The sequence below is a fragment of the Chenopodium quinoa genome, unplaced genomic scaffold, assembly GCF_001683475.1.
Source record: "Chenopodium quinoa cultivar QQ74 unplaced genomic scaffold, ASM168347v1, whole genome shotgun sequence".
In the NCBI taxonomy this organism is placed as follows: domain Eukaryota; kingdom Viridiplantae; phylum Streptophyta; class Magnoliopsida; order Caryophyllales; family Amaranthaceae; genus Chenopodium; species Chenopodium quinoa.
The window spans coordinates 3,728,955-4,017,312 of NW_018744878.1; the positions used below are offsets into that span (position 1 = coordinate 3,728,955).

At 34.9% G+C, this 288,358-nt stretch overlaps 24 protein-coding genes and 1 pseudogene across 41 annotated transcripts; 16 read left to right on the forward strand and 9 right to left on the reverse strand.

The window, feature by feature from the left end:
* Nucleotides 1-7,851: 7,851 nt before the first annotated feature.
* Nucleotides 7,852-12,808, reverse strand: LOC110705589. Of its 2 annotated transcripts, XM_021883480.1 has the most exons (4): nt 12,355-12,808; nt 12,046-12,231; nt 8,950-9,124; nt 7,852-8,874 (listed from the first exon to the last, which is right to left on the reverse strand). In XM_021883480.1, the coding sequence occupies exons 1-4, from the start codon at nt 12,716-12,718 to the stop codon at nt 8,109-8,111; spliced, it is 1,491 nt and encodes a 496-aa protein (XP_021739172.1). In that variant the 5' UTR covers nt 12,719-12,808; the 3' UTR covers nt 7,852-8,108. The 2 variants fall into 2 exon arrangements, with proteins under 2 accessions (XP_021739172.1, XP_021739171.1); XM_021883479.1 differs by having other exon boundaries at nt 7,852-9,124.
* Nucleotides 12,809-16,260: 3,452 nt separating this feature from the next.
* On the forward strand, nt 16,261-18,846 carry LOC110705590 (biorientation of chromosomes in cell division protein 1-like 1). 5 transcript variants are annotated; one of them, XM_021883483.1, is made up of 10 exons: nt 16,261-16,345; nt 17,165-17,257; nt 17,369-17,431; nt 17,592-17,672; nt 17,751-17,827; nt 17,905-17,958; nt 18,075-18,167; nt 18,287-18,380; nt 18,507-18,725; nt 18,805-18,846. In XM_021883483.1, the coding sequence occupies exons 1-8, from the start codon at nt 16,329-16,331 to the stop codon at nt 18,313-18,315; spliced, it is 507 nt and encodes a 168-aa protein (XP_021739175.1). In that variant the 5' UTR covers nt 16,261-16,328; the 3' UTR covers nt 18,316-18,380; nt 18,507-18,725; nt 18,805-18,846. The 5 variants fall into 5 exon arrangements, with proteins under 5 accessions (XP_021739175.1, XP_021739177.1, XP_021739173.1 ...); XM_021883481.1 differs by lacking the exon at nt 16,261-16,345 and adding an exon at nt 16,687-17,063; XM_021883485.1 differs by lacking the exon at nt 17,165-17,257.
* Nucleotides 18,351-22,563, forward strand: LOC110705856. The gene is made up of 14 exons (XM_021883788.1): nt 18,351-18,396; nt 18,507-18,725; nt 18,817-19,011; nt 19,086-19,151; nt 19,286-20,040; nt 20,119-20,394; nt 20,490-20,666; nt 20,757-21,129; nt 21,212-21,274; nt 21,396-21,464; nt 21,550-21,609; nt 21,693-21,723; nt 22,131-22,175; nt 22,425-22,563. Exons 1-14 carry the CDS (start codon nt 18,351-18,353, stop codon nt 22,561-22,563), a joined length of 2,514 nt encoding a protein of 837 aa, XP_021739480.1.
* Nucleotides 22,564-22,658: 95 nt separating this feature from the next.
* LOC110705592 lies at nt 22,659-23,840 on the forward strand. Its single transcript, XM_021883486.1, has 5 exons — nt 22,659-22,806; nt 22,909-23,037; nt 23,113-23,256; nt 23,371-23,571; nt 23,671-23,840. Exons 1-5 carry the CDS (start codon nt 22,693-22,695, stop codon nt 23,782-23,784), a joined length of 702 nt encoding a protein of 233 aa, XP_021739178.1. The 5' UTR covers nt 22,659-22,692; the 3' UTR covers nt 23,785-23,840.
* Nucleotides 23,841-23,989: 149 nt separating this feature from the next.
* Nucleotides 23,990-28,462, reverse strand: LOC110705593 (protein FAR1-RELATED SEQUENCE 7-like). Of its 6 annotated transcripts, XM_021883487.1 has the most exons (6): nt 27,935-28,462; nt 26,304-27,411; nt 25,057-26,059; nt 24,730-24,813; nt 24,581-24,646; nt 23,990-24,495 (listed from the first exon to the last, which is right to left on the reverse strand). In XM_021883487.1, exons 1-6 carry the CDS (start codon nt 28,167-28,169, stop codon nt 24,013-24,015), a joined length of 2,979 nt encoding a protein of 992 aa, XP_021739179.1. In that variant the 5' UTR covers nt 28,170-28,462; the 3' UTR covers nt 23,990-24,012. The 6 variants fall into 6 exon arrangements, 4 of the variants coding, with proteins under 4 accessions (XP_021739179.1, XP_021739180.1, XP_021739181.1 ...); XM_021883488.1 differs by lacking the exon at nt 24,581-24,646 and having other exon boundaries at nt 27,935-28,461; XR_002508103.1 differs by lacking the exon at nt 24,581-24,646 and having other exon boundaries at nt 24,480-24,495; nt 24,730-24,978.
* A 7,107-nt stretch (nt 28,463-35,569) lies between these two features.
* On the forward strand, nt 35,570-42,431 carry LOC110705594 (annotated as a pseudogene).
* Nucleotides 42,432-50,803: 8,372 nt separating this feature from the next.
* On the forward strand, nt 50,804-53,911 carry LOC110705595 (protein NRT1/ PTR FAMILY 1.1-like). Its single transcript, XM_021883492.1, has 4 exons — nt 50,804-51,124; nt 51,420-51,637; nt 51,849-52,405; nt 52,894-53,911. Exons 1-4 carry the CDS (start codon nt 50,977-50,979, stop codon nt 53,771-53,773), a joined length of 1,803 nt encoding a protein of 600 aa, XP_021739184.1. The 5' UTR covers nt 50,804-50,976; the 3' UTR covers nt 53,774-53,911.
* Nucleotides 53,912-58,689: 4,778 nt separating this feature from the next.
* LOC110705596 (bark storage protein A-like) lies at nt 58,690-61,832 on the reverse strand. The gene is made up of 5 exons (XM_021883493.1): nt 61,596-61,832; nt 61,323-61,390; nt 61,010-61,165; nt 60,353-60,595; nt 58,690-59,136 (listed from the first exon to the last, which is right to left on the reverse strand). The coding sequence occupies exons 1-5, from the start codon at nt 61,807-61,809 to the stop codon at nt 58,780-58,782; spliced, it is 1,038 nt and encodes a 345-aa protein (XP_021739185.1). The 5' UTR covers nt 61,810-61,832; the 3' UTR covers nt 58,690-58,779.
* Nucleotides 61,833-65,837: 4,005 nt separating this feature from the next.
* Nucleotides 65,838-73,868, reverse strand: LOC110705597 (tocopherol cyclase, chloroplastic-like). Of its 2 annotated transcripts, XR_002508105.1 has the most exons (11): nt 73,319-73,868; nt 71,988-72,232; nt 71,454-71,533; nt 71,104-71,180; nt 70,271-70,440; nt 69,630-69,727; nt 68,580-68,681; nt 67,740-67,856; nt 67,367-67,516; nt 66,582-66,859; nt 65,838-66,305 (listed from the first exon to the last, which is right to left on the reverse strand). XR_002508105.1 is itself a non-coding variant. In XM_021883494.1 (10 exons), exons 1-10 carry the CDS (start codon nt 73,618-73,620, stop codon nt 66,683-66,685), a joined length of 1,518 nt encoding a protein of 505 aa, XP_021739186.1. In that variant the 5' UTR covers nt 73,621-73,868; the 3' UTR covers nt 66,470-66,682. The 2 variants fall into 2 exon arrangements, 1 of the variants encoding a protein (XP_021739186.1); XM_021883494.1 differs by lacking the exon at nt 65,838-66,305 and having other exon boundaries at nt 66,470-66,859.
* A 2,626-nt stretch (nt 73,869-76,494) lies between these two features.
* On the reverse strand, nt 76,495-81,924 carry LOC110705598 (probable beta-1,4-xylosyltransferase IRX9H). 3 transcript variants are annotated; one of them, XR_002508106.1, is made up of 5 exons: nt 80,100-81,808; nt 78,611-78,851; nt 78,014-78,207; nt 76,894-77,069; nt 76,495-76,804 (listed from the first exon to the last, which is right to left on the reverse strand). XR_002508106.1 is itself a non-coding variant. In XM_021883496.1 (5 exons), exons 2-4 carry the CDS (start codon nt 81,044-81,046, stop codon nt 78,037-78,039), a joined length of 1,359 nt encoding a protein of 452 aa, XP_021739188.1. In that variant the 5' UTR covers nt 81,047-81,706; nt 81,821-81,924; the 3' UTR covers nt 76,495-77,069; nt 78,014-78,036. The 3 variants fall into 3 exon arrangements, 2 of the variants coding, with proteins under 2 accessions (XP_021739188.1, XP_021739187.1); XM_021883496.1 differs by adding an exon at nt 81,821-81,924 and having other exon boundaries at nt 76,495-77,069; nt 80,100-81,706; XM_021883495.1 differs by having other exon boundaries at nt 76,495-77,069.
* Nucleotides 81,925-92,851: 10,927 nt separating this feature from the next.
* Nucleotides 92,852-98,871, forward strand: LOC110705600 (ER membrane protein complex subunit 1-like). The gene is made up of 12 exons (XM_021883497.1): nt 92,852-93,115; nt 93,208-93,335; nt 93,432-93,494; nt 93,882-94,003; nt 94,277-94,386; nt 94,481-95,288; nt 96,110-96,841; nt 97,007-97,228; nt 97,330-97,425; nt 97,515-97,709; nt 97,794-97,907; nt 98,318-98,871. The coding sequence occupies exons 1-12, from the start codon at nt 93,015-93,017 to the stop codon at nt 98,576-98,578; spliced, it is 2,952 nt and encodes a 983-aa protein (XP_021739189.1). The 5' UTR covers nt 92,852-93,014; the 3' UTR covers nt 98,579-98,871.
* A 568-nt stretch (nt 98,872-99,439) lies between these two features.
* LOC110705601 (U-box domain-containing protein 26-like) lies at nt 99,440-101,212 on the forward strand. Its single transcript, XM_021883498.1, has one exon. It carries the CDS (start codon nt 100,044-100,046, stop codon nt 101,115-101,117), a length of 1,074 nt encoding a protein of 357 aa, XP_021739190.1. The 5' UTR covers nt 99,440-100,043; the 3' UTR covers nt 101,118-101,212.
* A 5,730-nt stretch (nt 101,213-106,942) lies between these two features.
* On the forward strand, nt 106,943-111,744 carry LOC110705857 (L-gulonolactone oxidase 3-like; the record flags this gene model as incomplete). Its single annotated transcript, XM_021883790.1, has 4 exons — nt 106,943-107,212; nt 108,404-108,838; nt 109,671-109,926; nt 110,597-111,744. Coding segments are annotated over 4 exons (1,812 nt in total), but the record flags the coding sequence as incomplete, so codon positions are not given.
* A 3,948-nt stretch (nt 111,745-115,692) lies between these two features.
* LOC110705858 (zinc finger MYM-type protein 1-like) lies at nt 115,693-118,005 on the forward strand. The gene has a single exon (XM_021883791.1). It carries the CDS (start codon nt 115,693-115,695, stop codon nt 118,003-118,005), a length of 2,313 nt encoding a protein of 770 aa, XP_021739483.1.
* Nucleotides 118,006-118,145: 140 nt separating this feature from the next.
* On the reverse strand, nt 118,146-125,991 carry LOC110705602 (protein EMBRYONIC FLOWER 1-like). 2 transcript variants are annotated; one of them, XM_021883502.1, is made up of 6 exons: nt 125,641-125,991; nt 123,890-124,103; nt 123,100-123,473; nt 122,672-122,764; nt 121,113-122,548; nt 118,146-120,410 (listed from the first exon to the last, which is right to left on the reverse strand). In XM_021883502.1, exons 2-6 carry the CDS (start codon nt 124,045-124,047, stop codon nt 118,794-118,796), a joined length of 3,678 nt encoding a protein of 1,225 aa, XP_021739194.1. In that variant the 5' UTR covers nt 124,048-124,103; nt 125,641-125,991; the 3' UTR covers nt 118,146-118,793. The 2 variants fall into 2 exon arrangements, with proteins under 2 accessions (XP_021739194.1, XP_021739193.1); XM_021883501.1 differs by having other exon boundaries at nt 121,113-122,551.
* Nucleotides 125,992-166,697: 40,706 nt separating this feature from the next.
* LOC110705859 lies at nt 166,698-167,576 on the forward strand. Its single transcript, XM_021883792.1, has 2 exons — nt 166,698-166,871; nt 166,960-167,576. Exons 1-2 carry the CDS (start codon nt 166,859-166,861, stop codon nt 167,574-167,576), a joined length of 630 nt encoding a protein of 209 aa, XP_021739484.1. The 5' UTR covers nt 166,698-166,858.
* A 174-nt stretch (nt 167,577-167,750) lies between these two features.
* LOC110705603 lies at nt 167,751-168,736 on the reverse strand. Its single transcript, XM_021883503.1, has 3 exons — nt 168,516-168,736; nt 168,020-168,436; nt 167,751-167,935 (listed from the first exon to the last, which is right to left on the reverse strand). Exons 1-3 carry the CDS (start codon nt 168,528-168,530, stop codon nt 167,795-167,797), a joined length of 573 nt encoding a protein of 190 aa, XP_021739195.1. The 5' UTR covers nt 168,531-168,736; the 3' UTR covers nt 167,751-167,794.
* Nucleotides 168,737-174,586: 5,850 nt separating this feature from the next.
* Nucleotides 174,587-185,958, forward strand: LOC110705604 (protein tesmin/TSO1-like CXC 5). Its single transcript, XM_021883504.1, has 8 exons — nt 174,587-175,132; nt 176,291-176,401; nt 182,260-182,437; nt 182,843-183,202; nt 183,560-183,654; nt 183,773-183,867; nt 184,752-185,168; nt 185,366-185,958. Exons 1-8 carry the CDS (start codon nt 174,909-174,911, stop codon nt 185,608-185,610), a joined length of 1,725 nt encoding a protein of 574 aa, XP_021739196.1. The 5' UTR covers nt 174,587-174,908; the 3' UTR covers nt 185,611-185,958.
* A 335-nt stretch (nt 185,959-186,293) lies between these two features.
* Nucleotides 186,294-192,240, forward strand: LOC110705605. 2 transcript variants are annotated; one of them, XM_021883505.1, is made up of 13 exons: nt 186,294-186,891; nt 188,254-188,339; nt 188,454-188,534; nt 189,135-189,266; nt 189,355-189,441; nt 189,558-189,614; nt 189,856-189,949; nt 190,032-190,102; nt 190,179-190,248; nt 190,348-190,400; nt 190,613-190,706; nt 191,378-191,475; nt 191,819-192,240. In XM_021883505.1, the coding sequence occupies exons 1-13, from the start codon at nt 186,609-186,611 to the stop codon at nt 191,900-191,902; spliced, it is 1,290 nt and encodes a 429-aa protein (XP_021739197.1). In that variant the 5' UTR covers nt 186,294-186,608; the 3' UTR covers nt 191,903-192,240. The 2 variants fall into 2 exon arrangements, with proteins under 2 accessions (XP_021739197.1, XP_021739198.1); XM_021883506.1 differs by having other exon boundaries at nt 186,296-186,891; nt 189,561-189,614.
* A 1,581-nt stretch (nt 192,241-193,821) lies between these two features.
* On the forward strand, nt 193,822-204,180 carry LOC110705607. Of its 2 annotated transcripts, none has more exons than XM_021883509.1 (3): nt 193,822-194,035; nt 194,186-194,304; nt 203,861-204,180. In XM_021883509.1, exons 1-3 carry the CDS (start codon nt 193,896-193,898, stop codon nt 203,878-203,880), a joined length of 279 nt encoding a protein of 92 aa, XP_021739201.1. In that variant the 5' UTR covers nt 193,822-193,895; the 3' UTR covers nt 203,881-204,180. The 2 variants fall into 2 exon arrangements, with proteins under 2 accessions (XP_021739201.1, XP_021739200.1); XM_021883508.1 differs by lacking the exon at nt 203,861-204,180 and adding an exon at nt 202,826-203,851.
* A 637-nt stretch (nt 204,181-204,817) lies between these two features.
* Nucleotides 204,818-214,345, reverse strand: LOC110705606 (TOM1-like protein 9). The gene is made up of 10 exons (XM_021883507.1): nt 213,673-214,345; nt 211,127-211,205; nt 210,542-210,640; nt 210,323-210,436; nt 209,971-210,131; nt 209,545-209,626; nt 208,720-208,805; nt 207,929-208,120; nt 206,115-206,593; nt 204,818-205,814 (listed from the first exon to the last, which is right to left on the reverse strand). The coding sequence occupies exons 1-10, from the start codon at nt 213,771-213,773 to the stop codon at nt 205,192-205,194; spliced, it is 2,016 nt and encodes a 671-aa protein (XP_021739199.1). The 5' UTR covers nt 213,774-214,345; the 3' UTR covers nt 204,818-205,191.
* A 2,751-nt stretch (nt 214,346-217,096) lies between these two features.
* LOC110705609 (D-amino-acid transaminase, chloroplastic-like) lies at nt 217,097-220,632 on the reverse strand. 2 transcript variants are annotated; one of them, XR_002508107.1, is made up of 6 exons: nt 220,326-220,632; nt 220,046-220,092; nt 219,678-219,856; nt 218,301-218,974; nt 217,789-217,960; nt 217,097-217,605 (listed from the first exon to the last, which is right to left on the reverse strand). XR_002508107.1 is itself a non-coding variant. In XM_021883510.1 (6 exons), exons 1-5 carry the CDS (start codon nt 220,624-220,626, stop codon nt 217,866-217,868), a joined length of 1,296 nt encoding a protein of 431 aa, XP_021739202.1. In that variant the 5' UTR covers nt 220,627-220,631; the 3' UTR covers nt 217,097-217,605; nt 217,825-217,865. The 2 variants fall into 2 exon arrangements, 1 of the variants encoding a protein (XP_021739202.1); XM_021883510.1 differs by having other exon boundaries at nt 217,825-217,960; nt 220,326-220,631.
* A 3,557-nt stretch (nt 220,633-224,189) lies between these two features.
* Nucleotides 224,190-229,008, forward strand: LOC110705610. Its single transcript, XM_021883511.1, has 2 exons — nt 224,190-224,369; nt 227,562-229,008. The coding sequence occupies exon 2, from the start codon at nt 228,107-228,109 to the stop codon at nt 228,869-228,871; it is 765 nt and encodes a 254-aa protein (XP_021739203.1). The 5' UTR covers nt 224,190-224,369; nt 227,562-228,106; the 3' UTR covers nt 228,872-229,008.
* A 15,048-nt stretch (nt 229,009-244,056) lies between these two features.
* Nucleotides 244,057-250,160, forward strand: LOC110705611. The gene is made up of 3 exons (XM_021883512.1): nt 244,057-244,815; nt 248,245-248,325; nt 249,049-250,160. The coding sequence occupies exons 1-3, from the start codon at nt 244,437-244,439 to the stop codon at nt 249,468-249,470; spliced, it is 882 nt and encodes a 293-aa protein (XP_021739204.1). The 5' UTR covers nt 244,057-244,436; the 3' UTR covers nt 249,471-250,160.
* Nucleotides 250,161-253,704: 3,544 nt separating this feature from the next.
* Nucleotides 253,705-261,127, forward strand: LOC110705612 (eukaryotic translation initiation factor 3 subunit L-like). Its single transcript, XM_021883513.1, has 7 exons — nt 253,705-254,471; nt 258,749-259,080; nt 259,183-259,522; nt 259,902-260,050; nt 260,131-260,224; nt 260,621-260,692; nt 260,791-261,127. The coding sequence occupies exons 1-7, from the start codon at nt 253,938-253,940 to the stop codon at nt 260,833-260,835; spliced, it is 1,566 nt and encodes a 521-aa protein (XP_021739205.1). The 5' UTR covers nt 253,705-253,937; the 3' UTR covers nt 260,836-261,127.
* Nucleotides 261,128-288,358: the final 27,231 nt, after the last annotated feature.

A 288,358-nucleotide genomic window follows, 5' to 3' on the forward strand; every position in this document is an offset into this window, starting at 1 on the left:
TATACTTGTTGGTTTGTTATTCGAATTACTCATGTCCAAGGCTAGGTATAGAACAAAGAGCATGGAACACTTATGGGATAGAGATTTGAGTAAAGAATTGTAGTATTATTATTTGATGTTGGGTTTGATAATGTTACCTCCTGTGATGTATGTTTAAACTACATTATTTAATTGAGCTAATAATGTTGATAATCCTATTATACGCTGTATTCTGATATGTGATGATTACTCAGCTTTTTGCTGACGTGTGTGTTGTTTTGTTGTGATACTTGTGTTTGCGGCTATATCTTTTTCTTATTGTGGCCCTACGACGGTCTATTTTAGAATTTATCCTTAATGGTAAGCAGTCAAGATTTTCAAAGCAGGTTAAGCAAGTGATTGTAGCTAAAGGAGCTCAAGTGTTTCGATTAGTATGCTATAACAAGTTTGAAAAGTTGTATAAAAAGCTCACTTACATTTATTGGGTTGTATTGTTGGGATTTTATAAGCCTTAACACTTGGCATGATGTCGAGTGTGGCGGTGATATTTCCGATTTAGATGTATGCTTCCGCAATATTATTTAAAGGTTGTTTATTTTGCTTTAATTCCTATTTATTAATAGTTAGTAAATCGAGGGTGTTACATCTTTGTTGTCATAAATGTTTGTGATAGGCTTGAGTTAATGAAATCGGTGCAAGTTGTAAATAGGTAAACTGGTCGTTTAGAGGCAAATTGGTGGTTCCACCCACCCAATTGGACTACCGGAGGGTATTAGGTATCATGGTAAACATTTCGGCAATTTTTATTTCGGACGAAAAAAAGTTAAAAAATTCCCAAATTGAAAGCTAATATCCACGCGTTTTGAGAAATTATTTAGATTTCGGGGCCCGGTGTTGAAAATCTTTGAGATTTTAGGGGATACATCTCGGTGTCATATACTACTGTTTTAAACCATAAATGATCATTATATGTTGTCATAAATGTTCGTGGTATGCTTGAGTTAATGAAATCGGTGTAAGTTCATAACCGTAAATTCGCCATTTAAAGGCAAATTGGATGGTTCCACCCACCTAACTGGACTCCTGGATTGTATTTGGGACCATGGGAAACATTTCGGAAATTTTTATTTACAGGCGAAAAAAAGTCAAAAATTCCAAAATTTAAGGCTAATATCCACGTTTTTTGAGAAAAATTTTGAGGTTTCGAGGCCCGATATCGAAAATGCTTGAGATTTTAGGTGATACATCTCCGGGTCATATAATGTCGTTTGGAACCATATATGATCATTATATGTTGTCATAAATGTTCATGGTAGGCTTGAGTTAATGAAGTCGGTGCAAGTTGTAAACTGGTAAATTGGTCGTTTAAAGGCAAATTGGATGGTTCCACCTAGCCAATTTGACTCCCTGAGGGTATTAGGGACCATAATAATTATTTTGGAAATTTTTATTTTCGAGCGAAAAAAGTTAAAGACTAATAACCACGGATTTTGCGAAATTTTGAAGGTTTCGGGACTCGATGTCGAAAACTCTTGAAATTCCACGAAATACATCCTGGTGCCATATAATGCCGTTTGGATTCATATATGTTTATTATATGTTGTCATAAATGTTCATGGTAGGCTAGAGTTAATGAAATCGGTGCAAGTTGTAAATCGGTAAATTTTTCATTTAAAGGCAAATTGGATGGTTCCACCCACCCAATAAGACTCCCGGAGGATATTAGGGATCATGGTAAATATTTCGTCAATTTTTATTTCCAGGTGGAAAAAATTAAAAATTTCCATAATTGAAGGCTAGTATCCACACATTTGAAGAAATTTTTGGAGGTTTCGAGGCCCATTGTCGAAAAGCCTTAGATTTTAGGGTATACATCTCGAAATCATATAATGCCGTTTGGAACCATATATGATCGTTATATGTTGTCATAAATGTTCGTGGTCACCTTGAATTAATGAAATCGGTGCAAGTTGTAAATCGGTAAATTGGTCGTTTGAAGGCAAATTGGATTATTCCACCTACCCAATTAGACTCCGGGAGGGTATTATGGATCGTGGTAAACTTTCGGCAATTTTTATTTTCAGGCAATAAAAAGTCAAAAAATTCAAAAATTGAAGGCGAATATCCGGATCCACGCTTTTTGAGAAATTTTGAGTCCTCGGGGCACGGTGTCTAAAAGTCTTTAAATTCTAGGGAATACATTTCGGGATCATATAATGTCGTTTGGAACTATATATGACCATTATTTGTTGTCATAAATGTTCGCGTAGGCTTGAGTTAATGAAATCGATGCAAGTTGTAAACCGGTAATTTGGTCGTTTCAAGGCAAATTGGATGGTTCCACCCACCCAATTGGACTCTCGGAGGGTATTAGGGAACATGGTAAACATTTCAACAATTTTTATTTCCGTGCAAAAAAAGTCAAAAAATTCCAAAATTGAAGGCTAATATCCACGCTTTTTGAGAAACTTTTAAGGTTTCGGGGGACAGGTGTCGAAAAGGCTTGAGATTTTAGGAGATACATCTCGGGGTCATATAATGCCGTTTGGAACCATATATGATCATTATATGTTGTCATAAATGTTCGTGGTAGACTTGAATTAATGAAATCGGTGCAAGTTGTAAATCGGTAAATTGGTAGTTTAAAGGCAAATTGGATGGTTTCACCCACCCAATTGGACTCCCAGATAGAATTAGGGACTATGGTAAACATTTCGGCAATTTTTATTTCAGGGCGGAAAACAGTCAAAAAATTCTAAAATTGAAGACTAATATCCACGCTTTTTAAGAAATTTTAGAGGTTTCGGGGCCCTGTGTCGAAAAGGCTTGAGATCTTAGGGGATACATCTCACAGTCATATAATGCCGTTTGGAACCATATATGATCATTATACGTTGTCATAAATGTTCGTGGTAGGCTTGAATTAATGAAATCGGTGCAAGTTTTAAATCGGTAAATTGGTCGTTTAAAGGCAAATTGGATGGTTTCACCCAATCAATTAGACTCCCAGAGGATATTTGGGACCATGGTAAATATTTCGGAAATTTTTATTTTCGGGTAAAAAAAAGTTACAAAATTCCAAAATTGAAGGCTAATATCCACACTTGTTGAGAAATTTTGAAGGTTTCGGGGCTCGGTGTCGAAAAGTTTTGAAAATATAGGGGATATATCTCGGGTTCATATAATGCTGTTTGGAACCATATATGATCATTATATGTTGTCATAAATATTCGTATTAGGCTTGAGTTAATTAAATTGGGGCAAGTTGTAAACCGGTAAATTGGTCATTTAAAGGCAAATAGGATGGTTCCACCCACCCAATTGGACTCCTGGATGGTATTTGATACTATGATAAACATTTCGGCAATTTTTATATCCGGGCGAAAAAAGTCACAAAATTCCAAATTTGAAGGCTTAATCCACGCTTTTTGAGAAATTTCGAATGTTTCGGGGCCCGGTGTCGAAAGGCATTGAGATTTTAGGGGATACATCTCGGAGTCATATAATTATGTCGTTTGGATCCATATATGATCATTATATGTTGTCATAAATGTTCGTGGTAAGCTTCAGTTAATGAAATCGGTGCAAGTTGTAAACCGGTAAATTGGTCGTTTAAAGGCAAATTGGATGGTTCCACCCAGCTTATTGGACTCCCAGAGGGTATTAGAGACCATGGTAAACATTTCGGCTATTTTTATTTCTGTGTGAAAAAGTCAGAATTTCTAAAATTGAAGACTAATATCCACACTTTTTGAGAAATTTTGGTGGTTTTTGGTAGAGCTGTCAATTCTAGTAAACGGGTTGGGTTTGGGTCGGGTCAACTCGGGTCGATCAATTCGGATTAATTCCATAACTTATGCGGGTCGGTTTTAGGTTGGGTCATGCTTGAGTCGGGTCACGTCGGGTCATACTTCTGATCGGTTTTGGGTCGGGTTAATAGCAGGTCGGGTTACATTCGGGTTGGGTGAACAATTGGTCGAATTTAATTCAGGTTTTCACGGGTTAAAACAGGTTAGGGTAATTCTCGGGTTCGATTCAAGTCAATAATTTGCGGGTTAGAACTAGGTCGGGTCATTCTCGGGTTTGAGTTGGGTTCGGTTCAAATCAATAATTTGCGGTTTATAATCAGGGTCATTATCGGGTTCAAGTCGGGTTCGGTTCAAGTTAATAATTTGCGGGTTATAATCAGGTTGGGTCATTTCCAAGTCGGGTCATTCTCGGATTCAAGTCGGGTTATGTTCAAGTCAATAATTTGCAGGTTACAATCAGGTCGGGTCATTTCCAAGTCAGGTCATATTCGAGTTGAACTAACTATAAATAAATAATTATCATTTTGATCAAGCTAATTATTTCCTTTGACAATATAATATATATGGCAATATAATACAGAGCTAACTATAGTTTATAATTTAGGAAAATAATTATCCCCTTTGATCATACAATAAATATATACTATATTTAACTCTTAAATTTGAGGATGATGCTCCTTTCTTTTACTGGCCTGGACCGACTTGCTCTCCCAAGACAAAATGCTTTGATCAACATTAATAAGGTGATCTAAATTGCATTTAAGGTGATTTGAAATCGGGTCAGGAACAATTTAGATTGAATTTAGGTTGGGTCAATAACAAGTCGCGTTGATTTCAAGTCGGTTTAGTATCGAGTTGAATTTTTGGGTCGGGTTAGTAATAGGTCTTGTAAAATTCGGGTCGGGTCAATAACAAGTCGGGTTGAATTCGGGTCGGGTTTGTTACAGGTTGGGTTAAATTCGAGTTAGAAACGGGTCGGGTTGAATTCAGGTCAGGTTAGTATGGTCGGGTTGAATTCAAGTCAGGTTAGTAATTGGTCGGGTTAAATTCGAGTTTTGACGGGTTAAAATAGGTTTGGGTCAATTTCGATTCAAGTCGGGCTTGATTTAGGTCAATAATTTACGAGTTACGTTCGGATCGGGTCATCTCCAGGTCAGTTCATGTTCGGGTCTGTATCTCACATACTTGGGTCAACTCGGGCCTAGTGTTTCAGATCGGGCGGGTCGGGTTTGGATCACCATTTTTTCGAGTTCAGATGGATCGGATTTAAGTCGGTATTTCGGATCAGGTCAATTTTTGATAGCTCTAATCACAACTAAACCACTTGCGGTATATTAAAGTCTACTAGCATTGTAGGGTGATAATAATTCGCGTTTACCATAAAAAAAATAGTAGTGTTAATATATTTATTACGGACGTAATGTTCCTTCGTACTCCACACGCACTGATGTACATTGACCAAAGTTTGCGTGACATAATATTTTGAATAGCCTACAAAATTCATTTTTACTGAAAAGATGTGTTACATATACTGTATGTGTTTCTTCTAGCATCATCAGATTAACAAACATAAATACAGTTCTTACAGAACCCTGCTATGTTGGATTTGTGCGATACTAAACCATAGTAGCATGAGCTAGAATAATCTGCAAAAGATGCGTATATATACAAATCCAAAAAACTTTACAGCACAGTCCAACATATTGCATTAGAAACTTGTATATTCCTACAGTCCCTCCTGCAGCATAAAAAGATTAGCTCTTTCCGAATTTGGCTTTTCTTCCCTAGATTGCATAACATCCTAATCCCATTGAGCCAAATTTGCTCTTAATGTATTGTCAGAATTCACACCCTTTGGCACGCCAATTTAAATATAACCTGAGAGCCACAAGTATTGCTGCAGCATGTAGGCAATGCGGTACCACATTATATTGGCACGCTCCACATAATTCATCTGATCAAAGGTATTGAATTACCTTTCCGGAGCTTTCTTGCAAAGCGCTTGATACCATTCACAATTCCAAGCATATCACTGAACTTGTAAATGAATGAGATTGGGCACAAATTCAATTTGATCCTTCTCAAAGTTATCAGAGGGGCAAACCTAAATGAGATAGTTCCATAATGCCCTCTGCCATTTGTATAGAATAAGACTGTTCGGAAAACTAGTTCTGAACCACAGAGAGGAAGGGCAATGGATCCTATGGTTCACCAGAGAACTAGTTCTCTAAACAGCCTTATTCAGCTACTTATTTGAGTCAATGATTCCAAGCATATCAATTCTGTACATTGAGCTCTAGTAGCAGGCAGGTGGTGTTCATAAGGAAATTATTCAGAACCTCAGCTATATATATATATATATATATATATATATATATATATATATATATATATATATATATATATATATATATATATATATATATATATATAGGTGTTTTAAGACCTGAAATACCCCTCAGCATGATGCAGGAAGCTGGAGCTACTAGCTAAAATACACAAAATCAATTACCATATAAAACTAAAACAATGTTTTGTTCATGTCTATTCAATCATAGTATGGATCCTATATCCTCTATCAGTAGTTTGATACATCTGGGATTTGTTATTTATACAAACAAATCATAACTTTTTTCAAATATTATACAAATCAACACTGGACAGCAATTAACTACAAAGAAACAGATTTTGCAGAATCCTCCCCAAGCTAGAAATTTTCTAGTTACCTGCTAGATTTCAAAATCTGACTGTATGGTGACTGCATCAACCCAACAATCCAATATTCCTTGACAGACCACCGGAAATAATTCACATAACCAATGGCAGAAAACCACTAACAAAACAAAATAAGTCGCTATCTTTCAAAGACATCCTCTCTTTGTGCATAAGCGACTTCATCAGACAAAAGCAAAATGCAGAGTATCATACCTAGGCATTTTCTTGTAGCTTCTTCTAGTATAAATTAGGTCAGTAAAACCTATCGAGGCTAAAGAAAATCTTGTGGCATATGGACAGGGAAGATAAAGAAACATTTAATCACTAAAAGGCATTAAAAAAGATGAGCTTAGAAGGATAAAGAAAACAGATCTCTTAGCATCAAGCACTCTGAATCAAGATTTCCAAATATCATTTTCATGGTTGTTCCATAGCTAGACTCAAGTGACCGTATAGCACCAATTTATTTAACTCAGTCATTTCAGAGTAGAAATAGCTTCAAGATTATTGCCATGCCATATCAACCAGAAATCATATTAAAGTAAGAGATTCTAAACTTTGATCAACTTTACATGTAAAGTTAATAAAAGGCTTCCTCAATTGGAGAGATTTAAAAAATAAATAAAATAAAAAATAAAGTTTACAAAAATACAAAGAATTTAGAAAGTAAAAATACCTAAATCATGCTATATTTTATATACAGTTGTCTTCTTTAGAAGAGACTTGGGTATAAACAAAAAAGAGTTGGATGACTCATTTTTTACAACTCATAGAATCATAGCACATCCCTGCCCAAGATCACCCAGCAAAGACCTAGATCCTCTCCTCTATAATCCACCTCGAGAAGAAGTTATTGTTTAGCAAAGAAAATCCTAGCTCAAAAAGGTTTTAAATAAAATTTACATACCATAGCCAAAAGGAAGGTAGTTACTTGATAACAATAGTACTCAAGTTTAATAAAATAATGTAATGTAAGTTATTGACTAAACTCATCGTCCCAAATTTGAGATAACGTTTTACTCTATTGGATGATGACATGATTAATGACCACTCAAGTTATTTTGAAAATGAAGATCTAGCTCTCTTGCTCACTTTCAGGAATTGCTAACCAATAAAAGCATATGCAAGGGTTTTTTAAGTAGAAATTACTGACACAATACAGACATCAAAGATTAAAAAATCATAATCAACTATTAGCTACAGAAACAATTGGCATGGATTTGATTGAACCATGACAATTCAAGGAGGTTTCAAGATGAGACAAAAAAAACCTCCTTGATACTTGAAATCAAGTGCATCAATTTTTAGTTAGTACATCAGAAAGAAATAGAACAAAAGGAACAAAGACTAAAAACAACACAAGAACTACAAAGGGGGACATGTAGCTTATGAGCATTAAACACTGAGAAGGATGTTAGCTAAAAATTATTTACAACATAATCAACTTTCAAGCATAGGGTTTATATGGAAATATATTACTTTGAACTATAGTTTCAAACAAAATCTTAGTTTATCATAAATTTGCTACTTTGTATCTAATCTTTATTCATATTGAAGAACTCTAAGTTACCCCCATTTTTAATGCCATCCCAATTCAACTTCGGGTCAATGATAACGACACTTTTGGCATGCTTTCAACCTAAGCTTGTAGGCTTCCTTCTTATTACACTCCTTAGTCGCAAGTTCCTTGGCCATTTTAACTTCATCGGTCTTCTTGGCAAGCTCAATGATCTTACCTTGAAGCTCCTTTTTGGTAGACTCAAGCTCACACACAACCTTCCACATTTGTTGACGATTCTTTTTTATTACCTCGTCTAATTTATTCTTTTCATCCTCGAGATTTTTCTTAAGCTTTTGGATCTCAACATCATATTCTTTACAAACATCTTGACATGTAATGCTTTCTTTTAAAATCTCCACATTAAGACCATCATCCATCTCAATTTTCAACTTCTTTGAAGGCACAAGATATTCCGTGAGCTTCCTATACAAAGTTTGTGTTGGTTGCCTTTGCATAGTCACCTTTGAAAAGGACAAATCTTTGAAGTGAAAAGCATGGCTATCTATTATCTCCCCCTCTTCGATATCATAATCTTGAGAGTACTCATCATTTCCATCTAGTATCTCCCCCTCCTCGAGATCATAATCTTCATAGTGCTCACATAACGCCTCCCTCTTCTTGGAACCAAAACCTTTGGAGTGTGAAGCATTACTATGTACCACCCCTCCCTCCTTAATATCATAACCTTCGGAGTGCGGAGCGTTCTTATGTGGAACCTTCCCCTCCTTAATAGCATCATTTTCCAAGAGTGGGGTGTTGTAATGTAGCATCTCCTCCTCTTCAATATCCATGACTTTTGCATCACAAACCCTACAATAAGAGGGAATTGTTATGCCATATTCACCTCCTTTAATATGGTGGATATCAAAATTAGTTTGGGCGAACCTTAGTGAAGAAGCACAAATGGCAAATGTCGAGGCTTCACTTCTCCCTAATCCTTGGTTAGAGGAACGGTGACAATGGTGACCACTAGTAGTAACTTCTTTATTAAGAGAATTGTTCAACAAGGGAAGTTTTTGTACATCTAGAGGAAACTCCAAAGTGTTTATTGCAGTAATTTCTGCAAAACGTTTAATATTGTAAGCTAACAAAAAACATAATTAAGAATTTTCAAAAAAAATTTGAAATCGAAAAAAGAAAGGAAAAAAAACATAAGTGTGTCAAGAAAAGGTCAAATCTAATTCGAATATACTAAAGGTGATCAACTACGGCCTGACTCAAAAAAGAATGGGTTTGAAGTACAGTTGTAGTTTAAAACCTGAACTCGGCTTGAAAATAGTCGAAAAAGCCTACCCCTTTTATGCGGGTTAGGGCATGAGATTTTATGCTAAGGCCCAATCCGACCCAATTTTAAAGAATGATATCACTTTAGTTTGAAGGAAATCAACATCTTCATCTCAATTTTTGATGGAAATCAACATCTTCATCTTCACATGTACCTTAGCTTCGAATGCAAGATAATGGCCCCACTTCAATTAGGAACACACCTTATCTTACCACCTTGCACCTTGAAGTGTAAACCCCATTTCTAAGTGCTCCATGAGAAAGAACTCAAACTACACTATTTGAAGTCTTTTTGTTTCATGGTTTAAAAATAAGGTTAAAAAAATATGCTATAAAATACAGTACAAGTTTTAACACTTGGCCAATCAAACCACAAAAGAAATACATTATACTTCCCGTTTCCAATAACAAACATTGCTTGATAAGAAAAAAATGTTCCATACCCAAAACATGTTTATAATTAACTTTTCACAAAAGATTTAAAGAGGAAAGTAGTTGATTGGCTATCTAATGTAAAGTTTTTAAAAGGTTAGAAGTAACGAGAGTTAAAAGAGGGTGTGAGGACCAATAAGTTTAGTTTGAAGAAGATAAGATTATTAAAATTTGTCTATTTAAAAATGGAATTGTAAGAGAATCATAATAAATAGGTTAAAAAAAAAAAAAAAAAAAAAAAGGAAGTATAGAAAGTACTCTAAGACAAAAGGAGTATGTATTAAAACTCATAAGGAGTAATATAGATGGCAAATTTACAAATTAGTTCAATTCCTCCATATCTCTAGAGAATATTTGAGAAAGCTACAATCAGCTTAGCTAAAAAAGGAGTTATCAAAGGCACTTTATCCCATAGCAAACTAACCACACAAGATAACATCCTTCAATTTTAACCAAAACTTTCAACCCAATCACCTTAAGTATAGTTCACCAAAGCACTTTCTTCCCATTCTCCATAAAAACCCACAAAGCGAGAGATGTTTGAAGAGCACACTCATTATGAATAGCAAAGAGTCTTCTCCAAAGATAACTTACTTGTTCACAATGAAGGAAAACTTTTAAAGACTTCTACATTTTGATCTACTCAGATTTCCAACTTCCATCTAATTATGTAGCCAACTTATGTCCATGTTGATAGAGCATAACTCATGTTGACCATTACATCTTCCAAGAATAATTGCAAAAGACTTTTTAACTTCGTATGCATTGTACGAGTCAAATCCAATTTCCAAAAAGGCAAAGAGGGTTGCATAAGCACAAAATCCCTTGTCAATACGACAATTTAAGAAGGATGGACAACAAATATCTTCAAATTAACAATTATGGGGCTCACTCCAATCAAACACATGTTCCGTTATAGAACTTATAACCTAGACCTTTATGAATTTAGTCCTCGAGCCGTCTAATTTGTATATGCCTATTTCAAATACATGGTAATCCAAATTGCAAACAAGCTAAAGTACATTCCTTACTGCTTTTCAACAAACTAGCATTCTCAACCCTTCAACAAACTACATTTTGTTGTTACCCACATAAAACATATTATACAACACTTCGTTGAAAAAATTATGCAGCATGCCCCTCTTCAGAACAATCAAATATTTTTTAATGCATACCACTTTTTGAACCCAATACCTAATTTCCTATACTTTTCCATTAACCTTTAATGCTTACACTTGATAAAAGTCACACTCGGAGGATGATCCAAGCCATATCCGTGTATCAAATACTAACAATTAAAAATTTCAGGACTTGAAGACACTTTCATAAGAACATACAGAATCAAAGAGATAATGTGAAGGTATTAAGAGAGGGCCAAAGACCAAGTGCTTCGGATACAAGTAAGATAACATTAGCTAGAAGTATGATGCTTTCGACAACCATTATCCACTATCATTATCATCTCAAAAGTCAACATGTTTGAAGGAGTTTTAATGTTTATTTCTTGCTTGTTTTCATCCAGCAAAGACAAGACTTTCTATACGAGTTATTATAATTAAGTAGCCATACCTCCAATGTACCATTATGCTCTTTTGTTAAACTCCATGCTAATCAAACATTACTTAAGATTGCAAGCATTCCTTCTGTTTTCTTTAAATTTAACCATTTACTCTAGACTATTATATTAGGAGATTTGAGTGGGTGTAAGAAAAAGGTTCATAAAGTAAAAGACATGTGGCGAAAAAAATGGGTGGGTGTAAAAGGTAGGTAAAGTAAGAGATGATAGGAGAAAAGTTGTAAACATTAAAAGGTAAGGGGATAAGATAGTTAAATTGTATTTCTCTAACGTAGAATAAAGTAAAATTGGAGACAACATATACTCAATATAGAAAGTGGGTATATCACAATACAAAAAACACAAGGAGTGCTTTGATGCCACTGAAAATATAATTTCATGTTACAAACTTATTAAAAGTGGTCTAATTGGTCTCAATAACCTCCACGTTAAGGATAGGGAATTAGGGAGTCATGATATAGTAGAAGGTGACAATTGTCTCTCAATCTCATGAAGCAATAACACTTATCCTTGTGGAAACACATGTGGCACTAGGTTGTAAGTAGACTGTAATGCAAACTTTACTACTAGTACATGGTGAACAAGTAATTAAAGGGTAAAACGAGAAAAAAGATTCGGCAGATCAAGTAAGTGATGCTATCCCGTGAAAAAATTGGAAAGAATCATATCATAAATAGTTGAAAACTTACCTTGATTGGTTATTTTATGATCAACTTGGGGAGCTCTTTCTTTGGCATTAATGTCATCTCCTATACCGTTTAACTGACAAAATTCTTGATTAAAGGCTTCAGCATGCACTCCATCCATCTTTAAAGGATTTATGTTAATAAAGGTGTCAACTCCATCTAACGCGCATAACTTCTTCTGCATAACAGCTTTTGGTGCAGAAAAATGTCCAAATATTCAACCATGTTAATTAATTAGCTCCACAAAAAGGAAAAGCTAGATAATTGGCTGATATAGACTCAAGTAGATCATCGCAAAAGTACAACTGTTACCTATGGCTGGAGAACCATGCAAGGTAGGATCGCGAGCATCTACCTCCTTCCATGAGAATGTCGATTTCTTACACATTTTACTCCTAGCTCTCTTGCAATGAGGACCTAAGTTGGGTATAAGATCTAATTTAGCTTGAGTCAATCTCTTTCTCTTTATCCCAGAGAAGGATCTGGAACCAATAGCTGAAAGACCCATAACTATAACTTTATGGGGTTCACCATCCTCACTAGAAATCTTCTGACAAGCATCAACAGTACCATTAAAAAAACCTGATATTCTCATCAAAATGACCTGCATTGTATTTCTCATCCATTTCAAGACTGGAGTCATCAAGAACCAGATTTTGATGGGCGAAACAGTCATACACAACTTCTCCGTATTTTTCAACTGGTTTATCAAGATTGGAAGCTAAGGGAGGAGAGAAACAACTCATATTTTGGACAACTATTTTCCCCGATGGACTTGCTAATAAAACTACTCCCCTCATAATCTCTTCAGGGCACTCCATGAAAGAAGAAACAGCTTCCTCATACTCTTCTCTATCATTTAATAGATAGTCCAAGGATAGTGAATCTGTATAATTTAGTTCTGAGATGCTATGCTGCGATGATGGTGGCAAAATGCACAATGGTTTCATCTCTTCTTCAACATAAACAATTGCATTCTTATCTGCAAAATCCCATAAATAAAACCTTGTTAGATACATGCAATGATCCAATAATAGGCAGAGAATAATAGTCATTGGAGCATGCATGATCGGGGAATATAACCATAGAGGGAAGATAAAGTACATTGTTCACTTTCCCTTTCAAGTGCTATAGTAGAATCTTCAAAACATTCTTCAGTCCTAGTGCCATAGGAATTGAGATCTTCGAATTCCATTGATGGAGAACAGTACTCACAAAACCAATCAAAAGTATCATTGACGCTTCCAGGTGATATGCCAATGCAGTATCTGGAAGAAAAAAAAAATTACCAAGGTGATATATATATAAAAGAAAGCATAATAGTATCTGGAAAAAAAATATACAAAGGTGATATACCAAAAGGGAAGCATAACAATATCTGGTTAACAAAAACAATTTTAAACAATGTCTCATTCGGCCTTTTTATGTTATTGTTGTGCACGTGCAGGATCATCTACATGTTCTCTCTCTCTTTTTTTTTTTTTAAATTAAAAAAAAAAAAAAGCTTGAGTGCTTGACTGGAACCGCCAGTTCACTCAACTAGCCACTAAAAGAGAAAAAAAGACTTACTGGTGCACGGTAGTATCTGAGCACTTTGAGCAGTAAATCAAAGCATTTGAGAAACCACAATGCCCACAAACATTGCAAACCTTTACCTAACAATAACAATAAGCTCTTATCAAACACCTATAATGTCAATTTCATTTATGATGAGAGCAAATCCTTATGTATGAAATGGACAATAATATAAACACAAGCCTTCAGCCTCAAGTATATAGAAGTACTACATATATTATATTACTTTTCATCTGCATGAAACAAGGAAGACCCTAAGATTATTCTCTACCAAATGCACGTATACAAATGATGTAGAAAGTTAAATATCTCAATATGCTTTCCAGCAAAGCATGTTCATGGTTTTTTTATCATGATATTTCTCCACAGGAAGTCAATAAGGTAAAATGTTTACACATTCCTTCTTCCCTCGACATCCCCCCTCTCTTTTTCCTTGGAGACTGAGAAATGGGTACAACAAAAGAGGGGTTGAATATTTATGAGTACTATAAAGTATAAACAACCGGATGAAATCCTTCCAAAAGAATTTTAAAAAAGAATCCAGATAAAACACCAAATAATCTAATGGACCTATCAATACCCAAAACTTAACATAAGCATCAATGATCCACAAATCCAAAACTTAACAATACCCCCCCCCCAACAAAACTACATCAATGCACCACCATTAGCAGTAATACAGAAAGGCTACAATTAATTATTACTTTGTAACGTAAGCAGTAGAATGCAACTTCAGGATCACTCCCATCCATACTATATGATGAGTTTCTATCCTATACACAAGTGGAAATTTTCATCTAGAATTGAAATTTTCGTCTCCCAAAGGGAAATAAGAATTGTAGTAACTATAAAGGACTACAATCAACAATCAATATTTCAAACCCCAAATATTAATCACAACAGAAATTATTTTTGATAACCAACAGATTTTTTTAAACAACAAAACAACTTTAATTTTAAAGTTTTGAATTTAATACCATAGAAGTGATATAACTTCACATTTGCACCCCTTTCCAGAATAACCCATTCCAAAATAACCCAGCTCATTAAAAAAAAACAATTCATGTAAATCATAAACAATCCATCACTATAATCAGACATTAATATCAAGAATTATATTAAAACATAAACAACAAGAAATGCACTACTGTATATAATAATCTCAAAACTTAAAAAACTATAATCAACAATCTATCACTGTAATCAAACATCAACATCAAGAAAAGGTAATACAAAAAAATTAAAAATAAATTATTATTAAACTGATTTTCACCTGGGTCCCCTTCGAAATTTCCACAACTTCAATTCCCTCCTTTGGTCCACAATTTCCCATCATTCCTACAAAACAAAAGAACATACACGTTAAGAAAATAACGAAAAAAGGACAAAAAATAAACCCCAAAAACAAGGGAAGTCTAGAGTACATCGAAGGGTTAAAATACTTAATAATTTCACACTCAATCTTTAATGGCGTTCACACCTGAGTGAATTTTGGGTATTGTTGAAACCCTAATGAAATAAAGGGAAATCAAAGAAGCAAAATTAGGGTTTAATAACAATGGAAGTGGAAAGGGTTAATTAATTGAACTCTAATTAACAGAATAATTAGGGTTTTTGATGAAAGTAGGGGGAAGAGTGATTGTTTGAAGTGTTAATTTTGGGGAATTTTGTAGGGTTTTCATGGAATTCTGACCCTTCGAAGAATTCATATGATCACTATTGAAAGTGTAGGAGATGAGTGAAGGGATGAGTGTCAATTTTCAGATGGGGTTTTTTGTGGGCCATGGAGTGGAGAAAGTTAATTGGTATACACTAGACCCTAGTGTAGGTAGGGGTACCTACACCCCCCTCTAAACTTATCATTTTACCCACATCCCATAACCCACAAACCTGCAGTAACTACCCACCAAATCATTTTAATTTCTCTCTCAAACCTTCTTCTTCATTTCTCTAGACTTTCTCTCTCATCAAAACAAAAAAATCTGAACCAAAATTGCTTCAAAATACTACGAAACTGCTTCAAAATACTTTGAAATTGCTTCAAATGTCTGATATTCGAGATGAAATTAAACAATCACAACAAAAAGAGTAAGTAATTTCGTTAGTTTTGTTCATTTTTTGAGATTGTAGTGCAATTTTATGTGTGAAACCTTAATTTTGTTCATTTTGTTGCGATTGTAGTGCGATTTTGCAAAAAACCACTACAGAGAAGAACATGAAAGAAGAAACTGCAAAATCGGAGCAAAATGTATCTAAAGAGTAAGTAATTTTGTTCATTTTTTTTCGATGACAATTATAGTGCGATTTTATGTGTGAAACCTAATTTTTGTTCAATTTTTTGCAATTGTAGTATGATTTTGGAGAAAAATACTTCAGAGACGAGTAATTTGTTGAAAATTTCTGAAGAAATGTATGAACTCTAACTTTTGTAAAACCTAATTTGTTCATATTCTTGCGATGAAAATTATAGAGCGAATTTATTTGTAAAACCTAATTTTTGTTAAAATTTTTTGCGATTGTAGTAATTGTTCTAAGATTTTACTGAAAATAACTAAAACATTAACAATTTATTAAATAAAACAGAGACGATGATGATGATGTACCTCTTCAGTCAAGAGTAGACAAATTGAAAAAAAACCGCCAAAAATAATCCAATTGTAGATCCGGAACTTTTAAAAGATATTGACAAGTCAATTGGTACGGATTTAACAATGTCTCCACTACCAAGGTAATTAGTCATTTACAGAATATATTATGTTCATGTCTAATATGCTAGTTGTATTTGATAAAAATTGGTTTTATCTTTGTATAATATGTTATTTATATATGATCATATTTGATACTCATAATGTTCATTTATAGATATAGTTATGATCATATATTTATATTTGTTCATATGAGTATTTATTGAGATTTAAAAACAAAAGTACATTTCATTGAAACATCATTGTATATGATCATATTTGATACTCATAATGTTCATTTATAGATATAATTATGATCATATATGTATATTTGTTCATTTGAGTATTCATTGAGATTTAAATAACAAATATACATTTCATTAAATCATCATGCACATATATAAATATGATAATAATCATTTCAGTGATATGCATTCAAACTAATGTCATGTAATTAATTTATAATGTAGTGATGTGCCATTTAGAGTGATACACTTGCTTCAATTTAGAGATGGGAAATCTGAACCATTAACTCTAAAGAAGGTTATAGAACAAAATGAATATGGTAATAGTTATGAAAGATACACTTTAAACAAGTAAGTTTATATGTATAAAATAATTGTTTTTACATTCAATTATTGTACATTGTATATATATACCAAACTTATTAGGTAATTCTTAAAATTTTAGTGAAAAAAAAAAGGTTCGAGTGAAATTTGTTATGTCAAAATCAAGACCACCAGAGACAAATCAAACAATAAGGTATAAAAGCTTTATACAAAATAACTAATTATCTTCTTCATTGTATAAATTAGTTCATACTTTAATATCATATTATATAAAATAATTCTGTTTTTTTTAAGTGAACAAAGTGAGAACATTCCTGCTACTAATGCAACAACTAAGAGTGTGTCTGCTACACATAACACAACTGACAAAGAGAGTAGGGATGAAAGGTATACTAATGATCAATTTTATATAAACAAATGTTCATTTTTATAACAGTATATTTTATGTACAATTTATGTGCATTTTTTATTTAAAGTATTTCTTAATATTGATTTCAGCAAGCAAGAAGAAGTTCAACCAAAAGTGCAAAGCAATCCAGTAAAGAATAGTCTTGGCCAAAAGTAAGAAAACTTAAATGTTCAATTTAGATAGACTATATGTTCATTTGAAAATCAGTACAAAAAAGTTTGCTCATGGCCAATAGTAATATAAGTTATATGTTCATTTTTTTATTTACTAATCAAAATTGTAAATTCAAACATATTTTTAATGAAATATCAGAAAACCCAAAGATGATTCAAGAATAACAACATTAAAGGACAAGATGCAAGAAATACATTTAGACATAGAGAGAAACCCAAAGTATGTTTAAATTTAAATAATTGAATTAATTTAATCAATTAATGAATATATTTCAAAGTTAATATCATACATTTACAGAAAGTACAAAGAATCGACAATCAGAATTATGAGAAATCTCAAAAGAATGGAAAAGGCAAGCAAGGAAATCAGGAAAGGTAAATGATCATATTTATTGAATATTTTTGTTTAATAGTCATAAATATCAATTTTAACAATACTATTACTTTTGAAGGTGAAGCAAAAAAGAAAGAAAAAGGGCCAATAGAAGAGAAAACTGTGGAAAAAGGTAAAAATTTTAAAATGTACATTTTTATTACAAAAAATGTTCATATTGGAAAAGCATAATATTAAATATTCAATAAGATTAAAAAAATTAAATTTTAACTAAATAAATTTTAATAGAAGGACAAGAAGGAAAAAAAGGGACTGAAAAAGAGAAAAGCCCTAAAGACAAAACTGTGGAAGATGTCTTTCCAAAGACAACAAATGTAGAAGGTAAAAATTTATAAATGTACATTTTTATTACATAAAATGTTCATATTGGATCTACATAATATTGAATGTTCAATAAGATTAAAAAAATATATAAATATTAACTAATTAAATTTTCATAGAAGGACAAGAGGGAAAAAAAAGAGCCTGAAAAGGAGAAAATCCCTAAAGAGAAAACAGTGGAAGATGAGTCTACAAAGACAACAGATCCGAAAGGTAAATAGTGGAAAATGTACATATTCATTACCTGAAATGTTCATTTATATTGTATATAGTAAACATTTGTCATCCAATTTAATAAATGTTTATTTAATCTTTTATATTTGATCATTTCATATGCAGCACAAATTGCACCTGATTTTGTTCAAATTGAGGATGAAACTTATCTTCTAGATCAAGATGATGATAAAGTTTCCACAAAACTTAGTGAGGAGACAGCTCCATCATCACAAAAAAGTGATCAGTCAACCAAAATGAAAACAAGATACAAAATGGTTGCAAGGAAAAACAAAAACAAAAGCCTTGTTGTTGTGCCAAGTGGTAGAATTACAAGGAGCCAAGGTAATCATAATACTTTTCTGTTACACAATAAATATTACACTTTCAAATATACTAACATAAATTTTTTTAAAAACAATAGATGTTCTGTTAGATGAATCTGAAAAGGGAAGCCTGAAGAAGGCTGTTGAACCTGCTAAAGAAACCGCAAAAATAGGACAGAAGAGAAGAATGTCTACAAGGAATTTTCCTATTCAAAAGGAAGCTGATGCACCACCTCCAGCACCTACTCCAATAAAAAAAATGGCAGGTGCTCCTGCTGAATATCCTCCAGACCAAGGCAAAAAGGGTAAATGTTCAATCTTAATGTATAGAATGATCATTTATGATGGTATATCATTAATGTTCAATTTCAATATATAGGTGGGAAAAAGAAAACTCTAGAAGAAGTGAAGAAAACTTCTAAGGTTGCTGGCAAAAGAAAAGCAGGTATATAATGATATATTATAAATGTTCAATTTCTATATATAGAATGATCATTTGAGAAAACAATTTTGTTCATTTTATCATTTGCTTACTGTACATTTTCAATACTTAAACAAAATTATATATTTAATTTTCAGATGTCAGTCCTGCCAAGAGAAATGCTGGAAAGAGAAAAAAAATACAAGAAGTACCATCAGATGAACCCTCTCAAGATCCTACTGATGAAAGTTCTACTGACAGTGATGATGATAGTGAAGAGTCAGTTTATAGAGCAGAAGAAGAGCCTGTCAGTGAGGATGATTATGAGGTGGAGGAAGAGGAGGAAGAGGAAGAAGTAAAGCCAAGGAAGAAACAGGCAAAGAAAGGGAATTCAGTGAAGGCAAAGGTTGAAAAGGAGGAGCAAAAGATGGTACTGTATGATGAAGGAAAGATTGAAGGTAGGAGAAAAAAGAAAATGAAAACTGAAATGGTTCAAGCAATAGAAACTGATGAAGTTGAGGAAATTCAGGAAGATGAATTTGAGGAAGAGAAATCTTCAAAGAGAGGAGGACATGTGAAGTTCATTGCATGGATAAAAAAGATGACACCTACCCAAAAACAACAAGTTATTGATATAGGGTTAGGATCACTTCTTGACATTAGTTTACCTCAACTTGATCAAAAGTTCTGTAACTGGTTATTGGGAAGTTTTGAAGAAAATAGCCAGTGTTTTGAACTACCAAAGAATGAAAAAATAGAAATTGAGGTAGAGGATGTTAGGGTAGTTTATGGCTTGCCTACAGGAGAAATTCCAATTGTTGAGCCAAAGTCTGATAAAATTAGTGAGGAGTATGCAGAATTTCTGAAGAAATGGAGAAAATCATGGTCAGGAAAAACTCCATCAGTGAGTCAGGTATGATCAGTTTTAAATGTTCATTTTAAATACATTAAATGATCAAAAGTATAAATGTTTTGTTCATTTTGTTTGCAGATTGTGAATGGATACATAAATGATAAATTCACCAACAACAGACCACCAAGTGAACATTTCATTACTAACTTTTTAGCAGTGGCTGTGAACTGCTTGATGAAATGTGTATCAAACAATCAATGCCATTTCAAATTTCTTTATTCTATGATGGACAAAGAAAACATAAAAAATTTGAACTGGTGTCAGTTTGTATATGACTCACTTATCAAATGTCATGTTGATTGGAGAAAGCAGCAAGGCAAGGGGTTCTACAAAGGCCCTCTTCAATTTCTGATGGTATATTCTTAGATACAAGATGTTCATTTAAATTTAAATAAATGCACTTTTTTTTATTGTTTATGTTCTGTTCCATGTTTTCTTTTTTCTTGTAGTTGTTCTATTTTGATAGAGTTCAGAGGTTAGACAAAAGGCCTCCAAGAACAATTCCTATCATATCTGCATGGAATAGAGACATAGTTCTTGAGAGGTTGAAGATTGAATTAGAATTGGGATTTGGGAGAGGGAAAATTCTACCAAGGATTGCTGCAGAAGTTGAAGAAAGTCCTAAGGTTATAAAATGATCACTTTTGTTAACATAAATGTTCATTTGTATAATCTGAAATGTTCAACTGCATAATTTTTAATATTCATTCATATAGGTTTTTATGGATGATTTTGTTTCCCTGGTAAAAACAACTTGTTCAAACCTGTCAAAGCTTTCTTCAAAATTGGTGAAGGCAAAGGATATCTTCCCTGGAAATGACTTGGTGAAAAAAGTTGATGAAGTTTTAGGAAAGGTGGTAGCTAGGGAACCATCAATTCTAAGCCAAGATGAAGAATTCTTTGGCAGTGAGGATTTCCTAAATGCACTTGCACAAGCTGAGAAGAATCTGATGCAAGGGTCTGAAAAGCAAACAACTGAGAAGCAAATGACTGGGAAGAAATTAACCAAAAAGGGAAAGGAAAAAGAACAAGAATATGACATCAGAAAAGCTTTCAGCTTGGGGTTGACTCCACCTTCTCCAGCCATTGGTAAATTCTAACTAAAAGAGACTATATATCCTAATTTTTATATGAAAAATTCTAAATTTGTGGTCTAAATTGTCCTAAACAGAAACAGGGCCCACCTTTTCAACACTTGGTGATATAATTGAACAACCAATAATTTCAACAAATGGTAATATGTTCATATATTTAATAATAATATACATAAACTTAAGTAGAAATTTTCATTTCTAATTATTATGTGTAAATACTATTAACTTAGTGTATCTCCAAAATGATGATTTATAATACAGCTGGAGAAAAGGATGTGGGTAAAACTTCAGCAGTTTCAGAACAAAGAATTGAAGAATTTTCTAGAACTGGTATAATGTTCAATTAAAAAGTGTAAAATGTTCATTTACAAACAAGAAATATTCATTATTAATTGTATTTTTTTGTTAGACGCAGCAACTGGTTCAAAATTTGATGCTGACACTAGGTCAGATAATGAAGGATTGCCTAGAACAGGTATAATGTTCAATTATAAATACTCAAATGTTCATTTACAAAGAAATTATATTATATCTAATTAAATTTTTTCTTAGATGCAGGATCTGGTTCAGTGGTTGATGCTGACCCTAGGTCAGATGGTGGTGAAAAAAGTGATGATCCAAAAAACACAGTTGGAGGTGGAAAACAAAACAAGGAAGATGTTTTTGAAAAAACAAAAAATGATGAAAAAGTGGAGGGGTAAAATCCTGAAGACATGTCTTACTATTAGGGTTATGTAATGGTGTAGGATAAAATATCTAGATGGAACAATTTAACTTATGTTACTATCGTGTTGTAACTTGAAACTGGTGTTTCTCAAACTATTGTATGTGTGAACATTATTTTGTTGAATATGTAATATGAATGTGTGGTTTATGTTAAATCAATAGGTTTATGTTAAATCAATATCTTTCATTTTATGAATTGAAAATGATTCAGGGTGTTACATAAGAAGCTTTTATTTTATTAATATGTACTGACATTGTTTCACTTTTCAGTGAAAACAAGAAGATTGTTGCTTCATCCTCAAAAGTCACAAAAAGGTACATTATTTATATTAAGTAAATGTTCAAAAATAATAATGAACATTTTCATATACCTAAATGTACATTTGTGTTATGTAATATGACCAGGAATGATGATAAGAAAAAGTCAATTGCAGAAAAGAAGAAAAAAACTGAAAAGGAAAAGGTTGAAAGGTATAATTTCAAATTTATTTATATACACTCAAATGTTCATTTATGTTCCTCATAATTTTCTTAATTTAACAATATTTTATATTGAACAACAAGACCAAAACGCGAAAAGAAAACAATTCCTCCTGCTTTCCGATCTCCTTACTTGGTCAAGTACAAGGATCTGTTTAAAGATGAGAAAGCCATGAACCAAATTGCAGTAGACTTTGCTCTTGGTGGAAAAGATGAAAGGTAATTACTTACACTAATTAAACTTAAGGTTTAATATCTTTTATAAAAATATGTTCACATTCATATTATTAAATGTTCATAATGCAGTGTACTCTTATACTATGATGGCTTGAATCTCATCAATAGAAATGAAATGAAAACTCTTGGAGATGATGTTGAAGTGACAAATTGTGTCATAGATGGATGGGCAAGGTTTCTTAATCATAAAAAGCCGAGAAACAAGATTTATTTCTCAACAGTGCTTCATGTTAGTCTTTCTTCTTTTTTTATATTATTGATTCTATTTTCCTATGATAAATAATTGCTAAAAATTCATTTAACTTCTATATGTTTGTTTGTATTTCAACAGCACATTATGTGCACAAATAGAGTTTGTCAAGAAGGATCATCAATGAAGACAAGAATTAATGCCTTCATAGAAAGAATTGACAATGAACTGAAGTTGAATAAAATTGACAGCATTGTTGGATATAAACAGGTATTAATTCTTGTTTAATAAAAATGTTCAATTACCTTCAATATATTGTCCAATAACATTATATAATTTGTTCAGGTCTTCTTCCCAGTATCAACTTCTCAACATTTTTTTCTGTTGTGCGTCAATCATATAGAAGACAAAATTCATATAATTGACAATAGAAAACTACCAAAAAAGGTATCAGTCCAAGCAAAATATGAAGAACAACCAAAAATGATGGTGAGATAATATGTTCATTTATAGTTGACTACATGATCAATTATATTTTATTAATTGTTCATGTCTTCATCACAATACAAACTTCTAAACAATTTTTACTCTTTTTTCTATCAGTTAAAAGGATTGGCAGAGTACATGAAACACCTTGGATATCAAGATGCAAAAAGAATTGAAGACTACACAGTTGTTTTGGAAAAGATGAAATGGCGTAGCAACAATGACTATACAAACTGTGGAGTTTACATTATGAAGCATATGGAAACCTTCACTGCTGATCCTAATGAGAGCTGGATTTGTGATTTAAAACCAAACAATGTAAGAGTTATAAATGATCAATTATTTAAGATATAATATTCATTTATGAAACAGTAAAGATTGTTTAATTAAAATTTGACAATTCATTTTGTTCAACAGGTGGAACAAATTAGAAATCTAAGGCTCCAATACACAGCAGAACTGATGTTATTTGAAGAAAACACTGAATCAAGAGCAAATAGAAGGAAAGCTAGAAAATTTGCAACTTTGTAGTTTCAAATGTTCATTTACAACTATGTATATGTTCATTTCTTATATATGACTATTTTTTTTTTAGAAGTAGACTTATGGATTTTATTTTAATATTATTGTAATTGATATTTCATTTTAATCTTTGAATGAAAGTTTTTTATATAATAGATCGAAAATTCAAAATTACAAAATAGTAATTAAATCAACATTACAAAAAAGTCTAATGTTTATAAAGTTCTGGAATACTAATTATTTATCTTTATTAGCCAAACGTTTAGCTACACTTGTATCAAAAAAGGCTAACAACCTATCATATTTAGAAGAAATCTTTTTAGAACCTAATTGAACATTTCTTGATTGAAGAATTGGAACACGAGCACCTTGATCATTTCTTTGAACTGTGGGAGGAGTAACTTGAACATTCTGAACAGGAAATCCTTGATCATTTATTTGAACCGTAGGAGAAATAACTTGAACATTTGTTGATTGAACATTCCTGGAGTTGGATATGATCATTTCTGGATTGGTGTTTGAACAATTCTGAGTTTGATTTTGAACATTCCTGGGAACAGTAGGTTGAATAACAACAGGAGATTTTGTTGACGCACTAGTATGAATTGGAACTCTTGGATTAATTTGAGAGTAAGTTTTAACACCAGAAGCACCTTTATTTGCACCAAAATTAGAACAAGGTTGAACAGCAGAAACACCTTCAAGATTTAAATCCTTCGCCTTTAAAAAAAATTAAATTGATCATTAATAAACCAGTATATGATCAGTTACAAACACTTATACAAACAAATATGGAAAAAAAAACCTTAGCAATAGATGAAATATCAACATCAATAGATATGATAGATGAAAGAGAGCTTTCACCAGTAGCCTACAAAAAAACCAAAAAAAAATATAAAAAATAAAAAATTAAATAAAAAAAAATTATAATATAGATCATAAATGTTCATATACCTGATCAAAATCATTGGAAATACTATGATTTGATTCCTTAGAACTAGAAGGAATTTCTTCTACAACAGCTGATTTTAAGCCGACCTATATTTTTAAATTATAAAAATCAATATTAATAAAATATAAATAAAATGTTTTTTTTGGCACATTTGAATTTACCTGAGCCCGTTTATTGCTCAAAACAATCAATTCAATGGGATCAGTAATAGAATTAGCATAAGTAACAGCACAACCGTTCTCATCAAGTTCCTATTTTAAAAAAAAAACATAAATGATCATTTACGAAAACTGAAATGATCAATTTGAAAATATGAAATGATCATATACCTGTACAACTGCTTGCCCTATACCCCTTTTGTAAGGAGTGTACAGAGACTTTTTCCTCTTGAAATTACCCTTTGCCTTGTTACACTGCTTCTCCAAGGTACTCTTAGGCCTTACATTCCTCTCACCTTTAGGCCTAGCTTTTGGAGGATTCTTGATCTCAAGATCAACAATTTCAACCTCTTTAACAGGTTCACTAAAGTCAATTACACCTGATACACTCTCAACCTTTTCTTTTAACAGATTGAAATAACACTCAACCTCTGCCCTTGCATTCAAAGAATTCTGACAACTTGTTATCAACTTAACAAACTTTCTGATTGTTTGTGACCTCCAAACACTAGTAGCCACAACATTTGTCCTCAAAGTAGGTTCTTCAATACCATGACTACACATGGCAGCCTTTGTCCATCGTTTCATTATATACTCTTGTGGAATATTACGCACACAATGCAAATGATATACTCGAAGAGAATGAGAACAAAGTAAACCAGTCTCACTAAAGTACATGCATGTGCAACAAATTGCATGTGTTTCCTTATTAAAAACAACTTCATGCTTAATTATATCCTTCCCAGGCCTCCAAAGAAGATATGAATATTCTGGAAAACGCAAACCATTATCAACATGATCATAAGCTGTCCCCCTAATGAACTCCTCTTCAAAAAGAACATAAGCTTGAATAGTGTACAATGATCTTGCATGAACTAATATACCAATATTAGCAAAAGCTAGGTGCCTATTACCCCTCAGAGTATTGTAATCTCTTGCACCTTCCTTACTTCTCCACTCAGAAATGACATCAAGAAAAACATGATAAAAATCACATAAACCTTGAGTCTTATTAAGACGTTGTGAAACTGACTTATTAGTAGTTTCACTACGTTGAGAAGACAATATACCACCAGACCAATACTTCTTAGAATAAGCAGGACACCACATTTCCTTTATTTTATACAAATCACATAACCAATCATCATTTTCACATTTGTATTTATCACACATCCTGTATAACAGAAATGATCATATATTAATTTAAAAATGAACAAAATATAAATTAAAATATGTACATTTGTGTAAAGAATAATGATCATAAACAATATGGACACTAATAATATTATGATAACATACATAACAAAGTAAATTGTATGATCATATGTAAAACACTAAATGTTCATATATATATCACATAATAATCAAATATATCACATAATAAAAATAAAAAATAAATACAAAAAACAATAATTTACCTTTTCCAGAAATATTCAAATTCAGCAGGAGTTTCACAATACTTCAAAAGATATCCAAACAAATCTGTAAAGCCTTCCAAAGCTCTCAATGCTCCAATGTGTTTCTTAGAATTTTGTTCAAGATGCCATACACATAAACGATGATGAACAGTTGAAGGAAAAATGTTTCTTATACCCGCTGCAATCGCTTGTGCTTGATCAGTCATAATTGTAATGGGACTTTTCCTCCCCATTGAGTGCAAAAATGTATCAAACAACCAATCAAAAGACTCGGTGCGCTCATTAAGAATAAAACCCATACCAAACATGACATTGTTACCATGATGGTTCATCCCAACAAATGGAGCACATATCATTCCATATTTATTAGTTCTATAAGTTGTATCAAAAACCAACAAATCTCCAAAGTAATGATAATCTCTCATCATCCTACCATCACGCCAAAAAAAACTAACTAAAGCACCACTATCATCTTGTTCAAAATCATAATAAAAATCTGTCTCATCCACATGTCTCTTGGCAAAATATTTAATCAATTGGTTACCATCACATCCTTCAATTTGGGCAGCTTTTTCAGATGACAATGCATTATAAGCATCAGAAGCAGTAAAACAAAGATTAGGAGATCCCCCAACCTCCTTCTTTAGAACCCTCAAAGAATCAGTAACTTTGACTCCACTCAATTTCATTGTTGAAATGAAAAGAAGCTGCTCTTTATTCACATCTCTTTGAGACCTTATCAAATGCCTTTTTTCAGGAGGAATCATAGCATGATTATGAACCATTTCATGTCTTGTACATGTATAGACCCCTAAATGATCAATATGAAACTGCACAAAAGCTAAACAACCAGTTCGATGATCCAACTTCTCATAAATCCTTTTATTCTTACACTTATTATCTTTGAATCCCTCATTACAACAAACAAATCTTTTCATCAAAAAAGAATCATCTCTTCTTCTCTTACTCTTCCCAATTCGAATTCCAAAACCTTTCCTAAAAGCATATTCATTATACGCTTCGAAAGCTTCATCTTCAGATTTAAATTCTTTATCCTTTAATTCAGACTGTTCTGCTTCTAAATACATAATATCATCATTTTTTTCCACTGCACAATATACAATTATAAATGATCATAAAGAGTTTCATGAATGAACAATAACAAATAAGTAAAATGTTCAATATCAAAACAGCACATGATCAATTGCAAAAAGATTTCAGCACATAATATTTTGAACAATATTTTCATTATTTACCACTACACATAATATCGATATAAAAATGTAAAAATAAATGATCAAAAATGACTTTAAGACTGAACATAAACACATTAGTAACAATGAATAAGAAAACATAAACGATTAATTGAAAGTATAATCTACAAAATATACGACAAAAACACACAATTCTAAAACACAGAGAAAACAACAAATGAAACAACAAATGAAGCAACAAAATGTTCATACAAAGTACAACAATCCAAAAACGTTCATCATAATGTAATCAAAGTAGTAAATTCAAAAATCGAAAGTGAATAATAATACATCAATTAAGTTCAAATTAACAGAGCATTATAACAGAACAAATTAGGGATAATTAAAAATTGAAAAATTATGATCACAATTACTCACATTGTTGCACAAACGAATCAACGAAACGAAGTCCAGAAGGAAACACACGCTCGCAATCGCGATCAAAATCAACGCAATCTCCAGATGCAGAATTCGCCATTGATGATCGGTAACAATTAACGAATTCGTTCAAAAAATCAAATGAAGAAGATGAATTAGCGAGAGAAAAATGTAGATCAAAAATGGAGGTTGGTTGATCAATTGAAGAGAGAGAAAAAATAGGGTTTAAAATCATATATATACATAAATTGAATAATAAGAATCAAAGGAAAAAGGAAAAAAGAGGAAGAAAAGAAAAAAAGAAAAAAAGAAAAAAAAAAAAAAAAAAAAAAGGAAAGAATCGCAAAAGGAAAGAAGCTGCACATGAGAACTCAATACCAGCTACAAAACGACGTAGCATAGGGGGGGTGTAGGGAACACACCCTACACTAGGGTGTAGGGTAAAATTTTCAGGAGAAAGTTCGAGGGTTTAAGAGTTGATAACTGATACCCGACAAGGAACATTACCAGCACCCCCTAACCTCCCCACCCTCCACGCGTGCCCGTGCCCGTCCCCGGCTTATTTCATTTATGAATTTTCTGTAAATTTTTATAACATATTCAATTCTATAAATGTTCATTTGTGTATCATTAGATTTTCATTTTTATCTATTCAAAAAAAAAAAATTCATTTTTATAATGAGTTATTTGTTCAAGTTAATGTATTTTTTAAATTGAATTTCAAGAATTTTCTATAAATAAAAAATGAGAGCAGATTTATTAATAAGAATTGTTGCGTTTAAATCATTTTTATTATAAAAAGTATTGCATCATCCCATGTTCAATTTTGTTTATTCATGTTTCAACAAATGTTCATTATTATATCATCACATATTCATTTCAAGAGCTAATGTGTAAGTTTCCTACTATGATGTATGCAAATACATACGTATCATAATTCTATTTATTTAAATAAAACGTTGTTAAGAAATAATTTCCACTATATAATGAATTTAATTTGATTACAATAATAATGTATTTCTATACATATATAATATTACATGTAATGGTTTTATAAACATGAAATTGTACCAAATGTACATATATGTCTTGTTAATTAAATGAATATTATTTGTTATATTTGGTATAATAAAGTGCATATCTATCCTTTTTTGTTGCACTTCTAATCATATATGTGTGTGTTTTCCATGAAAAATATAATTTGAGCACAATTTATATGTCGCCATTAACTTCTTCCCTTGACTATCCTATACAATAAGAGATCCATAAAGTTTTTAAAATAAAATATATATATATATATATATAATATAACAATAATAACGACACATTCCAAACAAAAGTACGTGACATCTAAGGATTCAAAATTGAACATTTACACAAGAATAACAATTAAGAATACAGAATTGAACACACTATAAAGATATAAAAATCTTTTAATGTGAGAATGAAAATGTATAAAATCTAAATGAACATCTATTAAATTCCAAATTAACATTTATCAATATAAAAAAGTACATATGTCAAAATCCAAATGCATATATATTAATAGTAAATGACACTTAATAATAATTCAGTATATCAAAATACAACTTAATATGGATTGATATTATAAATGGATGAATACCATAAAAGTATATTATATTTTAGAATGGATTTATCAAAGGTCTATGATGAATAATGAACAATATATGATTAATTTTAGAACATTTTTTAACTTGTGAATGAACAATTTAATATACATTAATATATGCGTGAATATACACATATCCAAATGAACGTATATATATGTATCAAACTCAAATAAACATATATCAATATTAAAGTTAAAATGTATATACGTAGCATTATATTTAAATGACGCTCATGAGCATATATTAATTTAATATGAAATTAAATATGTATTATTATATTTTATGTGGATATCTTCAATATGAGAATGAACATATACGTATTTAAAATCAAATAATGAACCTTTGTTTAAATACCAGTAAATATTCATTAATACGTGAATGATTATAAACCAAATAGCTAGGGTAAGTAGATCTAAAGTAATAATGTTATTGATCATGTACTAATATTACAGTGAACATCTATCAAAATGAAGATGAACATTTACCGAAAAGTCATTTTCAGTATAAACTAATTTAAATCTTAGTAATTCTACAAAAACTCAAATAATCCAGAAAATTAGCACAAGTATACTCTATACTAAATTTTAAATGGAAACAATTTCATAATACCTTACTCTCTCCGTCCCATAATAATTGATAATATGTTTCAAAATTAGTAATTACGATTTGAATATTAGTCCTTCTATAAATGAACATGAAGTTCATCAAAAATGAACATTTTTGACAAATTAAATTTACTTGTTGAAAATTAACTGAATAATAGGCTAATACACAATCAATAAATAAGTTTCTGCTAATTGATGTTACAGTTCCTGCTATCCAATATTCAAACTTATCGCAATTAAGACTCTAGTTGTTAGTTTGAATATAAAAAATGATTTTTGTATAAATAACACGCAAATTACCTCCAAATAACTAATCAATTAACTATTGTAGCAACAATAACAAAATTTCTATATTAAAAAACTAAAATCAATCTAACCTCAAAAAATCTAAATCATAAAAGCACATAGTTTGTAATAAATTGCATCAAATTCATCACAACCATCAAAGAATAATAAACCAAATGCAGATAAAAAATTCAATCGCAAAAAATAAATAAAAAAAATTAAAAAAATTATAGAAAAAACTTTGTACTTTTTTCTTTCAAAAAGGGAACAAACCAACTTATAATTTGATTTTACGTTGTTCTTTTAGAGAAATTTCTTGCAATTGTGTGATTTCATCTCTTATATTAGAAAATTATGCTTGATTTTTGTAGAGAATTTCAAGTTTTTTTTTGTAGATGTTGGAGATTTTGATGAGAGAAAAAATAGAGAGAGTAATATGGTTTAGGAGAGAGAAAATACTTCTAATTTTATTTTTTGGGTTGCTTAAGATGTATCTTTACCCGTTTTTTGTGCTTTAGTGGGAAAGTGAGTAGTGGGGGGTATGTAAAACTACATGCACTAGGGTATAGGCATATACAACTACGGGATACATTATACGCAAAAGAAAACTATCTAAAGTGAAATGTTGATGGTTATTGGTATCCCCTGAAAAAATACAAAAAAAAAAAAATAGTGGGATGGGTAGGGTAGTTATTGGTGTTTAAAAAAAAGTTGAAAAAGTGTGATAATAGAATTTGAAGATTGTGGATTTGAGGGATTATGGTTAACTGACTCTCAATTATATAAAGGTAAAAGCTAACGAACGCCCCAAGGGTGTTGGATAAGCTAGCTTAAAGTCCAAAGATTAAATTAAAATTAACATTAATTACACCAATTGACGCATGATTTTGTCATGCTTTCCCAAATTTATACCACTTTAGGTAATAATTTAATCTAAAGCCCCGGGGGCGATCTTTAGCAAGATCCTTATATAAAAGATTTGATTTCAAGTCTATCTCAATCCAAATTGTTTTTTTTTTTTTTTTTTTTTTGACAGGAAATTGAATTATTCTTGGAATTAAAAGTTGGGTTGAAATTATTATCACTACCTCTGTTAACTTTAGTTACAACTTTGAAAAATTTAATACCTCATAATTAATAGCTCAAAGTTACAAATAAAAGTTAACGACGGTAGTATATATTATCATTTTAAGATATTCTAAAATAAATAAAGTTACTTCAATATAGAGTATATATATAATTACACGTTTTGTTATATAATGTTTTGTATTTGATAAATGCCTTGTTTGGGAATTTGTTGTTGGTTGTGTGTAGCCGATTGTGTAACTTGGTTGGTTTGATAGTGTTGAAGAATAAACCTCTCAAGTGTCACCACATATAAGTGTCTCACATTGGTTGAAGAAGAGAGAGTTAAACACTTTATAAGGCTAAGGGGCTACTCCTCCTATTGCCATATGGTTTTGGGATTAAACCTCCTTTGATCTTGTAAAGTGGACTCTCTCTCTTGGTTTGCGGGTGCGGCCCAGACTCGCATTTAATATGGTATCAGAGCCAGACCCATGGTATGGGACCTCTAATGGTTTGAGTATATTGCCAGGCCCAAAGTTTGGGACCTCTAATGGTTTGAGTATATTGCCAGGCCCAAAGTTTGGGACCTAAGTTTGGGACCTTTAATAATGGCATTAAGTATTCTGGGCCAAATTGAATTGGATCAAGAGATCCTTGAGTTAAAGGAACCTTACATGTGAGGGGGAGTGTTGAAGAATAAACCTCTCAAGTGTCACCACATGTTAGTGTCCCTTATTGGTTGAAAAGAGAGAGAATTAAACATTTTATAAGGATAAGGGGCTACTTCTCCTATTGCCATATGGTTTTGGGATGGAACCTCCTTGGACTTGTGAAATGGACTCTCTCTCTTGGTTTACGGGTGTGACTCAGACCCGCGTTTGACATGAAGAAGCACTCTAGCCCGAAAAATCACATGGGACAAAGTTAAAAGGGACCTTACATGTGAGGGGGAGTGTTGAAGAATAAACCTCTCAAGTGTCACCACATGTAAGTGTCCCACAATGGTTGAAGAAGAGATAGTTAAACACTTTATAAGGCTAAGGGGCTACTCCTCCTATTGCCATATGGTTTTGGGATGGAACCTCCTTTGATCTTGTGAAGTGGACTCTCTCTCTCTTGGTTTACGGGTGCGGCCCAGACCCGCATTTAATAGATAGGAGCCCCATATATATAGTATGTTAAGGATTTTCTTAATTTCTTAATTCTTTCCTTATTCTTGCAACGAACTAAGCTCATTTGTACCGATTGTTTGACCATTGATTGTATATAAATTTGTTTGGTAAAGTAAACTGAGAAATGTTAGCTATAATTATGCTAAATGACATTAAAGGACATTCCCTTAAGCCTTACCCTCTCATTTAATCCCAAGTGTCTATCTCGCAAGTATTAGAACAAAAGAAAAAAACCACAAAGATAAAAGTCTAATCAGGGTCTTCCTTACCAATAAAAGAGATTATGATGAAGTGGATAAAATAAGTTTTATTATGGCCCAATGCACCAAATAAATAGATGAAGTGGATAATGATTTGGATTTTTGAATAAGATCTAAAGTATAGTACCTAATTTTAAATCGGGTTGGGTTGTATTGAGATTCTTAAAAATTCAATTTGGATTTGACTCGAACTTCAACAACCAAATTTTAACTCATATTGGATTCAAATTCAAACTGAAACATACGAGAAAAAGCATTTATCACAAGTAATTATGCCCTTGCAAGCTTATTATGTAGTGTGTTGTGCAACTAATTGGTTTTTGGTTTATGTGAACTAGCACGAAAAAAAAAGGTGAGCACACCAGAGATACCTTTGCCCGGTTTGCTATTAATAATCCCACCTTTATAGTGCATCTTCTTCTATTGGTCCCTTATGATCGGTAACCTGTACATTGGGTAAACTCTTTTTTTTTAAAAAAATAAAAAATTAACTAACATATGTCACTAAGTATTTAATCAACATTTAAAAAAGAAAAGAAAAAGAAAACCTAAAATAAATTGAAAAAAAACCACACATCCCCATAGCCCCCAACCCCCAACCCCCCACGACCACCGTAACACCACTCCTCCGGCAGCCCCTCCTCCGCACTCACACTGCCGGAACTCAGCCCTCCACCTAGCGAAAACTGGCCCCTTTCCCTTAAAACCACCCCGATTTCCACCCCCACCCACGAAAACAGCCCTCTACCCTTTTTCCCACCTAGAAAACCATCCATCTCCCCTTCCGCAATGTCAAATAGCTCCAGATGAATGAGAGTAAATTGAACATGGGTAGGTGGGATTATTAACAGCGAACCGGTCAAAGGTGAGATTATTAGAATCAATTTTTCCAATAAAATATTAACAACCTATATTAACTCGATAGCTTGATAGTTGATACTCCATGATCTTGAGAATACATTTGTATACTCATCTTGTGATCCATTTTTTGAAACTATGCTACTCTCTCATCTTTTATTGCAAAGAAAGTTACTCATATATATGTATATAAAAAAAAAAAAAAAACAAGTAATAAAGGCGAGATTCAATTTTAAATGTCATATATTTTCCTCTAACAACATCCACAATCAACATAACGATTCTATGGTTAAGTTTGTTATAGCAAGCACATGAATATATTTGTGAACATTACGCTAATAGCCTACTGTTGAGGGTTAGGTTACGAGACATTACTTTGCAAATTTGCAATCAATGAGATTATGAGAGTGATATACAGAGTTATAAACACCAAAAATAAACAAACCAACTGATGTGTTGTGGGGGAAAATTGTTGGAAGCGATCTAAGCATGGAAATAAAGTAATTTTATGGTTTAAAAACTAATTATTTCAATAAAAAGTTTATTCTTTTGAATTGATAATTTGATGATTGATAATCGTGAAAAAGAGATTTGTACAAGATTGAGTACAAATTTCGCATTGATGGACAGTTGGATTGCATGCCATGCATGCTTAATCTTCTACTAAAACATTTACACTAACTAAAATACAAAATTACTGGCACATATGTAGCACTAGCATGAAAAAAAGGGCTAATATCACCCTTATTAATGTTGAATATGGTTTAATTTAATTATTATTGACATGAACTTTTCAATTCTCTATCAAATTGACATCAATTTGAACACTTGGATAAAAAAGACGAAGGGTCTATTCTATTCACTTAATTTCAGTTCAGATTTCCTTCTTTTATAAATAATTTATTTCATCTCTATTCACTTCAGTTGAGCCCCAATCAGTTCAGTTCGATCAGTTGTTTTAATACTCCGTATATGGAACATACCATAATTTTAATCAATTAAAAAGACTAATTTTAATCAATAAAATTCAATATTTAATCCACATGGATTTTTTTTTAGATCAATACATTTCATTTTATATTTGATACTTAAAGAAAATAAATTAGTAGTAACAAAGAAAAAAAATGATTCGCTCCGATTAACTTTCAAGTAGTGTTTAAAGTTTGGCAATTACTACTATTAATTTAGTTCATTTTTAGTTTAACCTATTTATAAAAATTTCAGAATAAATAAGTTTTGATCATATCATATCATAAAAAAAATAAGTTTTGTCAAAACACTTTATCGTTTTTTATGTGCTATTTTTTATAACTAGATATTTTTAATTTAATTTTATAATTAAAAAATATTTTATTTTAATAAATATACATTATTACGCATCAAAAAAGATCTCACTTAATACTCCACATATTTTTTCTCTACAAATTATTGAACACATATAATTAAAGTTTGGTCAAATTAAAAAAAAAACAAATCTGATATATCAAATCAAATTATTATTATTTTTTTTTTGTTGAAGATCAAATCAGATTAAATCATACCATATCAAATCAGATTAGATCATACTACATCAAATAAGATTCAAAAACTAAACAAAAATAAGGTGAATTAAATTGGCCATAAGCCATTAGTGGAAAAATTAGAGTATAAGACGCATGTCACATAAAATTTGGTGCTATATAAACAAAGCTAATGTGTCTAGTATTCCTGACTGGGGACCATGCGCAACCGCTAATTTGCACATGAATCGCACACGTACCCCACTTTATTCGTCACCTCATAAACTCACTTTCTTCTCTATATTTATATTTCAAAACATTTTAAATACTTTATCTACAACTCTTATAAAACTCTTGTGGCAAAAATCAGCTCCCAAAAATGAACAATAAACAAGGAAATACCACCATTGCCCTTTGGCCCCTTTTTTGAATCACCAATTTTCCAGGGGTAGAATTGTCATATTTGTTTTGTTTGTTACTAGAACAGAGTTACCCAATTACCTTTGCTCACATCCTCACAATTCTCACAATTTAAGTCCGCATTCTGAAATCTGAATCCTCCATTGGAGCTCCTTCTTAGCTCTCCCTCTTCCTTTGAAGCAGCTTTTGAGGTACGCTCCTAATTTATTTTGTTTAGCTTTTTTGACATAAAGTAGAGATGAAAAATGCCTAATTGTTGTAAATAATATGTAACGAAGTTAGTAGTTACTATTTCAGTGATTATCTTTTCCACAAAAAATTGAAACCTAACCCAATTACTATATCGAAGCAGTTTCCGAGCTTTCACTCAGCCATTGAAGCGGTTACTCAAGTAAGCATTTTTTTTATTGTTGTAATTTACGAATACCAATGTTTTATCTTTATAAAGATTCACAATGTGTAATGTATGCTTAATTGTTGGGTCTGTTATCCGTTATATACCTTCGTTATATATTATTTCGTTGTAAATAATATGTAACGGAGGTAGTAAATATTTTTATCCAACTTGCTATGTCGAGTCTCTATTGTTGATTAAAAACTACCTTAAAGATCATCAATTTCGTGGAAACTTTGGAAGATATTGAAGGGATGAATGAGCCTCTCTTAAACACTCCCTCCAAGCTTCAAGGAGGTCTTAGAACTTTGCCTTTCATTTTAGGTAAAGCCACTCCCTCTTCAAACTCTATCATTTCTTCATTTTTAGCTTTATTATTATGAAATCTTTGTTCCTAAGTTTTTGATATGCATTTCTTTGGTCTAATATTACATTATGCTCAATATCAACAAGGTTATTAAGTTCAGATGAAGGATATATATATATAGTCATCGTATTAAGATTTGCACCAAAAACAAAAAAATCGTATTAAGCTTGCTTAAAATTAGCATTATATTTGTTCTCCATATTTGTTAATTTTGTTTTTATCTAATCCTAGTCTTTCATACATATGTGTGAAACTACTAAATATGAACATAAGGTTCATGTTTTTTTAAGGTTAATTTGATGAAAAACAATTACGTTTTCCTAGTTATTTTTATTTTTTTCATTGTTGAGTGGTGTAAACGAGGTGGTACTCCGTATTATAAAGTGTCTAAATCCTATTTATTAGGGGATTCCATTTGTTTCGAACCCCTATCACAAGGGTGGAAGGAAGACCTCGAATCTCCAACTAACTTGGCCAACATTAATTTTCATATGGATTATCTGAAGCATTACTATTTCAATTCATGTGTTTAAAGATGAATAAATTAAGCAAGATGGATTAATATTTTATATTTTTTATGAAAAATTAATAAAGAGAAACTTAAAAAAAAATTTAAAAATTCTTTTGCGGTATATGAATATAATAATCTGTATTATATATGATTTCATGAGTAAGCAACACGTAGTACTACAACTATAGTTCACCACTTCACAAACTTTATAACTACTCCGATGAAATTGGAAGTATGAAGTGTAAGTATCGTATCAATAAACTTATTTTGCGTAAAAACAAAAAAAAAAAAACTTATTTTGCGTAACTAACCATGATCTCCAAATTTCCGTTTCCCAAAAGTTTTGTACTTTTTCGTGTAAAAAGAATTTCTTTAAAAAAGAAAGTAATACACTCTCTTTATTAGTTTTTGAAGTATCCCACTTGAAGTATCCCACTTGAAGTAGTTGGATCTTTTACCTAGTGTATATATTCGGGTATACATAGAGGTTGGTATATGGTATGGAGTAATTTTTTTTGCTCTTTTGATATTTTTCCTAGCTCATTTTAGAAAAGAAAATCATATACACCCCCGTGTTTTAATAAGTACGTATTAAAGTTTGATCAAATACGTACGTCGAGACACAACTTTGACCATTAATTTATCTAATCATATGTTAATAAAATTATAGGAAAATTCATATTATGAAAGTACACATTATAACGAATCCAAAAATGTATTATACAATATCATTTGCTTTTTTTTTTTTTTTATATATATATTAGTGAATTAATCAAGTCAAAATCATTATGTTAATAGTGAAAAATGTCAAAGTGTAACACTTATTAAAATACGGAGAGAGTATTAAATGAGCTCAAAATATCCTGGATACACCATGCACCCAAGAGGTATGTAAAGATATTTTCAACTGACCAATATGGAGGAGTACTAAGTTTTTAAAAAGTAAATTGAATGAGGTAAAATATTGCGTACGGGTTGTAATTTGTTTTGAAATTAAAAAACGTATATTCAAATAAAGAGATGTTATAGGAGATTAATAATAATCATAAAAAAAAGGTATGAGAAATGACTATGACTCAGTGATTCTATTTGGCAAAACTAGTGGCATGAGATCGTTTTTAATGGTTGATAAGTGGGTATCTATTAAAGTAATGAGTAGCTATCAGTTAGAATTAGGTAGAGTTTTTCTATCAAGATAACAATTGAATATATTTATTTATAGACAATAAAATCCAAACATTGATTACATATTTTTTCTTAGTTTCTTTGAAGAAAAATTCACAAGTATTGTTAGGGGGGAAAAAAAAAATTTTAACTCAACTTGCTATATTTGAAACACCTATTTTTAATGTATGAAAAAAGTTATTCAAACGCTATATCTACCCCTCATTTTTTATGCACCATACAATTTGATTACACAAAACACTCAAGGAAGGAGGGGATAACATGAAGAATTATTGACGCATAGGAGTATAGGACTTATGTGCCACTGAAACAAATAGAATGGAGAAAATTTTAAAAAGTGACTTGTGATTTTGTGAATGAAAACTTAGGCCAAAAAGTTCTTGTTATAGGCATTATCTCTTGTTGTCCATCCGTGGGGAAGGACAACTTGTAGTGAATCTTCTCTTTAGAGTTCGCCAACCTCATAAATCTTAGCTAGAGCAAACCATATAGAGGTACTGATAATAGGCAAGCATTCGGCCACTAGTCCGTTGCAAGAAAAATCCACATATAAGTCGTCATATTTGGGACAAAGAGGCAAGGATGACTTTGACACATTGTCGGGTAGTTTTATGATAGCTTATAAGTTATAACTTCTAATGTAATCAAACTTGTCTCAAATGTTAGAGACGTGCAGGACTTTATTGTGATCCAATTTAGGAAAGAATACCATTGAACTAATGAACTTTCTACGTAATTTAAAAGTACTATGCCCTCCGTTTCAATTTGTTAGTTCCATATATTATTTTGGGTGTTTCAAAAAGATCTATCCTTTTTTTTTTGGTGTTCTACCCGATTCACTCTTTGGGCTAATCTGGATTCGGGGATCAGTTCTGGGTGGTTAGGTTCCATTCCCCTCCCAATTGTTGTTGCGGGGGATCGAACACGGGTATCTACCCATATTGATGTATTCCACTTTTAATTTAGTTTTTATATCCTATTTTATACATATTAAATTCTGATTGGTTAGATTAATTCATTGTGAATTAATAACATGTTCCTAAAATTGATTGTGAGTACTATATTTTATACTTAAATTAAAATAAAGTTGTTATTATGAATTCATAAATTTGAGATTGCTAATTTAAGTATGAAGTTGTTAATTTATTTAAATTTGAAATTGCAGCAAATGAGGGATTTGAGAGAGCTGCATTTTATGGACTGGAGCCCAATATGATAGTTTATCTAATGGGAAATTATGGACTGGAAATGGCAACTGGGTCCAACATTCTTTTCTTGTGGGCTGCTGCTACCAACTTCACTCCTATTTTGGGCGCTTTTCTTGCCGATTCTTATGTGGGCCGCTTCCCAATGATCGCATTTGGCTCCATTTTCAGTCTCTTGGTAACTATTACTCTCATACTTTACAATTTTTTTTTTTATTTTTTTTATTTTTTTTTTCACTACTCGTATATGTTTTCTACTACGTAATTTATCTGTTTCCATTATTCCACATGCATGATTTTAGGTTTAGTTTGGTTGGAATTAGTCGTCTATGTAATGTTTTAGAATGTCCAAAAAAAATTGTCACATATTACGAGTATGCAAGTCATATTATTCCATTATATACGATTTAAGTGATAGGTAAATGTGGAAACATATTAAAAGTTCTTTTTGTATGATCACGAGGGATTGACATAATATGACAACTAATTTTGGACAGAAGAAGTAATAAACGTGTATCGAATTTAAAAAGTTCCATGCTTGCATCCAATAACCTTTAAAGATGAAATTTATTTTGCTGATTAATTAACTAAATGCATGACACTGATACTCGCTATATCCCAGGGGACGATGCTACTATGGTTAACAACTATGATCCCAGGAGCAACACCATACAAATTCGAATCCGCCGCTAACACCAACACTTCTCCAACACCATATCAACTCATCCTTCTTTTCTCTTCTTTCGGCCTAATGTCAATTGGCACAGGTGGAATAAGGTCTTCTACATTAGCCTTTGGGGCAGATCAAATAGCAAGAAATGGAGAAGACGAAAATGCAAAACCGAATTGCGTTGGAATATTAGAGAGCTTCTTCAATTGGTACTATTTTTCGGTCTCAATATCGGTTCTCTTTGGTCTTACATGTGTTGTGTACATCCAAGATCATGCAGGGTGGCAATATGGCTTTGGGGTTCCTACCTTGCTTATGTTACTTTCGGTTGTTTCGTTCTTCTTGGCTTCTTCATTCTATGTTAAGGTGAAGCCTCCTAAGGCTAGCTTGCTTACCGGCTTCGCTCAAGTCATCGTTGCCTCTTGGAGGAATAGGCATTATGAGTTTCCTAGCGAGTTGAATGTGGACAAAGTTTATCATGTTTTGAAAGGATCTACGCTAGAGTTTCCAAGTGAGAAACTAAGGTGATGTCCTTGCTTTTTTCTTGAGTTAATTTGTTTCTATTTATTTGTTTCAAGCATGACTGTGCAATCGTTAAAAGGGAGAAAAAAAATTACTTATCTCGTCCCAAAATAATATGTAAACTGTCCACGTGAATATTTATTTTTTCTTTAATCTTTAGTCCTAACTTTCTAAATAATATGTTAGTTATGTTCCTGACTATATCCCTACCTTATAAAAAGTACAAAATTACGCTTATGAATAGTGTTGTGCCAATTGTGCCCTTCAAAATGTGTATTTACATATATACCCTCATTAATGTGTATAAGTTTTTGTAATGAATAGTGTTTGGACAATTATACCATCTAGATTATTTATTCACTCTCATTAATAATGATTACTTTTTTTTGTAAAAAAAAAAAATATATTAAGAATAGTGCATGGAATTTAGACCCCCTAATATATTTGTTTATATATTTTTCTCATTAAAAAGTTATCAAGAACTAAATTTGTGATGTAAGGTTAAATCGAAAGAGATTTTCTCAAAAAAAAAAATCCAAAAGAGATTTTTGATATGGCTAGCTATTGCGCGTGCATCGCGCGCGTTAGCTGCCCTAGTTTTTAATTAAGTTGAAATTTGAACTTTTGCATTTATGTGAACATATTTAAATGCTATTATAGAAAATGCATTTTTGTAAGGTGAAATGTCAATAATTTTGAAAACTCTGTAATAAAGAAAAGCCAAATGTTACGTAAAATGTTAAAATTTGAAGTAACATTAAATCCAATTTATACACAACTTTTCTAGTCTAGGGGCATATTTTATTATGTGATGGTAAAACTAAGGACATGAAAACTTATGGCTCATGGATTACATTTTGATAGGTCTCTAAACAAGGCGTGTATTGTGAAGGACCCTAGACAAGACCTCAACCCAGATGGAATGGCAGTCGATCCATGGCGTTTATGCACAATCGATCAAGTTGAAGATTTCAAATCAATCATCAACTTAATCCCGTTATGGTCAACCGGAATCATGATGGGTGTGAATGCAAACACAACTTCATTTCGAGTTCTTCAAGCATTCTCGATGGATCGACATGTCCTAACCCCAACCTTCGAAATTCCTCCAGGTTCCTTTGGTACCTTTGCCCTAATCACATTGATATTTTGGCTCATCCTTTATGACCGCGTTATCATCCCTATGGCATCTAAGGTCATGGGCAAACCCGTACGTTTGCACGTTATGACACGAATGGGAATTGGTTTGCTACTCTTATTTGTGTCCTTGTTGGTGTCCGGGGTTGTGGAGAGTATCCGTCGAGATATGGCAACTAAAGGAGGGATCATACAAGATAACACCTCTTCCACGGTGCCTATGTCGGCATTGTGGCTAGTGCCACAAGTTTGCCTCTTTGGCTTGGCCGAAGCCTTAACAGCTATCGCTCAAATCGAGCTCTTTTACTCGGAATTCCCTAAGAGTATGTCTAGCATAGCATCAAACCTACAAGGGCTAAGCATCGGTATTGCAAGCTTATTTGCAAGTTTTATCATAATTGTCGTTGATAATGTTACTAAAGAATTAGGAAGGAGAGTTGGGTATCTAGTGACGTTAATAAGGGTCACTATGATTACTATTATTGGATACTTGCTGGTTTGAGTTTGCTTAACTACATATATTTTTTGTTTTGTAGTAAGGCATATGAGCAAGGAAAAAGGGATTTACAAGATACAAAGGGGATTAGTGATGCATGACTACATAGTACATACTCTTTATATAGATAATTTGAATTGAACTTTGTTTAGTGAAATTAATGTAGAATTAATTTTCATAAAAGAAAAATGTACATATTGATAGGCCGTCGTCGAGCCTACCAAAGATAATGATTCCTATCTTGGTCTCACTAACAATAGTAAGGGTAAGAAAGGGTCGAACCCAAGAGAGACGTTGAATCAACCACCGAGTACTACCGTTTAAATAAGCTAAATGAATTCTAAATTGGGTTGGTTTTGAGTAACTTCTTCTAATTCAACTCAACTAAAGCTAAGAGGAGATTAACAATATTAAGAGGAATCTAGGGCTCGGGTTATACCACTCAATTTCATCACAAATCACAATTAGCATGCAACAATCAAGGTAAATTAATGGGATAAATTAGGGGAAGTCATCTAAGGCACCCAACTACTCTCTCAAGCTAGAGGGATTACTTGAATCATGAATACAACCTACACTCGTGGTTACAAAGCATAAAACAAGTGTTAAAGCATAATTACGATGACATAAACATTCCCTTGACCGGTAATCCCTATTCTCATAGCATTTCGGGTCAATCAAGCATAAGGGAGCTAACTCAAGTTCATCTCTCGATCCTTCGTTGAGAAAGCTTGGATAAATAGTTCTAGTAATGGCCATATACAAGAAATAAGCAATTAAACCACTTAAGCTCAACTAATTAACATCCCACAACAACCAAATTAGCACATGCAACAAGTAATTAGTGACTACATTGAGGGTTTTGCCCAAACCCTAGAAATTGGACTACTCACAATCCATGGAGATTAAAGCAATTAAAGATTTCAAGCAATTCATGAGCAAGTTCAAACTAAGGATTAAGCTAATTAACAATCTAAACATGCAAGAACTAGCAAATAATTAACAACAAAGTAAAGAGAAGTAGAAAAGATGAGTAAGAAATGGTTACTATGAAGCTTCAAGGTGAGCAACAATGGTGGACTTTGTCTTCTACAATGATTGAATTTGAATAATTCCAAGCTAATAATTAAGAACTAACTAATGATTTGAGAATTTAATGTTCTAAGATTGCAAAACTAAGAGAAATCTCTAAAAACCTTGCCTCCCCCGTACAAATGAGCTCTAAAGGGGTATTTATATGACCCCCAAATAAAAAGGACAAAGAAAACGAGGAAGGAGTTCGACTGCAGGTCTGCACGGACGTGCCAGATTTGGCACGGACGTGCAAGGCTCAGCACGGCCATGCCAAGTTTGGCACGGACGTGCAGGAGGGCCAAAATGGAGGCAGAAGCTTCTGCCAAGGTTTGCACGGACGTGCAGCTTTTGGCACGGACGTGCAGACTTGCATGGACGTGCTATCATCTTGCACGTCCGTGCAGAATGCCCTGCCTAGACTGCTTAATTTTGGGAAGCTGTAACTTCTACGTTTCTTGTCGGAAATGGACTTGTGACCAGTCGTTGGAAAGCTCTTGAGACGAACTTTAATCTCCAATTTGAACCGCTTCAAAACGTTGAGAAGATCAAAAGTTATGGTTGGTTGAAGTTGATGCTTACGCAAACGACCTTTCAAGGTTCTCCAAAAGCTTTTAATTTCCCTTTAAGGCATTCCTCCTTCTTCCTCCATGGCTGTATCAACCAAGCTTGCCCTTATCCTTTCTCACTCATGCTTTATCACGTCCATAGTGCTAAAAATAGCTACATTATATCAAAAACACAAACAACCGGTGAAGCATGGATGGTACAAAATTTGCATAAAAATAGGATAAAAAATGAACTTTGATGTCGATTAATAACGAAAACAAGGTTCAAAAGTACCCTAAAATCATGCCAAATAACAAGTTATCACATATGCCTATAAAAATATATATATATATATATGTACTTCTATGTTTTGGTAGGTCTAATTAAGTTGTTGATAATATTTATTCCTAAATGTATGTGACATAAATCATGGACTTCTTTGTGACTATTAAGATAAGACTTGCTATGTTTTTCATACAATGGACATTTCTGCTTGGTGGCTCATTTGCACGCTTCACTTTAATCTCTTTTGGTTTGCCAATTTTAAAAGGTTCCTTGTTTGTGGGTGACTCCTGCTCACTGGTTAGCTGGTTGTGCTAGGCGTATTCAATTATTGTATTTTCTGTTTTAGTGGTTTGTTGACCGTTGTTATTTTGTTTTTGCCTTTATTTGATAGCTCTTTTGTTAAAAAAAAAGGCAAATAATGGTTCGAATTATCCATGATCATAGTGAATGCCTTGATAACTGTACTATCTATAATTCGATCTATTTTCTTCTATTTTTCTATTTAACTATCGTTTTGTTATTGATGACCTCATTCTCAAAGGTTGTTATGGTTTTGCTCTTTTGATGATATGGTAAATAATTAAAATTGAATTTCATGTAGAATTGAATTATCTCACATGTATCTTCAACGAAACTTAGCAAAATTAAAGTATTATTATATCTGTCCATAGTATCAATCAAGTTGGTAGTGTTGTGATCAAGAACAGTGAAAGGCGGTGATAAATAATAAAGGGGTTGGCAAAGTAAATTATATTATATACCGGGATTATGACAATATATTAAGAAGTTAGTTTTGACTCCTACATGGACTCATGCTTTGTGTTTGCCTAAGTTTCTCTCCCTTTTGCCTAATCACTTATTGCTTTCACATTTCTAAGCAATTCAATATGTTCAATTTTAAAAATTTAGGCTAATTTAATTGTCACAAAGAGCTATTTATGGTACTTTTGTCAAAAACGGCCTATTAAAAAAGTTGACTAAGAGGACATAATCTAGCCAATTAAATTATTCAATTAAAATTTTGGGGTGGTTTGGTTCTTAACGATTAAATTTGAGAATTGGCGAAAAATACCTGGAACACTTTGGTTTTGCTATGATTAAAATGCACTTTCTTCGACATTGTTGGCATGCACAATGAAGCAAATATGATAATTCTTTGCCAATTTGACCTCAAATTGGATTTTTAAGAGCTAAAATGACCCAAAAAATTTTTAAATCGACCAATTTTCCCACACACAAATTGATACGACTTCGGATATGCAAATCAAGACATAAATTATAATTATAAGCATGGTTACTTGGTTTGACTCACAAAATTTAGGTTTGATGTATGAGGTGTGAGTTTAGAACTGAAATTCAAACCAGTTCATATGTTTGGTTGATGATTTTAAGAAGTTTAAATCCAAACCCTAACCCTAATCCAAGGTATAGAATTTAGAAACTTAAAGAAGTGGGGAGTTTGACTCAGAGTCTCATATCAATAATTTCAGGTTTGAAATAAAAAATATGAAACTAATCAAGGTTTAAACCCAGGCCATGACATCATTATTTCATTTATGATTTCAATCTTGTATTAAGTAAAAAAAAACATAATTTAGCAACAAAGTTGGATTTTTTGTGTGTTTTGAGAACCAACAGGTGAGTGATAAGAATCGATTCTAGCTAGGATCACTTGAAATTGGAAGGAGCTCTAACCGCTTGAGCTATCCCTCACTCTGAAGTTGGATTTTTATTGATGTTATATAATGTTTACATGATCTAATAACATATTTTACTGGCAATAACATTGTTAACTACTTGTCTCTAAACATGTCGAAATCAGCATAAATAAATTATTGCGTTATGCAAATTGGCAAGTTGTGAAAGTTGTCATCTAATTTGAATTGAGTAAATAATTATTGTTAATAGATCACCCGAATTATGCCTTTCTTTGTAGACAAAAGGTCATTATCCATAGTAGATTAATAGTAATAGTATTAGTGCATATATTACTAGGGAGGGAAAACTAACATTGTATCGGTACATATCAAATTCAATCCATAGTACGGAACACTAATAAAAAAATTTGAGAAATAAAAAAACAAGTATAGAATTTTTGCGGCGGTCAAAGGTGATCAATGCAAGTGTTCACATTGTATTGGTCAAAGCACTTCCTTAGTCCCGTACAAGAATGATGAGGAAACATGTCAAGCTAAATACAACTCGTATGAAAAGTCAACATACATATGAGGGAATATCCCCCACAACTCCACAATTTATGATGCATGTACATTTAATAAAATTATATTTGTCATTATAACATAAACCAAATTTGATTGTCTACTCTAATAATAATAATAATAATTCGTTAGGTGAATTAGAGAATGATGTCGTTGCGTTGTTGAAGCGGGTTCAGGCGTTCGTTAAGACTCAGGATATTAGTGCTTGTGCAGTTGCTTACATCTTCAGCATGATCGGATTCGCTATAGCTGGAAGGGTGGGGCCCTAAATTGTATCTCGGCTCCCCACCAATTTCTTGTAAATTGATTGAGTTTGTAAGTTTTTTGATATTTTATAATAATAATAATAATAATAATAATAATAATAATAATAATAGGGTACTAGTGTCTTAATTTTTACACTTTGATTCTTATGATCAACTTTTATAGACTTTTAATACAAGTACTACACATAAAATCTACTGTTATGAATATTAAAATCATATAAATTGTTTAAAAAAAAAAACATATATATAAAAAAGATAGGTTTCCCTTTCGTACATAACCCTAATTTATGTAGTATGTATGAAGTATTGTTCCTTTGAAATACTTCCTATTAAAGAAGGTTAGAGTAAAATATAAAATACGTACGCACTTGATCAGCTCTACCCTAAATTCTTTGTTCTCTCTTTTCAAATGTACCTATCATTGTTTAATCTAGGGTTGTCATTTATAAATTATCGATGGTAAGCTTTAAATTCTTTTTCTTTTTCTAGTTCTTTAGTTAGTATAGATCACTTACAATATTTCTTTTCGGGTATAGTTGACTCTCTCATATTTATTGTTAGTCATGGTGGGATATTGTTAGTGTTGTTTGTTTTTAGTGTGTGCAAGGATGCAAACTAAATTTGGAAGGTTCGTGGTTCAAATTTATTTGAATCAAGAGTCTAATTGTATATATACATTAATAAATTATCGATGGTAAGCTTCAATACACTATGAAGAACGATAGATGCAAAGACTTTTAAAATAAAATTTTCGAGAGCAGATCAGAAGCTCAATATCATAGTAAGTGTAGTCAATTATGTGGTAATTGGTAAGTGTCCGTTGGACTTTTATTCAATGAAATCACCTTTCCCTTATCCCATTTAAAAAAATAAAAAAAAAAATCAAGACATACAAGATGAACAAATAAGTAGCGTTTCCCTAATGGAAGATCTTTTTGATTGCCAATACTAAAGGCTTATCTTTGAGATGCTGATTAGATATTTGCTACTTAATACTCACATTGGGGTTTTAATGGGAGGATAAATTTTCGATGATGTCACCAACATTCAATATGTTAATGGTTGTTCAACTGGAAAATATCTTTAATGCCTAGCTTTTATCATGCTTATGGTTGTTCAGCATAACATTATCCGATAGAGTATAAAATCATATTCCTAGGTCTCAATTATTAGTTTAAGGTTTTGATTAAGTTATTTCTTTCAACATTGTATTCAATCAGAAATAAGTGGAAAATGTCAACTTACTATCATTGACTTAAAATCCAATCTATAGTTATGCCAACCAAACACCATGTATATATCTTAATTAAGTTCTATGTCTATCTACTTGCTAGTAATTTGTATCTCTCCGTGCATGAAATTTGTTAGTCTTGACCCACAAGGGCCACAACATAACCTACTAACCTACTGGCTAGTCATGTGTCGTGCATGTTACACTTGCCCCATGCTAGCTTGGGTATGTCTTACCATGCTTTTATGTGGATAGTGAGAATCTTTAATTTAGCCTCAATATACGAAGACCCTAGGATGGATAAGAGGATATTTATGTGGTATGTAAACTCTAAAATGTTGGTTAATTTTGCTTAGTTTAATTTAGAACAGTTTTGTGCTATATACTGATAAGTGTTTTATTTGTCCACTTATCATGACATTTTAAACATGATTTTGTATTCTTTCCCCTACTTCAATACCTCTTTCTATCTCATTTTTGTACATAATTGTAGCTTTTGGTATTTCTACTCCTCTTGTGTGTATGCTCGTGCCTAAAGGTACAAAGGCAAGGTTAAGGTTTTCCTTAAACTCCAAAACACACCTAAGAGTTCACAGCAAGCTTAGGAGCGGGCGTGGACCTCGAGAGGAGCGGACGCTCCTTCATGCATCTTCACAAACTGCCTTGGGATTGATCTTAGTGGAGCGGTCGTGCACTGAAGGAAGAGCAGGTGCTCCTAGCCGAGCTCCTCCATTCTTCCCAACCTATTACAGCAGAAGCGGGCGCTCCTCTCGTTTTGGAAGCCGATTTTGACGGATTCTACGATGTAATTTTTGGGAGTATAAATACGACCATTGACTTCCATTTTTTACGGACCTTCTTCCCTTTAGTCTTCTTAGGCCCTTAGTTTCTTAGAACTCTCATTAATTAGCTTAGATCTTTTCAACTCAATCATTTGTAAGGAGTAATTGAAGATTAATTATTCTCTTAATTTCAAGTATTTCTCAACTTTAAAGCATTTTAAGTAATCTCTTTCCTATATCTCCTTTAAAATTTGTTTTTATTTACTTTGAATTGTTAATTTCTTCCTTAATCTTGCTTAATTGTTCTTGCATATTCAATCCATTCTTGTTTTATCTCTTTCCAAGTTTATTTGAATTTATGTTAACCTTAGATTTAATTGAATTGTTAGATTATTTTTCACCATGTTTAGTGAGTAGTTCCTTAGTTAGAGCTTGGGTGAAAACCCAATCAATCCATGGTTGGTTGATTGATTGGACTTATTCATGTTCACCCAACCAAGCCGTGGTTGATTGATTTGAATTTATTTATGTTCTACTTTGGATTGATAGTTGTTTGTGCTTGAAATGATTGTTGCATGTGTATTTTGGTGACCACTTTATGCTCATGTGTTCATTCCCCTACTTAAATTGAAAGATGGGGTTTAAGAATACGAGTGAGTCCTTTCTTGTGCAATTAGATTATACTAATTTCATGATTATGGATGTTTGATTCCATTGAATAGGATGCTTTAGTGTGGTAATTAGGTGAGAAATCCCAATTATTTGTGCTTCATGCTAGTTTAGAGCGATCGAGAGACAAACGCGAACTAAAAACCCACTTCCTATCCTTGATACTTAATCCTTGTTATGTTAGTGTTTGATCTAGGAAATACTTATATTGTGAATTTGAAGAAGACAATGTTAAGTTTTTAATTTATTACCCATGTATGCTCATGATTTATCCTATTGATTATTTGGTTTGATTGGTGTTGAATCCCGTCTCCCCTAGCGTTCATCTCTATAGTAGTTTACTAATCAAACCCCAATTTGTGATCGAATTAGCTTACAACTGTTCATACTCTTGGTGTTCTTTATCCATTCCCAGTAGATACGATTCTCTACATACCCTAGACTTTTCTTAGGTTTGTTTAGGTAGAAATATTGTTTGGTTTAGGGTGATTGTCCAACAACCGATTATTCCTCTACTATATAATTTTCCGATGAATAATCTCTATAAAAACGCGTAATATCAACAGAATGTCTAAATCATAAATTAAAGTAGAAAATTTTCAAACCATATCACTTGTATATTGTCCATATTTTTCTTAGTTTAGAGCAGTTTTATGCCATATACCTTTCTATGAATAATCTCTATAAAAACGCGTAATATTCACAGAACGTCTAAATCATAAGTTAGAAAATTTTCAAAACCACCACTTGTACATTGTCCATGTTAACATATAGTCAATTTAATGTACACACATGTTTTCACAATACAAAACAACAAGCACAATAGGATTGAGGATCATAGGAAAAGATGGTAGTTGAAACTTGAAAGAGAGTATTCATATTGAATAACAAAATAAAATGATTAATACAGAATTTACTCCGTCGAGTAAACTATACATCAAAGGCATTCACCAAGTAATATTCAAAATTCGATCCATGGATATCACTCAAAACTTAATCATCTAAATGAGTATGTATTGTATGTAAACCAATCTTGATATTAAAACCATGCATTAACTTAATTTTGATTTAAATGAGGGATAAATAAGATTTAAACTAACGTTTTTGTCTTTGTCTTTTTTTTTTTTTTTAATTATACTAACTCTTGATATCATATTCTTAACCAAAAATTTAAGCTGACGATGAAATTGAAGATTAATTCATTATACTCTTATCACCGTTGAATGCCAACATCAAAGCAATAAAATCACTATAACACCCACTAGTATAGCTAATAAAATAGACAAAAATGGAACACAGGAATATCTCTATTGTATTTGTATTATTACCTTTTTAGGATATTTCCTGAGGATTACCCACGAGGGTCACGCGCTCAATTTAATGGTAAACAAAACCATATTTTATTTTTTATTTTTTTTGGAGGAAATAAAAAAAACAATATTTTAATTTTTGTTTAAAGTAAATTATATTATCATTTAAAAGTGATGGTAAAGTATTTGGCTATTGACTCAAACACTATGAAAGCATTAAATCAACTAGCGTGTACAGCTTTTCAAACTCCATATGTTATAAAAAGTCACACTCCAAATAATTTGTCCCAAATTTCTCATTTCCTAGAAGATCATATCATATAGTATACCACAAAAATACTTCAATTCACTATATATAAATAGAAAATTTTACAAATGGCTTTAGAAGAAAGCAGTGTAGAATTGACAGAAGAGAAGATGGAAAAAATGGCGATTTTACCTGATAATAATAACTCAGATCAGCATGAAACTACTCCTAAGTCTAAGAAAAAGGGTGGTATAATTACCATGCCTTTTATTATTGGTAAGTACATTCTAATAATTTCGCCGTCTTTTTATGTTTATATCTGAGATTGATCGATCTTAATTAGCTCATAGCAAGTGCTAGACTTTTCTATGTTAATATCCGAGATTGGTCAATCTTAGTTCATAGCAAGTGCTAGCTAGAGCTGCTAGTTCATGTGTGTCAGATTGCTCAATCTCGGATATCAACATATACTTATACTCATTTTAATGAGCATGAATTATTTAAAAACTAGTTGTTATATGATAAAGGGGGTCCTTTGATTTAACTTATGTTTTTTTCATTTGGTGAGCAGTGAATGAGGCATTTGAGAAAGTAGCAAGTTATGGTTTGTTGCCAAACATGATATTTTACTTGATGAATGTTTATCACTTGGAAGCTGCAAAGGGGGTTATTGTATTATCACTATGGTCCGGAATTTCGAATGCGTTAGCCATTGTTGGAGGTTTTCTCTCCGATTCTTACTTTGGTCGATTTCGGGTCATTGCTTTCGGGACCTTCTGCAGTCTTCTTGTAAGTTTAACTTTTAGATGGAGTTTTTTTTTAAGTAACTTTAACTTACGACATGCTTGGATTGGAGGTAATAAGAGAAAATAAAAAGAAATTCCTCTTTATTTTCTCTTATTACCCTGGTATGTCGTTAATCATATATTACCCCCAATTCAAGCATGTCGTATTTAATTTTTAACAACACATAATAATAAGTCATGATCATTTTTAACAGGGAACAAGTTTACTATGGTTGACTTCGGTAGTCCCAGCACTAAAACCAGCACCTTGTGCAAGGTCAAGTTCTGAGAGTTGTTCATCAGCTACACCGATCCAATTCCTGGTCTTGTTCGGTTCTTTCGGCCTGATCTCAATTGGAGCCGGTTGCGTGAGGCCGTGTTCGTTAGCCTTCGGAGCTGATCAAGTAAGCAACAAAGACAATCCCAACAATGAGAGAGTTCTAGATAGTTTTTTCAACTGGTATTATGCCTCAACAGGGTTGGCAACTATCATTGCATTAACAGTTATTGTGTTCATTCAAGATAAATTCGGGTGGCCGATCGGGTTTGGGGTGCCTGTTTGTCTTATGATCCTTTCTCTTGTAGCCTTCTTTTTCGGGTCACCGTTGTATGTTCATGTCAAGGCTAAGGACAGCTTGTTTATTGGTATGTTTCAAGTTCCGGTTGCCGCCTTTCGGAAAAGGAATGTTAGTCTTCCTCCTATTGATGCTGAAGAGCTTTACTTTGGTGGAAATAATGGTTCTGAGAAAAAAGTTCCTAGTGACAGTTTAAGGTACTCTTCTTATACTCTCATGTCTTCTTCAGAACTCGAAATCGATACATATCCAACCTTATTGCTTGATACATGTTCGTGTTTATGACTTGATTGTTTAGTAAGTGATGATATTCACCTATGTTAAGGCTAATTTTAAGTGCTAATGTTCATGGTTAAGTTTCAATGAGGTCTTGACCTAGTGGTTAATTAAGACTGTGAGTCTGATTACATTAGGTCGTTGATTCAAATCCCCTCCTACTTCAATTTGTATTGCTCTTGTGGCTCATTCTGACCATTCATGTTAAAGTGGCTAATCACTGGCCACTATTCCTGAACCTCACACAAGCTTAAACTGATGATTGAGGTCCAGGAATATGTTTTATACTCTTATCACTTGTAATAGGCGAAATCAAGAGTCTATGTTTGTACTCAACTAGTCTACTTTGTGTAGTTCAATAAGTCTACTTTGTGTAGTTGATTGTGTTAGTGTCTTTTGCATCTTGTAGGTGTTTGAACAAAGCTTGTGTAATTGTGGATCCTGTAAATGACTTGAAACCAGACGGATCAGCATCGAAACCATGGAGCCTATGCACAGTAGAGCGAGTAGAAAATCTGAAATCAATTCTAAGAATCATGCCAATGTGGACTACTGGAATCATGATGCTAGTAGCCATGAACAACAGCTACACAACCCTTCAAGCGAAATCCATGGATCGACATATTACTCCAAAATTCGAAATCCCTGCTGGTTCTTTCACTGTCTTTTCAGTAGTAACCATCACATTTTGGGTAGCATTCTATGACCGCGCTGTTGTACCTTTGATGTCCAAGTTCTGTGGCATGCCGCGAGGGCTAACACCCAAGGTTCGTATGGGACTCGGGTTACTATTATCATGTGTGGCACTGATAGTTGCTGCTATTGTTGAATCAGTTAGACGAAAAGCTGCAATCAACCACGGCCTGCAAGATAATCCTAGGGGAGTACTCGACATGTCGGCTATGTGGTTAGTACCACAGCTTGTGCTGCTAGGACTTGCTGAGGGGTTAAACGCGGTAGGGCAGATAGAGTTCTATTATTCTCATCTTTCCAAGAGTATGTCAAGTATTGCAATGGCTATATTTACTCTAGGAATGGCGGTATCTAGTATCGTGGGCACGCTCTTGGTTGAGCTTGTTGATACTATCACTAGTACTGGTGGGAAGATCAGTTGGTTATCAAGCAACCTTAATAAGGGTCATGTAGACTACTATTATTGGTTGGTTGCACTTATGTGTTTTATAAATTTTGTGTACTTTCTTGTGTGTTGTCGATTATTCGGATCCTCTGGGAGTCACACAAGTCACAAGAAGTCTGATGATGACATTGTAGAGCACGAATCGGTTTGATTACATGTTTCCTTTCTAGTTCTTTCAATTTTTGTAGTTGTTTTTGTATACCTTATGTTATACTGATATAATCCTATTGTAACATTATAGAGATACTGATATTATATTACACTTATATATTTATTTCTTTCCTTAGAACCTCTTCAGATCAACAACAAAATTTATGCTTATTTGTTCTCATTTTTCGAGTTTGATGACTTTGATCTTACATTAGTACAATCTGCAATTCTAACAGCAACTTATATTGGTAGAATAAACCAAACCATCCAATGTACTAAATAATTTAGTACACTTGAAAGTATGCTGATTAGCTAGTGACAAATTCTGATAGAATATGTATGCATCAGGAATAATCAGCACTTGTACAATACGAGTAACTCAATCTTGGTAGATGAAAGCGCGGTCTAAATGTTTAGCTTGAGCTAGTGGTCTTAAGCATGTATATGAGTTGGTAATGGAGGAGGCAAGTATAACCCTAGAATTGCATATTGGATTAAAAATCCTTATAGATTTCTGCTAAATTTGTTAAAGAAATAGCTTGTCAGAAACCATGTAATTAACATGATACAAGTATAATACATATTGCATTAATTTAGTCTGACTCTAATAAACTAAAATTCTAAAAGCTATTTGGGTTAACATGACATTAAATCATGATACATATATATTGCATTAACATGATATTATATCGTGTTAATTACAAGGTTTCTGACAAGTTATTTCTTTAACAAATGTAAAGAATTTTTAATCTGTAATAGTATAATACATACTTCGTATTTCATATTGCATTAATTTAGTCAGACTGTTTAATAAACTAAAATTCTGATTCAGGAAAAGGGAATAATAGCTTATCTGTCATACAGTGTTTTTAAAGTTTTTTTTTTAACTGTCTGGATCTAAGATGCAGTAACATCTATCTGGAGATGAAGCTGACTTCAACCCTATGACTTCATCCACATTACGACGTAAATTATACCTTTCACATGGAATGCTGCAGGGGATTTACAGCTCTGAACAGCACCAGCAAACTGATGTGTTCGGTCTTTGTTGTTCCCAGCACAGCAGATTAGCAAAGCGATGAAGTTGGGTTTAACAGAAGACGCGAACTGCTGGAACATTCAGTTCTATACCTCTGTAACTTGGTTTTAGATATTAAGAGACAACCCTCTGCTTCTACTCTTGCTTTAATTTGCTTACATTGTAGACTCGACTAAATATCATATATGTATGGAGCCTTTAAATTACAACAAACATTAAGCAATAAACAATGATCGATTGTGCTAAAGAGACTGAAAGAGTTCCCCATACAACCAAAAATGTTAACACAAGTATTTATATACAATTCAGTAAATGATAATTGTTGAGCCCATAAGAAAACTCATAAGTGAGTGGTGTGTTGTCCCACATTTTTTTTTTGGTGTTCTACACCGTTCACCCTTTGGGCTAATCCGGATTCGGGGATCAGTTGTGGGCGGTTAGGTTCCAGTCCCCTCCCAATTGTTGTTGCGGGGGATCGAACACAGGTCCTCCCTACCAAGTGTAGTCCCAATCACCACTACACCAACACCCAATTGGTTGTTGTCCCACATTAGTTGAGTGTAGAGAGTGAGGGATAGCTCAAGTGGTTAGAGCTCCCCTCCCGATTCCAAGAGATCTTGTGGCTCTCTAAACACAAAAAAAAAAAGACATTAGTTGAGTGTATAAGTGAGAGTTTGTATTGAGATGTGTATCCCACATTGAAAAAAGAAGATAATTGTGTCTTTATAAGGCTAAGAGGCTACTTTCCTCATTGAGATATGATTTTGAGGTGGAACCTCTTTAGTCGTGTAAAGTGGACAGTTGTGACAGGTGTGGCCCAGACTTATGAAAGGTAACGCATGTTTGACAACTATAGGTTTCGTCACTAACAAGTGCATAACTAGGTTTCACGTATATGGTTCTTTACTATTGCAGTCGTCTCTCCTCCATTTTATTTATCATAACAAAGGAACCGCAAAGAATGCTAATAGCTTTGTCACATATGAACAAACATCAGTTCATGGAGAAAAAATTTCCATAAAAGAATTTGGTTCATGGAAATATTGAATTAAAACTATAATTTGAGTGGTTCATGAAAAATTCCTAGCATAAATTGATTAACTTGCTTAGAAGTAGGCCCACTAGTTAAAGTGATTGAACGAAGTGTTTTGGCGGACCATCGGCCCATCAGCAAAATAAAATATACTGCTCCTATTTAAGTTTAATCTACAAGTGCCACTAATTAATAAATAAGGGATTGGTTGACATCGTTTTTTGTTTTTTGTTTTCAATTTTTAGTTTTCAGTTTTTTTTTTAAAACAAAAAACCATAAACAGGAAACAAAAAAAAAAAGTACTTTCACTTTTTTGTTTTCAGTTTTCAAAATTACCTTGACCAATTTTTTATTCATTATATAAAATATATCATATGATTTCGAAAAACCAAACAAACCCTAAAGTTTTAATTTTATTTGCAATTCTATACCATTCAAGAACATTATATTTTTGAAAAAAAAATTCAAGAACATTATATGAAACATACTTATCTCTCTATTTTTGTAATGTACAGCGTTATACCTTCTAATTTTTTCAATACATATAATTTATAAATAGCAATAATGTAGATTCTTTTTCCAAATCTTTATTCTCTATTAAATTTCCTTTTCAAAAATTTTCATATATGTCTTGTACTCTTGTCACATGAAATTTCTCGGTCATAGTTTACTCGATCAGGTTTACTCAATCAGGAGGTATTACTCAATCAATACTTTGATGTGCATCAGCTTATCACACGATGGGACTAGCCGCACCAAAAAAGCGTTTTTTTTTCCTTCTTAATTTAATATATACAAAGTGCAAGATGTAAGTTCAATAAAATTGATTAAAATTGTTGTAGACTTGTGTGGGCATAACACATATGACAATTGGTCTGGCGAGCATGTGGTCATAGTCATCTAACCTAATGAAGTAACGGGAATAAATTTAAAGTCTTCTCTCTCATAGATTAACGTAAAATTATAATAGTATAATCTATTAATCAACTACTTTTAGCATAATAAGATATCAAATCAACTAATTTGGATTTTCTAAGAATTATTTTAAGCTTTTGGCGTTACTGTGCGTCCTCTTGGCGTTAGGACGTCTATGTATCATGCAAATCAGGCCCCACAAAAATAAATAAATACTCAAAATGTAATCATGCTAATAATTGCAATAGCTTTAACATTTATTCGTATTTGTATATTAATCAACGTGTTTCATGACTTATAACATATTAACATGTCCCTTTTACCAACGAACGATAATGTCTTTGCATGTCATTAAATACGATCTAAAATGTCTCGTGATTACTGCCTAATTATACGAAGAAAAAAGAAATTGATCAATACTTATATTACTGATTGACTGGTGGACTGTGGACGTGGTAGTTACAGTTAAACAAACTTTGATTTAAGGCTTTTTTTCTTCTTTTTTAAGAGAATACTCGTAGAAGCTAAACACTTGCCAGCAGTGACACATCCAGAAAATAATAAATAGGAGTCCAAAATAAATTTATAAAGGGGTGTCTGGTGGACGGTGCCACGGTGGCAAAGTCGGGTTGGGCAGCGGTAGATCAGATGTGAGAGTAGCAAATATAGGTGTCTCTTTGTATTTGTGGGTACCTGCAGTTGGAGCCAAAATTAGAATATGGGCCCTAATCTCTCGTGAAAGGTGATTAGATGGCCAACAATTTTTTTTTTTAAAAAAAAACATTATACTCCCTCCACCCCTAAATTACATTCCTCTTTCTAGCATTTATTTCTTACATAATAGAGAGAAAGAGGAATGTAATTTAGGGACGGAGCGAGTATTTAGTTGTCTTGGACTCTTGGTTAGTCGGTCTTTAAGTGATGACATTAGAAATGGAGGTCCAAATTTATGGGTTTTTCTTCTTTAATTTTAATCTATATGAGCCTAATGGACCTGATTTATTTTTCACAAAATAGGGATGCAGCTGCTCCCCACCTAGGCTTTATAGGTCCGCCCGCCAAGGGTCTATTATAACTTGACAATGTACTTCGTACAAGTCATGCATGCATGAAATTAATAATGAACTTGCATTAACATAGATCGATATACATTGATCAAAGATAATACTCGTATTTTTTTTTCACAAATTTACGTATAGATTTAGATATTTCCATTATCATCGCTCTTTACTAACTTATAAAAAGCAGTTAGCATTCATTCAACTCCGTACCAAATTATACAACATCGGTGGTTGAACAAATTAAAGTTTACTGATGATATGATACAAACTTTATAGTATAAACCATGTGACTGATTGTGACACAAACAATTATTTTTTGAAAGCAATAAAAGAAGCCAGGTCTTTTTATTTAAAGGAGAAGTAAGTGGTTCTCTGAAGAAAAAAAAAAAAAAAACCGTTGGGGCGATTACCATATGCATACAATAATCATATAAATTTTTAGTAATATAATGTCTACATCTTTAGACACAATGATAATGCACATAAATAAAATCCTTACTTCTAAGATTCTAATGCATCACACTCTATACTTGTATTATATTAATTTCCTCTTAAAAGCTATAAATCTTTGAGATTATTACTTGGTAAAATTAAAATTCAAGTATCATAAGTTGATAACAAGAGGTCTTGGATTTCAGTATTGAATCCATGAATTAGATAAGTCAATCATTAACATGTAACTAATTAAGTTGTCCCTATCTTTATTGTAACAATGTATCACTTAGTACAACATTATAATTTATTAGGTGGGTAATATCTACATTCTTTAGACACAAAAATGCGAACATCAACTTAATTGTCCTTTTCTAATGTTTCTTAGTTTTCTTTAAGTTCATTTTCGAAATCAAATCAATGCACCAAACATCATCTTATTCATAATTCAAATTTATTCCATAAATTCAATAAGAAGGAAAAACATTCTTAGTTAAGTTTCATGCATAAATCATTTAACGTACATTTCAAAAAGAAGCTTTAGAAAGTGACAACTGCTTAATAAATTCAACAAGAACAAGAACAGAATTAGTTGCAGCAACCGGTAAGAAAGTATCAGCCTCATTAAACTCAGCAGAACCACCACCGGCTAAATCGGAGAGAGCGCGAATGGTAATGTGGGGAACCCTTTGCTGGTGGCATACGAGTGCCACACCGGCACTCTCCATCTCAACCGGACTTAGCTTGAAAGTGTCAAAGAGAAAGCTTCTATAAGCTGCATTGTCTACGTAAATACTTGCACTTGCTCCTCTTAATACCGTGGTCACTTTGGGTGTTGTTTCTAAGCATGTGGTTGCATTCACACATTTCTCCAATTCTAAAGTCTGAAAATATAAAATTTCATAGAATTGAATTTTCAACATTAGAAATATAATACAAAATATATTTATAGTATACCCTTCTTAAGGATCGATCTTTCGATTTGATTTGTGTTATATATGGTGACATATTGATCACTGATTGTTAGAAACTTTGTTTACACGTGGGATTATGTTGGATTCGACTCAGTGTTAATTTTCAAAATTTAACTTATATATAGCCCGTACTTCGTAATAAATGACTTTCATACATAATTGAAGATTTTACCATTTACAACTTTTAGAATTCTATCGATATTTTCTTCTTTGTCAAGAATACTGTGAATCCTTAGCTTGTATTGATGTGTAAACAAGGTATTTATATATACAACCTAAACAAAGGGCCTAAACATAGCCCGTTAACAAACTAAATACAATATGTACGGGCTTAACATTATTTAATTTTGAAATCATGAATAATAAATAGGAATTTTTTTAAAGGATGGAGGGGGTACAGTGGTTAACATTAACAAGAAATCAGCTATTAGTTTGTCAAAAAAGTGACCTAATTGATGTAGCATCATGATCAATGAATAATTATTTTATTAATTTTTAACCTTTTTGTATGAATTTGCTGATTAATTAATCAAAGATATAGCTAAGCTAGGTCATGATCTTTGATCGTGACTAATATATAATGAATGAATTAACGATGGTGTATAGCTGAAAATGACCATATATATATATATTAATTCTTGTGTCTAGCCTTGGTCTCCAATTATTGTGTTATAATTGATTTTGTAGAATAGGAAATCGTCCAACCTTTAATTAAATAATAGTATGATGTAATTATTAATTGTAGTATATATTTTTTAAATCAATCTTTTTATTAGATTAGATCCTTGAATTGTTGTAAATATAGGATACGAGTCATTCGATCCATGTAGGGCTACATTCAAAGATTATATGTTCTATTTCAAGTCAAGTTGAGTATTCTAGTCGATCTGTACTATTAATTATTATAGCAATTACTATAACTTGACATGAGGACATATTAAACATTGATTTTTAAGTCCGTTTTTTTTTTTTTTTTTTTGTTCCACCTGATTAACTCTCTGGGCTAATTCGGATTCAGAGATCAGTTTTGAATGGTTGGATTCCATTTGAATGTGTAATTTATTACGTACTTATTATGTAAACCTACCTATATTGACTATTGCGACGATTAGGTTTTGTTAAGAACCTGAAGTTTCTTGGCAACGGCGAAGTAATGAGGATCAACAGGAACCCAAAAGGCATGTTGTCTTTCCTCAGGAACTCCATCAATTGGGAAAATCTCTTCAGCTTGATACCAAATTCTGTTCAAGAGGTTATCAGCCTCAGTAACATTTGCTGTGTAATCAGCAAATCTTAAATTGCCGTATTCCCTAGAGTAATCTCCTGCTGCTTCAAGGGCTAATTCATCTTCTGGTCCATGTCCAAATCTCTACACCCATCAAAACATTATTTTATAATTAAGATTATATGTAATATAATTTGTGATGACATTATATTAATAGTGACAATATATAAATAAACATATTAATATTTTTCAATTTGAACTTCATATAACAAGAGTCAAGTCAAGCTAAGATGGATTGTTTGCCTTGTAGAGATTTTTTACTACTTTTTTAATTGACGGTAGTTTTTGACTTTTTATGTTTTGTAGTGAATGTTAGAGATATGACATACAAAGTATTAGATATTGAAGAATATATATTACATATATTTACGCGACCTTTCACATGAAAATGATGATATGCAAAGTAAGTTTTTATTCCTACTTTATCATTTTTTGTACATGATCATACTGCGTAATATATAGTCTAAGTAATTTCGTAGAAAACATGAAATACTTAACCTGCCAATTCAAAAGACCAAGGTGAGCCCAATATTGAGGAATAGCAACATCTCCAATATGAAGAGAAGGATCAGCATTTCCAGCAATACCATAGTGTACAACTCCTTCTACTTCGAATAAATTTAGCAACAATTGAGTTGTTGTAGCTGCGTTTACCTGCAAAAAATTTCTTCCTTTACACATATAGTTTTACTTTTCTCTTTGAAATTTAAGAATTAATAATTCAACTTTATTCCAATTACTTTTCATTTTTATAAAAATCTAAAGGTAGAGAATAATAAGAGAAGATGACTTTTATTTGTTACGTACGTACCATGCCAAGTCCTGTCATGACCAAGATCACTTTCTTATCAGCTATGGTTCCGAATCGAAATCTCCTACCTTAATTAAGAATCCATCATATATAATATGACAGATTTAGAAAGGAAAATCGCGTAATATTAGTTATGTATGAAGTTTATATAATTTTTCATAATTATGAAAAAAAAACATTTAAAAAAGGATAAGGAGTACGTGTAATAATAATTAATTAGTTGGTTAATTTAATTAGTAACGGACTAATTTACGTATTTGAAAATATATATACCTGAAAAATCAATGATAAACTTGCTAGCAGAGAAGCTAGGAGATTGAAGAAGAGGGTTGAGCTCAAATAAGTTTGGTATTACAACACCAATATAAGGGCCATTTTTGTTGGCTACTTTAATATGATGCATGATGTTTTTGGGAATTTCACCTTGTGCTCCATTTTGAGCATAAATAACAAAGAGGAAAAAAATAATAGTTGTTAGAGAACCCATTTTTTCTCTTACAAGATATTGATGACATGGAGTTTTAGGGTTGGAGAACACACATATATATAGAACTTTGCTAGGAAATTTTTATTGAAGGTTGTATGTGGTTAACCTAAACATCGTACGATTGTACCCATTGTAATTATTTTACAAGAAACAATCTTGTCCATTCATTTTTTTAACTAGCTGAATATCAATATAAAATAAAATATTAATAAGTAATTAAATAAGTTGTTAGTTGATTTATTTATACATAATTAATGATGCTTATTGTAAGAGTTGAGGATAAAAATAAAATAAAAAGTCAAGTGTGTGTCAATAATTATAGAATGAAAAGAGTATATAAAGAGAAGAAGGGTTGTTGGGTGATAAATTTTAAGTTGCCTTTTTTTTTACCAAATCCTCACTTAGGGCCTGTTCATTTCATCTTAATTTCAGTTCAGTTCATTTTAGCTCCAATTAGTTCAGTTCAATTCAACTCATTTTAGTAAATGTGAACATACCCTTAATACTTTAATAGTATTTTGAATAAAATTGCTAATATAAAAAACATTCTTCAAGATATATTCATAAAAATTGCCTAACTACGTACATCCCTATGTTTTCCAAATAGATAAAATAAAAAATATTCTACGATTTTTTTTTAATTCACCAATATTCACCTTTTTTGAAAACCTTGACAACAATCTTTAAAAACCTCAAATTAAAGGTTTTTATGTAAATGCTCTGATTAATATATTCACCTCAAATTAAAGGGGTTTTTTTTTTTTTTTTTTTTTTTTTGTATTTACCAATATTCACCTTTTTTGAAAACCTTGACAATAATCTTTAAAAAACTCAAATTAAAGGGTTTTTTTTATGTAAAATGCTCTGATTAATATACTTCGTATTTGATTAGACGAATGACACTTTTAGTTTCACCATTTCTATTCTTTATGAGTAATATAGTTGGTGTGAAAAATTAGACTCTGTCATTATATTATATTTTATAACAATTTGGCACCTTAGTTTAAAATTGTGCATGCATAGTGCGCGTTTTTTTAATGTTGTTTAATAATATAAAAAGAAAATAATTAAATTATTTCTCGAGTCCTAACAAATTAACTAATTTATCTTACTATTCATTGAGTGTCAATCTTTTTTGGGGTTTTTTTTTTATTATTATTTGAATTTTGTTTTTGTATCAACCTTGTCATTATTTAGAAACTAGGGATTCTTATGTGCGTGATGCGCGCAGTGGCTAGCCCTAGCTTAAAAGAGAATTACTAATGGTATTTAGGGGTGGCAATTCGGGTCAGCAGGTCTTCAATATTTCCTTGAGTTTAACAAGGTCGGGTTCAAGTCAGATTTCGGGTCGATTTCGGATTATACTTAGAAACTATCATAAATAGTGTAAAACTAATTAATATTATTATGAAATAATATGAAATTTGGGTCAAATCGGTAGAATTTGGGTTGTTCGGGTCGGGTCGGATTCGGATTTCTCTCAGTAACTTCGAGTCGGGTTATCGAGTTGGGTCAGGTGTTGCCAACCGTAAATTGGCATTTATGCATTATACATATTTACATAATATTTTATTATATCTATTTGCATATCTCTATTAAACAAGTCATCATACAATTATATACTCAAATAAAAAAAATGGAGACGCTAAAAGATGCTTTAAATATTGAAAGAAACACAAATAATTAATATATTTAGGGGATTCAAAAGACAATTTAATTGTACAAATATATATTCTAAAAAACGGAGAGACTAAAAGATGCTTTCGTATTGAGTATATATGTTTTTTTTTTTTTTTTTGTATTTCAAAATAAAATCGATTTTATTTCAATTACCAATCATAATTTTTCTTTTTAGGTGTTCCATAACGGAATCAATCTTATCTCAATTATCGATAGGGCTTGCTTCCCTTGAGTTCCATATAGGCCGATCTTAAAGATAGGAGGACCTAATTCGCAAGGTCCCCAACAATTTTCTAGGCTTTTTATTTTTTATTTTTTTTAAAACAAAGAGAACAAAGAAAACTAAAAAAAAAACAAATAAAATGACGACATACGAAAACAAATAAAACAATTTTCTAGTTCTTAAACAATGAACCCATGTTTTCATTGCCGACATACGTACGAGAAAATGGAGTATAAAATTAAAGTTATTGTTGTAAATTAGTAATGGTAGAATCATTTAAGATAATTTAGGACCATCCCTTATTCCTTTTCCTAGCAAGTACCTTTTGGCAATTTTGGTAGTAATTAGAGCTTTCCTCTCGATTTCAGATCCTGAACTCGATTTTCACCCGTCCTTATAAATATCATTTTGTTATACGTAAGTGAAGTGACTTTCCTAAAAAAAATACTCCATAACAAATAAAAAAAACGTAAGTAAAGTGACTCATTATTATTATTTTTTTATGCTAAAAAGTGACTCATTAATTTGATTAAAGGAAACTAAAATGCTATAAATTCCATAGTTGTTCCATTTCCTAATTGGTACTCCTACTAAAACTATACACTACAATAACGCCAATAACTCAATAGGGGGCCTAAGCCATGCATGTGTTTGACGTTTCTGTGTGGTTGCTTACCCATTCTATCCTAGGAATATTCTCCTTACTATATTTGACTCATTGATCATATCAAAACTTGTTTAATTATTCAAACTCCTGACAAAAAAACATTGGAGTAATTGTTTACTTTTCTCTCATAGAACAATTTCATGATTTTTAACTAGTTCTGGAATGTAATAATTCAATGTCTCGTGAATAGTGCGATCAAATTGAAAACCTAAATCATTTAACTGCCCGAATCAATCTGACTCCAATGATAATCGAACCGAATAAAAACCGATTTTTTGAAATCGAAAACTTACCCGAAGCGTATTTTAGTGAACCCGAAACCAAACCGATTCGAATAATGTTAAACCGTATAAGAACCGAACCGAACTAATTCTAAACCGAATTGAAATAAAACCGAACCGTAAAAGAACCGAAATGTTTCTAACCCGAACCCGTTTCCAACCCGAAACCGTTTGATCTGAGATAAAAAAACCATTTACACCGAACCGTTAACAAACCGCGACCCGTTTGCATGCACCGAATCGTTATAAACCGATCGAATTGATTATAAATTGAACCATTTACAAATCGAACGGTTCATAAACCAAACTATTTATGAACCGGACGGCCGCTTATAAATCGAACCGGTTACAAACCGCTACTATAAAGAGAAGATTAAAATCAAGTTATAAGTTATTTTAAATATAGTAAGTTATTAATGTGATGTCAAATAATTGGGATTAATACCATCCCTTGCATTATCACGGGGTAATGGACTTTTTCGATTATATATATTTGTTTATTTTTTATGATTTTTATATGTGTCTGATTAGATCGTTGATGATTATGATTTATTGTAGGAAACTAGCAAATCATTGACCAATTATTGAGGCAATTGAATTACCTATTTAGTAAACCCTTTTTCTTAATAATTTTTTTTTAATTAACAAGTGGCCATTGGAAACAATACTATATACGAGTAAGATACGAGTATAAGATGAGTATTGAAAGTTATAGTTGTTGAAATCCATTGTAGCCCACTTGTGAGTGTCCCACATTGGAGAAAGAGGAGAGATAGTTCCACTTTATAAGGTAGAGGAGTTACTCCTACTGTTGCCAATTGGTTTTAGTATGGAAGCTCCAAAGCCTTGTTTGTGGACCAAACTCTCCTCCTCCTTGTTCGGGTTGCCTAGACCCATTTCATATTGTTTTGAAGTTTATCAATAGTTGTAATATATTTTATATTTTTTGTGTGTAAAATATTACATGTCTATTGGAAACAAAAATGAAATAACAATTGTTAACAATAACAATTGAAGTCTTAATCTCAAATATGGAGTCAAATATATTCTAAAAAATCTACTCTGTATGTGGCATGAGTTCACTTAACGAAATTGAACTAGCTAGGTGACAAAAAATATGTATGCTTACTATGGAAACTTCACCGATTGACAAGCTTACTTGTGTAACTAACCCTATCAATCAACAAGAGTTGGTTTAAGTAATAAGCAACTTGATGTCACTTAAGGGAGGTCACGGTTCAAGTCTTGCCGTATGCAAAAATTATTGTTAGGAGACTCACCCACCATAAGCTAGGTCTGCAACCCGGATCAATTCCGGTTGTAGTTGGAACTAGACTCTGAGGAACCGAGTGGGCATCCTAAAAAAAAAAAAAACCCTAGCCTACCAATAACATACTGTTGTGTTCTTGTGTAGTTATCAAATCATCAAATTATTCTATTGATGACGCGTACATGTATGTGGGTCATAATTGTAGTTAATGTTTAAAGAAAAATAAATGAGTTGAAAATGAAGATTTCGAGCAAACCCATAATCATCCGCAATTAAATGGGTTGAAAAGAACATTTCTACTGTTGCAAACCCTCATTCATCCGCAATTTTTAGGGTACACTTTGTTACACATTTTACACAGGTGCTCCTGAATTCCTGAAATAAATAGGATGACGAAGCATAGAAAATAACATTACATGGCAATGAATAAAAACCACATGATTTTGAAAATAATATAACAGTGGATGAAAATTAATGCAAGATGTTTTCCAAAAAAATTAACATTGGTTTGAAAATACTGCTACTAAAATGCTTTCAAGAACAAAGTAAATTGATATCGCCTTTTTTTTCCTTTCAAATCTCAATCTCGCCTTTATTTATTTATATATTTATTAGAGTTTAAAATTTGAAGAATAATAACAAAGGAGTTACCTTGTACTTGTACCTATACAAAAAGTCGGAAATCATACACTAATTCTCAAGACATTGTATAGATCAGCCACTGCACTAGACAGAACTAATGTCCTGTGGCTTCAAAGGCCAGGAGGTTTCAAAAATGGAACCCAACCAAAAACTGACTCCATATCTATCGGAACCCTGAGAGCAGCGCTTAGGATCTCCGGGGTTGTCGTTCTTCCTTTCCATGCCTCAAACCATGGTCCGCCACCTACCTCCACAGCCGCCATGTTACTGGTAACCTCCAAGATAACCTTGAACAATTAACCATTTTAGCAAATCAGAATTTCGCAAAGCCCTTACCCCCCAATAAAAGAGCAACATTAATAGCCCCATGGCTCCCATTCCTCATCCCCCAAGCACTCTTCGAAAGGAGATGGGAAAGGGGGAAATTAAATGAAGCCATGTTAGTTTAACATCAATCAGTAGAACAAATACTTGTTTTGTGATTGGCCTTGCTCACTTTCAGCACACTAATAAAATTCCAATAGAATCAGTGTCAAATAATTTGATCAATGATAAACAATTTTAACTAGCAATAAGATAGCTTTAATCAGCAAAACTTAGTTTTATCAAGTAAAAATCGGTTCAGTAATGTTAATTTATTTTGTAGCCTTACTCTCATATATGGATATTTTATGGTATTACTTATAAGTAATTATTCTACTTGAATCAGAAACTCGCCAGCCTAGTTATGCACTGATGATAAAAAATTCAAAGCAATATTGAGAAAATGAACGAAGTGCCAGAAAAATAAGAACCTTTCCCTTGCTACCATCAGATCTTCGTTCCCACAGTTGCAATTTCAGTTGACCAAAACAGGTGTCTCTGCATGCAACAGCAAGGCCATGTTCTGGGGTAGGAGCACGCAAGGGTGTTCCTGGATCCTCTGTTCTCGCCTCTAATTCCACCTACACGTGGTGAGGAAAAATTTAAGTAGGTAATTTCCAGAAAATAAAAGAGATTTTACTATTTTTTTTTTCTTTTGTGTTGAATTTGCATAAGAAAGGAACTCATCTTAAATTAATAAATTTGTTTGTTCTTGGTTCAACATGAGGTATTGTTAAAAAATTTCTCAAATAGAATATATAAATATATCAACTTGAGGTAATTCTCAGATGCTGGTGTCCTTACCAGGTATGATCCATTATCAGCCGAAATTTTCCAGTAGCCCCATGGTGCAATCTCCCACTCAACAAACCCATTCCATGGTACAAATTCATAGAAAATTCCAGCATGATGCACACCAACCTGTAAAAAACTCTTGGGGTATTAGCAAATCCTTAACTTATGAAGTTAATTTTGCAACATAATCCACAGAACAAAATTACCACAATATATCTTAGCCAACACCCCCCACTTCACCCACTGTCGAAACTCTAAAAAATTCACCTCCGGTCACATGAGCTTTTGCCCGGTCTGGTGCAGTTTTCCTCAAAAGATATATTTTCCCAGGGAACAAAGATGGAATTATTACTTTTGCGATCTTATGTGCATTAAATGCAGTTTTTATTTAGTGTTAATATTTTTCATCTATTCCGTCTGGCTACTAGACCTTCTAAAATGGTGCACTGTTTTTATAGCTACAACTTAATAATGCCTTAATTGCTACTTTATTCCAATGTTTCATGTGTTAACCAGTCATGGCTTAATTGGCCAGCAGGCAGAGCATAAAACTATGACAACAAGCTTCTTTATGAATTTCAATGCTAAATTTCAAGAGATGGTGAAATAGCCTATCAACTTTCAACTTTTGAGATAAATAAATAACAAGCTCTGTAAAGTAGGCTCAGCAACATATTCAGACACTATTGCTAAACTAGGGCTCAAGAACACTATCCATACAGGTGTCGTGTCAATGACCAATTAATTGCATCAGTCAACTAAAAAACCCTAACATGGAAGCATAAAAAATGACTTCAAAGAGAGAAATGAAGAGTAGAGATTACAGAAGATAAAATTGGAAAATCATACCAAAGCTGCGTTCTCAATTCTTCCACCAGGAAGCTCTCTCAACCCTCCTGCAGAAGTCAAAGCGACTTCTCCTTTAGCACCCTCAAAGACATTGCACTGGACCTGGAAAAGGAAGTGAACATATTTAGTGTTGTCCACAGATTAGACAAAAACATAACATTCTGCATTGAGACTCCACTACTCCAGTAGCTAGTCACTAGACACTGTCAACACAGATAGAAAAAGCCTCAAATCCAGGAAGCACCTTGAGCAGCAAGGACAAGGCAACAACAAAAGTTTAGAAATTCCTACAATGCTAAATCATACAGCAAAATAATAATTATCTAATGCATCTATTCATAAATTCATAGTTCATGAAATGGTGGATATCTTCAACAGCCTACCCAAGCCAAGTTGACAAGTCATATGGATCAACTAAATAAACCAATAGCCATCAATTTTATAAATTATTCAGAGAAAGAGGCAAAATAAAATGACAAGCAGAAGATAGGAACATATGCCCACACAAAGGCAAAATAATTTAGTAAACAGCATATAGGCAAAGATTACATTTGCAAAATCAAATTTACTTCAAAAATTGTTGCCTTCTTGAAGGATTTTGAAATTATGGGAAAGATAACCCCAACAGTCTGTTTATAAGGGAAACAAAAAACAAAAAACAAAAAAAAATGGAATTTTTTCAAGCAGAAGATCTTGTTTATCAAAATGCTATATTGACCTTAAGTCCTTAAATCTTGTGTGAGAGTTTTTTAAAGTCATGGCAATATGTAAAGCTCAAATTTGGAATAGAAATTGTAGGCAAAGAGTCTATTCATCCTTAGAATATAGAAGAAACAGCTTAGCATTGCCAACTAACCCAAGAGGCCAAGAACTGCATGACTATCATATTTAGCACCCAGGAAAATACAGCCAACTCAGTGTTTCACATATAGCACAAAATATCCAATTTTGAGGTGATCATTCAACAATGTTTCTTCTTGAATTTGTGTCTAAGAGCTTACAACCATAAAAATAAGTACACAAATCAGAGATGGGGAGTATTGCATTTACCCAAAACCATCTTTTGGGGAAACCTGCACCCCAATTCTTTTCTGAATATGAAGGAGCATTTTCAAACTCAAATCTTTCACCATCCCACTCTATCCATCCTGAAATCAAAATCATGATCAGGCTTAAATACAACAGAATAGAGTAAAACCCAGCAAGATACTTCAGCTCTAAATATTATGTTTAAGTGCATAAGGTACAGAACTGCCTCTAAAAAATAATTTATTGCCATGCCCACAACAATCAGACCAGTTTTGAAAGCATGAGAATATGTTTCAACTTCAAATGTACAATCGAGACACAATAAGACTACTGATAGTCTAGTGAGTATAGCTTCTCGTGTTTTTTTTATTAATACTCTTAATAACATCATATTAAAATTCATTTCATACTTTTGCAATGAATTTGTAATGAGCACAGGATGTAAAACCTTGATTCATAAAAGAGTACAAAAGAGAATTAAAATTAGTATGACGGTAACAACATAGTAATAAAAGGGAGAAAAAGATATAATACATCTCAAGACTATCAAAGTAACCCTTACCGACACATTTTACGTAGGCGACATTTCATGCCTTTCAACTACACAAGTACCAATGAAACACTCATTAAGCCAGAGATCTATTGAGAACATAGAATTGTACCTGTTGACAGTCCCCCTGCCATGCATACTTGCCAGTGAGGTTCAAAAACAGGAAAAGCAGCAAGCCAGCCCGCAGTGGATTTTTGTTTTGAACTGACATTGCCCCAGCCATATACAGGACGAGTACTATACTCCCAGCGAGCTGTTTTCACTGTTTCAACATAGTCTGACCTGTCAGCAAAAGACATAATGTGTAATGTGAGTCAACAAAAAGTATAATACCAAGTCCAAGAACACTAACTTGCACAGAAATAATAAGTGCATATTTGATTTAAAATAAAGTTAAAAATCTCCCAAGAAAGCAAGTAAGCTATTAATGAGGGAAATATTAAGCCGAAGAAAGATGCTCAGAGTAAGAGCTTCAAACAGAAGACCCATAATGTAACTAATAATTCTTTCCATGTTCACAGTATTTGCCCATTGAAATTGGAGAAGGGTGCTTGACATAAAAACAGAGGGGGGACTCAGGGGAGTCAAACTGCAGGCAGGTGACTTGCTAAAAAAGCCTAATATTACACATACTTTAAATAACCAAAAACATCAATGATGCAAGAGTAACCCCAAAATAAAATAAAAATTATGCATATTAGAAGCAAACAAGCAACCCTGAACACCATTAATAATCAAAATCAGCTATTGTAATATTTTGAGGTTTTTAAGTCTTGAGAAGAAATGTCGTAGCAAACTAGCTCTAAGCCATATAGTAACACATGCACAGAAATAAGTCATACAGTAACACATGCACATAAAAAAAATCAGGAATATAATATAACAATTACATGACAAAAGAGCCTCCAGAGGGTGACAATACTGAGAAACTGGAAAAGATTTCACCTGCCATCGTCACAGATGAACCCTTGATGCCAAAGTGGGGTCACTTGGAAACCCTCAGACACACTCCTATTGAATTCCTATCAAAGATTACAGTCAAAAATATCAGCAGCAATGGTACTAAAAGTCTTCTATTAACAAATAACAATTGTGAAAACTGAAAACTCCATAATCCATATAGTATTTTAATATAGGATTAAAAAAGAAATCACCAGACAAAAATTATATAAAAGGTCATTCCAGAAACTATATACTAATACAAAATCAAGCAAATGTCAAAACAAGTAGCTTGCTTTTCATAAATGCAAAGATATAAAATTATAAATACAAAATATAGTTGAAGTATATGGCACCTCTGGAGGAACCTCTTTGGTGGGAGGCTGTGAACTTCCACTAGATTTGAATGTATGTCCCAACATTAGCTCATGCCTGTCTATATGTAAAAAAAGATTTAATTTAGTGTTGGGGTACAAGAAGTACTTCAAACGGTAATGCTAGATAGAAAATAATGGCTTAACGTTTTTGCAATTTTTTGTAGTAAACTATATGGGCACAACTTACTGTGTGCTATGAAAAATATTATAGGCCTAACTTAGAAAAAAGATCTAAATGTACAAAGCTCACAAAGGAAAAGCCAAAGGGCCTTTCTTACAGTAACATACAAGCCTTTCATTTTCCCTTTTTTTTCCAATGGATTGAAGAATAATATTTTAAAATAAAATAACTCTAGGATAATAAATTAACATACTGAAAAACATTCACAGAAAAAGGCAGCACCAGTCGCTTGAATAACATATGTAAATCCACTAATCTTACCAATCTATAAGCTCATCTGCAATGACATTGCAAAGGACACATGTATAAAATGGCATAACCCAGTAACTTACCACCCCAGAATTTCTGTGATTCTTCCGAATACTGGCAAATGTACTTGTCATCAGCACCAAGAATCTGAGCTCCAACTCCAGTAAATCGACGGCCATATTTTGCTTCTTCTACAGGGGTCAATTTCTTGCGGAATGCAGGATTCTCAACTGAATACATGAAGCAGAAGCTTTGCCTCTTTTCTGGAATAGAGACCTTGAAATACCAGCCCTCAAAAAATTGCCTAGGACTTCCATCGAAATGATACCTTCCAAAGTAGAAAACAGAATAGACATCATTTAAAATTCAGTAGTCACTCAAATACAAAGGACACAAAAGAAACTAAGCATAAGATTTTACATTTTACAAATGTGCAGTCTCAACAGCAAACAACACACAGAATATTAAATTGTAAGAAAGCACGCCACAAGCTCGAATAGATTGATAAATTCAATCTTTTAAACAAGATGGGAGCTATCCTATGTTTTCAGAAAAGGTAATAGCATGTGAAACACAACTTTCTGCAGGTAAACATTAAAAGATGAAAACATAATAGCTACTTGTATTTCCTTGGACAAGGCTTAGCACATCACACCTATCAACAACATCGACAATGCTTCACTAACGCGTTTTTATTCCCACCAGGTGTTCTTATAGTTACTATTGATCAAGATGGATCAACGATACAATGTCATCGAAAAGCCCAAATCTACTCTAATTGCAACTATATCCCAGTAAGACATTATTGAATAAGCCATGTCATTAGTCATCAATGATTTCAGGATATCCAAAGAGGCAGTACAAGTGAATATTACAGATTCCACCCAATTGTAAATAAATTTCTATAATATTTTGTTTGAACTCAAGAATGTGCACAAACACCACTATTTAGCCACTCCTAAAGGAAAGTCAAAGTTAGACTAGCTAATACAAGTCAAATTGGGTCACATAACTTTGGTTAGTGGGGTATAAAATTTTGTTCAAGGTTCCCTTTTTCAGGTATATTCCTGCTTTTAGCACAATTGGGGGTTAAAAGGTCTAATCAATTGATTTCGAGTGCATTGCATACATCAAACTCCGTCATCCCAAATCACATAAAAGTCAATTTTTACAATGGAGTGGCACTTGTATGATTCGGGGTGACTAAATATGTTACATATTATACACTCGGTGTATACAAGACCTATTCGGTTATGCAATATAATGGCATTAAACAACGGCAAAACACACAAACATGGAGTATATAGACCAAAAGAAAACTGAATTAATCAAATTAATTTCTTATACTTACAATCCAAATCAAACGCATGCAAATTGAAATTGAAACCCAAAAGAAAAAAATGAAGAAAATTACCCACTATGAGGAGGCCGAAGCTCACGATTTGGGGGAGTAGGAACATAAACAGGATTAATGGCAACATTTTCTCTCTCCTCCGCCATTACAGAAGATTCTGGAGAAACCCCACTTTCTGCCATTGAAGAATGAAGGATTAAACTCCTTTTACTAGTAGTTTGAAGCCTTAAATTTGAGGGTATTTGAAAATTGGAAAAGGGTAAACTGTCAAATGGGTTGGAAATTTTGTGGGGTTTTATTGATTGTAAAGTGATTGAAGATGATGATAGTCCAAAAGAAAGATCAGTTGCTGAAAAACTCATTCTTTATGATACTTGAAATAAATTAATTCAATGCAATAGAATTGACTATTGAGAGAAGAAAAATGTATATAAAATGAAATGTAAAGAGTGAAATTGTGTCAAATATGCAGCCAAGTTTTAGGGTGATTATGTGGAGGAACTGGGTTTAGGAAAAATATTGTTAATGAATTGTTCAATTTCGATGGAATAGGCAATTTTGTAACGAGTGAGGATTGAATGGCCTGATTAGAGGCCAACGGATTGACTAAAGACAAATGGATTGTTCGTATTGTATTTAGGATAATTTATGCATGGTACGGAGTAAGATTAGTAATGTACTGAGTAATTTCTAATTACGTCCTTCTTACTCGAGTAAGACTGTATCATTTTGAGTAGCAACTTACGCTAATTTTTGGTGAGAAAGCCCATATCCCGCTTTATTAATTTGTTCTTTGATCAAATGATAAAAGTGTTAATAAATTAACAAAATATTCGATCATATTTTCGCAAATATATTAATTGTGGATAAAAAGTTATTGATTTATTTGTCGTTTTACTTTTATCCATTTGATCTCAAGGTTAACTTGTAATCATCCATTTTGGTTAGTGTAATAGCGAATTATGTGAAGTCCAATAGAGTTTGAATTCAAGTCGTCATGTTAGGTATGTTATTGATTAGCTTCACAATATAAACATTTTTTAGTCCATTTGAACAACTGATAGCATCACTTTTTTTTTTTTTCCTAACTATGATTCGAGAATGGATTGTTTCAAGATCTAGAATTGCTCAAGCATTATTAGATATAATCTTTCTCAAATCTTTATTGGACACCTGTTTCAATTTGATTAAGATTATGGGCCATATCCATTTTAATTGAATTTAACAAAAGAAAATATCATTATAGATTTATAAATAGAAGTATTAGGTGGAGAAAGATTAAAATCAAATATGACTTTAAATTTTTTTACATGGATCATGTTTACAATAAGCTCATTGTGCATCTATCTATAAGCCATAAGCCACAAGTAGTTGATGTAATTAGTTTCACCCTCTCTTTGACTTTGACATACATGCTTTAATAAATGATAAAAAGTTATCGTTAAGTGAGATGATTAATTAGCCATAAAACAAGCATTTCTTCATTTCCCATCCCTTTTGTACTGTAGCACCATTTTTATTTTTCTTTTTTTTCACTTTGAGTTTGTAAACGACTACAAGGATATAAAATGAGGAACTATAACTTAAAAATCACGTCCCTACATTTCACTAATCATATCTCTTTTCAAGTCCACAAAATCATAAATTAAAAAGGTAACAAAATCTTCGACCAGACAAACAAAAAGAAACAACGGATTTTACATGTCTCATAAAAAGTTCAATTTAAAAGTTCAATCCAGCAAGTTATTATACTAGTAACTCTTTGCAACATACAAGTACAAATCAACAATTTAAAATCAACAAGGGACAAACTTATCTTCAATCAATTGCTTTAATTTTATTCATTAATGATCAATATATTTACAAAAACAATGTATGTGTAATACAATGAAAGCAATTATTAGAGGTAAATCTAATTCAGAAATCAATCATTTTTTATTCAAAGAAAGTTTTATAATGGCTATAAAAATGTTTTTTTTTTTTTTAAGAGAGAGCTACAATGGCAAATGATGTAGACGAGATTTAATCTCAAGTTTTGAGTATCATCCCTCAAAACTTTAATCAACTTATAGTCGATCATCCACTTAAATACAAATAATTTTGACTTCAAACTCAATGTATTGATTAGCATACTTACTATCAATAGGGTTAAAATATTTATTGCAAAAATGGTTAAAATGAAGTTGTAACCATCATAAAAAAATTTCCAAAAATAACCTTTATCTATAAAATGGGGGTCATTGTCACCCCCAAAAATGTGCAAAGTCGCCCATCGATCATCGATAAATCTAGAGACGAGTACTGAACATACAAAGCAATGTGCATCAGAATGAATGACAGCCTTTGTGACGAACCAATTTACGCCGAAAAAATACGCGTTGAACCCATGGCTTGAAGGACAAAGCAACACAAACTGCATGATGTAGTGCAGTGTAAAGTGCCAAAATTACGCCCAACATGAAATCAGCTCTTAGTGTTTCGAAATAGGAGGATAACAGCAAGAAGGTTTCATAAACGTCTACAAGGGCGAGCAAGAAGAGAGAAATTAGAAACGCGAGTAAGAGGCAAAGTACGATGGCAAAGACAGCTAGAAGAATCATACACGAAAAGAAGGTACCATAAAGGAATGCGAGGAGGATGAGATCGATCATGGGCAAGAAATCAGAGCTATGGAGGAAAGAAGGAAACAGAAGAGAGGTGTGATACTTCAATTTATGAAGCAAAGAAGAAAGATGGAGTGAAATGCACTCATACCATTTCAAATAATCTGGCCCCATCACCATCTTTTGGATGTTTTTTTTACTAGGATGAGCATAAAGGAATTGCAGGTGTTAAGTTATTCTTACCTGCAATTCATCACTATCACTAATCAGCCCTTGTTATTAATTAATGATTGTGATAACATTTTCGACAATATTTTATCAGATCCTAAAGCTCGATTAGAATCCGCCCAAAGGAGTTCTGAACACAGTTTTTCTGTCGGAAAGGCAAAGCAATGCGATAAAAGTAATTGAAAAATGGTTCGACACAAAAGAAAACCGAGCTGTCCCTGGTAGCCCAAATTATGACTAACCTGACTGACTGACTGATGAGATTAGTCTGATTGCAGTATTAACAAGTTAAACATAACCAAATCTGACTCTTCTGAACTTTTACATTGCTTGCTATTCTCTTCATTTTGCTTTATAGAAAGGAACAAGTGGACCATACATATAATAAGCTTACACATTATTATACTGATCTTCCAAGTTTGCTGTTTATTCTCAAACAATTCAAAAAGGAACAAAGAATTTCAAGAAATTACAGAATAATTTCATATCTACGGTATATATGAAAGATATAACTGATAAGCATAAAGCTTGTAGGCACAGAGATGTATCAATGAACCTCCTCACAACCAAGGACCAACAACATGAGTTACAATTTTTCACGAGCCTGAGACTAGCAAAGAATAAATGCACAAATGGGCATCAACTCCCTCGATCACTCAATCTAGTTTGAACAATTTTAACATCCTAGCATTAAAATTTCAACGCACTTCTGCATCTTTACAAAGGCAAAAATCAATATAAAGTAAGTCAGCCAACTCGAAGGGCAGAACATAACTGAAGATCTGTACAAAAACAATGCCTAACCTTACGGGGGAAATTTTAAAATCCTAGATACACTCCATCTTCTTCTTGTGGGGGGCGTTAATCTTAGTATAACCTGCAGTTGGTGTCTTGATTTCATGATCGCAGCACAAGAATCCTTGATTCTGCTGCCAAAGGTAGATTGTGCAGTTGTTATATGCTTATAGCTACTTTTCTTTCTGCATTTCAAATGAACAAGATAATCAGTACAAAAGGAAATTAGATAGAAGTCAACTCATCAAAGCATCACTAGCTTTACAGCTACTTAGAAGGGGGATTATGCCCAACACATTAAACAAATGCTTAAGAAAGTTAAGATGCCACAGAATTCACAAATTTTCGATATTTCAATCATTAACTATTTAGAATTATAGTTGAGGGTGAAGCATAAACATAAAGCGGTAAATTGTTATTAGAAAAATATATATACATGAAAATGGATAGGGAGAAAAAAATTCTATGAGAGGGGGAAGACATATATAATATTATATATGGACTACTATATATTAGTATCTCAACATACTATTTCTCCAAATAGCTAGTCCATAAAGACATCACTTCAACTGCCATAAACTCATAGTAATAAGGTTTCACATGATTAGGAAGTTGGCTTTCAGGCAATTTGGAAGAATAGTCACTCATGGTCTTTCTCTGGGATGGTCTTTCTCTGGGTTGAGCAACTAAGCATAGGAAACGAAATCCTTAGGGATCATGATTAGGAAGTTGGCTTTCAGGCAATTTGGAAGAATAGTCACACATGGTCTTTGTCTGGGTTGAGCAACTAAGCATAGGAACCGAAATCCTTAGGGATCATGTGGTTATAATGATTGTAAGGTGAGAATTTTAAAAGGTCAGAGATACCATGATGGGGTTAATGCTAATTTTGGAGGAAAAATCCTTGTAAAGCCCGTAGTCATCAAGAAATCTCTCCCTGGTCATCGAGGTTTCAGGTAAAGCCCGAGTAGCTAAAACATTGCCAATCTAATTGAAATACTCCGTATATGAGTATGGAATAGTTAACTTAGGTCAACAAGACAACAACGCATTCATAAAGCCAATGTCTTTTTAGAGCATTGTTAAACTAATTAAAAAAATAAATTGATAAACAGAGGAATTCTTATACCTTCTCACTTTAGATCAATCAGACTATTTAGATGTTAATTGCTTCTCCACATTCCTGCTTATGACCCACTGGTGAGGGTAAGATGAGGAAGATGATTCAAGTGGAAGGCGCCACACCATGATGCTCGAGCAATTCCCTAGCAACCCTTCCATTTGGCTTTCATCTTCGACAACTTGCTCAACAAATGTACTCACCTGTAAGGCATAATAAATGGAAAATCCATTAGCTCTAACACCAATATGAAGACAGCACACAAAATGCCAAATGCATCTGTCATACACCAATATGATTGGCAAAAATATAATCTTGAGTTTTGTTTCTATAAGACGCTCATTTGAAACCAAATATAGTAAGAACTGACAAGTAAGAGATACATGGACCACATTTCTGTAATAGTTTTCTTGTCAAAGATAATCCCATTTGAGCAGAGACATGGATTAACGGAAATGGAATATCATTATCATTTAGATCAATGTTAAGTATCCTTGCAAGCACAAAACTGCACAAATTTGATAACCTAACTCTGCCAGCTAGAAGGATAGAAATTGCACACTTTGCCAAGACAATAATTGCACAAAAAAAATTTAAGAAACCAACTTGGAATTTCTCTTCCACCGTGTCAAGCTGCCGTATAGGCTCAAGGATAGGACGATGCCATCTCTTTGGATCCCATAGTATGGTACTATTGAAAGCAAATCCGGAATTATCCACATGAAATCTTCGAGTCATTTCATCAGTCTTCCAACCAATAATTTGACTCCCATTACATACAGGACCATCATGAAAAGTTGCACCACGAATCACTGAAAGTTTGGCCAATTTCCAAGTCCCAAATCTCCTGGAATCATATGCAACGAACCAAAAAGCATTAGAGGAAAGGCAATAGATAGAGACTGACAAGTTATAGATATTAAAATGTACTATCTATTACACTCCTATTCAGTCTTAAAGAACCCCTTGTTAATGTGGGACCAACTACAAAGGGCTTTGGCAAAAAAAATAAAAAATAAAAAATAGCGAACCCCTTCCACCATAAAACTAGTTGGCATAAATCTAATTGACAGAGAAATGCTTTCTAAGAGGATTCTCCAAAAAACTAAAATCATTGCTCATTTAGTAAATTACTAGGCCACTGCCAGGAGACAGACATTCATATATACCCAGAAGGGTAAAAGTTCAGAAGCCCAATATCCCCATTCTTATGTGCTTTTCAAGAGGAAAAAATGCAGAGTTGAATCCTACACCTCCAAAAAAACATCGAAATTCTCACCAAAACCCAATTAATTGATCCATATGGAAGCACGTCAAGTGGTCAACCAACTGAAACTAGCTTATTATGAGAAAATAAATAAATAACTATATCTTTCTTTCCAGTGCGGTGAATAACGCTTAGCAAGTTAGGTAGCCTAATAGCTCTTCTATTGTGAAACCACCAGTGGCAAACAATAATTTATTGTGCTCATACTCAAAGAAACTGATCAAAGCATGACCCAACAATACATATAAACTTAATATGAAGATGAATACATGTTGAGATGGTAGACATCAACTCAGTAGCAGAGCCACTAAGGTGCATGGGGTATCAACCAAAAGAAAAACTTATTTATCCTTTTTCAGTCTCCTAAAAATATACTTATATGGAGTAATTTATAGCATTTTTGACCTCCGAGGCAGGTGCATAAACTAAAATAGGATGTGATAAACAATTTCTGCTGCAAGACTAGTCAGTTGTTTTCCCTTTGTAAATTTGTTAAAGCTGCATGACCCAGGACACAAACAGACATAGTATATAATAAACACATAAAAAAGGGAGCTAAGGATGATTATGATTTTATAATGAAGCAGTCAACATTCTTCTTGATTTGACCAAGATCTCAAAATGAGAATTTCCATGGAAAATCAAGAGAAAACTAGAAAATAAGCGAAAATATAATGGCCTAATGGTCATAAGTACTTTTGCCTACATTTGACAAACTCAAAATTTAAACAAGAGTTTAGAAGAAAAATACAGATACAAATCCATACGATCAACTTTAAACTACTAATTGGATATAGGAAATTGAACAACAGCCACGAAATACAATACCTTATCTGCCTCAACTCTGCAAAAAGATCTAGAGAGTAGACATTCACATCATCTGCAAAATAGACAATTCCATCAAGACGATGTGTTTCAATGTGTGCCAAAGCCACATTTCTCTGGTGAACATATCTGTCCCTCACATCTGTTATGTTCTTATTGCAAACCAGATGTCTGTACATAAGTCCAGTCTTCCTCAAAATCTGTGTTGTTTCTGCAGATTGAGAGTTCATCTCAATGACAATCCATACCAAAGGTGGTGGGACAAGTTTCAATGTTTGTGCCAACCGATTGAGATAGTAAGCTTGGAATGGCCGAGGATATGTAGGGGTGACAACTATCAAGAGTTTACGAGCTTCCAATGGTGGATTCTCAATGTCTGATTTAACAGTAAGTGTTTCGCTTGCCATCCTTTCCATCTGCACTTTTGACTCTTGATGTTGCTCTTGCAAAGTAGCATTCTCAATATCCTGTGTCCCAGCTATTGATGTATGATTTTCCAGTTGGGTCTCATCTATAGAAGAAACATTTCTTGCACTTACAGAATGATATCTAACTGCAGAAGGGATCATGTCAAAGAAGAGAGTCTGATGCTGGGGCATAATTCTTCCCGGAAAATTCGATGTACCAAAAGGAGTCAATCCAATGAAGACACCAAACAAAAAGAAGACAGAGAAATGCAGGATAGCCCTCTTCCATACATGCCCCTTCGATTTTGATCTATCTAGGGAGCGCGATGATCTATGTGAGAACAAACCAAGAACAAAATTATGCACCCTATACAATGCATACTCCAACGAGTTAAAAGACGAATACGATAATCCACTAGGCTGTAGAGGGTTCTTCTCAGCTGAGGATGATTTGGATAACGGAGAAGCCACCGAGCAGGCTTCACCATTTGATCTCGAACCTGGTCGTGGAACCGGAGAAAGTGTTCTTCTAATGGAAGCCATTTAAACTAATCTAGTCACCCTCAATACACAGGCAGATACTTGTATTTATCCCTGAAATCCAATTTTAGGAACACTTGATTTTTCTAAAGAAGACAATCAGATTCTCACTCCAAAACTTCTTCTTCAAACAATATCAGTAAAACTACAACCCCAATGCAGAAATCAATCTACAATTCACATCAAACACTAACTTCTCGCATACTTTTCGAAACCACAGCAGCATAAACCATGCCCAAACCCCATTTCCAAACTTTTGGGAGCATAAATTTCCAATTTAACACTTCAAATTTGCCCAACTCATCCAATATCATACCATGAAGATCTAACCCAGATTACATGAAAAACTAAGCAATAGATCGAAAAATCTAAAACCAAATCAGCAGAAATTCATATCTATTAAAACCCACCAAAAATTAAGCAACACCCAGAATCTTAAATGAGCAGAAAATTTAAAGATTTCAACTTGGGAATGAAATTAGTCCAGAAATATGAATCAGAATTACCACAAAATGTGCTTGAAATCAGCTGCTTTCCACCAAAATACAATGAGCAGAGAGTAACCCCTTTGTTTTTTACTTCATTCAAAGCGGTTTGAAGATGATTTTTGGAGGGGAAATGATTGGAAGTGGAAAGGTGAAAGTGTTGAAGATCTCTATTACCCTGTAAAGAGGAGAGAGAAAGTAAGAAATAATATCACATTCATGTTCATAAGCCCAGGGAATCTTTAGAAATGCAATTTTCCAGCGAGGTACTGTGGGAGTAAATGAAGCATACCAAAATAGAGTAATTCGTTTTGGGTATTTTCTTTTTTTAGCGCCGATAGATCTCCGCAATGATATAATCGGAATTCAATTTTGCCATTTTGGGTTTTGAAATGTGTTAATGTAATATGGTTCTAACCAAAGGCTAAGTAGTCATCAGGTTATCGATAATAAATGATAGTATGATACTCCTTACACTACTACATAAATGAACCTAAGTGATATTTAACTAACATGGTTACATAGTCCATTATAAAAAAAACTATAGTAGGTAAAATTTTGTTATATTTATCTCGTTATATTAAGGGTTTACTCTGATAAACTGAACTAAATTGATTGAATCTGAAGTGAACTGAACTGATTGGATCTGAATTGAACTGAACTGATTGGATCTGAATTGAACTAAACTAATTGGAGCTGAATTGAAATGAGCTTAATAGAGCTGAAATGAGTTGTTATGAGAGAAGGAAATTAAGAGCTGATCTGAATTAATTAGAATAAACTGAACTAAAATTAAGTTGAAGAGAACAGGCACTAATTAACTACAAACATTACTAGTCAAAATTGTGTGTAAAACTAAGTGTCATATCTGTTAGTTTTATAGGAAATCCTTTTGTAAAGCAAGTGGGGGGAAACCCAAAAGAAAAATAAGGATAAGACTTTTAAGAACGAGATTTATCCTATAATTAATTTACTATTTTAGTGATTATCCAAGAAACAAAGGTTTAGATCAAAAAATTCCCGTTAAATGTAAAAGGCTATGGGTTGGAATATGGTGGATTTAGAGCCGTTGATTGTGATTGAAGAATGAAGAAATAAAGACTTGTTTGTGGGTGTGATGACATAAAATGTCAACACAGTATTGAAGAGATGTCCATGTTTTTTTTTTTTTTTCAATGTGATATTGACTTGTATTAGACTATTAGCTGTATACTTGTACAGGAGTATTACACATATACGAAGTTTACTTAATACTCCGTATTACATGCCTATTTCTCATTTTGCACGTAAGTTAAGAAAGTTAAAAGATTACTTAAAACTAATAAATATGCACGTGGGATTAGAGAGATAAAGAGAAAGAAAAAGTGGTTGGACATTAGGAGAGAAAAAATATTGGGAATTGATGTTAAAGTACAAAAAAAAATATAAAAAAAATGAATGACAAATCATCAAAAAAAAAAAGAATAATATTGTAAAAAAGTACAACCTATAAATAGAAACAGATATTTGATTTTAATGACCCAAAAAAAAATACAAGCATGTGATAAAAGGATAAATGGAGTACTTTACTATTCTCCTTTTGTTTAATTCTGATGATTTGTGGTTTCCAAATCTCTTTTAGACCTAAGAAAAATGAAATTTAAATGGATTTGATTTGGTCAAGACTATGTATGTATATGTACTTGTTAAGAAAATAATGCAAATTTTCTATTTAATCAAATTTGAGGGAGAAATAAATTACATAAACAAAATGTCTATTTATACCAAAGTGCAAAAAACACAACCCCTCTTTTCTCTGAGTTATTTTTCTTCTCTCAGATTTTCTCTTGAAATTATTTGCCAACAATCTCCCACTTGAAGACTGATTTCAATCTGTCTTCACACCAAGGAGTAGAACCTCAACTAGTCTTCTGTCATTTTAACACCAATTGATGTTGAGCACAATTTCAACTTATCAATCGTCACTGTTTTCGTTAACATGTCTGCTGGATTCTTACTGCCAAGAATCTTTTTAAGAGTTAACACTTCATCTTCTAGAAGAGACCTGATAAAGTGATAACGAATACCGATGTGCTTTGTTCTTGAGTGAAACGCCGAATTCTTTGCTAAATGTATAGCACTCTGACTATCGCTATACAAAATATTATTCACTTGTTTGAACCCCAGCTCATCTAACAAACCTTGAAGCCATATCATCTCTTTACTAGCTTCGGTCACTGCCACATACTCAGCTTCTGTAGTTGATAAAGCAACAATCTTTTGTAGTTGGGACATCCAACTTACGGCTGTATTTCCAACTGTAAATACATAACCGTTGTGCTCTTTCTATTATCGACTTCACTGCCAAAGTCTGCATCAACGTAACCTTGTATTTTCAATTCACCTTTACCAAAGTACACACACTTATTAATTGTACCTCGTAAATACCTCAAAATCCATTTAACAGCTTCCCAATGGACTTTTCCTGGATTGGACATAAACCTGCTTACAACTCCCACTGCATGTCCAATATCTGGTCTTGTACAAACCATTGCATACATCAAACTTCCAATAGCCGAGGCATAAGGAACCTTGGCCATATATTCTTTATCTTCATCTGTCTGAGGGGACTGATCCTTTGATAGACGAAAATGACTCGCCAACGGTGTACTAACAGGCTTAGCATCACCCATATTAAATCTCTGAAGAACACGTTTGATGTACTCTGATTGTGATAACTACAAAGTGCCTCTCTGCTTATCTCTTGTGATTTGCATTCCTAAAATCTTCTTTGCTGGACCCAAGTCCTTCATGTCAAATTCCTTTGACAATTGATGCTTCAACTTTATAATATCATTCATATCAGAACCTGCTATTAACATATCATCAACATAAAGTAATAGGATGATATAACTGGATTGATATCTCTTGAAGTAGCAACAGTGGTCAGCGTTGCACTTCTGGAAATCTTCCTTGTGCATGAAGTTATCAAACTTTTTGTACCATTGTCTTGGGGCTTGTTTTAGCCCGTATAAACTTTTCTTAAGTTTGCATACCATCTGCTCTTTCCCACTTTTTATAAAACCTTCTGGCTGGTGCATGTATATTTCTTCATCAAGATCTCCATGAAGAAATGCAGTCTTCACATCTAACTGCTCGAGATAAAGATCTTCAATTGCAACAATACTCAACACTGTTCTAATGGTATTGAGTTTCACAACAGGAGCGAATATCTCATTATAATCAACTCCTTCTTTCTGTTGAAAACCTTTGACAACTAGTCGAGCCTTATACCTCTTGGAATCATTGTGCTCCTTTTTTGCTCGATATATCCATTTGTTATGAAGGGCCTTCTTACCTATGGGTAACTCAGTTAGTTCCCATGTCTGGTTTGAAATCAGGGATTGCATTTCATCTTTCATTGCAAGCCCCCACTTGCTAGCATCTCTGGTCTGGGATGCTTCATAATAATCTTTTGGTTCCCCATCATCAGTTAATAACAAATAATTCATATATTTCCTATTAGGCACATGTGGTCGAGTACTCCTTCTTAGGGTAGGAGTTGGACAAGAAGGTTGTTGTATGTCATTTGATTGCGATGTACTGCCCTGTACAATCTGTTCTTCTTGTTGCGGAGTACTTATGATAGTGTACTCTTGCATCGTACTGTCTGGGACATAATCTTCATCAATGAATGTAGATTCTTTTTGATTTGTTTCATAACTCTCAATTTTATGCCTATCTTTGTACATGACTCTCTCATTGAAAATTACATCTCTTGAACGAATATTCTTTTTGCTTTCATCATCCCAAATGCGGTATCCGAACTCATCTTCGCCATAACCGATAAAAGTGCAAACTTTTGATTTAGGATCAAGCTTATTTCTGCCTTGATCACTAATGTGCACATAAGCTACACAACCAAATACCTTTAAGTGCGACAATTTGATCTCTTTGCCGCTCCATACCTCCTCTGGTAATTTGTACTCTAATGGGGTTGATGGTCCTCGATTGATCAAGTAAGCTGCTGTATTGACTGCTTCTGCCCAGAATTGTTTTGGTAGACCTGACTGTATACGAATGCTTCTGGCTCTTTCTGTCAATGTTCAGTTCATCCGCTCAGCTATGCCATTATGCTGAGGCGTACCTGGCACAGTTCTTTCCATCTTAATGCCATGCTCGTAGCAAAACTTCTTGAATTTGGTGTCCTCATATTCTCCGCCATTGTCGGACCTGAATCTTTTGATCTTCAGACCTGTTTCATTTTCAACCCTAGCTTTCCATATCCTGAAAACTTCAAACACTTCGGACTTGTATTTTAGAAAGTAAACCCATACTTTCCTAGAGTGATCATCAATAAAAGTCACAAAGTACTGTTTTCCACCTATAGACTGGGTGGTTGTTGGTCCCCACACATCAGAATGAACAAGCTCCAATTTTTCTTTCATTGGAGCTCTTCCATATGTCTGAAAGCTTACCCTCTTCTGTTTTCCAAGTATGCATTCTTCACACATGTCTAAATTCACAGATTTTAGACTAGGGAGTTTTCCAATTGAATGCATGATCTTTATTCCTTTCTCACTCATGTGACCAAGTCTTTGGTGCCATAACTTGGAATTTTCATTCTCTGTTGCAACTGCAATCGAATAACACGCTCCAACTGTCAAATAGAGAGTACCATTATTTTTACCATGAGCAACTATCATTTCTCCCTTTGAAATCTTCCAATTATCACCTTGTAGATTATAGTATAACCTTCACGAGCCAACTGCCCAACTGAGATCAAGTTCTTTCTTAGGTCGGGAACATGTTTGACATCCTTCAGCTCCCAAGCTGACCCATTTAACTTAATTTTGACATTACCTTGACCAACAATATCACAAGGTTGGTCATCACCAAGGTATACCTGTCCAAGGTTTCTATGGACATACTTCTCAAAAAAGTTTTTATTAGAAGTAGCATGGAACGATGCTCCAGAGTCTAATACCCAAGACTCTTCTTTGCTCTCCAATGAGCATATCAACGCATCATCACCTTCTCCGGTAGAAGTGACATTTGCCTCTGCCTTCACTTCTTTGCCTTTTGGTGTTCCCTTGCACTGATTTTTATAGTGCCCAATCTTTCCACAATTCCAACACTCCACAGTCTTTGAGTTTTGGAAATTATTTGGATTCCTGGATTTTGACCTCCTATCTCTGGATTGCCCTCGATAGTTTGATCTTCCGCGTTCATTCCTTCTGATTAAATTTCTTCCTCTTGACTCTGTATGCAATACTGAAGAGGATGAAGATTCACCTGATTCTCTTCGTCGAATCTCCTCACTAAGAACCAGATCACGAACGTCATCAAACTTCAACTTGTTATTTCCCGATGAGCTACTCACAGCTGTGACTGTAGCATTCCAACTATCTGGCAGGAAGATAAAAGTATTAACGCTAATACTTCATCATCAAATTTGATTTCAACAGAACTCAATTGGGTTGTGACAGAATTGAGTTCATTAAGGTGTTGAGCTACCGGTCCACCTTCCGACATCTTCAAACTAAACAACCGCCTCATCAAATGAACTTTATTGGAGGCTGATGGCTTCTCATACATATTAGAGAGAGCTTTCATGAGACCTGTCGTTGTGGTTTCCTTTGCAATGTTAAACGCCACATTGCGTGATAACGTCAATCGAATAACTCCGAGTGCTTGTCTATCTAAAAGCTTCCATTCTGCTTCTTGCATGCCATCTGGCTTTTTCTCTTCCAGAGGTTGATAGAGTTTTTTCTGGTATAAATAATCTTCAATCTGCATTTTCCAAAATCCGAAATCTTTACCATCGAATTTTTCAAGTTTAACTTCTCCTTTGTCTGCAGCCATTTCTCCCACTCAAATTTGACTTTTCCTTTTAGGATCGTTTTTATTTTTATCGTAATGTGGACTAATTGTCAACCAAGCTCTTGATACCAATTGTTAAGAAAATAATGCAAATTTTCTATTTAATCAAATTTGAGGGAGAAATAAATTACATAAACAAAATGTTTATTTATACCAAAGTGCAAAAAACACAACCCCTCTTTTCTCTGAGTTATTTTTCTTCTCTCAGATTTTCTCTTGAAATTATTTGCCAACAGTACTCGGATCGATAACATTTGTGGTTTCCAAATTTCTTTTATACTCTATCACGTCCCCTCATATGAGAGTCTGTCCAACTTGAAGTGTGGAAGCAACATGGACCCTCCTCATACCCTTCACTTAATATTCCATAAAGGGTGGATGAGATTTGAACCCATCACCTTAGTATCACGATGACTTTGATACCATGTTAAAGGACCAATTCAATCATAAGGTTAATCTGATGGTTGAAGCATAGAAATATGTTTTATAGTCTATCAATTTGGTTTTGATAGTTGTGAATATACGTTTATCGAGTGTTCTTCATATTATGACTTTAAATGCGAAAGGAAGATCATTGCAATGTTTTCATTTAGGTCCACCATGCAAAAGAAATGAGTATCACACATTGATTTTACGGAAACTCGATCATTGAGGAATTTAAATAGATTAAGGAATGAAGAGTTTATCTGCTAAGCTCAAAACAAAAATGGGATAGACTCGAAAGATATGCTTGAACACAATTAGTTTTGTAGCTCAATATGTATGTACCACAAATTTCAATTTTCACCTTAACTCGCCAAGTTATGCAACAGAGTATACATTACTCGAAACAAAAGTCTAATCCACATTTTTGAAACAAGAGAAATACGTTGCATCATTGTTATTTCACTGTAAATTTTGGGGTTTGGTTTGATTGGGGTTCTGGGTTGGATTGAAGGTTCTGGGTTTTGATTGTGTAGGGTGGTACGGTGGGTTGCTGCGATTAAGTTTTTCTGGGTTCGTGGGTGAAGCTGGGTGCGTCGGTGGTGCTGGGTTCATGGGTTTCGGTGTTGGGTGGTTTTGGTGATGCTAGGAGGTGGTGATGAGTGGTTTCGGTGATACTGGTGGTGGTGGGTTATTTAATTTAATTAAGGTTTTTTTTTTGGGATTGGATTAACAATTAAGCATGTACTCTTATTTTTCAATAATCGGGTGTGCGCGTATATCTATGCTGCGAGTAACCTGAAGCGGATATTAAATAGTAATCGAATAAAATTTAATGATATCTTGAATAATTCAAATTCAAATGTATGGAAGAATGGTAGTTGGCCATCAAATTTACTTTGACTATGTCTAAGCAAACACTTATTAAACAATAGCCTTATTTTATTGAACGTACTTTAAGTTCAGTTCAGCACATGTAACTCAATTTCTTAGTTAAGTTAATTATTCTAATTTAATTTAGTGCAACTCAATTCATTTCAAAAAAAAATATGACCTAAATCTCACTTCTCAAGCTAGTTTGTGCTGATCAATTTCATTAAACACATCTAATATAACATGACTTTCATTGAACATCTACTTTGACATCAATTCTCTCGTATAGAATAAACAATTATAAATGAATAACAACAAAACCTATAAAAAAATTTAATAGGGGAAGCATACCTATGGGCATATAGAGTGTTTGTTTATGTGAATTTCAATAACGAATGAAAAGGAAAAGTTAGTAGAATATAGAAACACAAATTTAATACGAAGTATATAATAACAAGGTATTAGAATTCGTATTTCCAGTTATTATGATATGAAATATGATATTGAAAAACAAATTAAACGTAAATTATAGAAAAACAAGGTTTATGGATCATGTCAACTAGCTTAAAATTGATATAGACCAAAATATATAAATTTGTAATTTTACTTACCACGAAGAATATACATATATATACATACATACAACAGGGTACTTAAAATTGAAATTGGTAATTGATGGTTCAAAACTTCCAACTTTAGTTTCGAATTTGAGAACCAATCCAACTAATTTTAAGATCCCTGGCCTTTTTCTCGTAGTTAAAAGAAATTATTATAACAATGAAATTTGTTATATACACCTGGGTGTACCATACACCTATAAGTATTTTGTTCATATTTAATTATTGTTTTTCATTTAATCATTAAATAAAGAACAAAAACTAACCTTAGCCTGGATTAGTTAAGTGTACAGTACACCAGGAGTATATAACAATCTATCTTATTACGGAGTTTTATGCCCGCAACCATCCACCACCTCCAACCTCCCCTATCCGCCTTTTATATCTAACAAACCTTTATTTGAAGAACATCAAATATTAAGATATAAAGTATTATATAAATAATATATAAAGTTAAACTTTTAGCCAGGTCACAAGACAACGACACTTGACGTTCTAACTTTTCGTCAAGTGTCGTGTCACGTTGGATGTATTTAAATAGGCTTCCTAATATAAAAAAAGGGTTTTTCTACACAGTGCCCCTGTGGTATTGACTTTTCCAAGGTGTGCCTACCCAATTTCAAAATTCTACAGTGTACCCTCAAGGTACATTTAGTGTCTACACTGTAGCCTTCCGTTAAGTCGCCGTTTGCCAATTTTGTTAGTTTTATTTATCCACACCTAGCAACCACCGCACCCAGCAACCACCACAACCAGCAACCACCGCACCCAGCAACCGCCACACACCAACAACCACCATACACCAACAACCCCATCATCGCATATCGCCTCACCTACACCAAAGAAAGTGTTCACAAGAATGGAGGAATTTTGTTCGAAAATTTGCAGAAATTTTCAACAAATTAGTTTAGGGCTTTAGTTTCATCGGATTCGAATTGCAAAATTAAGTTGTTAATTGTTGTTTTCGTTTTGAAATCAAAGATTTGGTTCGAAAATAATAAAAAAAAACCCTAATTTTTTTCCCCAATTTGATTTTCATTGTTAAAACCATCAATTTTGGTTTAATTAGTTTGAGATTAAATACATAAAACTTGTTTTAATTGTTTTTTTCAATTAAAATCTGCACGGCTATGCATTTAATTTTGGTCGAAATTTTTCCAAGTTAAGGAAAGACGGTGGTGCGTGGCACATTTAGTGGCTAGGTGCGGCGGTTTGCTGGGCGCGGTGGTTGCTGGGTGCGATTCGCAGGATGGGTGCGGTTCGTAGGGTGGGTGCGGTGGCTTGGGTGAAGTCCGGTAGCTGGGGTGGGGTTCGCTGGGTTTGGAGGAGAGAGAGGTTGGTGGTGGGTGGGTTTGGAGGAGTAAGGGGTTTATTTTTAACAGATTTTTTAGCTAAAGTTAACGGTGTTAACTTTAGAATTAGTGGAGGGGTTACATCGTACACTATATAGGTAATTTGGGGTTACCGCGTGGAATTTTGAAAATGGGTGTGCACAACTTGGAAAAGTGAATACATCAGGGGTATTGTGTAGAAAAACCCTATAAAAAAAATTAGTTTATAATTCTATTTGAATAGAATTTTAGGATAAAATTGTTAGTTTAGATTTTATTTACGATAAAATACCAATATTTCAAATGTACAAATTGAATTATAATTTTATTCAAAAAAATTATTAGATTATAATTCTAAAAAACCATCATATGAATTTATTTTTTATATTATAATATTTTTTTTGAGCGAAGGAAGTAGTTCAAAGCGTATAACATCCTTTTATAATATATATACTAATCGGTTAAAATAATATAATTCACAATCTAATAGGATTTTATTATTATGTAGACTGTTAATTAGAGTCGGGTCAGGAGTCATCTTGTATTGGTCACTTTAGGTTACGAGTCAAGAAATGTTCAACCATTGCCTAAAGTTTTAGGTTTCGGGTCAATCCAATGGACTTTGAACATTTATTTTATTTAATTTTTTTGCAATTTAATTTTTATTTTTTTAATGTATTAAATCGAGCAATTCCACCAACATTATTATAAGTCATTACATGCCTACTAGATAGCAAATCATCACAAAAGCACATCAATTTCTAAATATATTTTAAAGCTTGATATACATATTAAAAATTTATTTTAAAATTCAATAAATAACCCGGGCATTGCACGGGCACAAAATTATTTAATCCTAATGGATGCTTTTATTATATGTTTCACATTCTTCCTCATATAATCCACTTTCCAAACACGCTACATTATAATGCTCTCGAACACGTAACACCAGCCTTTAGCAACGTACAGTTGTCAGTTTTTGTAGATTGTAAGCACACAAGTTAATTATGTCATTTCTTATAGGTAAAATTAGATATTTTTATTGAGAAATTAACAAATGAACGGGTATTTATACATTAAAATCTCTCATCCATGTTGCCCTTTAAATTAGTTTGTGATATTTCTAATATTATAGTTACGATACATTAGTTAACAGAAAAATTTATAAAACAAATAACATTAAATTATTATGACGTGAAATTATTTATAAATTAACAAATTTCGTAAAACTATGTATATATATATATAAGATTGCACATAGTTAACCCATATAATGATGTATATTGATAAATTATTTAAAATTTGCATATTATCATTCAATATTAAATAATTCATTATTTTTTTCAAATTATAAATAATGTTAATATGATTTTTTATTAAAAAAGTAAATGGATTTAATTGACCATAATAGTTAGGCTTGATGCTCTGCTTCGATCAAGTAATTTCAATGTGATTTCCAACAATTGTGTCGAATATTTCTAAATCTTAGAAAATTATCATAATTATCATTTTTTTAAAGTAATATATCCTTGGGAATTATCCAACAACTTTTTAAAAGATTCATAAACACATGCAAAATTGTTCCTTCATGTGGTGTAAAACACATCCAATGTCTTATCACGTATAGTCTTGTAAATGTCAGTAAATCTTTCATATATATGTATATAGTCAAATACAAATCATGGAATACAATAAAGATGATTATTACATATCATAATTTGAAATACTTTGTACATTTTTTTTAGAATTAAGTTCCTCATAATTTTCAACTTCACTCTATTAATGCAATGTGACTAAATTGTGATGGATTAGATATATAACAATCTATCTTATAACGGAATTTTATGCACGTAACCATCCATCACCTCTAACCTCCCTTATCCACCTTTTCTACCTAACAAACCTTTATTTGAAGAACATCGAATATTAAGATATAAAGTATGATAATAATAACTTTATACTCCTTTAACACAAAATATTGAGTAAGTCGAACTTATTGTGAGTCAATCCACGACTAAAAACCTACAAAGTATTTCACAAATGAATAACTTTTATACTTCGTATTTGAGATAGCTTATCAAGTTAAACACAAGTATAACGAGATAATGCACCTTAATACTTGATGTATATTCATTACTATTCTAGGTCAAATAATTTATCGATCAACACACTCAGGATAGCAGGCTCGACACTTTAAGAACAGAATCGGTCTCCTTTATCTCATGTGCATCCGATAAAATATCATAATTTGATGCTCCGTATAAACCATAACAGCTGAAAAACAAACTCAAACATCTCTCCTTCATAGTGTTGAACCCCAGTCAGATCTCCACCTCTATTTTCTCTCTCCTCGAGAGCTTTCAACGCTCAGCTACTGGCCATGGCAATGGCGATTAGGGTTTCTCTTCTCTTCTTCCTCTTCCTTTCTTCTTCCTTACTCGTTTTCTCTCTCTACGAAGATCAAGCAGGTCTCGCTGACTGGTAATTGTGATTTCTCTTTCCTAATTCAATTCAGTTTTCATCTTATTTCAATTTTGCTGAATTTCATGGTGTTTTCTTCGAATCAATCGCAGGCATCAGCAATACTTAGGGAAAGTTAAGCAAGCAGTTTTCCATACTCCGAAAGCGGGGAGGAAGAGGCTTGTGGTTTCCACTGAGGAGAGTGTTGTCGCATCTCTTGATCTTCGCCGCGGCGAGATTTGTAAGTTGTTTGATTGTTTGGAATTGATTGAATTGTGATTTTGTATTGAATGCTGGAAAATTAGTTTTTGATTTTGATTGGTGATTTTGTTGATAGTTTGGAGGCATGTGCTTGGGGAAAATGATCGAATTGATCACATTGATATCGCCCTTGGGAAATGTAAGTGTTTCGCCGTTGTATTCGATTAGGTTGAGCTTTTTTGTGATGCAATTTCTGGATTATTAGTTGTGGATAGGTTGATTGGAATTGCAATTTAATGGGAAAATTGTGCATTTTATGATTTTGACTATTGTATTTATAATATAGTATCTATGCATTGAGTTAACTAGAAGATATCTTAAATCCTGTAGTTAGTGGTTTTGTGATCGAACCGTGGATTTATTGTGCTGTAGATGTTGACTTTGAACTTCCTGTCTTTTGGGCCAGTGAATGTTCTACTTGTGATACGCCGTAAAAAATTAAAATACATTAAGCTAGGAAGATTTTATTTATGTTGCTGGTATCAAACAGGAACAACATTCGTTAACATATGTATTTCTGTTCCAGATGTGATTACACTCTCATCAAAAGGAAGTATCATTAGAGCATGGAATCTTCCCGATGGGCAGATGGTGTGGGAGTCATTCCTTGTTGGCAAGAAACCCTCAGAATCTTCATTGTTGACAGTGGTTGGTCATAACATTTCCTCATTAGATAATGTTGTAGATTTAACTTCTGCCGTCTGCTATAGCTGCTGAATTATGTCCATTGTGTTCTTGATTTCCTAGCTTAATGATCTTGGCTTAAATAAATATGAATTTCCGGTATCATCGAAGTTTCTCCGTTTCGTGTAGCATTTCATTTGGTTTTGTTTATCTTAACTGCCCCAAAAAATTTGGTATTTTTGTACATGAACATATCATATGGCCATCTAATAACATTTACTTGGTTCTGTCATGCAGACTGATTTGAAGGTGGAGCGTGATAATTTAATCCTTGTTTATAGTAATGATTGCCTTCATGCAATTTCAAGTTTAGATGGTGCAGCCCTCTGGAATATTGAACTTGAAAGGTTGAATTGTTTATCTAGTTTAGTTTCTATGCCTTAACTGTCCAAAAGCTTATGTCCTTAACTGTATATTTTATATGCCATTTTTTATTGCCAGTGTGGAGCTTCAACAATTAATCAAGCCGGTTAGTGGCGATGTCATGTATGCTGTAGGAATTTCAGGCTCCTCTAAGCTACATGCCTATGGAATCAATATCAAGACCGGTGAGTTACTCAATCAAGATGTTGTAGACTTTCCTGGTGGACTCTCTGGTGACATATCTCTCGTCTCTAGTGAAATCTTAGTAGCTCTGGATGCAAGTCGCACAGAACTGGTTCTAATAAGCTTAAAAGATGGGAAACTCAATTTCCAGAAGACAAATATTCATGAGCTTGTTCCTCAATTTTCTGGGGAAGCTGCTTTGTTACCCGTTAACCTGGAAGGGATATTTGCTGTAAAGTGCAATTCTTATATTGTATTCTTGAGAGTCAATGACCAAAGCAAGCTTGAGGTTGTGGACAAAATTGAGGATTCTTCTGCTGTTAGTGGTGCTCTTTCATTCAAAGAAGATCAGCTAGCTTTTGGAATTGTTCAACAAGGAGGTAGTCAAATTCATCTCACAGTGAAGCTTGGTAATGATTATAGTACCGATATTTTGAAAGAAAGCATCCAGATTGATCCTAATCGAGGGACTGTTCAGAAGGTTTTCATTAATAATTATATCCGTACCGACAGATCTTATGGGTTTAGGGCATTAGTTGTTATGGAAGATCACTCTGTATCATTATTGCAACAAGGTAATATTGTTTGGAGTAGGGAAGATGGGCTTGCTTCAATTGTAGATGTCACAACTTCAGAACTACCCCTAGAAAAGAAAGGTGTGTCAGTTGCCAAAGTCGAGCAGGGTCTTCTTGAGTGGCTGAAGGTATGCATTTCATTGTAGGTTTATTATTATAATTGAGAGCTAGGCGCAGCAGTAAATAAATAGCTGTGTGATTTAATCTTGTAAATGTCATTGCATATAAAATCATTCCAGGGTTTAGTCTTTATTGCTTTTGCACTGCTGTTAATTCTGCAATACTACAAGTGTCTTGTGCTGCATGGTTGAATTACTTTGCTTTAAATGACTTATTTTTGACATTAATTCACTCAGTAATCAGATCTCACTAGTTTTACTTCTGTTAGACTGTCTTCCTAAATTTTGTATGTTTTGGGGGGGGGGGGGTCTACATGAAAGGTGCTGGCTCTACAGACCTCTACTCTCGCTTTCTCTCTCTCTCTCTCTCTCTCTTTTTTCTTGGCACAGTTGTGGGATAAGGTTAAAAAAAAACACAGGAACGCCTTGTTCCTTGTTTGCCAGCTCTCTCTTACATGGTTCTAGTATCCACACCCTTGCAGACAATTATAGTGGGAAGGTTACTACTTCCATTTCAAAAAGTGATCCTCCCCCTATCTCCCCCTTCTTGGCAACCAAAAAACTGTATATATTATGAATGACGGTATTTTTGAGAAAATGATTGTCTAATATATCTTCTTCCTCTCCTAAAGAGAAGCCCTTGTGAATGAAAACCTTTTATCTTTGATTTGAAAGTGGACTTTAAGAAATAAGTATGCTATTTATTGGTTTCATCAACCAACTTGCCAGGAGACTACATTGGCTTTCTGTTCCAAATTCTTGTGGCAGGCAAGTGTTATTTGGAATTTTCTACATTTGTGCTATTCAGCTGATTAACTTACATGACTCAGGGACACATATTGAAGCTTAAAGGTACTCTGATGCTTGCAAGCCCTGAAGATATGGTTGCCATCCAGGCATTGAGGTTACAAAGTTCCGAGAAAAGCAAATTGACCCGAGATCATAATGGTTTCAGGAAGTTGCTAATAGTGCTGACTAAATCTGGAAAAGTTTATGCATTGCACACTGGAGATGGAAGAGTTGTTTGGTCTACTTTTCTGCCTAACATGCGCAAGTCTGATACATGTGAAAATCCTGTAGCACTTAATCTGTACCAGTGGCAGGTTCCTCATCATCATGCTATGGATGAGAATCCAGCTGTTCTTGTTGTTGGCCGCTGTGGGAATGGAATTGATGCACCGGGCATTCTTTCAATTGTTGATACCTACTCAGGGAAGGAGCTTAGCTCTCTGAGCTTGACTCATTCTGTTGTTGATGTCATTCCATTGCCATTTGCTGATTCAACAGAAAAGCGTCTTCATTTAATAGTAGATGTAGATAGAAATCTGCATTTATACCCTAAGACTCCTGAAGCTGCTGCCATATTTGAGCGTGAGTATATTAATGTGTACTGGTATTCTGTTGATGCTGAAAATAACATGTTGAGAGGACATGGATTAAAGAGCAAATGTATGAGCGAGATAGCTGATGAATTTTGCTTCAGCTCAAGGGATTTGTGGTCAATTGTATTCCCTTCGGACTCGGAAAAGATAATTGCTACCGTTGCTAGGAAAGCAAGTGAGGTATGGTTTTAATTATGCATATTACTAGTATTATTTTTTTTTTTTCGATATGGAGGAGGGGGTTGAATGTTGGTTTGATCTTTGTGGGTTTTTTTTTTTTGTTGGTAAATGTATATTTTGTTGCTCGTCTGATATGGATTCTAAAAAATGTTTGTTCTTCTGTAGGCGGTACACACTCAAGCTAAAGTAATGGCAGATCGAAATGTTCTGTTCAAATATATTTCCAAAAATCTGTTATTTGTTGCTACTGTTGCACCCAAAGGTGCTGGTGAAATTGGATCAGTGACCCCAGATGAGTCATGGTTGGTTGTGTACCTTATAGATACCGTGACTGGGCGGATATTACACCGCGTGACGCATCATGGTTCACAGGGTCCTGTCCGTGCAGTAAGTTGTTTACATATTCTTCCCCTATGACATTAGTTCTCTTAGTAATTTTAAACCTCTGTTCTTATATGCCTTTCTTTTTTTGCTGTGTCCTCTTGAAGGTTTTTAGTGAGAACTGGGTTGTCTACCACTACTTTAATCTCAGGGCCAACCGATATGAAATGTCAGTGATTGAAATCTATGATCAATCCCGAGCGGTATTATTTCGAACTTTTTAAGTACTTTTTTAATATGCAATTTCAATCGACTTATATGAGTGATTTTCTGATATTCTTTGCATATGCAGGACATCAAGAATGTTTGGAAGCTCATTCTTGGGAAGCATAATCTTACCTCACCAGTTTCATCGTACTCTCGACCAGAAGTTATGACAAAATCGCAAACTTATTTTTTCACCCATTCTGTGAAGACAGTATCCGTAACATTGACTGCAAAAGGAATAACAGCAAAACAGCTTCTAATAGGAACTGTTGGCGATCAGGTTAGGCTCAGTCTTATGTGTCATTAAGGCTTTGTCATCTTCTGTGTGGCTAATTATGATAATTTCGTGCTATATCTTCAATAGGTTTTGGCTCTTGACAAGCGCTTTCTTGACCCTCGTCGATCTATAAAACCAACCGCTACTGAATTGGAAGATGGAATTATACCTCTTACAGATGCGTTGCCAATCAATCCACAGGTATATCATAGGCAATTGGTTGATTGCTTTTTTTATTTTTGCATATAGTATACCACATTGATGAATGAAGCTCCAAATCCCTATAGATGTGTGTTTGGATTGAGACTTTGGAGGGAAGGGGCTGGGGAAATGAAGAAGGCAATAGACAAGAACTTCATTTTCCCACTTTGGATACAGAAAAGGGGAAGAAAATTGAAGGGGGCCATATTTCTCCCATTTAATAAACCAAATACTCGAAAGATAATACAAGTCCATTCCTTCCCCTCCCTCACTTTGCTGATGCTCAAACTCGTATAACTTTTAGGATTTAATTGCAGACATGCAGGAGCCTTTTGTACTGTATCTGTCCCATTTTTTGCTAGTCATTTACTATGAATATATATAATGTATCTTATAATGCTGTTTTGCAGTCTTATGTGACACATGCACTCAAAGTGGAAGGTCTTAGAGGCATAATTTCTGTACCTGCCAAGCTAGAGTCCACTACCCTCGTCTTTGCGTATGGAGCTGATTTATATTTAACACGACTTGCTCCCTCAAAAACTTACGACTCCCTGACAGACGAGTTCAGCTATGCATTACTTCTCTTAACCATAGTTGTGCTTGTGGCCGCAATCTTTGTTACCTGGATCATGTCTGAGCGAAAAGACTTGAGAGATAAGTGGAGGTGATTTCCCCATGTCACACTTTTTATACTTTGCATTCTTTAAACAGCATTTTCTCTTGTAACTTTTAACAAATTTTGTAGCATTGTCTTCTCGAGGTAGCCCATTGTCGTTGTAAATCTAGAAGCACTGGAGGGTATTTTCACATTATAAGATTTACTCACACAGTTGAACCAAATTGTAGTTAGAATCATTATCTTGTTTTTGACATCAAAATTCATTAGTTGACACTAGCTAGAGTTTATCCTATGTTTACAGTTTGCAATGATGAATGTGGAATGCTCTCGTTTTGGTTGCCATGATCTTGTTTGAGCAATTTGCTCAATAGTCGACCAATCTTCTAGTTCAAGGCTGTCTAGTAATTATGATTCGGAGGTACTTCGTACATGATTTTATTAGCTATTGAAGGATGACTTAATTGTGAATTTATTTGCTAATACAGAGTATATGTTTTGTCCAGTCAATGTCATTTTATAAAACGTTTGTTTGGATTTGTTAATTGGCTGTAAAATGACATTTCATATTTTCATAACATGATTTTTTGTGCGGAGTATCTTTAGTTGTTTTTGCAACTTTGACTAGTCTGATGCAAGCTCCTATCAATTCCCAAAATTACCATCCCTTGGTAAAATTCCATACCATTTACCTAAAACTCTCCTCCATTACCATCTCAACCTTAGAACTGTCTGGCCCAGCGCGTCCCGTCTCTCTTTATCAAGCACGAGCTTAGAATGGGACCTTATGAAAAGGGCAGGAAGATGTATGTCTTATTCAAAGGCGGTACATCTTCTGTGGCGATTTATAGTGTACAATTTCAATTAAGTGAACTAACCAAAGACACTATAAGCATCATGCTAGAGTTGGTAAGATTTTACAAAATTCCCGTCAGCACGAGTCTAGGAATCTGTTAAAATAGCTTATTGATCTTAACTGATTAGCTAGCAGTACATTCGTATACATCGAAAATTCATGTCGAGCTTGCACATGGAGGAGGACTAGTAGTATTGTACTATTGTGAACTAGCCACCCACATAATATGCAAGAGATAACCTTAATAAATTACAGAATTAGTTTCAGCAACTGTCTGTCTTTCTACTGCTACTTTCTCCCTTTCCCTGTATAATTTTTATAGACCCTCCTATTTAAAGACCCTCTCTTTTCCTACCCTTATAACTCAAAAGAGCCTTAAATTTATGGGGTAGGTACCCTCCCATAATAAGGATTAATCCCCACCTTCCCAAATTTCTTTGATAGGAAACTGCTTCAAATATTACACCAATCCCAACTCACATTATCACAACAGACTGATACTGACATATCCTGCTAATCTCCACACTCCTTCCGTACTCTTCTTCCCCCTCTTTTACCTTTCTTTTCTTAGCTTTCTTGGAGTTAGGAATCTCATATTCTCTACCATTTCTAACTAAACATCTTTCTCTCACTACTTTCTCTCTCTTCTCAATCTTCCAATATGAGAGCTACTCATCCAAACCACCACCATAATCATAATCATCAAGCTTCTCAGAAGAGAAGCAGTGCTTCAATCTTCTCCTGTGCTTTCTTTCGCCATTGTACTGATTCCCCTCTTAGTCCTAATACCCCTTACTCTTCGCCGCCACACTTTTCGTCGTCTTTGCCGCTTCCTCCTCCTCTTCCGCCACCACAGGTGACTAGCAGGATTCTTTCTTCTGCTACTCATTCTGCACCACCTCCTACTTTGCCTCACCACCCTGCTAAGCCTTCTGATTCTGAATCATCCTCTTCTTCTACTTCTCAGAGTTTCACTCAGTGGCGTTTTCCTTCTACTTTCCCTCATCCTCCACCTGAACACTCTTCTCCCATGCTGCCGTCACCGACGGCTGCAGGGAAACAAGGGTTTCAGTTTCCTGACCTTATTGAGCTGTATCATATGGCAGAGCTCCATTTTGCTTCAGGGTCGGATTCGGATCGTGTTGCGGCTCTCCAGATGTTGGAGCAGTCTCTTGTCCCAAACCCGCCCTCGGATGCTGTCCCTGAGAGCGGGGCTTCAGTGGTGGTTCCGGCGGTGGTGGTGGATGAGGTGTTACAGCACATGAGCCAAAAAGTCTCGGCAAAGTCGGCTACAAAGGTCCTGCTGGCGCTCTGCCTGGCAGAGGGGAACCGGCGGGTGGCAGTGGAGTGTGGGGCCCCATTGCGAGTGGTGGACGCTCTGCCAGACCTTGAAGGGTCAGTGGCAGAGCGGGCATTGGCGGCACTTGAGCTCATGTGCACAATTCCCGAGGGAGCAGCCGAAGTGCGGGCCCATGCACTCGCGGTGCCAATGCTGGTGGCAACCATGGGGCGAATGGAGGGCCGAGGGCGGGAATATGCAATTAGTGTTCTCACGGCGGTGTATGGTGGTGGCGATGAGGATCACCAGGTATGGGAGGCGGCACCGCCCGAAGAGGTAGCACGGGCGGTTGTCCTGGCCATGCAGCAGGGGGACTGTAGTGCTAGGGGAAAGAGGAAAGGTTCTCAGCTTCTTAAGGTTCTTCAAGAAAATGGAAGGGTTGATTTGACTCAGTAATTGTGATGCAAGTTATATGTTATGATAATATAGTAGTGTATGGTTTGATTTATATGATTTGATGAGTATCAATTATGCACCCCTTATTCCCTGAAGGCCTGATTCACTCTGATAATTCTCTTTACAAGCAGAATCTTCATCGAATTTCGAAATTATTATCTGGTTTAGTTCCTGATTATAGCAGTCCATGTTAATTTTCTTTTCATGATCTTTGTATAGTTAACTAAGCCTGCATGTAAGGAAAAATATAGAACAAGTGTGCTTGCTTTTGAATTTTTGATATATATATATAAGATGTTAATCATGTTATATATCTTTATATTGCATGTATTGTTCATGAATTCAATAAAAGTAAAGTAAGGGCGGATTCCAAATAAAGGCTATATGTTCTCATCATTTTATGTTGAGTTCTTCGCTTTATTATTGTACGGAGAATAAGATTGGATAGATTCAGACCTACGGAGTAATATTTTTTAAAATTTACTTCAAAACCAATAAATTTGGGCAAGTCAAAGTTTAGGTCTAATATGAGTTAGTACTAAGGATTATGATGAAAGAATGACAATAACATAAAGCTAGTAGAGGATAGATTTTTGGGTATTGTAAATTTGTAACATGTCATTTGGGACCTAGTAATGAAGTGGACAGAGTAGAATCCAAGTGAACTATATAAGCGTTGGCTTCAAAACTTCAAAAGAATCAATTATTAGAGCTATTATTGATTAATAGGAGATATATACTTCGTATATGATTTGTAATAAAGAAACAAATAGGATGAGTAGTAGGGGGTATACGTCATAATTTACGAGTCATAAGTAATTTTGATTACGTCATTATTATCTATATTATTTTTAAAAATAAGTTTGGAATGCGAAATATTTGATTTTTTTTTTTTTAAAAAGAATCAAGTAGTTGTGATTATGAATTATGATGGCCATGACAGAGTAGTCATTTGTCGTTCTTTAAATCCCTACATCATTTTCTTAATAGTTCGTGTTTCATATTCAAGGTTGAGCATGGCATATGAGTCGATAAATATCATGTTAAATCCTTTGTCATACAAAAATAAAATGGTACCTTACTTTTTTAATGAAACGATAGCAAATTGGAAATTGTCTTTGATGATGGATGCCAAAAGCTCCCCACAAAAAAAAAATATCAAGCTACAGTTTTATTTGGAGCTACATGCGAAGTTGCAATCATCTACTCTAATCCTTAAATAAGTAATTATATGTACAAGAAGTTTCCTCATGTTGTATAGATGAATGAGAGTAGTGTTTGACAAAAGAACAGTAATGACAATTGATATTGGTCCCTATTTAAAAACTTATAGGTTGCGATTTGGCGACTTGCGTATTAGATTAAGCTCAATAATACAAAAAGATACCCGTCATAATGTCATATTATTGATATGTGTTTCACGCTCAATAATATTATTAGAGTTTAATAATGATATATCGTGTTGAAACTTGTCTTATAAATTTTTGCGCAATTCTAATTCATACTTAAATTCACTGTATTGTTATTCATATATTAACCCGAGAAATTGCTCGGGACGCTAAAATAAATCCCATGACAACAAACTCACCATCACTAGGATGAAGTCTCTTCATCAACAACCATTAAATGAACATAACATTTACAATGAATGTTAGAAATGAAATCACATGTGGTGGGACTGAGTTAGGGTTAATCACAGGAAAGATTATGTAGTGAGTCTGGAGTACTGGCAGTACTGTAGTAGTGAGCATATGTCAGAATTAGGGTGACATAAAGCCAAAAAAATGACAATTACAGTTCAAAGCCCTACAAATTTATGAAAGCTCACACAAGATTCCTTCAGCACACAACTTTTTTGAAAGCTTAGAGTAAGCTCTGGACTACATTTGTCTCCCAATCTTCACATCTTTTGTTCCTATTTGTTAACTGGGAAATTGAATTTAATGCTCACTTCTTTTTGGGTAAATTTCTTAGAAATCACCTCCAACTCTTACAAAAAATACTTGCACTTTTTGTTTCATGCAAGGAAAGGGAGTTTGTCTAGCTAAGGTGCTCTATTTACCTTAAATCCACTTAATATCGCATAAAATATACTACATATTACCTCCGTTTTATATTATTTTCAACGATTTGACATAAAGTAGAAAGGAAAAATGTCTAATCGTTGCAAATAATATGAAGCGGAGGTAGTATGTTTAATGAGTTTAGATAAGAAAAAATCAGTACAAGTATAAAGGTTGATAAAAACTACTCAACTAAATTTACGGCTACATAAGTTCTACTCTGTACTTTGTAATATAAGTTCATACAAATAAATTTTATATTATCTTTTGATATTAAGAATTTTATCAAAATATATAACTAATTTTAGCACATAAAATATATTTATAAAAAAATTATTTTAAAAAATTCAAATAAACCTTGCATCACATAGGTTTCATCTAGTTAGATCAATTTTAGAGGTATTAAGTTTGGCTCCTAACAATTTTTTTTTCTTTTTAGTTTTTATGTAATTTATCTCCTCACAATTATTTTCAATATTATATGTGTGCACAAGATAATAATACATATATTATGTTTGGCCCCTCTGGCTCTATCCCTGCATATAACCCATGTTATACTAACAAGAGTAACTCACATAACAATGACAAAATAGTTTCTATAATGCTAACCGAGTAACTTCTTATTCATTTGTATAATCTTCTTCTCATTTTCTATCAAATTATCAAAGTTTTACCTCTTATTGAATAACCCTTGGAACAACAAATTAACACCCTTATATTATTAAGTAAGCCCTATAACCCTAAGTCAATAGAGTAACCTCAAGAATCATGAAGAATGGCCAGCCACATAACCCAAATCAGAGGTAAAACTTTGATAATTTGATAGAAAATGAGAAGAAGATTATACAAATGAATGAAGTACTTTCCCTTCAAAAAATAAAAAATGAATGAAGAGTAATAAATGACCGACATGGATGTCATTTCAATGATGTTTATAAATACGGAAGAATAATTGGGCATCTGGTTTTTTTAGCTCGTACGACTTAAGGCGGTAGGCCCAATTAATGTACGGTATGGATCTAAGTTTAATACTCTTTAATTAAGGGCCCAGCCCAAATAAGGGATTGTTATTAAAGTTACTATTATTTTTTTTTTTTAAAAAAAAAATTATTTATTTAGAATTAATTCATCTGTACTGCTCGTCTTGCCACATCATGTAGCCAGTTGTGAATGAATAAAGTGACTCCTATAATATTGTATGCGTTTTTGGGGCTTGCCCCTCGTTTCCAAATAATAATAATAATAATAATAATAATAATATATGTGTGATTCCTATAATACTAATTGAGTATCCCCTATAACACTCGCCGAGTAACCCCCTATAATACTGACAAATTAACTCCTGTAAAACTGATCGAGTAACCTCAATAACAGTAACGAAGTAACTCTCATTATGGTTGGCCATACAGTGTAGCCAACTACATACGAAGTATAAGAATTTGTGTATAACAGTTTTTATTTTTTTAAAATGCATTATTTTGATATTAAATGTTGTTGATGTAATACAAGTAATTAATTAATTCATTGATATATATTTAGACAATAAATTTCAGTAATGATTAAGTGGGCCCATTGGCGACCAAAAGCCCAAGCAGACATATAACCACCTAATGGGTCATGTTTTGGGCTTGCCAATTGAGCATGCTGAGATGACTGGTATTGTGGTGTACACAAAATGCTGGTTTAGTTGGAACCAAATAAAGGGGCCGTGAGCAATTTCTAATAATTGCCTATTCAACTTCTTATTTGGTTGGAATAAAATGGAAAAATTAAAAATTCATTCAAACCTGTCCCTCATTTACCTTTTCTATAGTAAGTCACAAATCCTTTATTTTTTGCAAAACATAGTAAGTCACAATTCTCATATCAAGTAAAGGATTAAAAGGTTGAAAAATGGTTTTCGAACATGAAGTATTAAATTTGAATAATCTAATGAGTCTGTAGGTCATCAAGTGTACATACCTAGCATATTCAATTCCTGTCAAAAAAAAAAAAAAAAAAACTTCGAAAGTAATTTTTAGGAAATTTTGACAATTACCACCTTCTGTTATGTCCATTTTAGCAATTACCACCTTCCATTTTTTTTTTTGAAAATTACCACCGTCTATTTTCAAAAACATCAAAAGTTACCACCTTCTTGCCTCCCAACTACCGCATGACGTCATTTTGGGCTTATCCTTTCCCTTTCCTACCTATTTCCCTCACATTTATCATTCCTAACTCGATTCTCATCCCCCCTTTCACATTTCTAATCTTATTATCTTTTACGTCTCTTACACCATTAGCTACTCACCTTCCACCACTAAACCTAACCTTCCCCCACTGAACCCAACCTCCCTCCGGCTATTACTACCACCGGCAGGCATCAACCCTTTAATGACGTGTATATAAATATTAAGTTAGGATTGAGATAAATAAAATAAAAATAAGAATAAGGAGACTACAAAAAAAAATGAACTTGAGGTGGAAAGGAATGTTTTTGAACGATCGAAATTTAGTAAGAAAGTATTGAGATAAAAAAAAATGACCAACACAAAAAGTCACCCTAGCTAGCCAAGTAGCTAATGTTAATTAAGTAGCTCAATTATATTAGGGTACAGACGTACAGTACGGTCGAATTTGGTGACGACTACAATGAAGCTTGGGGTGGAGATATCCAATAACGTACGGCGTGGGACTTAAATGATTGTTAGAAATATAAATACAAGTATGATAGATTGATAGCTATTTATTTTCATTATATCTCATATCAATTTTTATTATTATTTTTTTTACAGTTAATATCTCATATCTTTACAATGATTCTAAACCCACAAATTTTTATTTTGCTACCACTCTGGACTATTTTAATATAAATACGAATTTTTATTTTGCTACCAGGCCACTCTCAAGTCTCAACTACTAATTAAAAAAAAAAAGATAGAATTTTCTTTCCTATTTCAATTTTAGAAGATCGTGTGTTGAAGGCAATTTTTCCTAACCAGTGAAGAAACTTTTGTGTGCATCATGTTATAAGTACACCCGAATATATTTTTTTATTTATTTAATACAGTAGAGAAGGGTTTGTGCTAATGGAGGATGTTTTGAATAAAAATAGAAGCTAGATGGAAAAGTAAAAAATTGATAGTTATTCCATATTTCACCTGCATAATCAATTAGCGTGAATATCAAATAGAACTTAGCTTTAGTGGAAAAATTTGCGTCCCACATATGGTTGTGTAATTAAACTTTATCAGAGGTACTTTAGGGTGGAGATTCTCTTATTCTTCCCCCCTCTTTCAAGCCAACCCTTCACTCTTAATTAAAAAGCTTAACCTACGAATCCCAATAAATAAAGTTAACTCGTGAGATATTTAAGCGTGGCAAACCTTACTCTTATCTACGAAAAAAGGGAAGGAAAAAAAAAGTTGGAGTAGGTCAAATACATGGAAGAAACTTCAATTTAAAAAAATTGACTAAAATAGAAAAGTGGTGGAGCATTGTCTTTGTGTAACCTTTCTCCTATGGCAATATATCCATTACGCCAAAAGACAAAGCAATCCATTTACAATCCCATATTTTAAGGGAAAATATTAAAAGATTCAAATTTCCAATATCCTTACTTTCTAATTTAAGCAAATAACATGTGAAGACATTGTAATTGGACCCACCATAACAACAATAATTCAAATTATTGTATAAATTACTAATATCATCCATATGACTCCAAGAAACAAAATTTCTTCCACATTTTTCAAGATCAAAATTCAACTAGCTAAATAAAAATGGAAAGGAAAAAAAATTATCTTAAACTTTCCAACCCTAATCACAACAATTATCTCCCTAATCATTTTCTTATCATTTTTACCCCAAAATGTTAATGCCAAACCTCCTCCAAACCCAGTCCAATGTAATGGTAAAGTATGCACACTCAAAAATGGTTATGGTGTTTGGGGTGATAGAAGAGATTGCACCTCTCCAAGCATAAGCTATCCAACTACTGAAGAAGAGCTTCGATTAGCCGTCGCGAATGCTAATCGTAATAAACTCAAGGTTATTTAACATCTATACCATTTAACAGTGCCGGGGCTAAAATTGCAAATTATTTATGGGGCCTTGTTCAACTTTTTAAAATGGGGCCTTCTACTCGATCCGATGTTGAATCCGAAGAGGTTTGTGATGAAATTTTTTCAACATAAATGCCTTCTAAAATTGCAAGTTAATAAAAATCAGAAAAATGCACTTAAATTAAACAGCAGGAAATAATTCAACATACCCAGATATCAAAAAATCGTATCCGGTGTTGAATTCGAAGAGGTTTGTGATGAAATTTTTTCCAATTACTAGCTATAGCCTTTACTCACGATACTTGCAAAGAACTTTGGAATTAAGATTATCTTAAAGATTTCTTTTTTATTTGTAAAATTGAAAAAGTAAATAAAATGCATATATAGGAAAATTTGGGAGATTAATAGAGTTTTAGAAGATATAGAGTTTTTTTGGAATTAGAATAGTACATTGAAAAAAATTTGGGAAAAAAGAAATCTGAATTTTTGGGAAAAGAATTTGGGAATTAGATGGGTTTGCTGCAGTTCCCAAAAAAAATTAAAAAATTGAACCCAAGACCTTGTAGATACAACACAATTGCTCTAACCACTACACCAACTGCAATTTCATGATCTTGTACCAAACTTAATTACATATATCTAGATTTTGGGGCCCCTTAAATTTGGGGGCCCTGTTCCGTCGACCACCTAGCTCCGGCCCAGAACCGCCTATGCCATTTAATTTGCTTTCGTATAGTAATCTTAGGTCGTTATATATCTAGCTAGACTTGAAACAACGAAACTTTGTATTTTCTGTTTAATATAATTTGTTATCATTCACCTTATTTTTACTGATTTGAAATCATTTAATCAAATTTTATTGATTTGCTAGTGTTCAACTTGTAAAAAAAAAAATATTAATTTTTTTTTTTTTTAAATTGAAGTTAATGCAGGGAATCATGAATTTGTCTAATCAACAAATAAAATTCATGATTTTCTGATTTAGTATAATTTAATATATATTTACGTTTGACTTTTTAATCCACAGATATTATATGGTGCCTTTGACGTACAACATATTTGACATCACATAGTTAACAATTTAATTTTACTGCATAATATTTCCATATATTTTGAAGTTTTGAACTATATTATGTACATTTTTTTTTTAATAAAATTGTGAGATTTTTTGTAACAGGTGAAAGTGGTGACTAAATTTTCACACAGTATACCAAAATTAGCATGTCCTAGTAGCAAAACAAACAAGACAACGCTAATCAGCACAGAACGATACAATTCCCATATCGAAATCGATACGAAAAACATGGTCGTAACAGTCGATGCAGGGGTGAGTCTAAGAGACTTGATCAACAAGGTGGAGGGTGCCGCGTTGAGTTTAGTCGCGGCACCCTACTGGGAAGGGGTGACCGTGGGTGGCCTAATAAGTACCGGAGCCCACGGGAGCTCATGGTGGGGTAAGGGCGGGGCGGTCCACGACCATGTTGTGGGTGTTAGCCTAGTGGTTCCTGGGAAGGAGTCCGAAGGGTTTGCTAAAGTTCTTTGGTTGGAAGGCAATGACCCTCTTTTTAAGGCTGCTAAGGTTTCTTTGGGTGTTCTTGGGGTTATCTCTAAGGTATGTCAACTTCTTTCACTTGTTTACTTAATTAATTTTTTAATAATTATTAAGTTCAACCACCTTTTTATTATATATATTGATCACATTTTAGGTATATTATGTTTGTCAACAAACAATTAATTATTGCATATTTTTACGGTTAGGGCCAATTCATTACACATTCAAATAAAATAATGAATAAGTATCATTTTGTGATCAGCTTGTCTTATTTGTGGCTATTTATAAGAACAAAGTAGCCCTGACCAAGTAACCCTTGTAATATTAACTGAGTAACCCTTATAACACTAACTGATTAACCCTTTAGCACTGACGAAGTAACACTTTCAACACTAAACAAGTAACCTCTTTTACACTAATAAAGTAACCCCTGCCACACAGTGTGACCAGCCACATAACACTTTGTGTTTTGCGATACATAAGTCATTTTGTGATATGTAGGTCATCAAGTCGTTAAAAGAATAATAAATTATGGAATATGTCATTTTGTGATATATAGGTCATCAAAACAATTATTAAATTAATTTCATGATAGTCTATTAACCGTCATAATAAGGTCATACAGCTAATACCTAAGAACATAAATCAAATTCCGTTTACATTGATACTATCTCTCACTAAAAAAATCATTTAACATGATAGCATGCATTAGACCCACCAACAACGAAAGATGAGAATGCCAACTCATACATAACGTTAGAAGTACTTTAAAGTTTTAACCTTTACAATAATAATAAATTAATAAAGTACTCGATCTCTACAATAATGATAATAAAGAAAGTAGGAATAGCATAAATTTAAACAAAGTTTGTTTGATTGATGATTAATATAGGTGAAGTTATCATTGGAACCAGCTTTCAAGAGAAGTATAACCTATGATTTTACAAAAGATGATGACATCGAACAAATGTACGTAAACCACGCCAAGAAATTTGAATTTGGAGACATAACGTGGTATCCTTCAAAGTATACGGCTGTTTATAGATATGATAATAGAGTTCATTTTAATACTTCTGGAGATGGAATCAATGATTTTCTTGGGTTTCAATCGCAATCTGTTTTAGTCTCCATGGCTACTCAATCAACGGGTGATTTTCTTACTCTTTCGTAATAATTATAATTAAGTGGTCGTTCAGTTGACTTAAGAATTTGTAATTTTAAAGAATACATTAGAATTTTCATGAAGTATTATGATCTTTCTTGAACAACATTTGTTCTGTAGGATGATACTTTTTTTTTTTACAAGACTATAGGATGGTACCTCGTTACCTTAATTGCGTTATAAATAAGAATTTTCATGAAGTGTTAAACATTTGACAAGTAGACTATTTAAAATTTGACTTTTTTATAGGAAGTTTTAGGTTCATGTTAGAGCTTTCATGCTATTGGATCTTATGTTTTGTCTTGAAATAAAACTCAGTAATCCATATGTGATTTTATGCAAATCAAACAACCACAATGTTAACTTTGTGGAGCCATTTTAACAGTTTGAGTAACAAGTAGTACTTGTAGTTGTAGGGGCTTCACCTCGTAACCTAATTGGGTTCAAGGGTTCAACCTTTATCACTTGTATGTGGTTCTTGGGCGGAAATTTTATTTATCCTTCTCCGTACCACAAGGGTCTAACATGCATGGTTGAATTGTTTATGTTTTAAACATTTAATGTAATTGTATCAGTTCACGTCTCACTTGCACATTATTATTATTATACATATGCTAATATTTTATTTTATTTTTCGAATTTCGTGATTTATGTAGAAAAAACATTTGAAAATAGCAAAGATGAGAAAGGCAAGTGTGCAATGGCAACAACATTTATGGCATACAAGAAAAGCATAGCAAATGGATTAAAGAACAACAAATTATTCTTCACAAATTATCCAGTTATAGGCACTCAAGCCAACATACAAGCATCCGGTTCGTGTTTATACTCTTTTCCTCTAAGACTAGACCTTACTTGTGGTTGGGACCCTACAATCAATGGTCTCTCCTTCTATGAAACAACCGCGATTTTCCCTACTACAAAGTTTGGAGACTTTGTTAGGGATGTCAAAAAACTAAGAGACCTAATCACTCCACAAAAACTTTGTGGCATGGACATCTACAACGGCTTCTTAATTCGTTACATTAAGGCCTCGGATGCATACCTAGGGCAACATGAGGACTCCGTCGTTGTTGATTTCAATTATTATCGCGGTGATGATCCTAAAGTCCCTAGACTAAACCAAGACATTCTTGAAGAGATTGAACAAATCGCGTTCTTTAAGTATGGAGCTAAGCCACATTGGGCTAAAAATAGAAAGTTGGCATTCTTAGGTGTGCCGAAAAAATTCCTAAATTGGAATAAGTTTGTTGAGGTAAAGAAACAAGTTGATCCTCGAGGTATGTTTTCTAGTGAATGGTCAGATGAAATATTGTATGGAGAAAATAAAGAAAATGGGGATGGTTGTGCTTTGGAAGGGTTGTGTATTTGTTCACAAGATAGACATTGTAGTCCATCTAAAGGTTATTTTTGTAAACCTGGTTTTTTGTATTCTAATGCTAGAGTTTGTAGGTTTTCACATGCTGAAATTTTAAGTTCTAACCTAGATTTAGGAGTTATATCATGATTATTTATGAATTGTGTAAATTCTTAGTTTTAATTTAATTATTATTTCATAATATATATGATATTGGTAATGCTACAATTTATTCTTTTATTTTCTAGAATTTTTTATTATTTTTTTTATGTTAATCGGTATTTATTTGCTCTATGAGATTTAATTTCTTTTTAAGAGAGTTACAAAGAGTTTCTGTAGACGTGACTTAATCTCATATCTTGATAAATAGCCTAAATTTTAAGCTATTGAAATGTCGATATCTCTCTTGCTCGTCGCCGTCTAGCAAATTTCATGTCCAATACTAAAGCAATCCATGATAATGTGTGGACATAAGATTCATGGGTATAACTTTCATCTATTAAAATTGTATTTTTGGTTTACATTGTTCTCATTTTTTTGGGAACCAGCAATGTACTTGATACAATTTTTATTTCTCCGTCATCTTATTACTGTATACCATGTGAACATTTAAACTATTTGACTACACTAAATTTTAAGGTACATTCTATAGCTAGGGTTTAACATTGTAAATTCTAATTATGTCTTAAAAAAAAATCAAGCGATTAAAGCCACTAATTATTGTAAAGTGGGTAGAATATCAATGCCTCGATTTATAAATAATGTCATTTTGTGTGACTACAAATATCATGTTATACCAGTCCTTTTTTTTTTTTTTTTTTTACTATAATAGATTATGAAAGGGAAATATGATGGTCCTTGACTATTTAATTTATGGTATTGACTTTATAGATTGCGACATTTCCTTATTTTCCATAATGTTGAACATTTAACTGTAATATGGTAACACTAACAATGTATGTCTGCATGGATTGTTTAGGTACCAAGTTAGATTTGGTTAATTAAGCTTAATACTAAATTACAGGACTAACTAACTAATTTATCCATTCTAGGTTTGGCCGTTGTATCGTACAATCAAGGATGAACCCTAATCGAGTTAGGAAATTATGATCATATCTAAGCCTATATGTATAAAATCTAACCACAACACAAATTCTGTTAAATAAAAGTTGAATATTAAATTATTATGAGGGGAAAAAAAAAGATTAATAGAACTACGAGTATATTATTGAAGGTTTAAAACATTTTCATAATAGCTGCGTCGGGTTTAAACCGAACTACTAGTTAACTTTAACAATTTAGCCAAATTTCATTTATAACCTAAATTATTAAAGGTTTTCACCATTTTTAGTCCTGTAAAATGGTCCTCATTTATTTACCCTTATGTTTCGACATTACGAGTAATTAGCTTACAACATATTAACAATACTATATATACATTGTCTTAACTATTATTGTATCATTACTATCATATTGGTTTGTCTTTAAACATAGTTAATTACATCTAGCAAAACGTACATTTATACTTCGTACTTTCTAACTCTTTCCCCAATATACATAGTACATTTTTTTCTTACTTGTCTTGAAACACTATGAATGGTCCTCATACCTGATATAATACATTGGTGATAGATAGCTGGCAAGAAAGGGAAAGAAGAATTTGAAAGCCAAGAGTACAATTGTACAAACATTATTGTAGCCTTGTAGGGGGTTCTTAAAGAGTTGTTCCGTGGTGTATTTCATGTAGAGAACTAGATATCTTGCACGGGCAGTTATCATAAAATATAACTATCTCGTTTACATCATTGTTGTTGGTGACTTTATATAAATTCCAGAGTATTACTCGTGTAAAATAAGCGAAAAAGGAACACATAAAATTTGGATGCTTAGGGCACCCTTTCACTTTTAATTTATTTTTGTAGTTGTACAACATATTTATATGGTTCAAAGCGAATATAACGATAAAGTGTTGGGATACTAAAAAAAACAAGGAGAGAGAAGATGCTTACTTCTATTTTGGTGATGTGCACATGAACAGAATTGTGAATCATTTGAAAGTAAAAATATTATTTACTGTGTTTTGTAAATTATTTGCATATTCGTATGCTTAGGTTGTTGCTTTTTTCACTATTTTTTTTCTTCTAATTTAATCATACTAATGGAGTAGTAAGCCCTTTTTTCCTTTGTTCTATATAGTGTAGATCGATTGCATTAGAGTAATAATTATCCGGTTACGGACTACGGAGTAATTAATTAATCTTATTTTATGACTTTATCTTAATTTATACGTGATGTCGTGATGTATACATCTATAATTTTACACGGAAACAATATTTTTACCTCTATTCATAAATGTTGTTTTCCCTTTTGATCAATTTCATTTTGGCAAGGAATACATGCCCAATTTATTCTTATCCAACTCTCCATTCTTGTTAACATAATTGCAATACTTCAAATGATATAATTATACTTCCTCCGTTTTCTTTTACTTGCAACACTTTCCTAAAAAGGAAATGTCACAATACTTGCAACACACTATAAAATGAAAGTTATTTTAGGGAAAAATTGTACTATTTCTCTTATTTAAAGCACATGGCCCACTAAATTACACTCCTAACAACCACTCATCCTATTTTAAAGTTTATTATATCATATAAACTCCACCTTTCTTAATTACCGCGCTAAAGAGTGTGTTGCATCTAAAAGAAAACGGAGGAAGTAACTCACTTGCATTATTGTTACTGGTACTTGTTAGGGGCGGAACATAGGGTAACTTTTTACCTTGTTTAAGGGTAGTTTTTTACCTCCCCAAAAAGTCGATGTTATCAAAATCTTGTTCCCCTAAAACTAATTTTCTGAATTTCGCCCTTAATTATTGGATAATTAATACTCATATTCATCATTTTCTTTGTTGCCCTACCTTTATACTTTGTCCCTTTGAGTAAATTCTCGTGCAATTTCTGCAAATCGTAAGTGTATGTCAAAATTCTAAAATTATTTGTGCAAATATTAAGTGTCAAAATTCTCAATAAGAACATTACAAAATCAATGACATACAAAAAAAAATCATCGCTATACTTTTTCTATCTACTAATTATTGTAGAAACAATCCCTTCAAAAAAAAAAAAAAAATTTATTGTAGAAACAATCATTGCTAATGAAAACCAACAAAGTGTTAGCGCACTTGGTAAACTTCTTATCTCATATTCTAGAGGTATAGAATTCGAATCCTACCAAGTAAGGGTAATTAGGGATAGGGATTCTCTTAATTTCCCTCTACTCCTAAGTACTTGGCCCGTAAAAACATGGGCGGAGCTAGAAGGGGACATGTGGGGACACTTGTCCCCCCATTTTCAAAAAAAAAAAATTTAAAAAAAAAAAAAATTTAAAAAAAAAAAAAAATTTTAAAAAAAAAATGCAATTACAGATTTACAGTGCTCTGTTGCGACATTTGCCAGCCAGCCAAACCCTAAGTTTTTCAATTTTCAATTTCTCTCTCTTCGATTCGCCCTCGCCTGTCGCCTAGCCGGCTCGCCGTGACGCCGTCCACCGTTCGCCGGCAGTTCGCAGCAGTGACGAGGTTCAACAGCCGCCCTTGAGCCTTCGTCCTTCGTGACTTCGTGTCTTCGTGACTTCGTCAATCGCCTAGCCGGCTCGCCGTGACGCCGTCCACCGTTCGCCGGCAGTTCGCAGCAGTGACGAGGTTCAACAGCCGCCCTTGAGCCTTCGTCCTTCGTGACTTCGTGTCTTCGTGACAGCGTGACTTCGTCATATGCATAAGCATAACACATTTGCTGTAAATCTGGATTTCAATGGAGGTATGAATCAATGAATGTATGATTAATTGAATAATTGATTACTTGTTTTGTTGTTTAAATGTTTAATTGTTTAAATTTACAGTAAATCTGAAATTCTGAATTTCATATTTTTATTACTTGTTTAAATGTTTAATTGTTTATATTTTTATTGTGAATTTGTCATTTGTGGCCTTGTGGGTATTGATTATTGAATAATTTGAATTGATAAATGATTATTGATTTATATTTGTTTGATTGTTTCCCCTGTTAGAGTTTTTGGTTGTTTTTGTGAAATGTGAATTTAAATTATTAATTATTGTAAATTATTGAAATGTGTAGTTGAATTAGAAATTTAAAATCTTAGCCTCTTAGGTTTTGTTATTATGTAATGATGTGGATTGTGGTCTTGTGGAAATTGATATATAATTTTCAATTTAACTAGGAAATATCAAAAGATTCACCAAATTCAAACAAATCAAAGGCAACTAAACAACCCGATCTTCGACAATTCTTGTTTAAAAGAACGAGACTCAATGAAAATGAGTCCAATAACTCACCTTCAGTTAGCTCCCCTCAAAGTCAAGAAAATAGTATGGAAATGGGTGGTTCAAGTAATAGTAATGTACCATTAGAGGAAGATTTGGTGTATGATGTTGAACTTCTTCCTCATGATCCGGGAAAAAGAATAAACATTATGGATTACCCCGCAAATGAACGAAATGCTGTTAGGAGGGGTTATATTCTTAAAAAACCTTGCCAACCAAAAACTCATGTCTTCCCTACAAGACAAGTGTCTGGTTTGCGTCGCTTTAGTGTTCATTGGTTCAACAAATGGGATTGGCTTGAATATAGTATTGAAAAAGATGCTGCATTTTGTTTTGTATGTTACTTGTTCAAGAATGAAGTTGGTATTAAACCGGGGGGTGATGCATTTGTTGATGGAGGGTTTAGGGCATGGAATAAACCGGAAAGATTTGAGAAGCATGTTGGTGGAATTAAAAGTGCTCATAATCTTGCTTATGAGAAATATGTGAATTTAAGAGATGAAAAAAAGAAATCAATCTTGAATGTGATTGACAATGCAAGTGATGTGATTAAAAGTGAATATTTTATCCGCTTGAAAGCATCTTTATCTTGTTTAAGATTTCTTTTGGGGCAAGGTTTGGCATTTCGTGGACATGATGAAAGTGGGGAGTCATATAATAGGGGTAATTTCCTTGAGCTTTTGAAGTGGTTAGGAGAAAAGGTTGAGGAAGTAAGGATACATACTCTTGAAAATGCACCTAAAAATTGTCAAATGACTTCCCCTCCTATTCAAAAGGACATTATTAACTGTTGTGCCAAAGAAACAACTAGGTGCATAATAGAAGAAGTTGGTGATGATTACTTTGCTATATTGGCCGATGAGTCAAGTGATGTGTCCCAAAAAGAACAACTAGCTCTTGTTTTGCGTTTTGTTGATAGAGATAGTGGAAAGGTAATGGAGCGATTTTTAGGCATTGTTCATGTTGCTAATACTACCGCTTTAACTCTTAAAGATGCAATCATGTCTTTACTTGTTGAACATTCATTGAGCCCATCTATGATAAGAGGGCAAGGGTATGATGGAGCTAGCAACATGAAGGGTGAAATAAATGGCCTTAAGACTTTGATTATGAATGATACTCCAAGTGCCTACTATATACATTGTTTTGCTCATCAACTTCAACTAACATTACTTGTCGTTGCTAAAAAGAATGATAGTTGTGGTTGGCTTTTCGAGATACTTGGAAATTTGTTGAATGTGGTTGGAGTTTCTTGCAAGAGAAGAGAAATGATTCGTCAAGATCAAGCTCAAGAAGTTGCTCGAGCCTTGGATGTTGGGGATATTGTGAGTGGATCGGGTTTAAATCAAGAACTTGGTTTGAGTAGGCCCGGGGATACTCGTTGGAGTTCTCATTACAAGTCACTTTTAAATGCCATCCTCTTATTTCCTACAATTATTAAGGTGCTTGTACAAATTGGGAAGCATGGTGCATCGGAAGATAAGTTCAAAGCTCAAATTGTTTTAGGACAATTAGAGTCATTTGACTTTATTTTTGTTGCTCACTTGATGTTGACTATTTTTGGATACACTAATGATTTGTGTGTTGCTTTGCAAAGAAAGGAGCAAGATATTGTAAATGCCATGGAACTTGTCACTTATACAAAAACGGTGTTGCAAAAAATGAGGGAGCGAGGATGGGATACTCTCTTAAACAAGGTAACTTCATTTTGCACTAAACATGGTGTTGTTATTCCCACTATGGATTCTCTTTATGTTCCTCATGGAAGATCAAGACGTTTTGTTGAAGAAGCAACAAATGAACATCATTTTCGGGTTGGAATTTTCTTAAGACTAATTGATTTGCATCTTCAAGAACTTGATGAACGATTTAATGAGAGGAATATGGAGTTACTATTATGTATGGCTTGTTTAAGTCCTAAAGATAACTTCTCATCCTTTGATAAAGATAAGGTACTTAAACTTGCCTCTTTTTATCCCGAAGAATTTTCAAGCTTTGATTTGATGGCTCTTGAATATCAACTTGATGTATTCATGGAGAATATGCTAAATGATGAAAGATTTCAAGGTTTAAATGACCTTAATTCTCTTTCTATGATGCTTGTTAAAACCAATAAGCATAAGACTTTTCCTCTTATTCATTTGCTTATCAAGTTGATGTTGATTCTTCCCGTTGCCACGGCAAGTGTTGAAAGAGTGTTTTCTGCAATGACATGTGTCAAAAACAAGTTGCGAAATAGCATGGGTGATCAACTTATGAATGATTGTTTGGTCACTTTTATTGAGAAGGATGTCTTCTTACGAGTTTCCGACGAAAAGATTATTGATCGATTTCAAAGTATGAAGACTCGAAGAATGAACTTGTAATTTTAATGTAATGTTTATGTAATTTTTTTCATCATTTTGAATTGTATGACTAAGTATATATTTGTATTTTGAAATTTTAATATTAAGTATTAACCAATTTGTGTGTGAGTTTTTTTTTTGTTTTTATTTTTTGTTAAGCTTTTCGTAAGTTAAGCATTTTGTCCCCCCAAGTTGAAAATCCTGGCTCCGCCACTGCGTAAAAACTAGACCAAAAAAAACCGTGAAAGTTGAGGTCTAGTCAAGGTCCTCCTTACCACAAAAAAAAAAAAAAAAAAAAAAAAAAAAAAAAAAAAAAAAAAAAATTGCTAATGAGGAAAAACCTACAACACAGTCCAAAATTCCAAATATGGCCAGTAAATTGACAGGAACATTTCAATTACAATTAGAAAACAGCCAATTGAAGGTTCCAATATAAGCTTTACAGACCTTTGATACATGAATAAAACCTATATTTGTAAATTACATGACCATTGTTACAAAAGTAAAGTTTCTATACTTCTGTTACATAAAGTTACTACATTTTCAGGTTTTATTCAAAAGGTTCAACAAAACATTTTAATTAATTAAAACAGTCATTTAAATTTAAATTTAAATCCAACCCACTCTTTTTTCTCCAAAAGGGTTGCTGTCCTACAAATAGCCTCACCCTAATTTATCCAACAAAAACAACTTTATGCTAATTCTTCTCCTTCCTGAAATGCAACTATCTTGATGGAACTGCTTGACTAATTTATTTATAATCAGAAGGCCTTAAGCTCCATCCACTGTCATCCAAAATGCGCCGATAGTCAGAGTTTCCTCTGCCTTTCGCGCTCTTTGCCAGAAGGGTTATGCCTGTTCTGCCGAATGACTTGCTTCTTGGCGTCTCCTCTAGGCTTGGCTGGTCTTTCACGATGTGTTCCCCTTGGCCTCAGCTCACTTGGCCCGATCATATAATCATTCATCACCTCCGCGCTTAGCTCACTTGGGTTCTGGTTCAATCTGCAAACTAATGTCTCAGGGACAGGAGCAACAGCCCTCTCTTCACGCCTGACATTCTCTTCACGCCTGACATTACCTCTTCTCAGAAAATTAGGTGCAGCATCCGGCATACCTTGCAAAGGGTTGACATAGGAGGGGCGCGAAATGACAGAGATATCCCTCCCATTCTGCAGGGGAGAACCCATTTGTTGTCTTTGAGGTCGGTGGTCTCCACTTTGAAGGGCAAAATGGGAGCTCTCCATGTTCCGCTGCCCTCGCAATGTCAATGGAATGTGCCCTGCAAAGCCTGCATTATTATTCCTGCTAATGCTGGACCCATCACTCTGAAATGGTGGTGAAAAAGGACGGCCTGTGGGAATGGCAGCAGGATAACAAGGATGACGAGAGTTGTCTTGCACACCCGGAGTTCTACCATTCTCCATGAAGGGCTGCCTTGAGCTTGCAGGCCGCACCATGTTTTGAGGGCCCAAGGACAGGGTTGCATTTTGCATTTTCGTTGTATGCATTTTTGCTGCATTTTGCATTAGGGTCAGTAAATGCATTGCAGAAACAGCATCACTGGTATACTTATCAGTTGACCCGCCAGAACTCTCTCCAACGCTATAGCCATTTGAGAAATTAAGGCTCTGCTGTTTTCCGCGGCTAGCAGCAGCAGAGGCATTGAAATTTAAAATGCTGCCAGATGTCTGATGATGGAGTTTCCCTTTATTTAGAGCATTGGAGCCTTGGGGGATCATCTGCGGGTTTGCACTTCCTAAAGGCATGCTTCTTGTCACCACAGAAGGCCATACACTGGAGGCATCAGTAGTATTCTGTCTCGGTGCACTCAGTCCAAGTCTATATGACTCCACTGCTTGGAGAAAACTCGAAGGGTACCTTTGTGTTGTTCCCACATTGATAGTCCCATTCCAATTGTTTAGAGTCAGATCATAGCCAGGGTAAGGGGGACCGTGCTCTCGGCCCTGAGAAAGGGAAAGAAACCTAGCAGATATTGGGTTTTCTCTGGGAAGACTGCTTGGAACACTCTGAGAATTCCTGTTTAAGTCTGGAATATGACCTGCATTTCCATTAGCCATGCTGTTTCTAGCATCAGTACCTAGTGGCGTTCGCATGCTGAGAAAATGGGGTTGTCTGAATTGCCTGCTTTCTCCATATGAACCATTGGTTCCGTTATCCCTAATGCATCTTCCAGAACTACCAGAAGATGATGGATTACGATGCTCCTCTTTACGGTCATCCAGTTTTCCCAGTTCTCTCTCATGTTGATTCTGAGCCAACAGCAAAACAATATCCATGGGTATTTCATCAGTATCACCTTGTTCTGTTACTTTGTCATCTGTTGGGATACTATTGATATCAATATCATGTACGCGCCCTCGAACTTCATTGGTCGGTGCCCTCTGATTAACATCTGAGCTAGTCACCTAAAGATACATAAACAAAATATCATCATTGACAGACTAATGAGAGTGCAGAGATACTAGTCATAAATTTCATTGAAAATCAACCAACAAATAGGAATGAATCTGGAACACTCAAAACTTTGAGCTGGCAACCTCTAAGGGCTCCAACCCGATCCAAAGTTATTGAGAGTAACCAAAAACCAAAACAATACAAACATGCACTATCTGATTTTTCCCATTTGTACTTATATTATAATATTTTGTAGTTAGTATATAATGGTTTGCATAATTTTAAAAATATATAAAGCTTGACCCGAAACCCAAATATAAACACGAACCCAATCCATGTACCTATATTTCCAGCTCTACTTACAATTATAGTAAAGTGATATACAGAATCTACAACAGAGGGGATATCTGTAGGAAAGTTAACTGTGAAAATTGAGCTAGGATATCAACTGATTATCAACTCATTTCTTTTCAACAAATATAAATCATACGATACGTTCAAAAAACAACAGATTTAAAGCAGTAAATGTACTAACTGTATTTCATGCCATAGATAAATTACACATCAAAATTCACTGCAGTTATTCTGCAGCATAGATTCCAGACATGATTAATTGAGCTTGCAACAGCCAACAAAGAAATAGCATAACAAAAATGCAGAAGATTTATATAAAAAAAAAAAAAAGCAAGTGGTAAAAAAGAAGGCACACAAACCTGCAAACGCATATCCCGTGCCAGAGAACTGCCCTCTTCGGCTTCAGGGGTCATGGCTTGCTTCCCCTTCAAATTCGCCTTTGCAACAGTGCTTCTCTCACCATTTCCATCAAATGGAGTTCCTGTATCAGGAGTACGGCCAACAGCAGTAGTCCTAGAATCTACACTAGCCTCTCCAACATTATTTCTGTTATCTTGATGTTTCCTCACACTGCTGCCGTCAACAAGCATAGGTTCTGCCTGAGATGATGAAAGAGACCCATTTTCCCCTGGAAGATCACGCACCTGACTGTTCCTCTTAATAGGATAGTTTCTGGAGAGGGGGTAAACACTTTCAGAAGAAATTTGATCCTTCTGGTCAGAGATTTTCTCTGCATCAACATTTTTTTGGGTGGCTGCAGAGTCTTTGGTATTCCTGTTGTTGCAGGGAATAACAGAACCTGCCTCCTTTCTTGGATGATGGAGTTTGCCTCTCTTCTTGGTCACAACTGAACTTCTCTCAACTAGCTTGTCAGAAACATCACTTTTTTGAGGCAGAATCTCAGTAGATTTTCCTTTTTCATTACCTGCGGATCTGGACATGGTCTTTTGCCGAGATAATGAAGAAGAACCATCATGGTCGATTTTACTCTTCTTGTTCATCTTCTCCTGCAAAGGAGTTCTAGACTTGCTCTGCCTTTTTCCCATAGCCTTCGACATTGTATCCATTGATACATCATCCGAATCAGATATTTCAGTAGTTTCAGTCACCTTCTTGGTTCCATTATTCAAAACCTTGATGTCTATAGATTTTGATCCCTCATCCTGAGAACCCACCTTCATTCTTTTACCATTCTCATCCAGAGAACTAGTCAGAGAAGGGTTTTTCCTTTTCCCCATGGGAGGATTGGGGGGGGTTTGGGTTTTATTTAAACCCAATAAATCGACCAGAAATCGTACCTTAGGATTTTTACGGCGCTCAGCCCCCAAATAATCGTCATCATCTTCACACAACACATCATCATTACTATTAGTAATCATGGGCTCAATATTTTCATCATTTGGAGGTTCTCCACCACTATTAGTAACCATGGGCTCGATATTTTCATCATGGAGAGGTTCTCCACCACTATTTGTAATCATGGGCTCAATATTTTCATCACACAGAGGCTCTCCACTACACTCGTTTAAATCTGGCAAGTTCACTACACGAACTCTTCTGTCATTAATAGGTCCGTCAGCTAAACCAGCTACCTGTACTCCCATATCATTGGTTGGTAATTCTGCACGCCTGTCCTCCGAAGAAGCCTGTGGTTTTACATGACAGTTTTCAATGGCACACTTTCCATTGTGGTTCGCATATCCTTGAGAAGGTCCGGCTTCAAATCCCTCCACTCTATTGTCCTTCTGAAGATCATTGATGACTGCATCTCCATTGCATCTTGGTCCAAGTTCAACTGCTACAAAACACAATACTATCATCATTATCACCAGCAACCAAATAACAAAGAGACAAATAGATACAACTAACAGCCGCATACAAATCCTCAAAGAATACGTAATTATGGAATGTGTACTACCTTTACTACTGGTAGCTAGCCTAACTTCACATTCACCATTAGTTCTCCGCAAAATCGCTTGGCTTGAATCCTTGAGAAAGCCATTTTTCCATGCTGAGAAAAAAAAAAAAGCATACAATCTATTTTAAATTCCCTTTTTTGTAATAGCAAGGTGTAATTATTAGGAGGTACTGAATTTTGGAAACTTTCCTTTCACAGTCTGCCTTTCATTTTAATATACAATTGGACTATATAAATTAACCGCTATAACACAATGGTATGGTACAGGGAGTGTATTTTGAGAATATATACTACCTCCGTTTCATATTGCAACGATTTGACATAAAGTAGAAAGGAAAAATGTCTAATCGTTGCAAATAATATGAAACGGAGGTAGTAAATTGCTTGTACAAATATTAAAGAAAGGAAGAGTCGAGCATTCAGGAAACCTGAGGGGAATGTAGGCTCGTCTTCAACATGAGCTTTGCCTTTTCCTTTTGGATCAGCACACACATTGAATGGAGAATAATTTCTGTTGTCGTTTGAATTAATAGAGGTATTAGCTTCAGCATTTTGTAAGCAAGAAGAATTGACCTTTGAGAATTTCCCCACTAGAGACACTGAAGCATCAGCATTTTCTTCAGTCTCATGAGCTTTTTTATTAGCAACACGAGTTTCTGGGACACAACTCACACACTTCCACCACTTAAACTTGGGAACTACCATAGGTGGCAACTCCATAGACAGTGGTTCGGTGGAGTCCTTCAGAGAAAATGGATAGCAAAGTTTTGGATCCCTTTTGCGTACTTCTGATACATATCCACTGCAGAAAACAATATAAGAAACTTTAGACCAGTAATATTTATAAAACAAAATGCAGCCAACTGAAACTATAAATGTAAACGAGCTGGCGTGTGCTAGAAGACACATACAATCTTTAAATAATAATGACTAACAGAAAATTGAGTAGAACAAATATGTAGCTTGTTATCATTAGTTTCGTCGGTTTTTCAGTAGGCATCAGTTACATGCAGACAAGGCACCAGAAAACATGCTGATTTCATGCTGCAAAGCAATAAATAACCTAATCCGTAACTTATGCAACCTTCTGCAATATAATAGTACTCGAATTTTACTTGGAAGAGCAAAAGAAGTATAATAGATCATAAAGTCATTACTGAAGAAAACCACAGTTGAAGGCCAAAAGATAACTAAAAGCCTGAACTGCTTGAATTTTACCGTATGGAAAAATGGCTGCACTTTGCTGTAACCTCGCCGTTTTTCTCAGCAGTAGGTCTATTTAGAGGTAACACATTCATTCGAGCAGGCGGTTTTGTGGATTTGGTAGCAAGACTAGAGTCACTTAGCTGATTTAACTCCCCAACAGCACTAGCCATGTCGAATTGTCCAAACTTACATAAGCTAAACCTTCAGAAGTTTCTTGATGAGATTCCTATAACCAAGTAAGAAAACAAAGCCTTAGATATTGAAGATTCACCAGGAAAGTACTAAACAGTAAGTTTACTACGACTCCATTGTCATGAACTCGTGAAGAAAGAAGTATGTTGAAGAGGTTATTTGCACCCAGAAACATACACAAGTTTTTAATTGTATCATAAAGATACAACAATTGTTTGGTAATCCAAGATATCAAAGGAATTCATTGGTATTAATTGAGTTTGAATTATTAGTCTCTAAGTCAATAATGTAGTCAAAGGGTTTAACAATAATTGACATTAATTGAAGAAGATCACATAATCAAACAAATATGGTAGAAAAAAATTACTTCCTTTTCTCTCTTATATGGAAATCAAAACAACATCTTGGACCATCATTTGATTACATGTGAACTTGAATCATATTAGACTAGTGATATATACATGACTCATAGACTAGGAAATTATAAACTTCGGTATATAAGATTAATTTTTACATTCGCGACAATAGTAGTGTTAACAATCAAAGACATCCTCTATGATCAAATTCGGTATCAATCAAGAATATCAAAGAAATCCCCACATGAAATCATAGACGAAAAATTAAGGAAAAGGCCCTATTCTAGAAAAGTAAATTAAAATCAAAAGCTAACACGATGTGAATGTTGAAAAATCATAGAAAAGAGCCATAAACATTACAAGTTTGAAAATGAAATAAAATGTGTGGCCCGACCCCCTCAATTAGTGGCTTGACCTATGAATAGCACATATGATATGACAGCGGAGCGCCACACTAACAAATAGAGCCTTCAATTGAGGGACTAAATCAAGTTTAATAGATTTAAAGCAATTAAAAGAAGCTTAAAACTATATGATGAACCCAATCAAATGAATTCAACAATGAAAAGTACAAACCCTAGATCTCAAATGATAGGCAAAATTGATACCAACCACCACAAAATCCTAACAAATTCTCCGATGATTATCAAATTAATGTAAGTGACTAATCAAGCAACCAACAAGTGAAATGAATTGAAAATCTTATCGATTTCGATTCGATAAGGTAATTAGGGTTTTATTGAAATGAAAAAGGAACCATTTTTCACATAAAATATAAAAACCATTGAATTATCCAAAATTGAGAACACCCCAAAAACCCAGTTCACACAACAAAGTTTTAGCCTCATTAGTCAGAGAAAGGTGTCAACTTTAATACTAGATTATCAAAAACTTAGGGTTATAACCCAATTACCCAGAAAATATAATAAAATCTAGGGTTTCCCACAAAAAAAAAATGTTGGTCCAAAATAATAATTATTTTTATCATCATCATCAATAAATTTACTGAATTTACATTTTCAATAGGAAAAATAAAAGTTTAATAGCAAAGAAAAATAGTACAAACTACCAAACAAAATAAAATTAGTAAAGTTACAATCTTTAATCCCAAAAAAACATGGAAAAAAATATATAAAAAAAAGATGAGTTTAGCTAAATTAACAAAATTGATAATCAAATGAACAAAAACCCAAAAGAGGAGAGAGAAAATCTGACCTGGGTCAGCTGAGAAATGAGGCAAAAATCAATCGGGTCGGGTTGTCGGGCTTGACTTGGATCTGAAACGGCGCCGTTTAGAGTTGTTCCATCATCTACTGACTCAAAGGTGAGAGCTTTAATTAATTAAGACGAGATGAGATTAAACAAGGTGTTTTTCTGAATTTGAGAGAGAAATTATTGCTAAAAACCCTAACTTTTTTATGGGTTTAATTTTATTTTTGTTGGGTTTTAATTTAGAGATGAGGTTTCGATTCTCCAAAGAGGAGAGAGAAAATGAGAAAGAGAGAGAGAAAGTATAGTGAGAGAAATGGAGAGACTGAAAATGAGATAAAGAGAGAGAAAATGGGGGGTAAGAGAGAGAAAATAAAGAAAAGAAAGAAAGAGGCTTCTATCCTTTTTTTTATTTATTTTTTTTAAGTCTAGTTGATGTTGTTTGTCCTTGAAAGGTGGTTTTGTTGTATTGAACTACACACATCTCTATGTCCCCATCTAACCCTCCTTTTTCCATTTATTTATATTCCAAAATTTATTACCCGATCGAATATTATTGCAAGTCCGTCTCACTTATGGATTACGGTTTCTGACTTTGTATATACCCTTTGTGTGCCATAAACTAATTTTTTTTTTCCCTCAAAAATGACATATCATCATTTAATAAATCAAGGGGTAAGTAATGAAAAAAAAATGTTATGTTTTGATGTATTTTTTTATTATTAAAAAATTTGATAGGACATGTCATGTTTAATGGATCATACCATACATGTTTTTAAGAGAGAGAAAGAGAAAAGAGAAGAAAAGGAAAAAAGAAAAGAAAAGGTGTCAACTATTCAATTTTCTCTCTCTATCTGGCTACTACTGTGCTACCCTTAGCTAGTGCGTTCTTATCACAATCCATTTAATTTTAATTTTTAAAAATAATAATATAATTTATTTATTTATTTATTTAAAAAGTAAATTTAATTGAGTGAAGAAATGAGAAAAAAAAAAAACCCTAGAAAGTGCATTGCACGCGCCATCTTGTCAGAGTTTTGGCATTAGATGCCACACATCCCACAAATCAGGTACATGATTGGAGCGTGAGTGGAACGTGCTTTTGGGGAGAAGAAATAAGGGTGTGAGAAAAAAATGTTGGGTTGGTTTGTCCCACCAACCCTAGATATTTAAGGTAAAAAAACCCTAAATTTGTGGCAAGTGAAATCTAACCCTAAAACCTGGGGCCTTTAAATAGGGTATATGTTAATTTTTTTACTGTTGAATTTATTGGGGTAAAAAAAAATTACTTGTATATTTTTAAAAAGGTGGTAAATATATTTTGGGTGTGAGTGAAAAAATATTTTTTAAAAAACAAAAAAGTAGGGAGAAGTATAAGGTAAGGTCGGCCAACTATATATTTGCATGTGCTAAGTGCATAGTAATTTGGAACTCTTAATTACAAATGTGGTAATGATGTACGTATGTGGGTTTCTTTTTGTGCATTGTTATTATTGTATTCTTATAAGGTTTTTAATTTAGGTGGAGAACTAGTTACATGTCCAATATATGCTAGTGTATGGTCATTTTATGAGATATGAGAACTTGGTCATATACTTGTATATGGTCATTTTTATGTGAACTTGTTATAAACGAGGTTAATTAATAGAGATATTTTTTGGGTGGACATGAACTTTGGATCGGTACATTGATATGAGTAAGAAAATTAAATAAAAAGGTATGTACTATCGTAATACATGTATCTTGTTTATTTTATTTTTATTTTTTTGAATTGGATAGAAACTTCTGAATGATGTAACTGATAGGGGATAAGATCACGAGATAATCACCTATTTGTACAGATACAAATCATCTGTATTATGATATGACAGCCAATATTTATGCTGTAATATTTAATTATTGCAGATTTCATTATAAGTTGTATTTGACACACAATTATGACGTGTTTTTTGTTTTTGGAAACTTTAATATAATCACAATTGATATGATTCGGAATCCCAGAAAATGAATTATGTATGGTAATATATCAAGAAGATGAGAAATAAATCAAATACAATTAAATCTCTATTAATTTGAGCTGTAAATTATAATTCAACAGCTCAGCATACATTATTGTAGGGTAATTAAACTCTGGCCCCACCATCTGGTCAACATACACTGCATGTTAAGCCATATCTCTGCCCCTTCCAGGTCAGCATGGCATACATTGCATGATAACCCCCATCCCTAAATCAGGTATATACACTGCATGAAAAACCATGTACTGGCCCACCACAAGTCAACATATATATACTGCATGCTAACCCCCACCCCCGCTCTTCCAGGTCAGCATGGCATAAACTGCATGTATGGTAACCACCATCCCCAAAATCAGCATATATTGCACGGTAACTCCTGCTGTGCTCCCACCTCATCCTAACAAAAAAATTGCTTTTATTATACCATCCATCCTTATTTGAATTGCAAGATAGTTACACAAAAGTTAAGATCAATCTAGATACTAATATATAATATCTTCAAAAAATAAAATAAAAAAAAAATTTAAAAAAAAAAGAAAGAAAGCACTACTAACCTATACGTTTAATGCATGCAATAATTTGAGTTTTATACAACCTAGTAATTTAAAATGAAGTGTAGATTATGTTAACTTATTTTTAATAACAATTTTAATAAAGGTCATCCCTAGACTATAGTTAGTCTCGTAATTACAACTCTTTTACGTGTTAAGTTGTACACAAACTTTACAAAATACTTCCATGCATAAATGAATGATACGTAGATTAATAATAGATATCTTTATTGATAGATACATTGATTATATAATAAACACGCACGATGATCTCTATCACCGGTTTCATATGTATATATATATGGTAGGATCGTAGATCTAGCTAGTATTACTATGTTATGTAATTATTAATGTATTGATTTTTTTTTCTTTTTTTTAAAAAAACCTTTTTAATGTATTACTTTATAATATCATCATAAATATTCCTTTGTCACAACTACAGCATTAACCCAGAGATCAGCCTAAGTTCTACGAGTTTAAATGTGAACTAAGACTGATAATAATGGACGTAGGAGTTTATACTTCTTAGAATCATGTTCATTATTCAGGGTTGTACATATATTGTGACAAACATTTAATCATACATCCTCGTATTCGCCTCGCCTCACACAAACCTTCTCTTTAGATTTGCTCTTTTAGTAAATATTACACGAAAATTATAAAGTCTAAGGTATAAGTAGATCGATGGATAAGTGTGGATCCCAACTTTAAAGAAAAATTCCGTATTTAATTAAAAAAAAAATATATATATTCGTAGTTATGTATTGGGGTATTATTTTATACCGTGGCCTTGTTAGAGAAGTCAACTGTCACTATTCTTTTCTTTCTTTTTTCTTATTATTACAACTGAATGAAAGAAAATATAATTGGTTAAGATTAATAAAGTTTATAAGATGAACCAAATCTGAAGGCACGTAATATACTCCGAAATTGTCGTTAAATATATAAGTGAATTGTATTCCAATTATGAACGAACTACGGAGTACAACTCAGTCGTGCATGCAAAACTAAACTAAATTGCTACTTGCTACTGTAGCTACTTTAATTAATTCAAATGCATCATATTTATGCTAATTTACTTTGTTTGCTAACATTGATAATGTAAATTTTAAATCAAACTAGTAACACGACAATTAAATTCAACCATGACTATTACCACGCGATAATAAATTATTAATAATAATTAGATGAAAAATTAATTTTACTACATGTATGAATGTAAGTTTACTACACGTATAAATTAAACTATTAATAATAATTAGATGAAAATTTAATTTTACTACATGTATGAATGTAAGTTTACTACATGTATAAATGTAAAGGCGAAATCACCGTGCATATTACATTGTTCGATATGCTTCATAGATTTTGTATCGCTAATAAGTTCCTGTAATCTAGTCAGAAGTTACCTAATTTGCTAACTAACTGAAACGAATTAAAGTAGGATCATAAATCCAACATAGAAATAAAAGAAAATTTCATAAACAGTTGGACCACAATATATAGACTAAATATATACAAGTATATACTATATAACTTATTTCTGTCCCCATATATTGATTGGTATACGGTGATCTAAGTGATTTAGGTTGTGTTCAAAAAAAAAAAAGTGATTTAGGTTAGAGGTATAGATAGAGATTAAAATATGAACCTTGGCTTCTGTAATTATGGAAGGTAGTCCACTTAATTTATTTTTGCAAAATATAACTCGATAATTTGTCTAGAGAGTCAAGTGAATATTGATCTAAGGATAAGATTGGTTGAGGATTTGTGGGCGATTTTGAAAAATAAATAAATAAATAAAAATTAGTGCGGTTATCAATTTACAATTGAAATATTTTTGTTGATGTTTTGTATTTATTTTTATGCTCGCTCGTATATAATTTGAATAATTTTTTGGGATTTAAATAATTAACAAAAAAAAAACAAATAAACGGGGTCAATTAACCCTACAAATCCTAATGATCCTACATTCCTACATATTACCCTGATTGTGTAGTAGAATTAAAAGTCTTGCTCGGATTATTCCGTAATACTTGAATAATAATTTTCTCATGTCTAGTGTTTGTAGACCTTTCTCTTGACGCCCTAACAACGACAATATTATAGTACCTTTTAGTTTATGTTATTTTCTTACTAGTATCACATAATCTATATAAATTTCAATTGATTTATTTGAGTATAAATGTGAGATCCAAAACATGTTGCAGTATATAAGCTTGTGCACCATCAATCATCGTAACTCTATTAAAAGTAACATCATTATTTGTGAGACTGGATTTAGGTCTCCAAACCAGCCGATTCTTTATATAATTATAATTATAATAAGACACACGTTAATTATTTGAAGAAAAAAAATTCAATTCGAGAGTCAAAACTACGATGGTGATACCCTAGAACATTTTTTTTTGGGGGGGGGGGGGGGGGGGGGGGGGGGGGGGGGGGGGGGGGGGGGGAGGGGGGTGTTAAAACTTAAACAAACCCCTTATTTTTATACCCTCTCAATGACATGCATTGATGCATGTGTTCATCAAAGTTGGCCAAATAAACTAATTTGGCATAAAATACCAGTTAATGAATTTGATAAACAAATTTGCCATGATAAAGCCAACCTCTCAACAAAAAAATAAACAAATTTTTTTCTCAAATGACAAAATTGTAAATAAATCAACAATTTAGTATTAAATATGGGTCCCACCATTGTTGACATATTTATGAAAATGCCATGGTAGATGACTAGACATATATGATATATGTTGTTTTATTTACCATGTTATTGCCATTTGATAAACTTATTTTGTTCATCAAATTGATTAACCGGGACTACCTCCCTAATTTGACCTAATACTTATAAATTGGAATGCTATTTTCAACTTGTTTAATTAAATGGATCAATTTTACCACAAGCCTCGTTAATTAAAGGGGTTTGGTTATGTTTGAATTTCAAATTGAAAGTAACTCGTCTAGCTCACTGATATAATTAGAGGTTACTTTTATGTACTCAACTCGTTTATATTTTCTTACAAGTTAAAAATTTAACTAACAAAAAAAAATACTAATTGACCATATTTGCAATTTCTGGCTTAAATATACAAAACAAAACAAAAAAAATTGAAAGTTTCCATCAAATTTTAACCTATATGAAGCATGAAAGAGTTGAAATTTTCAATTAATTTAGATGAACTAAAAAGTTGGTTCTAATTGAGACCTATCAATGTCTTTTTATTTTTATTTTTTAACAGAGTAGATTCTCAAAACATAATCAGAAGCTGCCTCAACCTGATCCATGATTTACTCTAATTCGAAACTATCTCAACCCGACCCATAACTTCCTCTAAAGTGTTAGTGAAATATTACAAAAAATCAACTATAACGTTATTAATGGACCACACACGCTCACTTCTTAATTATGTGCCCTTGAGATTGATCCCATATTTGCCAACCTATTTCCTTTAATTTTTAGCAACATCTCTAAAGAGAGGCTCCGATTTCAACATTCTTTCTCTTTTCTTGAGACTCATGGATCGATTTGAATAGCCATTGGAGTAACAAATAAAAAAAGTCACTTTAAATTGTACTCCTATGTTGATCCAACCTATAAATATTTTTGGTAGAAATACTCCCTTAGATACAAGCATACAACTATATATAAGTAGTACTACCTTTTTTTTATTCAAATGCATCATTTTGACTTTTGGCCTTTTGCACTATTCACATACCATAGTTGACTTAGTTTTTTCACCTCTATACAAATTAATAAATTTTATTATATAATATATCATTGGATTAGTCATAATGTTTAGTTTCATAATACAATTTTGTTAAAATTTTTACTAATAGCCAATTAAAGATAAATAATGGTCAAAGTTGTGTTTCGGCCAATATGTCGATCAAACTAATACCAAAAAAAAAAAAAAAAGTATTAAAAATTATTGTATCATTTGTGTTAGATATGGGTTTATTATTATATACTCCTTAGAAAAACTTCATGTGTTACTTTTTCTTTATGCGATTGTCATTCTACTCATTTCCCTCTTAAAACATCTTTCGTTCTTTTTTTTTGAGCCCATCTTTCGTTCTTTACCATGAACAAAATTATCAATCATAAATTCATTAATAAAGCATTTATATAAAGTGATGACTTTTTAACTGGCATATATATATAAGACGGATTTACTTTAAAGATCCAAAGTTTTTTAATTTCTAGTTTAAGTAGTACATATAACTTGATCAACAACGTACCACTACAACTATTCCCTTCTTGGTTTCAGAAGATTTTGAGATCGATTCTCATCCCGCCCTTAAAACTCTCTAAACACGAAAAAAAAAACCATTCATGCACTTGGATCGATCCATGTAATGTTCCGACTTGGATCCAGTTATACAGTACATCATATACCCATAAGTTTACTTTGCCCAAGACCGAGTCGATCAATTGTGCCGAGTCCGTAACTTTGACCCGATCTTGACCAACCCACCCACCATTACTCACTGCTAAATTGCTAATTGGTAAACCGTAAATTCTACGGTACATTAGCTAGTTAACTGAATTGGGTCGGGGCTTGACTCGGATTCGGACTGAGTCAATTCGGATTAGATTAAACAAGTTAATAATTTTAAGAAGTCGTTTAGTAGGCTAGTAAAAATTATTACACTGTAATGACTTTCACCTAAAATCACAGGAAAAAAAAAAATGAGTCCGTAAAGTGACAACAGTACAGTGGATTCTGTAACAGTGGTCTCACAGTGAATCTGTCGCACATAATAAAAGTCACGCTGTCATCCTTAAAAATTTTGGGGGGCCCACTTTTGTCAGTCCTTTTCTCCAATTGGACACTTGGCATCTGCATAAATCCTTCCATTTATTTTTTTCTTATTTTTATTTTTAATCTTTATGGACTATATATGGAGTATCATTACTAGTACTACGCATTGTATTAGTGCATTTTCTGTGTGGCGAGTGTTGCCGGAGTTATTTATTTAGTGATTACTTATTCAAAGATTACATCAGTTAATACATATATATTCTGGGGTCACTTCATCCATTAGTGCGTTTTTGTATGCCTAGACACACCATCTCACTGAATGATACACACCAAAATAATTAACATGTATTTCCTTATCGATTGAGTAACCCCTAATTAAGTAACACTTAACCAATTGAGTAACTCCTGCCCGAGTAATTCCTGACTTACCGAGTATCCCTTAAATACAAAACCCCTAGATAAATAAACTCTGATTAAGTAACTCCAACCATACGGTGTAGTATATGAGGCCACATATAAAAATTTGTACTCCATATTATTGTAAATTAATCTTATTATTACTATTATGGAAAAGCGAATTAGATTTAGGATTTAAGGGTGAGGACGTGAGGTAGTTCAGTAATAGGTTGTCAGAAAGTAAAGGGCATCTGCTACTAATTAGAGAAAGTGAATGTCTAGTATCAAAAGTCCGTCAGAAAATTATTACTCTTATTTTGTCACCTCATTTTTGTGTTACTTATTTCTTCTTTTGTACTTAATTTTTATTACTTTAATTTTCTTTATTTTTTGGTAATTTGATAAGACATTTGAGGTTAAGTGATGTTTGTAAGAAAACAGAATGACATAATTAGAAGTGAGTAAAGAGAGAAAATTGTTGGGATGAATTGAGTAAAGAAGATCCTTATGGAGTAATTTTAAAAGGGTCATCTATAACTTAAAATGGAAACCTAAATTTCATTTTGAGAATTTAATCAATTTTATTAGAATGTGTGTAAATTATTTGGGACAAATTAAGAAAATATCAAAATAACCTAGCACATCTATATTATAATTACAGAGTCATTTAATGAGGTTTCTCCAAAACTCCAGTCCTCAACTCTCATGAGTTCAGAGTTATATATATATATATATATATATATATATATATATATATATATATATATATATATATATATATTAATAACCTCCCATTAGTTGAGTAACTTTCATTATTTATTTTGAAATAACTTCCATCTTTCCTATTATTTTTCCTTTCTAAATATACATGTTACATGTATATCATGCGCTAGCACGGATACACTCTAGTTTAAATTAATTTATAAGGTTCAAGTAGGGGTGGGACTTTTCAAACCGAACCGTGAAACCGTCCGTTACCGAACCGAACCATCACGGACCGAACCGTTTATAACCCGCTAATTTTAAACCGAAAACCGAACTGAACCGTATAATGTCAAACCGAAACCGAACCGAACCAATTAATGTTAACCCGTTACGAACCGTAAACCAATAACAAACCAAACCGTTTATAAACCGAAACCGTTTGAACCGATTAATGTTAACCCGCTAACTGTTTAAACCGAACCGTTTATAAACCGAAACCGTTTAAACCGTAGGAAAAAACCGTTTAAATCGAACCATTTACAACCCGCTAGCCGTTTAAACCGAACTGTTATAACCCATTAAACCGTTTAAACCGAACTATTTTCAAACCGCAACCCGTTTAAACCGATCCGATTACAAACTATTTAAACCGAACCGTTTACAACCCGTTCCATTCAAATTGAACTATTTACAGTCTTTAACAATTTGTTAGAATTCCACGAAATATATTTGATGTTTAATGTAATTTAACAGTACAATTTTTTTTTACATATAATTATTGATTTAAATTTGTAAATTTTTTTGCTATTATAAAATTAAAATTATATTCTTGTATAACTAAATTAGGAGTTATAAATTAAATAAAAAAATGAAAAAATTTGGCCACCCACCCAATCCAACCACCCTCCACCCACCCACCACCGTAACCCACCCTAACACCACCCCCGCCGTCACCCCAGACCCACCCTAGCACTACCCCCCACCCACCACCGTTACCGTAACCCACCCCTACCCCACCACCGTTACCGTAACCCACCCCCACCCCACCAACGTCAACCCAGACCCACCCTAACACCACCCCCGCACCCACCATAATTACCGTAACCCACCCCACCCCACCCCACCACCCACCGTAAATAAAAAAAACCCAGACCCAAACCTTACCCCACCCCATCCACCACCGTCACCGTAAATAATAAAAACCCAGACCCATACCCCACCCCACCTACCACCATCACCGTAACGTACCACCCCACCCCCTTAACAAACCCCACCCCACCCCACCCACCACCGTCACTGTAAAAAAAAAAAAAAAAAAAAAAAAAAAAAAAAAAAAAAAAAAAAAAACCAACCACACCCACCACCGTCACCGTAACACACCCCACCCCACCCCATACAAAAAAATCGAAAAAAAATCCAAACCCACCGTAAGGTTTAAATTTATTTATAAGGTTCAACTGTTCAAGTTGAACCACTAGGATGGTCTAAACAACCTTCATAGATCATGCTATCACTTATAAAGTGCGATATGGTTGATCACAAAGCTTCATATGAAGTGATGGATGGTGAAAACTATTTGCCTAAACATCACTAACATAAACGTATTAAAACTTGAATGAAGTTACTTGAGTTTATAAAACACTTATCTTTTTTTGAAAGACGAGCTTATAAAATTTATTAGTTGTAAACTAAACTTGGATTACTCTTAGTAATTCATATCAAAGCTTTTTCTCTACGAAAAACAAATTGAAAATTATGAAAGCAGAATAGAGCGTGTATCTCTTTACTATAAAAAATTATTAGTAAATGTGTGCTATATTCACTTGATTTTTATTTAACTAGTACTTATTTATTTATTTACACCTTATTAGAAGTAATTTTTAATTGACTTTGATGGTTAGTTATTAAACTCTGACTACATAAACTCATTGTTATGAATATGAAAACCATAATATTACGTGGGATCTTGTTATATTGAACTTGAAATATGTATTCAAAATATAAAGTTTTTAGCATTTCTCGTTCAACCTTATTGAATGTACTACCTTCGTTAAATTTAGTTGCAACAAATAATTTTTTATGTTTCACAAATAATATCCCTTAATTTGTTACAACTAAAAATTACTCCGTAACGAAGGTACTAGGTTAAACCATGTGGAATAGATGCTCGATTGTTAAACATTACAATAATAAAAGTGTGAGAATATCATCTAATTAAACATTACAATTATAAAAGTGTGAGAATATTATCTAATTAAGAAGTTCTTAATTGTGTTGAGAGGATAGAATGATAGATAATAGATTGCATCATTATGATTTATGTCTTAAATATAAAACAATTCAATGTTTTTGGTTTTTAATTTGTTTTTGGTTTGCATTATGCAGAATACATATTACATACATAACAATGAACTTAGAATTATTCGTACTTATACTAACTTGTGTTTTGCAATATCAAAATAACGCCAAATGTAATTAATTTTGGTTTAATTTCGGGCCTGTTCTTGTTGACTGAACTGAGCTGAACTGAACTGAACTGAGCTGAACTGAAATGAAATGAATATTTTGTAAAAGAAGGAAATTAGGAGCTGAACTGGACTGAACTGGGCTGAACTGAACTGAATTTCAACGTAAGAGAACAGACCCAATCATACTCAATTATTCTAACTTTCGTCAAAGATATCATTAAAATATAAACAAGTAAGAAGGGTCATTCTTATTCATCATTATTTTAATTTGAATTGAATGTGAGAATACTTAAATTACGTGGGCATAAATAATAAATACGAAGCAATACCCACTCGACCCAACATGAACATAACTTGTAAACACAAGAACATTGAGTAAACGTTAATTAATTGATTTAATTCTCATTAGGGCTGGACATAAATTACAAATTTTGAACAAGCTAAGTTAGGACTACATAATTACGAGGAAGGACTTCATCACATTTCAATAACCTCCTACAACTTGACCAAACTATATAAAGGCAAACAATAATAATAACTCTCACTAGGGTTGGACGAAAATCTAAACTTTTGAACATGAAATTGACGATGGAATAGCATAATGCACTAAATCTACTTTATTTTAAACCTAATTAATTAACTATGGATTGGTAATTATTTGGTATATTATATTAGAAAGCATCATTAAGTAGCTAGGTTGGTTCATTTTTTCTTTGATTATTATACCGTTGTATTTTTTTTTTTTTGAAGGAATTATACCGTTGTATTTGGTCTTAGGAGGATGAGAATCTACAATAATCTACCCTACTTTTAAATTACGAGGAAAGTTTTTTTCATCATCATCAACACTTTTTTCCACGGCTTATCAATGTAATTTTTCTTTCAAATGAGATTTTATTAGATTCGTGTCATTTCAAATTCTTAGATTTTAATTAACTTGATCGAATATAAAATCGAGAAAATTATCAAAGATCAACTAATGAAAAAGGAGAAGAAGAAACGAATCACAAAATGTGAAAAACAAAAAAAAAAATCAAAGTAAGTATGAATAATTTCTTACTATAAAAATAAATAAATAAATAAATAAAAATAAAAAAAAAAACTTAAGCACAAAAATGAGATCTGAAATGGGTGATACCCAAATCTCACCAATATTGTTCCAAATCTGTAGTAGCTTCTACAATTTTGTTATGATAAATTATAAATTATATTGAAAACGACATTTCTTCAAAAAAAAATATTGAAAACGACATCCCAAATATCACCAACACCATCCTCCAACAATAAACACATACTGCAAATGCTAGAAATTTTAACATTTACAAGTATTAATTAACAAAACATCCTCCTAACTTTCAAATAATCACGAATTAAGGGTTAATTTGGTCCAACCAAACACATTAATCTGACTTTTATTTTTTGGGGAAAAAAAAATCTGAGATCTTTCATCAATTTTCAAGTCACGCACCACCTGACCACCGTCAACCACCAGTTCTCGTCTAATACAAATATTAAAATAAATAAAATGTCAAAAAAAAGATTTTTAATTTTATTATTAATTATTTTATACAAATATTAAAATAAATATATTATACGAGTACTCCATATTTAATTACCATCTAGTACAGATTATAAAAATACTCCGTAAAATATATGGAATAGGTTACGGAGTTAAAAAAAAAATGTACGTAATAATTAAATAAATAATGAAGAAAAGGTTAAAAGTTAAGTTGTAATTTGACGCAGAGAACTGGTAGTCCTGATTTCACTTTAATTAACTTTATAATCTTGAATTAATTAATTTTAAAAAATGAATTGGTTCATCCAAGTGCGCATCCTGAAGTAAAGAACTACTTTATCCCACTTCTCAGTGGGCCCTGTTTTTTTTCAGGTTAGGTGAAAAAAAACATTCCCATGGTTAAATCTTGTTTGAATCACTTTTGTTAACCAATTACGGTAAAATTTCATTTTCAAAGTTAAAGTCTTGGTTTTTTAGAGCTGATTTGCTCAATTGTACTCTACTGAAATCTAGTTTATTTTACTAATTCAATCTGTTGTTCTGTTGATACCTATTATGCTTTGCTGAAATTTGTCCTGTTCTGCCCACAAAGCTCAAAAGAATATGATCTTATTTGTTATTTTTGTATTACAGAAAAGTTATTCCCTTCGTATTTAATTAATTGATTTGCTTCTTCGGACATGGAATTTTAAGAGGAATAGTACAAATAGTTAATAAGTTTAGTTCTTATCTTAATATCCTTCTCTCGTAAAATATTCAGTTCAGTTCGGCTCTAATAAGTTCAGCTCAATTCATAATAAAATTATTCCGAAACCCCCCACCAGCAGCGAAATCCACCACGAAAACGGGAAATCGTACCAGCGAAATCCCTAGCTTTAGAACTGGTGTTGGTGGTCTGGTGTCGATGGTCTAGTTTTGATTTGGTGTCGATGTTCTAGTTTTGATTTGGTGTCGATGGTCTGGTTTCGAACTGGTGTTGGTGGTCTGGTGTCGAAGTGTTCTCATGGGTAGTCGGCGATGATGGTGGTGGTCAATGATGATGGTGGTAGGGAAGAGAAGGGGTTTTAAATTATCAATATTAAGTAATCTAATTAATTTAAATTAGTAAGTAAACTAGTGCTATTAGCTCTTAATTAAACAGGGGGTCTTATAGTAATTTCATTTAAAAAGGCCTTATCAAAAAAGGAAAGAAAAAGTTTGTTGGACATAATGTGTAGTTTCCCTTTTTTGATAAATGTTGCACATAATATGTAATAGAGGACGTAATAAAATTTGGTAGTTTTTATAGGCCAAATTAAGAGTATGTTTTAAACGTTGGTTTAATTGAATTGGCTAGCTAGCTAGCACCTAAGGTCGGTGTTGCCTCAATTAATCAATTGGTATATAGTTCTTTTTCTCCTTAGGGCTTTGGGAATAAGAGACGCACCCTCCTAAAAACACTTGAGGGCGAGGTTCACCTGTTTGTTGGTTCAAGATCAAGTATTGTACAGATTTTTTTAAAAAATATTCTAGAATTAGAGGTTTAATACAAGTGACGCATGTCAAAATAAATAATACGAGTAATGTACTATAGAATATAGATACCTCCCACATTCATCCCCTCATCAAAATCCTCGAAGACTCGCCCTTCCCCATTTGTCATTTCCTTCTCCGGTTTATCCCCGGCCCTCACTCTGGAAACGCTTATACACAGGGCCGGCCCGGAGGGGTAGGCATCGAGTGCGATCGTCTACGGCCCACGCCAGAAAGGGGCCCAAAAATTCAAAAAAAAAAATCAATTTGCATAGCTGTAGAATTTAAACTGTCTAAACTGTAGTTTTTACTCGTTAAAAAATAAGCTACTTTAAAAAAATAATAAATGCATTTAGTTAGCAATTAATATTAAATTACTTAGATGTCAATTAGGTGGAGATAATTATGCAATATAACCTCCTCTTCTTCTTCTAATCTTCCGATTTTATGAGTATCTGTTTCAAAATATTATGCAAAGTTATTACTCCAGTATTGTGTATGGAGACTTATTATTCAAATAATTTAAGTTATTTTCATTGTCTTATATTTAAAGCTATTGCGTGTAAAAAATTTGTTTACGTAAGGGGTCCTTTTCTTACATTATGCCTAGGGCCCATAAATTTCTAGGAACGGGGCTGCTTATACATCCTCATCTCCACATGACCGCAATGACTACTTATACATTTATGACAATAACTTCACAATTCACAAGAGTAAGATGTATTATTAAGTGTGCTCGCTAAAAGGTGATTATCTAATCAAGAGGATATGCATACATTTCAACCATCAATCATTCCAAACTACTACAAATTATTTTTTATTGATGTGTTCTATTCACCTGATTGTTTTACTTATTTGAACTTATCAGAACTTTTTAAAATTTATTTTAGTTATAATTTGTAATTGAATACCCTTATTAGAACTTATTTTTTCTAAAACTTATTTGAACTGATTACATATGAAATAAGTGAAAATAAGGTAAACGAACCCCAAACATACATCGATTAAGGATTTGCTTAAATTATCATGTTTTATAAAATTTTGACAATTCTTAGTCAATCAAATTTCAAAAATTGACCTAGCATAGAATTGATCGTGAATTCGTGGTCGACAACTCTGTAGAATTTTTTTTTGACAGAAAGAAGAATATTAAGGGTCTATTCATTTCATCTTAATTTCAGTTCAACTCCAATCAATTCTCTTCAATTAGCTTCTTATTTCGTTTTGATTTCACTTCACTTCCAGTTTGTTCAAAAAATATGAATAACCCCTTATAGTCATAATAATAATAATAATAATAATAATAATAATAATAATAATAATAATAATAATAATAATAATAAATAATCATAGATTTAGAGAAACTAACATAACTTTACTCAGTGAAATTTAATTTCATACTATAAGTGGAAATTTCTATCACTATTTTGAATTGCTTGGAATTAATAAATTCTCCGATTTTGTTTTTCCCACAATACTTGAAATGAAGGGGAAAAAAAAAAATTGGAGTCAAATTCACTGTTTATGATATCCTATAGTGCGTAAATAGTAAAAGACACATGGCAGAGGCATAGGTCAGCAAGTAGCCAAGTAGGACGCATTTGTTTATTTGTTGCCATTTGACAATAAAAAATAAAATATACTTCGTAAGCATTAGCAATTTGTACATTAATATGTTTACAAGTTACATATTAAAATGTTTGTATCTTTATTTTCCTACACGTAAATATTATAAAAAGGTAATATTAATAAAATATATAATGAGATAAATCAAATAAAATTTTATATGATTATATTATATCTTATTGAATAACGAGAACTTATGGTCATAAACTCATAATACTTCGTATATTATATCTCATAGGACAGTGAAAGTAGATTATATTTTATATAATGATGTAAAATTTTGGCTAATAATATCTTTAATTATCTATAATTAAAAATTATATTTTACAGTTTAATGTTAATATTTATTGAGACGATTTTAACAAGTACGGGTCTGTTCTCTTACGTTGAAATTCAGTTCAGTTCAACTCAGTTCAGTTCAATTCAGTTCAGTTCAGCTCCTAATTCCCTTCTCTTATAAAATATTTAGTTCAGTTCAGTTAGTTCAGCTCAGCTCAGCTCAGTTCAGTTCAGTTCAGTTCAGTTGAGTTCAGTCAATGAAAACAGGCCCTACGTATTCACTAAACTACTCGTATATTTTTTTTCTCATATATAATTTGTAACTATTGGTCAAAGAAGGTTATATAAATAGTGTCAAAACTACGGATAAAATGGTTTAAAAAGCGGAGAGAGTTATTTTAAAAATTAATATTCCGTATTATTTTATATATTTGTATACTATATATGTAATTCTTCCGTTTAAGAATTGTCTACCATTAGAATTTTATGATGCCTTGTTTTTGGAGCTTTTTCCATAGAAGAGCGTACGTTTTGTTATAGAAGTTGTAATTAATAATACTTTTACTTTGTAGTTAGCAATCTCTATCCTATGTACTTTTTATATATCAAGCCATACAACTTTCCACTATGTTTTTCGATGGGTCTTGTTTAGTTTATTAGTGATACGTACACGAATATAGTTGTACTATGCTTTAAGATTTCTATTTTTGCTTTCGTTATTGACTATGACAACTTCAACAATCCAATAAGTTTCGTGAGATTCCCAAAAGTATCAACAACCTTTCTTTAATTTGTAAAGAACCTCAACTCCGGCCCTCTCACAAGAAACCATCTTCTAAAACATGTAATTTGATCATAAAAAGTTTACTTCGCAAACTTATACTAACTTTAAATTTCCATACAAAATTAGTAAGAGACGTAGTACATATTAATAATTCATACATACAATATTATTCTGCAATCGGTTTTCAACTTTGGATAAGATACTTTTACATACCTATACCTTCAACTATTCAACATGTCTAAATCAATTCGTAATAAGGAAATGGTCTTTTTATGATTTATAGCTTATTTTCAAATGTAAATTGGAGAGATAGACACTTTAATAATTTGAGCCATACATGCATGTTTGGTTTAGTTTGACAATAAATTGCTCATAATGTGATGTGTTCCGTCCTTTAGTACCATCTCATTAAGAGTTCTAATTTGATTTGGATTAATTAATAAATGTAATATAGTTATCAAATTAATTACTTTTAAGAAAAACAAAAGTGAAGGATATACAAAGTTACAAGTAATTTCATATAAAAAAATTAATTTTAAGTAATGTATGGCTTATAATTAATATGCTTTCAAAAAAAAATGTCTTATAATTAATCTAAAACATCATACTACGTACATTATAATGATTGTAGAAGTACCTGCCGACATCTATACATGCCAATATTTTGAGTAGATGTATTCAATCTAGCCAAACGGATTTCGAAATTATGATTTTGGTTTCCCGAGAAATTTATCAAATTTTTATTGATAGTTTATCAATACTCTTTCTACGAAGTATGTATTTTAGGGCTTGGGTTTTTTTTAATTTTAAATTATGTTGCGTTAATGATATTTCTAGATTTCCAATATAGTAGTTTTATTAAGATGTTTATGTTATGTAACCAAGTGAAACACATTAAGGCTTAAGTATTTCAACTTTATGAGTTGGTTTGTTCTTATTTCAAGATCGGTAAAAATGTTGTTTACTTACTCATGAATACTGACATACATTTTTGTTACAACTTTAAGTAAATTAAATTACGGAAAGGTGGTCATTGGGTTAGTAAAAAGGAGTAACTAGCCCGATTTCTTTGTGAGTCGGGTTACTTTTATTCTTACCAATTCGACATATCTATCTATCTATCTATCTATATTTAGTATTTAAAAATACAAATCATCTTCTTCACAATGTCACATGTCATCTTATTTACCCTATAACTTTTATCCCCTTCTTAACATTAAATTTAATAATAATTTTTTTTAAAAAAAACCTTAAGTCAATACATTTGTAAATGTTGTTAGACACATCATACTTATTCATACCATATACTCAATCCATTTCGGTGTAATGATTACATTTATTTTTAATGATTGGAAGGCAAGAGAAAAAAAAGAGGTTAAATGTTACTTGTATAAGGAAGAATAATACGAGCGAGTAAAGTAATATAAATTGAGGAATGTTTAAAGTAATAGAAATTGTGGAATAAACGTTTTGAAAAGAATAATATAATAATGTATAGTGATGTCATGTTGTAAAAAGTATTAATAAAATAAGGTAAAGTGGGGCAAAAATGATGAGAAAAGAATGAAGTTATAAAATAACGTGGGTCATGTGTCAAAAACGGTAGGAAAAAAAAACTTTTAATATTTATCGTACTTTCTCTGTTTTTTTTACTTGGCCTGTTTTTTTATCACGCTTGTCAATGCAAAACTTTAACGATCAATAACTTAAATTCTCCATAAGTAAAAATTATAAATGTTATATATTATGATAGTACTTATTGAGACGAATCCAAAAGGATCATACATGAATATATTTTTTTTACATATTATTCACAAAAGACGGTCAAAAGAGGGGTAGTGAATAGTGTAAAAGTCAAAGCGAGTCAAGTAATAAAGAACGGAGGAAGTATCTATTTTAAAAACTTTATAGCAGTTGTATTTACCCGTAGTTTTAGAAAAACATGTACGTAGTAAATACTCTATAGTACATGGGAATGGATATAATGTAAGGCACAAATGAAGTTAATAATGAGTATATTTACAATTGGTTGTGGGAGTTACAAATAACAAAAAAAAATTGGTGTAAATTGAAAGGATTAGTAAAAATAGAGAAACAATAATGATAAAAATATTTTATTTTTAATGCAAATTACAAATAACAAAAAAATTGGTGTAAATTGAAAGAGATTAGTAAAAATAGAGAAACAATAATGATAAAACTATGGTCCATGTTAAAATATGTTTTGTTTCAGTTATCCATTTAAAGTACTTGTAAAAATTACAAGGCTTGCAATCAATCTTTTTGACACACATTTTAACATATAGAGATTAAAAGAGAGAAATAAATGAACACATTAACTATAAATAAGTTTATACTACTCGTACCCAATAAACTCCTCTTATCAGTGCTAAAATTATCTAGACTAATTATATACTCCATATTCATTTACCATTTTAAATCTCACTCTCAAAATGGTTGCTGAAGATCCGATTTACAAATATTATAAACCGGAAAGTTTTTAAAAATAAAGGTTGTCTAATTTGAGTACGATGATTTAGGATACCCTAGCATTATAATTCAGCAATGGGACAAAAGAACCCTAACAATTATATATATATATATATAATTTTTAAAAAAAATAAAATAAAATAAAATAAACTCCAAGTGGCACTAGCAAGAAGAAAGTGAAGCATGTCCGTACCTGGAAAAATATAGAGTATGGTGCGGGGCAGGGGCAGCATTTGAAAAAGGAAAGGCCCCACTCTCTTCCTGTCAATTACTCCTGTCCGCTTATGTTGTCATCACACAGCTAGCTGCCCTCATCATACATTCATACTACGAGTATCTTTTTCAAATATACACCTTATCGTAAAAATATGAATTTTACCCTTGTCAATATATTACGTGATTATGTCCTTTTTAATTTATCAAATCACTACAAATAATTTAAAATGGATTAAGTAAATTAAAATGAGCTAAACTGAACAGAACTGAATTAAAATTAAATTGAAGAGAACATACCCTTAATACACTTTACGAATAATTATCCATTTATCATCTTCTAATTATAATCATTAAGTCATAATAACAAGTCAATGACTATATATTCATATATATAACTAAGTTCAGGTGTTAATTTTTACCCTTTAGGTCATTAGCCCATTACTCCGTACCATTTATTTTCTGTATTGAAGAAACAAAATTGGTTTACATACTTCATAGTATGGAAAAAGGCCCTACATGCTCAGAATCTCTCGCATTTTCTCCCGATTTAGGTTAACGGGCTAGCACCTTGAAAATGGGGGGAAGGGTACTATAAGAGAATTCCCACCCCCAAAACGCCTCTAATGGGATTTGATCCCATAACCTCGAGATTGAGATATACAAACTTTACCACTAATTTGTGTCTATTCTTTATCACATTATTTTATTCATACGAAATAAGAGTATGACATTATGACATAAACAATCAGATCAATAAATACTTGTAGCTCAGACCTTAGTTTTATTTTTTTTTGTAATGAGAGGTAAATAAAATAGATTGTCTCAACTTTTTTATAACATTGACCTAATCAGATTCTAGTCATTGTAATTTTAGGCTTGGTGTGTTTGGCGTGATCTAAAATATAGGGTTTGGGTCCATTAAAATCTACCTAACTTTAGGTCAATTATCATTAAAAGTTTGATTTATTATTCTTATCCATATATTTTAAGTGGTAATTATTCAAATTGTACGTCCTCTGTCTTTTTTTTCCTTGCAATTGGTTGATTATTATGCCATTCACTTTGATAACTTACAATCATTTATATCACGTGAAATCTTGTTTAATTCTTGTTGATTCATACTTTTACATTATCTAAAATTGTTACCTATTTGGCTATTTATAATAAAGAAAATATTAGTAATTGAATTGATATATTGACAAGCATGGGAAATGAAAACTGTTGCAAGTAAAAGGGCAAAAGAACTATTGTATATAATTCGAAATATGTTGGATTCTTATTTGCATGTAATTGTATTTTCATACTGGTATTTTTTTTAATTACTGCATTATGCATGTTATATATAAATAATGGTCCCTATTCAAAAAAAAAAAATGGTCAGGGATGATGCAATCTACAAATTATATTTGGAAAATTGGAAGGAGAAAAACTACGGCCAAGATTTTTTTTTTTTTTTTTTAATCTTATATAAGTTATTTAGATATGAAATTTTTTAGTGTCTAATTATCTAATCTGGTCGGGTATGAATCATAATCTTTATAACTATCAGTTTGGTTTGTACATTTATTGTCCTTCCAATGGCATACAACATGCTCTAAGTGTACTTATTAATATTTAAAACAATGTAACACTTCAATTCCACATACCACAAATTAAATTACTTTGTCAAGCTAGGAATTGAAAGTGACACTCCATATATAATAAGGAATCATAAGTGAAAATATTCATTTAAATTATCAAATACTTAGTTACACAAAATGGCGCATGGTCTTTATCATACTACACATGTTAAAATTAATACTCCATCTTGTCAAAAAAAAATAAAAAAAAATAAATTAATACTCCATTAGTATCAATATAATGTAGAAAATGTATTAATTTAAATGTTTATACACAGCCTAAGGAAAACTTATATTAAATCACCACCAAATTATTAATAATTAAAAAAAATTTGAAACATAATTTTTAAATGACTTTTACTTTAATTTTAATAGTTCTAAACTTATTTTCTATAATCTAATCTGATCTCAAATTCAGTTTTTAAAATTTTGATTTAAAAAAGGTGAACTAAACATGGTCTAACTGTCTAAATATTTCTTATCATTAGTAAATAAATAAATAAATATCTATTCCATATCTTCCTATCATTTAGAGATAACAAATTTTTGTATGTGGCTGACCACATGGTGCGACAAGGGTTACTTGTAGGATGTTACTGGTTTTGTCAGGGGTTACTTGTAGGTTTTACTTGTATTCTGAGGTTACTTGTATGGGTGTTACTGGTTTTGGTCGGGGTTACTTATAGGGTGTTACTGGTTTTGTCAGGGGTTACTTGTAGGTGTTACTTGTATTCTGGGGTTACTTGTATGGGTGTTACTGGTTTTGGTCGGGGTTACTTATAGGGTTTTACTGGTTTTGTCAGGGGTTACTTGTATTATGGGGTTACTTGTATGGGTGTTACTGGGTTTTGGTCGGGGTTACTTGTAGGGTGTTACTGGTTTTGTCATGTGTTACTTGTATGGCTGTTATTGGTTTTGATCAGGGGATACTTGTAGGGTGTTACTGGTTTGGTATGGAATTTTGGTCTGGAGTTACTCATAATACAAGTAACACACACAACTATACAAGTAACCCCACAATACAAGTAACCCATACAAGTAACCTCATAATACAAATAACACCTTACAAGTAACTCCAAATACAAGTAACCCTAAAATACAAGTAACCGTGCCGCACCATGTGGCTTGCCACAGTGAAAAACCTCTGTTTAGAGATTACCTTTGTCTACAAAACACCTTATATAAAAAGAACGTTAAAATAAAATTTTATCTTTCATTGTATAATAATCCTATATGGAAGGATTATGGAGTGGAGGGACGGTTTATCCCTTCATGTCCTTAAGGGTGACCTGGGTTTTATCCTCACCCTACCCATCCTCATACCTTATCATGTAAAAAAAAAAAAATTGTATAAATGAATAAAATCTCGTATGGTTTGTCCCCAATGTCTTTTTCCACTAGGGATTGGGGCACTCACATTTTTAATGATAATCTTTTGCTTTTAAATAAAACACATTATTTATACTACAGTACGTAATTTATTTGTTTAGGGAACAACACAGAATATTCTTTTATTTCAGCTAGATTTAGGAATCCATAGCTTGACTCCAGTTTTTTCATAAAAAAAAATAAAAATATATTGGACCAAATTGGAATTCTTTTTTTACTACTCGTACTACGATATAAGCTGGATAAAAATATTTGGGGGTAACTAATATACTTGTAGTAAAAAATTCTGACACAAATCCTTTTATGAATTAGGAAAGATTTATGTAGCTCACTCACATCCAATAATTACGAGTAGATGTAAATAAGAATAATCCCCACCAGTCCACAACACATTCTGCTTTCTATACCGATTAAAGGTTGGTCTAGTTATAAAGTAAAGATTGTCTAGCCTTAAAAACAAGGGTTCAATCCTCGTCAAGAACCTCTATGAGTTTGCTAGTGCGCGCTCTCAAACTAGCGTATCCAATCTACTATTACGTAACTCAGATCGATAGATTGGATAAGACAGTTTTTCTTATCGATCTACTAAAAAATAAACAAGTAAATAACATTATACCCGGTATAGTTGCTAACAAGCATACAAAAATACATGGACAATTTCAAATTTTACAGATTGAAACTTCATATTTTTATTGATCAACAACTTATTTAATTTAAAAACTTCTTAGTGACTAATCTTATTACTCTAATTATCTACATGATGGACTCCATTTATATATGAAATTTAAAATTTTCTAATCAGATCTGTTTATATCTGATTTTCTAATTTAACTAAACATTAACATTTTTTTGTACTAATATAAACATATCAAATTAAAATTTTATAAATTTCTAAATTTCTTATTATAGCCGCATTAAAATATCAACAATAACCAAACACAGTACAATTAAAATAATGTGGTCTGATCTGATCTGATCTGATCTGATTGTATACACCGATACACCTCCTTCTTCCTGAATAGGTTGTTTATACATATGCTTCAGAATCAAAGTTTGAGTAAATCTTTTTTCTTTTCATTCTTTAACGGGCCTGTTTAGACAGCTCAAACAAGTGCTAAAGCTCAACAAATTAATTAAAGTGTTTTTCTTCTTAATATCCACTGTACTTAATTACTACAGTAATAATCTTCAATTCAATATCAATGAAGTCTTCATTCAGGATTTATTTTTAATTTTTTTTAAAGGGCAAAAGGTAAGTTACTAACAGTGGCTGAATTCAAGCATAGTTGAGGAATCACCACCTTTTTATGAGTAACTTTCAAAGGCAATGAACTAATTTAATGAACAGTGATTTGTATTTTGTAGTATGTCGAATTCGATCTCATGTGCTTTTATTCTTAAAACATCCTCAGTAAATAATTAAAAATCCATTATGTTTAAATAAATAAAAATGTGATTTTAGGCAAAAATTCGTATTTAGCCAAATCCAATTGATTTGAAAAACTAGTGCGAATGTAGTTTAATTTCAAGTGGAGTTGTTTAAATTTTCTTTTAATTCGTATCTATGATCAAGATAAGTTTGTGTATTTCAATGCAAGTTTCAACACTATCCATCTTAAAGTTGCAACGGAAGATCAGAGTCTTAAAAAATCTCAAACCTTATTAGCTTGTATATATAGTTCTATTTAAACTATTTTGCAACATGTAGTGAAGTTTGGTGTAGTATGTACTCATCCACTTCGATCTATTTGACTGTACCACCTTTAATGTACGGAAAATATAGCCAAGTGAGATTTTGTTGAATTTATCTCAGTATATATTATTATTATATATATAACTTTAACCTATCTAGAATAATTAGAGCTATGTGAAACATTTAATTTTATATCGACAACCGTAAAATGAAAAAATGTTGCAATAATAAGTGAAGGGGGGAAGTTGAGTGCTAGATTTATATAAATCAGTAATGTTAGAGCTAGTTTCTTTTTATTTTACTATATTTACTTATATACTCATGATTTAAAATATTGTATTGATGAACATAAAAGTTAAATTGAAAAAATAATTGATGGAGATGAGAGAGTGATAATAAAAGCAATAATTGTCCAATCTTTTTCTTTAATTTGATTAATGAAATAAATGTTTAGTCTTTGAATCTTTATATTATAAAAATTTATAATTTATAGGAAGTAATATATATGTAAAAAAAAAAATCCCTTTATAATTTATTACTCTGTATTATTTATAGACCGTTATTGTGTTGGTGTTTGGTCATAGAGGGCTTTATTAAAAATTGTCTTACATCTATTATCCTGATGATGAGTAAATATAATTAGTAAGTATGGTAAGTGCTTCCCAATCCAAATATAATAAACATACATACATATTTATAAACCAAGTATAATAGTGAATAATTATACTAGTATTTATTAATCAATAGTTAAGATAGTAAGACACTTACAAAAATGAGATGGTAATAAGACATCCAAATCATCCTTGGTGAGCTTGAGCTTGAAATTTATGAGAAACATTTTTATTGTTCTAGTTTAAAGATAAGAAGATGATGTGGCAAGATTTAGTATATAACACAAATACACAATAGGTCAAGCCAAGTGGGTACGTTGGTGGTAGGGATTTGCCAATGACCCGTGAACTAACCAAACTATCGGGCTTTCTCGATGGGCAATCAGGCTGGGTTGGGATCATTTTAGACGGACGAGAAGGTTGAGAGTTCGATCCACACATAGGACGACCCGATAAGACGATAAGCAACTCTGTCTATTCCTTAATTGGGCCTGAACTGATATGTTAGTTGGGCAGGAGGCCTTAGGTTAACCCGGCCCATTAGCCACCATAGCATAAATTAACGAGATCAAACATAAATGCCATCTCATTAATGCATTTATTTTACATAATTACATAGTACGGACTAAGGAGTATCATAAGTTCTTGTAAAGAGTATGGACCATCACTACAACATACTCCATAAATATAATATCAAAGCATATTTTTTTTTTGGAAGGTAAGAAAAAAAAGGAAAGAATTAGGACCCCCTCCTCACGAGGGGTGATCCTAAAGCATCTGAGGTGAGAATGGGGTACAAAGCTGAAGAGGTACAAAAAGAAATATCTAATTTGTCATTGACAAGATGGCCAACATTTGCAATCCAATTTGCTGCTCTGTTTGTTTCTCTGTAGACATGTCGAATTTTCCAATGGGGGACTCTACGAAGCATATGATATACTAGTATATGCATGCTATTTTACATACATTACACTAGACATACATATGTATGTTCATAGACGTACATACTTTATGTTAATATGTCACATATTAAATGGAGCATATCCCCACAAATTATAATAGGGCCTACCTTTTTAGCCACTTTTTCTGTATGCAATTAAGAAAGTTAAATGTTCATTTGAAAATAAAAATAAAAAACATAAAGAGTAGACCCCATTAAGAGTATAATATTCCCTACCTTGAAACATTACATCTTTATCGTACACCCCACATTGTTATATTTTTGCAGCATAAATAGTTACAATAGCTTTAGGTTTAGTTTATAGGTTACATTGTAACTGCTAGTCCGGTACCACTTGGCACTAGTTTTGCTAATAGTAAGGACAATAATACTTCCTTCGTCCCCTTAAATGATGTTTCAAATTAACACCCGACAATGCAAGTATATGAACATATAATTACTTTTTGTACTAGTAGATAAGATGAGAAAGAAAATGGGGGTGAGACTAAAGATACATATATGCAAATAAAGTAGTACGAGTACTTGACTACTTATAGCATCTATTTTGTGACTATCTACTACGTATAATACTAAGTATGAAATAAACTTAAAGAAACAAACTAAATTACTCCGTATTTTTAAATTAGGGCATGCAAGATTTGAGAGTTCTAGGAAGTATTATTTTTTTATTATATTTTATTTTGTATTTATTTTAATATGTTGATGTCCTAAATTAGGTGGCCTAGCCCCACATTATGAAGCATCCCACGTTCTTTGTCTCTTTTGTTTAGGGTTTAAAAAAACAATAGGAAATTGACTGTTCTTATAACTTACCATGGATTTTGTACCAGTAGAGAAAATGAGAGAGATGTGTAAAATGTTGGGCAGACAATAATGTTTCCATGATTGATAGTTGTATGCTAAAATTATGTAATGTCCTGTACTTCTTATTTCTATTGTGCATTTCATTGACATGGTTATGTATCCGTATTACTACTTTTTCGATCGGTCAAAAATACAGTAATTATGTACTACGTATATCACATTTTGCAATAGTATTATTATATAACTTTGAACCTCACAAAAAGATTTATATACGTATTAATAGCACAAACTTATTAATCGAATTTTGGTATTTTACTATATTATTTTTGCATCTTCTTATTGATATTAGTAGCAGCGTATTATATACTTTAAATCCGTACTACAAATATAAACGTAAAATACATTTTTTTTTTCCAGACATCCTAAAAACACGTTCATGAAACCATTAATTTTGGACTGATCAGAGAAGGAAAATGTATGTGCATATATGCAGAAATGGTTGTATTGTAAGTTTTAATTTGCAATTTGGAAATAATAATACAGTTTTAGCCTAAATAAAGTAATACAGTTTTAGCCTGAATTGCCCCTTTACCAACTTATAGGAAAAAAAAATAAAAATAATCCCTACCAATTTGTCCAATCTTAACAAAAAAAAAAAAAAAAAAAAAAGGTCAGTTAAATTATTAGCTGACATTCCATCTTGGTATCATTTTGTAGCTTGTTTGGGATGATTAATAAAAGCAAACTTAATAGGCTTGCTAATTTAATTAAGTATAAATGATAGTTTTCAGATCATATACAATTAGTTTAATGTTAAAGACAACATATATTGAAGGTGATAATAATTTAACCAACACCAACTTTGGACTAACTCAATTGATGAACTAACATAATTAGATGCAATACGTTATGCATAATCGAAACTGCTAATTCAATATGAGCTATAATTTAGCTTGTGGTATGAATTGAAGATGTATGTATCCGAATGGCAATTCGTGTAAGTACAAGTATTAGATATGTCACCATGTTGGCACAAATTAACTCCGGGTATGAGATCAAATATCGTCTATTAATTTTCAAAAAAAATAAAAATAAAAAAATTGCTAGTTTATCGACCGTTTCCCTGTACACAAATAAAAAGGATTCAAGCAAATTAGAAAGCAAGCGTTATATTTTATTTTTTTATTTTGGAATTATTGACTAGAAAAAATTAAATATAATTCGCAATAAAAAAAGAAGGGTCAACAGTAATCAATCTGGGAAATATTATTGATGTACCATACCAATAAAGTCAATATAATGTTCGGAAAAACAATCATTGCATATTTTTATGGTCTTAGATCTCTTTATGCTCCTTTTTACAATTAACAAATCAGTCGTCCCTAATACTTTGCAGTTTACAGACACTTCCTTCAATTCAGAAATTAGCGTAGCACAACCTCATATGCTTAATTAAAGTTGTTAAATGATTTTTCAAGCTAAGACTATATATTCTAATAGTTTAGCCAATTTTATCGACAATTTAATACATGTATATTCTACTCCGTATGTAATACATATGAAGTAATTTCAATACCCGAGTTTAATTATTATACTCTCGATCCTTCAATTTGGATATTTTCTAAGCTAAGAGTGCTTCAATATACATATGGTTTGATCATGCAACAATTAAAATGAATGTGTATGTATTGGGTTAAACTAGCTAACTTTCATATACGCTCAAGTCAAGTGTATATAATGGTAATTAATTTTGGCACACCCCTATAAGAAAATAGCATAGTAATTTGTGCTCTCACATAGAGGTGTTTTAAAATCAATTTTGGTGTGCCAAAGTCATTTCCTGTATGGTTGTATATAATGGGTCCTTTAAGTATCAATGACGAAGTACTTTATTTATCTATATTAGTCACATCAAACACTTCAATCATAAACTTTGTTTTTAGGGAGTATTAAAAAATAAATTAGATACTACAGATAAAAAAAGTTGTGTTTTGTAATTTGTAGTTTTGTATTAAAAAAAAGAAATTATTGATCGATAATAATGGTATAGTACCTTTAAATTATGGCTAGCTTTTGTTTCATAATAAATAACACATTTTAAAATTTAACACATGACAATATACTATACTTATTTGCCCCTGAATATATTATATAGTACTCTGTACTATATAATTAAGTTCCTATACTCATATATAACAATATTATACAATTTACATGATACTAAACATCCTAACATTTATTTTTAATATATTAATAAAATGATGAAAAATAACGTATAAATAATGAAAAAAAAATGTAAATATACATTGTGCATACCAAAATGAAACGGAGGGTGTATAGTTTTAAACGAACATAAGTATTCATTGCAAAAGGCGAAAGTATTGTTTATTTGGTTAATTAATTGGTTGCATTGTGAGCCATACAAATACTCGATCCTTATTGTTTAATAAATTTGTTGATAGATTGATAGCAACAAGTTTCGACCTAGATTCCCCTTTCTCAAAAAACAATAAAATAAAAAAGGATACAGATGGTCCAGGTTATACATGCTTAATGTCGTTGGTTGGATTGCCTTAAGAAGTTGACGCTCAACTAACACTGTTCACTCTAGCCTATCTACTGTTGTACATAAAATCATACGTAAATGTTGTACATTTAGATTGATAATTTAGAGTCTTTCATGTTATGAGAGGCTAGGCTTTAAATTACACAATGACTTACGATTATTTAATCAACAATATTTAGATTAATAGTCCTAATTAACTTGATTATGGAATTTTTTTTTTCTTCTGCCACCTAGATGATACGAAATACTTTGTTATTCTTTGTTACGTTGTAGAAATATTCGTATAATAAAAAACATTTACATAGTACAATATATTATCTATAACAATTACTTTTATCCACATTAATCATGATTTATTATCATTTTAAAAATTAAATAATCAGTAAAAATGCAGATAAATTTCTCAAAGTTTTCTTCAAACATATTAGCAAATGAATGTCATTAATTTTTTTTATTTTTTTTTTTTATTTTGGAAAAACTATACGAGTACTCCATAAATATATAGATTGAAATAAATACAGAAAAAGTTGTAAAACGAGTACAAAAACATAATGTTCTGCCCCCTCCTCTGCCAAACGAGTATTTATAACATGCTTCATCCAATACCAAAGAGTCAAAATGGTAAAGATACCATATTATTGACAAAACTCATACCATGCAAAACTTACATTTCAATAAATGTTTCAAAAGTTGATCGATTAGCTTAAACTAAGATTTAATCTAATACGTAGTATAGCTTAGCTTGGATCGGAACACCAATTTGACCATAAGCAAAAATTCTCCAAACGTTAACAAATTGATTATAGATAGGCTTTATTTTTTATTTTTTATTAGTTTAATTAATTTTTTATGAATTTGAGCTAGATAGAAAATTATTTTTAAAATCGTTACTGTTATTAAATGACCTAGATATATAGAAAATTATTTATAAAAAGTTGTACAGTACTTGGTATTAAAAAAAAAATTAAAGTTTGTAATAATACAGTCAGTACGTTACTACTGCTCGCAGGTGGACTCTTGTTACGTTGGCGATAATCTTCAAATCATTTAGAGCACTCACATTAGTGAGCAAAAAAAAAAATTGCACATTCTCTCTCTAGCCACTTTCTCTCTCTTCCCAACCAAATTTGCTCATGAGCATTTTTGGTGAGGAAATTTTATCCCACTAGTGATCAAAAAATAATTGAATTACTCATGAGCATATTTTCTTTTGCTCATTGATGCAGTAACATTTCTATCATTTTTGCTCATCAATTTTGGATGAATGCTTGGGCCCACGACATTACTATTCATCATGAAATTTGCTCATCCTATGAGCAAATTGTGAAATGCTCATGAGCATTTTTCATTTTCCTCATTGATGTAGTACCATTTCTACCAAATTTGCTCACCACTTTTGCTCATGAGCAAAAAAAAATGCTCACTTATGTGAGTGCTCTTATAGGAACTAAAATTTGAGAACTCAAATCCTTGGAGAAACAGTGGTTTTTCCAAACCACCCCCCTTCTTTTTTGACAATATAACCCCCTTTTAAAGGTAAAGTATTTTTTACTTACGGGGCAGCTATTCTTGGGCATGTTCTGATTTATTGAACTGAGCTGAATTGAATTAATCGGAGCTAGATTAAATGATAGAGCTGAAATGAATTGTTGATGAGAGAAGAAAATTAGAAACTGGACTGAACTGAACTGATTAAAGCTGAACTGAACTGAACTGAACTAAAATTAAGCTAAAGAAAGCATGTCCTTAATTAAACCATAAATTAAGACGATCCTCACCTTTACTCCGTGTACAATCTCACTTAGAAATATTCAAACTCTAAACATCTATGAAATATAATGTAAGGTAAGTTTTTTTATCATGTAAGTCAAATACGTATTACTTGGTCGGGAAACAGTGAATTGAAGGGTTTATGAGATTTTGATGTACTCTGTATGATGCAAATTGAAGAACTTGTATGCAACGTATAGACTACAGAGTACTCCTCCTTTTATTTTTTTTTATATTTTTTTAATGCATCAGTTTGACCGCTACATTGTCAAAACGTAACTTTGACCATTAATATCTTTAATTGTGCATTAATAAATGTAACAAAATTATGTTATGAAAGTATACATTATGATGAATCTAATGATATATTATATAATACGAGCGTAACATTTAATTACTCCGTATTTTATACTCTGTAATAAAAAAAAAATAAAAAAATAAAAAATCAATCAAATATGACAGGTGAATAGTGCAAAAGTCAAATTGATGCATTTAAAAAAAACAGAGGAAGTATTATTCTTTTTTAATAAAGCTAAGCAGCAAATTTTTTTATTCGAGGGTAGCATTTTAACTCTTTTAAGTAGTGACTAATTAACTTTTTTATCAGATCAAATACTATTAATAAAAAAACAGTGTTTAACACGGTAACGATTCAAGTACTCCATAACAGTTAATGTTAGATGTAAAGTTTATGTAACTTTTCTCAAATGTTTATATTTGACATATATGATTATTATCAAATTGTAATTACTTTTCAAACAATACGAAGTACTTGTATAATTCAATACTCCGTTTTTTTTTTTTTTTTTTTTTTGGCCAACAATGTGTTAATCAATGTAGATGTCTAACTTTCCATTGTACATAAAGAATTTTTGACATTAAAAAAAGGAAATTTTGAGTTTTACCACCAAAAAATTTCAACAAATTGTTTTTTACCACCTACTATTTTCAATCTTTTATTTTACCACCAAATAAAAAAATTAAAGTTTATTTTTACCACCTTTACCCAATTCCGGTGACTGAAAAGTGTTGTGGGCCCCACTAAAACGGATACTTTTTTATTTTTACCCTTTTCAATCACGATCTTCTATCCTATAAAACCCCTAGTTCATCATTTGTTGTTCCAAAAATTCGATTTATACCAATTCTCTCAATGTACTGCAATAACATCAAGCAATCAGCCATAAATCATCAGTTATCTAAAGATTTGAAAACGAATTTGCTTTAGCAGTGGGAATTGAAGCAGTTAAGGTATGTCATGCACAAGTTTAATTAGCTGATTAAATAAAAGGATTGATTCAATTAATTTGTTCATTCGTTCATGTAGAGGTTATTAATCCAGAATTTGGTCAAAACAAGTTAGCAATTGAAACCCACATTCAGTTTTTATTAAATTAGGGTTCATATTAAAATTGAAATTGGGGGTTTTATGAGTTACTGATTGTTAATAGAAATTAGGTGTATGGAAAGCTAATTAAGGTGATTATGTACTACTATTGAAGTTGCTAAGTGTCATTTTGCAGAAGGAATGTCTTCCTTAAGTTTTTCTCCTTCAAAAGAGAGGAAATGCCAATGTAGAGTACCCTTTGCAAGGTTAACTTCTTGGACTAGGGAAAATCCTGGGAGGAAGTTTAGATCTTGCAAATTCTATGATCCAGTGATTGAATCAAGGGGCTGTAACCAGATGGCACAAGTTGGCAAACTGAAGTAATTAACAACTTGCTATTGGATAAGAAGTTGATGAAGGGTGAGCATGCTGACTTAAAGAGAGAAGTTGATGATTTTTGTGGACAAAGAAGATGCTTGCTGAATGAGATTGATAGCTTGAAATTGAAATGCAAGGCCCTTAGCTCTGATAGGAAAAAGATGACACAAGAGGTTGAAGGCAGGAAGACATCATCTATGAATCTGTTTGTTGTGTTTGTTGTTATTTGTTTTGTTGGTTTAGTTTTAGGAATGGAACAATTGATTGTGAAATTGTTATAAGGATGTTGTGTTATTGTTGTATTGGTTATGAAATGAAATGAAAATTTGGTTATGCACTGAAATGAAAATAATTGAATCCAATTACATATGCAAATGTTATAAACAGGTGCTGATCAGATTATATTTTAGAAGTGGTTCAACATACTACAAAATCAGGGTTCCTGCCCTAGTTAATATTGTTCATTCCAAATAGTTAAGTGCACAAAATGATGGACTTGCCACCCTTAGTTGTTCAAACACTTAAGCAAACTGATAAAAAAAAAAAAAACCACTTGTCTGTTTACAGTAAACCAAATTTAAGGCAGTAAATTACATATCATGGCCAAGTTCCCACATATCATCCTTTTGCATGAACTGATGCTGATGTAAACCCTTTGATACTGATAACTTGTGTCTGGTATTCTGCTATCTGGGAAGAGGCTGAGAGGTTGAGGTGTGGGAAGTTTTAGTAAGCTTTGTTCTGCTCCTAGTCATGGGCTGGCTTGCTGATGCTTCCATTGCAGAAGGCTGCACTTGCTCAGTTGGCTGAGATGCATTACAAGCAGAAGATGCCTCAGCTGCTTTTTCTTTTGCCAATTCTTGAGGAAACTTCTTGATTCCAATGCTATTGGGTCCTGCAGTAGCTCCTAATGATGCACTCTGTATACATACATTCATAATCAGTAAATAGGTACAGTACACATGACAATCTAAGTATCAAAAATAGTGTAAGTGAATTTACCTTTTTCATAGCTCTCAATTCACTCTTCCTCCTCTGTTCCTTCATCCAAGGGTTGTCCAATGCTGGCCTACCTCCTGATGGTGCTGTGTTCTGAACTTGAACTGGTGTAGGGGCAGGATCTAGAGAACAAGTTTTGGCATAATGGCCAAAACCCCCACATTTCTTGCATTGATTCCTTCTCTTCACTTTCTTGTTCTCTGAATTAGGTGCAGAACTCCCCTCCCCTTGTTCAAGCTTCCTCTTTTTAGCTTTTGGTCTCCCAGGTTGGACCTTAAAAGCTGGAGGCATAGGCTCTCTCATATGCACCTTATCCCAATGCTTGGCTCCAGGCATGGGCTGAATGGGAGTCTCATAGGCAGTCAGGTAAGTCTGTATGTGGTAGTATGGGTGGACATAAAGCTCTGGATCAACCCTTTTATCCACCAAAGCAGCAAAAGCATGGACACAGGGCAATCCTGTCAAATCCCATCTGTAACAAGTACATGTCCTTGCTTCAAGGTTAACAACACATGTATCATCCTTATACTCCACTTCATAAAGCTCACCCCTACCTGACTGGACAGTGCATGTCCTTGCATACTTTTCCAACCCATCAAACACCTTTTTCACATAAGGAACACACAACCCTTCCCATTCAGAGGCTGCCATCCATTTATCATTGGTCCTCTTCATCATGTATCTTCTAAGCCATTCCATTTGTGTTAATATTGGCTTATCCCTAGCATCCCTTATAACAGAGTTGAAAGTCTCACACAAATTGTTTAACAACATGTTTGACTTACATGTTGGGGAGAATTCATGTCTGGACCAATGTTGGGGGGGGGGGGGATATTTGCTAGGTAATCATAGGCTTCTTCAGATAAAAAGTTTATAGACTCCATAGCCACTTCAAAATCAGTCTGACCATATGCATTATAATACTAAATTAAGACACACACAGTAAAAATCAAATGGAACTAACCAAAACCAAAAACTCACAATCAACAAAACTAGGAGGATTTAACTATTATACTTGAGTGTAAGCCCTAGCTGCATTCCAAAATAGCTCTTTGAATAGAGATCCTTGGAATTGTTGTTTGAAGTTAGACCAGATGTGTCTAACACAGTACCTAGTCTCAGCCTTAGGTACAACATTCTCAAATGCTTCTAGCAGGCCCTGCATTTACACAAAAAAAGTTACACAATAATTAGTATGCTACACCTATCTCAAACTAAAAAAACATAAAAGTCAACCTGGAAATTTATCAACTTACTTTCTGCCTGTCAGACATAAAAGTCAACCCTTCACCTTCATCTTGACCTCCAATGCTGTCTACCAATGCCTCAAGGAACCATGACCATGTGTCCTTGTTCTCAATTTCCACAGTTGCCCATGCTAGTGGAAATATGTGGTTATTACCATCCTTAGCTACATCAACTAAAATTTGGCCAGGGTAAGCACCCTTAAGATGGCAGCCATCTACTCCAATAATTGGTCTGCATCCACTAACAAAACCATCCCTTAATGGTGCAAGACACACAAACATTCTCAAAAAAAGAGGGGGTTCAGGCTGCTCTATCCCATCTACAACAACCACACAACCAGTTCCAGGGTTGTGCACCACTAATGCCTTAGTATAGTCCCATACCTTGGCATACTGCTCAGCTGAAGACCCAAAAATAATTAGCTTTGCCCTACACCTAGCCAACCAAGCTTTAAAGTAGCTCACTTTAATTCCCAAATCAGTCAAAGCTCTCTCCTGTATTTGTCTAATCTTCCAAGTTGGATTGCTTCTAAACTCCTTTAAGTATCTATCAGCTAAGAACTCAGCTGTAACTTTCTTATTCATCTTTGTTCTCATACAAAGATGCTTCAATCTCAGTGACTTGATTTGCCAAGTTTCTGACTTCACCAATCTTGCAGCATACACCTTAAATGGACATTTAACACTCTTCCTACACACACACTTAGGCAGCCTACAAGTTTTCTTGTTATACACACAGTTGCACCTCCTCTTGCAATGTATAGTCAGCCTCTTGGTGTCATTATGAAGAAAATAGTACTCATACCTATTTTCTATAGCATGAACTCTCAAAGCTTTCCTGAGTACATACACATTGCTGAACCTCAGCCCTTGCACAAGCTGAATAGGCTTTCCAAAATCAGTCTCCCCATTAAACCATGGGCCTATGCACTCCTCAACATCAGAATCACTATGAACACTCCTAAGTTCATCAGAATCTCTTCCTGCTCCTGCTGGAAACTGATATCAATCTCCCTCAAATGCCTTTCAATCTCAGTTCCTGCACCAGCTTGTTTTTGTTGCAAATCTTGTTTCTCTTCACTGAAACACCTAATCACTTCCCTGTTCACCAACTCTGTATTCTGTCTCACCCACTCATCATCATTAACAACATCATAAAACTCTTCTTCTGCTTCACTCCAATCTACATCTGGGTCACTAAGCTCACTATCAGACAAATATGAAAGATTATAGTCCCCTTCACCATCCTTAAACAACTCCCTACTTACTGTATTCCTCTCACTACCTTCCACCTCCTCTTCAACTAGTTTTCCCTTCCCCTTATCTGTAGCACTAAACCTCTTAGCTGCTGCATCAACCTTATCCCTACCTTTAACAGATAATCTAGGGCTTCTCCTAAGTGGTTCTTCAGTAAGGGCCTTTATTGTTGGGCTAGAAGTAACTGGGTTGGGCTTTAATTTGGGCACAAATGGATCTTTACTCAACTTATTTCTTTCTTTTGCACTCATAGAATTCCCATCATAATATGAAAAGGTGTAATGGGAGTGGCCTGGATTGGTTCCCCACTTGTGACAAACACCTCAATAACTCCCTCCCTGTTCACTGTATCTAACAATCCTTTTATCTCTTCACTGTTCACCAACTCCCTTTTACCAGTTGTAAATGTCCTCCCCTTTTGTCTATACCAGCAACTAAACTTAGTAGGGACCTGTACATTAACAGACACAAACCCATGGACAACAACTTCTCTTATAAAATGTACATCAATGTTGGAGGGATTCACATTTTTCTTTCAGTATACCCATCCCCCATCCCAGCTTAATAGCCTCTTTTTCTTTTTTTTTTTTCCAATTAAAGAAGGTATAAAAGCACCACCCAATGTCAGTTTAAGTTGGACTTTGTTCATTCTGCTACACACACAACACATAAACATAACATAACTCAATTTAGTCCCAAATGATTCATTAATTAATGTAACTGATACTTTACACAGTGTTCAATGTAAACAAGTCTTTAAACACTTAATATATCAATCAGGTCAAAGCTTGACCACAGACTCAATGGTAAATCCACATACCAACAATATATAACCCTAATTTTTAATTATACAGTAATCACAGCATAATACATCCACACATGTCTAAGATTCGAATTTTAGGGTTAATCAACACAAAGTCCACAACACCCCATATTTAGCATATAAAATCAACAATTACACCACAATCACACACACTAACTACAGTTAAGATGCTAAAAGTATCTTGCTTTGTCAGAATCTCGAATCTATGTTAGTAAAGTCCAACACTTTAGGTCCCCCCTTGTTGAAAGTGACGAATTGAAGCTGAGTTGTAGGGTTTCTGTGGTGCCACCTCTTCGTTACTGCAACAGCAACATCAAAATTCAAATGGGAAGAGGAAAATTTAGGGTCAGAAGAGTGAGAAGAGGAGTGAAATTCAGAGTACTAAATGAGAGGAAGGTGAGAAAGTTAGAGGAATTAAATGAAGTTGGTTGGGGTTAATCAACAGAAGAAATAAATCGGGGTGGGTGTAAATAAAATTGGAGGGAAATTAAAAAGGGTGGGCCCCACAGCACTTTTCAGTCACCGGAATTGGCTAAAGGTGGTAAAAAACAACTTTAATTTTTTTATTTGGTGGTAAAATAAAAGATTGAAAATAGTAGGTGGTAAAAAACAATTTGTTGAAATTTTTTGGTGGTAAAACTCAAAATTTCCTTAAAAAAATGAGAGAAGGACATATCACATGATCTAATAATAACCTAGAAAGTGACAATACACACCCAAAAATTTATTCAAAAATTTGCCTTTAGTGGTAGAAAATCTAGAATTTCTCCCAGGTAGTAGTGCTTACCTAGTTACACTTGAAATACTCCGTAGGATTCAACCTTGAGATACGAAGCCAATGAGAATACTAGAGGTTTTGTGCTTATGACAAGTTAACAACTGTTTACAATCCTGATCACTGTATCTTGGAGCTTCCTTAAAAATTCAATTAGCAGTTTAATTAGCGTCAAAAGAAACAATTAGTTATTCCCACTCAATTGTAATGATTTGTTCCAACGTCCCATTATGAATCAGTTCATTCATCTATCTATGTACCGTACTCTTTAGAAGTGTCCCTTTGTCCCTTATCTGCATGCATACTTTAATTTCGTTTATGGGGTTTTTAAACTACCGATCTAAGTACATGTCTATTTCTGTTTAAAGAATGTATTTTTGATAATATTATGACTTTTTGATGAGTTATTATCAATTTTCTTTTACTCCGTATTTTTTTGTCCTTTTAACATCATTTTCCAACACTTTATTTCTTTATCTCTTCAAAAATTACCAACCAGCTTTTCTTTCTCTCTATATCTCTCTAATCTCACTTGCACATTTGTACTCAATCATGGGTTTAAGGAAGGGACTTGTTATTCATCGCCCGCAAATCTCTACATAAAGCCCACATTTTATAATTTTTTGACAAATTTGCCCTTTTTATAATTTTAACCGAAGATAAATTTTTCGCACTAAAAAAATGTGGAGCAGCACCGGATCGCCGAGGATCACCGGAGAATCGCCGTCGTCATCAGAAAACGAGGTTCGTAACGCATCGTAAGGACGAAATGGTGGCTGGCGCCTAGCCAAAAGGCCATGCCGTGGTTGTGGCGCCTAGCCAGGACGCCGCCACCGTGGTAACGGCGCCTGGTGGAGAAGCCTCGACCATGGTAGTGGCGCGTGGCCAGGACGCCGGAGCCACGGCCAGGGCGCCTGGCCAGGACGCCGCCACCATGGCGGCGGCGTCCTGACCAGGCGCCCCGGCCGTGGCTCCGGCGTCCTGACCAGGCGCCAAGGCCGTGGCTCCGGCGTCCTGGCCAGGCGCCACTAGGGGAATATATATATATTTTTTTTTATTTTTTTTATTTTTTAATTTAATCCCTTTTTTTTTTTTTTGTTTTTTTTTGTTTTGTTTTTGTTTTTTTTTTATTTGTTTGTTTGTTTTTATTTTTGTTTGTTTTTCTTTTTTTTTATTTTTTAATTTAATCCCCCTTTTTTTTTTTTTTTGGTTTTTTTGTTTTGTTTTTCTTTTTTTTTTATTTGTTTGTTTGTTTTTATTTTTGTTTGTTTGTTTTGTTTTTGTTTTTTTTTTTATTTGTTTGTTTGTTTTTTTTTTTGTTAGTTTGTTTTGTTTTTGTTTTTTTTTATTTGTTTGTTTGTTTTTTTTTTGTTTGGTTTTGTTTTGTTTTTGTTTTTTTTTTTGATTTGTTTTGTTTTTTTTGTTTATTTGTTTTGATTTGTTTTTGATTTTTTTTTGCTTGTGGTGTTTTATTTTGTTTTGTTTTTTTTTTTTGGAATTTTTTTGTTTTTGTTTGCTTGTGTTGTTTTATTTCCTTTTAATTTTTTTTGGAGGGAATTAATTTTTTTTTTTAATTAAGTTTTTTTAATGCATCTTTTATTTTGTGTTTGTTTTTGTTTTATTTTGTTTTGTATTTGTTTATTTTTTTTTTATTATGGTTTTTTTTGTTTGTTTATTTATGTTTGATAAATTTGAAATGAAATGTGTGTTATTATTTTGTTTTTTAAATGTATTATGCGTTAAATATAAAAATGATATTTAGAAATTTAAAATTTAGAAATTGCGTTTGTGATAATTTTGTGTTAAGTGTATTAATTTAATCTTAATGTAATTATATTTATACGTTATATGTTATTGTTACAGGATTATGGTGGAGACGGAAATGATTACAGTGGGATTTTTGTACATGATGGCCTGTTCGAAGATGCTCAACAAGCGATTGATTGGGCAAAACAGGTTGCAATTAGATCAGGCTTTTGTTTAGTAGTAGCAACTCATAAATCTCAACGGGATGGTAGAATGGATCGCATTTTGAGATGCGACCGTTATCGCAAAAGAGAAGAACGAGATTTCAGTAAAGCGATTCGGTTTGACTCAAAGCGGAAAGGTTGTGGGTGTCAGTTCCGAGTTAAGGTTCGACAACATCAAAGGCGTGACGGTTGGGAAGTGAAGGGTTACGGCAAATGGGGATATCACAACCATGAGCTGATAGCATACAAAGTGGGGCATCGGCAGTTAAGCGGCCTAAGTCCAGCTGCGAAACTAGTTGTAAAAGAAATGAGTGATGCTCGAGTGAAGCCCGCTAAAATATTAGCGTCTGTGTTAGAGAAATTCCCCGAAGACCAGCCAAACCGAAGACACATCTACAACGTCAGACAGAAATTGAGGTTTGAACGGTCAGAGGGAAGGAACCCTATACAGCAGCTTCTGCACCAGGCACAAGCACGTGGTTACCTTTACTGGTTTGAATCTGACGAAGACACATCGGAGGTAACTCATTTGTTCCTTGTCCATCCTGATTGTGCTGATATGATTTCGTCTTGGCCATCTGTGATTTTGATCGATTCAACGTACAAGACAAACAAGTACAAGTTCCCACTGGTTGAGATGGTTGGGATGGCTCCAACGAACCAGAACTTTCTGATTGGTTATGCAGTCATGAAGGATGAGACGGCTGCGAGTTACCGTTGGGTGTTGGAAAAGTTGAGAAACTACATCGGCCCAAATGTACAGCCATCGGCCATCGTAAGTGATTGTGAGGGAGGTCTTTTTGCCCCTATAGCGGAGCTGTTTCCGGAGTCGAGCCATTTACTGTGCACATGGCACATCAACAACTGCGTGAAAGTCAAAGCCTACAATCTTTTCAACAAGAATTTAGTAACAGCAGAGACATTGGTAAATGGTAAGTGGCGGAAGATCATGCAAGCTACCACAGAGGCAGAGTACGATCGAGCCTTGGAAAACTTCAAGGATGCGTACAAGTGGTGCCCGCCAATCGTAGACTATGTGATGCACCAGTGGGTACCTCAGAGGGAAAAGTTTGTCAAATATTGGACGAACCAAGTTCTTCATTTTGGGAACACTACGACATGCAGAGTCGAGAGCGCTCATAGAGCTTTGAAGGACTGGATTGATTCTTCCACGGCTGCTCTGGATACACTGTTCGAGAGAATAAACAAGGCTATTGATACTCAGAGGAACGGCATCAAGAACTATCTCGAGGACTCCAGACGACGACATGGCATGTTGTATGGCCATTTCATATTTAAGATTCTCCACGGTCGTGTGTCACACCACTTTTTGGGGTTGATTCTGAGCGAGTATACCAGGATGAGGGAGTTGGGCGATGAAGTGGCTATTCGGTGCGGATGTGCTATATCAGTGACTCATGGATTACCTTGTGCATGCACCATTCACCGCGTAATTACGCAAGACAGGGCGTCGTTACATGTCGATCAGGTTCATCCATTCTGGCGGACGCTCGTTATCGGAGAGCATGCTGTTCCGCATACATCGTGTTTGGATACCGAGGAACCGGAAGGGGTCGAGCGACCTAGGGGTCGACAACCACGGCGGAACAAGAGTGCGTTTGAGTACATTCGCGGTCGTGGCCGTGGCCGTGGCCGTGGTCGTACATCCTCATCAAGTGGCAGCCAATCATCGTCGTCGGTGAATATGCCCGGCACCGGTAAGACATTCGACTTCAATTTCTTTTGTTGACTGTTTGATTAGTTTACTGTTGACTTGTTTATTGTGTTTATTGATGTGTGTAACAGGGAGAATGGACATTGAACATTTTCCATATAAGGACAGGATCCCTAATATCATGATGCCATTCTTGGACGGGTGGAATGATGTCATTGCAGATGGTAACTGCGGATTTCGGGTTGTGGCGGATGTGTTTCAAATGGGTGAAGACAACTACGGTTTAGTGAGGCAGTTGATGTACAGTGAAATCGCATCAAACCGAGATGTGTATGGCCATGTGTACGGCGAGGACTTGGATAGGTCTCTGCAGCGTATCCGTTGGGGAGGGGGACCTTGCGATCAAAATCATTGGTTCGATGCGCCACTTGATCTCTTTGCCGTTGCAAACATCTACAAGTGTGCAGTCATGCATTTCGGCCTTGGTTTACATAGTCGAGCCTATTATCCATGTACAACGGTTCTGCCCTGGTGTTCGCGCGAGACCGTCACCAGACCGGTAAGGGACGTTGCTATTGGATTTCTTGGGCCGTCATACAGACATTTTATCCGATTAGACATGTCACCCGATTTTCCGGTCCCACATATCATATTGAAGTGGTATGAAATTCGTAGAGCAAGCGTGGAGGGTTGGGATGCTTTGTACCATGCTCGCGTGCAACAGTGGAACAATTTAATTGCCATGTAGTTTTTGTTGATGTACACCTACCTTTTACTATGAGGCCTTGTATTGTCAATACTATGTCATTTCTAAGTGTTCATTTTTAAAAGATAATGTTTCATTTTAAAAACTAACAACAATAATTTCACAATATTACAAACTAAAAAGATAATATTGAATTTTAAAAACTAAGAACAATAATTTCAAATATTACAAACTAAAAAGATAATGTCTAATTTCAAATATCAGTAATCCCTCTGTGACGCCCACTGCCACTGCTCAAGGGTCCGTTCCAGATCGTCAATAACAGCTCTGCCTGATGCACTCGTCATGCAGTCCCTTTCCTCAAAAAGTCGGTGTCCCAACTGCATAATCTTGCCCATCCACTACACAAAACAAAAAACATGAAACGACGTATTATACATATATATATTAAAATAAGAGAACAACAAAAAAAAGATGAGACGTACCGCATAAGAGGCAGTGGCAGGTGGCACATCGTCATCATCTGCGTCGTCGATGTCTTTGATCAACCTCGGGTGCGAGTGCCGGATGTACCATTCCATGTAGTGCTGGTCACACATGGCAGTCACCCCACTTGGCGGCCGCTGCAGCTCCGCCGTCCATAGGCGGGCAACCATCGAAAACTGCTCCCACATGGATATCATGTTTGCCGGCCATTGGACGACGTACTCCTTCGACGACGCAGATCGTACCGCCTTACTGGGCCATGCCGGTGGAGGTGGGACAACTTGGACAAATCCAAGCTGGCGAAGACAGCGCTGCGGCATGTACGCCTCTACGATCTCGCGATACTGAATCAGTCCGGTGTAGAGGGTCCTGGGTACCCTATTACTAGGGTTCTGGCCGAAAGGCATCCAGTTCACCTGCACATTATTTAAAATCAGTAACAGTCATAAAATAAAGCATCAGATTGTAAAAGTAGAAATAATTTAATCACTGTACCTCTAAGGGGGACATCCTGTCAAGCGATAACCGTATGGAGCGCAGGCGGTCAACGGACTTCTTCTCGACGCGCGGACTCCACGCACAGGCACGTGGCTGGCCATCACCAATGGGAACCGGGTCGCGGTGTGGTCGAAACGCAGGAAAATACTCGTATATCCAGGTCTGTAACAACGTCAGACATCCAGTGATACCTGCTGCATCAGCCCGGCTCGAGAATCCTAACTGGCGATACAGATACGCCAGCGTAGCCGACCCCCAAGAAAACTGGCCTACTCTGTCGGGCTCACACGCGTCAACTATGTCGCGTGGCCTGAGCTTGTTCCCGCTCTTATCCGGAAACAAGGTACACCCGAGAAGAAGAAAAACATATGCAGCCAGCTGTGTGTCCTGCGTCCTACGTGCCGTAGGGTGCAAACATCGCTGCAAGACGGCTGCGATCTTAACGCCGCCGTGATCCCACACACCAAGTGCCGATGTGTACAGCGCAGCCCTATCCACCGCCAACAGCTCCGCTAGTAAATCTGCCTGATCCGCATCAGTGACGAGAGATGCTCGGTTTCCCTCCACGGGAATCCCAAGGATGGCCTCGACGTCATGCAACATGATCGTCATCTCACCGAACGGAAGGTGGAACGAGTTCGTATCCGGCTGCCATCGCTCAACGAAAGCCGTGATCAGCGTCCAGTCAATCCTGTCGTGCATGGTGGCAGGAAGGTGACTCACTCTAGTGCCCCTCAATCGCCCGACCATCTCGCTCTCCTCCGGCCAAGCATCAGCCCAGCTACACAAAAACCTACAAGTCTTTTCCCGGGTTTGGCATTTCAAAATGCCTGTATCCAAAGCCCTCTCCTGGTCCTCCCAAATACGGGTAGCGATGTGTCCTAAAAAGCTAGGAATCACACTCCCGTCTATAGGTCCCCCGGCCACCTCACCCCTCACCATCCAAGAATCATTAACGGCCCTCGACCGTTTTCTGCTACCCGCAGACACAGTGGACGCAGATGATGTGCCAGATCTACTAACAAACCTACCATCTCGACTCTTACGCACATCTACCCTATGCGTCTCATACGTATCATCAAGCCTCTGACTGAATGGACCGTAATCATCATATGGTCCACTCTGATCGTCGACATCCTCATCTGCATCATCCTCGTCCTCGACCTCCTCCTCCTCGACCTCCTCCTCCTCCTCCTCCTCCTCATCATCATCATCTTGATCGTCCGCAGAACAGTGCACCCGTTCTCTGCGGGCCGAGGCCGAAATACCACGGGATCTAACGTGTCTGGGCCCCGAGCTCTCCATTGAGTAGATCGTACTCCTCACGACGTCAATACTCTTCCCCGCACCAGGTCCAAATTGCGATGCCTAACTCCAAGTAAATAACGAAACATAATAACGAAAACAAATTAAAAAAAGTCGAAAATAAACACAAAAGCAAATAAACAAGTCACGGAAATAAAATTATAAACATAAAAAATATAAATATATACAAGACAATATACATATAAACATAAGAAATATAAACATAAACATATACCAAAAACAAAAAATATAAACTACAAACAAAAAAAAAACAAACATAAACAAAAACAAAAACAAAAAATATTACCAAAAACAAAAAATATAAATACAAAAAAGGACGAAAATAAACACAAAAGCAAATAAACAAGTAACGGAAATAAAATTATAAACATAAAAAATAAAAATATAAACAACACAATATAAATAAAAACATAAAAAATATAAATATAAACATAAAAAAATATAAATATGAACAAAACAATATACCAAAAACAAAATATATAACCAAAAACAAAAAATATAAACAACAAACTAAAAAATGAAAAACATAAACAAAAACAAAAAATCAAAAATGCAAAGAAAAAACCAAAAACAAAAAACTAACAAAACTTAAAAAATTTAAAATTGCAAAAACTTAAAAAAAGAAGAACATCAAAATTTTAAAGAAAATTTATAAAAAAAAAGGGAACTTATAATTTTTTTACATACAAAAATATAATTCAAAAAAAAAAAAAAAATACATAGGAACATAAAATTAAAAATTAAAACCAGAAACAATTTTTTTTAAAAAAAAAAAATAGAACATAAAATTAAAACAAATAAAAAAACAAAATTTAAAAAAAAAGATAAAAAAAAAGGGAACATACAATTTAAAAAAAAGAAAAACAAATTTTTTAAAAAAAAAAAAAAAAATTCGAAAATAAAATTTAAAATTAAAAAAAAACAAAAAAAAATTTTTTTTAAAAAAAAGAGAAGGAGGCGCCTAGGCAAGACGCCCGTACGGTGGTGGCGGCGCCTAGCCCAGACGCCACTACCACAGCCGTGGCGCCTAGCCTATGCGCCGCCGCCGTGGTAGTGGCGTCTGGGCTAGGCGCCGCCACCACCGTATGGGCGTCTTGCCTAGGCGCCTCCTCCGTGGTGGTGGCGTCTCGCCTTGGCGCCCCACCGTCGCCGGAGGTTTTTTTTTTTAAAAAAAAATTACAAAAATTACAAAAATTACCTTCTGGCCGGCAAACCGCCTTCCGCCCACCGCCGGTGCCGCCACTTCCTTGCCGGGCCGCCTCGACATAGCTCTGGAAATAATTTAGAGAGAGAAAGTGGAAGTAGAGAGTAGAGAGAGAAATTGTGTTTTTTAGTTTGAGGGCAAAAGTGTCATTTCACTCTTATTTTGTGGGCTTTATGTAGGAATTTGCGGGCGATGTTTAACAGTTCACTTAAGGAATTATTAAGTTCCTTAATTCCCGTGAAAAATGAGAATATACATGTAGATAAGGGATAGAGGGAGTACAAAGTAATATATGGGGTAAGTCAAAATATCAAATATATATTTTGATTAATGAACAATTTTTTTTTCATTGTTTAACCTATCTTCTACTAGTATATATATACCTCATATCCATTAAAAATAAAAAAAAAACCTTCATACGGATTATTGTACTAAATTAGATGTCAGTAGGCGTAGTTGTAGTCAAACTAGTTATATCTCTACTAGTAATTTGTAGTCAAACTAGTACTCATTATTACTACTTCTTTATTGTTATATCTCTACTAGTAATTTGACTCTCCAATATGATTAGCAAAAGTATTTGCTTCTTAAGTACTCGTAATGTTTCCTTCAAAAAAAAAAAAAAAATACTCGTAATGTTTAGGAAATTTTGCAAACAACTTTTCAACTTTTGCGAACAACTACTTTTATATTCTTCTTCATTTTTTTTATTTTTTTTTTTTTTTTTTTTTTTTTTTTTGTAAACAACTACCACAAACTTTGTATTTCCTCCGTTTATTTTTTAATTATTGCACCATAATAGTTGGGTACAAATATTTTGATAGTGGAAAAAAGTAAGAGAGAGAAAGGTAAAAATACAATTGCCAATGTGATATATTGATAAACTAAAAAGTAAGTGTGAAAAGCAAGAGTATATTGGGTATTTATAGTGTGAACACAAATAAATTTTTTCCTAAAGAGGAAATGGTGCAATATTTGTGAAACTTCTTAAAAAGACAAGTGGTGCAATAATAAAAGAACGGAGGAAGTATTTGTTTTGTTACTACTACCAGTTAATGATGAACGTTTGCTTGTCGTATGTGGGGCCCACCCTAATTCGTTCAATACACAAAAAAATGAACAATTAACCAGAAATCATAAGAAAGATTAAGAAAATGAGCGAATATTAAATGTTTTTTCAATCCTAATAGCTTGAATTCGATCTCTAGGTGAGGAATTTCACCTATGCATGCCCTAAAATTTTGGAAGACAAACATTTAAAGAAACAGAGAGTATTTAATTAGGGGGAAGATCGTTAATATAAAGGAGAGATAGTTGGAGGGAAAATGACGAAAGGTGGGCCCCACATACAGCAAGCAAGCGTCCATCGTTAACTGGTAGTGGTAACAAAACAAATACAAAGTTCGTTGTAGTTGTTCGCAACAAAAAAAATAAATAAAGGTAGTTGTTCGCAAAAGTTGAAACTTTTGCGGTAGTTGTTCGCAAAATTTCCTAATGTTTATCGCCAAGATGGCTAGCTAGCAAAAGTTTTTTTTCAATTTTTTTTTCCTCCTTCTCCACATTATTAGATTTTAAAAAAGACGAAAAAAGTTCTTTAACGCTAAATATTTTTGTATGTGTTTAAAAACTAAAATTATATTTTTCTGTACTCTGTAGAGTCGTATTAAAACTACAATAAATCAAACTATAACAAAAAGTTAGATACCACGAGAGAATTTTTTCCGTGCCTTTCTCATTAATTAATCATCAAATATATATACAAGACTCTACTAGGATTAGGGCTATGGATACATTAGTAAAATGCAACTAATATTATATATGAGATTATTTACATAATCTAAGGGCCTGTTCCGATTGACTGAACTCAGCTGAACTGAACTGAACTGAACTTATTAATTAGTGATTTTTAACTACGGATTAGTAATCTTTGATTATTTATTACTATACATATGTGTATATACAAATGTACATATTAATAATAATAATAATAATAATAATTATTATTATTATTATTGATTATTATTATTATTATTTATTGATTATTATTATTATTGTTATTGTTATTGTTATTGTTATTGTTATTGTTATTGTTATTATTATTATTTATTGATGATTATTATTATTATTTATTGATTATTATTATTAGTATTATTATTTCAATTATTATTGTTGTTGTTGTTATTATTATTATTATTATTATTATTGTTGTTGTTGTTGTTGTCGTTGTAATAAGAGCTTAAAAGAATGAAATTTAGCTTTATATATTAGCAATATCACTAGACGTAAATTAAGAGCTGAACTGAACTGAATTTCAACGGAAGACAACAGGCCCTAACACTATTGTAAAGACTAGCAATTCAATTTGGGTGGGTTTGGACCGCCACAAATTTCATGCTCGATTGTATAGTCGTGACTCTTTTTAGAATTTTAGGGGTTGTGACATGATCTATAGCCCGCAATTATTATATCACACAATATCTCTTACTACTTCTACTTCGATTATTTATTTTATTTATTTATTTATTTATTTATTTTAAAATTTTTTGGCTAAATCTTTGCTAGGGGTAATTTAATTTTTCCCTCCTAATTTCATTATAATCATATTTAGGGCTTAATTCTAGATTTAGTTGAAGGTTTAAGAATTACAAACCCTCATTAACTCATTAGCTTGACCTAAACCTAAAATTTGAAATTAAGATTTAACCCTATTTAATATATGATTTAAATTAATTGACGGGAAACTATTCAAAATGGGTAGCTGATCAAACCCAAATCAACCAACCTACCAACTCGAATAATCACACCCATAAAGTAATGTTAAATATGACTATTGATTGTATTAACTAGGGGTATGCAATAGCTAATAAACTTTAGCTAATTGAAGATTTTAAAAAAAAATCCAAATCTAAATTTAGAATTAGGGTTAAATAGATTTAAAAATACGATCAACTTTACTTACTAATTTAAGTGTACAACCTAACTACTACATTAGTTGGCTTTTTCAGTCAACGACAAAATATTTTGACCCCACAACTTATAACTCCCACGAGTCCAAAAAAAAAAAAAAAAAAAAAAAAACTCAAAATCATGCATCATCACTACGACGTCGTTTACCCCATTTGAAAATTCAAATTCATTTCCATAAATTAAAATAAAGAAGAATAATTATCATCTTTTCCATGTTTCAAAAAAAAAAAAAATAATTATCATCTTTTCCAAAAGATTTATTCTGCTCCCTCTAATCAACACCCTCCACGTGTACTATAACTCTAACACATTTAGCGCCAAATTTGTATGATTTTTCTTTAATTAAATATCCTTTTAAATTTTCAAAAATATAAAAAATACAACAGCATGACGTCATTTTCCCGGAAAAAAAATTCTGCCTTTTTTTCAAATCCAACGGCCAAGAATTCTCCTTCCAAAATTCTTCATAATTTAAAGCCGTAGATCTAATTCTTTCAAGCTACACCGTTGGATCTTAAAAGTGATGATCCAACCGTCCAAATTCACCGAAATTGAAATTCAAAAGGTCAGGGATGTATAACACTCTGAGAGGGAGGAAATGCCATGCCCACTTATAAATTCACTTTCTCTCTCCTCAATCTCTCTCATCACCGGCATAAAAACGACGCCGTTTAACAACTTTTCCCGTCTTCTCCGGCGAGTAATTCCGTCGGAAAACGCTGATTTTGTCGGAGTTTTTTTTTCCGATGCTTCCATTTTTGGAGGTTTCAGGTTTTTTGCAATCGCTAAATTAGAAAGAGAAAAATCTTTGATTTCTTTAGACTTTTTGGTTTAAAATCGGATTAATTTGAAGAACTTGGCTTAGAAATTGAGAAATTTGGAGGTAATTTGGCATGGAAAGAGGAGAAACGGCGGCGGTAACGGCGGCGGCACCGTCTTCATCATCATCGGAATTTGCGCCGAAGAAGTTAGCTCGGCAATTGGATTTTACGCCGAATTCACTTGCTCCAGTTCAGAAATCACCGGTTCGACAGGTTCCGGTTCATCAATCGCCTGTTCAGGTTGTTCAACGAGCGGCACATCCTATACCTAGGCCGCCGGCATTGGCGGCGACAGTGTAAGTTTCAGTGTCTTGAATTCTTGATTTTGTGTTGTGGTTTCAATCGCATTAATTTCAGTTTAATTTCTGGAGAAATATTTAAATTTTTGAATTTTTTGGTAGTTTGTTGGATTAGGTTTTATATGTTGTGTATTAATTGTATGGAGTATGTTTCTTAATTTGGAAATTAATTGGTTGTTATTGCACGGGAGTTGTTTGTTTATGTGATTATTTAAGTATTTGAGATTTGGAATTGGTGATAATAAATTTTAATGCGTTTAGAAGCAAAGGTGTAAATGAGCTAAGTCGAGACGATTTTTTAGACTATAAGTGTGTGTATGTTTGTTCTTCTAATTTAATTTGAGGTCGAGGCGTTGAGTCCAGCTCGAGTTAGTTGTTCAAAACTTTTGAGCTTGATTGTTTGATTTAAGTAAATGAATTTGAGGGTTTTTAGGAACACATCACACATTACTTATATGTTTAAGGCTTATTATGATACGATTATTTTCAGTTTAGTTCAGCTCAGCTCTAATAAGTTAAGTTAAGTTTTGCTCCTAATTTCCTTCTCTCATAAAATATTAAGTTCAGCTCAACTCTTATAAGTTCAGTTCAGCTCAGCTCTTATAAGTTCAGTTCAGCTCAGCTCTAATAAGTTCAATTCAGTTTACCTTAGTTCAGTCAATCACAACAGACCCTTAGTCCATGAAACTCAATCAATGCGAACATGGTGCTCAAGCAGTCAAGCTTGGCTTATTACGGAGTATTATATAAGTTTCAAATGTTTGTTTGTGTTCAATACTTTAGCTGTTTGAGTTCAGTACTTCAGTTGTTTGAATTTATGCTGAAGTCCCTAAACTCGTTCATGAGCTGTTAAAGACATATTGATTCGCGTGCAATCTTAGTGTCTTACTAAGAAGTAAGCTGTTGATCATTCAAATGTTATAATATAGTTCATGATTTTTTTTAATTATTCTGAATTAATGTTCATTGAATTGGTTTTTCTCATTTTGTTGAAAGAAAAGTGAGCATTCAGTTGTAGAAATAATTTTCGAGTGTGTAATATTGTAATTGATAAGAAATGACAAAGTTTGTATTTAGTATATACTATGTGTTACGCTCAGTCAGTTGTCTTGCTCGTTTCTATTCACTCATTTGTCTTCTCCACTTCTTTGTTAGCAAGCCAGAGACACAGAGTCCTCAACCACAAGCTACTGTTCCTGTAGTCAAAGATGGCACTCCGAAGAAGCAAAAGCAATGCAATTGCAAGAATTCTAGGTGTTTAAAATTGTAAGTAATTATTAGTAGACCACTAGACCCATTCTCTTACTAAACTTAATGATCTTTCTTGCCAATTGTGAACCTTGGAATTACAAACCTGTGTTCTTAATATTAGAGAGAAGTTTCATTTTCTATTGGTAATATTTCCGTTACCAATTAGCCCTATGTTTCTGAGTAGGCTGCTATATTTCCTTGTAGATTTCACTACATACTTCATACTCTCTTTTTGCAGACCTTTACATGTGCTTCAAATTATCTTTTTGAAAAATGACTGTACTTTAGAAACAGGTGCCTGTGGTACTTTGCTGTGCGTACTAGGCTCTTCATTACTTTTTTTGGGGTTCTCTAAATGAGGCTGAAATTTATAATGACTGTTTTTTAAACTGCTTCCGTTTGACATGCCTTTGCTATCTATTTTGATCGCTGTTATTTTTTCTCTTATAAATCCTAGTGCTTCAACTGAATAATTATTCCTTCAATTAGTCTAATTTGGAACCTGTATAAAATATGTGTCATTGGAGCGAATGATAAAAGTCCTGGTAGTTCTTGTTCTCCTCCTTTTTGTTTCATATTCTTATAAGTAAATTGAGGTAATATATGCTTCATTTTGCCATAATTTTTAGCTATGAATCTTTGTGACGCTTCCCACCTATATCATGCTTATCCTTGAAGTGTCCAGGCCTGCACTTTGACACGTCATGTGCGACTATCATGATTTCAATATTGTGGTTTGTGCTTGTGCACACTAAATCCTTTAGGTGAAATGTGGCAATCTTTTCTCAAAAGGGAGCCATTAATGAAAGATAAGCCTTATGAAGGTTGATCCCAAGTTTACAATGGATGATGCCAGCATAGGCATGCCCATAGGTGTCAAGAGAATGGTGTCAACTGCCGTGAGAGTAGAAGCAATCACAATTGAAATTTGACAATCTATGTAAGCTTAGATAATTGGCTCTCTTCCAAAAAAAAGATAGTCACCTTTCATCTTGTAGGGATTGGAAAGGGATCACTACGACACCCACTATGTCACACATAAGACAATCAACTCATATTCAATCCAATCAAACCAATTTTCCATACAATCAAAGTAACACAACCAAAATAGCAATAGAGCAGTAGCAAAATGATAATAAAACCAATAATAATCGGAAGAAACAACAATTATCAACACAAAGATTATGTGTGGAAAACCCCTTTGATGTGAAGGATAAAAACCACATGATCGTTTAAGGAGTCCACCTTAGCTTATCTTATTGATAATTGAGGGTAAAATAAACCCAAATCAGTCTACACAAGGTTTAACAACCTACTAACAACAACAAATAATAAGAGATTGAAATTTGAGCCGAAGAGTAGAATTCACCCAAAAGACAACAGTTCACCATAGCTCAAAACGACGTTCTAACTGTCCAAAATGAAGCCTTGATGTCAGGAGTAAGCTGTCTTGAGCATGATCCAATGGTAAAAACTCCGACAATGGCCAGTTTTGTAAAGGCTGTCAGAAAAATCCGAAGTTGGATGTTCTTCACAAGAACCCTCACTCTCTCTCTATTTTGTGTGTGTGATATGCCCACTGCTGCATATTTAGGCACTTGTTAGCCACGAGATATCCCATTTAAAGCTTCTAAGAGAAACCACAATAGTCATGCCAAATATGGGCAAAAATTAAGACTTAACAAGTCCATGAAAAGAGCCCATAATATACGAGTCTAAAAAACAATATATGGATATTGCAAATTGGCTGGAACCACAACAAATCTCCTCCTCTAACCTAACACGAGGAAGACCAACATGCTTCAATAATCACTTGAAGCTCATTTCCACAAGCTTGCTACAAACATAAAGCTTGCTCGAACCACTTTTATTAACATATCTGCACCATTCTTGTCGGTGTGGACTTTCTTTAGTTTCAAATGTTTCTTTTCAATCACATCTTGTAACCAATGATATCTAAGATCAATATGCTTGGTACGAGCATGGTATATTGCATTTTTACTCAAAAATCCATATCACTTTGACTATCACAAAACACTAGATATTCACCTTGCTTCAAACCCAGCTCTCGAAGGAAACTTTTGAGCCATAACATCTCTTTGCTCGCTTCCACAACTGAATGTACTTTGCTTCAATTGTTTACAATGCTACACATTTTTGTAGCTTGGATTGCCATGAGATGGCAATCCTGAAAATGTAAACACATAACCTTTAGGTAGATTTTCTGTTATCAAGATCTAGGTTTACCATCTCCATAACACAAGCAAAGTTTGGAGGTACCACGCAAGTATCTTTAGATCTACTTAACTGCTTCTCAATGAGCCTTACCCGGATTGGATAAGTACCTTCTGACCTTCTCACTAAACTGACAATATGAGCAATATCTGGTCTTGTACACACCGTTGCTTGAAATGTGTTGCTAGTGGTGTACCGCCAGGCTTGACATGCTTCATATTAAACCTTTCAAGCACCCATTCAATATACTTTTCTTGTGAAAGCCACATCCTTCCGGCCTTCCTGTCACGAGAAATCTCCATGCCTTAGATTTGCTCTGCACGACCCAAGTCTTGCATGTCAAATGACTTGGACAAGTCTTACTTTTGGTCCATATTTGACATGTGACTATTGTGGTTTCTCTTAGAAGCTTTAGATGGGATATCTTGTGGCTAACAAGTGCCTAAGTGAGCGGCAAGTAGCTGAGCATATCACAAATACAAAATAGAAAGAGAGTTAGGGTTCTTTTACAAGAGCTTCTAACTTCAGATTTTTCTGGCAGCCTCTACAAAACTAGTTGTTGCCGGATTTTTACTGTTGGATCGTGCTAAAATTTTGATAGCTTACTCCTGACATCAAGGGCTTTATTCTGGACAGTTGGATCGTCGTTTTGGTGAGAATCGTCTTCGGACAAAATTGCTGTCTTTTGGGTGAATTATACTCTTTTGCTCTCTAATTTCGATCTCTTATTGTTTGTTGTTGTTGGTGAGTTGTTAAACCTTGTGTAGACAGATTAAGGTTTATCTTACCCTTAATTATCAATAAGAGAAGCTAGGGTGGATTCCTTAAACAGTCCCGTGGTTTTTATCTTTCACGTTAAAGGGGTTTTGCACGTATAATCTTGGTGTGTTGATGATTGTTGTTTCTTCCGTAATTGTTGGTGTTATTATCATTTTGCTACCGCCCTATTGTTGTTTTGGTTGTGTGGGAAATTGGCTTGATTGGATTGAGTTTGAGTTGATTGTCTTGGGTGTGACATAGTGGGTGTCTTAGTGACCCCTTCTAATCCCTACACATCTCTCCTTATAAGGGTGTGCTAGTCCAAACCTTCAAAAAAGGTTGCCTCATGTAGAGTTATTTGACCATGAGGGAGCCCTTAAGTTGGTGAGTTGTTAAACAGTAAAAGGATGAGTATCTTTGAAGTCATACTTGCATTAATGGTCTTATCAGAGTATTCTGTGAAATCAAAGCCTTATCAACAGGCTTATACTCTTATAGTGATCGCAACGACATTTTACAGTATAGTGACCGACCCAATTGGGCCAAAGAGATTGGTATCTAGATGGGAAGAATACTTGGATATGACTAGTTTGTGCATGGTAATTTTGACTTTTTTTTTTTTTTTTTTTTTTAATGATTGAGGTTAAATCTGGGAGAAAAACAAAATTCTGGAAAGGTAATAATGAAAGGCATGTAGACATAGAATTTGTCATGGAAGTGCAATATGGAAAGTGTACATTTGATATACAATTGTAGCACAGATCTACTTTGGCATTGTGGATAATGAGTATGGGAGAGGCCTCATGTAGTGAAGGGTTTTTGTATAAGTTTTGATGCTTTTCACTCAAAGCTATACGAGCTTTTGAAGTCCTTCACATGAAGGAGTTTGATTGCTAAGTGGCTAATTGACCATCTTAAAAATTATGAATGATGGGGTATTGTAAGCAAGAAGATAGCAGCTACACATGCTCTGAGCAACAAACATATGAAGAGGTTAGGCATTGCAATTTGTGTAATGTTTTTTTGTTCCCACACAAAGTAAGAACCCATGCTTGTATTAAGACCTCTTGAATGAGGACGTGTTGTGTTAATGAAGCCAATTGAAACAATAGACAAGAGCTTTATCTTCATGCTAATCGGATTAATTATATGTTTTGATGACGCTGTCTACTTGTTAATTGGCATGATATGAAGGCCTATGACAAGATATATATGTGAAAATACAAGTTTCATAAGTGCGCATTGTAACATCATTCTGAGGATTGTCTTTGACAATGTATTAAAAGGCATGCCTAGAAAGTGAGGTGCAAGGTGACAGGCCTACATGTCTTTTAAGGTGTTGGCTAGGCTATTTTGGTGAGGCTCAAAACGTTTCTTTCTACTTTTTATCAAGTCTGCCTCTACCAGAGTGTGTTTTTTTTTATTATTTTTTTTAAAATTATTTATTTATATTAATTTTTAAAAAATATTACGTGTGCCTCACTTTGATAATGGGGTGAACCAAGGCGTACTATGGTAGCGATATCCTTATCGCCTTGGTGCAGCTTGGACTTTTTTGTACATTGCGCTTTGATGTCTGATGACTAGTTCATGCAGTTCTATTGGACTCCTTTAAGTGATTGGATAAGTTTGGGGGAGCCTTTATTTGGAGACAAAGATTCTATATATTTTGGAGTTAACATAGAAGTTGAATTGGTCTCCATGAGTTCTATCTCACTATAGGCACCATAATGCCTATCCCTTTCACCCCTTGGTAGGAAGCTCACATTGTTTACATTATTGACAGTTACATGCATGCAATCATGCAAGGTGGAGAGGTGTACACTTATTTTTTTCTTCCTTATAACGAATTTGTAGAGTTTACACCCCAGAATGAAGAGGCATAAGGTTAGAGCTGGAAAATCAAGCAATGTGAGACTTCTACCATTTTGACCACAGTGAATGTGCTGCCTTGTATTTAATCTAAAATACTCGAGGTAATTACATGGATACTTAACTCTCAAGGTGCTCGGCCAACATGAGTTAGTTGGATATGAATTGTGATGTTGAGTTCGTGGCATGGATGATTATGCATTGAGGGTTGGGTGTGAAGCTGTTTAATCTTCCTTTTAAGTGTCCCTAGCATTTTCCTATATTGATGAGTGTGATTCCCCTTAGCAAAGTTATCCTAACAAGATTTCTCCTATAAGTTGGCGGCTAAGTGGCATCTAGTGGTTGACTTTGTTGGCAGAGAGACATGGTATGCTCCCAAGCAAGAGCAAGGAAAGCCCCTGTCTGGCAGTAGTTCTGTGTTCTGGCAGGGCTCCATACAAGCAGAATGGCTTATGCTTTACAGGAGCATAAATAATAGTCCAGTCAAAAACAAGAGGGCCAGAGATTTTGGGGTACCTTATTGGACATGCCTACTACTGAGCTAGCAATTCAAGCATGTCTCTTGCACTTGTTTTAACTCGGTAAGCAATGGGATATCTTGAGAAACAATGTCATTTAGGATCTATCAGAGTCTTGGGTGAGTACCGAGTACTCTACCAGAAGACGCAGATTTTCGGAAATGGCTGTAACTCTATTTGTCACCAATGATGTCTGGCTTTTTTGAGAGTGATATTTGTAGATACACCTTTACAAGTCATGAAACTTTTGCCGGAACTTGATAAAGGGTGTACCAGAAGGTGTAAGGCCCTCTTTGTATGGTCTGTTCACTGCGTACTGCCAAGATGAAATTAGTTGTGGTTTATGAATCATGTCTATTACTTCATAGACTGTATAACTTACAGTATTTTGATGTTGTATTATGAATTCTGATGAGTGGCCTTGTTGGTGTAGCATGTATATTTTTGTGGCACTATGTAAGTCTATCACATACTAAAATGTGTGTTCAGGTACTGTGAATGCTTTGCCTCTGGGATCTATTGTGATGGATGCAATTGCGTAAATTGTCACAATAATGTGGATCATGAATCAGCAAGGCAAGAAGCAATTGGAGCAACCCTGGAGCGCAATCCTAATGCATTCAGACCTAAGATTGCAAGTAGTCCACATGGATCCCGAATGAATAAGGTGTGCTGTTGGATTAATTAATTCTGGTTGTATTGTGTTTTCTGTGTCTCAAGGGGGATGATAAGAATTTTCTTGAGTGAGGTTTTGATGGATATTAAGTATATAAAAGTAATGTTGTGGATAAATTATTGTATGAACCTCTACTGGTATTAGTTCAAAGATTGTTCTGGTAAATTTGTAATCCTTGCGGTTATCATCATTGGTTAGATATTATGCAACATTTTCGTATCTGCTGCTCAGGTGTGCTGTCATGAATTATTGGTTACAATTATTTGCTTATTAGAAAGGCAGTCTCTATTTTAAATTTGTGATATACTAAATCTAACTATTGGTTTTGTCCTTTTGCACTTTTATATTGACATATTGAAAGATAACTTATCACTCAAGTTTTCTATTGGAATGCAGCCAGAAACAGGGCCAGCACAACTGGTGGGAAAACATAATAAGGGGTGCAATTGTAAAAAATCAGGGTGCCTCAAGAAGTACTGTGAGTGCTTCCAAGCAAATATTCTTTGTTCCGACAATTGTAAATGCATTGATTGCAAGAATTTTGAGGGAAGTGAAGAGAGAAGAGCTCTCTTCCATGGTAGCAACTACAATACCATGATATATCAAGCAGCAAATGCAGCAATCAATGGTGCAATTGGGTCCTCTGGGCCATCTGGCTATGGTAATTCTCCAGGATCAAGAAAGAGGAGAAGTCAGGAACTCTTCATTGGCATGTATAATAATCAGCCTTTTTATCGTAATACACATTACATGCAGGTATCCTTATCATTGTCACCACGCTAATGTAGTTGGTCTACTAATTTCACCTGCTAGTTTTGTAATGTACAGGGAAAAATATGCAGTTTAAATTGAGGGATTAACTGCCATTCTTTTGCTTATGCTCTCTAAATGACTCATTTATAGTTAATACAATCAGAAATTTGATTTTATGCATAAGATTGACTGTCTCAACATTAGTATGTTTAACCATGTCATTTTCTTGACCTAAACAGACGCAATTTACATGCATTTAAATCACAGATTAGGCATCAGGTTTCCTTTCTTTTAGATATATCCTGTAATTTTTCTTACCTGTCTTTGTGGTTGACATGTACTTTCTCCTCTTTCTTTCAGGGGAATCATGTAAAATCTGCCCCTCCAACTCATCCATCAGAACCACCTGCTACTCGTGGGACCAGTTCCCAAGCTGCTTCAAAAATCACATATAGGTATTCCTGATGCAGTGCGCTGTTGCAGCAATGCCCTTTGCATTGTCACTTTGTGCAATTTACAGCCTTCTATTTGAAGAACTACAGGTTGCTCATTTCTGCTTTTGTGTGTTTTAAGGTCTCCACTAGCTGGTGTCATTCAACCGCAGGACGTGAAAGAACTTTGTTCTCTTTTGGTGATAGTCTCAAAGGAGGCAGCAAAGCCTTTTGTAGGTATATCTCAAGCACAACTATTGTTTATTAGTACATTTGACATTGTATGATTTGCATCACTAAAATTTCCTTTATAATTATGAGTTATGATTTTGGTATCGTAATTTGAAAAGCAATGCAATTGTATTGTTGATTTGGAGATTGAATTGCTTCTAGACTCTGAATATGTTCATTTTCCATTGAGTGCAAGTAAAAATATTACCCACCTGTTTGGACCACCCTAAACATAAAATACGGGAAGAATTTCGTTGGGTTATCCATTATCTTGATTTAGTTTCAAATAGGTGGTTTCTGTGTTTATTAGACTTCATACAGTGATGTTGTAAGATTTGTTGAAAATTTTAAGATTTGAAGATTCTTTCCTAATTTCCTTGTCTGATAAAGTGGCAAGTAGCCATTTGTTATGCAGATGAAAGGAAAAATATTTGGGCTGAAGATTTAGCTAATAAGCACCTGTGCAGGCTGTGATACTCATCTATTGATGTATTAGCTTTCAGAGAAATGTTAATTGTGTTTGCTCTTTGCAATTTTACTGCTGTGCTATAAGAATTCTGCTAACTAAAATTGTTAGTTAAGAGTTGATAGTTCAAATTTTTGTAATCAAAGACAAATGGAGGTTTGAAAATCTTTGCTGAAATCTCAAAGCACGTTTCCTCTTTCACTCCAGTTCGTGCTCTTTGGTTACAATCTATTAGTAAAAAATGTTAACTTCAACCCTTAGCTGCAGACTTCAGTAGTCTCTTTGCATCTGCGATTGAAGGTGTTATTTGAATTTGTTTCATAGAATTGAACTGTTTTGGCTTAGTCACAAGATTTGAGTAACACCAGTTATTCTTTCTTTGCTTTCACTAATCTATCATATATTGAATCTTAAACAAATTCAGATAAAAGCAGCAATATAGATAATCAAGAGAAGGATGAATCCAGGTCTCGTGGCAGTTTTGAAACAAAAGCGAAGGTGAATGATCAGAAAGAGTATAATATGGAAAAAGGAGCTCTGCAGAATCATTCAACTGATGAGCAAGCTGTTAGGATTCGTCCAGAGAGTTCTGGGTTGGATGAAAGTGATGCACTTCATGGAAGGCCAGCATCTCCCGGAACAATGGCACTGATGTGCTATGAACAGGAAAGTGTACTGATGGAAGAGAGTTCAAGAGGACCAACAGTCAATAACCAAAACACGGCTCCTGAGACATCCAGTGAGCCAAAAGTCACAGATTGTTTTGTGAAACAAGAGAGGGCGGTATTGACCAACTTCCGTGATTTTCTCAACCGACTGATAACTTGTGGTAGCATTAAAGGTAACCTTTCTCATTTTTACTTAGTTTCTGTGAACTTGACTAGCTTTCTGACTATAATAGATATGCTAGGTTTTATTTCATTATGTAAAATGAAATGAGATGATTATCTTATTTTAGAATACATGCATTTCTTATTAGCTAGTTGGAAAAAAACTTACTCCTATTTTCCTCTGACCTGCTTTTTTTTTTATCTGCAGAAACAATGTGTTCTTCCCAAGCGAGAAATGAAGCAGGTATTCAAGGACCATCAGTAAAGACTGACGCTTTCTATAACGGGCATCTCAGTAATGGCATCTTAAAGCCATTTGCTTCGATGGCTAACCATACACCAGCCACAAGAACAGGCGGAGTGGTTTTTGGTTCCACCAATGCTTTTGCCCAGCATATGGGACTTCCTAACGAAAATGGCATGTTAAAACCCAAGACAGAGAAAACTGTATAATACTTCTAGGCCTAAATGCAATCAGCAATATAGAGTCCAGAGTCTCCACAATATTTTCCAGATCGATGGCTAAGCAACTGACGGTTAGTTCAGACTTAAGAGTGTCTTCTGTTAATAACTGTTGATTAATGGTAATAAAAATCAGTTCCACTGATCCCACTTATATCACGCTTACACGCTCTGTGAAGTTATGATAGATCCGTAACATGTTCAGTAATGTTACTTTCTCTATGAAGTACTTAATTCCTATAAGTACGTAGTTTAAGAAAATTTTGTAAAAGGTGAAACAATTATATACTTTGTATAATCAATGATTACAGTTTTATATTTTAAACGTAGTTTATCTGAGATCATGTGGTTTCATGAATATGAAATACGAGTACAAAACTGTACAAAGCAAAGGCTAAACTCTTCAAGTCTGATACTCCGTATTAACAAGTTCGGTGCCTCCATGCACATAAGCACATGGCCAATTAGCCACTACTACATCTTACGGAGTATCATTTTATTTTAAAAAAAGACTAAGGTTGAGGCTATATTAAGAAATGCATTATGGTTTACCAACAAGGCAACAATTGTTTATGCTGACTTATTGACTATTAGCATTAGGTTTTATGTTTATTTGCTGCAAATTCCATCTTTGATTGTTTTTTTTTTATTTAACTTTGATTGTTTTTTTCCTTTTTTGGGAAAGTTCCTCTCCTCTCCTCTCTCCATAATAATGTGTCTAATAAGGTCCCGTTCACTTCACCTTATTTTTACATTTGAAAAATATCTTTTCTTTCATTGTTTACAAAATAATTCAAAAGTGCATGTTAATACGAACTTCCCATTTGATAATTATTAGTTTACAAATATAGCTAAAAGGAAAAAAATTACAGGTGTAATAAACCAATAAAAAATACTCCGTATTAAAAAAATAAACAAAGTGAAAACCTTTATATTTTGTTGACTTGTTGAGAAAAATAATTAAAAAAAAAAGTATTCCTTGCTATAAAATGGCTTGGTATTTATCTCCATTATCACATGTGCGAGCTCTGCCTCAGCTACATCTACGCCAAACGTGCTGTAAAAACGTGCCAACTCACCCGCCAATATTCTCGTTTCTCTCCTACCATACTTGTTCTCCATATTCCTCCCATAAATACCGAGTTGAGTCAACTCATTTCACAGAACACTCGAAAAATCAGAACACCAAGAACAAAATGGAAGAAATTGCTGCTAATCCTGCCATTTTACGCGCCGAATTCTATCAACTTCTTCGCAGCCGACGAATTGAAGGTATGTTTCATATAATTTCATGTCTAATTTTTAATTTTTATGATTTTTGGGAATTTTTAAGGTCTTTGATTTTATAATTTTTGAATAATGAAATGTTGTAGAAGTTTACTTATTGATGATTAGAATGTTTGATTTTTTGATTTTTTGTGAGGATTGAATTAGATGTATGCTTGATGACAATGTATTAATGTAGATAGTTGATGAGAAGTAGAAATTTGGTGTTTGTTTAAGATTGAATTGAGGAAGTATATGATAATTTTCGAGATTGATTAATTTTAAACACATGAATAGTATAACAATAATGCTGTTATTTGTTGTTAGTTTTGAAAACTAACAATATTTAATGGAAGGTATGGTGAACTAGTTTATAAAGTTAACTTGATTGGTGTAATAAAAATAAAATTAAGATCTTTTTAATAAAAAAAAACTAAAAATAAATTTACCATCTTTTAAGGACAAAGTTTTGGATTTTACTCCCTTTAAGGGCTTTAACTGCTTTTTTTTTTTTCTACAAATAAAATCTAAATTAAGTAATTAACAAATTACTTTGATAGAATCAAATAAAGGTTTCTTTCATCAAAGCTACATCCATTGCAAAGATTAATACATCACTCGCACACATCGCTGAAAAATACATTTTTTTTTATAAAGACGTTGTAACGATTGGTTGTAGCTGACTAGCCGTAAGGATGATTATTATATAGTTCCCTTGAATTGCCTTAATCTTATCAACTTGATATATTTTACTCCCTGTAATTATTATTTTTTTTTTTTTTTTTTTTTTTTTTTTTTGAATTTCGGATATTTGATGTGTGCTCAGACTGCTCAGTGCTCACCCTACATGTTTCTAATAAGATTGATCATCTTGGATGATACTCCATAAAGTTTTTGTTATATTGATGTTGTTGCGGGCTAGAATAAATAGTCAGGAAAGAGCTGCCATTTCATAAGATGGTTTCAATTTATGCATGATTTTCTATTGTGTACCTAATTGGAATGGTTGAGAAGAAGAAGGTTAGTGGGAACAACTACTACAAATAAAATGATGTACGTTAATCGTTGAAGTTTGTATTACTCTTATCTCTTAACAACACATGTGACTATGTGAGTGTCCGACATGTAGAAAAGAAGATAGAGATGATTACACTTGATTGGTTTATCCTGTTATACTCCCTTTATTACCATATGATTTGATGTGGAATCTCATTTGGCTTTGTTAAGTAGACTCTCTCTGTTGATGATGACGGGTGCAGCCTAGGCCCTTAATCTCTATATGCAATGACTTGAGACAATATGCAACCTTTTTTGGACAAATATGTACTTTGGCTGCAAGATTGATTTGTGTTTTCCCATCTCTTGTAGTTCCTTTGAGAGTCGAACCTGCAAAGCCTGTAACGGATCCAATGTATCAAGGGAGTCCGTCACCACCACCTCCAAGTTTCCAGGAGGTTATTACTCATTTTCATCTCCTTTTCAACTTGGAAATGATTTATATCTGCTTATCTTATTTGCTTTGTCTTGTACATTCCTATTACTTAATTTATTCCTCGTATTCCTGCCAGGCTATGAAATCTTGTCCTAAAGCAGATATTGACAATCTTAAGGATCTCCTTGTTGAAGAAAATATATACTTACACACCGAGGTATTGACTCTAAGCACAATGCCAAACACATTCATTGCATATTCTTAGTGATAGAGTATTAAAGCCAATCTTGGGCTTCATCCATCCGTTTAAGTTTAAGCGTTAATCCTTTGGTATGGTATCGAGAGCCAATGTGAAAAGGGTCATGGGTTCAAATCTCATACACTCCTCCTTGGCTCCTTCCAAGTGGAAAAATTTAGCGCCTACTGGGTATGGAGAAGACCCTTGTTGCATCTACATTTGAAACAAATATGAAAATGTTAAGTATAAGGAAGTGTAAAGAGTATATTGGGATGGAGGGGAGTAACATATGGTCTGACATTCACGTGCCTGAGTTATAAGTTGCCTTGTAGATTCATTGCCAGAATATGCTTAATCTGATCAGATTGTCTTTGCAGCAATTTGATTGAAAATCCTGTATCTCTTTATTGAGATAAGATGAGATGGCTGTGTTGACAAACTTCATCTGTGTCGTAAACTCATAATTGCTGCTTACTTTGGCAGTTTCTGGGGTATCCATTTATTTTAAAGGCATTAACTGGCAGTCTGCCAATTTTGTTACACATTCGGACTGACTTAATGTTTCATGATCTTGCATAGGCCTCTGCGCAAGGATGTTTACCAATTTTGATTCTGAGCATGAGGCGAACTAGTTATCTGCCAAAGAGACCAGCTGTTGTTATCCTGCACAGCACGAATAAGTGCAAAGAATGGGTTCGACCTTTGCTTGAGGTGGCTACTGATATTAACTGGTGCATTTTGCTTTAATTAATCTAACATTTTTTAGCGCATACCTTATATCTGTTCTCATATGTTCCAGGCTTACGCCTCACGCGGCTATGTTGCTGTTGCCATTGATTCCCGTTATCATGGTGAACGTGCTAATAGTCCAACAACCTATAGTGAAGTATATTCTGTACCATGCCTCTTTAGTTGGTCTTTCTATTGTGCTCGAGGCTTTTGAACCTTTTGATTACAAAAGCCTTAGCTAATTTATAAGCATGTTATTTGGTTAATGAATAGCAGGCACTTGTATCATCATGGAAAAACGGTGACACTATGCCATTTATATTCGATACGGTAAAGTCTTCCCTTCCTATCTTCTCCTAAAAGAAAAGAGGACAGTGAGGACCTATATTAGACTTCTCATCTTGTAGAAGGAAGAAACAACACTTATTAAATTGGTATTTTGTTGTAACTATGAGCTGCAATTACCTTCTATTTTTTCTTTGAGTTTTTGTCTTTTGGGAGGAAGAGGGTTGAAATGAAAAAGAAAAATATTCGAGTTTGTTCCAAGTTTAAGAGTGTAGATATACTGCAGGTATGGGATCTGATAAAGTTGGCTGATTATCTTACTCATCATAGGGATGATATTGATCATGCAAGGATTGGAATCACTGGCGAGTCACTTGGAGGTTTGTTAGAGCAGTTCACCTTATCTAAACTATGATATTCTCTTTGATTTTAATGTAGCTCACAGTTCATCATGCTATTCAGGAATGCATGCGTGGTATGCTGCCTTTGCTGACACACGCTATGCTGTGGTTGCACCTATCATTGGAGTTCAGGTGCAGTTAGTGAAAGCTACATGTTTTTGTTTCTGATATTCCACAAAGCTGACTAACCAAATGATGTTGTTTGTAGGGGTTTCGGTGGGCCATAGACAATGACAAATGGCAGGCTCGTGTAGACAGTATCAAGTCTGTTTTTGAAGGTGAACAGTGAAAGAAGCAAAAGCAACATTTCACATTAACTGTTCTTGGGATGATAACTTATCTGATTTTTTTTTTTTTTCCAAACTTTGCATTTGCAGAAGCCCGTGTTGATTTGGGCAAGAGTGTTATAGACAAAGAAGTCGTAGAGAAGGTCCGTTGCTGATTTTATTCATCTACTTGTTGCATGTGATTGATGTTGTCGTTCTCTGTATTTCCCTTGTTCTATAAGGGTCCTGGTTAAAATTTTCAAAGAAGAGGAACACATTCACAACGTATACATACTTCAGAATTTATCTATAATTCAGCAAATATATTGCACTGTTGTAATGTTGTTAACCCATACTGTGGACCTGTTTAAACCAGGTTTGGGACAGGATTGCTCCTGGTCTGGCTTCAAAGTTTGATGCACCTTACACAATCCCGGCAATAGCTCCTCGTCCTCTGGCAATTTTGAATGGTATGACTTTTTAACTTCAGACATGTTAAGACTTTGAATTGACAGTAAAGCTCCTACTACTAAATTTACTGATGATTAGATTTGCATCAGCAGAATTTAATTCATTTATTGTAAAATAAATTATCTGTGTAGTGTTTCCCTATTGTATTTTAGAAGAGCAGCTTTAATACTGACAAATACTGTCTTTATGTGGGCTTAGAGAAACATGGCTATCCACTAGTAAATTAGAGCAAGATCATTTCTTGTGCAACCTTTTCTAAAAGCGTGGATGTTTATTCAACAAGTGTACAATTACGAGCATGGTATTTATGCTCAGTACATGTGACATTTTTTTGACAATTCACAAGTTTATATGTTTATTTACCCCAAAATTTGTCTTTCTTGCATCTTCTGGCAGTCTGAGAGCTCAAAATACTCTTCTGTTTGTTCTTTTTAATTATTTGAGTCCTGAAGATTTGTAATACTCTGCTGCATAATGTATCTATCTTGTGATGTGTATATATGTTCCTTGGCTTCTAGTCTTAATGGCTTCTTTTAGTCAGCAAGTGAGGTCTCTGTCTTTTTTTTTTGTTGACATTTCTACTTCTCTCTGAGGTGGCCAAAACCAGGTTTTTTTTTACCAAATTTGTTTTGATATTACACTGGACTGAATCTCTCTGTCAAATATACAGGTGCTGATGATCCTCGATGTCCCCTTGCCGGTCTAGATATACCTGTATCAAGAGCAGAGATGACATATAAAGCATATCATCACAGTAATTATTTCAAGGTAATTAATAGAATCATGATAAGAATATCGGCATGGTTTCTTTTGCATGATTCTTGGAAGCAAAATTGTTAAAATAATTACCTTGAAATAATTAATACGAAGTTTTTATCATTTTTATTCCCCAAGGAAGATCGTACTTCCTGTGGTTCTTTCCTTTGCTACTCATCTCAATTAAAAAAATCTACCTTCAATAATGACTCAATTTTATCTCAAGAAATGCATGGAGATGGCACTTCTATGTCACAAGTAAAATAAGCTATCATCTTCTTCTCTTTAGCTCATTTGAGTTTTAAACAATAGACATTGATATCTCTGATGGTGTATGCCGTGTATCTACTTTCAGCTCATAGCAGAACCTGGAATAGGACACCAAATAACACCGGCCATGGTCAAAGAAGCTAGTGACTGGTTTGACAGATTTCTGTAGAGCAAGCATGAAGGTGTATGATGATTCTGAATTGCTTAAATTCAACCGAATAAATAAATTGAATTCATACATGATGCTTCCTCAAATAATGAAGCAGCTAAATCTGCATCTTAAAGCTGTGTATTTCTCATTGATGATGTGCCAAGTGAACTGTATTATCATTGCTGTCAGGTGTATTATTATGTCCTTAAGGTTCCATTTCTTTGGTTTTACTTCTTATGTTCTTTCCTTTTCATTTTAGTTATAATTTTGGTACACTGGAATATAGAGAACTTTATTTGTAAGATTAATTTCATTAATAAATAAACCAGTGGATCATCTCTGGTCTAGTTCTACTATATTAGCAGTGTAATCTAAGTTTTATGTTCCTATTAGATTTTTTTTTTTTTCAGAGGACCACAAATTCTCTTCAGAGGACTCTCTAAGTAGCACCTGTTGTATGTCTCAAATACTAGGACAAAACATCCAAGCCATTGATGAAGAAAAACTTGATCTAGTTAATGAAAACTTGGAAATGGAACAATTGGAAACCCATTAAATTACTCCGAAAGTAGAACTAGAACTCAAAAACATGAAACTTGAGCACTGCATCATTATTGCATTTTCCTCGTCCTATAAAAAAAAAAAAAAAAAAAGAAAGAGGTGGGCTAGGTGGTTGTGAACTGTGATTTGGGAAATGTTTGATTAGGAAATATCACAATTCTATAATAGCTAGAATTGGCAAATGGGTTCAATTTATAGTGATTTTTGTAAGGTATACTGAGAGTCACAAAAGACAGTGATGTAGACGAAATTTGATCTCAGATATTGAATGGTGTAATTTAATTACACAACCGGTAGTACCTAGAGCTAGGTAAATACTTAACCGCTCATTAATAAATGAATATTTTAACTTTTATTTGTCAATGCACAAACTTGGCTATTAAATCTTAATACATTAACACCAATCTTTTAACTTATTACATGCTAGTTCAAAAGCTAAACAATACGATAATCTCATCACATTTAACAAAAAAATTATGGCATAACTGTCGGTAGTGTTCGAAACATATATGCTTATGTTTCCCCCAAATATATTCTATATACTACATCCGTTTCATATTAATTACAATAATTAGACATTTTTCTTCTTTTGAGACCCGAATAGATGTTTCTGGTGTTTTGGAATGGGCATTGTGTCGTTGCACATTGTATATCTTCTTCTTGGGCCTAATGTAAGTGTAAGCAACCAAAGTCAAAGAGACTAGGGGTGTCCATTATTCGGACTCCAGTCCGAAATCCAACACAATCCAGTCCAAATAAGCTATTTGGATTGGACTTTTTTAAATTTGGATTGGATTTGGATTCAAAAAGTTTAAAATTCGGATTTTTGGATTGGATTTGGACTCAAAATTTTTAAGTCCAAAAAGTCCAATCCAGTCTAAATACTCCAAATTTATATATATATATACATATATATAATTAATATATAAAAAAAATAATAATAATAAACCTCAACCCATATAACATTAGTAAGCCCAAACCCAATAGCCCAAATCTGCCAAATCCCCTCATTACTATATACTAGAAACCCTAAATCATTTCTTAGGAATTTTTTTTATTATTAATTCGGATTGGATAGGACTGGATTCGGACTATGAAGTTTTAATTTAGATTGGATCGGATTGGATTTTGAAAACTTTGAATTTGAATTTAGACTATAAAATGAGAGTCCAAATATATTTCGGATTGGATTGGACTAGACTTTAGTCCAATCCGAAGTTCGAATGGACACCTCTAAAAGAGAGTCAAACAAAAAAAAAAAAAAAAAAAAAAAAAAAAAAAAAAAAATATATATATATATATATATATATATATATATATATATATATATATATATATATATATATATATATATATATATATATATATATAAAACTGCGTTTCCTCAACTTCTTGGTTCATCCTCACTAAGCTTAGAAATTCTGGAAATAGGGCAAAAAAATAAGTAAAAATGAGCTCAACAGCAGTTCTCTCCAGATTATCTACTATTCGAGGAAGATGCAAATCAATTCCTACAATTGCTAACTTATTCAAATCAACCACCCCATCTCCAGTTTCTTCTTCTACTAAGCGCATTCCTCGCATTTCAAGGTTTTTTTTTCCCTTTTCTTTCGTTTAATCTGTTGTTAAAATGTTATCTTTTAGTTATTTGATTAATCATTTGGATGAATTTGATGATGGGTTTTTAAAATTTTGAGATTTTATGATGTTAATTGAATCTGGGTTTTTGTGGGGTTTTAGGTTACCTGTTGAAGCAAGCTGCTTACTTACAATGTTGCCGTTGCACAGTGCGATTGCTTCTGCTAGATTACAGTCTGTATTATCTGTTGATTCCCAGAATTGGTGTTTAGTTCCTCAAGGTTTCTTTCCTTTTCTCTCTCCTCTTCTTTACATAATGCTGTTTTGTTTTGACCAAGTGTATGTGGGTGTAACCTAGATTAGTTGATAATTTCTTCAATCGAGTTCTATTCGAATCATCACCCGATTCGGTTTTCTATAGAAACCTTAAATGTTGACCATGTTCACGTTCATGGGCATGGGGTTATTATTTGTCTAATTTCAGTTATTTTTGTTTAGTTATAGTTGGTGCTTGGGACAAGATAGTTATGAGGCTATGTGAAATGACTTTAATGGAATGGAGCCTAAAGCAGAGTTGTAGGATATTACGGATTATATATGTATATATTTTTCATGTTAAATGTACAAACTTTGAAGGAATTTGTTAGCGATTGGGGTTATGAGGGAGGAGAGACTAATGTGTAATTGTGATACCCTCCAAAAACAATTGGCAATAGGAGCAATCCACTTAAGTTAGAATTAAAAGGACAGACAATGTTGGGCAAATATCACACTTGTATCTAACCTCTGCTCAAGTGAGAGTTTTACACTTTCCTGAAGTAAAAGGGTTTAAAGAAAGCACCTAAACGCCATAGAGAACTCCTGGTAGGGTGAATGAAATCCCCCTTCAAGTCTTATAGGGGAATATTGTTGTTGTAGAAGCATAGCCATAGATGTAGAGGCTTAAGTGATTCCTTCAAGAAAGTTGAATTGTTAAGCATAATGAGTATGAGATATTATGATATAATGAGTATAAAGTATTAGTGTTATAGATTCGAGGTAAAATGCATTGTACCATGCTTGCACGAAAGGTATTAATGTGGGATATTATTGGTTGCTAGATGTGATCGAGAAGCAAATGCAACCAAAATTTTCACACTTACAAAGTAACAAGAATGGTGCTTACATGCTTACAAAGGATGTTCTTGAATAAAGCTTGAGATTTATAGTTGGATTGTTGGGATAAGCTTCAAGTGATCATGAAGGGATGTATTTACTAATGGTGAATTAGAGGGGAATATTGTTGTGGGGCATAAGCTAATAGGTTTTAGGTGGAGCCCAAATTATTATATCGTGGCTATCAGCATAAGCTTTCAGGGATGTAAAGTTATTTGAGGAGATTTAGAGTTGTTATTATATAAACATACAGACTTCAAATGACAAAGTGGTTTGATCGAAGTATAGATGTATTTTGGGTAGAACTTTGACAATTATTTGGGGACATTTGAGGCTTCAATTTAAACGGTGTTATCGTAGTTCCATGTTCTAGTTCATTGAGAATTAGAGCTGGACAAAATATTTTTGTTTTGATGATACTCTTCACCTTTGCTCATATAATTGTTATATGCAAATGTATGAACTTGGTGGGTCTTAAACCTTTGTAAGAATGAAATGGGTTTCTTGTACCAATGTGCCAGAACGTATGATCAATGATCTTCTGCTAATGCTAGCGTCTTTTTCATCTTTAATCTCATCTATGCTTCAGGAAAAAGTTTAACCAAAGGGGTTTTCTGCCTCCTCTCGTATATTTTGATTTTATGTCTCCCTTTGGTGAATTAATTTGTAAAATGGGGATGTGTTTTTAAGTTGATTGTCTTGATTTTGATCCTTGTTGTTGTTTAATATACAACATGGTGTTACGTAGGTAAGATAGTAGGAAAAAGTCTTGATTAACAAAAACTGCAAAATGGTTACACTTAAGGGGACTTGGGAAAGCAAAAGTTGTACTTGTCTTGAGCTGATTTTCAACTTTGTCATTTTTTATATGCCCACATGAATAAGGAAAGCTACGTAAGTTAAATTTTCCCCTTTACAAAATAATGAGTACGTTGTGGTTGTATTAGGTGTATTTTAGTTAACCTTGCTGGCTGTAGATTCGTAACTTTAAAAGTTTTTGTCCATTAAATAAATGAGAAAATTTGGATGGTGGCAAGTGGCAACTCTGGCAAGTGATGCATTTAATTGCGTTTGGAATTCGCTCTTAGTTTTTTATGCTGATAAGGTTGCTAGAAAAGGTTTTGAGGAGGTCTTTTTAAGTTGGTGCTACACAATTTGATGATCTTTTGCTGAGTTTGAAACCGCCTGCGTTTCCTCCAAGGCTGCCAGGCCGTTAGGGAGTAGGGACTATATGATGTGCTTCTCGCCCGTTGTCGAGAGGGAAAAGGATAACCTTTGAAAAGTAGAAAGTTGTATGCTATGTTTAATGCTCTCCTTCAGTCCGGGACAATGTATTAATTTCACGAGTTCTTTTAAGTTTTGGTAAATGTATTCTAATCATCAACTGCCTCTGTAGTTGCATCTTGTTCGATGGGGTAAGTTGAGTCACAGTAGTCTGTGCTAAGTAACAGATGTATGATGTAGTATCTGATTCTACTACGTACTGTTAATTTTCAAATATGAGAGAACTTAGTCATCTCACTTTCTTAATCTACCTTGTCTGCTTATCATATGAAGCTAGAAGGGTATTGGAGAGAGGAGACAATGAAAAGAATCATCATAATTGTACTTATATTTTTCTTAATCTGCAACAATAGCCATAACACTGATAAACCATACCGCCCAGTCCTTATCACTAAGTATTTACTTTAGGAAGCCAACCTAACCACAAATTTTCAACTTTCAATTTTTTGTTTATAATCTTTCCTTTCTTTCCCTGAATTCTTCAATAAATATTGTTTCCATCTCACATTTTTCTTAATGAATAAATAATAAAGGAAAAATTGTAAAGAATAATCACACCTTTGCTCGAACTACTCACGACAATCCAACTTTTACAAAATCTAGAAATAATCTCACCTTTAAATCCTATCTTCTCAAAATATACCCTTGTCCGGTTTTTTTTAAGTTGGTAACTGGTTAAAGAAAGTGACTTGTCACATGTTGCCTTCTAATTTGTCCTACATTTTAAAATAAATGATAAAACAAAAAAAAAAACTGATATTCAGCATCCCCTTTCCCACTTTCCCAGCCCTCAGCCTAAACCAGCACCACCCCATGGCTACCCACCTTCCTTGTCAGAGCTTGTTTTGTCGGGGTAGGGTTTTCACGGGGTGGGGCTTATGGGATGTGGGTGGGTTTCTGGGTGGGGAATTTCAGGATGAGGGTGGGTTTCTGGGTGGGGAATTTCAGGATGAGGGTGGGTTTCTGGGTGGGGAATTTCAGGATGGGGGTGGGTTTCTGGGACATTCTAGACCTTTCGGCAAGTAGTAGACTCTCTTTTGCATATAGGAAATCTTTATAGCTACGTGTATGCTACTTTGAAAACGTTAAATTAATCTTTGCTCCTGATGTTTATAGGATTCATTTGTGCTGGTAGTTGCCAATTGACTTCACTAGGCAAATTTTTGATTAGGTTGAGCTATTTGGTACATGCCAGCTACTTATGTTGATGTCTTGTAAGTGCAATACATCAACAACCACCCGTGAACTTGGTTTACAGCAGGAGACACAAAAAGAAGTAGCCACTTACCAGCCACAACATTAAGCCGTAAGCTACTGCCAGGGAGAGAAACAGAGGACCGTTGGGAGACAAGCAGCTTTTGTATTTTGTTTGTATTGCACTAAAATAGTATGAGGACAAGAGTAGATAATTGTAGTAATTAAGGCTATGTTGCCAATCCTAGTAATGTAATTGTAGTATAAGAAGTAAGAGACTAGTAGGAGGAGGGTATCCAGAAATTTGTAAGAGGAACCTTGGAGAGTTATGGCCTAAAGCCATATTTATCTTTTGAAGCTTTAAGCTTAACAATCAAACAACAACCTTTCGACTTGTTTATTGTCTCAAACGCTAGTTCGTTGCACTTGGTATCAAAGCGAGATGCCGCCGACGCCGATGACGGTGACCCCGGAGAGGGTGGCCGCGCTTGAAGAGAGGATGGAAGAAATTCTCGAGAAGGTCGGAGAAGGAGAAAACTCAATCCAAAACACACTAACCCGGAAGCAAGACCAGTTCATCGATGAGATGAGGGCGATGATGGCGGCGTTGGGTAAACCAACCGTTTGGAGAGGGAAATTTCGGAGAAACACCGCTAGGAGGCAGAGGCCTCAGGTTTGGCAACTGGGATGCCGGCGCGGGTGGTGGAATTCGAAAGCCCAACCAAGACAACCGCGAGGGGGGTGGAAGGTGGAAGGTGGCGATATCGAAAGTTGGAGATGCCGTCCTTCAATGGCTCCGACCCCGATGGTTGGATCCTCCGGGTGAGCAATTTTTTCAGTTCTACGGTTTGACGGAGACGGAGAAGTTACAAGCCGCGGTCGTGGTGATGGATGGCGACGCGCTTCTGTGGTACCAATGGGAGAGTAGAAGGAGACCCATGGTGGGGTGGGAAGACATGAAGAGTCGTGTCTTGAACCAATTCCGGCCGGTGAACTCGGGGACCCTACACGAGCAGTGATTGGCGGTGGAGCAGTTAACGACGGTGGTGGAGTATAGGCGGCTATTCATAGAGAAAGCGTCGCCCCTGTTGGATGTACCCGAAAGTCTGATGAAAGGCCCATTTATCAATGGCTCTAGGGAGGAGATTAAAGCTAAGATCCGAATGTTAAACCCGCTCACTCTTGAAGACGCAATGGATCTGGCAATCCGGGTCGAGGAAAGGAACCGGATCAGCAGCCTTAGGAAGACGGGTGGAGCATTCTCAAAACCGGGCCCATATTCGTATTTTAATCGGAGCCCCGCAGCCACACTCTTGGGAGCTGCCAGCCCAAAAGACAACAACCACACAAAACCCATCAGTTTCTAGCCCAATTCGCTCAAGCCCACCTATTAGCCAAACACACAACCCAACCCATTCCATCCAACACTCAGCATCTTCTGTTAACCAACCATCATCATCCTTTCTCAACCGATCGAACTCCGGCACCACCAGGTTTAACGGGGAAGTCCGGTGGCTCACCAATAAGGAAATTCAAGATACAAGAGCAAGGGGTCTTTGTTTTCGTTGTGACGGAAGGTGGACGGGACCTACACATGTGTGTCCCGCTAAGGGGCTTAGCGTACTGATGGTGGAGGAAGAGGAAGAAGAGAATGGAGTGGAGTTCACAGCCGTGGAGGCCCCGGAGCCGGAGTGTGAAGTGACGCCGGTCTCGGTTTCCATGAATTCAATAGTTGGGTTGTCTAATCCAAAAACAATGTGACTCAAGGGGAAAATTAAAGGGCACTCGGTGGTGGTAATGATCGACCCGGGGGCCACGCACAATTTTATATCACTAAGAACAATTCAGAGCCTCGGGTTAAACGTCTCCGATGACGCTAGTTTTGGCGTCTCACTTGGGAATGGGGAAACAATCAAGGGCAAGGGACAATGCAAGGGGGTGCGTGTGGAGTTGGGAGATGGAATCGAGATAGAGGAGGATTTTTTGCCTCTTAAATTGGGCAATTCGGATGTGATCATGGGTATTCAATGGCTTGAAAAATTAGGAACCGTGCTCACAAATTGGAAGTCACAAGAAATGAGTTTGTCCATGAATGGGAAGACTATGGTGGTTAGAGGGGATCCCAGCTTAGTGAAATCGGGAATCACCCTTAAAGCTATGATCAAAACCTTGAGGAAACAAGAAGGGGGCGATTTAGTGGAGATGAACGAGGTTGAGCAGCAAGTTGGCAGCCCAATAGAAGATGGGCCGAATAGTGGGCCACCAGAATTTTTGAAGGAGGTGTTAGAGGAGTTTGCTGGGTTCTTTGAGAGTCCAAGTGGGCTTCCCCCAAGTAGAGGCCATGAGCATTCCATAGTTCTCAAGGAAGGGAGTGACCCCATTAGTGTTAGGCCTTACCGATATCCCCAATTTCAAAAAGACGAAATCGAGAAGCTTATCGAAGAGATGTTGCAAGCCGGCATCATAAGGCCTTCCACGAGTCCTTTTTCGAGCCCGGTGCTTCTAGTCAAGAAGAAGGACGGGTCGTGGAGATTTTGTGTGGATTATCGGGCTCTCAATAAGGAGACCGTTCCAGACAAATACCCAATTCCGGTGATCGACAAGCTACTAGATGAGCTTCATGGGGCCCGATTGTTTTCAAAGCTTGACCTTAAGGCCGGATACCACCAAATCTTAGTGCGGCCGGAAGATACCCACAAAACCGCGTTTAGAACGCACGAAGGGCATTACGAATTCCTCGTCATGCCTTTTGGACTCACTAATGCTCCGGCCACCTTTCAAGCTCTTATGAATGAGGTATTCCGACCCTATCTTCGTAAATTTGTACTTGTCTTTTTTGATGATATTCTAGTGTATAGTGCTTGTGAAGATGATCATGTTGCTCACGTGAAATTGGTGTTAGCTACACTCAAAAGGCACTCACTGTTTGCAAATCTAAAGAAATGTGAGTTTGGTAAGCCCAAGGTGGCTTATTTGGGCCATGTTATTTCTAGTGAAGGGGTTGCAATGGACCAAGATAAAGTGGGCTCCATGATCACTTGGCCCACACCGAAATCATTGAGAGATTTAAGGGGATTCTTGGGGCTTACGGGATATTACAGGAAATTCATACAACATTATGCACACATTGCAAGGCCTCTAACAGAGCAACTCAAGAAAGATAATTTTGGGTGGTCGACGGCGGCCGAGGAGGCGTTTTAAGCCCTCAAACAAGCCATGGTCACGGCTCCTGTACTGATTATGCCAGATTTTTCGAAGGACTTTGTGGTGGAGTCCGATGCTTCGGGCTACGGTCTTGGAGCGGTGTTGATGCAAGAAGGAAGGCCGGTGGCTTTCTTTAGCAAGGTGCTCGGTCCTAGAGGGCAAGGCAAATCGATTTATGAAAAAGAACTCATGGCGGTGTGTCTAGCCGTTGAAAAATGGAAGCACTATTTGTTGGGTCGGAAATTCGTGATCCGGAGTGATCAACAAAGCCTCAAGTACATAACCGAACAACGAGAAATCAGAATGGAATTTCAGAATTGGTGCGCAAATTGGTGGGGTTCAATTTTGTTTTGCAATACAAGCCCGGGGTGGCCAATCGGGTGGCTGACGCCCTCTCACGGCGGGGCGGGGGTGAAGGGAGTGAAACAGGGGAGGAATGTAATGCCCTGTTGGTTACACATAAGGTAGAGTGGGAGTCTTTAGTTCTTTACACAAGGAGATCGAAGAGAGCCTCGAAATTCAGAAATTGAAGGCTGAAGTGGAGCAGGGGCAGGGACCACGTGGCTATTCGGTGGAGAACCAAAGGTTGTTGTACAAGGGCCGTGTTGTTCTCCCGCGAGATTCAGCGAATAAGACGGCCTTGCTGCGAATTTACCACGATTCCCCGGAGGGAGGTCACACCAGTGAGACAAAAACATACTTGAAGATGGGTTCGGATTGGTTTTGGGGTGGAATGAGGAAAGACGTGGCAGCATACATACGCGGGTGTTCGATTTGTCAAAGAAACAAGCACTGCCAACAATCGCCGGCGGGGTTGTTGCAACCGTTACCCATCCCGGAGAGAATATGGGAAGACATAAGTATGGATTTTATCGAGGGTTTGTCGTGATCGAAAGGGGTGGACACGATATTTGTAGTGGTTGATAGGCTATCGAAGTACGCTCACTTCATAGGGCTCAAACACCCATTTACTGCTTATACGGTTGCCGAGGTGTTTGTGAGGGAAGTAGTCAGACTTCATGGGATTCCGTCAAGCATCGTTTCTAACAGGGATCGAGTGTTCTTGAGCAGTTTTTGGAGGGAATTATTCCGGTTGCAGGGCACGGAATTGAAGCGAAGCACGTCGTACCACCCCCAAACTGATGGGCAGTCGGAGGTGGTGAACAAAAGGCTAGAAACATACCTACGCTGTTTTACAAGTGGGCAGCCTAAAACGTGGGCTAAATGGCTTTCTTGGGCCGAGTATTCGTATAATACGACACCTCATGCCTCAACCCAAGTGACCCCATTCGTAGCGGTGTATGGGAGGGAACCACCCAAGTTAATTCGAGTGGCCACAGGGCAAACCACGGTACTTGATGTTGATGAGGTTTTGCAAGAGCGGGACTTGATGTTGGATGAGTTGAAATGGAATTTAATGCGTGCCCAGCAGATCATGAAGAGAAATGCGGATGGGAAGCGTAGGGAGGAGGAATTTGAAGTCGGGGATTTTGTCTACCTCAAGCTACAGCCCTATCGTCAGAAATCGTTGGCAAGAAGGCCATTTGAAAAGCTGGCCGCGCGCTTCTATGGGCCTTATGAGATAGTGCAGCGTGTGGGAGAGGTTGCCTACTAATTACTCCTTCCCGAGCAATGCCGCATTCACCCCGTCTTCCATATTTCTCAACTGAAGCGTGCTGTTGGGGATGTGCCAACTTCCACTACCATTCCTACTCAGTTAACTCCGAAGTTAGAATTAGTAGTGGAGCCAGAGCAAGTGTTGGAGGTGAGGCACAAGGGAGGGCAGCACAGCAACATTGAAGTGCTAATCAAGTGGTTAGGAGTGCCCGAGTTCGAGGCCACTTGGGAGGAAGCCGAAGCCATCAAAGAGCACTTTCCGCATTTCCACCTTGAGGACAAGGTGGCGCTTTTGGGGGGCGGTATTGCAATACATCAACAACCACCCGTGAACTTGGTTTACAGCAGGAGACACAAAAAGAAGCAGCCACTTACCAGCCACAACACCAAGCCGTAAGCTACTGCCAGGGAGAGAAACAGAGGACCGTTGGGAGACAAGCAGCTTTTGTATTTTGTTTGTATTGCACTAAAATAGTACGAGGACAAGAGTAGATAATTGTAGTAATTAAGGCTATGTTGCCAATCCTAGTAATGTAATTGTAGTATAAGAAGTAAGAGACTAGTAGGAGGAGGGTATCCAGAAATTTGTAAGAGGAACTTTGGAGAGTTATGGCCTAAAGCCATATTTATCTTTCGAAGCTTTAAGCTTAACAATCAAACAACAACCTTTCGACTTATTTATTGTCTCAAACGCTAGTCCGTTGCAGTAAGACGTAGCTTTCAGACTGCCAGGTCTTAGATTGAGGGTTTTTATCTGGTGTTCTTTAAATAGCAAGTAGCAAACATGTTTTTTTGTTATATATATTTATATGATACTTGCATACGTCTGTTTTTCCTAATAAATGAGAGAACACTCAAGTCAGTAATAAGTCACACTTGTTGCTTTGTCATTTTCTCAAACGGAATGAGAAGATGATTAAAGTAAGCTTTTCTTCCATCTGGCCAGATTATAACCATACTTGCATTACCACCCCTAAAGAAATCACCTGAGAGAAGACTCTTGTGAACTGCATGTAATGTTACTATGTTAGCAGCTAGCTAGATTCCAGGCATCTTCAGACAAAGCTAATAGTGTTTTTGCTGATTGTGCTCTGTTGTGATCTGGCTATGGGATACAGATCACGAGAATGTATTTCATTGAAATTAAGTCAAATGGACATGTAGCGTGTTTCAGCAATAGTTGAGCATCATCTTATCATGATTTTTTAGGACAATGCCAGTGTTTTATACCTTTTATTTATTTATTTTTTTAATAATATCCACGACTCCACGAGTGTTTTATACCTTTTTTTTCTTTAAATATTCACCCTTGCTATCCTTGGAATTGACTGTTTCATAAATTCTAAGTTGACTAAAATCTCTGTTGTTTGGTTCTTATTGCAGGCATGTCAATGCCTTTATGATAGCATGTTTGACTATTTTGGATGGTACCCAGGAGCTCCTGCAAGAAGGAATACTTGCAGAGAAAAATTCCCCCCTTCCCCCCCTTTTAATCACCATTGATTTTATGTAGCATCAGGGAGAACATGACATGCTTTGGTTGGTTAAAATACTACAGTGTATGTCTTTCTAGACTCGAATTCATATGGAATCCATGTTTGTTGCTCACATCGCATTCATGTGATGATCAATAGACCTTTCAGGATAAGGGAACTTATCTGCCAATGATTATTAAGCTGCCTTCAAAGTTTTGTGATTTCTTTTAATGGATTTTATGATTTTTCAGTCATCATAAAAATGTAAGTATCATTGTCACTTTGGCCTTGGAGGCTTGATTTGAGTCTCATTGCATCCATTCTAGCAAAACTCTACCTCATTTCTCTAAAGGCGCACTGATGCTATATGCAGTCACTGATGATGTTATATTACAGGTTGCCGGGAACGTGATCCGCATTGAGTCTATCCACCCCTTTTGTGAATCAGAAACAAAATACCCTTTCGATTTTCAATGCTTTAACAAACTTTATCAGGTTTTCTCAAATCAATAGCCTAGTGAGTAGTGACTTTGCTTCGCAGCTCGGCAACAGGTAGCAATGTCAATTATACCGTACTCCATAAATGAATGATCACAGCATAGTATTTTCTATTGATCTTCTCATTAAACATACTGGACGATAAATGCATGGAGATGGATGTGACTTCTGATGTCAAAATGTCTTCAACCATACTTAGACATGCTATTATTATTTTCAAAATGCTTTTGCGCTTCAAGAAAACCAAGGACAAATAGTAAAATACTATACAAATAACAGAGTAAACACAGTACACAAATTTGAGAATCGTTTATAAGATTAGATTACAAAATGAAACAAAACAAAACAGAAATAAAAAATAATAATGTAAAAATAAAAAATAAACGTATTAAACAATCACCTAGTGCTTTCATTACAAGCAAAATGTGAATAATGTGACTACAAGAATTTATTTTAAGAGAAAAAGGGAAGAAGAGTTCTCCAAATCAATTCAACCTGACTATAAGGTGATGTACATCAAATTCAATGCCCACATAGAGATACGCTCAAACTTGGGTGAAATGGCAAAAAAGACGTATATACTTGAATACTAGAATTTTTCAGTTGAGGAAGGCAGAAAATCTCCCCGGAAAAAAGAAAAAAAAAGGGGGTGGAAAATAAATGAACCAAAGTGAGTAAGTTAGCAAAGCAAGCTAATATTCCAAATACATCTAGATTATAATGCAATAACAAGCCATGATATCACACACTCCCGGTCCTACTAGGGGCGGCTTTTCCTCCTGGCTTCGATTTTGCCATATCAACCAGATCTCCAAACAACTTATCGTCTCCCTTAGGTTTCTGCCTCATAGGAGGTAAGTAAGAAGCCATCGAATTCTGGTTGGAAGCATTCTTCAGAGAACTGTCATCTCTCATAGACAAACCGTACATTCTCTGATCAAGATATTGAGCATCAGGCTGCTGTGCATAACCATAGCCGTAAGCTGCCATTTGATTTCCATACATTTGAGCTGGATACATAGAGTTCATCTGAGGAACTGGCATTGCCTGAGGAACCATACCCATCATCTGTCCTCCCTGATAAGGCTGAGGGAACATGCCTGGCATTTGGTTCATCACAGGTTGCACATTCATTCCTGGCATATGACCGCCTGCCATGTGCGGTTGGTACATTCCTACAGCTTGATCATTTCCAGGAGGTTGAGGTGCAAACGGATGCACACCACCCTGGAAATTTGGTGGTTGTTGGCCAGCTACCGGCGAGGCTTGCATTGAAGAAGAATATTGAGGAGTGAATGGCTGGGCTGTATCAGCAGGCTGAGACTCCCATGGTGGTGGTGGCAATGACCCTCCATTCTGAGAACCTGAAAGGCCAAATGTAATGACATGTCAGTGAAAGGCAACAACATCATAACTGCAAGTCTGATCTACCTCCTATATACTATTCAAACTTGGACTACAAGTGTCAACAAGGGCAATGTTTACAGATCATCTATTTATCCCAAAGTGAAAGACCAGATGCTGATTACCCGTGCCAAGGTGCTTTTTGTTAAATAAGTGACCAATGTGCTAGCAGTAAAATGAGAAGAGTAACATAGATCTACCATAAAAAATTTCAGTCTCTATCATAGATTACAAAAGAGCAAAAGAGAAGAGTTAATCACCATAGACAGGTGATGCAGGCTGTGGCTGCTGCTGAGCAACTTGCGGATTCCAGGAAGCTCCTGCAGGTTGCGAATATCCTGCCTGTTCATACTGAGGCGGCCCCATACCTGGAGCCATTCCATTTGCATATGGTGTTGGTTGCCCTGGTTGAAAATTATGCTGCTGTGGATGTTCTGGGCCCAAAGGATATGGCTGACCTTGTCCACCAGAAAAGGCATGCTGAGAATTTGAGGATTCTGGAGTGTTGTCCATCGAAAACATGTCGACAAGAGCTAAAGCATTATGCTCAGAAGGAATAGGACTTGAAGGTGGAGGTGCAGACACCGGAACTAGAGCCAACGAGTCCTGTGCAGTTGGAGTACTAAAATCATCACCTAAAAGATCACCACTCAGGAGGTCAATTTTGGACAATGCTTTGTCTGTTGTAGCTGCAGAGCCATTTGCTTGGGGAGCTGGAGGAGTTGCACCTGAAGCAGAGCTACAAAATATAATATCGATGAGAAAAAAAAAAGTAGAAAACAAGTTATTCATAATTAAATGTAAAATTTGAATGGGTTGCTCAATACTTTTACACTTAGAGTGAATCAGTGATGCATGTGAGATTGTGAGCTTATGGCAAAGTCACCAATACCATGGTCAACTATCCTATTAATGTAGATATACCGGAAATAAAACTGCTCATAGCCAAACTCTGGGTTTAATTTGAAACTTACAAAATAAACCAAAATACTATCCACCACTTTTGGCCTAGCTTACTACCTTAGCCCACATTGTTCAAATAACATTTCCATTAAATTCTTTCAAATTCAAGTAATAAATCTCAGCAAGAATTAAATGATTTGAAAATTAGTATTCTTAACAAGTAATTATATTTGAGAGATTAATGGTCAAAAATCATCCATAAAAGACCCAAGTGAGCATAGAAGCACCTTAAAAAGTTGTGAGGTTAAATTGGAGGTCCCTAGCTCATTATTACCCTCAAAAAATTGGTTCTACCACTAGTCTATGCCAAACTAGGGGGACAGGGAAGAGGTGTATCATTTAACTGATAATTATTGGAAGCGAATGATTAATTCAGATGATCAAAATTTTTGGTGCTGTATTTCATAATTCCCAAATGATGACACTCCTCAAGATAGCCCTTTAACGAGCTAAAAAGTTAAAATAATTTTACATTTATTCCAACTTATCCCAAAAAAGCAATTTACATAAGATGAGTGAAATGCTAATTATTTATACAAGTTATGCAGAAGTTAAATCCTTCAATCAATAGCAGGATATAATTGGTCAAAACTTAATATTACAGTCTGCCTGACGTACTTCAAAAATACTCTGTCAGTGGTCACACTCAAAACTTGATATATGCACATGGGAATGTCAAAAAAATACCAGGAACATTTCTGAAGCATCCCAGCCATACTATCAGTCTACAGCATATAAAACCTAGTATTTTACACAAGACCAAGTAGCCCAGTCTAAACCTTGTTTTTAACCCATGCTTGACAGGAATTTCCAGGCCCCTAACAGCCAATATTCAATAGGTTTCTAGCTGACCTGGTCAACTTAGTCAGACCACTTTGGCCCATTGTGTTAACATTTTATTGTCAAAGCCCCATCCGCTGGATACAGATAAATCACAATACCAAGCACAAGCAATGTGATGACAACAAACATAGACATGTCAGTTAATTTCTTTATACAAAGTTCGGGCCAAGCCATTTACACAAATTGTAAATACCGAGAAACATAACTACTAATTAGTTAAGCCAAACAGACAATATAATTCAGAATTATACAATCAATGCAGATGTACCTTCCATCAGTTTGTTTGCTGCTCTCTCCTGTATCAACCAAAGGAGCGTCAACATCTACAAGCCCTTTACTAGATTCAGGTTTCGAGTTCTCTTGCGGCACTTTTATTCCTGAAGAAATAGCTTCATGCTTTGCAAGTACTCTCTGCAAGTCATCATTCAAAGCCAGGCCTTGGCAAAGCAGTGATTCATCCCTGAAACCAGAATGATGTTTAACTTCAGAGAACAACAGTCTAACTAATCTAACTTACAAGCACAAAAATTGAGCAGATTATTAGATCTTTCAGAAGTTGCAACCAATCCCATCAGAAGAAGAAATATCAACTACACAGACACAAGTACAATATGTAGTACAAGTTAAGAGTAACTAATAAAACCTTACTACCACACCCTAATCGTGTACATAATCAGCCTTTTATCAGTGGAGAGCTAAGCCGGGGCAAGGCAGAAACAGAGAGCAGAATAACTATAAAAGTATACACTTTAGCAGTTTGGCTTGATGAACAAAGCAAATGCACAGCTATGGATGATAACTCTTGTTACTGCAATTTTAGTTCGGAAAAAAAGCATTTACAAATTGTTTTAAATAATTAACAAAATATCATGCATAGATGCCTAAATGAGCCGATTCTATCTTGGCAATAGGTTCTCTATTAAAAATCTACAAAATCTAAAGAGCAAAAAAAAAAAAAAAAAAAAAAAAAAAGGTTAACTAAAAAAATAAAACAAATGATCCCCCCCCCCTCCCCATACACCAAATTTCCAAGAGCAATGTGAGAGAAGTAGGCCTTACGAAGTTGAATTAACTAAATGCACAACTCTTTGCTTGTATGTTCGGCATTGTTCTACCAAATCAACGATTACCTCCTGTCTAAGGCCCTGCAAAGATTGCCAGGAGAAGAAATAAATACCATAAATTGACAAATAAAAATACCAACAGAAGCAGTACTTCTCAAAAAATGTCATTAGAAATTTAAAGCTGCTCATTTCCCAATACAGAGCCAAAAATTAACCTTTCTGGCTAGGAAATAGAGTAACTTATAATAAAAATGGCCTATTTAACTAACCGTTTATAATAATTGCAACTCCGTATTTGTGTAGCACATACTAGTTAAAGTTTTAGACATTCAAGTGGCCTAATCACAAATGAAATCAGGCTCTCTGTTATTGCAAGAGATGTTTTCCATAAAACAATTCCCCCAAAAACAAGATCCTGCCTTGGATAGTGCCCATTCTTAGCATTGATGGAAGAAAGATATCCTTTAATTCAAGATCAATGTTTGTCATATCAATACAGTTAATCACTACCTCAACAAATAATTTTATTGAACACCTTTAAATCAATCTAATTAAAGGATAACTAGCATCTACCTGCTGATAAATAACAAACAGCAGTTGGCAAGGAGTATTATGACTAATACTCATGTGATTAACTAAGTTTACAAATAAGGCCCTTCGATTTTATGTTACTGTTCACAAGTAGTGCAAAATTTTCTGAAAGAGGTACCTTCTATTCTAGCAAAAGACCATTTTCCTAAAAGCTTAAAGAAGTAGTGTTGACATATACCTTTCTCATATTGCTAATAATTTTCAACTACAAATAATAAACAACATTTACCTCTTTGTTAGATGGATCAATTGCACTTAGCAATTCAGACAAGACACCCATAATCCCTCGTGCGTTCTGCATTTCTGACAAGCTATTCAAAAGGGAAACAATAAGTACAAAGAACAAAGAATCCTTAGGGGGTAAATCTAATGCTATTCTTTGATTATAATATTATTAAAATATAAAATAGAAAAAGGTTTCCCCTTGCTCGGCAGATGAATTCGAGCTCATCGGACACTAGCATGCCAGAAAGACTAAATTCCTCTGCCCCTCAGTGAATTTGCTCAATTTACTTGAATAGTTTTACTACAACATCTAAGGGTTAAATATTTGAAAACTGAGGAACAAAATAACATAATCCTACTCAAAAGGGGGAGAACAAAAAAAAAAAAATGATCATTCAAAACTATGGCTAAAAGAGGTTAGAAAATAAACCTTAAGGTGGGAAACTCAGTCTCTGCAGAAGCCTCTGCTGACTCTGGACGCTGCTCTGAATTGAGCACATTTGAAGGATAATTAGACAAAGGCTGTGTTTGTGGCGGTGTAAATACAGGAGCCGACCTTTCTGTTCTCTGAGGAAAAACTGCACCTGCACGCTGATACAAAAGAAGCATATAATCATATAATGATTAAAAAAAAGCACTATATCAGGAAAGTCCCATGAAACCACAGCACGGAAAAAGAAAAAAGGAAAAAAAAAGAAATGCATCATACTCATTTTAGCACATAATACAGATTTAACCCTTCTAGAGTCAAAACAAGTGAGGCAACAGTAAAAAAAAAATACCAATAACTCCTGGTAAGCAGCATAATACTGCGGGTATCGTGCTCTGGGTCCACCAAAAGCTTCTTGCCAAGTATCTATAAGAATCAATATCTTCTCCTTGACATGAAAATCAGGCTACAACAAAAATAAAAAGTAACATGAGCCAAAACCTCAAAAACGGAAAAGTCAATATAGCAACAGTCATCTGCTCTTTTTAAAATCATAACAAAATTCCCAGACCTTCTTTTTAGTAATTTTCACCATCTCGTGAGGTAGATCTTTCTCTGCTACATGCATATGTACGATATCCCCACAGTTCTTTACAATTGTCTCCAGCAGCTACATTTGCAGTATGCAGATAAAATAACCAATTTAGTTCACTGCAACATACGAAGAAGACAAGGTATAAACAGACAACATGCCTTTTTGCAAACTAAGAAGATATGCTAAAATAAGACTACCTCTGTCCATTGATCTGTTGGTCAATTAATTTGCTAACACAATAGAAAAACATGACAAATTAAGATTTACAGAAATAAGCAAGCACAAGCCAACAAAAATAATCAAGGAATCATAACTCATTTCTGCTCCCATGTCAATTAAATGGCAACATAATATTAATCATAAATAAACTATGAGACAATAAATAAGAATACTGTTAGAATAAAAGGTTTTTTAAAAAAACCATATTTATCCTTCCAAAGGTGGTGTGAGAGAAAGTACACGACCTTACCCAAGGATAGACAACAATTGGGAAGAATAAGCATGAACGTTACAACAGCTCAAACTGAAAAATTACAGTTAATATTTCTGTAAGATGCTCACCGTTAGAGCAAGAAGCTGAACCTTTGAGTTCCTGCTCCCAATACGCCTCTTTATGCCCTTCACAACATCCTTAGCTTGCCTGGATAGCCAAAAGAAGCAACACTTAACCATTAAAATCCATTTGCATAAAATATTATCTACAGACAACAGCAGACATCAGACCTAGCTATTAGCAACAAAACTCATATAGGACACTGGCCTTAGTGTCAAAAGCTATGCTTAAGGTAAAAAGTGTAGGAGATATTCCACAGGGGCAACTAACAAAGTGATGTCCTTCTAGCTAATTACATAATTCGCATTACATTGCCTAATGTTCTTAATTCCTTGGTTCCTTTCTAATAATAATTGTACTCCACCGTTCTTGTTTGTTTTACTCAATTTCCATTTATTGCTCCTTTTTGTTCTACTCACATAGCTTTACTCTAATTTAAGCATGCCCCTTTAATCCTTTATCATCTTTGCCCTCATATCCCAGAACAATTACACCTTTCCACACACCCCCTCTTACTTAATTCACCTTTCCACACACTCACCCACTTTTCTATACCCTCTCTCTTAGTTTACTCTACTAATTTTAAACCCACTCACCTTTTTCAAATTGTTCTAAAATTATGTATTTACAGAAATTGGTAAGAACAAAAGAGAATGGAGGGAGTATATAATATGGGAATATGATGGGTTACTCTGAAAATTGTATACATTCTATAACTAATATTCATTATCTGCAATCAATCATAGAATATTTTGTTAAATTAAATGGCTAATTTTTTTTTTGTTTAATAGAAATGCTAAAGTGCACCTTATCCTTTAACCCCTTCAATAGAAGCTAATAGAAAGACAACAATAAATAACACTTTTGAAACCAGTTGCAGCTTCAAAGATGTGAAATCATGAGTAAACACACAAAAGAGAAGGTATAAGGCTAAAGTAACACCCACATTATGCACATCCAAAAACATCATACTGAACGATTTCTAAAGCACCATAATATCAAACCAAGGATAACAGTAGCTCCCACAGATCTCAGTTCTACCTCCTTTATCACTTATTTCTACACCCCTTAGTATCACCTGTCCACATCTATGTGGAACATCCAAATGCCTCTTCTTAAATGATAAGTATTACAATTTAACGTACTATCAAGTACAATAATAATTCATATACTACCTCCGTTACAGGTTATACGCAACGATTTGACATAAAGCAGAGAGGGAAAATGTCTAATCGTTGCACATAACCTGTAATGGAGGTAGTACTATTAAAATTAGTGGCTAGTAAAAATATGTAGACTCTTGAAATAAAAGACACACAGCAAAGTATTTTCTTTTAGGTAAGTAAATACTTGAGTAGAACTGCACCAAACAAACACCAAAGTACAATAAGAGTACAAGATGTCCTTATAAAATAACCCAAATTATCACAGCTACATATTATCCCAATTTCTTAGAATCTCCCTATAGAATAATGTGGGTCAGCACCCACCGCTTTAGCCCTTAAAGAAGCTGACAAGACGACTTTATCCCACAGCATATGTGACAGCCATTTCATGAAATACACGTCGACTCTAGCCACACAGTCCACAAAATAGAATCCTCTACGTCTCAATCAAGAGTAGGTTTTGCTGAAGTGCAAGTCCCATGCATACAAGTAAAGACCAACACAGGTTCATTATGCATAAAAGATATGTGTTAAAGAAGTGAGTGTCAAATACAATATATTGAGTGATATCATGGCTCTCAACAAGATGCACAAATGCTGTTCTGACCAGAAACTAACACCACAGGATCACTATGAAAGTATCAAGCCAGAGTCTAAAATCCCACACATTTGACTACCAAATTAATTGAGTATACCTTGTATACAGTCTTTTACACTGAAACTAACGATTCAAGTCACCATTTCATGTACTTAGTACTTTGTAAGCCACTGTCTAAAATCAACACAGTTCCCTGTCACGGTACCAACTTACACTCCCCTTGATTGCATCATTCCCACAAGTTTCCTAATCATGAATGCGCCCTTAATCCCTTATCCATAATGCATATCAAATTGTTAAGAGTCCATTTACAAAGCACCCAAGTGCCTTCTTTACAAAGATGCACAACACTCTCTTGAGAGTCCTTTTGGCAGTAGAATAACGTTCAAGATTACCACTTGCCCCGTAAAATGACGCTCCATTCTCGGCTAAATATAGAAACACTCCATATAACAGTTCCATTACCAATTAAAGCACACTAAAAAGGCTCACCACTCCATTATTCTGCATATAATAGCCGTTAGACAATCAACCCTAATTAACAAGCAATACAGGTTACAACCACATGAAAATCAACCAAATTATTAACCATTTCTACTAAATCCTCCAACTCTAATCATGTAAAACTAACCCAATTCCTCTCATGATATCCAATTCCCAAAATAGCAGTTTCCCATCTAAACAATTTAACTAAAATCACAATTAACCTAGCTCTAAACATTCAAAATAACCTAATTACCAATCATAAAACAATCAAACAGTAATCACAAAAGAATAAAAATTGAATTACCCAGGATCCTGATTAAGCATATCACAGATCTCGATGTTCATAGCCCAATCAGGTCCGATCAACATATGGGACGTTGCTCTTTCCACCATAGAATTCACCATTTTTATCGAAATACTTCTTCAATCTTCCAAATGCAACTAATTTTCAATCAAATCAAACAAATTGTAATCAAGAATTTTCCGGCGAAATCTCCGATTAGTAAAAACTCCACTCACTGGATCGGATTATGAACCCTAAAATAAAAAAAAATGGAAATCAAAGTTTCGATAATTTTCAAATTTTCTCTCTCCTCACTCTTTCTCTCTCCTCTGTTCCTCCCTCTTGGAGGATTCGATAGGGAAAATTAAAAATGTGAGATCATCTCAAAAATGAAATTCATAGTTATTTCTTTTTCATATAACACGAAAAAAGGAAGGAGAAAGGATAAGATTGTGACACGTGTGATTTTGTTACGTCATTTATGCCGGAAATTTTCTTGGAGCCGTTGGATTGGAATTTTTATTTTATTTTTGTTTGTTTATTTCAGCGGTTTTGTAACTAATTTTTGGACGGCATGGTTTTTGCATTGTAGGAGTAATTTTTGTAGGTGATATAGAATGGGCCACCATATATGAAATCAAGAAGTCAATTTATATTGGGGCATGGGGAGAAATATTGGCGCATACGCCCAATATATTTTGGATGTAAATAGGATGAAAATAATGGAGATCCAAGCGTAGAAAATATGATAACACAAAATACCACTATATGCATAATAATACATATTATTTAAATAATTTATACATGGTACAGTTTACATGTATAGAAGTACACAAAAATGTATTACTGTACCGAAACAAGAGAGAAAATGTACCACCGAATCTCATATTACCCTCCTATGTGCATGTCAAATACATAGGCCCTGTGCGCCTAGATGCACTCGGGGTATGGAACTATGGATTATGGAATGAATTTTTTTATTCTTCATAAATCACCTAAATTGATATACTCCATAAAAGTTAGATACGAATTATATTACAATATAACATTATGAGAAAAGTGTTATCGATTAACCATAAATATTACGTAACAAACATGGTCTCATGACTTTCGTCACCAGCAATGCACCGTGTACATTGAAAGCATTCTTTTTTATCTCATGTCAATCTATTCAGTAAGTTAATTGATGGTTTTACAGATATATACTACGTATGTAATAAGTTTTTTTGTTTGATTACACGGATACGGACATTTTGCATAGAGTTTCATAGCAAATTTTTTAGAAAATAAACAATTTGATCTCACAATGCGGTTATACTTGCATATGTTAAAGATCATTAAATTAAATTTGAATTTAAAGCATTTGCAAATAATAGAGTGAGAATTTGTAGGCTCAATCTAAGAACAAACAAATAAAGAAGTTTTACAAAAGTATTATACAAGTAATTAGTATAAAATTAATTTTAATCATTATAATAATTTAAGTTTAACAAAATTAACGTGTAATCTGTATATTACAATGTCTTACACTAGTCCACTATGTGATGAATTTTTATTTTTATTGACATTTTATGTAGTAAAAATAATCAGAAGATTCATCTAATAAGTAATATCATCACATGCCAATAGTAGGTATCGTACTATATTAACTGACCATTCCACTAAAATGGACAAGCATAGGTAGAAGAAAGTGAACCTCTTTCTCATTGATGACCAACCTTGATAGTGAAAGATTATTGTCAAACGAATACAAACTGATAACTATGGTCCAAGCTATGAATAATTCACTTGCAAACTCCCCAATAATACCCCACTAAGAAAGACTATTTATGTGATCCATCAAAGTGAGAATTTCACACAAAAAATACACGAAAAATATACAAGTATAATTTTTACTTCGTATTTTTTTATTGTTAATTCAAAATGTATATTGATCTGAAGTCACATATATGAGTTTTAACATTTTAGTACACATTATACTCGATTTAATATTGTTTAACACATTGTTTTACAAGAGATCGGATCAAATAAAGTAGAGGAGGAAATGTATTGACTTAAATTCCAATGTATCAATATATTCAGTGCAATATTTCATATAATTAGCTTTAGCTTTAGTTAATTAGGGAAAAAATAATCATATAGGAAGATGAAGATTTGTCCATGTCAGATATGCATTGACTGGCAATAATTACATTTCCTGTTACGGCTGCTAGCCAAGGCTCAATTATGATCATAATAATAACCTTAAAGATAGGCTTAATTAAGACCAATTGATTGATTTGCTTGCTCGGTTATGTATTAATTTATGCCACTTGTAGTAGCATGTTGGCATCAAATATTGTATAGCAGGATAGTGCATGTGCCATGGAATCGATGTTCGTTGTCTTCCATCCAGCCTAAAACATGATCTTAATTCTTACGGAGTACTATTTGTATTTAGGATAGGTGCGACGATTAATTAAAATATCAGGAATTTTAAATTCTCCTCGTGATAAAAGCTTTCTATTATTCTGTTATATTTTTCCTTACCTTTAAAATAAAATGGAGGTTCGGTCTTGATGATTGTGATGAGTTGGGTTTATCGTAGTTGGTTCTTCCATTCATGATCACCTTTTATTGTTGATGTGTTATTACATGAACGTTTCTATTTCATGCATTATGAATTTCAATTCATGATGTATTGTATTTATTACGTAATTACATGCTATTGTCGCTTTTAGGTTTTGATTAGACTTCCAATACTTCTGTGCGAGTTCTTTGTATGAAGATTGCTTAAACTTTAGTTTTCGTTCTTTTTCAAAACTCCATAAATAAAAATCCACGCAAAGAAAAGATTGAAAAACATTGTAAAAGTTGCATGAACAATATAATTGACAAAATATGAAAGTTTAAGAAGATTGAAGATTGATGTGAACAAATCCTTAACTTTGGTGGGGATAGGATTACCACCAACATACCAACTTTATTTTATGGAATCCCACTATGCCACATTACTTCTCTTCTCCTCCTTAAATCTCAATTCAATTGTTTGGTGGACTTTATAATATGTTTGTCCATTTGTAGCCTCTGAAAGCTCATGCAATGTCAGCATCCTATATGCAATAAGTGTCATGGAGCACTCAATATAGCATTATATATTGCACTTCATAATAATAAGTTAATAATTACACATTTCTTTTTAAGTATTCGTAGTCATATGTGGTCTATTATTTAGGGACAAAAAAGTATTATTTACTCTGTATTTGAATGAAGAAAACCTTAAACGACTTTAGTATCAGCATTAACGACAATGATATGGTTAAGGACTCAAAGAGAAATTAAAGCATCTCTTTTGGATGGAATGAAGGAAGGCGAAGCTGGGTTCGTGATAAGCTTAGTTAAAACCAAACATTGTTTATGATGCAGAGATGCTAGATGCTTTCTCATTTCCAAAAGTAATTCTTACTTCTCTTAAATACGAAGTAAACAAAGTATTATAAGGAAATTAGTATGTCATTCTAGTGTACAGCTCCTTGTATAATTCTTTATTCTTGTAATAGCTTTTTCAACTGATCTTTAACAACAAAAAATTATGCTAGGGTTGATATGGGAGGAAACTTTACTATAAAGCAAAAACAACTTGTGCTCTTTGCAAATTTTCCTTTAAGGAAAGGAAACGTCAACAGAAAGAAAGGAAAATATAATACAGCCATCGTCTAATCCGCCTATTAGCCTTTAGCTGAACTTTTTTGCCCTTACCAGTTGTTAATTGAACTTGGGTAGCCGTTCTTTAACCTTAACAGCTCTTCTCTTAACCTCTATATTTTTAATGGTGAGAAGAAAAAAGACGTACCCTCTTAACATCAACCATAGCAGGAAACTTATTCATCCCACTGAATAACTGGATGCTCCAACACATCAGTACATAGCAACCACTCTGCCCATAAGCACCATCTCCTTTGGTCCTTTTTTTATCTGTAGGAGAGGGGACCAGAAAAAAGGCAAAAGTAAGTCCAAAATGCACAATATTATTAAGCTTTTGATGTCCAGAATAGTACATAGCTACGTAATCACAAGTACCATACTAATATACAGAAGAGATCACATTATAATTGCAAGCAATCAGAAGAATATTCAATAATACAGAGGTCAATTTACATGCTGATGGGAACTTGCTGAGATCTTTTTTCCTACCATTGACTCGAGCAAAAAACAATGCATAATGCTCTTTGTGACTAATAAGGAATAGGTGTCCGAACTGTTGATGGGCCTGATTTCATGTCCTGCAGAAGGAGTTCAAGAAGTGCTCGAGCAACAGGACCTTCATTTCCTGCATTATAATCAGCACCACAAAGGCATTAACCGATGTTTAGACATAGCTTATGTCGCAATTTTCGCTTCTGAAATTAAAACTCAAATAGTAAATGTATGAATAACGTTAAGCATCATGTGATATCTTCCCGAGTAGACACTGTCACACATATCTAAATCCAAATTCTTATGATTTCTGTACGTTACTGAGCTGATCAACAACAACGCAGACAGGTTCTAACCACAAGTCTAATGTACTAGCCTCTAGAGACTTTACCAGGATAATCAGAGCTAACATCTCTACTTTCTCATTGTAACATATAAACCTTAAGAGCATTTAAACAAAACAAAGTTCTTACCATTACCAATGACCTGGTCATCCCACTGAACAATTGGACGCACTAGGACACCGCTGCCAAAAAGCATCATCTCCTCAGCATTTTTCCCTTCTTCCACGGTCACATCCCTAGTGCTTACTCCTCGAATGTCACCCTTCTTAACCAGCTCCTGTGAAAGCTTAAGCACTCTCTTGGCCGTACAACCACTAAGGATTTTATCAAATCTTGGCATCATAAGCTCTTTATCATACGTGACAAAGGCCACATTCATATTTGGACCCTCAGCAACAAATCCTTCAGAATCCAGCCATATAGATGCAAAGCAACCATTTTCTTCAGCTTCCATCTGGCATAGTGCATTCGGAAGGTAATTGACACTCTTCATTGTAGCGAACACAGGAGGCTTTATTGGAATGGAAGATGTAATTACTTTGATCCCCGTGTGATCAGATGAGGTTGAACTTTGAGTCACAATGGCGTAAAATGTTGACTCAGCACACCCAGATGGGGAGAGATGAAAGTCACCATGTCCTGCAGAAAGCCAATATCTTAAAGAGCCATTTCTACACTTAGAAGCACTAACTGTCTGAATCAGTATGCTTCTCATGGTTTCCCTATCAAACGGTAAACTGATTTTTGCCATAGATGCAGACCTCACACAACGATCAAGGTGTTGATCCAATTCGTAGAGATGACTGCACATAAGAAGTAATAAATTGGGGCTGAGTCCTTTCCTATGAGTAAACTGGGATATCTAATCAACGTTGATAAGATCATTAATAGAGAAAATTTTGCTTAAGAATAAAGAATGCTAAAAACCAAACTTGACATTTCATCAAGTATTATACATTTGGCATTTCATTAACGAATCATACGTTTTCAGTAATTAAGTTCGATTTTTTTAAAAAATTGTGGCATTAGATCTTTCTCCAGCTTCAACTCTACAACCTCCATCAAACACAATTGTTAGACTCGATAAGTTGACCTCGAACTAACTCATAGATGGATAGTTAACCCATCTATAAAGCACATTGTAATTGTCTATACACAATTAATTCAATGGTATAAAACCAGTCGTGTACTATACAAGGACGAATATGCACAAAGTTTACACCGCACAGATTAGAATGAGTATTGTGTCATTTTCTACCTTTTGCCCTTTCCTCCCCTGCTGCTATAAATCCTTCAACATTCAGGCAATTCACCTACAAGCTTATGCATAACTCGAACCTAATCAATCCTATATGAGGAGGAATATAACATAGTTTCCAAACTATTATCTACACAAAGTCATAACCCCTCTTTTGCACAATCTAAATTATCTAATCAAATCAAAGTAATTCGACAAAAGCATATAAAACAATGTAATGTCATCCAACAAAGAATCATAAACGATACCCTTCCACTATAGTCGCGGTGTCAAAAATCCCATGACCTCTATGTACCATGTGATCATCCATGGGGATGACCATCGCCGCAGGGTCTGTAGTAATTCCACCAAATATACTAGAGTACATAGCCAAGAATTGCTGTTTGCCCTTATGCCTCTCTCTACTCAATCTTAACCTCTCAATTGCCTGAAATTTTCCAACAAATCGAAATTTTTTACTTCCAATAATTATCATAGGAGAAACAGACTTGCTTCTAAGTATATAATTAACTTCTGGATCATATTGACCAATTAAGATACTGTATTATTAGTCTAATTTATGATATTACCAATTAACCTAACAAGTAACAATTTACATAAAAAGAATACATCATACCTCTTCACATGATAAAAGTGGAACTTCCATAATTGGGGTTGTAAAATCTGTCACAACAAAGTTCTTTACATTAAATAATAAACATAAATAAAATTCGCAACTTTAATCAACTGACAAGATATTAACACTGAATAGCAAGAATTTGGTACAAGTGTACAACAAACAACAATCAAGTTTAATTACAACTTTTACAAGCTAACTAAGTACAGTAGTAAATGTGATAATTGAAGGAAATTATCGTAAACCCAAAAAAAAAGGTACTGTAGGATTTTGGACTTACTAATTAATGATTGAGCTTGATTTGAGAGTCTAACAATTCCAAGATGAGAGCTTGGAAGCCTAAATCGACGAAATGGGTGGTTTGTTGTAGCAGAAAACTGGGAATTATACAGCTGGTAATTCTTGTAAATTAGTTGATTATGTGCGATTTGATTTGGGGAAATTCGAAGAGAAGCAGGCCAAGCAGCCATCGGAGTATTCAGTATTGGCCTGGCGGAATGGCGGGTAGAGGGAAGTGTAAATGTTAATAGGCGATTTTTGTTTATTGGTATTGACTTTTCCCGTGTTCGGTGTCCACCCATAGGCAAAAAATAGTTAAATTTCTCTGGAAATTTGGCTATTTTCAACCTTTTTCCTTAAGTTTCTTTATGATTTTGTTATTGAATCAATAAATTTGAAGGTAATAAGGGGTTGTTTGGTTGGGGGTAATCAGGAAAGGGAATGGAAATCAATTGATCGATTCCCTTTGTTGATGTTTGTTTAACACTATTAATAATTCCCTTTGCCCTCCTCATTACTCCAAATCCTTCTAACTCCATTCCCCACTCCCCTTAGACTTTTCCATTCCCTTTCCATATATTGGGTTAGTATGGTACGAGTTGTTTCATGCGTAAAGATTTGTGCGGGATCGAAGAAAAGGTTAATCGTTCGATTACAATCAAATGAATTAGACGAAATTTTTTTTCATAGCTACAACAGATTGATAGACCCTCTCGTCAAAGAAGGTTATAAATCACAGCGATAAGAGGGTATGAAAAATGTACAATTTGCAACAATAATAGTAGGTAAGGATGTTTTTATTTGATTCAATTATCATGTATTTATTAAATTTTAATCTCTTTGTAGATGTTGTATGATTTTTTTATTAATGGATCGGATCAATATTTTTTTTTTAAAAAAAAAAAAAGTTTGTAGTTTAGCAATAAATGTTAGCCAAAAATAATATCTTAGTCAATTTTACTTAGTTTACTCCTTCCATCCTGTGAGTCTGTGACAAGGGTTTGATTATACTTTTTTTTTTTTTTTTTTGAATAGCGGGTTTGATTATACTTCAAGCAAGCTTTCCTACTTATAAGGAAATTGACCTTTGAAAAAAAAAAAAGGTAACATTTCCTATGATAGCAAAGTGGTCATTGCCTCATTGGGATTACTAGAAGCAAAGTGATAATAAAGCTGGGATTATTAGATAATAGGAATTATTAAAAGTAAATCAATCATAATTAAGATTATTAAAATGAATTTTCCTATATTTTAAGGCATATTTTAACAGTTCTTTAAGGGCTTTTTTGTACTTTGTAGTAGTGATATAAGTTAGCCCACCCTAGAATTATAGTGCAACTCTGATATAAATGTACAGTGTGTAATATGGAGATTAACAACTTACTCATTAACCTAATGTTATCTTATAGTACTTTCAAGCTAGATGCAAGAGTTGAAATAATTTGAGTGTGATATGGGGTAAATTAAATCCTGAGCATTAACAACTTACTCATCACCCTAATGTATCTTATACTTCCTCTATATATTTTAGAAATATTGCAGCAATATAATGAGAAAAAACATGAAATCTAAAATAAATAGAGAAATAGAGAGATAAATTGAATTTATAGGGCCAGGAGCTATGTGACTAATAGAGAGATAGAGATTAAAGAATAAACATATGCAAATATACTACGAGTAATATAACAATATTTGTGAAAAAACTTAAAGTGGAAATTGTTACAAACTTACAATATTTGTAAAAAAAATTAGAATGCATATTTTGTTGTAACATTAACAACAAGAAAGGAGGAAATAGTAGTGAATAGTACCATAGACCCATAATACTCTCAAGAATTTGACTGCAACATATAATAAATGACAACATAAAAATGAAAAAATTTAAAATAAAAAAATCCACTATCAATTAATCTAAGATTACGCCTTCCAAAAGTTAAGTATAAACCATGCCTATCAAAAAAACAAATATAAACTATGTCTATCAATAATTCAATATACTTCGCAAGTTCGAATCACTCAAACTCGAAAAACTATGCTTTACATATTCTTACATACCTAATACGTAGTCTATACAATATACTAGCTATCCATTTTTAATAATTAACACCTAGTCGCAAACTTCCCAAGGATTACTAGTAACATCCTTGGAACGTTGTCGCCTTTTGCAATTGAAATTGGCCATTAGAGCGATATGGTCTGATGGCCACTCCGAGGAAGGCAGGTGCGTCTCCTCTATCAGGTCCAAAAGGCCGACAACTAAAAAGTCGTCTCCTGTCATTACAAAAACAAGCATGATATGTTAATAATATTATATAATATTTGGTTCGGGAGTAAACAAATTTTATATTACATATTTATAAACATATACTCCCTCATACGTACTTGATGTTGCATATGTTTCTTTTATCACTGGTAGATTCTTTGAAAATATTCAAAGCCAAAATCTATAAACTAAAACTAAAAAGATAGAGTATATAAATAAGGAGTACACTAACCAGAGTAAAATATGTAGTCTAACGTGCCTTTAAAGACGTATCCAGAAGCCTCTTTCCTAGAAGTTGTGAAAATTGGTTCACTGGTTTCCAAATCCATGAACCTCGATGAACCTATCGCTGCCCGGCCACACTTAAGAAGCTGAGCATATGCGCTTTCCTATAATTATAAACAAATTTAACACATTAGCATTAACAATTAATGCTATTATTATTATTATTATTATTTATTATGATGTTACAAAATTTGGAAAGCTAATGTTTTTTTTAAGATTAGAGATGAATAATTGAATACCAATCGGATGGTAGGTTTTAAAAATCTCCCGATGCCACAAAGGTCTTCTGCCGTAGGAGCTACGAGCTTTCCCTGGGTGATCAGGTTGTATGGGTCACTAAAAAGTACAAAGTTAATATTAGTAGCAAATAGGTAAAGACATCTTTATTATTTTATAAAGGAAAGTAAGAGAAAGAAAGGGATGAAAAAAAGATAAGAAAGGGGTTTAAAACAAAAACAAAAACAAAAAAAAACAAAAAACAAAAAAAAAAAAGGAATGGAAGGAGTTTTTTTTTATATATATAATATGTAGTTTGGTTAATTAAGATAAGAAATTTACTTATGCATCAAATTAAAAAAATAAGAGATTTTTTTTTAAAAAAAAGTAAAATTAAGATAAGAAATTTGATTCACAACTAATTGGATGTACGGAATACGGAGTAGTATATTTTTCATGTTCTTATCAAAAAAAAAATATATATATATTTTTCATGTGGCACACCCGCACAATAATGTGAATGAAAATGTGAGATTGCTCTTCTTTTTAAACGAGAATGTGAGATTGCTATTAACAAGCTAATTATGGATTTAATTCAGATCAAAATGACGGTTCCCTTGGATGATATGGAGTAAATTGATAAGTGCTAAGTGGGGTGGCTTGCGCTTGCCTCATGTAGTCAGATGGTCCCAGGCAATAATCCCTTTTTTAAAATACTGTAGTAGTCGTAATAAAGATCATTTTAGGATATTTTTTTAAAGGAAAATCTAATTTTCTTTGTTGGGTTGTTTATATTTTGTTTAATTTTTCCTTTATTTGGCTTGTTTAGTTATCTTGTTTTTATGATATGATTTGATTTGATGCAATCATCTGATTTGACCAAATATGATGATCTTGTAAAATTTTATTAATACAAGTACATAATTTTTATTACAAAATTGAAGATATTTAACAATAAAAACAAAGTATAAAACAATAAAAAAAATTTGAATTTTTTTTTTTTAATCTGAACTAACTTAATATTTTCTATTTAAATTATTGTTCCCTTTACCTCTCTCTTGTACCTAAAAAAAAAAGGCCATAAAGAAAAAGGCAGTTTTGCCCTCCCAAAAAAAAAAAAAAAAAAAAAGAAAAAGGCAGTTTTACCCTAATATCACGGGGCAGACCGCACACTCTAAAAATTGAACCAAATTCTCTCTCCTCACACCTTCAAAACCTCATTCTCTCGCCTCCGAAACAGATTAAGTGAAGAAGAAGAAGGGGGCAAATCTCATTATTGATGTAAGCTTTTAAATTTTCTGTCATAATTTTTTATTTTGCCCGTTAATGATTAACCCCAAATTCAATAATATTCCTCTTTAATTGATTTTGCGTTCGTCAATTAGGGTTATCTTCGTTTACACTCATCTTCAACCTCAATTTCTCTTTGATTTCTAGCAATCAAGCTCTGAATTTTTTCTAAAAAAATTGATTTTTCAGCACGTAATAGTCCTTTCTACAAAAACCCTCTGTTAATTTGTGATTTGGTTTGCTGAATTCGAGTAGATCTACGTTTTTTTATTACTATTCAGTTTCACTCTCCTCTAAAATTCGAGATCTGGATTTTTTTAGGCGATTCGTTGTTCGAATCCGTGAGTTTATATTAATTTGAGGGTTTTTCACGGTTTTCGTAATTAAATGTCCAAAAAAATTTGGTGATGGTGATCTGGGTTCGGCTTGTTGTTGTGATGAGCAAAACCCTAAACGTTGAAGGTCCTGGTGGTGTTCCTCCTCAGTCAATCAAGTCCCTTGTTGATCCCAAATTACTTGATTAATGTGAATGACATAGCTAAGTATTCTTCCCTAGTTTGATCTCTGTAATTGGTTGATTTAAGCATATTTTGATTAGATTAGTTGTATTGAGAATATATTGGATGCCAGCAAGTGTGATCTCTTGCTGGCCAGGGGATTTATGTGTGTTTTTGTGTGATTGATGGAGGTGATGAGCATGATAGAATTGATTTAATAGTTACTCCGTATCATGTTTATGTGATGCTATACTTTAGCATGTTTATGCTGCCTATCATGTTTATGATGAATTATGATGTTCATTTATGATGCATATATTGTTTATGAATTATTATACCTGTGGGTTTGGATATGATGCCTAGTGTTGCCTTTAATGATCATCTATGTTGCCTTAATTGTTTATGATGCTTATGGCCTTGTGGGTTTGATTGTGATGCCTAAATTGTCTGACAGTTGCTTATGTGATGCCTAGCATGTTCAATTATGATGCCCTGATTTTAAAAATCATCTAGGAAGGTGTAGACTGTAGAGTACCTTTTAGGAAGCGTATTGAAATCCCCTGTTGCGATGATGGGGATATTTTTTTCTTTAATTGTTTCAAGCCCCTTCAGCAGCATGTAGACCTAAGAAAACAGAAATTATCATTAGAAGAAACCGTAATTTACAACCAAAATCAAAATTTAGTAGAATACCAAATAATTACCTGAAGTAACTTCACATCAGGGAGTTGAGGGCTGGATACAATATGCACATTTGATATGCATAAGCGTGTTTTACTTTTGCCATGATTGTAATCTAAAATGAGGGCAAGACCAGCACTATCTATCTGAAAACGCCTTTGAGTGTCAGGCGGAAAATTGTGTTTGCGTAGGAAGTCCGTTGTTATCTCATGAAATTTAATCTACAAAATAAAAACACTTCCTGCATTTAGGATTAGGTGAGAATATAATGACAATAATGTAGTCCATCCTCATATATTGCTTCCAAACCAGTACTAGCATAATGTATGACTCATTTAGATTTTTGCATTAGATCTAGGAGTATTACAGCTAGTCAGCCATCTAAATGGGTGGATTTTTGCATGTCTATTTGTAATAGATTAAGCAATTTATTGTAATTTAACAAATAATTAAAGAAATGGAAGGTTGGTAATTGATTGATTAATTCGTTAATAAGGGATACAAGTTAGCTAGTTGAGGCTGCCAATCTCCTAAGCAACTTTAGGTTGCAAATTGAGCCCATGGATCTAAATATCTAATTGCCATAATAGTAGACATAATATTAGATACTCCTAGAACTGAATTGAGCCCATGGATCTAAATATCTAATAGCCCATGGTCAACTGAATTGAGCACCGTTGGAAACATTAATCTGACAAAAAAAAATATTAGATGCTTCCCATCTCACACTAGCCATTGTTGAGGTTGGTTTATGGTGGAAACCCCACATAAATTGTTTTATTCTCAGGAACTGATAACTGAAAATTATCATCTAACAAAAATAGATAATTTTTAGTGCAAGTTATGGATTTCTTTTTTGGTGAAACATGGCGAATTAAGTGTACGATTGTACCTGAAATGAAGCATGTAAATGAAATTTGTCACTTTTGAAAATAGTGACACAGGCCAGCCTTGTTTCCCTATTTTGTGTATATACTTGCTCTTGGGTGGCTGAAATTTCATAAATATATCCCATTTCCTTCATTTCTTGGTTAAATTATTCATCAATATTGTGTTGCGGGCCATAGCATTCAAGTTCTTGAATGCAAATTACATCTGCCTGGTAGTATTTGATCTCTTGGATGATTTTTATCCTTCGAACTTCCCATTGTAAGTCTGTAGATTTACAAGTCGAAAACATCAATGTATTGGCTAAGTGATTAGCCAATACATTATATTTTAATACCTTTATTTTATAATTACTGGTTTCATCCAGTAATTGTAAAATTTTCCTGCAAATCACCATCAGAATCATCAGAATTAGGTAAGTTCAATAAATCTTTTGGGAAAAAATAAAAAAGAAATCATTGAAAGAAAATTTACAGTATTACCGTTCCATGATACACTTCTTTTCTTGAAAAAGAAAGTTTATTTGAGTTTGATTACTGACAGAACGTTTGACTGATCTTCTGACAAAAATGGAAAGTCTTTTTGAGTCTCAGAATTTTTTCAAATACTGACAAGAATTTTGAGTCTCAGAATTTTTCAGAATTTTTTCAAATACAGTTTATGCTTGTAAAAAATGATTACTCTTTTTTTAATTATTATGGTTTTTTATTGTATTAAAAAATCAAGAAATAAGATTCTTTCTTTTAAAAAAAACAAGATTTAATATTTTTTAATAATACAGTACTGTAAAAGATAGAGATTTAAAAAAAAAAAATCAAGAAACAAGATTCTACTTTATTTTATAATAAAAGTTATCTTTTTTTTAATATTTTTTTAATAATACAGTACTGTAAAAGATAGAGATTTTAAAAAAAAAATCAAGAAACAAGATTCTACTTTATTTTATAATAAAAGTTATCTTTTTTAATGTAAAAGATACTTTGTATACGAAGTATTATACTTGTAGTGGGAGTAGGTTTTTTTTGTTATTTGTGCCTATATACATATATGAAGGCAATCATCTACGCTTTAATTGTATACTAGTATTATTTATTTATTCACTTATTTTTTTATTTAGGTGCTAACAATGGCGTCCTCCTATATTCCTGTAAATGTGATGTTTGATATTTTGGCAAGGCTACCAGCAAAATCTTTGTTGCGGTTCAAGTGTGTATGCAAAGAGTGGTACAATCTCATCAATAGCTCGCCTTTTATTCAACATCATCTTACGAAGTCTATGGAAATCGATTCCCATCTTCATGATAGTCTATTTATTTTTACCCAAGGCGAATTCCTTTATCTTGGAGAAAATATTGAGTCTCCCTCTCAAGTTGTTAAATTAAATTTGGTGCCTAAAAATTGTATTAGTTCGGACATTCGTGTTATAGGTACATGCAATGGCTTGGTTTGCCTTGAGATCGGTAATAATAAGGGCTTCATAATATTCAATCCATTAACTTGTATTTTTAAACCAGTCCATTGCAATTGCCCGGTGATGAAATATTATAATAGGTGCATGGAATATGGGTTTGGCTATGATAGTCAAAATGTTGATTATGAGATTGTCGTGATAATGTTGGGAGAAGTTAGAGACATTTGGATTTATAGTTTGAATTCGAATTCATGGAGAACAATGACAACGACTTGCTCACAACTGCCTCACAACTGCCTCGACTTGTACCTCTCCAAAAAAAGTTTTATGTTCCTCAATGCCCTAGTATGTATAGAAATGGTATGCTACATTGTGTTCTCCGAGGGGTCGATGATGTATCCCAAATAAATTTGGATTTGGAAGGTAATTTAATGGGTGAAGATAATATACATCTTCGAATGGCTTGTTTTAATCTTTCTACAGAAGAATGGGAGGATGAGGACTTGGGTTTTCCAAATACTGATCCTGATGATGATACTATACTTCGTGTCTATTTATCGTTTTTGAATGGATGTTTTTGTCCATCTCTTTTAACTTTGAATTTTATAGATGTATGGATCAAGAAAGAATCATGGACTAAATTGTGTCGTGTATCACGCCACAATAAGGAATTGGTATCATTACAATGTCCTCTCATTGCTTATACGAGTACAAGATCGGAAGCTTTATTGTTCCACTACGCTAAACATCCTAATCTGGTCTGGTATGATCTCAAATATGAAAAGTTGGAGCAATATGAAGGTCGCATCAATAGTGGCTACATCGGCTATGTAAATCTTTGTGTAGGAACCCTTGTTTCTATTCCAGAGGGCCAGCGGGCTCCCAAAGCTAATTATGTTGAAGAGGGTAAATTAAATAAACCAAAAGACAATAATTTGCCTGCCTTGCCAAAGAAATTGGAGAAGAAGTTTAAAGGAAAGAAAATATTGTACTATTCGTGGAATAGAACGTCTTAGCGCAAAACTTGTATAATTGTATTGCATGATTGCATCAATGTTAGTACTAAGCTAGCTCTAAATACATCTATTTTAATATTCTTCGTTCTTTATTTTGTTGGAACTTAATCAAGTTTTATGTTTTTTTTTTTTTAATAAATATAATTTCTTATTTGTAATAAAAAAAAAAGTACTCCGTATTACTTATCTTGATGTGCTTATTATTATTAAATGCAAGTGAATTGAAAGAAGTTTTACCTTCTAATGTTTACCACTAGAAATCTAGAAATGAAGCTCTATGTCTCACGTACTATTAGCTCTCTAACAAAATTAGGATAGCTCTTAATCTCCTTTTTTTTGGGTGTAAATCTTTGATAATTAGTTGAAGATACAGGGGAGATAGTTTCATTGGTCATGAATTCATGATATTCTACCATATCAATAACATAACCGTGCAAGACAACAAAGTATAATTGTACAAAGAGGTGTCGATTTTGGTGTGTGGATTACGTCAAGAGCGATCTGGTTAGATAGATTACTGTATTTATACAAGTTGAAATCTGAATTTTTTTTTTTTTTTTGGATCGAGACGTGTCGATTTTGACACCTCTAATTGTACCTGAGATTTTAACATAAATTTTTTTTTAGTTGACACGTTTCCTTTTAGGGTAACTTTTTTGCCTTACATTTACAAGCTACCCCACTTGTTTTTTCACTCTTTCTCAATCTCTCTCCTCTCCTTAATATATGTGTCTAAATCAAACGCGTCAACTAAATAGAAACGGAGGAAGTATAATGTAACAAGACAATAATGATTTGATTGACGCCACTTAAAACTTTAAAAGTTACTTCATTAACCAAATAAGCTCGATATACAAATTGAATGCTTGTATATACCTGTCATGAAATAATTAATGATGTGGATCAAGAATCTTGATTTATTTTATGTAGGATTTATTTTTGGAAAAAATTGTCCGGAATAATCCAACCTTTGGGCCGTCCGCTAAAAATAATCCCACATTTGGATTATTTTTAAATAATCTCACCTTTACCCCCAATCTGCTCCCAATTGGCCTAGGTGACCGGCTACCTGATAAAAATAATTTTTTTTATTATTTTTTTTTTTTTAGTTTTCAGGTACACATGTCACCCTACAATTTGTCTAAAATTTGATCGCCGCCGAATTGCACCAGATCTAATCGGAGCTCGAGGCTAGGGAGAGTGACGGAGGCCGAAATCATGACAGGGAGGCCGAAATTGGAAAGGAGATGGGGGTTTTCGAGGGTGGCAAGAGAGCTCGAAGCTGGAAAAGGGACAAGGGAAGAGAAGAGGGTCGACAACGAGGTGGGGGGAGGGAGGTCGGGATCGGGACAGGAAATGGTTTCGAAGGTGTTTGGTGGTTTAGGGGGAGGGATACGGTTGTCAGCGCGTTCAGGGGAGGGGTACGACGGTCGGGGCCTGGGTTTTTGAGGGTGTCGTTGCTTGATTTTGTGAGGGCAGGAGGCGGGTTGGTTCTTCAGGCGAGGAGTTCAGGCAACGCCGACGTCGGCGCTGTCGCTGTGGGTTATGGTGATTGGGGCGACGGGGTAGCGGTGTCAGTGGCGACGAGGAAGGCTTTGGCTGATGGTGGTTTTATTTAATTATTAATTTTATAAATTTTTTTCTTTTAATTTTTTAACAATTTTTTTTTCTTTTTTGACAAATCACAGGCCAACACGTGTTAAGTAAGTTGTTATAACAAGTTACATGACCGGTTGAGACCATTTAAAGCGGATTAGGGGTAAAGGTGGGATTATTTAAAAATAATCCAAAGGTGGGATTATTTTTAGCAGACGACTCAAAGGTGGGATTATTCCGGACAATTATTCATTTTTTTTCTTTATTTAATTAATATCCGTAGCCATGTTATTTTATCTTGTTAATAGTCGTATGATTTACCTAGGATATATATCACTAGATTCTCTCAGGATTAAATTTATCTTTAAATTTGATATAATGTTGGACATGAAAATATGATAGTTTTCATTAATAAAATCTTTGTGAGTTAATTCAAGTGAATTGAATTGATTTTAAATTATTGCTTATCTGCTTGTTTAAGTAAAAAAAAAAAAAAAAAAGTAAAACTTTATTGAATTAGGTTTACCCATTGCCACAATTCCTTCTATTTTCTTGTTCTTTAATTTTTCGTAAAAGTGCGGCTAAATCCACGGTGATCAACTACCCATTAAGAGATTGACCATTATGACATTATCAATTCTCAATCAAAGCAATTTACAATTAGAGCTTGTTTGGTTGACAAAATAAAATGGGGAAGTGAAAATTCATGGGAATTGACAAATTGAATCCTTGTTTGGTTGGCACAAAAAAGAAAAAATGGAGGAAGTTTGAATTCATGGGAATTTCAATTTCCCACAAAACATAGGAAATAAATTACCAAGGTTCTCCTTCCCTTTAACTTTGAGAAATTCCTAGGAATTTCATGAGGGTAATAACTTCCCATGAAATACAACTTCTTACGGGAATTTATTTCCCGTGTCAACCAAACGAGGCCTTAGTCAACAAAGCCTAAATCCTATCGGTGGATTCGTTATTGGGCTAGGATGGACGCCACTCCATTGTCAATTCTAAGGTTGTAAAAAAAAAGTAACCGTTTATCGTAATCGTTAACCGGTATATCCGACTCATTTTATAGGTTAATTAACCGTATCGTTAAAAAATATTTATTTTAACAATGGTTAACCGTTTACTCAAAAGTGTAATTATAGCCGTAAAAAATATAGCGATTAACGATTATGGTTACACTTTTGAGTAAACGGTTAACCATTGTTAAAATAAAAATATATATTTCTTATATTTTTTTTGAAGAAAAGATAAATATAATGAATTGGATGTGGATAAAGGAAAATTAGGTGATGAATGGATCGGGTGGCGGATGAATCGTTGGTGGATGGTGATTAGGGGATTTTTATCCACCAATCACCGTCTGACAAGTGGACCAACCAGGTTCCGCCACGTGTCCTTCACGAGGGTCAACAGGAGCCTGCCACGTGTCAATCATAGATACGTCCTCTACGGACCAATTTAGACACGCCACGTGTCCACCCATGCCAAATGGGAAAACCGGCCATCAAGGCCCAATCCAGTCTAGAGGCCCGATCAGCCCTAGGTTTACCTTAAACCTAGAGAGTGGCACGCTTCTCGAGGCTATAAATACTTAATTAATCCTCATTAATTGGGTGAGTGAAAAAAGTAATCAAGCAGAGAAGAACAGAAATATTACGGAACACCAGCAACCGGCTAATCTCGCTAACGACGCAGATTACCAACACTAAGCACTCTCACCTAGAGAGATCTCATTACTTTATTTTCTGTATTAATTACTCCTTAATCAGGTACTAACTTGACCGTTGGAGGCGGAGCTCTCAGGAGTCTCCGTTATTTTGCAGGTACAGGCGTCCGGTTCCAGTCTCGGAATTGTAACTCTCCCGCAGGACATCAGAAAACCCCGAAACATTTGGCGCCGTCTGTGGGGAGAGTACTTCGGAGATGGCATCCAAGTCTGTACCGACTCCAGAAGAGAGGCGTCCCCTAGACGACCCTCAAGTTCAGTCGGACCATGATACCGAAAGTGAATTTGAAGTTGAAACTCATACAGCTCCAGACGGGACCCTAAGGGCCCGACGTACCCGTCATACCGAAAGGAGGGAACGGGAGCATCTTCAAACAGAAAGCGAGCCAGCAGGCGCACCGCTTGCTCGGCAACAGCCGACTGATGGGTCTGCTCCCATCACAAGGAACGAACTCATGACCTTCATGAGGGACTTCAAGGGAGAGATTCAAGAGTTGATCAACAAAAAACCGCCTGCTTCAGTCAAAGAGCAGTCGGCCAAGAAACCTTCCACTTCACTAAAGAGGAAGCCAGTTCAAGGGCGAGAGGCGACTCCCCATCCTAAATCCAAGAAGCGGGAGCCACCTGCGCTTGATTTCACAAAACTCCGTTATCCTACGGGAAATAGGAAACCGGTTCGTCATATTCAGGCGGACGGGTCAAAGCAAACGTTCACAGATGCTCGGCACCTGCTAGAGAAGAAGAAGAGTGACCGATTATCAGAGTCGGCTTCTACTTCAAATTTTCAAGACAGTTTGCGAAATGCCTCGATGAGGCATACTCAGTCGTACCATGAGAGTCAGTCAGGCGGCACCTCCCGTCAGTCCGGCTTTCATAGTGCCCAGGCGGTACCAAACTTACCATTTGTGCCGCAACAACAGTATTTTATGCAGCCACCTCCATTTGGTGGACCTGCAGCAAAAAACGTCCAACCTATGGACTGGCAGCTACGGCTGCTTAGACTTGGTGAACAGCCGTCGGCCTTCTCCAAGGAAATTACTGAAGCCGCTCAGCCGGCCAAAGTAAAAAATGTTCTAGTAGGCGCCTATGACGGCACTACTAACCCAGAAGACCATCTGATGGCATTCACCAACCTGATGTACCTTCAAGGGTTGGATGATCCCACTTGGTGCAAGTGTTTCCCAGCGACTCTCAAGGGAATTGCACAGCAATGGTTCGGCAACCTGCCGACTGGTTGTGTAAACAACTTCAGGACGCTTGCTTATTTATTTGCCTCCAACTTCGCCATGAATATCCCTGCGAAGAAAACTACCCTTGATTTGGGAACAATTCAGCAGGGCGAGAAGGAGGGGCTTCGTTCTTACATCAGGCGGTTCAACCTGATGAGAATACAGATTCAAGGGTTACCGGATGAGGTAGCTTATACTGACTTTTTTAGAGGTCTCAAAGACGGGTCTACCTTCAAATTTGATTTAGTTCGAAAAAGGGTGGCGACTCTTCAAGAGGCCTTGATTGAAGCAGAAGCCTATATACAGGCGACTGATCTGTGTACAATAAAACAGTCGGACGGAAAAAGGTTCGACAAAAGAGAGGGACGACAGAAACAGTCGTCCAACAAAGATGAGAAAAGAAAAGAGGTCTGGGCGGCTGATTCCTCTAAACAGCCGACCCAGAAGAAGAAAAAAGAATTCAAACCATACTCCCCAAAGTATGTGTTTAACAAGGATAACCAGTTTATCCTAAAAGAAATAAAGGGACGGTTCTCAATTGAGAAGCCGCTCCCCATGAAGGGTTCTGCAAGCAACCGGAACCAAGACAAAATCTGTGCTTATCATGATGACGTTGGTCATCACACCAATGACTGCATCAGTCTCATGCGGTACCTAGACCGCTTGGCTGATCAAGGTGATCTTGACACTTATGTCAAGAAATCTATGGGGAACACTTCCTCAAAAAAGCAGTCGGCCAAAAAGAATCAACAGGCCGACAGTTCCGATACAGATGATGCAGTCGTCTACACCATTGCAGGCGGCTTCTCAGGAGGCGGCCCCACTATTAGGGGCAACAAAGATAATATAAGGAGGTTAGATGTAAATTCCGTTCACCAAGAACGGCCGTCCAAATATACATTTCCTGAGATTGTCATCACTGAAGAAGATCTAGGAGGAATAAGGGGGCCGCATGACGACCCTCTCGTTATTGAATGTAAAGTGGCCAACCAGAGAGTTGGCCGAATCCTCATAGATACCGGGAGCTCCTCAGATCTCATCAGCAGCAAATGTCTGTCAAAACTGAAATATCAGACGGACTGCATACATCCTGCCTCCCATCCTTTAATAGGGTTTGGAGGAGGAGTCGTCCACCCACTGGGACGAGTAGATTTACCCATTCGCCTGGGCGAAAAAGGGGAAGGAAGACACATGGTGGTCCGGTTCCTAGTAGTAGAGGAACTCTCGGCCTACAACATGATTCTGGGTCGACCAACCCTGAATATTTCCAAGGCTGTTATAATCCCGTCACTTATGCTGCTTAAGTTTGAAAGGGATAATGGAACAGTCGGCTCCCTAAGGGGAGATCAGAGGATGGCCCGAGATTGCTATCTCTCGGATGTCAAGCCCACTGTTATGGCCACTGGGTCAGGTGGAGAAAAAACAGACCTTGACAATGTCAAGGAGAGTGCGCCTGTTCAAGAAACAGGCGACAAAAAGAGAAAGGCGTCCCAGACAGAGTCCGCAAGAAAAACAAGAAAATAGCAATCATTGGCAGAGGAGCGGCCGGATGAGTTCCGCCCTCAGCCGGCTGGTGAGCATGCGGACCTGATATTAGACGACTCACGTCCTGACCGAACAGTCAAAGTTGGGACGACTGCTCTGAGAAACCTTGGTGACGACTTTCACAACCTGTTGAAAGAATACAAGGACATCTTTGCATTTGAAGTCCATGAAATGCCAGGCATTAGTCCTGATCTGGCAGTACATAAACTCGCTGTGGATCCGAAAAAGAAGCCGGTACGGCAAAAGAAGCGGAACCATGGTGAAGAAAGAGGTCAGGCGGCAGCCGCCGAAGTCAAAAAATTACTTGATGCAGGGTTCATTCGGCAATGTTACTTCCCAGATTGGGTTGCAAATGTGGTGCTTGTTAAAAAGCCGAATGGCACCTGGCGAATGTGTGTAGACTACACAGACTTGAACAAGGCGTGCCCCAAAGACAGTTACCCTCTGCCTAAAATTGATAACCTGGTCGACTCAACAGCCGGCCATGCCTTGATGAGTTTTATGGACGCTTATTCTGGTTTCCATCAAATTCCTTTATGGAAGAAAGATCAGGAGAAGACGGCCTTCGTCACTGATCAGGGGTTATACTGTTACACGGTCATGCCGTTTGGTCTTAAGAATGCCCCGGCTACCTTCCAACGAATGATAAACACAGTGTTCTTTGATCAGATTGGGAGAAACGTCGAGGCATATATTGATGATATGATTGTCAAGACTAAACTTCAGAAAGATCATCTGACGGACCTCCGAGAAACTTTCGCCACACTCAGGCGGCACCATGTCATGCTCAATCCCAAGAAATGTGTATTTGGAGTTGAGTCTGGGAAATTTCTCGGATTCCTTATCAATCAGAGAGGAATAGAGGCGAACCCTGAGAAGGTACAGGCGGTCATTGACATGCAGTCGCCTCGTACCGTCCGAGAGGTTCAGAAGTTAACAGGTTGTCTGGCGGCCTTGGGGAGATTCCTAAGCCGATCAGGCGACAAATGCCTATACTTTTTCCAGGCAATTAAGAAAAAGGCAAGGTTCGAATGGGGGCCGGATGCTGAGGCCGCCTTCCAGAAATTAAAAGTTCACTTGCATTCCTTGCCGAGGCTGGTCAGCCCTTTGCCCAAAGAAGATCTCTACATGTACCTGGCCGTCTCTGATCATGCGTTAAGCGCTGTGCTCCTTGCTGAAAGGGACGGCTGTCAGCTCCCGGTCTACTTTGTCAGTCACGTACTGAAAAATGCCGAGTTGAGGTATCCCCTAGTGGAGAAATTTGGTCTTGCACTCTTCATGGCTGTTAAAAAATTGAAGCCCTACTTTTTGGCACATTCAGTCGTCGTGTATACCGACCAACCAATCAAGCGGCCCCTTACCATCATGGAGTCGTCAGGACGAATGATCAAATGGGCCATAGAAATACAGAGCCTCGAAGTTACTTTCGAGCCTAGAAAAGCAGTGAAGGGGCAAGCCTTTGCTGACTTTATTGTAGAGATGACTCGTCCTCCTGACTCTCAAGTTCCAGACCAAGTATGGAAGGTATATGTGGACGGAAGCTCTACTTCAAATGGTTGTGGAGCAGGCGTCGTATGTCAATCTCCAGAGGGCGACAGGTTCGAGTATGCTCTACGCTTCAGTTTTCAGGCTTCAAACAATGAGGCAGAATATGAAGCTTTACTAGCCGGGATCCGCATGTGCAAGGCGGCAGGGGCAAGAAAAATAGACGCCTGTTCTGATTCACAATTGATAGTGAGTCAGTACCATGGCGAATACGAAGCAACCCATCCGGCCATGATCAAGTATTTACAGGCGGTCCGACAAGCAGTCGGCTCCCTTGAGGATTTCCATCTGATCCAAGTGCCGAGATCAGAAAACAACCAGGCAGATGCACTTTCGAAATTAGCATCATCCGCCTCCTCCGATACTCCTCGAACTGTTTTTTGGGAAGTAATGGAGAAGAGAAGCATCGAGGAAAACCCTATTGGAATCCTAGACAGAAGCTCAACCTGGATGGATTCAATCAGGGCATATCTGACAAACGGTACACTGCCGGATGATCCTCAACAGGCGGCAGCACTGAAAAAACGAGCCTCCTGTTTTGAAATGATACAGGGAGAACTTCACAAGAGGGGGTACCTTCAACCCTTCTTAAAGTGTGTTACTCCTGAAAAGGGACGAGAGATACTAGATGATCTTCACTCTGGTTTCTGTGCTTCCCATATAGGTGGTAGGATGCTTGCTCAAAGGGCAAGGCGGCAGGGCTACTTTTGGCCTACTTTGGAAGCAGATGCAATGGAGATGGTGAAAAAATGTGACAAGTGCCAAAGGTTTGGCAAATTAATTCACCGTCCGGCTACTGACCTCACTACCATTCACAGCCCACTACCGTTTGCTAAGTGGGGCATGGACATTCTGGGTCCATATACGCCTGCTACAGGCGGCAGAAGGTATATACTTGTTGCCGTTGACTACTTCACTAAATGGGTAGAGGCGGAGGCTGTAAAGGGAATCAAGACGAAAGATGTAATTTCATTCATTTGGAAAAACGTCATCACTCGGTTCGGGGTTCCCATGTCTATGGTTTTTGATAATGGTCCCCAATTTGAGACGCCTGTTCTCAAAAGCTGGTTGGGAGACCAAAGAATTGCACACTACTTTGCATCTGTCGGTCGTCCACAAGCAAACGGCCAGGTAGAAGCCTTTAATAAAATCATCTCAGACGGTCTCAAGAAAAAGATTGAACGAGCAGGCGGGCTATGGGCGGATGAACTACCACATGTTCTCTGGGCCATTAGGACGACTGAAAAAGGGGCGACTGGAGAAACTCCATTCCTCCTAACTTATGGTGCAGAAGCTGTTCTTCCAATAGAACACTACGAGCCGACTCTTCGAGTAATGCTGTATAACGAAGAGGCGAACTGGGAAGCCATGCGCCTGGCATTAGACTCACTTCCTGAAAAGAGGGGCAATGCTGTTTTGCGCCATGAGATCTATCGCCTGAGAATGACTAGATCATACAACAAAAAAGTACACAGGCGTCCACTCAAAGTAGGGGACTTTGTACTTAGAAAAATGGAAGCAGTAGGTAGGGCTAATGAGTCTGGCAAACTAACTCCCAACTGGGAAGGACCCTACCGAATCTATGAGGAAGTCAGGGACGGTACCTACCGTCTGGAAACACCAGACGGACAACCGTTGCCTCGAACTTGGAATGTAGATAACCTTAAAAAATATTTCTTCTGAGAGATGTAAAGTAAAGAGCTACTTAATAAAGTTTGCACTTACTATTTAATTGTATTACGAGGGGCATGCCGTCTGTACCTTTACAGTCGGCTACTCTCCATTGAGTTTTTCACTCTATCTTCTGAGGGGCATGCCGTCTGTTCCTTTACAGTCGGCTACTCTCCATTGAGTATTTTACTCAAACACTTAGCTAAAAAGATTAGGGCCTGGCCGACCCTGTGCCTAACAGGCGGCTACCCTTCTTTTACTTAGCACCTACGTTCACCAAGAACTTACAAAGGCCACCGGCCGAATGATCAGACCAGGCGCCAAGCCACCTGATCAAATCAACAAAACTAATTCGACCTGTCCCAACATCATAGCAGGCGTCCGACGGCATCCCTCCGGATGAAATTCGTCGCAGAGAGCAGCTCCCTTTTGGGTGGAACATTGTTCTATAAACTAATTACACGGCACCTATACGACTGTCCCCAAGGGCAACCACGTAGCCGTTTTTGAGACAAGGATAACTCTATCACTAACCAAATCAGTGGTAGCAGTTGACATCTGAGTCAGATGACCGCCTGTATTACTTGGGATAAATACAGGGGGTACCTATTGAGTTAATAGCCAACAAACATTGGCAAATCAAGGGGTCTAGCCGGCCTACGCCGCCTGGTACCTCTACTTCTCAAACAAAAGTGACGGCGACTGAGTAACCCCAACGTTAACTCATAGTCACTCCTTCAAATTTGATATGGAATCTAAAAAGTTTGAGTCGTCCGCCTGTTTTAAACAATCAAGGGCACTCGAACCCCTATTCCTACTAGATAACCTATTGAGTTAATAGCCAACAAACATTGGCGAATCAAGGGGTCTAGCCGGCCTACGCCGCCTGGTACCTCTACTACTCAAGCTAGATTGTGACGAAGACTAAGTAACTCCTAAGTTAATAGTCACTCAAACTTAGTATGGAGCCTAAAAGGTATGAGTCGTCCACTTGTTTTTAATAAACAAGGGCTCTCAACCAATACTCTAGCTAGGTTATCAAATTACGAGTTAAAAGCCAACATTGGCAATAAAGGGAAACAACCGGCACCCGCCGCTTGTTATCCTACTTAATTCCTTGTTAACTAGGAAATACTATTTACTTGGTCAGACAAATTGAATAAATAGTTCGAATACCGATTGAATAAATGGCCGACTGATCATCTACCCTGGAAACAGACCACCAGTCGTCCAGGGGCATAGGCGGCATACTATTGGTACCTGTCTTAACGTTCGGCCATACACAACAGTCGGTCTAGTGAACAAATTAAAAATACTTAGACAAATTTGAACCAAAACAAAAATTTGATTAAAAATGAGCCGGCCATAAAAGACCAGCAGAATATTCAAAACCCCGGCCCCCTGGCCGGGTAATTACAAATCAAACGGCACGCAGGCCGTGAAAAAAAATATTTAAAGCTTAAGAAGGGGGCAGTTCAGTATCAGCAGCTGCCGCCTGGTCAGCACTCTTCTTGCTGGACTCGGCCTTAGCTGCACCCTCTTTTGATGCCTTACCCCCAAGTGGCACAAGCGCCACAACCGGCTCTTCCTCCTCCAACGCACCGTCCAACGCCTCTTCTTCAGCAGCCGCCAGGATCTGTTGATTATATGTTTCCGAACACTGGCGGTACGTTCTTTCCCATGAGGCAAAGTCGGCACTGGGGAACAGTCGTTCCCAGGTCATGCGTTGGATTTGAGCGGAGTCTTCCACCATCTCCCGGACGAGCTCTTGTTTCTCTTGCTCGGCCTTATCCGAGAGCTCTTGGGTAAGACTCTTCTCTTGGTTCACCAGGCGTTCTTTTACGTTGGCCAAAGATTTCTCCATGGCTTCGTAAGAGTGCATTTTTTGGCGAAGAGGTTTCAGCTCGGCCTTAAGGTTGGTGACGGTCCCCTCCAGCTCGTCAACCTTCTTTTGGGCCGCCTCTAACTGAGCCCGAACAGCGGCGGTAGCCTGCGCCTGATAATAAAGAAGATCAATGGTCAGTACTTCATTTTGGGCAATTTGAAACATTGCCTTATCACAGCTGGAGGCGGCCATAGCCTTTGCGGCCTTTACCTCTTTGTTTTTCCGATCAATCGGCTTGCGAAGGCTGTTGACTCGGAGCAGGGCCTAAGTACAAAGAAAAACAGGCGTCAATTTCCAAACAAAAAAGTTAACAGGCGTCCTGGAACTCAAAAGCTCAAAAAAAATGCTAAGTATACCTCAGCAAGGACCCCTGAAATCCCATCAAGGTCAAGGGTGCCGGCACCCCTGACCGCCTCCCTGTCAGATGGAGGAAATACTTTAACCATAGACTTGGCTACCTCAACCAAGTCAAGCCCCTGGGGGCCGGCTGCATTAAGTGAAAGGAAAAAACAAGTTAGACCTAGTCAAAAAGGAAGCAAGGGTGAGTTTTTACAAGTTAGTGTCCATACATCTAGGCGGCCCCGCCTGGGTTTTTGAAGAAGTGGCCGGCTGCTTCTCAGCCGCCACTGTTTTCCTGGAAGACCCAGGAGAGCTTGCAACAGTCGTCCTCCGGGCCTTGGGGTCCGGCTGTTGCGAGGAAGAAGCCCTTGGAGTGCCAGACTGAAAACAAAAAGAGTTAGTATATGCATAAGACAACTAAAAGAGGAAGAGTTTTTCGAAGCTTACCAAGGGTGCCTCCTTGTTGGGGGAGTCGGCATACGACTGTTTCATGAGCGAGGCCCGCAACATGGCCGCCGCTGTCTTGGATGCTGATATTTTACTCATGGCGTCAGCTGCAAGAAATAAACAGCAAAGTTAGTAAAAATCCCAAGTTAACAAGGCGTGAAAAAACAGAGTATTTGTCAGGCCGGCTACCTCTAGAGCACCGACTGCCGAGGCCACAGGCGGCCAAAAAGTACTCGTCATAGAGCCACTTGAAGCTCGGGACGCAGTTTAGGGGTACTTGCTCTCGTACCCCTGAAGTAGAGTTCACCCTAGTCTCTACTTTGAAGAGTCCTTTGTCTAGGATCTCTTTTTTAGCCTTTGGGGGAACAGGCGGCATGCTGCGGCCGCCTGCGAGAAGAGGCGGATCCCTATTCCACTTGTTAAAGCGTTTGTTCAGCTCCGTGTCTGAACCCTCAATGATAAGGAAGGTGTTCCGCCAATCCTTCCATTTGTTCGCCTTACCTCTCGTCATGAGGTAACCCCTATGGCTTGTTAATTGGTACCAGCCGGTACCTCCCGACTTAGGGGTCCGGCTGAGATAGTTCATGTGGGCGAAAGCCTCAAAGCTTGGCTCCACCCCGTACATTTCGCACCCGGCCACATAGCCGAGTACGTTTACCCAAGAGTTGGGGGCTAACTGCCATAACCCCAGATCATACCCATCTAAAATCCGCTGAACAGCCGGATGTAATGGGAAGCGCAGTCCAGCTTTGATGGCCGCCACATAGCAGCCAAAGCAGCCGTCACCATAGCTGGTACCAGCCGGCCAGACGACAGTGTCTTCTGGATCCGGCACGAACAGTAAAAATTCCGGGCCCATTTTGTGGTTAGCAATAAAGCTCGCCACGTTGTCTTGCATGGTTGCAATCCGGCCCCGGGGTACCCTGCAGTAGTAGGGGGGCGTTTTCCTCTCTGTAAGAGGCGGACGGCTCCGCCCAATTGTCCCCCTTCTCAACTGCATGAGAAAGTCTCGCCTCTTGTAGGCGGCTATGTTTTTCTTCTGAGCCTGGAGAACTGTGGCCAGAAGAGCTGGACTCGGACTCGTCCTCTGACGAGTCCGAAGAGGACGACTCCTCCCCTCTCCTAGAGGGGCCCGCCTCCTCTCCCTTAGAAGGAGCAGGAGGAAAATTAGACATGTCAACAGTAAGATGGGAAGGGAACACCTTGGCCCCTCTCTCAGAACTGTCGGCTTGACAGTCGCCTCGTTTCAATTCTACATCTGGCGCCTGGTCAGATGTTTCACTAAGGAGCACCCTTTGGGAGGAGCCGTCTGAGTTTGATATCATAGCAGTCTGTTTCGTTCTGGCCATCACGTTCTGCATAGACACAGATACAGTCGGACTTTGTATAAAGGGCAAAGATGGGTCCAGAAAAGGGCAGGCGGCACTCCTAGTCCTAGATTCAGCCGTCCCCGGTGACCGGCTGATCACTAACTTAGGTCGTGTCGTGTGCTTCCATGGTGCCATTTCAAAAAATAAAAAGAAAATTAAGAGTAAGAGAACTGAGTTACCTGAACGAGTGACGGTTGATGAAGTCCTGGAAGTTCGGGTCAGTCGGCTTGTCAGAACAGGCGGTAGGCAGAAAAGGTCCGAAATGTCAGAGCAAGTTCAGGGGTCCGAATGTTCTCGCAAAGTTCTCAAATGTGAAAATGACCGAAGTCAGCACTTCCTTATATAGGCAAAGTGAGAAGGCGAAAGGTCGCTTCCAAATTCAAAATTTGGGCGGGAAAATCTCTCGGCCGTTTGCAAGGTGACACCTGTAACAGGCCGTCGCCTGTCACCGTGCGACACCTGTCACAGGCGACACGTGACCAGTCACGTGCCACCTGTGAGGGGCAAATGATTAGGGGATTTTTATCCACCAATCACCGTCTGACAAGTGGACCAACCAGGTTCCGCCACGTGTCCTTCACGAGGGCCAACAGGAGCCTGCCACGTGTCAATCATAGATACGTCCTCTACGGACCAATTTAGACACGCCACGTGTCCACCCATGCCAAATGGGAAAACCGGCCATCAAGGCCCAATCCAGTCTAGAGGCCCGATCAGCCCTAGGTTTACCTTAAACCTAGAGAGTGGCACGCTTCTCGAGGCTATAAATACTTAATTAATCCTCATTAATTGGGTGAGTGAAAAAAGTAATCAAGCAGAGAAGAACAGAAATATTACGGAACACCAGCAACCGGCTAATCTCGCTAACGACGCAGATTACCAACACTAAGCACTCTCACCTAGAGAGATCTCATTACTTTATTTTCTGTATTAATTACTCCTTAATCAGGTACTAACTTGACCGTTGGAGGCGGAGCTCTCAGGAGTCTCCGTTATTTTGCAGGTACAGGCGTCCGGTTCCAGTCTCGGAATTGTAACTCTCCCGCAGGACATCAGAAAACCCCGAAACAGATGGAGGTGGATGAAGCATCACCCGACCTACCTCGATCTATGGCCATCTCTACAGGAAACCAAATACTGGTAAGTAATTAAGTAAATAACTAAGGCCTTGTTTGGTAGTAAGCTTATTGGGGGTAGATTAGCTTATTTGACTAACTTTAGCTGATTGACTAGCAAGCTAATACAAGTGTTTTGTAGTAAGCTTATTGAAAGAGCTTATTCCACTAGATAAGCTCTTTTTGAAAAAGCTCATTTTATGAGCTTTTTCAATTAGCTTATTCATTAATTATTGTGAAATGACACTTATTACCTCATTTAATTTAAAATCCTATCTAAACTACTTACCCCACAATTAGCTTATTGGTCATTTCACATATTCAATCACCTTTAAGCTATCAGCTATTTACCAAACACTTTTATAAAATCAGTTAATACAATAAGTTAGTGAAATCAGTTAATTAAATCAGCTAGTCAAAATCAGCTAACTCAATCCGCTTCAGCTTTCAACTTTCTCCCAAACAGGGCCTAAATGAAAAAAAAAGGTGTAATCTCCTACAGTCCTACTCAAGTCATCACATCAACACCTCCTTAAATAAGCCAAACATATCGTGCATTCTACTTGGAGTAAATGATTACATTCCCAATAATTCCCATTTTTCACATAATCCCACTCTAATAAACTCATTTTTACACTTAGGTTGTTCTATTCAACTGATTTCACTGATCTAAGCTAATCTTAACTTATTTAAATTTACCTGAACTTATTTGACCTTATTAAAATTTATTTTAGTTGTAATTAAACATGATCTGAACTTATTACACCTGAAAATAAGTAAAAATAAGGTGAATAGAATAGACCCTTAATCACCAATAAATTCCAACTAATTAATTGTTAAAAAAAAAAATCCAATTAACTAATAACTCACCACTTTATCAAAAAAAAAAAAAAAAAAAAAACTCACCACCTTCAAAGTATTTTCAATTAACAAACATTCCTGAATTCGTCACTCCACCAGCAGCTGACAACACCAGCAACCGCCATTTCTCCACTTTCTCTCTCCTCATCCGCCATTGTTAGGGTTTCCGACCTTCAACCTCACTCCAATTCTCTCCCCTCCAATTCCCCCAAATTTCTAGGGTTTCATCAATGGATTTAATCGGCGACGCACTTCGCCAAGCTTTCATGCCGAAACACGAGTATCAAAATCTCAGAGACGAAGATAAAGCTTGGCTTAAGCTTCAACGACCGATTTGTGTGTCAATTGTGTGTATTATCTCTCTTGCGATTGTTGTTTCTACTGCTATTAGTTTGAAGATAGTGTTTCCTGGTGATTCTGGTAATCGCCCTTTTTGTTTTGATCTTCGTCTTCAACCTTTGCCGATTAATGCTACTACTTCTGGTGATTCTGATCCTCTTCCTGGAGCTTTTTATCTTACGGATCAAGAAACTGTTGATTATTATTATATGGTGTTGTTTCTTCCTTCGTCGATCTTGTTTTTGGCCTCCGTCCTTTATATTGTTGCAGGTTAGTCGGAACGTTTAATTACACCCATTGACGCGTGATTTTATCGTAATTTTATGAAATATTAAGTAGCATTTTTAGGAAATGTATTTAATGCTTAGTACTGATTTTTTCAAGCATTGTTGATGATATGTATGTGTAGAACAATTGAGGAGTACATTATGCTTTGATTGTGTTTATCGTTTGTGATTGTATGGTTATAATACTGAAGATTATTCAATTGAATCGTTCATTGAAATTTACTATATAGTTGTCTCATTTCCGACATTGGTAATTGTGATTTGAGAGGGTGGTAAAAAAGTTTAAGATTTTGCTCAAGTAAAGCAATGGCAGGATCTTCGTGTTGCAAATTGGTGGAATATTGCATTTGAAGTATACTAGGTTTGATTTGATTTTGGTTTGGTTTTTGAGATGTTAGGTACTTAGGTTTACTAGCTTAGCTTAGTTATGAAAGTTTGGAGTTCATGGCGGCTTGCTTTAAGGGAAGCAAAGATAGGATTATAGCTTTGAGTAATTGGTGGAAAATCGAATTTTGAAGTACAGAGGATTTTGTTTACTTAGGAGATTACTAGATTAGTGAGTATTCACATTCCGTATGTGACCCCTGCTTTGGTTTCTGTTGTGGATGGACTGATTTGCATTTTTCTCTTGTGATGTATTACATTAGCATCGTGTAATATATTGGCTAGGTCAGACTATACCTTTAAATCACACTTGAATTACCTATGTTGGAGATATACTAAATGTATAATTGTATACCTTCTCAAAATAATTTTTTCTATAAGGGTCTTCCTGCAGTTTTATTTGCTAATGGGCCTTTGACATTTTATTTCATTATATTTGATCACTCTAGTGTAGAAGGAATAGGGAGTGAATAAAGGCTGATAATATCCTATGTTACTCGGACTCGGGTACCCAGGTCCGACACGGGTACGTTTCCAAGTGTCCGACTCGACTACTTTGTGAATTTTTTTTATGATTTTCAACTGAAATGAAGTGTCCATGTGTCATACCCATGTCCGAGGGTCAAGGGTCCGACACGGGTACTTGAGGTAAAATGAAGAGTCCGAGTAACATAGATAATATCTAGTAGTAGAGTGTTTGAGAAACCATAGATTCAAAGATCCTATAGAATGCAGCCTGTTATGTCATTAACATTCTGAATTGAATTCGAAGGATGAGCTTATAATAAGTACTAATAAAGATTAGAGAGGGTATGTATATATTGACGCTCCAGTCTGCCAAAATTGAACTCTTGAGTGATCTCTTACAAAGTTTTGTGAGTATGTCGAAGTTAATAGGATTCGTTAATTGTTGTTCAAAGGGTAATATTGGTTGGGATTATTTGGGAAGGATTGAAGGAAGCATATGAACCTGGCATTAGGATAGCAAGATGCATAATAGAAGTGACATGCCAGTTGAGTGCTTCCTTTTTTTTATTCTATAAATTAAAGAAGAGAAGTTAATACTAAATAAAGTCTGAGGTCTGCTGGTTATAGAAGCTGAATTTTTTTAAGGAGGTTTGGGTATCATAATTATCAGCTCTGCTGATTGTTTAGGAGATGTAAACATGAACCATACCAGGCAAAACGTTTCTCATAGGCAACTGTATTAGTTTGTGATGGTTATAGTGTAGACTTATAGGGGTTTCGGGATGATCCTGAAGCTCTAGAATTTGGTCCTTGTTATTTACTCACATTTTGGTCCTCAGCTGATTCAGTAGGCCGAGATGAAAAAACAAGGGTTAAGGTTGCCTTGACCCTTGAGTTGAGAGTCCACCCTTTTAGTCCGTTGCAGATGATTGTAGGCTTGCTTTGGAAGAAGGAAATGAAATATGAATAACCGAGTAAGGAGTTTTGTTGGGTAATTAGTAATTACTCTTGTTTTTTATGAAAAGCAGAATATTAGGAAAAAAAGAAAGTAATCTTGAATGCTAAGCACATGGAATTGACATTTTTAATTGAAATGGAACTATGGGAGTATGAATTTTTAATTGACATAGCTTTTAAAAAGTGACAGGCTCATTTGGAAATGATTTAAAAATGCTTAAACTTTAACAGGAAAGAGGATTTCATGGTGGGTAAAATTCAGAAGTCAGTAGAGCTAGTGATTTTAGTAAGAAAAGTTGTGTTTTGTGATTTAATGTGGCTTGGTGTAGCTAAATCATTGGAAATGTCCTCTGAGATTATGTTTTGGGATGAGAAAACCCTGTTAGCTTTTTAGGAGGGTTAGGATGGTTTACTATTTCATTTTCTGTTTTCCTTGCAAAATCCTCTTTTGGAGTAGCTTTTGCAGTTTTGTTTGATCTTTAGTTTAGTTTTGAGAAAGAAGGTTTTGGGGCTACAAAGCATTGGAGATTGGATAATGGATTCTGGTTCTAGTTTACTGTGATTCAATTGCTTCTGTAAAAGCATTGTTTCATTCTATTTGTATATTAAAATAGTACGCTGCAAAAATGAAGCATGTTGGTTGACTCCCTTCTGCATACAATAACCCATTTATCTATTTGGTCCTTGAGTCCTTTACAATGTCTAACTTTTACAGTGGCACTTTAGTTATTTTGTATGCTTAGTGATTATTTTAAGCAAATATTAATGTTGTTATGGTCAACTGAAATCTTTTCATGTTGCTGGTTCATGGATGGAAGTGGGGGTTTTATATGGTGCCAACTCTGTTTGTGAAATGGCATATAGAACCAAGTTTCTGTACTGCATGAAGCCTTTGACTTGATTTTTCCTTTGTTTTGCAAAAGTATTAGTTCGTTGTACATCATGGCAAAGACTGCCTTGTAGACTTATTTGGTTTAAAAACTTTTTTCTTTCAGTATGCTGTAAGTCATCGAGGGATTGAATGATGAATCCATGAGAGCTGTGATTTTCTGTGAAAATAGTTTATAAAACCAATTATAATTTTCTAAGGAAGTGCAGATAAAATGCTTTATCTACCACAATGATTTGAGGTCATTTTTAGTTTTTTATTTAGGTATAATTCTCAAACTGTCTTCTGTATTTAAAGTTTAAATTCATCATCACTTCATTGCCATCTTTCTTTGGATTTCTTAGGTAATGTAACCCAATATTATTTTATTTTATTTTATTTTATTTTCTTAGTATAAATGGATGAAGGTCACACACATCCAAGTTATCCTACCAAACAAAACCCAGATTATTGTGAAAGATGGAAACTGGACTAAAGAGTTGTAAGGGGCCTTAGATTGCTATGAAATATGGAAAATGGACCGTTTAATCATCTCTTTCATTCTCGTGGTTGTATACTTGAGTAATCAATAAGTTTGACCTTTTACAAATTTGCACTTTTTCTCTCTGTTGAAACCATTTTCTGCTTCTGCCATTGATAATAAGGGGTATTTAGGGTTGCAATTTGGTGTTTAATCTAGTGTCCAGTTGTTGATTAATTTTGTTTATGGTGCAGGATTTATGGTTGCTTACTCTGCACCTCAGAGGCATTGGTGTTTGAAGGTGGTTGAGAACAACTATTGTGCTTCAAGGAGGGGTATGCTACTTTCTAGTTCTCTCTGATCATCTTATGTTTTATTTCTCCACAGTGATAAATTATTTTGTCTAAGGGGAATAACATTAGGAAATGGTTGTGGGCTGAAGGGGGGTTATTAATAAAGAGGTGAAAACCAGCTAAATTTCAAGTTATCCAGGTCTGCTGTAGTGTCCCTCTCCATTCTAAGCTCTCTTTCTATTTTCTGGTGGATGGGACTCAGCTAGTTTATACTCCCTAGTGTCAGTAACAAATGTCTGCTCACTAGGTTTGGAAGTTGCGCACTATAATTGTATTATTGTGAGAAAGCTCTCTGTTTCGAACCTATGTTGTGAGAATATTAATGTGGTATAAAGTAGTACTACACAGGTAGGTTTTAGATTTTAATGATAGATTCTGTGTTACCATTTAACAGTTGGACGATAATGTTACGCAAATTGAAATATGGTTTCTCATTGGTTCTGTTGGTTAAGAGTAAAAGTTTTCATTCTGTAATTTGTATCACTGATCAATCTTCAATATCCAGATGCTGTGTGAGTGGTTTTACCTACCTTACAAACAAAAATAGTTAATGTTAAGAAAATGCATTTCTTCATACACAAGAAAATGAACAAATGCTCATGTGATGGTCTAAGTATGTAGCCAAAGAGCTGGCTTTAATAGTTTCAAAAGACATCTGTTGCGAGTTCTAAAAAATATAATTAACGTTTACACTATGATTTGCAGGTGGAGTACGTTGTCTAGCCATCCTTAATATGGTGTTTGCCATCCTCTTTGGTCTTCTTGCACTTTTTCTGGGTTCTAGTCTTCTCACGTTGGGGAGTAGCTGTTCTGTGCCCTTGTTTTGGTGCTATGAGGTTGCCTCATGGGGACTTGTGATTTTATTCGGAGCCACTGCCATATTCCTGAGAAGGAAAGCTGCCACAATTCTGGATGAGGGCAACTTCTCTGGAAGAAATCTTGGATTGGAAATGTTGGAAGCAAATCCTTGGGAAGTCACACCAGACATTGAGAGACGTGTCAATGAAGGCTTTAAAACGTGGATGGGATCTTCCCTCTTATCCTCGGACGAAGAAGAAGAATCAGAGGAACATGAAGGAATGCCTCGTACTAGTATCAGTCAAAGCAGACAGAGATTATTGACATGACAACATTCTCAATTTCTTGGTATGGTTTCTGCCATCTTAGTTGAGGATTTCGGTGATGTAGGGATTATCTCTCTGCTCATAGACACAACAAATACTAATGGGCGCTGACACTTAGTTCCTCATGGATAAGTCCATTAAAGGTTGCCTCTGTTTATTTTGGACAGTCTCTTAAGTATGAAATCAACAAATAGCAGCGTCGAGGGTCTGTACGTAGGGGAGGCGCTGATAATCTGAATTTTGCTTCACTGACTTGTGAATTTTATCTAACTGTCAATCTTCTACATGAGGTTAATATGGTTTTGGTATGAGAAAGTTGTAAATTGCTCCTATAATTTTTCAATATTAATCACATATCCACATATACTAGTCAAAAGGAAAAATGATCACATATTGTGGTGATGTCTCTTTGATAAAAACTGTTGTAAAGCTTTGTAATCCTTCAATATGTTGAGGCCGCCCCAATTTTTCATTTTGAAAAACAAAATTCGTTTATAAAGGGTTTTACTAATGAACAGTGAAAATGTTGCATTTATTTACAACCTTGCTATTAAATAAAACATACAGTACTCCATATCTATTATATAATTTAAGAGTCGATTCAATGAGGTTGCAACAAATACTCAATCCTGCTTTCTAATTCAATCCCGCCTAAATCTAAATCCCTCCAACAAAATAAACTAATTTAAATTTAAAAAAAAAAACCAAAAAAAAAAAAAAAACTGCCTAATTACATGTGTGGCGTGTAGCAAGTAGCAGTTACCATGAAATGATTCATGATAAAACTGCAAAACTAATCCATTTACTGAATACATCTTCAGTTTTTTGGGATTTTATACTGTGATAAAATCAAAATAAATGATGGTAAGTTTCTTTATAATATTCTTTTCACCTCTTTCATAGTTTATAATTTCTTAAAATTTCCCCCATTTGCATATGCATACTATCATTCCTGTACTAAAATTACCTGTGTGACAATTGAAATTGGGCTCGCCATCAAATAAGTAGGGGTTCTTTTCCAGATTAGGCCGCCCCACCTTTATAATGCTTAGTTTACAGAACAACTTTTCTCAATCACCCACATCAACAGAAAATCCAAAGGTAACTTAGTAGAATGAAGTATAAAGTATGACACTTTGATATTTTATACAAGTATGTAGTATCTTTTATTTAAATGACGAGTTTATGATGTCTAATTACATAATTCTTAGTTTTACGTAAATTTACACAGATATTAGTATCTTAGTTAGCTTAAAAAGTTAAAAGTTTGAGATTAGTAGTTTTTGATACATTTGAATGCAACTCGGTAAGTTTCCTCCTATTTTATCGTCTTTTTCACCTTTATAGTTTTTAGTGCTGTTAATATTTATTTATGTATTGCTTTAATTTAATTTTTTTTTTTCTTCTGATTTTGCCAGTATAGAGGATTAGTATGAATTATGAATCTGTAGAACAGCCGAAGTCTATACAACCAATTTCCTAGATTAGATTAATGTCAATTTTTCACCTTATATTGGTTTTATTTTTATGCTCATCTATCTCTATTATATTGCATTTATGATCAGCATTATTATATTATTCATAATTTAACAGAGTGGTTTACAATCATTCTGAAGGAAGAAGCCAAGTGGACGATTTTTTTAAAAAATGTTTTTGCTTCATTGTAAAAATAGAGGACTACTTTCTAATTACTACTCCATATTATATGAACAATACAGTTAATAAGAATTCACAAAAATTATCATAATTTAACAATTGCAATCTAAGCAGAGTATTGAAAACTATTGTGATTAGATAAAAAAGAATTGAGTTTAGATAGATAGAACAAGATTAAAAAACTAAAAAAATGATATACAATACCATACAAATTTTACGGGTTATCAAACTAACTGAAAATTTTCTTTAAAAAAACCTCCCTATTATTTATAGCGTCACCCGCAGTCATTTTTGCAGCTCAATAAATTAAAAATGCTTACTTCAGGGTTGGGGATTTGTTGCAACCTCATTGAATGACTCTTAAATTATATTATAGATTCATAATAAAAAAAAAAATTAATTTTGATACATAAGGGTTATTGAAGTTCAAATTATAACAAAAATATGTCTATATACAAGTTAATAAAAACAAATAGATTCATGTTAAGATAAAATAGATAAAAATCAATACATGTATGTCTTTTGCAAATAGTTCACTTTTTTTTTTTCTTTTTTTTTTAATCCTATAATAAGTTTTAACCCGTGCAATAGCACGGGCGCATACTAGTTCTATTTATCAATAAGAGAAACTTTACATCCAATATGTCTTTCTAGCAAATACATTACTCCGAATTTTTTTTTTTTTTTAATTGTTAGGGTGTGACTCAACTTCATATTTCAGACCGTTACATCAAAATTTTATTAATTTCACCTACCGATTGTTATTATTCATCCCATAGTAAACCCCTAATAATTGTCTTAAAACAATCATGTGTTAGCTTAGAAGATTATTTTTTGATGTTTAGAGAGCCACAAGGGCGGGGGTGAGAATCGATCCCAAATCTCTTGGAATCGGGAGGGAAGCTCTAACCACTTGAGCTATCCCTCTCTCTCAGCTTAGAAGATTATAACTACACATTCTAGTGATAATACTACTTGGCAATGGATGATATCCTAATGCCAAAAGCTAATGAATGTTGGAGTTAGTTAAGATTACTAATAATGGAAATATTAAATTAAAATAGATGTTAACTACATTAATAAACACCTGATTTTGGTAAGAACATTGAAATCGATACCAACTTTAGAAATATATTAAACTAGATGAACCCCGTGCGATGCACGGTTTGTTTAAATTTTTTTTAAAAAAATTTATAAATATATTTATGTGATAAAATTTCTTATATATTTAAATAAAATTCCTGATATCAAAAGATAATATTTTATATTTAATTAATTTAAACTGGGAAACCTCATTCGTCAATTTTGCTTACCGTCATTTAAATTATTTAATTCTAAAAGAAATTAATAATCTCGTATTTAATTGGCTACTACTAAATTTTTTTATTTTACATGGCACGCTAAAAAAATTAAATCCTACATGGCTCTCTAAAAACTCGGGAAAAAACTCTCCTTTATATATATATATATACTTATGAAGCCCGTGCGATGCACAGTTTGTTAGTATTTTTAAAAAAAAAATATTTATGTGATTAAAATTGTTATTATATTAGTTTTAAAATATTAGATAAAATTCCTAACCTCAAAAGATAATATTTTGTACTTAATTAATTTAAACTTTTTGGGCGGGTTTGAGGTGGATTTGGGTGAAGCCGTTGCAATGCGGCAGTCACTTGTGATTTCTTTGGAGGCTGGGTACAGGAATTTCATCCTTGAAACTGATAATATTAAGTTATTCCACCATATGAAGAAGGGGATCACGCTTTCAACCGCCTTTGGGAATGTGATACGGGACATTTTTAGTCTTGTTTCTCAATGTGTTTTGTGTTCCTTTTCGTTTGTGAAAAGAAAGGGTAATTGTGTTGCTCATAGCTTAGCTAATCTTAGTAGTTCTTTTAGTGAGTTCAGAGTTTGGTTAGAAGAGTATCCCCCGGAAATTCATGGAGCGATTTGTAATGATCTCGAACTTTTGTTGACTTAATAATATGCTAAGCTACGGTTGTGTCAAAAAAAAAAAAATTAACTTTAAAATCTCATTCGCCAATTTTGCTTACGTGGCATTTGAATTATTTAATTGTAAAAGATATTAATAATCTCTTATTTAATTGGCTACCACTTAAATTTATAATCCTATATGGCGCGCTAAGAAAACTAAATCCTACGTGGCTCTCTAAAAACTTGGGGAAAAACTCCCCTTTATTTATATATATTAGATTGTAAGTCAATGTCCTGATGCAAATGTTAGCAAGATCTATTATATTTTTTTATATGTTAATTGACACTTCTTAGCACTTAGCTTATTATTTCATCACTATTTTTTTTTTTAAATTTTTTTTAGGAATTATTACAGTACTGTTTTTTTTTGAAAACCAGTACTATTTAGTTTTCCTTCGTTTTTTAATTTTCGATGTAAAATTCAATTAACTATGCGATAAAAAAAAAGCAATTTTTTTTATAATTTAAAACTACACATCTAAAAGAATTCAACATTTTTTTTATTTTTGAAAAGTAAAAGAATTCAACATGATTCCTCATTAATAATTCTTTTTCTTATAATTATCAAAAAAAAAAATCACAACTTTATTTTTTTTATTTTTTCCCACAAGTTGAGTGAAAGTAAATTAGGTAAGAATATTTCTTAACAAAAAAAAAGTAAGAACAAATCCTAAATAGAAATAAAGTGCAACCCGAATAACAACCCGGGTCATCCTCGCTCACACTCTTTTACTCCCACAATATCTCCTTATTCACTATCTTCTCCCAAAACCCTAAATTCTTCTTTCTTTCTCCTCTCTCTCTCCAACCTCCGCAACAATGGCGCCTTCTTACGACCACGACGACCATCACAGCAACGCGCCACCATCATCGAACCTCGACACCAGCGGCTACGACCCCAACCTCGTACCCGACTCCGTCAAATCCTTCGTTGTCCACCTTTACCGTCACATCCGCGAGAAGAACGTCTACGAAATCCACCAGATGTACGAAACCTCCTTCCACACTCTCAGTGATCGCCTTTTTAAGGACACTCCTTGGCCTTCTGTTGATGCCATTGCTCCTTTCGTCGATAACGATCATGTATTTTGCTTGTTGTATCGTGAGATGTGGTTCCGTCACTTGTACGCGCGGATGCAGCCGACGCTTAAGCAGCGGGTTGATAGCTGGGATAATTATTGTAGCCTTTTTCAGGTTGTGCTTCATGGGGTTGTTAATATGCAGTTGCCCAATCAGTGGTTGTGGGATATGGTTGATGAGTTTGTGTACCAGTTTCAGAGTTTTTGTCAGTATAGGGCTAAGATGAAGTCTAAGACTGAGCAGGAGATTGCTTTGCTTCGTCAAGCTGATCAGGTTTTTTCTTTTTTTGATTTTGTTGATTTTGTGTTTTTGTTTTAATTGTTTGGTATTTTGTTAATTGGAAATTTTATGTGTAATTGAGTGCGATTCGAGGGCGAATCAAGGTGGTTTTTAGAGAATTGAATTATATTAGCTAAAAGGTGATTTTACTGTTTTTTTGGTTGAGAATAGTTGTGTGGGTGTTCTGGTAATTGGGTGTGATTCGAGGTAAGTTAAGGTGGTTTTTTGAGAATTGGGTTATATTAGCTGGAACTTTATGGTAATTAGAGGTGGTTTTGGTCGAATGTGTTGAGGATATCTGAATTTAAGGGTTCAAGTTTGTTGGGTGTTTTTGTGTTGGGGTTGTTTGAGGATATTGGGATGGTAGGTGCAATGGTTTGCAGTTTTTGATGAGAGAACTTGTGTTGCTTTTGTGAGTATGTGGCATTCAGTGTAGTGGAGATGGCAGGTGTAATTCAGTTATTGTCCGGAATTTTGGATGTTCTTTGTTAAATTTATGAGTTAATAGCAGTTCTTGGTGCGGAAAAACAGATATGGGAGTACAATTATTGAGTTATATTTCGAAGAGGTGGTAGATTTTGAAAGAGAAATCAAGATATTTGACTCTGTTATCATATTAACAATAAACCTTTCAATCATAGAATATTTGGTTAGACTAAAGAGTTTTTCTGTATATTGGATGCATCAGTTTATATAGTAGCCTTCGTATGGGATATTATCTGTTTTTGTTTATTGGGGGTAGGGAGTTGTACTCTGTGATGCTTGGGACTTATCTTTGAATTTATAGTTGTATCTTTATTCATAGAAGTTAGGTAAGAAGGCTTTTGATTTTTGGATTGCTTGACGGTGGATAAGCTTTTAGAGCTTTGCTTGTAGTAGTAGAAAGTTTTTGTCAAAATACTGGTGATCCATCATGATAAGTGTTGAGATCATCTGAATGTAAGGGATTTTGGGTTTTCATTGTTTTTAATTAGGTGTTGCTTGAGGAGACTGAGATTGTGAATGTTATGTTTGTAGATCTCTTGCTACCCGGAAGTTCATCAGGCTGTATGTATAATAGAGAGCTCTTTTGTACATTGTTGACAAGGAGTGTCTACAATTTCTTGTTTTAAAAATGTTGAAGTTTTGGAAGTTTAGATTTTTAACTTACATAATGTTGTGCTTTTGGGCTGTTATTAAGTTTAATGTTGTGCTTGAGGATGGGGGATTTTGTTTTGTTGAAGTTGGAGTTTAATACTTAAATGTCAATGCTTTGAAACACCTAGAACTTGTAGGAATGTGATTATTCAGTGGATCGGCTGAGGTCTTGATATACATATATATCCTCTCATCATTTGCGATGCTTGGCTTGAATTTTTTCTGATGCTTTTGTATGTGTGAGGATTTCGGGTTCCTTTTGTGTTATCTTCTTTGCAGGTGTGCTATATATTCTAGAGTTTCTCTTTTCTGGTTGCTTGGGCATATACTTTTTGGCCTTGCTTTTGCATGTCTTCGAGGAGGATTGAGGTTTATTTTTTTCCTCCAATGTTTTGAGTAACTTTGCATCCAATTTCTTACATCTTTCTTTTTGGGTAACTTTGTTATTCAACTTTGGAAGAATTGACTTACAGCCTATGGATTTATTTATATCAAATTGATGGTCACCTTTCACGTAGACTTTGGAATCATATCAAATCGATGCTCTTACTTTACATACTGTCACAGGTCTGGTCTGTTTAGGTATCAATGAGAACTCTGGGGATGCTGTTAGTATCTTATTGTGAAGAAATTGATAGAAGTAGGACAGCTCTTGGAATTTCAAAATCCACATATAATAACTAACAAGGCCTTGCTCTGTTATGTTTTTGGGTTTACAACGTATTCTGTCTTTAGAGTATATCCTTGTTGTGCTAAGCACTACTTTGTGAAGTTGAGAAGGAACTGTGCTGTGGATTTGGGTCTTAAATATTTTTCTTTTTATTTTTTGGCGTCAGTTTATATGGTGGCTTGAAAGCTGTCATTTGGGTTATTTCTGTTTTTGTTTATTGGGGGTTAGGAAGCTGAATTTTGTGAAGTTTGGGACTTATCTGGGAATTGTTGATAATCTTATCCTTGTTAATCTAAGTGAGTGAAGGAAGCCTTTGAATTTTGGAATGCTTGACAGGGGTTGAGCTTTTAGAGTTCTGACATGTAATAGACCTAGTGATTGTTGAAATGTTGGCGATTTTTATTGGCTAGTGTTGAGTTTATTTGATTTAAGGGATTTGTGGTTTTTTATGTGCTTTTTTAGGGGTTGCTTGAGGAGACTGAGGTTGTGAATGTTATGTTTGGGTATTTTTTGCCACCAGGAAGTTCACCAGGCTGTATAGGTCTTATGGAGTTCGTTCTTTAGTGCATTGTTGATTTGGAGCGTCTACAATTTCTTGATATAATATGCTGAAGTTTTGGAAGTTTAGATTTTTAATTTACATAATGTTGTGCTTTTGGGCTCTCATAAAGTTTGATGAGTCTCTTAAGAGGCTATGGACTTGATAAGTTAAACATTTTTAGGATTTTTACAGTAGATGGTTTGTTAGAATTTAAATATTATGTAGAAGTCAAACATTCAGAATTGGAAACTATTATTGGAGGATGGGGGATTTTGTATTTTTGAAGTTGGGGACATGTGGCTTTCTGTCAATGCTTGAAACCTGGAACTAGTGGAAGTGAGGTTTTGCAGTAGACTGGCTGAGGAGACCTCAGTGTTTGAGAAGCTTGGGTGCTTGAATCTTCTTCTCTTGCTTTTGTAGGTGTGAGGAATTTGCGTTCCTTTCTATGTTTCCCTCTTTGCAGGGTGTGGTAAACTTTCAAGAATTTCTAGTAGTGTTCCTTTAGGACGGTTCCTTATGACAATTCATGTTAGCCTACCCCAAATTATTTTGAGACTAAGGTTTTGTTGTTGTTGTTGTTTCCTTTTCTGGTAGTGTGGGTATATATGTTGGTCTTTCTGCTGGATTTATTTGAGGAGGGTCGAGGTGTTTTTGCTTATTCAACATTTTGAGTTACTGTGGATCCAATGTCATACATCATTCTTTTTGGTCAGCTTCTAAAGGATTGACTCAAGACTTCGCAATTAAATTAATTTGATGGTTGCCTTCACGTAGGCTTGGAATTATATCATTTACTTTCTCACTTTATGTAGTGTTGGTCTATTAAGGTATCATTGTGAATTGGGGATTCGTTAATATCATAGTGAAGAAATTAATGGAAGTTGGGCATTTCTTGGAATTTCAAATTCGACTTATAACAACTAATAAGTCATTGCTCTTTGTTATGTTTTTAGTAGCAGAAATTCTGGTTTTACAACATATTTTGTCTTTACTCGTGAGAATTTTAGGGAATTTTTTATTTATTTATTGTGGTGGGCCCACTTATTGGATTAAGGTTTTGATTGATTGATTTGGTGGGGACCGGGGTGGGGGGGTGATTTGGGCTTATCTATTGTATGTTTGGTGGGAGGTTATCAGAGAGGGCATTGAGTTAGTAATCCTTTCCTGTCAAACATGCATAAAAATGATATTGTTTGGCACAAATATGTTTTTGGTCTACTTAGTATCAAACCCATTAGATTTTTCAGAAAAAAAAGTATCTTTATGTTTCTCTGAGTGAGTTTTACCAGTCCTGTGAGCTTAAATTCTAGTTGTCTTGTGAGGCCAGAATTATCATGCTGAATTGATGACTGATCCAGCAGTTGTTTAATGGGAAGTTACTCTGCTGCTTTAGGCAAGGACTTATTTTGAATGGTTCTGATCCAGCAGTTGTTTAATGGGAAGTTACTCTGCTGCTTTAGGCAAGGACTTATTTTGAATGGTTTTGGTGGTGATGGTTGAAGCTTGCCTTTGCATCTTCTGATTTTCTTGAGCTATCTATCCTTTTATGAGATTCTTCTATATTTCTTTTAGGTTGGGATTGCTATCCTTAATCCTTCAGCAAGTACTGTTGAGTATCCTTGTTGACTCAAAAGAAGCTATTATATGGAATTATGGATGCCTAGATACTAGCAATAATTGGAATTTGGGGGATAGCTTTCTCGCACACTTATTAGTTTCTAAATAGTTAATTCTAGATCTCCTGTTTTTCTGCTGTTTTACTACTGTTTATGGTTATTATCCTTATTTGTCCCTTACATTTTTTTAGTTTTACTAATCTGTATTAGGGAAATAATTTTTTTATGCCTATCCTTGTCTTGCTGGAGTATATATGCTTTGAAGTTAAAAAATCTTCTTTCATTTTTTCTAATTGGTCTGCTCTAGGCTTGGAGTGTGTATGGTGTTCTCAACTATCTGCAAGCACTTGTTGACAAGTCATCGATCATCGATATATTGGAGCGGGAGAAAGAGGGACTTGAAAATTTCACTGCAGATGATGGGTATGATTATAATGGTGGAAGTAATGTTTTGCGGGTATTGGGTTACTTCAGCATGGTGGGATTGCTTAGAGTTCACTGTCTGTTGGGGGATTACCACACTGGATTGAAATGCATGCTTCCAATTGACATTAGCCAGCATGGTGTATATACCACTGTAATTGGAAGCCACATCACTACTATCTATCATTATGGTTTTGCCAATCTTATGTTACGAAGGTATGTTTGCTTCTTTGCTTGCATGCATGTTTACTGAAGTATGTTTTTTTTTTAAATTTATTTTTTTATTTTTTTAATCTGCTGGGAACTTTTTCTTTGCAGATATGTTGTGGCCATTCGTGAATTTAATAAAATTCTATTGTATATCTACAAGACAAAACAGTATCATCAGAAATCTCCACAGTATGAGCAAATACTGAAAAAAAATGAGCAGATGTATGCTTTGCTGGCAATTTGTCTTTCACTATGCCCCCAGACCAAACTTGTTGAGGAAACTGTAAACTCTCAGCTTAGGGAGAAGTATGGTGAGAAGATGAGTAGGATGCAAAGATATGATGACGAGGCATTTGCTCTGTATGACGAGCTTTTCTCATATGCGTGTCCCAAATTTATTACTCCATCACCCCCTAACTTTGATGAGCCGTTAGTCAATTACAATCAGGTTTGTTAATTGCTTGAGTTACTTGCATTTATTTGATTGGTGCAGTACAGTGCAAGTACTTTGTTTTGGTGTTCTGGATTAAGGATGTTTACTAACATTTGTTGAACTGTGAGAGATAAGCCAGGAACCATTCTCTTCTGCAGGCTTGTACTATATATTTCTCTTGTTGCGTGCTTAATTAGTAAAAAGAGTGATGGTATTCGTCCTTGGAAACTGTTAGCTTCTGCCTAGGCATTTTTTTTTAAATGATAGATGATCTTTTTTTCGAGATACAACAAATGAAAATATTGTATGTAAATATCATGATGACTGCTATACAGTGCTTGAGATTTAGAGATCCATGGTCATCTTATAATCTATCTGATATTGTCCAATGCAGGATGCATACAGACTTCAACTGAAGCTTTTCCTTTATGAAGTGAAGCAACAACAATTGCTTTCTGGTGTTCGCACCTTTTTGAAGGTCTATTCTACCATATCTCTTGGGAAACTTGCTACATACATGGAAGTGGATGAAGCTACATTGAGGTTAGACTTTGTAAATGTTTTATTACTGTTGCTTGTGTTTGGATATTTCTTAACCTAGTGGTGACCTTATGCAATTTCAGGACTATTTTGATGACATACAAGCACAAGACACATACCGTTGATGCTGAGGGCAAGATCATATCTAATGCTGATATTGACTTCTATATTGATGATGTAAGTTCATTTGAATTTCTCAGGATAAATGTTTATGGTACAACATCTCTGCATATACTATCTGCTGTTTCTTACACATGCAATTGAAAGGTCTTGCTGCCTTTTCTATTGATTTGTTTTGGTTTAAACAAGTTTTAAAATCTTGACACAACTATTAAGGATTGGTTATTGCCACTTTTGTAACTGATGATCAACTGGAAACCGCAAAAAGTGTTTTTTCCCCTAATATTTTTTATTTTTTAAATAACCTTGCATATAATATTATGGAGAACATAAAATTGCAATGCTCATTTTATCATTATATACCAAACAGCTATATTTCTTTGTTTTACAGCAAGTATTAATGTTTCTGTTGTAATTTTCGATAGAATTGAAATTGATTTGGTGATGTTTCAGGATATGGTCCATATTGTTGAATCAAAGCCACCCAAGCGATATGGTGATTACTTTATGCGTCAAATTGCAAAGGTAAATTTTACCCGTATGGAGCTCAAAATTATAGTCCTTAGCAATTGTGTTGTGAGTTTCTTGATTCAAAGCTGATACAATTATTTCATTGTCTGCAGCTTGAAGGCGTGATGAATGATATGGACAGGATAAAGTTGGAGTAGATAACAATTTTGTTTAATCTGTAGAATTTATTTCATGCCTGTTCCTTTTGCTCGTATTTTATGACGCTGTGATGCTTACAGTGTACCTTTTTGTTTATGGATGTATTATTTTCCCCTCCAGTCTCGAAATCTAGTTAGATGGAAAGTTGGCTTTTGTGAGATGGAATCTATATTTTAGAAGGGAAAAATAGTTCTGATCTCAAGCAATTTTGACTCATGTGCAAGTGTAATGCCTTACTGATGCTTTTTGTTTGAAAGTGTACATTTACAACATGACAGATCTAACTCCATATATGTTGGTCTTAAATTTCTAATCTAATGGCCAATTTTGCACTTTTAGAAAGGGAAAGAGAACAATCTTGTGAGGGATTGAGATAATGTGACAATAGGTGGGGCGTAATATTTTACATTAACTGAATTGTACTCTTCTTTTTTTTTTTTTTAGGCGAAGAATCAGCGATAGGCAGTAAATGGTGGTGAAGCAGACATGGTTGTTTTAGGGCATTGGATTGTGGGGATAAAATTTGGAGGACGCCCAAACATACAAATGCCACTGAATTTGACCAATTAAAGATGACAGTAAACCTAAATTTTATTTACGTAGTGTGACCCTCTCTAGTTATACTGTAACATTTTAGTCAGACCAAATCCATTTTATAATACACGTAAGTATTTCAATAAGGCTAAGGGGCTAAATCTCCTATTGCCAGATGACTTCTCCTGTATGGCTGTATCTAATAGTTATATTGTTTCGAACTTTTAGATGACAAGATGTGTTGAACATGACTTCATATTTTATGTTGGGGTGACTATTGATCGAATTATTGAGAAGTGGCACGTAACAAGTTTCATGGTCATTGAGATTAGTTATTATTCAAGGTAGCTAGAGTAAGCAGACTAGGAGCAACAACTGTTTAGATGCAACATATACCCTATTTTGAATAACACAAGCAATGTTAGCTAGTTATTCTAAATTTTAAAGCTACGCCTTTTTTTTTTGAATAGAGCTACACTTGTTTAATATACTACTTTCGTTTCATACTATATTTGCAACTTTCATTTAGGATATTATTTGTGAGATATAAAATATTCTAAAGTTACAAATAACATAAAACGGAGGTAGTAATAAGATGAAGTGATAGGAAAGTAAGGATCAAATCTAGGTCATGAAATCTTAAGCTCATTATATTTAGAAAAATTATAAGTTGATTTTGTTGTTTGGAGGGACCTTGAGCTCGGGATCTGACAATAATTGATTTTTTTCTTCGACGTTGACCTCTCATGTGACCTTAAAAAATGACCATTTTTTTTCTTCATGATTTCCCACTTTGATGTGTCATTTGGGGATATTTTTCTCAATCTAAAATTATTTTCTCCAAAATTAATTCAAGATTTCATTTTTAAAATTCAAAATTATATTTAAAATTGATTTTGAATTTTAAAATGGAATCTTGAATTAATTTTGGAGAAAATAATTTTAGATTGAGAAAAATATCTGGAAAACTAAACTTTTGAGAAGATTTGACAATTAATTTTAGATAATAGGGAGTATCTTTTCTAAAATTAAGGGAATGAAGCTCGAGTTCTTTCTATTATACTGATGTTCTTTTATGTGAGCATGTTCATTGCAACATATCTTGATGTACTATGTGTACATGTTCATTGCAACATATCTTGATGTTCTTTTTGTGACCGGTGTACCATGTACATATCAGGCATTAAATAAATTCAAATCAGGTCATAAACATTTAGATCTGCAAGAACTTTTAATTATCATTTACTTATTATTAAATATCCCAAATTGTGTATTAAAAAATTACAAAAATTACATATTTGAAAAGTATATGATGGGACGAATCTAATAAATTCTAATTTGATAATGTTTTTCTGTATAGATTAGTATTAAATTGCGGTTAATGTTTAATCTAATTGATGAATCAGATGAGACCAAACAAGACCAAATAATTAAAATTCAGATGAGAACATATCCGACCTTGCATGTTAAAATCAGATCATATCTCCTTATTTCATGTGAAGCGGTGAAGAGAATAGGTGGTCATAATTTAAAATCGTTTGCAAGTTGCACCTAAAAATCTCTTGCAAGTTGCACACTTAAACAATAAACCCTACACATACACTTGCTCTTACAAGATGGACCAACAACCGTAGCACAAGTATTAATTTTGTATCTATCCAAGTAATCCATGTTATCTACGTATCTTAACTTGAATGTATGGTTGCTAGTTGCTAGCCTTCCCAATTCAATGAGGCTATAAATAAGGCATTTGCTCTAACTCAATCCTCACCCATTACCCAAACATCAAACAAACAAACACACCCTTTTTCTTGAAAATGCATTTCTCAACCTTTGCATGGGTTTTCATCCTTGCCCTAATGTCCTCAATGATCACGAGCTCGGTCTTTGTCTCAGGTGCTCGGTCACTAGCATCGGAGTCTGAGCATAAGACCGGTCTTACAGTCGCTAAGACTCCTACCTATGATCGCACGAATCCAACCCCTTCTAACTTTAACCAACAAGCTATCCCTTTTTCGCCCTGGATTGGACGAGCTGGACGTGCTGGAGTCCACGAGGCACCACATATCATCGGACATTTTGTACCACCTAGTCCTGATTACTACAAGAATATCGAAACTAAAAGTAATGAACGTGATAATCACAAGGCAGGCCTTACAGTCGCTAAGAAACCAACCCCTTCTGCTAACTTTTACCAACAAGCTATGGCTAATGGGCGGCCTTGGTTTAACGAACGTGATAATCACAAGGCTGTAGGGTCAAGAATGTGAATCCTTAGTTTGTGTATTACGTATAAGGGTATATTTATACAACCTAAGATCGGGCTAAAACATAAGCCCAATAGAACCTAAAATATACAGCAGTTTCCACCATCAATTGCACCTTAAAAGCGTATCATTTCATTTGCCCGCTTAGCTTATATACCTTATTGTATGCGCTAAAATACTACTCGTATTGTATGATGTGCTCAACTTTTACTACATTATTGTCTGTATAGATGGAGTATACAGACTAGCTAGTTAATGAATTACCTCCTATGTTGATTAACTAGTTTGTGATGTCATTGTATTTTATTGCTTGAGGCTAAAGTGAGGTTTTAAGGTGTCTTCTAATGTCTTTGTCTCAGGTGCTCGATCACTAGTATCGGAGTCTGAGCATATGTCCTGTGTTTTTTCTGTGAAACTATACATATGGATGTTTCTACGGTGTCATTTTTCAAAAAATGACACCATAACATGCTGATGTGTCATGTTATGATTGGTCCAATTTTGATTTATTTTTAAAAGCCTAGATATACTATACATGTATTTTTTGTAAAGAATATGTAATTATAGCTTTTTAAAATCTATTTTTTTTCATCTTATTAAACTCATTTTCCAAAATTAAATTATAATTAAAATCTAGAAATTAAAAAAATCATCATTGTTCATCATCAACCATCATTCATGATAGTTATCAACCACTCCCATGATCTTGTATAATCTATTCACAACGAAGATCAAAATTCTGACCAAAATTCCGTCTAAATTCGTTTACAAATTATGTTTTAGGGTTCGATTGATAATTTTGATTAATGTAAAAATCACATTGTTTGATAGTTTTGAGGATGAAAAAAGCATTAGGAATGTTGATAGGGTCATAAAAGTATGATATTACATTTATTAAGCTCTTGATATTATAATTAAAATTTCATTGTTTAAGGGTGTTTTATTTAATATTCTTCCATAGACACGAGTTACTACTATTTTATTTATTTATTTATAGGAAAGAGAATTTTGACATCAAAATGGATTCAATTGCTGCTCGGGATTCAAGGAAACGAAACCCCACAAATTGGGATTACTCATTGTTTCGGGTGAAAACAATGGGACCTTGCCGAAGGTCCGCTGAAATGGAGAAGGCTGGATTCGGTCCAAGTTATGTTGGGCCCAAGGTTTCCTGCACAGTAAACACACGTAAACTAGCCTCGGGGGTGTTGCCGAGGAAGGCCCCTCCGATGCTAAAGTCAGTACAATGTGTAAGAAGAGGACACTATGCAAGAGAGTTTGTTGCTTGAGGCTTTTATGGAATATATCAGAATATATGAATGAACATATGAATCTATGAATGAATCAGAATCCCCTCATGAATGAATCAATATGATGGCTTTTATACCTCATCATACATGGAGAGGTTGGGCCTTAGCCCAATTGGCTTGCTTTGTGGGCTGACCTTTGACTTTAGCACAATTGGAGAGTTGAACCTTGACCTTGGGCTTTTAATTGGATCATTTAGTGCTTAGGCCCAATTGGACTAAATTGGACCCAAACAACTTGCCCCCCAGACCCGATTTGGAAGGATGACGGGTCGGGTTTGATTTAATTCAGAAAAGGAGGGAAGTAAATGATTTAATTAATCCAAAAATTTGAATTTAAACCGTAATTAATGAGATAACAACGGTTTAGGCGGTTGATTGTGGAAGTTGGACGGATAATGGGCAGTTTAATCACAAGATCATGTGTTTAACGGTTACTTAGTGGAGTATTTAAGAGAAATTAAAACGCAGACTCCTCGTATCCCATACCTGGAGATATAAACAGAGGCGCGTCATCTCTCCTCACTTATTCACCAACACAAACCCAGAATTCTCGAGAGAGAAACCAAGAACCCGCATCAAAACTTCGCAAATTCCCCGAGCATTAAGCTTAGAAACTGAGACTTGCCGCTACGAACTCGTAAATCGGCAACTTTCGCTTCAGATTAAGGTAAATTCCTTTGATTTCAGTTTATTTTTCTTCGAATTCGAACTCCTTCCCCTTTTCTTTCGACTTTTTTCTTCGAAATAATCAATGGCAAGAGGAGTTAGAGGTAGAGCCCGTGCTCCAAGAAGAGCAAGGCCGATTCCCGATCCTAGGAACAGGATTGGGACCTGGAATGGACAAAGGCCAGAGTCTGACCCTGCTGAAGGGATTAGGGCGACTCCCCTTTCCTCGGCTCCTCCTCAGAGAACGGAGGAGCCGAGCGCTTCTGGACGGGATGATGAAGTTCCCGCTGTCCTTTGGGATATCCTCCCCGGGTTTTCAGAATGGGAGAATGCCGAAGTTGCTTCGGCCATGATAAAGAACCGCCCCTACCCATGGTGGGTGGAGAATGCCGATCAATATCGATTTGCCGAGCAAATTGAGTTGCATTACGGCATTTTTGAAGCTGATGGGTATTGGTGCCGAATGCCCTCGGCATCCGATAGAATCCATCGTCCACCCCCGGGGTATGTGGGGGTGTACACAAGACAGCTTCAGTACGGGCTGAGGTTCCCTTTGGACGTATTCGTCCGAGACTTGCTGATCCATTACAACATCTCTCTATGTCAGTTAACTCCCACCAGCATCCGAAGGGTGATGACATATTTATGGGTCTGCAAGTTCTTCAAGTATGTGCCGAACCTGCACTGCTTCAAAAAGCTCCATCGGCTAGTGCCAAATATTCAAAGTGGGCACGGAAGCCATGGTTCTGGGTGGTACCGGATTGAGTCCCGGCCCCAATACCTAACCATGTGGCCAAACGACTCTTCAGACAAGGACTGGAGAGGTCAATGGATTTGGGTTAGGGCACCCACAGATCCGGGCCACCCTTGCGTCTTCAGCGCTCCCCGGTACCTCGCTGAGCCTGATCCCGAAATGGGAAGTCTAGGTCCTCCCGCAGATAACGGGGTGGATCCGAACCTTGATCAGCAACATATCTTTGGCAAGCTGCCGAACCGGGGGGGCAGTGGCCGAATGCAGCATATCCCGGAGACTTGGCTCCCCGATACGCATTACGTTTTCCAAGAGAACATGCTAGCAGCTGTTGGCCTCAGCCGAAAGTTTAAGGATGGTAAGCTTCTTCGGCTGGGGCCGAGGCTTTTTAACTATCTCTTTCTTCTCTCGCTTCGCTTTTTCATGCTGTGCCAACCTATCTGAACTAACCTTTCCCCTTTCCTTTTTCAGAGCGGGACGAGACCAACGTTGGCATTAACTACGCTCGTCTTGGTGTCAACCTAGAACGAGTTGTAACTGAACGGGCCCCGTCTATCACTGAGCCGAGGCATAGGGAAGTTCATCTAGACTCTTCCCACTTCCAAATTGAGGCTTTTGCTCTGTACCAGAGGCAGAAGCCTTGGTGGAAGAAGAGAGACCCCTGGTTTCAGCTGCTGGACGAAGAAGCTGAAGCTGCCCGTACAGCCGAAGAGGTTGCACGGGTTCTCGAAGCTTGCGAAGGAGGAGAAGGGTCCTCCAGAGCTGCTGAAGCAGAAGCTGCAGCTAGAGCAGCTGAAGAAGACGAGGCTTTGCTGAAGACCTCAGTGAGTTTTCAGACAACTTTGTCTTTATTTTTTCTCTTTTTTTTTTTTTTTTTTACTCACATTCTTCCTCCCCCCTGTCTGTTACAGTCTGAAGAGAGTAACAGACATAGCGAAGGGAAAGCTCCTGTTCGTCCCGAAGACCAAATACAAAGAGAGTCTTCAGACTCAGATATGGACGAGCAACCCCTTCTGAAAAGGCGCCGAAGGATGGCCATCATCGGCCCTCATGACTTTCAGCGGAGGCCGATGACCATCGGCGTTGCAATAAGGGAACCCGAGGAAGGCAATGGATCGCCGAGGGTTCCCCGGCCACCACCCCAATCACCTCAAAAGACCCCTCCGCCACCTCCTGAGATGGAGGTGGATTAGAGAACTCCCGAATCTAAGGGAGCGGTCCAAGAAGAAATTAAGGCGAGTGCTGCTGAGCACGAAAACAAGGATGCCGTGATGTCAAGTGCTGAGGGCTTCACGGCGGACATCGCAAGAGAGGTTGAGGCTTTCGTCCTCACCCCTGAAGAAGAGGAGGTCATAGTAATTGACTCCTCTGAGAAGGATGATGCTGAGCCATCCAAAGCTAATCAAGCTCCATCGTCATCCTTCCCTTCCTTCCAGACTCTGCAATCTGGAGAAATGGGTTTCTCGGCCCCCCGAATTCCAATCCCAGACCACATCTGGGACCTCATATGGGGTCAGAACCGAGAAGGAGCTGCAGCCTACTTCGGCGATTTTGCTGGCATGTCCGAAGTAGATAGGGCAAGGATCTGGTCGCTGAAGGCCACTGCTGGGATGGGCGAATCCAGCAGATCAGTTCCTGACCCAGCCAGGTCTAACCAACTGCTGATGATGCAGGTAATTTTCCTTGCCTTCATTTCCTCTGAAATTCAGCTCTATTTTTTTTTATTTATTATTATATATTTTTTTTTGTGTGTCTTCCTGTTTTCAGTTCGTACACAATCAGACTCTCACTGTAGAGCTGATAGATACCCTACAAGATAGGGTAGACGCTGCTGTGCACGACAAGAAGGTAGCTGAAGAGGAATTAAAGCTTGCTAAGCTGAAGCAAGCAGCAGCTGAAGAGAAGCAACAGAAGGGTGAGGAGTATGAGAAAAGAGCTGCTGAAGCCCTCAAAACCTTCTGCGACGCTATGGAGAAGGAAGTTTTTCCCCCACTAATGGAAGGGGAAAAATTCCTCCAGGAGCATATGGGAGTGGACGTCTCCAAATTCAAGGCTGCTGTTGAGAGCCGTATTCAGGAAGGAGCTGCTGCACAAGCTGAAGTGCAGCAACGTCTAGAAGCTCTTGAAGCCAGCCGAATGGCTGCTGAAGAGCTGCTCCAGGCCAAAGATGTCCAACTCTCAGAGGCTGCTGCTGCTGCCGAAGCTCAGAGAGCTAAACTCCATGAGGCTGAGGATCAACTGATGACCCAAAAAGTTGAAGTGGCCCAAGCTCAGACAAAGGCTTCCCAAGTTCAGCAGGAGCTGAATGAGCTGAAAGGTTCCTCCTCCAAGCTCGCTGATGAGCCGAAGAAATCCAAGGAAGACTTGGAGGAGACCCAGAAGAAGCTGGCTGATGCTGAGGCTCTACTCAAAGTCCGTGTCTATACCCAAGAGGAATATGAGATGGGTTTCAGAAACGGGTTCCGAGTATGCCGAAGAGTCTGCCTTCATGCTGAACCGAAGCTGGACTGGTCTAAATGTGCTGAATGGGTCCAGAATCCCGAAGACCCTCATATGAAGTATGCAACTCCAGTCGAAGCTGAAATCCTTAAGGCTGAGGAAGCCGAAGAGGAAGCTGAGAGAATGGAGTTGGAAGCTGAACAGAGGGAAAGGGAGGCTCGGCAGAGTGCAAAGCCCGCTTCTTCTGCTGCTGGGGCTGAGGCCACCATGGGGCTCAACGCTGATCAGTCTGATCCTCAGGCTGAAGCATAGGAACTCGGGCAGTCGTCTTCAGAATCTTGCGGTTCATCATGTGCTTAACTTTAGACTTGCCGCTTTCTGAATTTTTTGCCTTGTTTTTTGCTTCAGCTTGCCTTGTCGTACAGCAGTTTATCATTTTTTTGCTTATGTACGTATTTCGGCAGCTGTTACTTTCCGCTTGTGGGCGGCTGCCGATACAGTTTAATTGAACTTGTAGCTCAATTTCTGAGCATGAATTATTAATCTGATGCTCTTTTCTTCAGTTGCTTTGTTTTTGAATGCTTTACTGTTTCTGTTTCTTCAATTCTGCCGTACATACTTGCACTGAGAGTGCTTCTTGCCCCCCAGAAATTGAAGTATGACTTCAGCGGAATAAGCAATTTCTTCACTTCTTCAAAATGGGTATCCGAAACACAGGGCCAACTGAAGGCAATGCTTCTGGGATACAAGTCTTACTGAAGATTGACTTCATCTGAAAGTTGGATATCCGAAACACAGGGCCAACTGAAGGCAATGCTTTGGATATTAGCTTTCTGGGATACAAGGCTCAGTTAAGGCAATATCCCAGAATTGTCCATGGACTAATGTCTTTGGAGAACAAGTCTTACTGAAGTTTGACTTCAGCTGAAAGACCAGTGTTCTTTAAAAAGACGCATATCCGAAACACAGGGCCAACTTAAGGCAATGTTTCGGATAATGGCTCTCTGGGATACAAGGCTCAGTTAAGGCAATATCCCAGAATTGTCCATGGACTCATGTCTTTGGAGAACAAGTCTTACTGAAGTTTGACTTCAGCTGAAAGACCAGTGTTCTTTAAAAAGACGAGTTTTGTTAGCAATCTGAAACCCAGTTACCCGAAGGCGAAGGTTTCAGACGAGGCTGATTTAAAAATTTTCAACTGTTGCTGTTATCCTTGATTTTCTATCTATCTTTGAAAAATGGATATCCGAAACACAGGGCCAACTTAAGGCAATATTTCGGATAATGGCTCTCTGGGATACAAGGCTCAGTTAAGGCAATATCCCAGAATTGTCCATGGACTCATGTCTTTGGAGAACAAGTCTTACTGAAGTTTGACTTCAGCTGAAAGACCAGTGTTCTTTAAAAAGACGAGTTTTGTCAGCAATCTGAAACCCAGTTACCCGAAGGCGAAGGTTTCAGACGAGGCTGAATAAAAAACCCTTAAAGAGTAGATAGAACAAAGAAAATTTTGAAAGGATAAAAAGTAGACATTTATATAAATGGCGGCTCCAAGGCCTTTCATTAGTTCAAAATGTACTTACAAAGATAGTTCTTCCCCGAAGGGTTCACACATGGTATTTTTTCAGTACATCGGCGTTCCAGTGATTTTTCAACTCAGTTCCATCCAACTGCCGAAGTCGGTATGTCCCTGGCTGAAGCTCATCATAAATTTCATAAGGTCCTTCCCATGCAGCTGAGAGTTTCCCATGGATTCGGCCTTTCTGAACTGCAGCAGCATTCCGAAGGACAAGGTCTCCGATTTTGAGAGGCCTTGCATGGACCCTTCGGTTATAAAATTTGCTGATTCTCTGCTTATAGGCGGCCATTCTATCTCGGGCTGAGTCTCTTACTTCGTCGAGGAAATCGAGGGATTCCCTCATCAGTCGCTCATTCTCAGCCGAGAAGTGGTGCACTCGAAGGCTCTCAGAGCCAATTTCCACTGGAAGGACGGCTTCGGCACCATACACCAGTTCAAAAGGTGAGCGGCCTGTCGCCTCTTTTTCAGTTGTCCGAAGGGACCAAAGGGTTCCAGGGAGCTCCTCTAGCCATTTGGACTTTTGATCTTCCACCCTCTTCTTGAGGGCATTTAAGATCTGCTTATTTGCAGCTTCGGCTTGTCCGTTACTTTGCGGGTGGCATACCGCTGAATATGCCAGTCTGATGTCGAACTGATCTGTATACCGCTTCAGCGGTAAGTTATCAAATTGCCTCCCATGATCGAAGACAAATACTCTCGGGATGCCAAAGCGAGTGATGATATTCTGCCAGATAAATTTTCTGACAGTTTGCTCTGTAATGTTCGAGGCTGCTTCGGCCTCGATCCATTTACTGAAGTAGTCGACACCAACTATCAGCCATTTTTTCTGGTACACAGCCTCTGGAAATGGTCCCAGTATATCCAGTCCCCATTGGGCAAACGGGAGTGGATTAAGGATCGGCTGAAGATCCCTTGCTGGCTGATGGATAACTGGAGCGTATTTTTGACATTTTTCGCATTTCCGAACCAGCTCCTTAGCATCTGCGATCATGGTGGGCCAGTAATATCCAGCCCTCAATGCCTTGTGGGCTAAGGTTCTTCCCCCAATGTGGTTCCCACAGATGCCGAGGTGAATCTCCCGTAGGATATAATCTGCATCTGTTGGTCCCACGCATTTCAGCAATGGGGCTGAGAAGGACTTTTTCAGAAGTTCCCCCCTGAAGACAATGAACCTAGAGCTGGTTCTCTTCATCTTGGAGGCCAAAGCTTTATCCTCAGGAGTTTCTCCCCGAAGCTTGAAAGCTAGGATGGGGTCCATCCAACTAGGCTCTGGGTCAGCGCAGCACACTTCAGGTGCTTCGTCGACACTTCTCTCTCGACGCACTTCTACATATACAGATCTGTTCAGCTCGGTAAAAGATGAACTAGCAAGTTTGGAGAGTGCATCGGCTTGAGTATTCTGACCCCTTGGGATCAGCTGAACCTCAAAAGTTTTCAGCTCTGCAATGACTGATTTGATCTTGGCAAGATAAGCTATCATGGAGGGCTCTTTGGCCTCGTAGCTGCCACTGATCTGATATGCAACTAGCTGAGAGTCTGTTTTTAAGCAGACATGATCGACTTCCAAGGAGATGCACAATTTTAGGCCGGCGATTGCTGCCTCATACTCGGCTTCATTGTTCGAGGCCTTAAAAGAAAACTTTAGTGCATACTCAAAGGATTTGCCTTCGGGAGAAGTTATCACTACCCCTGCCCCCGAACCGTTTTCGGTAGAAGATCCATCCGTAAACACGGTCCAGACTTTCTTTTCACTGTCTAGCACTTCTTGTTATGAGCATTCGGCCAAGAAATCCGCTAGAGCTTGAGCCTTAATGGCAGCCCTCGGACGGTAGCTGATGCTGAATTCGGTGAGCTCAAAAGCCCACTTGGCTAGCCTACCAGATTTTTCAACCTTGCCGAGAACTTTTTCCAACGGTTGATCAGTTAAGACCACTATCTGATGGCAATCAAAATAAGGCCTCAGCTTCCGAGCAGCCACTACTACCGCGAAAGCAACTTTCTCGAGTAGAGGATAGCGAGTTTCGGCATCCGTCAGTGTATGACTGACGAAGTAGATCGGTTGCTGACTCTTACTCTCTTCCTTCAGCAATACTGCGCTGATGGTGGCTGGGCTAACGACCACATATAGGTACAAAGTTTCTCCTTCAGCTGGGCTAGCCAGCGTTGGGAGTTGAGCCAGATGCTCCCGAAGCTGTTTAAAGGCGTCTTTTTGCTCTTCCTCCCAAACGAGCTCTTTTGTTTTCGGGAGTTTCAGGGCTTTGAAGAAAGGTAACCCCTTATCCGAAGCTCTGGAAATGAACCTCGAGAGGGCTGCCATTCTTCCGGTGAGCCGCTGAACATCCCGCTTCGTTTTCGGCTCAGGAAGGTCGAGCGCCGCTTTGACTTTAGAGGGATTGGCATCAATCCCCCTTTTGCTGACCATGAACCCAAGGAATTTCCCTGACTTCACGCCGAAGACACACTTCTTCGGATTCAGCTTCATTTTATGCTTTCTCAAGGTGGCGAAAGTTTCAGCCAGGTCCTTTACATGGTCCTCTAGTTTTTTGCTTTTGACGATCGAATCGTCAACATAGACTTCCATGTTTCGGCCCTTTTGATCGGCGAAAACTTGATCCACCAGCCTTTGATAGGTTGCCCCCGCATTTTTCAATCCGAAGGGCATCATTTTGTAATTGTACACCCCAGCGTTCGTGACGAATGCTGTCTTGGCTCGATCGTCGGGGTGCATAAAGATCTGATTATACCCCGAGAATGCGTCCATGAAACTAAGCAAGGCATGGCCACTTGTCGAATCGACTAGCTGATCGATCCTCGGCAAGGGATAGAAATCCTTTGGACAAGCCTTATTTAGGTCCGTGAAGTCAACGCACATCCTCCAGGTACCATTGGGCTTCTGAACCATCACCACATTTGCCAGCCATTCTGGATATTGGCAAGGTTCGATGAATCCTGCCTCCAATAATTTTTTGACCTCGGCTGCGATGTCTCGGTTCTTATTGGCGGAGTAATTCCGCTTCTTTTGCTTAACTGGTCGACACGTCGGGTCAACATTAAGCTTATGGGAGATGAGGTCTGAACTTATCCCGGGCATATCAGCTGCCGAGAAAGCAAACACATCTCTGTTGTCCCGAAGGAGCTGAATAAGTTCACAACGGGTGTTCGGATCAAGGTCCATCCCAATTGCTACACATTTCTCACCGTCTCCTTCGGCCAACTCAACTGTTTCAGTCTGTTGGTCCATGTCCTTTGCCGATGGACTGGACTCTTCAGAATCTGGCCTGCTGCCAATGTCAGCAGGTGTCCCAGTCTTTTTCTTCTTCGGCTGGCTCTCTGAGTCTTGCGGCTCAGCTGAAGAGCTAGCCTTTTCCCTTTCGGGCCCTTTTTCTCTGGGCACAGATCCTTGGGCCGAAGCACTTAGGCCTTTTGGCTTTTTTGTGCTTGGCTCTCTCTCTTTTTCTTTCTCCTCCTCATCCTTGTCGTCATCTGGGCGACTACTGGATGGCTTGAGGTAGTTGCACCTTCGGGCGTCCTTTTGGTTGCCCTGTATCCTTTCAGGAGCCGGCGTCTGAGACGTAAATCATCAGCTGATGATAAGTTGAGACGACCCCTTGGATCTCGTGAATTATGGGTCTCCCCAAAATCACGTTGTACACTGAAGGAGCATCGATGACCAAAAATTCAATCATGACGTTCCGGGCTGCCTCATCGCAACCGATGGTGACAGGAAGTGTCACCTTCCCATCTGGATAAGTTGAAGCCCCATTGAACCCGGATACCGGGTAGGGTACCGGCATAAGGTGCTTGGGCTTCAACTTAATTTGATTGTAGGCCTTTCGGAACAGAATGTTTGCTCCACTGCCACCGTCAACAAGGACCTTACTGACGTCGTGGTTGGCCACCGTGGCGATGATCACCAACGGATCCTCGTGAGGGAACGTAATCCCCCGGCAGTCGGCGGCTGTGAACGTCATGTTCGGCACCGGCGACTGGGGAGATTGAATGTCAGCGTTGTTCACCTGGTGAGTCAAAGCTCTAAGGTGGCGCTTGTGCTCCCTCCGAGAGTATATTCCTCCCGAGATAACATTGATCGGAGGGAATTTCCCCTCCGGCTTTTTACTGTTTTTCCGGGGGAAGTCGAGGTCCTGCCGTGGGTCCTTTGCTGACCTCTCGGATTCTTTTTTCTCGCGGTGATCCGCGATGTATTTTTTCAAGTATCCCTTCCGGACCATGTCCTCTATCTGGTCCTTCAGTTGGATACACTCCTCAGTGTTGTGGCCCGAAGACTCGTGGAACTCACACCACTGATTTTTATTTTTTCGCTGATACCACTCTGGGAGTGGTCTCGGCTTTCGGTAACTCTGCTCCTCCTTCGTCACACTGTAAATTTTGGCGCGTGGAAGAGAGAGCGGAGTGTAGGACTCGTATCTGCCTGTGTATGAGGCAAATCTTTCCTTCTTTGGGTCGTTGGCCAAAGATTGCTCCGGGGCCTTTGACTTTCCCTTTGCCTTATGGCCTTGGCCTTCAGACAAGGGTATTTGCCTCTGTTTCCCTCCCCCGAATTGAGGTTGGGTTTTCGCTTTGTTCCATTCTTCGGCTCGGATGAACTTATCCGAAGCACTAAGAGCTTCCTCCAAGGTCTGCGGGGTATGCATGACCATGAAGTCTAGGAACTTTCCTGGCTGAAGGCCATTCTGCATTGCGAAAACGGCTAGCCCCTGGTCCAGCTGGGAGACGCTTGATGACTCGTTACTGAAACGGGTCAGGTAGTCTCGGAGGCTTTCGGTTTCCCCCTGTTGCAGACTCATGAGCTCTGCGGTAGTCTTCTCTCGGCGGTTTGCCGTGGAAAACTTGCTCCTGAACTTGGAGGACAGATCATCCCACCCTGTTACGGAGCCTTGCCTTACTCCCTTGGAGATCCACGCTTACGCGACCCCCTTGAGAGTGGTTGGGAAATATTTGCACCAAGTCCCCTCGGATCTGGGGCAAAGATGCATATGAGTCTCATACGAGGCCACGTGATCCTTCGGATCCGTGGTCCCGTCATATGTGATGTGCGACGGTATTTTAACCGTGGGTACGCGCTCTTCCAGTATCCATTGCTCGAATGGTGAATTAGCGGGTAGCATAACTGCCTTGCCCTTGTTCCTGGCCGAAGGGACCGCGCTCCGCCCTCTTAGAGAGGTAGGAGTGGTTTTCGTCCCTGGCCGGGAAGTCTGGGCCTCGGCTGCAGGGAACGAGAGGCGACTGCGCACGCTCGGTTCCTTGCCGCCGAGTCGGTCAAGGACGCTTCTGCGAACAGTCTCAGGTTCTCGGTGAGTAGATTCTGGCCGAGAAGCTGAGCTGCTGCTCTTATGCGCTTCTGGTCTTGAGGATGAGGATCCTTTTAAAAATTGAGGGTTCTTTTTCCTCTGTTTTTTATTTTTCCAAGTATCCTCCTCCCACTCTTCCAGTTCCCGGAAGGAAGGAAGCTTCCCACCATCATGGTCTAACTTCCTCCGCTGATGCCGGGTATGCGGAGGAGTTCGATCACGAGGTGGTGGCATATTTTGTGCCCTCATCGCCTCCATGAGTACTGCCAGCGCTCTTGCCACCTCTTCCGAGCTGGGCCCCGTCAAAGGGGTCCTCGGCCGAGTGTGGGAATGAGGGCGCGCAGCCGATGGTTGGCTTTGGGACACTGAATATGTCCTATGATCGGACTCACCCCTGCTAGACCGAGAGTGGCCCGGCCTATAATGAGAGTCATGAATTACGGGAGATAGGGAATCCTCCTTGTATGATCCTCCCCCCGAGCCGGCACCCTTGGGAGAGTTCCGGTCCGGCGAGGGCGATGGTGTAGGGGTTTTAGGCTTTTCGCCCGCTCCTTGACGGAGGCTTTTGCTCTTGCGGTTCTTAGCCATTGCTGCTAAGATAATTGCCAGATGATCTTGATTAGGAATTTGGCTTAAAGATTTTTGAAAGTCTTCCCCACAGACGGCGCCAAATTGTTTCGGGTGAAAACAATGGGACCTTGCCGAAGGTCCGCTGAAATGGAGAAGGCTGGATTCGGTCCAAGTTATGTTGGGCCCAAGGTTTCCTGCACAGTAAACACACGTAAACTAGCCTCGGGGGTGTTGCCGAGGAAGGCCCCTCCGATGCTAAAGTCAGTACAATGTGTAAGAAGAGGACACTATGCAAGAGAGTTTGTTGCTTGAGGCTTTTATGGAATATATCAGAATATATGAATGAACATATGAATCTATGAATGAATCAGAATCCCCTCATGAATGAATCAATATGATGGCTTTTATACCTCATCATACATGGAGAGGTTGGGCCTTAGCCCAATTGGCTTGCTTTGTGGGCTGACCTTTGACTTTAGCACAATTGGAGAGTTGAACCTTGACCTTGGGCTTTTAATTGGATCATTTAGTGCTTAGGCCCAATTGGACTAAATTGGACCCAAACACTCATATTTGTATCAAGCCCAAAGTTAATGATGTAAGTGAAGCCCATCAAGAGAGACTTGATGTCCAGCAGCCCTAAAAGAAGCAGAGAAACCCCAAAAGAGGCAAACACGTTCATCTTCTCTAGGAAATCTTGACCGATTCTCGCGGGTAACAGATCATCAAACAATAGATGATAGGGATGAAATCATTTAATTATGGGGGCGAAAAATTCGGATAGGTGGTTTTAATTGGGGGTCTAAGTTTTGTGGGTGGCAGTACATCGGAAGAGACAACCAGTACCTACTGCAATTGAAGGACTGAAACAAGGGTGAAGAACAATTAATAGCACTAAATTTGTTCTCTTCGTGGAATTAGCTAAGTGAATCTAATTGTCACTTTGTCAGTACCTTGTCTACTTTTAGTGGTATTACAATTTTGCTTATTAGTATTTATATGCACGTGTTTTGTAGTTGGTATTGGAGTTTGGATAACTAGTTTTGTTTGATAAGTTTCATTATTGATTAAGCTTTGTTAATTAGCTATATTATGTATTTCATGATTTCTCCTTTTCTATTCTATACTATTAGTATGTCAGGCTAGAGTAAATAAGGGTAGGGAGATAAATTATGCATTGGATTATTGTATTGTGAGAATAGAATTGTTATAATTATATTTGGGTATTATGTTTATGTCTTGATTGGATTGATAATTTGGTTTATTGATATGAACTAGTCGAATTATATTTTAGACCGGCCATCTTTTGTATAGTTTACTAGTTTGATTGCTAAAGTATTAACTTGTGATACGTAATTGTCTTTGTTAGTTTCCTTTGGTAGCAATTAGGTGTGTGATTGGTGACTAAAACCTTTTATAATACCTAAGATTATCAACCCTTTGAGTTGCACAAATCCGAGCTTGTGAGATTTGTGGTTTAAGTTAACTATCTCCTTGTTTTATTGCTGCTAATTAATCGAGTCTAGAGAGCTTGTTCTAGATTGTTAGTTAGTTAGACAATAACCCAAGAGCTTGTTTGAATTATTTGCACTTGAGGGAGGTTGAGTGCTTATTTGTGTTCATCGGTTAACATTAAGAAATATGCATGATTTATTTGATTCGGTGATCAATTCATAGTCCAATACTAATACATATCTTCCGATCCCTATTTTATTATCCTTGATTTTTATTGTATTTCAATTTTAGTAGTTTATTTATTATATTTTGTATTTTATTCGTCCTATAGTTCGTAGTAGATTATTTGTTAGACCGTAGTATTATTTCTTCAAAACAGGGGTTTTTAACATACACAAGTTATAGTTTAATAACCCAATTCTCTGTGGGATCGACCCTAGCTTACCCTACTACATTTTAGGAGGTTAGACGCGACAGTCGTACCAAATGTCTATTATGATGATGATGTAAAATGCATATCTTTCAATTTTTTTAAAACAATGAATGGAAAACGAGGGTTTGCTCTTCGATTAGAGTTCGAGTTTTTTTTTTCGCATTGTTTGATCTAGAATCTTGTTTTCCGATTTTTGTAATATGTTTGTGGTTAGGTAATCACCTATATTTAGTTAGGTCATTACCTTAAAATTTTCGTTTTACTTTTGTAGTTGGAATCTACTTGTACGCTAATTTTACTACAAAAAAAATAATTTATGGAATTTTTATCATATAATTTTAGCAAAAAATGTTTTTGTGATCATTATCTTATTTTTTTGAATTATTATCATATCATTTTAGCAAAACATAATTATAAGATGATTATCTTATTATATTTTGGAAAAAATATTTTTGAAATCTTGGGCATATAAATTAGTGGCTATAATATTGAGATATTCCTAATTAGCTTTCATTCACCTTCTTGTTTTTTTGTTATTAGCTATATATTAGATAATGATAACTTTTTTAAATTACATGTTGTATGACCGTTTATACATCTACATCCATAATTTTAGGACCCATCCTTTTTATCACAGTTAAGAAACACATTTTTTGCCATATATATATATATATATATATATATATATATATGTGTGTGTGTGTGTGTGTGTATGGCTTTATTGTATGATTTGCCTGTTTATTTAGCAATTTATAGAGAAATATTCTCTCTCCAATCGTTAATGACATTTAAGAGAATATTTTTTAAAAAAAATATCAAAAAACCTTCACATATAAGGGTTTACCAAAAAAAATTAAAAATCAGCTTTTTTTTTTTTTTTTTTTTTGTTATTAGCTTTTATTCACGTTTTTTTTTGTTATTAGCTTTATATGGTTGTTTATCAAATCCTATGTAATGACCAAAGATAGTTTAAGTCATTACCTAACCCACAAACAACTTCGAGAAAACTTAATTACATTTAAAAGATCAAACAGGGGTTGCGGTAGGTACAAAAATTCGATCCACTTCATCTTCTACAAACTTGATACTCCTTGTTCTTTGACAAAATTGCACAATTTGAGTCTACATAAAGCACATTTTTGAACCATTTAAACCGAAATTTGTCCTTTGCAAATACAACTAACATTGAATTTGGGTATAGGGGGCTAATCTATGACATAATTCATGAACAATGATGAACGATATGATCGAACAATGATGAACGATGACGATCGAGCAATGATGAACCATGATGATGAACGCAGACCAACAAAAATTGAACAATGATGAACAATAATGATAGAACAATGATGAACGATGAACAATGATGATCGAACAATGATGATTATGATGAACGATGAACGACGATGAGCAATTCTTATCACGATGATTTCTAATTATAATTATAAAATTGAAAATTAATTTATATTATAAAAATACATTTTCATAATTTATAATTATGTATTTAAAAAAAATGCATGTATTAAAAATAATACAAAAAAAACAATTTTAATACATTGTAGACATTAAAAATAATTCAAAATGAAAATAAAAATATAAAATATAGGCCAATTATATTTTGCCTCATCTCAAATTGTGGTGTCATTTTTAAAGAATGACATTGTAGAATTTTTACTATATATATAAATGTGTATCGTCTTGTTCAATAATCTTGTTTTAACGTCGTATCAATTGGCATATATAATCTTTTTTTTCCCTAAACTAATAATACGATGTCACGTGGCACAATGGATCCCACTTAACGAATTTTGTTTTAACGTCGTATTAATTGGCATATATTATTTGTAGGACTATTTATCGATTTTGTGAAAATCTATCTTATAAAACACTTTTGTGATAAGATAGTTTTATAATATTTTAAACCAATGGTAGGACTACTTATCAATTTTGAATCCTTATGTACTTATTAGATACACCAAAGTTATAATTACTCATTCTCGTAAACTCAATTTTATTAAGGATCTTGCTAACGAACGCTCTCAGGGCGGCGTTGGATAAGCATTTAATATAGCTTTAAAATATTACCTAAAGTGGTATTAATTTCGGAAAGCATGACAAAATTACGTTACGGTAGGTGTAATTAATGTTCATTTTAATTTAATCTTTCTACTTTTAACTCATCCCCGGGGCGTTCGTTAGCTTTTGGCTTTTATTATTTCTATGTCATTTAATTTAATACGAATAGAAAGGAAAATAATTTGAGGCAAAGAAAATAATTTAATTGAGCATTTCCTTGATTGTGTAAATACTTTTCTATTTACGTTTAGCATGGTTTCTAATGAATAATGTTGACCATTTAAATTAGCTTTAAATTATTAAACATAATAAAAAGTTGATGAAGACTATCACTTCCATCATAGACTAGCTAACTTGTTGAACTTTTTTTCACTCTTTATATATATAACTGTAACTATTTTTTTTTTATTAATGTAATTAAGACATATTTTTTTTATGAGATTTTTCGTTGCATAAATAGTGATAGAAAGTTTTGTAAGATGGCTTTTATGTATATTTATATTAATGTAATAATGTTTAACTATAGAAATTTAAAGTCAAAACAATGCACTAACATGTGCGAAGTTTTATTGTGTTGATTACTAAATTGTTTTAGAACAAAGGTGTTTTTTTGTTCCTTATATTGAAAAATCGGTGGAAAAATCTACAATAAATTCTACGATTCTATTTTTTTAATTACTCTTTACGATTTTATTTATAACAACTCAACCAATTCAATCAAATTTACTCGTATTAGTCGTATATATGTAGTTTATTGTAACTATTCTATTCTCAACCTATCAATATAAATTAGAGAATAATAATATTCTTCTTCAGAAAAAAAAAAAATCTTCTGATCCAGTATTTTTCCTGTACAACTTTTTGCAAGTCGAAAGTTGAAAGAAAAAAAATTAATTTTTTTTATATCTTATATAGTACTCTAAACCTGCCTGATACCTAGAAATTTGCTGCAAACTCCATTAACAATGTAAATTGTCGACATATTCCATCTAAAAAAAATGTATTTATATTACTGATTAAAAAACTAAAAAAAAAAAGTTGCGGCTCAATGTTATCTTCTACTTATAAATGGTTTTCTTCACTTTTCTAGTATGATAAAAAAGAAATGGAAGTAGGATGAGAAGGAAAACAAATTAACTAAAATTTCTTTTAATGAAAAGAGATGAACTGGTCGGTTTCAAAAAAAAAAAAAAAAAAAAAAAAAAGAGAGAGATGCACTATTAAAAAAAAAAAAATTCAAACTAAAAACAAGGGGATATAAATTTAAAAGGAATCTAAAAGGGATTAACTTTAAAAAGAAATTAAAAAAAATATATAAAAAAAATTACTAATACATAGCGGTACATATCAGTTGCTAGTAAATAGCATTGCATGTCATGTACAGTAGACTCTCCCGTTTTTTAAGTGGTGAATTTAAATGTGTTAATATATTGATGATTGGGTTTATTGGGATTCAAATTATAAATGTAGAAATGATGGATTAAGGTTAGGTCTTGCTCTCTTCACCTTATTTTTTTCTGAATTGAAATTATTTTTACTAATTCTCTATTACATCCTCCGTTCTTAAATACTTTCTCAATTTCTCCATGTGCGGAGTTTTAAGAGAAATTGGAGAAAGTAATAAAATATGGAGGTAGTGGGGTTAGTTGATGGAAGAATAAAAAAATTGTAAAAATCAAAAGTAGTGGAGAGAATTGGAAGAGAGAGAATGTGAATTTTTTTTTTTTTTTTTGAATAAAGAGAAAGTGAAATTAATGAAAATATGATTTATGTTGGGTCCACTAGGTGAGTGAAATTAATTAAATATTGTAAAAACTTTCCAAATAAGGAAATTGAGCAAGTATTAAAAAAACGATCGGAAATGAAAAGTGGAGCAAGTATTTAAAAACGGAGGGAGTATAATTTTTCTTTATAGTTACTGATTTAGATTGAATTGAAATTAACTTTATTGAACTGAAATTATTGGACTTGACTTTATTTTGATTGAACTAAAATAATATTTACCGAATATTATTAATTTAAGGTAAAGTGAACAAGACATAATAGTTCATTAAAATATAATGGTTTGAGCGAGAGAAAATTAAATAAGGGTATGTTTTGTTACATCTATATTTTGTAATTTTTTAAAAAATCTTTATTAAGATTTTTTTTTGAATATTTTCAAATCAAATATGTTTAGAAAAATAAATTTATGTAATATAAATTTAGCTACTCCAGTTTATTTTAGTGTTGCACTTTGAATATCACATCATTTTAGGTGAACTAATTAACTCTAATATAATAAGATATAAGTGGCTATGTCGTTGGGGCCGGGTATTAAAAAATTATAAAAAAAAAATGGTGAGGCTATTAATTAATTGAAAAGTAAGGGAGGTCGTGAGAGGAAAAGAAAACTCCAAATAAAAAAAAATAATGGTGGATTTGACTGGGGAACATGGGAAGAGAGGGGTATTCGATAAAATTAAAATGAGGAAGCTCTCCAAAAATTAAAAGTGTAACACTTAAAAAACGGTTACATTTGATAAATATAACATTTTTATTAAAAAAGGGAATGAAATATATTTAGGTAAAATAAATTTAGAATAAGCAATATTATTTCACATAAGTTTAGATAAAATAAAAAAAATTCATATAAAAATAAGTAAGCTCATATAAAATATTGAAATTAAGATGAAATAATTTCAGATAATAGAAAATGAACCAAAAAGAGCCTAGATCTATATACTGTGATCAAAACAGTCAGGAAGGGACAAAAAATTTCATCATTTCATGTGGTCAAGCTAGAGAAGGGTTACACATGCCATTTTATTGTTTTTTATTGTTTTGGCTTATTCGTTATTGGTAGAGTATAAAACATATTCTTGTGCCTTAACCATTAGTTTAAGCTTTTGGTTGAGATGGTATCAAGAGCCAGCGTGACACAAAGGTCACGGGTTCGAATCTCATCCACGCACCTCTCCTTCAAAGTGGATTTAATTCGCACTAGATAGAGGAAAGTTAAAGGAAGTAGAAGAAGACTTTATTTTTTATTTACTTGTATTTAGGACCCTCTAGTTAAACTGCAACATATCAGTGAGACTGAATCCATAGAAAAAACACAGGACATAATTAATTTCACTTACTAGTTACAATAAACATATTAATACGTTAAGGGCTTTCGGCATTGATGCCAGGCCATGGAAGTACATACATTCAAAATTCTGTTGCTTCAGCCTTCAGCATTGATGCCAGGCCATGGAAGTACGTAGGGGTTGGCAGAATCCATGTTACATGTTTTAGTAGGAGTTGAATTTTCGACCCTCCGAGGACAAGTTGGTTGATCACTAGTAGTCCATACTTGTGGGTTCCTTAAAACGATTCAAGCAAATATGTGAACAAGCTTGTGTATATAGTACCTCCATTTCAATTTTCAAATAACATTAACACGTTGAATTTAGCATTATTCACAAACTTCAATTTGATCATTGTTTGCAAGTTACACATAAGATATATTTATGTCCTTTATTTATAGTTTATATATATAGTTATGTACTTAAGTGGGATCAGGATCCTATTAGATTTGTCTTAATATTCCTTAGCTTTTGTAAATATAAACGTTTATTTATTTATTTATTTTTTTACTAATGTGACATTAACTATATTTATGTTCATAGATTAATAAGCTTTGTCAAAAAAAAAAAAAAAAAAGATTTATAATAATAATTTGTGTTTTATTGAATAGCAATAATAATGACTTACACTCTCTGATATAGCTAAAAACATAAAAATATAACAAACAACAATCAAACCAAACCAAAACACACTAGCTTATTATGCTTGCTTTTTAGAAATTGAAAAACATAACATCAACCTAATACACCCATGGTTCATTAGGATGACTTATATTAATTAACGTGACTATTAATTCCAGACAGACAGAGAGTAAAACTTAATTATGAATGACCGCGACAGCTTCAGTTATACGTTGATGGTGGCCTGGACTGCCACTAATTATCCTCGTCGCATAACTTTTTGACTATGGGGGACCTTACCTCCTTTAATTTAGCAAATTTACAAAAATCTTGCAGGTTGCTTGGATCACTAATAGCTTTAACAAGCTCTTTCTTCTTCTCAGTCTGATGAAACTTTTTAAGGGCTGCGATATTTTCCATGATTACGGCGTTTTTGGCCGCATTTTCACCACTCCTCACAACGGCCGTTCCCGGAAAGTCGAACAGGCGGGCACCATCAACTCCGCTAGTGATCACCAGGCCTAGGATAACAAGAAACCATCCCATGGCCACCAAGTTGTTGTTTTTGCAACAATAGCTCTTCATTTTTATTTTTTTTAATTGAATTATGGAGGTTCGATTATTATTTGAGTTTACTTAGCTAGCTAGTGAAGTGTTGTATTTATAGTGGAAGATATTAATCAAATTATGTAACTATTGAAATAAATTGTATTAATTGTGTGGTTCCAAATTGCAAGAATTGTTTCAAGGGTAGCTGCGTTGCATGTTCGTTGAAGGTACATGCTTAGCCGCCGGGTCCTCTATCTGATCTTCCTTGGGTGTTCCAAATGAAAACAAAAGAAAAGAAATAAAAAATCTGCTAGTATCATGCCAAAATGCTACGTATTACATACACTTACATAGTTGTAACAAGTGTCAAGTGGGGCAACAAGGGTTTATAACCAGCCAAAATAAATTAATTTACATATTTTATTCTTATAATCCTTCAATTATTAGCGAATGTGATAAGGTCGGGTTCGTCACTTTGTCTAGTCTCTATGACCTCTCTTTACTTTATTACTAAATCCATAATTGCTAAACTAAAGAATGTTTGTCAAACTAATATATCTCATAATTAAGAAGATTAAAGTTGAGCAATGGCTAAACATTAACTAGGACAGAGTTAGTAATTATTTTAATTTTACCTAAGAAAAAGAAACTTGTAGAAGGGAAGGGAGAAACATGTTTCAATCTAAAATTTTGTAATAATTTACCAATTTTGGGCCCAATCATATCCCCTATCTAGCTCAATTTGCTGGTCTTCAAAGTCTAACATAACAAACTATAGATATTGGAAAATATAGTTAGAGAGTTGAAATATCCAAAAATATCACACAAGTATTTTCCAATATGTCTAACAATCTCACACCATGCATAAGACCAAAGACTACTTTTCTTGCATCAAAAACTAAAATAAAATAAAAAGCCCTACTGGATATATAAAGTCAAGTCACAAATAGGTGACTAATATGAGAAGCCCACTGGATTGCATTACCTCTTGTTTTCCGTTTTGATTAGCCTCAATATCTTTATTAACAAATACACACCAATTGATGAGTGCACCTACAATATTAATATTTACCTTTTCTCCATAATAATAATAATAAAAAAAAATAAAATAAGCTATGCATACAAGTTATTAGGAAATTTTGACAATTACCACCTTCTGTTATGTCCATTTTAGCAATTATCACCTTCTATTTTTTTTTTTTTAAATTACCACCTTCTACTTTCGAAAACATCAAAAGTTACCACCTTCTTGCCCCCAACTACCACATGACTTCATTTAAAAAGTAATATTTACACCTACATTTAAAAAATTACACTATCTAAAATTTCAAAGATACACCAATTATGTTCAATGTTCATAGCTAGTGGAGGGGCAATAATTTGAGCGTGAAACTGATAAATGGGATAGCGGTAAGAAACTTCGTTGCAACTTGCATGCATTTCTACTGTTTATTTTGTTCTTTTTCATTAAAGTCATTGTCTTTATCTAATGATGAATGTACCTCATCAAGTCATTAGTTTGTCGTTTTATTGTAATGTATTTATACTTCTATGATTCATGCAATATAATACTACCCCACCCTAATTCTTGTTACTCGTAACAAAAAGGAGTTTTGCGGAAACCCATACAAAAAATCTTAAAGGTTATTAAAAAATAAAGACATATAATTAACAAATAATCCAACCCAAAAACTAAACATATAATAACCCACCACCACCAACAGCACCGAAACAACCCACCACCAACACCACTAGAAGCACCAAAACCACCCACTACCACCACCACCAAACACCGAAATCACCACCACCTAGCCGCACAAAACACGGAACTAATCACCAACAAGCCGCACAAACCACCACCGCCGCACAAACCACCGAACAAATCCACGAAGCCACTAACCTACGAACCAACGACCCCACAAAGCCACGAGCCCATGAACCAACGACCCCAAACCACGATCCCACGACCCCACCAACCACTCATGGAACCCACAAACCCACGAAAACGCACATATTTGGAAAAATAATGGGAATGGAGTTGAAGGAAGAGAGAGAAATATAATGGAGATGAGGAAAAAGATGAAGAAATTTGATGATGAAGGAAGAGAGAGAGAAAATAATGGTGACGTGGAAATAATGAAGATGAATGATGAAGGTTGCTAGAATTGATTTTGGTGGAAATAGTTAAGTTAATCAATATTTTCTCCGTTATGTTAATATTGCAACAAGGAGGAAATTACGCATCCCAAAACACATTTTATATGCTAAATATCTATAATTGTGTAAGAGTAAAAATTATAAAAAGTTGATATTGTGAAAGTATTATATGAGACGAATCCAACAAGATCCCACTTGACTATATTTTGCTTGACGTATAACTCATATTATATGGTCAAACAAGAGTGATGAATAGTATAAAAAGTTTGGATTCGGGTTGAGTTCAGTTTGGTTACATATCGGGCTTGGGTCATGAATTTCTTGGATTAAAAATCGGATCGATTATAGTTCGAAATAGATAATTTTTTTCGGGTCGGTTCAGTTTTGCACCTCTAGCTGCAACTCGCAAGAGTCCACTTTACAAGTGTATATAAATTCCATCCCAAAATTTATACTTCCAGTGATCCGTTTCTTAATACTTACAACACTTCCCTATAATGAAAATGTTATCGGGGCGGGGCGAATTTTGGCTTTCCCATCCCCATCCCCGCCTAATATTCTCATCCCCATCCCCGCAGCGGGTCCAAAACTATTGAAATAAAATGTATTACTTGTGTGGTTGCAAATTGCAAGAATTGTTTCTATGGTAGATTTTTTTTTTTTTGGTGTTCCACCCAGTTCACCTTTGGACTAATCCAAATTTGAGAAACAATTCTGAATGGTTAGTTTCCAGTCCCCTTCCAATTATTGTTTGGTTGAAGGTACATGCTTAGCCGTCGGGTCCTCTATGTCATCTACCATTGGTTTTCCAAATTAAAACAAAAGAAATAAAAATCTGCTAGTATCATGCCAAAATGCTACGTATTACATACACTTACATAGTTGTAACAAGTGTCAAGTGGGGCAATAAGGGTTTATAACCAGCCAAAATAAATTAATTTACGTATTTTATTCTTACAATCCTTCAATTATTGGCGAATGTGATAGGGTTGTGTTGCCTAGTCTCCACGACCACTCTTTATTTCATTACTCAATCCATAGGTGCTAAAAGAAAGAATGTTTGTCAAACTGGTATAACTCATAAGAGCATCAACACTCGTGGTATAATTTTATATTACGGTGTAAAAAGTCGTCAAAAACTTGCAATTTTTCACTACATTGATGGTATAAAAGTAACCATTTGATGGTATATACCATCTCATGGTAGACATTTGCTTCGATCCCCGTGACATGAGCCAACCAGGTCACGTCATGTGGCTGACGTGACCTGGTTATCATGTATTTTTTTTTCAATTGCATTTTAAGAAAAAATTATAAAATTAAAAATTATGAAAAAATTACCATTGTTCATAATTTTTCAAGATCTACACATAGACACCCATATTGATATAGTTTTATATATTTTTCGAATTCTCTTTTACTACGTAAATTGCTTATGTTATTTAATTAACTTTACAAACATTAATTAATTATGTCCAATAATAAAAATAAATATAATTATAATTAAATTAAGTGTATTATTTATAAAAATAGGAGAGAGAAAGTGTGGTGGTAAACTTTTTTTATACCATGAGTGGGATGATTTTTGGAGAAAGTATATTATATTGTGATATAGATGGTGTGGAGGAGTGAGAAAGTGGTAGAGAGAGAGGGATGGTATAAATTTTTATACCATGAGTTAGTAATTATATTTATT

Excerpts from the sequence above, each read along its gene's own strand:
- LOC110705589 (XM_021883479.1), bottom strand. The coding sequence starts at position 12,718 with ATGACTGTTTCGCCCATCAAAATCTGGTTCTTGATGACTCCAGTCTTG. Across the intron at positions 12,232-12,354 it reads GCATGGTTCTCCAGCCATAG|CTGTTATGCAGAAGAAGTTA; the intron begins GTAACAGTTGTA and ends CTGCACCAAAAG. Across the intron at positions 9,125-12,045 it reads TCATAAAATAACCAATCAAG|AAATTACTGCAATAAACACT; the intron begins GTAAGTTTTCAA and ends AACGTTTTGCAG.
- LOC110705590 (XM_021883481.1), top strand. The coding sequence starts at position 17,023 with ATGTCAAAATCAAGACCACCAGAGACAAATCAAACAATAAG. Across the intron at positions 17,828-17,904 it reads AAGCAAGGAAATCAGGAAAG|GTGAAGCAAAAAAGAAAGAA; the intron begins GTAAATGATCAT and ends TTACTTTTGAAG. Across the intron at positions 18,168-18,286 it reads AAAGACAACAAATGTAGAAG|AAGGACAAGAGGGAAAAAAA; the intron begins GTAAAAATTTAT and ends AAATTTTCATAG.
- LOC110705856 (XM_021883788.1), top strand. The coding sequence starts at position 18,351 with ATGAGTCTACAAAGACAACAGATCCGAAAGGTAAATAGTGGAAAAT. Across the intron at positions 19,152-19,285 it reads TGCTGGCAAAAGAAAAGCAG|ATGTCAGTCCTGCCAAGAGA; the intron begins GTATATAATGAT and ends TTTAATTTTCAG. Across the intron at positions 21,275-21,395 it reads ACCAATAATTTCAACAAATG|CTGGAGAAAAGGATGTGGGT; the intron begins GTAATATGTTCA and ends TTTATAATACAG.
- LOC110705592 (XM_021883486.1), top strand. The coding sequence starts at position 22,693 with ATGAAAACTCTTGGAGATGATGTTGAAGTGACAAATTGTGTCATAGAT. Across the intron at positions 23,038-23,112 it reads GCATTGTTGGATATAAACAG|GTCTTCTTCCCAGTATCAAC; the intron begins GTATTAATTCTT and ends TAATTTGTTCAG. Across the intron at positions 23,257-23,370 it reads AAGAACAACCAAAAATGATG|TTAAAAGGATTGGCAGAGTA; the intron begins GTGAGATAATAT and ends TTTTTCTATCAG.
- LOC110705593 (XM_021883487.1), bottom strand. The coding sequence starts at position 28,169 with ATGATTTTAAACCCTATTTTTTCTCTCTCTTCAATTGATCAACCAACC. Across the intron at positions 26,060-26,303 it reads TTTGAATATTTCTGGAAAAG|GATGTGTGATAAATACAAAT; the intron begins GTAAATTATTGT and ends TCTGTTATACAG. Across the intron at positions 24,814-25,056 it reads TAGGGCAAGCAGTTGTACAG|GTCGGCTTAAAATCAGCTGT; the intron begins GTATATGATCAT and ends TTAAAAATATAG.
- LOC110705595 (XM_021883492.1), top strand. The coding sequence starts at position 50,977 with ATGGCTTTAGAAGAAAGCAGTGTAGAATTGACAGAAGAGAAGATGGAA. Across the intron at positions 51,638-51,848 it reads GGACCTTCTGCAGTCTTCTT|GGAACAAGTTTACTATGGTT; the intron begins GTAAGTTTAACT and ends CATTTTTAACAG. Across the intron at positions 52,406-52,893 it reads GTTCCTAGTGACAGTTTAAG|GTGTTTGAACAAAGCTTGTG; the intron begins GTACTCTTCTTA and ends TGCATCTTGTAG.
- LOC110705596 (XM_021883493.1), bottom strand. The coding sequence starts at position 61,809 with ATGGGTTCTCTAACAACTATTATTTTTTTCCTCTTTGTTATTTATGCT. Across the intron at positions 60,596-61,009 it reads TTGGTCTTTTGAATTGGCAG|AGATTTGGACATGGACCAGA; the intron begins GTTAAGTATTTC and ends TGATGGGTGTAG. Across the intron at positions 59,137-60,352 it reads CCGTTGCCAAGAAACTTCAG|ACTTTAGAATTGGAGAAATG; the intron begins GTTCTTAACAAA and ends TTATATTTTCAG.
- LOC110705597 (XM_021883494.1), bottom strand. The coding sequence starts at position 73,620 with ATGAGTTTTTCAGCAACTGATCTTTCTTTTGGACTATCATCATCTTCA. Across the intron at positions 71,181-71,453 it reads CCAAAGAGGTTCCTCCAGAG|GAATTCAATAGGAGTGTGTC; the intron begins GTGCCATATACT and ends AATCTTTGATAG. Across the intron at positions 66,860-67,366 it reads CTGATGGTAGCAAGGGAAAG|GTTATCTTGGAGGTTACCAG; the intron begins GTTCTTATTTTT and ends TAATTGTTCAAG.
- LOC110705598 (XM_021883496.1), bottom strand. The coding sequence starts at position 81,046 with ATGGCTTCCATTAGAAGAACACTTTCTCCGGTTCCACGACCAGGTTCG. Across the intron at positions 78,852-80,099 it reads GCAGAGTTGAGGCAGATAAG|GAGATTTGGGACTTGGAAAT; the intron begins GTATTGTATTTC and ends ATATGATTCCAG. Across the intron at positions 78,208-78,610 it reads CGGTGGAAGAGAAATTCCAA|GTGAGTACATTTGTTGAGCA; the intron begins GTTGGTTTCTTA and ends TATGCCTTACAG.
- LOC110705600 (XM_021883497.1), top strand. The coding sequence starts at position 93,015 with ATGGCAATGGCGATTAGGGTTTCTCTTCTCTTCTTCCTCTTCCTTTCT. Across the intron at positions 94,387-94,480 it reads TGGAATATTGAACTTGAAAG|TGTGGAGCTTCAACAATTAA; the intron begins GTTGAATTGTTT and ends TTTTATTGCCAG. Across the intron at positions 97,229-97,329 it reads CACAGGGTCCTGTCCGTGCA|GTTTTTAGTGAGAACTGGGT; the intron begins GTAAGTTGTTTA and ends GTCCTCTTGAAG.
- LOC110705601 (XM_021883498.1), top strand. The coding sequence starts at position 100,044 with ATGAGAGCTACTCATCCAAACCACCACCATAATCATAATCATCAAGCT.
- LOC110705858 (XM_021883791.1), top strand. The coding sequence starts at position 115,693 with ATGGGTGGTTCAAGTAATAGTAATGTACCATTAGAGGAAGATTTGGTG.
- LOC110705602 (XM_021883501.1), bottom strand. The coding sequence starts at position 124,047 with ATGGCTAGTGCTGTTGGGGAGTTAAATCAGCTAAGTGACTCTAGTCTT. Across the intron at positions 122,552-122,671 it reads GCTAGCTACCAGTAGTAAAG|CAGTTGAACTTGGACCAAGA; the intron begins GTAGTACACATT and ends TGTGTTTTGTAG. Across the intron at positions 120,411-121,112 it reads CACGGGATATGCGTTTGCAG|GTGACTAGCTCAGATGTTAA; the intron begins GTTTGTGTGCCT and ends ATGTATCTTTAG.
- LOC110705603 (XM_021883503.1), bottom strand. Across the intron at positions 167,936-168,019 it reads CTGCCACTGCCTCTTATGCG|TGGATGGGCAAGATTATGCA; the intron begins GTACGTCTCATC and ends TGTTTTGTGTAG.
- LOC110705604 (XM_021883504.1), top strand. The coding sequence starts at position 174,909 with ATGGAAAGAGGAGAAACGGCGGCGGTAACGGCGGCGGCACCGTCTTCA. Across the intron at positions 176,402-182,259 it reads AATTCTAGGTGTTTAAAATT|GTACTGTGAATGCTTTGCCT; the intron begins GTAAGTAATTAT and ends ATGTGTGTTCAG. Across the intron at positions 182,438-182,842 it reads ATGGATCCCGAATGAATAAG|CCAGAAACAGGGCCAGCACA; the intron begins GTGTGCTGTTGG and ends ATTGGAATGCAG.
- LOC110705605 (XM_021883505.1), top strand. The coding sequence starts at position 186,609 with ATGGCTTGGTATTTATCTCCATTATCACATGTGCGAGCTCTGCCTCAG. Across the intron at positions 186,892-188,253 it reads TCGCAGCCGACGAATTGAAG|TTCCTTTGAGAGTCGAACCT; the intron begins GTATGTTTCATA and ends CATCTCTTGTAG. Across the intron at positions 190,249-190,347 it reads TATCAAGTCTGTTTTTGAAG|AAGCCCGTGTTGATTTGGGC; the intron begins GTGAACAGTGAA and ends TTGCATTTGCAG.
- LOC110705607 (XM_021883508.1), top strand. The coding sequence starts at position 193,896 with ATGAGCTCAACAGCAGTTCTCTCCAGATTATCTACTATTCGAGGAAGA. Across the intron at positions 194,036-194,185 it reads CGCATTCCTCGCATTTCAAG|GTTACCTGTTGAAGCAAGCT; the intron begins GTTTTTTTTTCC and ends GTGGGGTTTTAG. Across the intron at positions 194,305-202,825 it reads TTGGTGTTTAGTTCCTCAAG|GAGACACAAAAAGAAGCAGC; the intron begins GTTTCTTTCCTT and ends GGTTTACAGCAG.
- LOC110705606 (XM_021883507.1), bottom strand. The coding sequence starts at position 213,773 with ATGGTGAATTCTATGGTGGAAAGAGCAACGTCCCATATGTTGATCGGA. Across the intron at positions 211,206-213,672 it reads ATGCTTAATCAGGATCCTGG|GCAAGCTAAGGATGTTGTGA; the intron begins GTAATTCAATTT and ends TTGGCTATCCAG. Across the intron at positions 205,815-206,114 it reads GCCTGCATCACCTGTCTATG|GTTCTCAGAATGGAGGGTCA; the intron begins GTGATTAACTCT and ends TTGGCCTTTCAG.
- LOC110705609 (XM_021883510.1), bottom strand. The coding sequence starts at position 220,626 with ATGGGTGGACACCGAACACGGGAAAAGTCAATACCAATAAACAAAAAT. Across the intron at positions 218,975-219,677 it reads ACCGCGACTATAGTGGAAGG|TCATCTCTACGAATTGGATC; the intron begins GTATCGTTTATG and ends TCTTATGTGCAG. Across the intron at positions 217,961-218,300 it reads TGACCAGGTCATTGGTAATG|GAAATGAAGGTCCTGTTGCT; the intron begins GTAAGAACTTTG and ends ATTATAATGCAG.
- LOC110705610 (XM_021883511.1), top strand. The coding sequence starts at position 228,107 with ATGGAGAACAATGACAACGACTTGCTCACAACTGCCTCACAACTGCCT.
- LOC110705611 (XM_021883512.1), top strand. The coding sequence starts at position 244,437 with ATGGATTTAATCGGCGACGCACTTCGCCAAGCTTTCATGCCGAAACAC. Across the intron at positions 244,816-248,244 it reads CGTCCTTTATATTGTTGCAG|GATTTATGGTTGCTTACTCT; the intron begins GTTAGTCGGAAC and ends TTTATGGTGCAG. Across the intron at positions 248,326-249,048 it reads CTATTGTGCTTCAAGGAGGG|GTGGAGTACGTTGTCTAGCC; the intron begins GTATGCTACTTT and ends TATGATTTGCAG.
- LOC110705612 (XM_021883513.1), top strand. The coding sequence starts at position 253,938 with ATGGCGCCTTCTTACGACCACGACGACCATCACAGCAACGCGCCACCA. Across the intron at positions 259,081-259,182 it reads GCCAATCTTATGTTACGAAG|ATATGTTGTGGCCATTCGTG; the intron begins GTATGTTTGCTT and ends TTTTCTTTGCAG. Across the intron at positions 260,225-260,620 it reads TTGACTTCTATATTGATGAT|GATATGGTCCATATTGTTGA; the intron begins GTAAGTTCATTT and ends GTGATGTTTCAG.